The sequence below is a fragment of the Moschus berezovskii genome, chromosome 22 (genome assembly GCF_049115385.1).
Source record: "Moschus berezovskii isolate FMDL1 chromosome 22, NW_MosBer_1.0, whole genome shotgun sequence".
Taxonomy (NCBI): Eukaryota; Metazoa; Chordata; class Mammalia; order Artiodactyla; family Moschidae; genus Moschus; species Moschus berezovskii.
In genome coordinates this window covers 7713802-7919874 of record NC_142481.1, presented here as the reverse complement: position 1 = coordinate 7919874, position 206073 = coordinate 7713802, and the positions used below count along the sequence as shown (strand labels likewise).

Sequence of the window (206073 nt, the reverse complement as noted above, 5' to 3'; positions counted from 1 at the left end):
TGTGATGTGCTGGTGTAAAATAAACTGCAAACACACACACACAAAAGCAATTATACTCCAATAAAAATAAAATACAGTGGCTTTCTGGAATAAAATAAAATCCCTAGTAAGTAACTTTGGCCAATGTCCATGGTGTGAAATCTCCTAATATGTCAATCTTAAGTTCCAGATGATTGAACCACTGGCTGACAATTCCTGAATTTTTAACATTCAGCTCCTATAGCCGCTCCAGCATACTGCTGTTTTGAGAATTCCTTTTTTACAAAATATTCTCTTATGTTTTCATACAGTGGTTTTTTGTTTTGTTTTGTTTTTTAATGATGTATTTGTTTATTTTGGGTTGTGCTGGGTCTTCAGTTACTACATGCAGGCTTTCTTTAGTTGCAGTAAGCAAAGGCTATTCTCTGTTGCGGAGCACAGACTTCTCACTGTGGTGGCTTATCTTTTTGTGGAGCACAGGCTCTAAGCACACAAATGAGCTTCAGCTGTGACTCACAGGCTCAGTAGTTTGGCGCACAGGCTTTAGTTGCTCCTGGGCATGTGGAATCTTCCTGGACCAGGGATTGAACCCATATCCCCTGCATTGGCAGGCAGATTCCTATCCACTGTACCGGCAGGGAAGAAGTCCTCTTTGAGGATTCTTTTTGATGCAAGGAACCCACTCACACTAGCATAGGATAAAAGGGTATTTTTTGGAAGGCTACAGAGATATGGAAAATAGGGCAAGACACACAGATGGGTACCCAGGTCCTAAGAACCTGAATGCAAGCAGGAAGTGTATTTAGGTCTAGTCTCTGGGTCACGTGATCTCTTGGGTCTCGTATCTGTTGGTCTACTTATTCTAAATCCTTCTAGCCATGTGACTTTAGGAAAGGTTCTTAACCACTCTGAGCCTTGGTTTCCTCATCTGTAAACTGGGGCTGATAGTTCCAAGCTCACTGGGTAGATTCTGTGATGGATACGCACATGTGCTATTAGGGGTTGATTTTGTCCTAAAGCAAATGAAAATGGACAACCTCCTATCAGTAGCTGGCTAAAGCTGGGCAGAATAAATCACCTCTCCCAGAATCTGGATGTTTAGACAGGAAAGACACAAGGAACATCTTGGAGGAAAGTCCCTGGAAGGCTGTAGTTCCTCTGAGGTTTGATAACAGCTTCCTCCCAGATTCTATGGGCTGCCTCAGTGACCTTCCAATTTGTCCTGAGGCTTTAATCAGTCAAGGCCAACTACAGCAGGTCTCCATAACCCCAACAAAGACCACAGAAGACAATGAATGCCACAGCTGCAGGAGAAGAAATCTGATTGGCCAGCCTGGGGAAGGTGTCCACTAGTGGTCCAATCATCTCTGGCCAAGAGGCAAGAGCTCCTGGTTAAGATAGCCACTCAGCAAAAGTCAGTTGAGCACCTGCCGTGAGTGGGGTGCTGCGGACGGCCATGAACAAGACAGAGCTTAGCCTCATGAGCTCATGTAGTGAAGGAGAGGCGCCCTCACTTCCTGTCAGTGCTGTAACGGCGACCACAAGATAGTGGCTTAAATAAAACTGTGCAAACGTATTATCTTACAGCTCCAGAGGTCAGAAGTCTGCAGTGGGTCTCACTGAGCCAAAACCAAGCAAGGTGTCAGGACTTCCCAGTGGTCCAGTGGCTAAGACTCCAAGCTCCCTTTACAGGGCAACTGGGTTCAATCCCTGGTCAGGGAACTAGATCCTACATGCTGTAACTAGGACGTGGTGCAATCAAATTAAAAAAAAAAAATTATTTAAAATAAAATCAAGATGTCAGCAGGGGCTGGGAATTTGTCTCAAGGGCACTTGGGAGCCATAGAGAGTTTATGAGCAGAGGAGAGGTAGGCTCAGCTCGGGTTAAAAGACACACAGACATGACATAAGGTGACAGGTAAAGTACTATAGCAGTAGAAGCAGCTCGGGGCACTCTGGGAGCCCAATTAAGTGTATGTGTGTATCTGTCAGTCTGTCTGTATATGAAGTGAAGATGAGAGAGATGGCAGCAATCTCCACAAGGCAATTTGCATCCTCATTGAGTTTTTCCCCAGCTTTATGGAAGTATGATTGACAATTAAACATTGTATATATCAGTATTTCGATTCTACAGTGTGATTTTTTATGCACTGAAATGATTATCACAGTCAAGTTAATTAACACATCTGTCACCTATCTGTGGTGAGGACAAAAGATCCACTCTCAGCTACTTCTCAGTATATAATCCAATCTTTTTTTTCTTGGCCACACTGCCTGGCATATGGGATCTTAGTTCCCTGATCAGGGATTGAACCCACACCCACTGGACCGTCAGGGAAGTCCCTATTTGTTATTTTTTGAGGGACCTTCACACTTTTTTCCATAGTGGCTGTACCAAGTTACATTGCTCCACAACCCCCTCTCCAACATTTTTCTTTCTTTTTTTTTTTGAGGGGGTGGGGTGCTGTGCTGCCTGGCTTGTGGGATCTCAGTTCCCTGACCAGGGACTGAACCTGGGCCCCAGCAGTGAAAGCACCAAATCCTAACCACTAGACTACCAAGGACATCCTCTTCTCTGTCATAACCTGTTAGCCAACCTAACAAGTTATGTGAGATGATAATCTCACCGTGGTTCTGATTTGTATTTCCCTAATGAATAGTGATTACATTGATCTTTGAAGGGCAATGAGCATCTAATTAGAAAAGGTGTGGGGGGGGGGAGGGGGGCAGGCACGGAGCATCCCTGGCAGAGGAAACAGCATGTGCAAAGGCCCAGAAGTGAGAAACAGCTTTAAGGGAACTAGTGGTTTCAGTGGTGGCCCCACCAAAATACTTCCTCATCCATGGAACCTATGAATGTGATCTTACTTGGAACATAATCCTTGAAGATGGAAGTAAGTTAAGGATCTCAAGATAAGATATCCTGGGTTATCCAAGTAGACCCTGCATCTAAATACAAGTTTCTTTATAAGAGACAAAAGAGGAGGACTTCCCTGGTGGCTCAATGGTAAAGAATCTGCCTGCCAAGGGGACACGGGTTCGATCCCTGGTCCAGGAAGGTCTTACATGCCATGGAGCAACAAATCCCGTGTGCCACAACTATTGAGTCTGTGCTCTGGAGCCTGGAAGCCACAACTGCTGAGCCCAGGTGCCACAGTTACTGAAGCCCAAGTGCCCTAGAGTCTGTGCTCTGCAACGAGAAGCCACCACAGTGAGAAGCCCACACACCGCAACTAGAGAGTAGCCTCTGCTCTCTGCAACTAGAGAAAAACCTGTGCAGCAAAGACTCAGTGCAACCAAAAATATATAATTTAAAAAGAGAGACAAGAGGACAGGGAGAAGAGCAAAAAGCCATGTGAAGTTGGAGACAGAGGTTGAACTCAATGTCTTTCCTACTTCCCTGGAAGTTGAAGGTGAGAGGTTGGAGATTGGAAGTGAGAAGTTCCAGCCCTCTAGTCACGTGACTCGTCTTTCTGGTCCTGCCCAGCCCCCATCCTGAGTCACCTCATTAGTGTAAACTCAGGTGTGGTCAGGGAGCCCCTCTTGATAACAAAGATACACCTATGTGGAAGTTCCAGGGAGTCAGAGGTTGTCATCCAAGAAATAGAGCCCAAGACCAGGTGCATTATCCAGTACATGACAACAACGCAGAGGGGGCCAGGATCCTTTTGTTCATTCATTTAACAAATACTGATGGAGCGCCCTCTGTGAGCCAGTCATGGTTCTAGGTGCTGGAGATCCAGCAGGATAAACATATACTGTGGTCTTCCTGGAGTTGAAGTCCTAGTGGGGACAACTGACAATAAAGAAGATAAATAAACTGCAGTGGTGTGCCAGAAGGTGATAAGTGACAAGGGAGAAAGCAAAGCTCAGATGAGTGGGAGCGCTGGGAGGGGGTTGCAGCTTGAAAAAGGTTGGTTTGGGAAGGCTTCGCCTTCTGTATTTTTTAAAAAAATTTTTTTGGGTTGCACTGGGTTTTCATTGCCATGCTCTGGCTTTCTCTACTTGAGGCGAACGGGGGCTCCTCTTCATTGCGGTGCGCGGGCTTCTCATTGTGGTGGCTTCTCTTGTTGCAGAGCATGAGCTCCTGGCACATAGGCTTCAGCAGTTGAAGCAGGCGGGTTCAGTAGTTGCAGCTCGCCTTTGCCTTGTGTATTTGAGCAAAGACCTGCATGAGATCAGGTTGAGCCATGTGGGTATCTGGGGGAAGGGCACTCCCGACTGAAGGAACAGCCAGTGCAAAGGCCCTGGGGCAGGAATGTACCTTCCTCAGACCAGTGTGGCCAGACTGGAGAGAGGCAGGAGGTGAGGCCAGGTCTGTCGAGGCCACAGTGAGGACTTGGACTTGTGTGGCAGGTGCGTGGGTAAAGGAGCAGCGTGGAGCGGAGGAGGGAGGTGAGGGGACTTCGGTCTTCACAGGCTCCCTCAGGCTGCACATGGAGAACAGACTGGCCAGTGAGGACTGAGGCAGGGAGGCTGGCAAGGTGAGTAGGAAACAATGATCTTCAGGTGGGCGATGGTGGTGGCAGTGGCGGGGGTGAGATGTGGTGGGATTCTGAATACATTTTGATGATCAGCCAACAGACTTGCTGATGGATTGGACCGTCAGTGGGCCGTGAGAGGCAGACAGAGTCAGAGGTTCCCTCCAAGGCTTTGGGCTCAAACACCTGGAAGGATGGAGCTGTCCCTTACTCCCTGTGGAAGGAAATGGGAGTTGGAGAGTGGGGGTGGGGTTTCAAGCAAAGGTGAAGGGCTCAGGGTGACCTCCTCCTTCCCCGAGCTGCGTTAATTCTAGTCGGCGACAGATCCACGTTGGAGCCCCAGCACCACATTCACTGTGTTCCACCCGGGCTATCAACCCAAGCTCAGACCCGTTGAGCCTCAGTCCCGCTAAAGCGCCCACTGCGGCGTCAGCTGCCACCTGTCACCACCAGGTGGCGCCCCTTGAACCAGCCCGCTCCATCCCAGCTCACTCTCCCCCAAAAATTTCCTTTCACTTTCGATCTCTGGCTGTCACCCGGCGTGGCCCCTTCCACACCCAGTTGGGGCAAGCCTGGTGCGTGAGGAGAAATGGACTCCGGGTCCCCGAAGGGCGGGGCCGGGGTCCCCCTCCTGGGGCTGAGCGCAGACAGTTGGGGGTCGGGTTCCTGGGTCCCTGGCCTGCGCAGAGTTGCGGGCACCGGACGTCGGGGTTCTTAGAAGGGGAGATGAGGAGTTTTCACCGTAACTGTGCTTCACGCAGGAAGCCCTATAGAGTAGGAGGCGGAAACTTAGCCACATCAAAGGACCGAGGGAGGGGCGGGGAGGTGAAGGGGCGGGCAAGGAAGGGGCTGGGGTGTGGGTGTCCGAGACTCGCTCTTCTGTCCCTTCCAAGATCCGGCCACAGGCATGAAGGGCCCACGGCAGAAATGATAGTGCTGGCGCCAGCCTGGAGCCCAACTGTGCGTATCCCTAGGGGTTAAGGTGGGGGAACGGCAGTGTCAAGATGGGCAGAGCTGAGAGGGGAGGTGGACAGAGTTGGGGTGGACACGAGTGGGGAGATGAACAGGGGTGGGTGGAGATGGACAGAGTTGGGGTGGTCAGGAGTGAGCAGATGAACAGAGGTGAGAGAGATTGACAGAGGTGGGGGAGATGGACAGGGCTGGGGGAGATGGACAGGGGGTGGGGAGATGGACAGGGGTGGGGGAGATGGACAGAGGTGGGGAGATGGACAGGGCTGGGAGAGATGGACGGGGTGGGGGAGATGGGGTGGGGGAGATGGACAGGGGTGGGGAGATGGACAGAGGTGGGGAGATGGACAGAGGTGGGGAGATGGACAGGGCTGGGAGAGATGGACAGGGGTGGGGGAGATGGACGGGGTGGGGGAGATGGACAGGGGTGGGGAGATGGACAGAGGTGGGGAGATGGACAGAGGTGGGGAGATGGACAGGGCTGGGAGAGATGGACAGGGGTGGGGGGGATGGGGTGGGGGAGATGGACAGGGGTGGGGAGATGGACAGAGGTGGGGAGATGGACAGAGGTGGGGAGATGGACAGGGCTGGGAGAGATGGACAGGGGTGGGGGAGATGGACAGGGGTGGGGGAGATGGGGTGAGGGATCTGGACAGAGGTGGGGAGATGGACAGGGGTGGGGGAGATGGACAGAGTTGGGCGGAGATGGACAGAGGTGGGGATATGGACAGGGGTGGGGAGATGGACAGAGTTGGGGGGAGATTGACAGGGGTGGGGAGATGAGGAGATGGACAGGGATAGGGGAAACTGACACAGGTAGGGGGAAGTGGACAGGGGTGGGGGGAAGAAACAGGGTGGGGCAAATGGGGAAGATAGGACTCAGATCTGGGGAGAAACAGGACAGATGAACATGAAAAGACAGAGGAATGGGCAAAGATGAGGAAATCCTGGGCAGAGGTGAGCAGAAGTGGAGAGAGATGGGCTGAGGTGCAGAGATGGTAGGTGAGACAGAGTGGGCAGAGGAGGGTGAAAACTGGCCAGCACGTGTCCAGAGGCAGAGAGAGATACAGGGAAAGATGATCGGAAGTGGGCACACAGGAGCCAAGCGGAGGAGGGGCTGAGAAGTGGGAAAGGTGGAAAGCTGGAAAGAGGGAAGAGAGAAGAGGGGGTTGCAGGGGGCAGCCTCCACGAGGGAGGGGGGAGTGTGTGGAGTCCATGGAGCCCCCGCCCTGCCCCTCCCGCAGACGTCCCTTCTGCTGCTGCTGTTACTCCTCAGCCCTGGCCTCCAAGGGACCCCCGACTGCTCCTTCCGCCACAGCCCCATCTCCTCCACCTTTGCCATCAAGATCGGCAAGCTGGTGAGCGTCCCTATTCCCAATCCGAGCCCGAGGTGCTGTCTCTGGGTCTGACTTCCCCCTGTCAAGAGTTTCTGTGGCCCCTTGCCTCCTCCCTCTGGGTTCCCATCCGTCGTCCGTTCCCCCCATCTTTGCCGCCTTCACCATGGGTCTCTGTACCCCTTACTGTGGGTCCCCATCTCCCCACCCTGGGTCCCCGCCCCCTCTCTCTGGGTCCCCGCCCCCCTCACTCTGGGTCCCCGCCCCCCTCTCTCTGGGTCCCCGCCCCCTTCTCGCTGGGCCGTCGCCCCCTCTCTCTGGGTCCCCGCCCCCTCTCTCTCTGGGTCCCCGCCCCCTCTCTCTGGATCCCCGCCCCCTCTCTCTGGATCCCTGCCCCCCCTCACTCTGGGTCCCCGCCCCCCTCTCTCTGGGTCCCCGCCCCCTCACTCTGGGTCCCCGCCCCGCTCTCTCTGGGTCCCCGCCCCCTCTCTCTGGATCCCCGCCCCCCCTCACTCTGGGTCCCCGCCCCGCTCTCTCTGGGTCCCCGCCCCCTTCTCGCTGGGCCCTCGCCCCCTCTCTCTGGGTCCCCGCCCCCTCTCTCTGGGTCCCCACCTCTCCCCATCTCTGGGTCCCCGCCCCCCCCTCCCCGTTCCCACCTTTTCTCTCTGGTCTCTGTCCGCCTCTCAGTGTGTCCTCGCCCCCTCCGTCTGGGTCCCCATAGTTTGTTTCCTCCTGTCTGCGCAGGCCTGACCCCGTTTTCTCCCGCAGTCCAGGTACCTGCTTCAAGATTACCCCGTCACTGTTGCCTCCAACCTGCAGGACGTGAGTCACAGACGGGAGGGGCCCAGGATGGAGGTGGGAAGGAGAGATTCAAGATTCACCGCCCCCTTAGGGCCCAGGCTAGTGTGCCCACCAGGCCACCCCCTCCCCCGGGACTCAGGAGTCCTGGCCCCCAGCACCCTCCGCCCACCTGCGGGACCCAGAGCCTGGTGGTCTCCCCCCAGGACAAGCTCTGCGGGGCGTTCTGGCGTCTGGTCCTGGCCCAGCGCTGGATGGGACGGCTCAAGACCGTGGCTGGGTCGGAAATGGAGAAACTGCTGGAGGATGTCAACACCGAGATACACTTTGTCACCTCATGTGCCTTCCAGGTCAGCCCTGAACTTGGGGCACAAGCGCGGAGAGCCTGATGCTTTCCTAGGGATTGGCAGCAAAGGTCTGCTAGGCCTTACTGGAGGTTTCCCCTTGACTGGGAACACCCTGAGGGAGGTGGAGCTGGAACCTCAGACCTGCTGGGGTCCAGTGTGGGAAGTGACACTTCTCTAAGTACTGGAGGATGCCCGGGGGTAAGGGCCCAAGGCATCAATTCTCTCATTTCTCAGGCCCTGTTGAAGGATGTTGCTAAAGGGTTCTTACCCCTAGCAACAGGGAGAAGGAGGGGAATCTAATCACCCTCCTGATCCAGGTCTGACTGGGCCTGGTTGCTAGAGGGCGTTGCTAAGGCTGCTTCCCTCTAGCAACCAGGGGGAGCAAGGGTCCAGACTCTCCATGAGACCCAGGCCTCACCCTTGACCTGAGGTGACGCTGGGGGTGATGCTGTGGTGACGTCTCCCTCCCCTGCCCCCAGCCCCTTCCCAGCTGTCTTCGCTTCGTCCAGGCCAACATCTCCCACCTCCTGCAGGACACTTACCAGCAGCTGGAGGCCTTGAAGCCCTGGATCACCCACCGGAATTTCTCCCGGTGCCTGGAACTGCAGTGTCAGCCGGGTAAAGCCTCCCACCGCCCCCAAGCCCACCACCCCACCCACTCCTTTCCCACCTTTACAGTCCCTCACCTATTCCACTCAGGGCTACCATGGGCTTTGTGACTTTGGGCTTGTTTCCCCAAGCTCATCCCCCTCTGGGCCTCAGTTTACTTGTCTCTGAGAAGGGAATAACCAGCCTTTCCTGTTTCTCTGAGGCAACCCTATCCCATAGAAACAGAATGAGAGTCACATGTTTGAGTGTAAGTTTTCTTATAGCCATGTTTTAAAAAGTTAAAAAGGAAAAAAAAAGGTAAATTCACTTATTTTTCAGGATTCTTAATGTTTGTTATTTTTTTAGTGTGTTATAGGGGGGTTTATTTTTAAAACTTTTTTACATTGGGATAATTACAGATTCACAGAAAGGTGCAGAGAAATGTACAGGAAGGTCCTGGACACCCTTTACCCAGCCTCCCCAGTGGTCCATTTTGCTTGGTAGTGTTAATTAGAGCACAGGAAATTGACATGGGTGCAATCCACAGAGTTTATTCAGAGTTTATCAGCTAGGCATGCATAACTGCAGGCGCACATGTGTGTGTAGTTAGTAGTGTGTATTAGCTGCTGTAATGTGGTACCACCGACCAGGTGCTTTAAAGAGCAGATGTTCACCCTCTTATAACTGAGGTGTTGGCAGGACTGGCTCCTTCTGAAGGCTGTGAGGGAAGCCTCTGTTTCAGTTGTCTCCCTTGGCTTGTAGATGGCCGTTTTCATGTTCGTGGTCCTCTCCCCCTCGCATATCTCTGTGTCTAGGTTTCTCCTTCTTATAAGGACACCAGTCATATTGGATTAGGGCCACCACTAACAATCTCATTTTAACTTGATCACATCTTTGAAGACCTGATCTCCAAATAAGGTCACATTCCGAGGTACTAGGGATTAGGGTTGCATTGTGTGGAAAAAAAAAATTTTTTTTTCCCGGCTGTACCACACGGCTTGTAGGATCTTAGTTACTCAACCAGGGATGGGACCCGTGCCTCCTGCAATAGGGGCTAGGAGTCTGAACCACCGGACCAGACTGCCAGGGAAATCCCTGAGTTTGTGTAACTTGACCCCTAGCCCCAAACTCCCACCTCTATCCCCTGGCAACCAGTAATGCTATTGAATTTCATTCTCATAGTTTTATAATTTTTAAGATAAATTATTTCAATCACAAAGAGCCCTTTAAAAAACAATTTTCTTATTTTTGGCTGCTCTGGGTCTTTGTTGCTGCGTGCGGGCTTCCTCTGGTTGCTGCAGGCGGCAGCTCCTCTTCCCTGCGGTGTGTGAGCGTCTCATTGGGGCGGCTTCTCTTCTTGGGGAGCACTGACTCTAGGCGGGAGGGCTTCAGTAGTCTTGGCAGACAGACTTAGTTGCCCTGCAGCATGTACTGACCCTGCATTAGCGGACAGATTCTTATCTACCGCACCACCAGGGAAGTCCTCCTTTTTTATAAAAAGCTGTGTGTGTGTGTGTGTAAGCACATGGGCTTTCAGTTGGTGTGCAGGCTTAGTTCTCCCTCAACGTGTGAGATCTTAGTTCCCTGACCAGGGATGAAACCAGCATCCTCTGCATGTTAAGGTGGATTCTTAACCACAGAACCACTGTTTGCTGTTCATATTTACATGCGTCACTAATTATCCATTCAACTAAGTTTTACTAACCATCTCCTTGACGCTTGGCATTGGAGACACAGCACGGAACAAGACCAAGTTTGTGTCCGTGGGGCGCTAACCTGCTGATGAGGGAGACATGATAAACATGTAAACGTATAGATAAACAGGAAAGTGTCCGAGTGTAATGAGTCCTATGCAGGCATATTAAAAAGGGGTGGTGGAATCATGGCTTGAAGTGGTCGGCTGGAAAGTCACCGAAAGTTGCAAACAGGGGAACAGGTAGTACAGAGGTCCTGAGGCAGAAACCCGCCTCCCTGTTTAAGGAATCAAGAGGGAGCCCCAGTGGCTGAGGCCAAGAAAGCAAAGGGGAAAAGGTGTGGAGCGAGGGTACGGAGGGAATAAAGGGGGCCAGCTCACGTGGGGCCTTGTGCGCCATCATGGCTTCATACAGTGTATCTTTCATTGTTCTATTATCTGTCCATTCACTCAGATATTTAATTTATGTAAATTAAACTATTTGGGCTTCCCTGACGGCTCAGCCTTAAAGAATCTGCCTGCCGATGCAGGAGATTTGGGGTTTGATCCCTGGTGCCTGGAGAAGGAAATGGCAATCCAATCTGGTATTCTTGCCTGGGAAACCCCATGGACAGAGGAGCCTGGTGGGCTACAGTCCTTGGGGTCGCAAAGATTCGGACATGACTTGGTGACTAAACAACAACAACAAGAAGTACTAGGTTCTGGCAATGTCTCCTGTTACCCTCCTGGGGCTCACAGACTACTGGGGGAAGAAGATGAATATATAAATCAACAGGTAAGCACTGGACACATGTTTGTCCAGTTATAAAATGCAGGAAATCTCCTGATGGTCCAGGGGTTAGGATTCTGCACTTCCACTGCTGGGGGCCTAGTTTCAATCCCTGGTCTGGTCAGGGAACTAATATCCTTCATGCCTCAAGGCCAGTATATTTGAAATAAAGAATTATTGGGACTTCCCTGGCGGTCCAGTGGTTAAGATTCCGAGCTTCCAATGCAAGCAGCACAAGTTTGATCCCTGGCTGGAGAAGTAAGATCCCAAATGCCACCCAGTCAATAAACAAATAAATAAAAATATTTTTAAAAATTTATAGGGTCTGGTTAAACAAGTAAACAAGCATACCAATTTTAAAAAGTCATTAGTGACTATTTTTTTAATATGTTTTTGGCTGCGCTGGGTTTCGTTGCAGCCCTCGTTGTGGGGCTGCTCTCTAGTTTTGGCGTGCAGGCTTCTCATTGCAGCGGTTTCTCTTGTTTCAGAGCATGGGCTTTATCGCATGGCTCAAGCAGTTGTGCCCAGGGGCTTAGTTGCCCTGTGGCACGTGGAATCTTCCCAGACCAGGGATGGAACCCATGTCCCCTGCATTGGCAGGTGGATTTTTAACCACTGGACCACCAGGGAAGTCCTATTAGTGACTTTTAAAAAATCAATAAAATGCAACCTTACTACGTGCTAACCACTGTTCTAAGCACTTTCTATATATTCACTCATTTAATCTTTGTGACAACCTTATGAAGTCGGTATAATAATTATACCCATTTTATGGATGAGGAGACTGAGGCCCAGAGAAGTGCACAGCCTACCCCCACCCCCTCCCCCAGGTCACACAGCCAGCACCAGGCAGGCCTCTTTTTCCCTTCCCTGGCCTGGCCCTATTTCTCAGTCACTTGACCTCTCTCCTGGCAGACTCCCCGACTCTGCTGCCCCCAAGGAGTCCTGGGGCCTTGGGAGCCACGTCCCTGCCGGCCCCTCAGTCCCCTCTTCTGCTCCTCTTGCTGCTGCTGCTGCTGCCGGTGGCCCTCCTGCTGCTGGCCGCTGCCTGGTGCCTGTGCTGGTGGAGGAGGAGACAGAGGACACCCTACCCTGGGGAGAGGGTGAGCCAGCGGGGTGCGCAGAGCGGGTGGAGAGGGTCCAGGGGGTGACCAGAGGTGGCGGGTTTCATGGGGGGCACGGTACCCTGCCCCTCCCATCTGCAGGATACTCTGCTCCTGCAACTCCTGGAGGACCCCAGACTTGGTGTTGGGGTGGGGACCATGGGGGATGACAGAGTGGGCACAGGGAAGCGGTGGGTTAGCTCTGGATGTAAGAAGACCCCTCTGGGACCATGGAGGGGCAGACTGGGACAGACAGACTGGAGGCCAAGGAGGAGGCCGGGTGAGGGTCCAGGAAGAGAGGACAAGATCTGAGCAGAGGCCAGGACAGGACCACGGGGTGGAGAGGAGGGGACAGGCAGAGTCAGGGGTCAGGAGGGACAGGGCTGGAGAGTGACAGGCTTGGTGGGGTCGAGGGGAGAGCAGGGAAGGAGAGGGGGCGCAGGCAAAGGACGCTGGGTCTGGCCCAGTGGGGAACCTGGGAGGAGGAGGGACAGTCTGGCATTTGGCATTCTGGAAAGACAGTGAAGCTCACTGGGGCAGGGAGGTATTTGGATACAGGAGTCTGCAAGCCAGGAGAGAGCTGCCTCCAGCAGCAGGCTCTGCAAAGCCCTCCAGGTATGAAAACGCTCAGGGTATTCTAGCAACTTTGTCCAGCCTGGGGGTGGGGTGGAAAAGACCAAAACGGCACTGGAACATCTAGACCTCAAAGGTAAGAAAGGGAAGCTTTCCTACCACGGGGAAGCAAGAAGCCTCTGAGGCGAACCTGGGAACCAGTTTGGGGGTTGTAGGTGATACCCTAAGGGAGAAAGGCAGGGAGGGGCCCATGGGTTCCTCAAGCGCCCAAAGGAAACATTTGGCAGCAATCGCTCAGCTCTTGAGTGCCTCAGTGCCTCGGGCCTTGTGCTGGAGCTTTCTACAAATTAACTCACTTAATTGAGAAACTGGTGGCCATTCCCTTCCGTTCCGTCGCTCAGTCGTGTCCGACTGTTTGCGACCTGGTGGACTGTAGCCTACCAGGCTTCTCCGTCCATGGGATTCTCCAGGCAAGAATACTGGAGTGGGTTACCGTTTCCTTCTCCAGGGGATCTTCCCGACTCAGGGATCGAACCCGGGTCTTCTGCATTGGAGGCAGACGCTTTAACCTCTGAGCCACCAGGGAAGCCCAATCATCCCCATTTCCCCTTGGCGGAAACTGAGGCTCAGAGAGGAGTCACACAGCTCCTGAGTGACAGCCAAGATTGGACTCTGGGCCCTCTGATTCCAGCATCTGTGCCTTTCACTCTTCCGCCTCAGTTTCCTTATCTGTACAAAAGACTCATAATCATCCTTTACGCTAGAGTTGACAGGAGGTTAAGTGAAAGGACGACGAAAAACCCCCTAGAGCAATGCTGTCCATAGGAAACAGAATACAAGCCACACATGTGACTTTACATTTTCTAGTAGCCGCATCTTTTTTTTTAATTTTTAATTGACGTATAGCTGATTTACCACATTGTGCCAATGCATCTCTTTTAAAGTAAAAACAAACAGGTTATCTTAAAGAATTTGTTATTTCACCCTGTGTATCCAAAATCTTGTCATCTCAACATGTAATCAATACTTTAAAAATTACTGAGATATTTTTACATTCTTGTTTCCATACCAAGTTTTCAGAATCCAATGTGTAATGCAATGCTCACAGCACATCTCAATTCATGTGAGAAACTTTTATTAGAAATACTCGATCTGTATTAAGATTCCATGAAACTTACAGTTGCATAAGTAGATTCCTATACTCAAGTTCTTTGAAACCTACAGAAGTTTTCCAATAACTGGATCAAGGAACAGTTTCTAAATTCAATGATTTTTTTCATTTCAGCATTTGTTTTGGATAGTACTTTTTATTACTTTTTGAGATACAATTTTCGATTGAGAAATTTTCCTCTTATTCTTGTCCCTTTTCATACCCTGTTTTCCCACGCTCCCAATAACCACACTATTAATTGAAGCTTAAATTAGGTGAAATGAAAAGTTCCTCAGTTTTGCTGGTCACAGTAGAAATGTCCAGTTTTCACATGGGGCTGGTCTCAAGGGCTGTCTTGGAAAGCACAGATCTAAAACGTGTTCATCATTGCGCAAACTTTTCTTTGACAGCAATGCCCAAACACATAGTGAGTGCTCACGGTGAATGGAGTTGTTTTCGGGCATTGAGTCTGTACTTCAGCTTGTACCCTGAGTTTCCTACTTTCCTCGCCTCTGTCCATGGAACCTCAAATAGCCCAGTGAGTCATCTATCACCCCCTTTTACAGCGTAGGACGCTGAGGCCCAGAGAGAGCAGTCACCTGCCAGCGGACACAGAGTCGGAACTTGGAGGAAGTCAGCTAGAACCTGGTCCTTTCCTTGGCCACACTTCTCCCGTCACTGTCCTCCCGGGATGGAGGCAACGCCAGCACCCACCATCGGCTCCCCCTTCCTCCCTTTGTACAGAGCCCTTGTCCCCAGGAAATTGTATATAAATCATCATTTTCTACCAGCTCTGGCCAGGTTTGTCTGTGGATGGGGCACGGTGTGTGTATGGGGCTGTTTGGGTTCGGGTTCGGTTTTCAGTTAATGGACTGTTTCATTCAACACCTATTTTCTGAGTCCTCCCGGGGCCCAGGGCCAGAACAGGGCAATGCTGGGACCCAGACGTGAGTAGGAACCAGCCCCGCCCTGTCAGGATTCCTGGTCCAGAGGGGAGAAGACGTCGTCGGCCCGAGAGCCCCAGTACACGATGACACACGCGCCAATGGAGGTGGCTAGGCACTGTGGGAGCCCCCAGGCGGTACCTGAGCCAGCCTGAGCGATATCAGGGAGGTTCTCTAAAGGGAAGGACTCAAGCCAGATTTTAGAAAACGGGGTGGGGGTGGGGGGTAGGGGGGACGGCATCCCAGTCAAGGGACACTGTCAAGGCAAAGGCTTTGTCCAGAAAATTCGGAAAGTGAGACGCTCCTTTGGAGAACACTCAGGCATCTAGAAGTCATTCTTTCATTCGCAGGTGGGGACACTGAAGCCCATACAGGGCCAGGGATTTAGTCAGATCACAGGTCAGACAGGCACTGGAATTCAGATCTCTAAGCCCTGGCGGAGCGCTGAAGGGCAAGCCCTCCTTGCCCCCTGCAGGGCACCACGCGCCCTGCAGCGCGACATCGCTTCAGTGGGTAACCTCCTCTCCTCCAGCATTCCTCGCCCCGCCCATCTACAAACAGCGGGCAACTCACGCGAGGCTTACCAGCCCCTCCAGAGTGCTGCAGCGGAGGCTGGAGAGCACCGCCCCCTACCCCACGTGATCTCGCCCGGCTCAGCCATGGCCGCCTAGGCTCGATGGGAACGATACTGATTGGATAGTCAGAAGATGACCCGCCTCCCGGTGGGGCATTTTTGCGCACGCGCCTGACACCCTGGCCAATGAGAAGACAGAAAGCGGCCGTGTTGCGTCACTTCTTCCGCCCCTGTTTCAAGGGATAAGAAACCCTGCGTCTAGGGTTCCTTCTTTCCCAGGCGGCTGCCGAAGATGGCGGAGGGGCAGGTATAGGCTCCGCGCGGGCCGGGGCGGCGTGGGGCCGGGTGGGTTCCAGGCCGGACCGGGGTTGGACCTCTTTTCTCTCGTAAGTGTGCTGTGGAACTTAAGGACGATAACTGAGCAAAGCAGAAAGCTTTCGGGGTAAGAGAAATCCAAAACGGGAATATAAGGCAGTTTTTGCGCTCTGGGCTGACTAAGAATTCGGCATCATTTTTTCCTCGAGGGGCAGTCATCGGGGCTTCCTACAGAAGAAGAGTTATTTTTAAATTAAGCCTTATTTATCTAGATTTTTGCGGAATTGAACCGGTGTGTCCCCAGTAATGGGAAAGCAGGCTGAAGGCGGCTGCGCCACCTGGGGACGGTGAGAAGCCGGGGGTAGGCCAAAATGGAGGGTATTTCCGCCCTGCCCAGGCGCCGGTTGCTTCGGCCACGTGAAAGTGTGCATCAGGGTTCACCTACAGCTGGGGGTAATTTGGCACGAAACCTTGGCTGTAGGTTGGGAGATTTCTTGCATATGGGGCAGGCACAAATTGCTCTGCTTTGGGGTTGCTACTGCTGCTAAGTCACTTCAGTCTTGTCCGACTCTGTGTGACCCCATAGATGGAAGCCCACCAGGCTCCCCTGTCCCTGGGATTCTCCAGGCAAGAACACTGGAGTGGGTTGCCATTTCCCTCTCCAGTGTGTGAAAGTGAAGTCGCTCAGTCGTGTCCGACCCCTAGCGACCCCATGGACTGCAGCCCACCAGGCTCCTCCATCCATGGGATTTTCCAGGCAAGAGTACTGGAGTGGCTTGCCATTGCTTTGGGGTTAGATGGAGTCTAAACGTCTGCTGGTGCTAGAAACTGGACTGAATGAAGTGTTCCAGATCCTTGAGACATTCTTAATTGCTTAACCAGATAGAGGCCCTACTGACTCTTCTCTGGCTCCTTGTGTAACCTAATACTGATAAAGGGAGGGAGTGGCTCTGGAAGGGGTGTATATGTGATGGGGTCTGTGGTTCAGGAAGGAAAATTAAATTTGAAGCCAGGGAAGTGGTGGAGTTCTCCGAACATGGGTCCGTGCGTTCACGTAACATACACTCGGTAAGAGCTGGGACTTCTGAAAAGAAGCCAAGGATTAGGTTAGTATTTGAGCCGTTAAGGCTTGCCTGAGAGTGCAGAGCTAGTCAATACCAGAGCAAGCTTGGGTTTTTGACTGCCCTGCCTAGCTTCACTGGCTCTGAACTTGTTTGCTTTGATACTCAGTAGAAAGCTACCTTTGAGATCAGAACAGAATTAGATTCTGTCCAGGTTTTACAAGTTGCCTCCAGATTACAGGTTCTTCTAACTGGGTGATCAGTGTTGATTCAGATTGTAGATCATTCTCTGACCATGGAACATAATCTGGGCATAAAGATGCCTGCCCTTGAAGCAGCTGAAGTGTGAGGGGTTGGTTTATTTTGTATTTTAACCGCTGACTGAAATTCTGAGTCAGTCATTTGCTTTCTTGGCCATCTCTAAAGTGAGCCTTAAGTTCTAGTTTTGGTTCTAGTTCTGATATCTGGTTAGCAGGCATTCTGGGAGGTAACGAACTAATGGAGAGGAGTAATTGGTTGAGGTGGGCAATCAAAGTTGTGGGTGCCTCTGAGCTCTTCAACCTGTCTCCAACAGGTTCTGGTGCTTGATGGCCGAGGCCATCTCCTGGGCCGCCTGGCGGCCATTGTGGCCAAGCAGGTGCTTCTGGGTAAGTCTGCCCACTGCCACAGCTCCCACCAGACTTGAGCCTGCAGGTCAGTGATGAGCAAAAATCACCATCTTTCGTTTGAGTCTCACGACCGTGAGATCAACCCCATGCACCGCTCTGAGACCTGCCAGCATCCTCCCCTCCCAGGTCGGAGGCTCTGAATTCAAAACATGTTTTGTTGGAGTAACAAGTTGAACTTGAGCATGAGACCAACTCCACCAGTTAGCGCTCTGTGACTTGGGGCCGGAGATTCTGGTGTCTTCCGGAGTGTTTGTGCATAGGGACCAGTTTCAGGCTGGGAGGGGGTCTCCTTTCTGGGCAGTAACTGGGCACCTGGCTTCCTGACCTTTGCCCTCCTTGATTGTTCCATTTTCCATTCCCTCTAGGCCGGAAGGTTGTGGTCGTGCGCTGTGAGGGCATCAACATTTCTGGCAATTTCTACAGAAATAAGTGTGAGTTAGGGCCTGGGAGGAGGGCTGGGGAGGGTGGACCTGTGTGGGGCTCACAGACTTGGGAAGCAGACCCCCCAGTGGTGGGAGTTGCAAATCTGAGTTCCCTGGCAGGCCCTCGGAAGTGAGGGGGTGGCGTTGGAAGGAGTTACTCCTGGCTGGGGACTCTGAGGCCTTACACGCTTTCCCTTCTTCCCAGTGAAATACCTGGCCTTTCTCCGCAAGCGGATGAACACCAACCCCTCCCGTGGCCCCTACCACTTCCGAGCCCCCAGCCGCATCTTCTGGCGGACAGTGCGAGGTGAGCTGGGCCCGGGGACTGCAGGTGCTGAGGGCGCAGGTAGCCAGTGATGAAGACTTCTCCCACTCACGTTCGAGTTTCCCAACCGTGAGATGACTCCACATGCACTACCATCTGAGGCCACCTGTCTGGCTGCCTGGGCAGGACAGGGTTCCCCACGTGCCCTGCTGAGCAGGCCTGCTCTCCTCTGTCCATAGGCATGCTGCCCCACAAGACCAAGCGGGGCCAGGCTGCTCTGGAGCGCCTCAAGGTGTTTGATGGGATCCCACCACCCTATGACAAGGTGAGCAGGACCCAGCTCCCTTGACAGTATCGTCTGTGTGGCTGGCGTCGGTGATGTTCTGCAATTACCTACATTGTTTGAGCCCTGTGAAAAGAGCACCAGCTGAGACGCCTGCCCCAGCCAGCCTCCTTCCCTGTCTGCCCCCACTCCAGGCCTCTAAGCCCCTCTCCTTCTCCAACAGAAAAAGCGAATGGTGGTTCCTGCTGCCCTCAAGGTTGTGCGTCTGAAGCCTACTCGGAAGGTGAGTCTCCAGATCTTGCTGAGTGATACCCTTGGGATTCTCAGGTTTCCTGGGAAGGGTGCACTTAGGGTCCTAGGACTGGCAGATGATGTTTTTTTCTCACGATGGTCTGCGGATGCCACTGCGGGCAGTGCCGAAAATGCCAATGGCTCAGCTGATGCCAGGAGGAACGGGGAGCATGGCTTCCCGGACAAGTTGGAAGGCTCTAGGACAGTATGTTAACACCCCTCTGCTAGTCACCCTGGCCTTCTTTTCTAACAGCTTCATTTCTTCTCTCTCCCCTCTAGTTTGCCTACCTAGGGCGCCTGGCTCATGAGGTTGGCTGGAAGTACCAGGCAGTAACAGCCACCCTGGAGGAGAAGAGAAAGGAGAAAGCCAAGATCCACTACCGGAAAAAGAAGCAGCTCATGGTGAGGGTGGGATTGGTACTGGAGGGGCACTGCATCCCCGGGCAGCTGGTAACTTAGCTCTTTGTTAGGCCCTTGGAAGTCTCTGCCTAAGGCCCACTGTGGGAATGGGGAGTGGGATTGGGTCCCTGGGATGAGGACAGTCCCAGGGAGCAGCCACTGATCACTGTCATCTTGGCCCCACAGAGGCTACGGAAGCAGGCCGAAAAGAACATCGAGAAGAAAATTGGCAAATTCACAGAGGTCCTCAAGACTCATGGATTCCTAGTCTGAGCCAAATAAAATTGACTGTTTATTCTTCATGCTTGGCCTGGCCTGCCCTTCCTCCATCGCCACCCTAGGATGTGGGGACCCCCAGGGGCTGCCATGCAGGTGCCACAGGCAGACGGGGTATAGCCGAGGGCCATTAGTCAGTGTAGGCAGGTCCAGGGGCTGTGCAGGCATCGTTGGTCTGCAGCCTATTTGTTCGTGAGACCTTTAAGACATGAACAGTTGGAACAACCAGTCCAGTTGGCAATATTGGCAGAAGTGAGCTGGAAGACTTTATTGGAAGGGATTCGCATAAGGGAGTCTGTTCATGCTTCCCACATGGTCGGATACTATACTCTGCAGCTGTTAGGATGTGAGAGAATGCCCAAAAAGTGTCTCTGGAAGAGAAGTTTCAGCCAAGGGGTCACAGGCATCGCCCTCGTGTCTTCCCTATATTTTGTGATCCAAAACCAATAAATTATTTTTTTAAAGAAATGTGGCGTCTTTGCAGTGTGTGTCTGCTGTAGAGGCAGGCCCAGGGGAGCAAGGCTCTCGGCTGATGGGGGACTTGGAGAATAAGACTGGCTGTGCTCTTTTCCACAGGTGGATCAGAAACTGCCTTTCATGGAAGAGTTGACCTTGGTAGAGATTTTACATGCCAAGGAATTTGAGATGCCTGTGGGTTTGTGGGTATTTATGGCCTGTAGAGCCAGGTGGTGCCCATTTTACATTAAATTGTCTCCCTAATTCAGCTGCAAAGTATGGAATTGGCCACTCTTACCTAAAACCTCACTGGGGCATGTGGGATTTTCCAGTCTGTACCATGCCAGACTAATGCAGAGATAGGTGATGAGGTATTAGAGAAGTGTGAAGGTTTTTTAAGATGAAAACTAGACTTGTTAGATCTGCCAGGGTGAATCCCTGAAAGGGTCAGGGTATCCAGCCTTTGGTCACCTCTCAACACCCAGGTGGGCCCCCCCACCCCACCTTACTGAGGAGGTTCTGTGTGGTCGGTGGTGTCAGCGCGGATTGACACCCAGAGGGGTCTGGCTTGACCAAGGAACTTCCATCTGTACTGGGAGGAAAGCTAGATTCCTGCTGCTCTTTGAGATGTGCGCAATACTTGGTGTGTTGGTTCACTGAGCAGGTAATAACTTCCCACCGTGCTATTCTTTCTTGTTCAGTCTCCAAAATGTCAAAGACAGTGGCTCAAGTTTTCTCAGGATCATTTTGCAAATGGGTGGTTTCCCTGCTTCTGGGGGCTCCTGCTCTCCAGCAGAGCTGCCTCCAGAACCAACTGAAAATCCTAGAGTTTAAGTGTTAGGACACAATGTTAGCACAATTGGCTGCCCAAACCTCTAATTTTGGCTTAAAAATGTAAAACTTGCCACTTCAAAAGACATGCACCATTGGTGGTCCAGTGGCTAAGACTACTCCAAATGCAGAAGGCCTGTGGGTTCCATCCCTGGTCAAGGAGCTTGATCCCACCTGCTGCAACTAAAGATCTGAAATCCCATGAACGGGGACTAAGACCCAGCACAGTCAAATATGAAGCCAAACGTCAAAACATGTAAGAAGACATGTCAGACTGGGAGAAGGTATTGGTGAATCATGTCTCGAAGGACTTGAATAACAAATACATAGAAAAATTCTTAAAACTCAGTAACAATGAGCCAACCAACAAAAACTTAGGCCCAGAATTTGAAAATGGCTTTCACCAAAGAAGATAACACAAATGCTAACAAGCATGTGAAGAGATGCTCATCATTCCCCGTTAAAGAAGACAAATCTCCAGGCATAACCTTAATCATTCCTGGGGGAGAAATACAGGGAATCAGAACCTCTGGGCCAACAGAAGAAACGTTCCCACTCCCAAACTGCCCAAAGTGCCCTCCAACAGCACTCTAGTACAGATCAGCTTCAACCCTTGGACTATAGCAACCTTGGACACTCTGGTCCTTGGGCCAGACATGGGAATGGCTTGTTTTAACAGGCATTTCAGTGCTCACTGAGGAGGGGGCGGTTCTGTACTCTTAACGTTTGCATTTCTGTTGTGAAATGCTAGGAAATGTCTGAAATCTAGCAGAGACAGGTAAATACGCCCTCAAGTGATAACTAAAGTTGGCTGAAGTTTGTTACTGAGCACCAAGGCTGTTCACACCACAGTTCAAAAAAAATTCAAGGTGGTGGTTTGTAACCAGCCTTAAAATAGTAATGAATAGAAATGAAAAAAAAAATCAGTGTATTATAGAAGGTAAAGGAGAGAGTTAAAAGACTTAAAAATCAGACAAGTTGACAGAGGCAGAGGAGGGTAAGACAGATAAGTGTGTTTGGTCACCATGGATAAAGGATTTCCTACTGTGAGTTGTGATCAACAACATCTAGAAGCTAAGGACCTCAACATCTCCAAGTTGCCCTCACCCCCTCAGAGTCAAGCAATATTTCTTTCATATGCTCTTCCCTTATCATCAAAATCTCACCAGCTGCTCTTGGCAATTTGCAAAGTATTGAGCATTTAAGACACCAGACAGGAAATCATACTTAATCTCACCACCTGGAGATGTAAACCACTAGGGCAATGTCATGTATTTCCTTCCAGGCTTTTTTCTACATTAACTTTCATTCACAGTTTAGCACATATTGTAGACAGCAACTCCAGATTCCCCTTTTTTAAAAACTAAATATAAATCCTTTCCAAATTATTCAAGAATTTATTCTTCAAAAAAAGTAAATTATGAAACAACTACAAGGTCACTGGGAGGAAGACACAGCAGGTTTTAAAAAGTCTCTCTTCCTTAATGCTGTCCCAGAGGGACTGAAACAGTGATGATTAAAAATGAACCATTCATCACTTATATGTGAACTCTAAAACAGGACACAAGTGAACTTATCTATGAAACAGAAATAGATTTAATAGAGAACAAACCTGTGGTTGCCATGTGGAGGGTGAGGGAGGGATGGATTGGGAGTTTGGGATTAGCAGATGCCAACTATTATCTATAGAATGGATAAACAACTGTATTGCACAGGGAAATACATTCAATATCCTGTGATAAACCATAATGGAAAATATGAAAAAGAATATATATATATATGTAAAATTGAATCACTTTGCTATACACCTGAAACACAACATTGCAAATAAACTATAATTCAACTTTTTTTAAATTGGAAAATAATATTTTGTGACCGCTGTAGAAGTTTGTTAGAAGCATAGATTGTATATTCTTTTTTTTTTTTTGGCAGTGATGTTTATTTCTCTGGGGAGGGGAGTTATATACAGCAGTGACCCGGGTGCCCGGGAGCCCTCACCCTGGGGCTCGGGTCGGGGAAGGCAGTGGTGGCAGAAGGCACAGGGTGGAGTGTGTCCTGGGAGACCCAGATCGGGATGGGTGCTCAGCGAGCGCAGCTGGTCCCTACAGGAGGACACAGGGGCAGCCTCTGGCCTTCTTCCTGGGGGCGCTGGGCGGGGAGGGCGGGAGCTCTTGTTCCTGGTACTTCCTGTGGGAAGAGGCTGGTGAGTCTGGGTGGAGTAGGGGCTTAGGGGACAAGGAGGATCACGGGAAGGGGGCTCAGCTCACCGGACGGCCCGCACCAGCTGCTCGAAGGCCTCATCCACGTTGAGGCGCAGTTTGGCAGAAGCTTCAAAGTAGGCCATGTGGTGGGAGGCACTGAAGGTGGAGGCTTCAGATCGGGGGACCTCTGCCTGTCATTCATGGCAAACACCAGCAGGAAGCCGTGGCCCGCACGCATGTACTGTTCCCGCATGGCACCAAACTCCTCCTGGCCGGCGGTGTCCAGGATGTCTAGCCGGGCTGGGACGCCATCCACAGTGCAGATCTTCGTGTAGGAGTCTTCAATAGTGGGGTCGTAGTCAGACACGAAGTAGGACTGGATGAACTGGATGGTCAGCGCGCTCTTGCCCACGCCACTACCGCCCACGACCACCAGCTTGTGTGTCTCGCTGGGTGGGGGGGTCCCCGGGTCCCGGTACCCCGCCCCGGGGCCGCCCCTGCCCTGTCAAAGACGCCACCCCGCCGCTCATGTCGCCATCGCGGCCAGGAGCATAGATTGTATATTCTAAATGCAGTGCTTAAAAAATCTTTACTAGACTTGTAAGTGGGAAAAAAACAAAACTCATGTTTTCTTCTAGTATATAGCTTCTTTTCTTCATGGCTTCATTTCTCAAACCTAAATTTTATCCATACACATCAGAAATTTGTTGGCATAAAGTAGGAGGTAGGGATCCAACTTTATTTTCAGATGGTCTTCCACTTGTCCTAACACAAAATTACTGAATAGTTTGTATATTCCCCAGGGATTTTAATTGCACCCGTCATCATATGCTAAATTCTCAGAGTTGGATCTATTTTTGGACTTCCTAGAAGATATACTTTAAATATTTACATTAAAGAAGTTAACTTTTTACTTAAATGTGACATACTATTTGCTCAAATATTTACTTAAATATTTATATTGAAGAAACTTTTATTTTTAAAAGAAATTGCATTTAACACACCCACACAAATATAATAAAGTACCAGGATTTCTTTTAAAATGATTAATTCAAAGGCAATTCGAAGCAGAATAAAACATACATTTCAGTCTTATATATATTGATTATGAACTCAGTGCAACTTTGTACATTGAACTGGAACAGTCTAGCCAAAGCCTAAATTTGAGGTCTGGTGAATGTGAAGCCTCAGCGAGAGCGCTGGGAAAATTCAGGCCAAGACTTAATTAAGGAAAGAGGCCAAAGTCTGGAGTTTGAATTCTCCCAAGGCCCAAATCAGGGTGTTACAAGACAACGGGTTGTTGCCACCACTGGCCAGAAGGGGGCCCAGTACGCAAAAAATGCGCAGTGAATGTAAAAAGGACTCTGGTGTTCCTTCCTAAAGTTCAGTTTTAAAGTTTTAAAGAAACTTAAAGTTCAGTTAAGTTCATTCGCTCAGTCGTGTCCAACTCTGCGACCCACTGGGCTGCAGCATGCCAGGCCTCCCTGTCCATCACCAACTTCCGGAGTTTACTCAAACTCATGTGTGATGCCATCCAACTATCTCTCTGTCGTCCCCTTCTCCTGCCTTCAATCTTTCCCAGCATCAGGGTCTTTTCAGATGAGACAGTTCTTCACATAAGGTGGCCAAAGTATTGGAGTTTCAGCTTCTACATCAGTGCTTCAAATGAACAGCCCGGACTGATCTCCTTTAGGATGGACTGGTTGGACTTCCTTGCAGTCCAAGGGACTCTCAAGAGTCTTCTCCAACACCACAGTTCAAAGGCATCAATTCTTCGGCGCTCAGTTTTCTTTGTAGTCCAACTCTCACATCCATACATGACTACTGGAAAAACCACAGCTTTGAAAAGACGGACTTTTGTCGGCAAAGTAATGTATCTGATTTTTCTTCCAAGGAGCAAGGGTCTTTTAATTTCTTTAAAGGTAGGTGAGTAAGAAGGCTGGAGACAGACTGCTCAGGTTAAATTCCCAAATTCCCAACTATGCCTCAGTTTCCGCATCTACAAAATGGGAATAATTAACAGAGCCATCCGTAGTGTGTTAGCACAATTCTGCGTACATGGTAATTGCTATTAGATTTTTCCTTTCCAAAAATTTGTAAAATAAGAAATTAATATTCAGATTTGGACCTGCACTGACCAACGCAGTAGATAACTAGCTCCATGTGGCTATTTAAATCGAATAAAATTTAAAATTGAGGTCCACAGTCACACGCACCCCACTTACAGTACAGTACCAGTGACTACTGTGTTGGACAGCGCAGATAGAAAACATGTGCATCATAGCGGGGAGTACCGTTGGACAGCGCTGTTCAACAATTAGCAGAAGGCCTTTTTATTTTTTTAATTGAATTAAATTTTTCAAGGAAACCACTCTCTGGGGAAAAAACGGCCCACAAAAGAAAACGACTTCTATTAAACTTCAGGAAGTTCACGGGTAGTGTCCATCCCTCACAAAAATGGCGGCTTCGCAGCGCGAGCATGTTCCTAACACTTTCTGGTCTCTCGCCCCGCAAAAAGATGGCCGCCGCCACAACCCGTTCAAACCCTGCATGGACACAGACACGAGGTCCCAAACCCCATGCGGCCTCACTCATCTCAGGAACATGGCCGCCTTCCGATAACTCTCGCGATAACATAGGCTGGTTAAGGCTGGCCACGCCTTCCCAACGTGACCTAGCATGCCGGCGCGCAATGATGGCGTAAGACTCTCGCGAGACAGTGTGCCGCTTCCCGCCCCTCTGCCTTGAACATCACGGCTGCTTTCGTTCTGTCTGCGAATCGCGTGCTTAGGTAGGACCGTTCACCAATCAGTCTCGCCAAGGCACCGCCCCCAAACCGTGTTTGCCCCGCCCCTTCGTCGTAACTTCCTCTCTAACCCTTGGGCAGTCGATAAGGAAACCCGGACGCGGCCGCGGTCTTCCTTTTTTCAGGCAGCCGGGAAGATGGCGGATATTCAGGTATGGGCTGCGGGCCGATGCCAATACTGCGGGGTCTGGGTTTCAGCGGCGCGTCCTGGAGTGCGGGACTCCGCGCTCCAGTTTGGGGGTTAATTTCCCACGGGTTAATTCGGGCAGAGGTCTGTTGTTTTGGCGTTAATCTCGATTGTTAGTCGCCCAGTCGTGCCCGACTCTTTGCGCTTCTTAAATGTTCCCTTGTAGTTCAGTCGGTAAGTAATCTGCCTGCAATGCAGGGATCCTGGGTTCCATCCCTGGGTCGGGAAGATCCTCTGGAGGAGGAAATGACAACCCACTCCAGTATTCTTGCCTGGGCAATCTCATGGACTGAAGAGCCTGGTAGGCGGCAGTCCATGGGGTCGCAAAGAATCGGGCACGACTGGGCGACTAACACTTTAATGTTGGAGGCTCCGCATTTGGGGTTTAATTTAAGGTTCAAGGATATTGGAGGTTATCTTTTTAAAAAATAAAGATTTACAGAATACTTTTTTTTTTTCTTATTGGAGGCCTTAGGCTGTAGGGTTAATCCTTTGAGAACTGACTTCTAAGGGCCACTCGAGGGAACCCGTCAGTTTGGTATTTAATTCTGGAGCCGCATATTTTAGTTAAGGAGTGCATCCTGGTTGGAAGTCATTGTGTCTTGAATAATTTTTGCTGAATAGTTTTGTGTTTGAGGCATGGTTTTGTATCGCTGGGGCTTTAAGGAGTGAATGCCTCAGGTGGTGGGAGGTGTTTTAGACCATAAGTGCTGATGTAACCCTGGGTTCAGAGTTGAGTCTGAATTAGAGGTATATTTGGGTTAGGACAGGGAGGCCTGGCTTGCTGTGATTCATGGGGTCGCAAAGAGTCGGATACAACTGAGTGACTGAACTGACTGACTGACTGACTTGGAAGATAATTCTGGGGTGCTTGCATTGGTGGCCAGCGTTCAGGGAGTTAAATACCCGACAAGATGGTATTGGGATTTTGTGAAGCTTTACAGGCCAGGTTGATGCCTGCTTAGGTTTTACCAGCTTCCTCCTCATCCCCATAGACAGAACGTGCGTACCAAAAGCAACCGACCATCTTTCAAAATAAGAAGAGGGTCCTGCTTGGAGAAACTGGCAAAGAAAAGCTCCCTCGATACTACAAAAACATTGGTCTGGGCTTCAAGACTCCAAAGGAGGTACGGGCACCCTCAGAAGAAAGGAGACCCCTGTGTCCCTGCACATGTGCCCAAACTGAGTTGACCTATCCACATCTCAGTGGCTGCTGCTGGGAAATGTAGTCTGTGTGTTTAGAGAGGCCACGCCCCTTGTTCTTTTCAGGAACTATTTTCAGGGGTCCCTAACTCTCCTTATCCCTTCAGGCCATCGAGGGCACCTACATTGACAAGAAATGCCCTTTTACGGGTAACGTCTCCATTCGAGGGCGGATCCTGTCTGGTGAGTGAGGACCTCCGGGGACTTGGGTTTAGATTCCTGGGTCTGAGGGAAGAAGGGCTGGGGACACTGAGACTCCAGGGTCCTGGGTTGGGGAAGGGGTAGGCAGACTCCTGGTGACCCCTGGGGAACACTTGGCAAATGATGTCTATTTCACGATGGTCTTCAGACGCCCACCCTGGGCAGTGCTGAGAAGGCTACTTGGCACAGCTGATGCTAGAAGCAGGACTTCCTGGGAACCCTACTCAGTGACCCCCTGCTTCCCGGATGCCCCAGGCTGCCCATGGCTCCCTTCCCTGTGGGGCCTGACCAGGAACTGCCGCCCTGTCCCCCCCAGGCGTGGTGACCAAAATGAAGATGCAGAGAACCATTGTCATCCGCCGAGACTACCTTCACTACATCCGAAAGTATAACCGCTTCGAGAAGCGCCACAAGAACATGTCTGTGCACCTTTCTCCCTGCTTCAGGTGAGCAGGGTTGACTGCCCTCCTGGGCAGGGAGGAGGCTGTGGGCTGCACAGGAGTGAGTGACATGGGACCAGACCTGTCTGTTAACAGGACACCCTGGCTGCAATGTGGAGGTCATCAGCTGTTGGGGCGGGTAGTTAAAGGGGTCCTGAGTCACCGTCCTTCTGAGCCTCCATTGCCCTGCAAAAGACATGACAGATGGAGGTCTTCCGTCCCTGGAAGGGTCGGCGCATCTTCTGCATGGCCTGAGCCTTCCACATGGTTTGTGCTCAGTAATTACCTGGGGCAGGTGAAACTGCAGGTAGGAGCTTGGTTGGGATTTGGAGGAGCCAAAGCTGGGAGGCTCTGCCTAGAGACAGGAAAATGCCTTTAGGGTCTGCTAAGAGCAGAGCCTCCCTAAGCCAGCCCTGCTCCCCTCTACAGGGACGTCCAGATCGGCGACATCGTCACGGTGGGCGAGTGCCGGCCCCTGAGCAAGACCGTGCGCTTCAACGTCCTCAAGGTCACCAAGGCTGCCGGCACCAAGAAGCAGTTCCAGAAGTTCTGAGCCTGGGCCTCTGCCTGCCGCCCCAAACACAATAAAGTGATTTTCCTAGTCTGTGGCAGGCTCTGGCTGTCTGTGCCCCTACAAGAGGAAGGGGTTGTCCCCAGGAATAAAGTGGCGTTGGTGTGGAAGATGGGATTCGTCTTCATCTTCTGGGGGCATAAAGATGGGGACCACATCCTGCCTCCCGCCCTCACGTCTGGGTGAAGACAACCTGTATCAAGATGCTGGCCTTCTCTGATGTCTTGGTCTTTGTTACCTTTTGGGGTTGCGTACATAAGGCCTTTCTACCTGGTGTTGAGCTCCCCCCGCAAGTCTCTGGGGAGGAAGTGAGTGAGGGTGGAGGTTCCTGGGTTCTCTAGACTCAGAGCCTTTTCTGGTCTCTGAGGGGAGGGGGAGGAAGAAATATCCGCCCTCTTGGCTTTGCTGGGTGTCAGCGTCGGTGGGTTGGGTGGGCTTGGGTTCAAAGCTGCCTGTTTCGGAGTTGAAGGTCTTGACCTCAACCTGGCATTGTCTTCTGACAGGAAAGCAAGGCACCCACCTTCCCCCTGCACATTGCGCCATCCCCTTCTAAGCACCAAGCCTGTTTGCAGATGAGCGAACTCACCTGAGGGGGCAAGTTCTCTGCTTAGGGTCCCAGGAAGTACCTGAGCTGCAGGCATCAGATGATGGTGAATACTTTGCCCAGAAATCCTAGTAAGGAAAATGGGCTTGAGGGCAAGTTGCATAGCAAGGCCAGCCAGCAGTGAGGGGTCACAGGCGGCTGCATGGATAGGAAGTTCCTCAAGGTGGGACTGAATCAGGACAGACCAGATGGAGTGGCTTTGGGTGAGGAGAGAAATTGGAGATGGGGGGGAAATGGGCAAGGCAAATGAAGGGGAAGAGATTTCTGACAGAGCCAGACAGGGCTACTTTGAGTGTCAGGGTAAAAAACTCGAGAGATGGGGAGAGCTTAACAGTTTGTATTAGCAGGGAAGGCTTTCTGCTAGAGACAAGTGGGGAAAGGAAGAGGGACCTAGAGTGTCAGATACTGAGATGAGAGGTTTGAGACACCCCTCTGCTGGACACCAGTCAGAGGGAGAACCACGGACAGAGCCGCGTGGAGCAGGTGAGGCAGGAGGGTGGCAGGTGCAGACAAGCCAAGGAGAGGGAAACTGCAGACCCTCACCTGAGCCGCGACTGGGCAGAGATGGAGGCTCAGGGTTGGGGGGGTGCTGGAGTTACCCCGTTAGCTTCACCCTGGAGGCCTGGCGTTGCTGGGATCCCCAGGTCCCTGCCTCCCCGTACCTGTACCAGGGACTGAGACACACACTGGTACAAGGGTTGGGAGACAGGGCCGTGAGGAGAGAGGAGCCGCCGCCGCCGCCGCTGCCTCCTCCGGGGACTTGGCGTCTGGACTGGCCCGGGGGCTCCTTTTTACCCAGGCCCGGTGAGGGCGGGGGTTCCTGCCAGAGGAAGTGGGGCCGCATCAAAGAGGGCAGGAAGGGGCAGGGACGGGTCAGAAGGGGGCACGCCCCGAGGTTCAGCCTGCGAGCCCGCCCCACCTGGTGCTGGAGGGTGGGAGACCCCGGGGAGGGGGCGCTGGGATCCAGAGAGCGGGGACAGCGGTGGGGGACAGGGAAAGGCAGATCTGGAGAGACAGGACGGGGAACAGAGACCCAGAGGCGGACCTGAGGCCGCTCCAGGAGCCCCCACCCGCAGGTGTTTCCGTTTGGGGTGGGGCCGCCGTGTTTACAACAACAACAGGCCCGCTCCCCTGTTTCCTCCCAGCGGTGGCTTGCTGGGCGTCTCCTTGGCACCTCATTGTCAGGCTTACCTAGTGTCGGGTGCAGCCCTGACCTGGTGGGGACCTCCTGACGGTCAGGGCACAAAATCCAAGGAGGAAGCCCCTAGGGCCGCGTCAAGCCTCCGTTCCGATGACCTGGACGAGCACATTACCTGCAGTTCTTTCGTTTGCTTTGGCTGCTCTGGGTCTTCCTTGCGGCGACGGGGCTCCTCGTTGCCGCGTGCAGCCTTTCTCCAGTTGCAAGGCAAGGGCTGTAGGGCGGGTGGGTGGGCTCAGTAGTTGCCCCGCAGCATGTGGGATCTCAGTTCACAGACCAGGGCTCAAAGCCGCGTCCCCTGCATGGGAAGGCGGATTCTTAACCATTGGACCGAGACAGGAGGTAGAGGGGCTCCAGGTTAGACATCACAACTGGCCTCCTGTTTGCATTTCACGGAGCAGAAAGATGTGGGCTTCAGGCTGGATCCTTAACAACTGTTAGCATTTCCTGAGACGACAGAAATGAGCTCCAGTTAAGGAATTTACAATCAGCCTCCCCCCCAAGCCCGTTTGCTCTGCGAAATGGAAGTAACAACAGAAACAGGGTAAACAGCCAGTGTTTGGCCCTTGTAAACACTTTAAGGTAACAGTCAAGTTAAAGTCGGGGCAAGGACAAACAGGGGCAAAAGCCTGTTTGAATAAAGGATTATGGAATCTTCACTCCCCCTCTTTTGGGACAAGGGAGACCCCACACATGCACAAAAAGGCTCCTTGGAGGCCAAAAGTCAGGGGATAACGCCAGGCCATAATAATTCTTGCTCCTCCCAGAAGCCTTACACTTTGAGATCCATCTTGGCTGAGCGATGCGTGCCCACCCAGGGTAAGGGTCCCAGGGTAGGCCAGGTGTGGAAAAAGGACCCAGATATTGGGCTAAAGGTAAACAAAGACCTGGAAGAACTGACCTATAGAAACGACTTAACCACCTCTTTGCTGAGCTGCTCCTCGCTGCGGGGGACGCCCACGCCCTTTCTGTCTGGGTGTGCATCTCTGCCTTGCTTCTGTCTGCACAGAGCAAACCATGTCTCTGTGTGCTCTCCCCACACTTGTTATTGGGCTCTAACAATAAACTTTGTACCTGCCTTTATAGTTTCTGCCTCCGTGATAAATGCATTTTTCACTGGGGCCAAAGAGCCAGGGAAAAGTAGTTTATAGCCTCTAACCCTTGCTGGTCTGGCGGCTAGGATTCCAGGCTATCCAGTTCAATTCTTGGGAAGGGAATTAAATCTCGCTTCAAGCCACTGCTCACTGCTGCCTCACTGAGATCAGGACCACCAGGAGGGTCCCCACCTGCCCTTCTCAGAGCCCTGTGACAGCTAGAGACAGGACTCCTGGGCACAGATCACAGCCTCCGAGCTTGCCCTCTGCCTGCCTGCTCCTCCCACCCTCCCTGCACCCCAGACTCGCTCCCTCCTCTAAGCCTTTGCTCTGGCTGTGCCCTCTGCCTGGAACCTCTAACCCCAGGCTCCCACCTGCTGCTTCCCTCACCCCTTCACCTCTAGTTCTCACCAACCTCTTTCCATTTGGCAGAACCGCCAGCCCTCCCAGTACCCACTCCCTGCCTGAATGTCCCAAATAGACAGGAAAGCCTGCTCATGGCATGTTTGTATATTTGTTGCGCAGATCCTGTATGACCTGGCACACTTATTAGTTAACCTGTTAACTGCTGGAATACAAACTCCAAGAAGGGGGGGAAATTTCTGCAACTCCAGCACCTGGAACAAACTGTGAGTGTGCCGCACACGTTTACCCGAGTGCATGAATCCTTTTAAGGTTAAATCCCAAATGAATTAATTTTTTAAAAAGTTAAATCCCCACATTCTCACAGGCCAGGCTTGACCCCTAGCGTTACCCCAGAACCGTCTCTTGGTGGATGTCGAGCCGAAAGACCTAGCTGAGCCAAAGATCAGGAAAAGGAAGGTTTGTTACAACTCGCCACAAGTAAGAGGAACACCAGGCACCCTACCCAAAGGAGTGTCTCGCCAGCAGCAAAATTGGGGAAGTTTTAAACTAAGGGAACAAGCACATTCATGGGGGCGTGGAGCAGGGGAGAAATCAGCACAGAATTGGGGCAAAGTTCACCCAAGCCCTAACTGTAGTTATTGAAGTGTGGAGGGGCAATACCATTCTATCCTTCACCTGGGTGGGGCCTCAGTTGCTGCAGAACTCACAGATTGTATCAGATGGTTCTGTATATCCTTTGAGGAGGAATTAGGACTCTGTTTTGTTGTTTCTTGACAGCTTTCCCTTTTTTCTGTATGCCCTCTCTTCCAGTGAAGAATCTGTCTGCGGGAAACCAAGATTTGATTCCTGGGTCGGGAAGATCCCCTGGAAAACAGAATGGCTACCCACTCCGGTATTCTTGCCTGGAGAATTCCAGGGACAGAGGAGCCTGTCGCAGAGTCAGACACGACTGAGCGTCTCACACTTTCACACTTTACTTTCCTGAAGATCACGGATTACTGAGACCTGTTCAAGGGCAAGCACTGGGGCCAGGCTTAGATCACAAAATGGCTTAGGCCAAAATGGCTCCTCTTACATCAAGAAAGTCACTCCTGGTTCTTTTTCTTCAGGGACCCCCTAACCTATCCACTTACACTAGGTCTCAAGGCACAGAGTAACTGGAAGCAGTGAACATGCACAGAAACCTCCCAATGTTAGTATGAAGACTGCAGGCTCTGTTGCAGAGTCTAGCCCTACCCTCATTAGCTGCATGACCTTGGACATGATTCTCCGGGAACCACAGGGCTTCACTTTCCTAATCTGTAAAATCTTGCCTCTCTGCCCCTTCAGGAACATGAAATAGACTCACCTATGTTACTGGGGGTAGAACTAGTTCTAGTAAGTGATACTTTTAAGGAAGTGATTGTGTTGCATTCCTGAGCCTATTGTTGGAGCAAAGCCTAGTGAGACCTTGGCGCAGCTGTTGCTGAGTCGCCTTGGCCGGCCGGAGGACAGGATCTTTGGCAGGGGACTTCCCTAGTGGTTCAGTGGCTAAGACTGTGATTCCAGCGCAGGGGGCCCAGGTTCGATCCCTGGTCAGGGAACTAGATCCCACATGCCACAGCTAAAGATCCTGCATGCTGCAACTAAGACCTGGTGCAGAAACCAATTTAAAAACTAAAAAGTCTTTGGCGGAAGGCCCTAGGAGTATCCATGGTTATGGAATCCTGGATCTACTACAGCAAATCCTGGTAGTGTGTCATGGGATTTTGAGACTATTTTAGCATGCTTCTGGAATATTGTCGCATGCCTCTTATCGGTGTCCCCAGTGGTCATTTTCCAGGGAAATCAGCTCCAAGCATGTTTCAAAGCAGGGTCACAGGTTATGATGATAGCAGGTGTCAGGCCTGTTACATGGAAACAGGGCAGATATTGGTTGTATTAGAATGTTTCGCAGCCTCACGTCTATCAGAACAGGCCACAGGAATATTCTGTTGTAGCCAGACTGTCGAGCATCGTTGCAGCCCCTTGTGGTATTACAGCACGACCTATAATACTCAGGGTCTTGTAACAGGTTTTTTTTTTTAATTTCCCTATGGTCACAGCACATGGTATGTGGGATCTTAGTTCCCCCACCAGGGATGAAACCTGCGCCCCTTGCTTTGGAAGCGCAGTCTTAACCACTGGACCACCAAGTACTTCTGTTGTGACTGGTGGTTGCAATACCTGGGTTATATGAGAGCCAGCACATGTGTGTTATGTGTGGAGCAGGCACCTGGGTGCATTTAACTAGGAAGGTCTGATGCTAAAGCTGAAACTCCAAGACTTTGGCCACTTCATGCGACGAGTTGACTCACTGGAAAAGACTCTGATGCTGGGAGGGATTGGGGGCGGGAGGAGAAGGGGACGACAGAGAATGAGATGGCTGGATGGCATCACCGACTTGATGGACACGAGTTTGAGTGAACTCCGGGAGTTGGTGATGGACAGGGAGGCCTGGCATGCTGTGGTTCATGGGGTCGCAAGGAGTCGGACACGACTGAGAGACCGAACTGAACTGAACTGAGGGCTGCAAGTGGAATCTAGGAACATGGAACTGGAGCGGCTTCAGATGTGTGGGCAGCCTTGCTGTCGTATGTTAGCACTTCTCCGAGTTTTCCATCATTGGAAAACGCTGGAGTTTTGCATTACAGTAGGTCCCAGCTCTGTGGTATTTAACAGAGACACACAGATTGTTCTAGGGGTGCATATAGATTCTGGTAGAACATTCTAGAAAAGTTAGGGACCTATTAAACCAGCCCCGGTCTTTCGCTACCTGCTTCCTTCATTCTGCTGATACTTCCTGTGCTGGCCCCTGGGGATGCAAGAGTGAGCGAGACAGAGCCAGGGCCTGCCTACCATCTAGAGCAACCCTGGGGACTTGCACCGCATCGAGAGGGAGGGAGGCAGAGTGGGGAACAGGTTACTGCTATGCTCTACTATGTGCCCCGTGCCAAACCTTTGATTCATTGAAGCCTCTCTGCCGAAGTAGGCACCATTGTTATCCCACTTTCCCAGATGAAACTGAGGCACAGGGAAGCCCACCAGAAAGAGAGGGGGTTTGGTTTCAAACTCTGGTGTGATTGCATCCTGGGGTCAGGAGGGGGCACTACAGTGCAGGGGCGAGAGGAGGGGCAGATATGAAGGTGGTGATTCAGGAAGACAGCTCAGAACTGCCAGGGGCTGTGTCCCCCGGCCCCAAGGGCGGCATCACGAGCGAGCTCCCTGTGCTGTTGTTCCAAAGGGACCTGGGCTGGTTTTGAAGTTGGAACTAAGCGCCCATATTTTCATTTACCACTGGGCTCTGAACATTTCATAACTGTCCTGCTGCTTTCTATTACTTTATCAGGGGCCCCTGGCATTGTGATAGTAGGACCCCACGGAATCTAAAAGGTATAGGAAAAGGGACTTCCCTGGTGGTCCAGTGGTTAGGACTCGGTGCTTTTACTGCTGGGGACCAGGGTTCAATCCCTGATCAGGGAAGCTAAGATCCTGCAAGCTGCATGGCACACCCTGCAACCCCCCCCCCCCCAAGAAAGAAAAAACAAACATGCATGAGCAGGGATCATTAGAGCATAGGACTCTGGGGATGAGATATGAGACAGGCAGCAGTTGCTGTAAATGGTCCCTGAAGACACAGCAGGTTCCAGGACACTTAGCAGCGATTCCCGGTGGGTATTAAAGGAGTTAGAGAGCTTTTTCTTTTGTAGCAGGAAGGAGCAACATTATGAGGAATGTTCAGGTTGGACCTCTGAGAGGCCTCATGGCTAAACCCCAAGGTCATTCTGACAGGAGGAAAGGAAGATCCGAATGGGGACACTACAGCAGAGTCAAGGGAGGGCACGCTCTGTGACCATGACCATGCTAGGCTGGATAGTGTTCCCTCAAAGCTGTCTATGTCCTAGAGCTCCAAAACCTGTGATCACGTGACCTCGTTTGATGAAGGAAACTTTGAAGATGTGATTAAATTCAGGATCTTGTGATGGGGAGATGATCTTGGATTATCCAGGTGGGACCACTGTCATCATAAGGGTCCTTAGAAGAAGGAGGGTCAGCAAGTTTCTGAGAAATGCAGAAAGTTTCTTGCCTGGTTCGCCAGCAATGCAGGAGACAGCAGCAGGAGCTGTGGGTTCGATCCCTGGGTTGGGAAGATCCCCTGGAGGAGAAAATGGCAACCCACTCTAGGATTCTTGACTGGGAAAAGCCCATGGACAACATTATTCTGGATGTTTCTGTGTGGGTGTTTGGAGGTGAAATTACACTGAAATCAGTGGACTCTGAGTAGAGCCGAGCACCCCCACCATAATGTGGGTGGGCCTCATCCAATCAGTCGAAGGTGGAAAACTGACCTCCCCTCAAGCAAAGGGGAACCCTGCCCGTGGATTGCCTTTAGATTTCATCTGCAAGATGAGCTCTTCTGGGTTTTCCAGATAGCCTGCCTTTGGACTTGAACTGTAACTCTTTCCGGTCACCTCTATCACATTTTGAACTCGCCAAGTCTCCACGATCACATGTGCCAATTCCTTATACTAAGTCTCTTTCTCTATATATATACATCCTGTTGATTCTGTTTCTCCAAGAAACCCTGACTAATATATCATATGACCTAGCAAGTCCACTCCTATGTACATAGCCAAAAGAACTGAATACAGCTATGCAAGAAAAAAAATTAAAAACAACAACCTTGCAAGCAAATGTTTACAGCAGCATTATTCACAATAGCCAAAAAAGTGAAAACAACCCAAATGTCCATCAACTGCAGAAGGGACGAACAAAGTGTGGTCAATCCATACAACAGAATATTATCAAACCGTGAAGAGGAATGAAGTCCTGCTGCATGCTACCATGTGGCTAAATCTTGAAAATAGCATGCTGGGAAATTCCCTGGAAGACCAGTGATTAAGACTCTGCGTTTTCATTGTGATCTTCTGCAAGTCCTGCGGGGAGGCCAAAAAAAAGAAAACCCCCACAGTACACTAAATGAAAGAAGCAGATATAAAATGCCACATTAATTTGAAATGTCCAGAATAGGCAAATCCATGGAGACAGAAAGTAAATTCATGGTTGCCAGTTGCAGGGGGGAGAAGGGACCACTTAATGTGTCTGGGATCTCCTTTGGGATGATAAAAAAGTTCTGGAACTAGATGGTGGTGATGGTTGCACAACATTGTGAGCGCACCAAATGTCACTAATAGTAACTCCTTTGTCTTGGGCACTTTACCACAATAAAACAAGTGAATGGATGCGTTATAGCAGGAGTGTGGGCTGGAAGTGGGAGACTGGATGATGCCCCAAGTATGGTGTAGAATATTGGGTCTGTGCCTTACTGAGGTCATACCAGAAGATGTTAAGGAACTGCAGGGGCACTTTAAGAGGCCCCTTGGGGGAGGAAGGAAGAAATGTGGACGCTGGAGGACTTTTATCACCGCAGGCGTTAGTGACCTTGTTGGGGTGGGGGGCGGACAAGGAGATAAGGAGGGGACCCACACAGACCCCCCAGTTTGGCACTCGGATAATACTGACTCCCAATTTTGTCATGAATGTGCTGGGTGGCTGACATTCTCAAGATAAGAAAATCAGGGAGCAACAGTGCAAGAGAGGAAAAAAAAAGACAACAGTTTCTCGAGAGAGGCAGAGACCGACACTCAGCCAGACCCGGCCCTGGGCCCGGGGTGTGCCCTACAGCTGTAGGGGCGGGGTTGGATATTCCTGGAGTCGAGGAGCCGTCGTCTCTGGACAGGATGTGAGAGAGGAACTGGGGTCTCCAGTCACGGGAGCCAGCTGGGGCCGCAGAGGGAAGGGATCGCGGCTGCCAGTGAGTCCAGAGCTGGGGCCCCCAGACCGAGGGAGGAGAGGGCCGGGCTCAGGACTCCAGGGTCTCAGGGACTAGGAGCCGACGATCTGGACTTTGGGGTCCGAGGGAGGAGGGGACGGGACTCGCGGGTCTGAGGGAGGAGGAGGAGGAGGGAGGAGGAGGCGGGGCCGAAGTCTGAGCCAGGAATCTCAGCCTATCCAGGCTCTGTAACTAATTAACCAGCGCGGATCAAATTAGTGGGTGAAAGTTCATCCAGGAGGAGGGCCTTGTCGTCATCCTCCCCCCGGGATCGAGCTCCTCCACCTGCAGCCGCGGGCGCGCGGGGTAGCCGGGCCGGGCCGGGCCGGGCCGGGCCAGAGCTGAGGGAGGGACGGCGGGTGGGAGGGGCGGGCCGGGGGTCCGGAGGAGTCACGCGCCCCCTCCCGCCCCAGGTCTCCCACTCAGGATGCGGCTTCCCCGGCCTCAGCCCTGGGGGCTCGGTCTGCTGCTCGTCCTCCTGCCTGGGGCGCTGAGCGCAGGTGAGGGGCTGCCGGGGGCTGCACGAGGGAGGTGCCAGCCTCCGGGAAATGAGCGAAATCCGAGGTCCCCGGCTCGAGCCGGGGGACTTCCTTCTCGGCCGCGTTTCGTCTGGTTTCCCACGATCTTCTCTCCCTCTGGCGGTCTGTCTGGAAAACACCTGTCCCCTTCTTCCTGGGACTCTAGTCCCCTCTCTGGTCTGGCCTTCCCCACCCATACGCCACCCCGCCAGGGTCTGGCCCCTCTGTCTGGGGAGGGGTCTTTTCTCTCCCTGGGTGTCTGTCCCATCTAGGTCCCCCGGCCCATCTGTGCTCTCTTCGCCGGCAGAGAACCATCGCTCGCTCCAGTACCACTTCACCGCCGTGTCGGCCCCCGCCGCGGGGACCCCTGCTTTCTGGGTTTCGGGCTGGCTGGGGCCCCAGCAGTACCTGAGCTACAATAACCTGCGCGCGCAGGCTGAGCCCTACGGCGCGTGGGTCTGGGAAAGCCAGGTGTCCTGGTATTGGGAGAAAGAGACCACGGACCTGAGGAACCAGGAGAGGCTCTTCCTCCAAGCGCTCCAAGTTTTAGGCGAAGGTGAGACGGGGACTTTCTGGGCTGGGAGCTTGGATCCCGGGTCTGAGGGAGGAGGGAACGGCGGGCCCCCTGCTCCCGGCCCTGCTCATCCGAGTGTGGGCACCCCAGGCCCCTTCACCCTGCAGGGCCTGTTGGGCTGCGAGTTGGGCCCTGACAATGTCTCAGTGCCAGTGGCCAAGTTTGCCCTGAACGGCGAGGAGTTCATGATGTTTGACCCCAAGCTGGGCATCTGGGATGGTGACTGGCCTGAGTCCCGGACCGTCAGTATCAAGTGGACGCAGCAGCCGGAGGCGGTCAACAAGGAGAAGACCTTCCTCCTCTACTCCTGCCCGCACCGGCTGCTGGGGCATCTGGAGAGGGGCCGAGGCAACCTGGAGTGGAAGGGTGAGTGACCTCCTGATCACCGCAGGCCCCCTCCATTCCCAGGGCCTCATTCCCTTCCCCAGCCTCTCCCCGTCGGCCTCCCTGACTCCAATCCACCCTGCTCCCCCATCATCATGTCTCTGCGGGTCTTCCTCCACCCCCAGGGGTCCCCAGCCCCTCTCCTGCACACAGCCCTCCCGTTGCTCCCAGAGCCCTTGGGGCACGGCTCAGGCCGCTCAGCCTGGCATTGCAATCCCACGTGGCATGGCCTCTGCCCCTCACCTCAGCCTCTGCTGTCTCCATCTGCCCCACTTGGCCAGACGCAGTCACCCAGAGACCCTTGAGCTCGCCCCGACCCTCCCATTTCTCCACCTTTGCCAGTTTCACTGGTGCCAGAGGCCACGGTGTCAGGTTCCACTCTGGCCCTGAGGTTTTTTTCTCTCCTCCTTCAGAGGCCCGCAGGACCTTATGTGACCTCCATTCCATACAGCGCGTGTCACTCGGAGCTGTAATTACAGGCATGTCTAGGGAATTCAAGGGCTGCAGTTTAGAGCTCTTTTGTCCTCAGCCTCTCCAACATTGAGTTTCCTGCTTCTATCTCGGCCCTCAGTTCAGACTCTCCTCCACCCAGGAGTCAGATGAACGGTTTAAAAACAAAAATAAGCACCCATCCCACCCACGCTTAAAACCAGACCACAGATTCCCACTAATCTTGGATGAAAATCCAAACTCTACTCCGAGGCCTGCAAGCCCTGCATGGTCTGGCTGCTTTCCACCGCTGTAATTTCACAATGCCCCCAGTGACACTGGACTTCTCCCTTTCCTCCAATACGTCAGGTTCTTTCCTCCCTCAGGGCCTTTGCACCAGCTGTTCCCGCTGCTTTAAAAAAAAATTAATTAATTTACTTTTGGCTGTGTCAGGTCTTCATTGTGGCAACACTGCAGACTTCTCTCTAGCTGTGGTGCCCAGACTCAGTTGCCTCACAGCATGTGGGATCTTAGTTCCCCGAGCAGGGATCAAATCCCTGTCCCCTGCATTACAAGGTGGAGTCTTAATCTCTGGACCACCAGAATAGTCCCCAGTGTTCCCTTTCCTTTTGATTCTCTTCCTTGGGCTCCAGCCAGGGCTGGGTGCTTCTCATGCTAGAGGTTTGACCTTGAATGTCCACTCTTCAGTAGGGCCCTCCCTGGCTAAAGGGCGCCCCTCCAGTCGCACCCGCATTACTGTCTCTCATGCCACTGTTTTTTGTCCATTCATTCATTATAGCATCTTTCATTTTTTGTTGCTTTTTTTCTTGAGGTGTGACTTACCTATCTAAAGTACACTGCTCAGGGACTTTCCTGGTGGTTCAGTGGTGAAGACTCTGAGTTCCCAATGCAGGAGGCAAGGGTTCGATCCCTGGTCAGGGAACTAGACCTGCATGCCACACAGTGTGGCCCAAAAAAAAATACATGGCTCAATTTTTTTTTGGGGGGGGGCTGTGCTACTCAGGGATCAAACCTGTGCCCCCTGCATTGGAAGCACAGAGTCTTAACCACTGGCCACTAGGAAAGTTCCTGAACCTGGAATTTATTTGTCAAGAAGTTTTATATTATGGATTAAAATGTTTAAATAGTTATAGGACTACTACTCAATTGTAAAATTTCTTCTTGTGTCTGTTCAGGAACATTGTATCTCTCAGGAATTTGTCAAGTTCATTTAAATTTCAAGTGTGCTGGCTTGAAATGTTTCATATCCTCTATCTATTGAATGATGGTAGGGCCTGTCTTATTTTCCCTCACCACACTTTCACAGCCTGTTTCCCTTTCATTTATTTTAAAAAATATTTATTCTTGGCTGTGTCTGGCCTTAGTTGTGGCATGCAGGATCTTCCCTTGTGGTGCTCGGGGTCTTCATTTTGGCGAGTAGGCTTCTCTCTAATTGTAGGGCATGGGCTCGGTACTTGCAGGGCTCAGGCTTAGTTGTCCTGCAGCACATTGGATCTTAGTTCCCCGACCAGGGATCAAATCCACAGTTTCCTGCATTGGAAGGCAAATTCTTAATCACTGGACCACCAGCGAAGTCCTCTCTTTCATTTCATTTCAGTTCAGTTCAGTCGCTCAGTCGTGTCCGACTCTCCGCGACCCCATGAATCACAGCACACCAGGCCTCCCTGTCCATCACCAACTCCCGGAGTTCACTCAAACTCATGTCCATCGAGTCGGTGATGCCATCCAGCCATCTCATTCTCCGTCGTCCCCATCTCCTCCCGCCCCCAATCCCTCCCAGCATCAGACTCTTTTCCAGTGAGTCAACTCGTCGCATGAGGTGGCCAAAGTATTGCAGTTTCAGCTTTAGCATCAGTCCTCCCAATGAACACCCAGGATTGATCTCTAGAATGGACTGGTTGGATCTCCTTGCAGTCCAAGGGACTCTCAAGAGTCTTCTCCAACACCACAGTTCAAAAGCATCAATTCTTCAGAGATCAGCTTTCTTCACAGTCCAACTCTCACATCCATACATGACCACGGGAAAAACCATAGCCTTGACTAGATGGACCTTTGTTGGCAAAGTAATGTCTCTGCTTTTTAATATGCTATCAAGTTTGGTCATAACTTTCCTTCCAAGGAGTAAGCGTCTTTTAATTTCATGGCTGCAATCAGCATTGGCAGTGATTTTGGAGCCCCCAAAAATAAAGTCTGACACTGTTTCCACTGTTTTTCCATCTATTTCGCATGAAGTGATGGGACCAGATGCCATGATCTTTGTTTTCTGAATGTTGAGCGCTTCAAGCCAACCTTTTCACTCTCCTCTTTCACTTTCATCAAGAGGCTTTTGAGTTCCTCTTCACTTTCTGCCATAAGGGTAGTGTCATCTGCATATCTGAGGTTATTGATATTTCTCCCAGCAATCTTGATTCCAGCTTGTGCTTCTTCCAGCCCAGTGTTCCTCATGATGAACTCCGCATATAAGTTAAATAAGCAGGGTGACAATATACAACCTTGACGTACTCCTTTTCCTATTTGGAACCAGTCTGTTGTTCCATGTCCAGTTCTAACTGTTGCTTCCTGACCTGCATACAGGTTTCTCAAGAGGCAGGTCAGGTGGGCTGGTATTCCCATCTCTTTCAGAATATTCCACAGTTTATTGTGATCCACACAGTCAAAGGCTTTGGCATAGTCAATGAAGCAGAAATAGATGTTTTTTCATTTACATATACACAAATGTTCATCTCTCTGGTAGCTCAGAGAATCTGGTGGGAAAGAATCTGCCTGCAATGCAGGAGACCTGGGTTCTATGCCTGGATTGGGAAGATCCCCTGGGGAAGGGAGTGGCTACTTCGGTATTCTTGCCTAGAGAGTCCCATGGACAGAGGAGCCTGATGGGGTCACAGAGAGTTGGACATGACTGAAGCGACTGACACACTCCTCTCATTAGAACACAAGCTCTTTGAGGACAGGGACTTTTGTCTGTCTTGTTCACTGCTGTATCTCTAGTGCCTGGAAGAGTGCCTGGCACATCCCATGGTAGATGTGTGTATGTGTTATTGTAGGAACGACTGGAAGAGAGACGGATACCCTTGTGGTGGGCAGGTTGGATATCAGTACCCCTGAGAGGGCCTTTCCCCCTTTATCGTTATGTTCTCTAGGCTCAGGACAGCATAGGGCACGATCAGGTGTAGTATGGGGGCTTCCCAGGTGGCACAGTGGTAAGGAATCCACCTGCCAATGTAGGAGACGCAAGAGACGCAGGTTCGATCCCTGGGTCCGGAAGACCCCCTGGAGTAGGAAATGGCAACCCACTCCAGTATTCTTGCCTGGAGAGTCCCATGGACAGAGGAACCTGGTGGGCTACTGTCCATGGGGTCACAAGGAGTCAGACATGACTGAGCGACTGAGCACACAGCACAGAGCACAGCACACGGCGCGTGGTGGGACCTGCTGGGTAGAGGGCAAGGAATGGAGGCCTTTCTCGATCTCTGAGCAACCGTGGGCCTGGGGCTTAGGTCTGTATGCCTGTTCGTCTGCAGAGCCACCCTCCATGCGCCTGAAGGCCCGACCCGGCAGCCCCGGCCTCTCTCTGCTCACCTGCAGTGCCTTTTCCTTCTACCCACCTGAGCTGAAGCTGCACTTCCTGCGGAACGGGCTGGCCATTGGCTCTGGTGAGATGGACATGGGCCCCAACGGTGACGGCTCCTTCTACGCCTGGTCATCACTCACAGTCAAGAGTGGCGACGAGTACCACTACCGCTGCGTGGTGCAGCACGCGGGGCTAGCCCAGCCCCTCACGGTGGAGCTGGGTGAGGTCCCGCTGGGGAACTGTGCTCCTAACTTCCGGTTGTCTTTTCTCCCTCTGCTGCAGCAACCCTTCCTGAGTCTGATTGCTTTCTGCCCCACCGCTGCCAGTTCGTCCAAAGCCTGACAGCCTCTTGTCCTGCGTTGCTTGCCTCCCCAAGTCTGAGTGCCTTCCATCCTGCTGCTGCTGGCCTCGTTGATTCTGGCCACTCGTTAACCGCTATGGGAAGTCCTACCTAAGTCTGACCACCTTCCATCCTGCTGCTGCTAGTTTTCAGGGAGTCTGACCATTCGTTGTCTGCTGCTGCCAGGCCTCTATGAGTCTGATGTTCTACTGCTCTGTGCCCACCCCTCCTCTCCAAGTTGGAATACTGCCCACTCTGCTGCTACAGGTCCCTTGACCAGAGTGATTGAGACCCCTCTTGCTACAGCTGGTTCTTATATCCAACCTGGGGGCTTTCTGGACCTAGAACATCCTGGGCGTGGCCTTCCCTTTACCCACACCCACTCCCCACAACCTGGTGCTGGGATCTCTGGGGTTGGGAGGGACTGCGAACCCCTAGTCCCCTGTCCTGACTCAGACGTGGCGGAGGGTCCCTTAAATATCTCACAACATTATCTGACTGCAGAATCACCAGCCAGGCCCTCGGTGCCAGTGGTGGGGATCGTCATCGGCTTCTTCCTGCTCCTGACAGTGGCTGCGGCAGGAGCTCTCCTGTGGAGAAGGATGAGGAAGGGGCTGCCAGGTGTGGGACGTGCCTCAAGAGAGAGGGGTAGAGACCCCCTCCAAAATCGGGAGACTCGTTCCTGCAGGGACACAGACCCAGAGAGAGATGGGGAGAAAGAAAACTGGAGGGGAGAAAGAGACTCAGAGGGGGATAGAAATCCATAGAATAGGACGGAGACTGAAAAAGACACAAACACACGCAAACAGCACACACCACACACACACACACACACGTGGGGAGGGGCGGTCAGAGACCTGGAGGACTTCAAAGATTCTAATGATCTCCTTTGTCCCTCTCTTCTCAGCTCCTTGGATCTCTTTCCGTGGGGAGGATGTAGGGGCCCTCCTGCCCACTCCTGGCCTGTCCAAGGATGGTGAATCTTAGGACAAAAATGCATTCCCAGCAACTGCCGGTCATCCCCCATCCTGGCTGTTACCAGCTAATGTCCTCAGGTCCTCTTCGTGCTGTGAGACCTCCGGGAATCCTGGTGTTTTTGAGCCTCCGGAAGGAGCCCGATGTCCTCCCTCTGGATTTTTCCTCCCATGATCTGCCTCAGTTCCCCCTACTGATATATATGGTTCTTTTCCAGCTCCACATATAACATGGGTTTGGGCCCAAATCGTTGTGTTCTCATCGTTTCAACTTTTTTAGGGAATTGTGAGGGGAAATAAATGGTGTAAGCCTTGGGCTTCAAATCTCTCCTGAGGCTAACTTGTTGCCATGGTGGAATTTGCCAATTTTATATACCAAGTCATGTATTTTTAATGAATAAATTTCACAAATATTTACTGGATGTTTGTGCCAGGCATTTTGAGGAATTCTTGGCTGGAGTCTGATCTGACTTCTTGGTGTAGCGGAAGAGATGTTCCCTCCTTGAGGGAAAGGAAAGCCTCCTCTGGCTCCTAGGTTCCCTTTCCTAAAACCTGCGGACAAAGAGGCTTTGAAGCTAGAGCAACTGGAGGTGGTCGGGCAGGCCGCCCCGACGCCTGCCGGGAGTTGTAGTTTCCCCGGACGTGTCACTCCGGAGTTGCCCACTTCGCCGTCACTGGGAAGGGGCGGGGCCGAGCCTCGCGGGGCCGCGCTTTCCTTTGTGGACGTGGCGAGGGGCTCTCTTGGCCCGCCCTGCTCTCTTTGGCCCCGCCCCATGAGGCCCTCAAGAACGCTCATTGGCTGGGGGGCGGGGCCTATGCTCTTCAGGAGGCGGGACCTTACTGGAGAGCCGCCAAATTTGGCATCTTTTTGGAGAACGCAGCGTGGAACGTAGAGAGCGAAGTGAAGCCATCTGACCCGGTAAAGGGAGGCGGGGGCGGGTGGCCTGTCCAGGGAGGACGGTTTGGGTCCGCTTGGGTGGAGGATTGGGGACCAGGCTGAAAGCGATGCCCACGAACCTGCAAGATTTCTCTCTAGCCACGACCCTGCCCTGAAATACGCGTGGGAAGTGCGCCACGTCTCCCGCTTGAATCCTACCTTCTTGGGGTACTTCTCTGGGACTTCCTCGGAGGATTCGGTCCCCACAGCTGGTTAACCTCTGAGAATCCCGCCTTCCTTTCCCCCTTCCTGTCCCTTCTTGAGGCCCAAACTTGCAACCAGCTACCAGCTCTCTGTCCTGTCCTGGCTTCCCCCGTCCCCATCCTCCCATCCTCTCTCTGTCCTTTTCTTGTGACCCTGACTCCTAGCCTCCGCCACTCCTCAGGAACTGATGATGTGGCCACCGTTACTTCTGCTGCTGCTGTTGCTGCTCAGGCATGGAGCCCAGGGAAAGCCATCTCCTGATGCCGGCCCTCATGGCCAGGGGAGGGTGCACCACGCGGCCCCCCTGAGCGAAGCCCCTCATGATGACTCTCACGGGAACTTCCAATATGATCATGAGGCTTTTCTGGGACGAGAAGTGGCCAAGGAATTCGACCAACTCACCCCAGAGGAAAGTCAAGCTCGTCTGGGGTAGGAGAGAGATGGAGGGGAAGGAAGATTGTAATTTTCAAGAGGGAGGTTAGGGGAGCCCTCAGTGAGAAGGTGATATTTGAGGCATGTGGGTATATGGGGTGATAGCATTCCAGGAGAGGGAACTGTAAATGCAAAGGCTCTGAGGCAGGAGGGGGAATGATGTGCCTGGTGTACCTGAAAAAGAGAGAGGTCTATGTGACTGGAACCCAGTGAGCAGAGGGAGAAAGTAGCGGGTAGTAGCAGAGAGAAGAGAGGGATCAGGTTGTGCAGGGCCTTTGGGGCCCCAGTGAGATGAGAGCTATGGAATGGCTCTGAAGGAGGAGGTGAGACGACTTCGGTTTTAACAGGATCCCTCTGGTTGCCATGCAGGGCACAGACTATAGGGAGCAAAAAGTAGACAGCCCATTGAGGAAGGGACTGCAGTCTTCCAGGTGGGAGATAAGAGACCAGGGTATCCAACCTCAGGGTGGAGATAGCTGTGGTGGTCAGCTATGCTGACTGGAATGTTGTGCATGGATGGAGTTGGATGAAGTAGGCTAACGCATTTGTGATCGCGCTTACTACAATGCCCAGCACCGTTCAAAGGGTTTACCAGGCTTAACTCATTTAATCCCAACATCCACAGTGTGAGGTATGTTCTGTTATTTATTCCCATTTTACAGAGGGGGAAACTAAGGCACAGAGAGATTATATGACTTGCCCACAGTCACATGGCCAGCAAGAAAAGGCAGCAGGATTTGAACCTCAATTTCTGGTTCTAGAGTCCAAGCACTTAACCACAGCTCGAACCTCAGGGTAGCCGGAGCAGACCAGAGACAACATAACGCTGGAGGGATGAGTCAGAGACCTGGGCAGGGCCATCTCAAATTGGGTTCTGGGGACTGGGTCGAGGGGCTTTGGGAAGGAGACAGGAAAAAGGGCTCCGTTAGGGGTCGGGCGGGGACACAAACCAATGACGGGACGTTACCAGGGATGGGACCTGGGAACCGACAGGCGTGGCCTGAGAGAAGGGGCATGAGGTGGTGGCCTAAAGGGGCTTGACCTGAGACAGGGAGGTGTGCAGGATCAGGCTGGAGCTCGGAGAGGAGTGGGTGAAGGCCGAGCCCGCCGTGTTGGGGGTGATAGTCATAGGGCAAAGCCTGATAACGGCTAGGAAAAACCAGGCGCAAGTGGAGAGTCGCAGCATACCTCGGGACTGCAGGGATATCTGCCTGAGATAGACGCGCGCGGCCAGGGAGGGCGCGGTACAGAGGGCGGGGCTAGAGGGGCTGACGGGCCAGAAGATTGGCGGAGCCAGGGAAGGGGGCGGAGCCTGAGACGGGGAGCAGTCCCGACCGCATGTTGCCGTGGCAGCCGGAGTTCAGAGTGAATCTTGGGACAGGGAATCTGCGGGCGATGGGCGCGGTGTGACTCCCTGCCCTCCGTCCCCTCCCAGCTCTTTCAAGTGAGAGATGGAACACGCGCAGGGTTGAGAGGTGGGGCCAAGGTGGAGGGTGGGACCCTGGATTGTCATAGGTCCTTTCCCCAAGCCGGCGAGTTGTAGAGCGGAGCGCCAGCCACAGGCCCGCTGCTTCTCGGCAGAGAGGTTATCGCCTCTGGGAACGGAGCCTTGATTGAGAGGGCGGAGCCCTAAGGTGGGAGTGGTCCTGGGATTGACAGATTCCTCCCCCCGGTTTGCCGGCGGGGACAGCATTTTCAGTCCTATATGGGGATGTGTCTCCAGTGTCTAGAAGGCGGGACCCGGGGTGGGCGGGGTCCGAGACTGACGTGCGCCCGCTCCGGCTCGCAGGCGCATCGTGGACCGCATGGACCGCGCCGGGGACGGGGATGGCTGGGTGTCGCTGGCCGAGCTCCGCTCGTGGATCGCACACACGCAGCAGCGGCACATACGGGACTCAGTGAGCGCGGCCTGGAACACGTACGACACAGACCGCGACGGGCGTGTGGGTTGGGAGGAGCTGCGCAACGCCACCTACGGCCACTATGAGCCGGGTACGCGGCGAGAACCGACCCCTCGTCCCCGTGACCCGGACCTTTGTGACACCTTCATCCTGAGAATCTCAAGCCACGTTAACCAGATCCATAACCTCTGACTTCTGACACTTGACCAGGGCCCACCCGCAATCCCTGATCTCTGGTTTCTCATTCTGACATCCACTGGGGACCTCAGTTTCTTGACCAGGGACATCTAACCGCCGGAGCCCTATCAGCCTGACCTTTGACCTCTGACTTCTCATCCTGAGAACCCCAAAGCCATTGCCTCTGCCTCTGCCTCTGAATTCCCGCCTCTCATCACCAGGCCCAAGCCCTCTACCCGGCTACGGCTCTTATCCTCTGGCGCCTGAACCCTCACCCCAGCGCCCCCCTCCAGACTGTTCTTCACATACCCTCAGGGGGATCGTTTCACACTCAGAGCTGACCCTGACCTTCCTTTGCTCACAGCCTCCCATGGCTCCCCAGGGTCCTCAGGCTCATCCAACCTCAGCCCCACCTCAGCCAACCTTCCACTTTCGATTTTCTGCATTTTCTGTCCCAGCTAAATGGATCTTCTGCAGTTCCCCTGAACTCACCATCCTCTGCTAACCTCTGTACTCTGCACATACCATTTCCTTTGCTGAAAATGCTCTTCCCTTCCTCTGTTCCCAGCAAGCTGAGTCAGTAAACTGCACCAGAGTGTGACTTCAGGGCCCAGAGGGCCGGTGTCAACTCAAAGTCCATGCTTCCTGACTGCATAACCTTGGGCAAGTGATTTCCTCTCTCTGAGAGTTTTCTTCATAAAGTGAGGACAAACAAAATAAGTCACTGTACTCGCTTCTTGGGAGAATGAATTGCAGTTTTGTAGATAAAGAGCTTAGCACATCATCAGCTCTCACTACAAGGTAGCTACTGTTAATTATTATTAATCGGTAGAGGTCTTCCTGCCGTGACTCCCCTGAATTAGATCCCTCTATCTTAAAACCCAGTCCACCAAGACCCCTCCTTCCCCAGGTGAAGAATTTAATGATGTGGAGGATGCGGAGACCTACAAGAAGATGCTGGCTCGGGACGAGCGGCGTTTCCGGGTGGCTGACCAGGATGGGGATTCAGTGGCCACTCGGGAGGAGCTGACGGCCTTCTTGCACCCTGAGGAGTTCCCTCACATGCGGGACATTGTGATTGCTGTGAGTGGGGCCCGAGGAATCCGGCTTCTTACCTCCCTTCCTGGGACCTAGGCTTCTGATGCCAAGGCTTGCCTCCCAGCGTTTACCTTGGGGGCCCCAGTGCCCAGCCTCCACCCCCTAGTGTCTGACCTCTCCTAATCTGGCCTCCCCCTTTCTTTTCTTTTTTTGATATTTATTTATTTGGCTGCACTGGGTCTTTGTTGTGGCATATGGGATCTTTAGTCATGTCCTGAAAATTCTTGGTTGTGGCACATGGGATCCCATTCCCCGACCAGGGACTGAATGCATGTCCCCTGCATTGGGAGCATGGAGTCTTGGCCGCTGGGCCACCAGAGAAGTCCCTGGCTTCCCCCTTTCTGTGCTCACATTTGGGATCCAAGCACCCAGGCTACCTTCAGAAAATCACCCCCCTCTGTAAGTGCCTATCCAGGCTGAATCCCAGGAAAATTCCAACCCCAGACATGGAGTGTCCACTCTGAGGCCAATTTCTGCTTGCCCCCCACCTTCTATTACTTTATGATTTTTTTTTTCTTTGCCAACTCTGTCTGTATTCTAGAGTGACAGGATTTTTTTTTTTCTCTTCTCCCTTTTCTTTTTTTCTACTAGACTTTAATCTCTGGAGCCATTTTAGGTTCATAGCAAAGTTGAAGGGAAAGTCCAGACATTTCCCCTGTCCCCCTGCCCATGCTAAGGGTCGTTAAATTCTTCCACCTGTTCCACCTGGTGGGGGTTTCAGTATCTTTATTACATTAGACATCTCAAAGGATATTGCTCAGAATATTCTTTAGTATTTATTTTTATGTATTAGGCTGCACTGGGTTAGTTGTGGCATGCAAACTCTTTTTTCAGTTAATTGATTATGTGTATATTTGGCTGTGCTGGATCTTCACTGCCATGCAGACTTTTCTCCAGGTGCAGTGAGCAGGGCCTACTGTCTGGTTGTGGTGAGCAGGCTTCTCACCGCGGTGCCTTCTCTTGTTGTGGAGTACGGGTGTGTGAGCTTCCATAGTCGGGGTGCTTGGGATCAGTTGTTTCAGCTCCCGGCCTCTAGACAGGCAGATTCTTTACCACTGAGCCACCAGGGAAACCCTCATGCAAACTCTTGGTTGTAGCACGTGGGATCTAGTTCCCCATCCAGGGATCGAACCTGGGGTCCCCTGCATTGAGAGTGAAGAGTCTTGGCCCCTCAACCACCAGGGACGTCTCTGTGGCTCGGAATATTACCTGCAGCTCTTGAAGAGAAACTTAACGACCACACTCCTATTACTTTGTCCTGTTCGACTGCTTTCCTCTGTTTCTGCATCTTCTCAGCCCCGATGCCTCTCTCTCTCCCCAGGAAACCCTGGAGGATCTGGACAGGAACAAAGACGGCTATGTGGAAGTGGAGGAGTACATCGGTGAGTGAGCACTGGTTCCCCCCGGGGACGTCTGTCCTCTCCCCAGCCACGGGCAGCAGCTGATACACATCAGCCGTTAGAGCAAAGGCCCTCTGGAGTGGGAGCCGCCTGAATCCGTTCACCCAGACACTCACTGAGCATCCGCTGTGGGTCGGGCCTGGGAGGCCTTTACTGATGATGTATACTTGCTGAGTTTGGGAACATCGTTTTAAAATTATGTATTGATCTATTTATTTTTGGCGGTGCTGGGTCTTCGTGGCTGTGTAGACTTTTCTCTGGTTGCGGAGAGTGTGGGGCTACTCTGGAGTCATGGTGCATGAGCTTCCTATTGCGGTGTCTTCTCTTGTTATCGAGCACAGGCTGTAGGGCGTGAGGGCTTCACTAGCTGCGCCACAAGGACTCTAGAGCTCAGGCTCAGTAATTGCGGAGCACAGGCTTAGTTTCCTTGGGGCATATGGGATCTTCCCAAATCGGGGATCAGACCTGTGACTCCTGCATTAGTGAGTGGATTCTTTACCACTGAGCCACCAGGGAAGCCCTCCAGCAAATCTTGATCAAACACCCACCGTGTGCCAGGCCCAGGAAACATGTATTGACTTCCTTCGGTGTGCCAGACCAGAAAAGCATGTGTCAAGCCCCTACCTTGTGCCTCAGTTTCCTCATCTTGTAAATGGAGATAATTGACCACCTACCATGTAGGAGCTATATATAGTCAACCCAAATCCCCAGCAATGGATGAATGGGTAAACAGGAGGGGATCCAGCCAGGCCATGGAACGCTGTTCAACTGTAAAAAAGAATGAAGCACCATCCACATAACAATGTGGATCAGCCTCGAGAACATCAGGGCAAGTGAAAGAAGCAGACATAAAAGGCCACACACATCGTACAAGATCCCATTTATTTGAAATGTCTAGAGAAGGAAAATCCATAGCGATAGAAATCAGATAATGAGCTTCCAGGGGGCTGGAGGGAGGGAGGAATAGGGAGTAACTGCCAAATGGGTACAGGTGTCTTTGGGGAAATGAAAATGTTCTGGAACTAGAGGGAGGGGTCTACTGCACATTGAGAATGTGCTAAGTGTCACTAATGGTGAATCTTAGGTTGTGGGCTTTTTACCACAATTGAAAAAAAAAAAAGAACCCCACGTAATTTCCAGTTACTATGGTCATCATTTCCCATAAGAAATGACGACTGGGACCTCTCTGGGGGTACAGTGGGTAGGACTGGGCGCTTTCACTGTCATGGCCACAGGTTCAGTTCATGATTGGGGAACTAAGATCCCGCAAGCCATGAGGTGTGGCAGGAAAAAAGAGAAGCCTGAAGGTTAACTGGGTAATTGTCTGCCCAGCACCTGCTCCATTATTTTTTTCCCCTCCTGCTCCATCTTTGATGACATCTCTCAGACAGCTCCCTGGTTCAACCCCCGAGGAGAAGAAGGCATTCTGTCCCAATTATGGTGGCTTTGTGTCTGGTATAATAAAAGACTTGTCTGTAAGGTATTCCGGATCTATCTGTGGGCCCTTGGGGCCAAGGGTTTTGCGAACAGGTATGCAATGGCAAGCCACTCCAGTACTCTTGCCTAGAAAATCCCATGGATGGAGGAGCCTGGAAGGCTGCAGTCCGTGGGGTCGCTAAGGGTCAGACACGACTGAGCGAATTCACTTTCACTTCTCACTTTCACACATTGGAGAAGGAAATGGCAACCCACTCCTGTGTTCTTGCCTGGAGAATCCCAGGGATGGGGGGGCCTGGTGGGCTTCCGTCTATGGGGTCGCACAGAGTCGGGCAGGACTGAAGTAACTTAGCAGCAGCAGCAGCAGCACAAAGGATTGCCACAAAGGTGGGGCTCCTAGAACCTTGAGGGATGTTGTGGGTGTGGTGAGCTGTTCAAAGTGTAGCTTCAGAAGATCGCCTATAAAAATTTTCACTTCCTCCTTCCTATGAGCACCTACTGTGTGCCAAGCACTGCACACTCTTGTGTCACGGGTGTGTCAACCGAGTGCATGGATGATTCCATCAATCAAATGACCAATCCATCCGTGAAGTCAGTTTCCCGGTAGCACAGGGGTCCCTGGAGAAGGAAATGGCAGCCCACTCCAGTACTCTTGATTAGAGAACCCCATGGACAGAGGGACCTGGCGGGCTACAGTCCATGGGTCGCAAAGAGTCGGATACGACTGAAGCGACTTAGCACGCATACCGTGCATGCATAAGGGATCACCTGTAAATCAGGTTTGTTCCTAATCGGATTTAAACAGAAGAGGAAATTAAGGCAAAGAACAGTGAAAGGCCCGGGATCCGGAAATGTCAGAACCAGGCTGGGAGGTCCTGGGAGCCGCCCTTGATGTCACCCCCTCTCGCCCCTGACTCCCACATCCCAGCTGACCTATACACGGCAGAGCCCGGGGAGGAGGAGCCGGCCTGGGTGCAGACCGAGCGGGAGCAGTTCCGGGACTTCCGGGATCTGAACAAGGACGGGAAGCTGGACGGGAGTGAGGTGGGCCACTGGGTGCTGCCCCCCGCCCAGGACCAGCCACTGGTGGAGGCCAACCACTTACTGCACGAGAGCGACACGGATAAGGTGCGCGGATGGGGCCGGCGGGCGGGCGGCGGGCGGCCACTGTGGGATGCACAGAAATGGCCAAGACGCGGGCCTGGGGCTTTGAGGTTCTTGTTTGCAGAAAGGAAGAGGGACAGAGAGTTTGAGATGGGGAGGGAGAAGAGCTGGGGAGAGGGCGATGGAGATCGGGAGGCCGCCCTTAGTTTCAGGGAGGAGCCTCCCAGATGGGGTCCATTGCCGGTCCCCTGACCTCTGACCTCCGCAGGACGGGCGACTGAGCAAGGCTGAGATCCTGGGCAACTGGAACATGTTCGTGGGCAGCCAGGCCACCAACTACGGCGAGGACCTGACTCGGCACCACGACGAGCTCTGAGCCCCATGAGCCCTCTGCCGCCTTGTCACCCCCCGGGGTGACCTGGGGCGCCCCTGTGGCCTGGCCCCCACCTGCCCAGCCCTGCAGGAGGTGGACACTGACCTCGGCGTCCCCCTGCCCCTGGGCGCTCCACGGACTCACCACTGGGTCAACTTCTCTCCCTGAGACACTGCAGCCCCTCCCAGCTTCCCAAAGGGGCTCACAGGCCCAAATGATGAGATGAGGGACCACCCCTTTCTCACTGGCAGAGTCTCCCAGCCCAGACCAAGACCCCTGACATCAAGCTCAGCCTCCAAATCCCTCCACTAACCCCCAAGCTCCAAATCTGAGCCTCACCCCACACAGAGGAGAAACACACCCCCGGGTACCCTGAACTCGCCCCCAGCACCTGCCCAAAGGATGTCTTTTCTGCCAGGGAGGCAATAAAATCCAGTGCTGGGGCCTCACTGTGTGTCTCTCTGAAGGGGGGACAGGGGCCTCGGGGGCTGTGACTGGGAGAGGAACGTGTTGGGAGTTGGGGGACTGCTGTGGGCTGAAGGAGGGGACTAGGCGTTTGAAGAGGGGGCTCTAGGGGTTGGGCAGGGTTTGAGACTGTTCCTTAAATTATACATAATGACCCATCTCGGGGAACCCTGCCTCCCAGGTTGTTTGGTTGCTCAGTCGTGTCTGACTCTTTGCCACCCCATGGACTACAGCACACCAGGCTTCCCTGTCCTTCACTGTCTCCCAGAGTTTGCTCAAACTCATGTCTATTGAGTTGGTGATGCCATCCAACCATCTCATCCTCTGTCATCTCCTTCTCCTGCTCTCAATCTTCCCCAGCATCTTTTCTAATGAGTCGGCTCTTTGCATCAGTGGCCAAAGTTTTGGAGCTTCAGCTTCAGCCTCAGTCCTTCCAGTGAATATTCAAGATTCATTGCCTTTAGAACTGACTAGTTTGATCTCCTTGCAGTCCGAGGGACTCTCCAGAGTCTTCTCCAGCACCACATTTTGAGAGCATCAATTCTTCATTGCTCAACCTTCCTTATGGTCCAACTCTCACATCCATACATGACTACTGGAAAAGCCATAGCTTTGACTAGACGGACTTTTGTCAGCAAAGGGATGTCTCTACTTTTTAATACGCTGTCTAGGGTTTCATAGGCTCCCAGATACTGAGCACTAAGCCAAAATACCTGTTTAACTCACGGGAAACCTACCTAGGCTCACCTGTGAATGACTGTGGGAAGGAAGAAATGAACACATCCCCTCCAGGCTCTGACCCAGAACCAGGACTTGCTCTCTCCCGTTTAGTATAAAAGAAGCCTGAATTCTCACTCGGAGAAAATGGTTCTTTGAGACAGTAGTCCACCCCTTGTTGGTCTGCTGACTTTGTGAATAAAGTCACTATTCTTTGTTCTGACAACTAATCTCTGGATTGATTGGCCTGTTGTGAGGGGAGCAGTACCAATTTTGGCAAAGCCAACTGGGACCCTCCTTGCTCCTGGCCAACTCGCCCCTGTTAGGGAATTTTGGGGTAAAGCCCTAGCAGCTGTGGGACCACTTGTCCTGAGGATCTTCCCTTCAGAATTCCCCAAAGCAGCACCAGCTGCCCCATAGCTTGGCAGCTGGAGCAAGAAATTGACATGTGGGAGCCGCTGGGTTCCATACAGTAAGGTAAATCGTTTCCGGAGGAAACTTTTCCTCCAGTTGGGGCTTTCTCCCTCCAGAATAAGCCAATTTGTTTTGTGTTGAAGTGGGGTACCCTGTTGGAGAGAAGCAATGATTGCTGAACTTCTCCCTGAATTGTGAACTGGTTTGTTTGTTTCCTTGGATGCTGGCATTTGTGTGTGCTGTGTGTGTTTTATTTTTCTTGCGTTTCTGTCTTTGCACATTGAGGAATGTTCCAACTATCCCGAAAGAAAACCCTCTGGGGCACATCTTGGCTAGACGATCTGATTACAGCTACAGACCCATGACTGAGAGGAAGATAGCGGGTAACAACGTGTCGCCACAGAACCTGGTGGGATCTCCACTGGAGGGCTGGGGAGCGCCACCATGGGGCTCTGTGCCCAGTACTGTCGCCTTCGCTGTGTTGACTCCATTGTCTGCAGTCTCCTGGGCTGTTGGTCTGGATGCAGCGGCTCTCCAAGGAGTCACACTGCACAGGGGTTGAACTGATGGTTCTTGTGATACATAAAACCTCGAGGCCAAACTTGAGGATTTATTGTGAGTTTTGCTTGTGGTCTGGGGTTTTTAATTTCATTTTGCTTTGGTACCATTTCTTTATTTACACGCTGATGTCAAATGGAGGAAAGGAAGACAGACACAGATACACATATACAGACACGCATGCTGATAGACACAAAACCTGTCCATCCCTGTCCCCAACTGGGGCATGCCCAGGGAGAAGAGAAAGGTTTCACTTGGTTCCTAAAATCACTGAAGGCCTTAGCCCAGAATTCAGCCCACTTGGTGGATGCTAAGGCCAAAAGGCATCTTTTAATGGTTCGGTTCAGTTCAGTCGCTCAGTCGTGTCCGACTCTCCGCGACCCTATGAATCACAGCACGCCAGGCCTCCCTGTCCATCACCAACTCCCGGAGTTCACTCAAACTCATGTCCATCGAGTCGGTGATGCCATCCAGCCATCTCATTCTCTGTCGTCCCCTTCTCCTCCCGCCCCCAACCTTTCCCAGCATCAGAGTCTTTTCCAGTGAGTCAACTCGTCGCATGAGGTGGCCAAAGTATTGCAGTTTCAGCTTTAGCATCAGTCCTTCCAATGAACAACCAGGATTGATCTCCTTTAGAATGGACTGGTTGGATCTCCTTGCAGTCCAAGGGACTCTCAAGAGTCTTCTCCAACACCACAGTTCAAAAGCATCAATTCTTCGGCGATCAGCTTTCTTCACAGTCCAACTCTCACATCCATACATGACCACTGGAAAAAACAGCCTTGACTAGATGGACCTTTGTTGGCAAAGTAATGTCTCTGCTTTTTAATATACTATCAACATTGGTCATAACTTTCCTTCCAAGGAGTAAGTGTCTTTTAATTTCATGGCTGCAATCAGCATCTGCAGTGATTTTGGAGCCCCAAAAAATAAAGTCTGACACTGTTTCCACTGTTTTTCCATCTATTTCCCATGAAGTGATGGGACCAGATGCCATGATCTTTGTTTTCTGAATGTTGAGCTTCAAGCCAACCTTTTCACTCTCCTCTTTCACTTTCATCAAGAGGCTTTTGAGTTCCTCTTCACTTTCTGCCATAACGGTAGTGTCATCTGCATATCTGAGGTTATTAATATTTCTCCCAGCAATCTTGATTCCAGCTTGTGCTTCTTCCAGCCCAGTGTTCCTCATGATGTACTCTGCATATAAGTTAAATAAGCAAGGTGACAATATACAGCCTTGACGTACTCCTTTTCCTATTTGGAACCAGTCTCAATTGCTATGTATGGTTTTACGAGGTCTTTGAATAGCTCTGTAGCTATTCTGTGGTGAAGCAAGGAAGACTAATGGAATTATCTAGGTGCAAGCATTTGTGTATTACATCAGGGTGAGAAAAAGACAGTTGTCACTTAATGGTAATAGAAACCCAAGAGAATATCTATCACACAGGAAGAAAAGGAAGGGAGCGAGTTGACATAGAGTTGAGCCAAAGTCAACCTGTCCACTGAGGATCAGCACACAGGCTTTACTCAAATGCCTTAAGCTGTGGGAAATTTCAGATACCAGCTAGTGCTTCTGGACAATTTTTTCTTTTCAGGACAAGTGGAGGCATTTCCCACCCAGACAGAAAAAACCTCCGAAGTGGTGAAAACCCTCCTTAAAGAAATTATTCCCCAATTAAGATTACCTTACAGCCTTCAACTTTCCTGGGCTCCAAAATCATTGCTGATGTTGACTGCAGCCATGAAATTAAAAGACGCTTGCACTTTGGAAAAAAAAAAAACCGTGACAAACCTAGACAGTATATTAAAAATCAAAGACATCACTTTGCCGATAAAAGTTCATATCGTCAAAGCTATGGTTTTTCCAGTAGTCATGTACCAATGTGAGAGAATATAAAGAAGGCTGAGAGCTGAAGAACTGATGCTTTCGAACTGTGGTGCTGGAGAAGCCTCTTGAGAGTCCCTTGGACTGCAAGGAAATTAAACCAGCCCATCCTAAAGGAAATCAGTCCTGAATATTCATTGGAAGAACTGATGCTGAAGCTGAAGCTCCAATACGTTGGTCACCTGATGCTAACAGCTGACTCCCTGGAAAAGATCCTGATGCTGGGAAAGCCTGAAGGCAAAAGGAGAAGAGGGTGGCAGAGGATGAAATGGTTAGATAGCATCACTGATTCAACGGATGTGATTTTGAGCAAATTCTGGGAGATAGTGAAGAACAGGGAACTCTGGATGCTGCAGTCCATGGGGTGGCAAAAAGTTGGACATGACTTAGCAACTGAACAACTTCCTTCAAAGGGAAAATGTGCTTGCTTTTGTCTCCAGTGTAACCAAACAGATATCTAAAGGATTGCAAATTAATTGGAAAGTATATTCGTCCTGGAGATTACGATTAACAGGAAAAACTGAGAAAATGAATCCTATGTTAAAGAAGAGCATTAGTAAAATATGTCATGAGACTAATTTAACTTTGTGTTAGGCCTCGACAGTAATTGTTTTGTCTTACCCAGAGTTTATAATTGTTATCTGTGGGAACGTTGGAATTTTTTAATCCGTGTGGCTCAAAGCTTTTAATTATGACATACTGCCCCCTAGTGGCGGAAGGTGGAGACTTTGTTTGGGAAATTCAATTCAGTTCAGTTGCTCAGTCGTGTCCGACCCTTTGCCACCCCATGGACTACAGCAGCCAAGCTTACCTGTCCATCACCAACTCCCGGAGCTTGCTCAACCTCATGTCCATGGAGTCTGTGATGCCATCCAACCATCTCATCCTCTGTCGTCCCCTTCTCCTGCCTTCAATCTTTCCCAGCATCTGGGTCTTTTCTAATGAGTCAGCTCTTTGCATCAGGTGGCCCAAGTATTGAAACTTCAGCATCAGTCCTTCCGATGAATATTCAGGACTGATTTCCTTTAGGATGGACTGGTTGCATCTCCTTGCAGTCCAAGGGACTCTCAAGAGTCTTCTCCAACACCACAGTTCAAAAGCATCAATTCTTTGGCCCTCAGCTTTCTTTATGGTCCAACTCTCACATCCATACATGACTACTGGAAAAATCGTAGGTTTGACTAGATGGATCTTTGTCAGCAAAGTAATGTCTCTGCTTTTTAATATGCTGTCTAGGTTGGTCATAGTTTTTCTTCCAAGGAGCAAGTGTCTTTTAATTTCATGGCTACAGTCACCATCTGCAGTGATTTTGAAGCCCAAAGAAATAAAGTCTGTCACTGTTTCCATTGTTTCCCCATCTATTTGCCACAAAGTGATGGGTCAGATGCCATGATCGTAGTTTTTTGAATGTTGAGTTTTAAGTCAGATTTTTCACTCTTCTTTCACTTTCATCAAGAAGCTCTTTAGCTCCTCTTCACTTTCGACCATAAGGGTGGTGTCATCTGCATATTTCAGGTTATTGATACTTCTCCCATATAGGAAGGAGTAGGGCAGATTTGTAGCTTTTTGAGAGCTGCATGGCTACTTGATGCAGAGAAGAGCCAACTCATCGGAAAAGACCCTGATGCTGGGAAAGATTGAGGGCAGGAGGAGAAGGGGGTGACAGAGGATGAGATGGTTGGATGGCATCACCAGCTCAAAGGACATGAGTTTGAGCCTGCTCCAGGAGACAGTGAAGGGCAGGGAAGCGTGGCGTGCTGCAGTTCATGGGGTCACAGAGTCGGACACAGCTGAGCGATTGAACAACGCTGTTTGAAAACTGTTTTTTGTAATCAAAACAATAGACAGCAACAAATTTGTAGGGAACAAATTATGATTAAAAGCAGCCCAGGGACTTCCCTGGTGGTCCAGCTGTTGAGATGCCACATTCCCAAGGCAGGTGGCTTTAATTCCTTCCTCCCTTCAGACCCTCAGTTCAGTCGCTCAGTCATGTCTGACTCTGCAGCCCCATGGACTGCAGCACTCCAGGCCTCCCTGTCTATCACCAACCCCCAGAGTTTACTCAAACTCATGTCCATTGAGTCTGTGATGCCATCTCATCCTCTGTCATCCCCTTCTCCTGCCTTCAATCTTTCCCAGCATCTGGGTCTTTTCAAATGAGTCAGTTCTTCGCATGAGGTGGCCAAAGTATTGGAGTTTCAGCTTTAGCATCAGTCCTTCCAGTGAACACCCAGGACTGATCTCCTTTAGAATGGACTGGTTGGATCTCCTTGCAGTCTAAGGGACTCTCAAGAGTCTTCTCCAACATCACAGTTCAAAAGCATCAATTCTTCTGCCCTCAGCTTTCTTTATAGTCCAACTCTCACATCCATACATGACTGCTGGAAAAATCATAGGTTTGACTAGATGGACCTTTGTCAGCAAAGTAACGTCTCTGTTTTTTAATATGCTGTCTAGGTTGGTCATAACTTTTCTTCCAAGGAACAAACGTCTTTTAATTTCATGGCTGCAATCAGCATCTGCAGTAATTTTGGAGCCCAGAAATAAAATCTGTCACTCTTTCCATTGTTTCCCCATTTATTTGCCATGAAGTGATGGGACCAGATGCCATGATCATAGTTTTCTGAATGTTGAGTTTTAAGCCAGATTTCTCACTCTCCTCTTTCACTTTCATCAAGAGGCTCTTTAGTTCCTTGCTTTCTGCCATAAAGGTGGTGTCATCTGCATATCTGAGGTTATTGATATTTCTCCTGGCAATCTTGATTCCAGCTTGTGCTTCCTCCAGCCCAGCATTCCTCATGATGTACTCTGCATATAAGTTAAATAAGCAGGGGGACAATATACAGCCTTGACATACTCCCTTCCCTATTTGGAACCAATCTGTTGTTCCTGACCTGCATACAGATTTCTCAAGAGGCAGGTCACGTGGTCTGGTATTCCTATCTCTTGAAGAATTTTCCACAGTCTGTTGTGATCCACACAGTCAAAGGAGAAGGCAATGGCATCCCACTCCAGTACCCTTGCCTGGAAAATCCCATGGATGGAGGAGCCTGGTGGGCTGCAGTCCATGGGGTCGCACAGAGTCGGACACGACTAAAGCGACTTAGCAGCAGCAGCAGCAACACAGTCAAAGGCTTTAGCGTAGTCAATAAAGCAGAAGTAGATGTTTTTCTGGTATTCTCTTGCTTTTCGATGATCCAGTGGATGTTGGCAATTTGATATCTGCTTCCTCTGCCTTTTCCAAATCCAGCTTGAACACCTGCAAGTTCACGGTTCACATACTGTTGAAGCCTGGCTTGGAGAATTTTGAATATTACTTTACTAGCGTGTGAGATGAGTGCAATTGTGTGGTAGTTTGAGCATTCTTTGGCATTGCCTTTCTTTGGGATGGGAATGAAAACTGACCTTTCCTAGTCCTGTGGCCACTGCCGAGTTTTCCAAATTTGCTGACCCATTGAGTGCAGCACTTTCACAGCATCATCTTTCAGGATTTGAAATAGCTTAACTGGAATTTCATTACCTCCACTAGCTTTGTTCATAGTGATGATTCCTAGAGCCCACTTGACTTCATATTCCAGGATGTCTAGCTCTAGGTGAGTGATCACACCATTGTGATTATCTGGGTTGTGAAGATCTTTTCTGTATAATTCTTCTGTGTATTCTTGCCACCTCTTCTTAATATCTTCTGCTTCTGCTAGATCCATACCATTTCTGTCCTTTATTATGCCCATCTTTGCATGAAATGTTCCCTTGGTATCTCTAATTTTCTTGAAGAGATTTCTAGTCTCCCACTCTATTTTCCTCTATTTCTTTGCATTGATCACTGAGGAAGGCTTATCGCTCCTTGCTATTCTTTGGAGCCCTGCATTCAAATGGGTATATCTTTCCTTTTATCCTTTGCCTTTGGTTTCTCGTCACAGCTATTTGAAAGGCCTCCTCAGATAACCATTTTGCCTTTTTGCCTTTCTTTTTCTTGGGGATGGTCTTGATCCCTGCCTCCTGTACAATGTCACAAACTTCAGTCCACAGTTCTTCAGGCACTCCATCAGATCTAATCCCTTGAATCTATTTGTCACTTCCACTGTATAATCATAAGGGATTTGATTTAGGTCATCCCTGAATGGTCCAGTGGTTTTCCCTACTTTCTTCAATTTAAGCCTGAATTTGGCAATAAGGAGTTCATGATCTGAGCCAGTCAGCCCCCAGTCTTGTTTTTGCTGACTGTATAGTGCTTCTCTATCTTTGGCTGCAAAGAATATAATCAATCTGATATTGGTGTTGGCCATCTGGTGATGTCCATGTATAGAGTGTTCTCTTGTGTTGTTGGAAGATGGTGTTTGCTATGACCAGTGCATTCTCTTGGCAAAACTCTATTAGCCTTTTCCCTGCTTCATTCTGTACTCCAAGGCCAAATTTGCCTGTTAGTCCAGGTATTTCTTGAATTCCTATTTTTGCATTCCAGTCCCCTATAATGAAAAGGGCATCTTTTTTGGGTGTTAGTTCTAGAAAGTCTTGTAGGTCTTCATAGAACCGTTCAACTTCCCTCCTCCCTTCAGCCCCTGGTAATCACTAATTTATTATCTGTCTTTATGGATTTGCCTATTCTGGACATTTTATGTAACAGAGGTCACACAGTATGTGTGATCTTCCATCTTTTTACTTTGTATAATGCTTTCAAGTCTTATCCACGCTGTAGTATGGATCAGAACCTCATTCCTTGTCTGAGTAATATTTCATTGCATGGATCCAGCCCATTTTGTTTAGCCACTCGTCAGCTGATGGACATTCGGGCTGTTTCTACTTTGGGGCTATTAGAGGATTAGTGCTGCTAGAATCATTCATGTCGAAGTTTCTTCATGAACATTATGTTTTCAATTTTCTTGGGTCTATGCGTAAGAGTGGAATTGCTATGCTCATTTTTAAAGGGATATGAAAATCTACTCTCACGATATCCCCTTTCTTTTGCATTTCAAAATTTTGATTCAGATAAAGTCCACTCATTTTGCTGTATAGGTCTATGAGTTTTGATAAATCAGTCATCCAACCACCACAATTAAGATATTGAATAGATCCATCATGCCTCCCCAAATTCTTATTATGCCCGCCTTGCAGTCAATCCCTCCTGCTCCCCTAGACACCAACAATTTGCTCCCTGTCTATAGAGTTTTCCCTTTCTAGAAAAGTCTCCCCATTAAAAAGTCTCAACCAGTAATTATAATTGTCCTAAAATGCTAGCTGATGCTGAAAGTCAAGATAAACTACCCCCCACCCCATGCCCATTCTTGCTCTAAACTGTGGACCGGCATCTAGAGAACCTCTGCTGAGAAAAGACAGAATTTGTCTCCACTTCCCGTCCCTCCCTTCAGCTTCTGCTGTGGTCTGACTCTTGCTTCCTCTGTTACATTTGAAATCTTAAAGAAAACCTATTTCTTAGAGCTGAAACCTTGACTTGCACCCTACCCCTCCCAGGAAAGGGTATCTCAAAGGGCCTGTGAATTAAGGAGTGAGATTTAGGCTCCTTGTGGAAATCTGGGATTTCTAAGTTGCATCTTTAAGTCTTTATTTGGGGTGGTCGGTGGCCTGTACCATACATAAACAGGATTGGAGTCCTTGGGTGGGTGTGGTCCCGAGAGAAAAGACTCTGGGGGGTTAAAAGCTCTTAGGAAGGACAGGGATTGGGGGTGTTTAGGGCAGGCTGATGTCTTATCATTCTGGGTATAAAGGGTTGGGGGTGTGTGGAGAGTTGTGTGGGTGGCAGTGTATAAAGTCTGAGGGAGGAGGAAGCATAAAATGATAGGGGGAAGGGCAGGACTGAACGAGGGGATCCAGAGGTGGCTGATCTCTGGGGGAACCTGGGTTCAGCTATGGCCTTGAGCAGTGTGACTTTGGGCAAGCTTTCTCACCCTAGTGAGCTATTCTGCAAAATGGGTACAAGCATTCTTCTCCCTAGATTGTGGCCAGGACTCACACACTGTGTAGACTGACAGGCCCAGAGGGCAAGGGTGCCTTGAGTGTCAGCAGCACCTTAGCTAGTGTCTGGAGACTGGGATCCCAAGAGCAGGGCATGAAGGTTCTAGAAATGTCTAAGGGAGGAAATGCAGGGCTTTGGGGGCTCCCCCGGGTGCAAGCAAGGATGACCCACCCTCCTACTAATAACTTTTCCCTGCAGCCAGAGGCACCCACTGGTCCTACACCAGGCATGCGCTTGTCCAGCACTCAAGGACACTTATGAATCTCGTCTGGGCTTTAGATGACAAGACCGTTTTCCAAAATGAAAGGGCAGAGACTGTTTAATGAATGGAGCAGTGTGTGCATAGAAATCTCTTCGGTTGAAAAAACTCCTGTGAGAAAGGCCTGGCAGAGGAAGACCTGGAAGGACAGAACCTGGGGATCGCTCTAAGAGGCAGGACTTCCAGTCTTTATCTTTACACTCTCTGCCATGTTTTGCAGCTTTTAGCTCTGGCTCTCCACACTGCACAGAGTCTGTTTTTCTGACTCAACGGTTATTAAAAACATAGCTTGAAAGGACCCCCCTGCCCTCGCAGTCGAGTCCGAGCTCCAGGCAGGTCCACCAGACCTGGTTGCTCTGACCTCCTCCCACTCGTCACACCCACGGAGTACACTGCTGCCTCCGGGCTTTTGCGCTTGCGGTTTCCTCTTCCTCTCCACCCTCCAGCCTTCAGGTGGCGAGGGAGGGGGTGTTCCTCACAGCCTTCTCCAGACTGGGTGCCGAACTTTCTCTCTCACAGACACAGCACTTCATTTCCTTTGGGTGTCTTATTACACTTTGCAATGGGAGACACGTGCCGCTGAAGCTCATAGGCTTCAAATTTGGTTTAACTCCAAAGGAACGCGCGGGGATTTTCATTTAGCCCGTTAACATGGCGCCCTCCAGTGGTCGCTGCTCACATTCCGACTTGTGGCCACTCAACCCATTTACAGCTGTGCGTTTGCATTCCATTCAGACTTCACACTTAACGTGAGACCACACCAAACATTCCTAGCTCATGCTTTCGAAGCACAGTAATTCCGGAGCGCACGCCATGCCCGGGCTCCTGGGCTCCAGTGCGGTGAATGAAGGCGCCACATGACCAGTCGCGTCCAAGCCCCGTTTATTTGGTTTCCCGCGCTCAGGCCTGCATCACCGGCCGGGACTTCTCCGCCTGCAGCTTCACTCCGGAGCCCGCGAAGCCGGTGCCGCCCTGTAGGAGGAGAGGGTGCCATGGAGGTTCCCTAGCCGCGGAGGTAAGGCAGGGCCCCTGCCCCTGGCTTGGTGGGGGCGGGGCTAAAACAAAGGGGCGGGGCCTCTGGAAGGAGGGCGGGATTACCGGAAGGCCAGAGGGCGGGGAGGAGGGGCGATACTCACGCGCTGCAGCACGATGATGTCGCGGTCCGTGAGTTTCTCCCCGGTCACCGGGTCCACCATGTCCTTGCGAATCAGCTTCTCCACGCACTCCAGGGTGACTACGGCCCCACTGCGGTGAGGGTGACGGTGGAGGGGTGAGGATCAGGGGCCCCGCCCCAGACAGGGGGCCACACCCGCTCCCGCAGGTCCCCAGGCTGTCCCCTTGGTGACTCACGAGGGCCGCAGCACGGCGCACGGCGTGGCGTTGCTCAGGCTGTCGCGGGTCACGGCGCACACGTAGCGCTCGCTGCGCGTGATGAGCCCCACGCGGTCCACGGAGCTGTCCAGCGGCGTGAAGTGCACCGGTGTCAAGTCGGACATGCGCAGCGGCTTCCCGGACATGGGGCAGGTCACGATGCGCGACTGGCGGGTAGGGGTGGGGGAGGGAAGCAGGGTCAGCAGGCGGGGCTGGAGCCAGGTGGTGGGAGAATGGGAAGGAGGCCTTCAGGACCCCGGTTTGGGCAGGGGTGGGGAGCAGGTGAGGGGGTGAACCTGGCTGGCCCTCTCTAGCTAAGAGGGCGCACAGGTGCGTGCTGGGGTAGGGGGCTCACCGGCTTCTCCAGCTTCGTGGCCTTCGCCTCGGGGGTCAGCGATGGGATCCAGAAGCTGGGCAGCGCTTTTTCCCTGTCCTTGCCTGCGAGGCCCGCACTGGACCCGGGTTGGGCATCGTCTGTGGGTGGGGGGGAGGGGCTGGGATGCCGCACCCACGGAAGCACCTGTGGGACCCCCCCACCCACCTACAGGCTTATCTCTCTCTCTCACCTGGGCCGTTCCCTGCCGAGGCAGCCTTGGGCGTGAAGGGGTTGAGGGGTCGGCTCACGATGGCCGCCTCCTTCTCCAGGAAGCCCCGCACGTGGTCCTGTGCCGCCGCCCGCTGCAGTTCCTTCTGCTCCTCTCGCCGGGCGCCCCGCTGCTTCTCGTAGGCCTGCGGGCAGCCAGGGCCAGGGAGCAGTGAGCCCGGCACCCTCCTGTGGGCTGTGGGTTTGGGGCACCCTAGGTGGGGGCGGGGTGGCTCTCTGAATTTAAAGGAGGGTAAACCAGGACCCATGCAGGGGACACTCCGGGCAGAGGCTCTGTTTGGTGCAGGCTGGTGGCCACACAGTCATCTGCCCTGTGTCTCTGCTGCCTTGGCTGGTTCCTCCTACCAACCATAGGACACCTGAACCATTTCCTGTTTAGCTGGTTTGGGACTCGATGGCTTCTCTGTCCCTTGGCAGGAGAGTGGTCAACAGCTTGGCTGGAGACAGACTGCCAGAGCTCAAACCCTGCTTCTGTCACAGATGAGCTCTGTGGCCTCTGGAAAGTGCTGTGACATCTCCTGGCCTCAATTTCTTCACCCATAAAATGGGCTCACCTTCATCTGCCGGGCAATTTCCTTCTTCTGGTGCAAAATGTACTCTAGGATTGCTTCCCGCTCATACAGGTAGCCATCTGGGCTGCAAGGAGAGGAGAAGATGAGAAAGCATGGCCAGCAGTTAACAGCCACCCGCCAAACATCAGCTCCCTGTCCTGGAGACCCCCTAAGCATCTTCCAGGCAGCAGCTCACTCAGGGCTCTGCTTAGCTCTCTGAGGTAACTGTGCCGTTTTAACTCTCCTGGCTTTGTAATGTGCTCCAACATGCAGGGGAAAATCTTGTGCCATAAAGGGTTAGCTCAGGAGGCCAAGGTTGTCCACACCCTGCATATTCCAACCAAAGGACTGGCCTGTGCCTGGCTCCTGGGAGGGTACTCCTAAGCCCTTGGAATGTCCTGCATGGTAGGGGTTTGCCTGGCTTATGTGGGCATCAGCTGGATCTCTGAAGTCAAGTGAGGGAAGTGAAGTTGCTCAGTCTCTGATTCTTTGTGACCCCATGGACTGTAGCCTACCAGGCTCATCTGTCCATGGAATTTTCCAGGCAAAGGTACTGGAGTGGGTTGCCATTTCCTTCTCCAGGGGATCTTCCCAACCCAGGGATCGAACCTGGGTTTCCCACTTTGCAGGCAGATGCTTTACCATCTGAGCCACCAGGGAAGCCTCTGCAGTGAAGAGGCAGATAACAGGAAGCACTCCACGAACTGTTATTACAGGCTGGCAGTGTTCCAGGAGCCCTACCCTCTATTATGAACGTATTCTCTTCCACACCCCGCGAAGTACACTAGGCTCGTGCCCAGGTCTCAGAGGGGAACACTGAGGCTCTGGGAGGGCAGGTGGCTTGTCCAGGGCGCCCTGGCTGTACAGCCCCTCCAGCGGCTCCCTCGCCCTGTGCCCCCCGACCAGCCCACCCACGTGCCCAGCTCACGTGACGACAGGGTCGTGGCAGGGCTGCAGTGAGAGGCAGCAGCAGTCGAAGTCCTTGACAGCATCCCGGCTCAGTCGGATGTTCTGCGTGCCGTAGCCTGAGGCCGCTGGGGATAGGAACACACAGAGGGATGGAGAGACAGGGGACATGCCCCTGTGCAAACCCGCAGAGAAAGGCACAGCGAGGACACAGTGGAGGTGGGTCACTTGTGCAGTCAGGAGCTTGTGCCTGGGGTCTGTGTGTTGGGGGCGGGGCACACCCACAGGAGGTGTTCATTCCCAGAGGGTCAGTGACAGACAGGCTCTGAGGCAGCCCGAGGGCCAGCTGGGGGAAGAAGCTCATGGCTGACTCCCCCCGGGCCTTCTGGCTCTGGGACCAAGCTCAAGTGCCTGCACTTCTCTGGGCCTCAGTTTCCCCATCTGGAATACAGGCTGACAACACTTCCTCTGTGGGTGTTTAGGAGGCTTAGATGAATTCAAGCAAGAAGGCTCTTAATGTACAAGGCAAGGAAAAGGTGGTTGGCTTGTGTGGGCTGTTATGTTTTTGGTTATGACCGTCAGTCACATGAGCTGTGTTAACACGGTCAGGAGAAAGACACACATAGCAAGCTCAACCAGAGGGCCAAAGTGAGCGACCTGGGCATTTTGGGGTCCATCTGCCCCCCTCGCAGACCCAGTACCTGTGTCCTTCTTTTTCTCATGGTAGGTGTAGACGGCCCCGGCTGTGCAGTTCTTGCCGTGCCGCGTCATCCCAGTGGGGAGGAAGGGGTAGCTGCAAGGCGGTGGTGACCGGAGGGAGCTCACGCAGAGAGAACTGGACCTTTATGGTCCCTGATCTGACCTGATGGGGAAGCTGGGAGTGGGACAAGGGAAGACAGTTTTGCATTTATTAGATGGTTAAGAAAAGCCTCTATCCTCAAAAAAAAGCACTCCATCCTGAAAAAGACCTGAAGTTTGCTTCTGGAAGTGGTGTTGGAAGTGGCACAAGTTGCGAGTTATCCTGAGGTGGTGGAAGGAGGGTTACGTGCAATCTGATGGTAAGTTCTGGCATCCGAGGCGATGGGTGGGGCAAGAACACGCGTGGGAGACCGAAGCGCCCAGCAGATGCTCTGGGTTCTCGAGCGTGTGTGGATGCTACACGCCCATTTCAACTGAGCGCGCCTGGATTCGCTTAGCTGCAATGTGCCTGTTGCTCAAAATTGTTCCCTCACGTGTCATTCACCCCGGAATAAATTCCAAGTTTTCAAAAACAGCAAGTGTTAGAGGGAGAACTGACTGCACATGGAATTCTCATAAATCAACAAGAAAAACCCAGCTACCCTGACAGGAAAACAAGCAAAGGGTGAGAACAGGCAATTTACAGAAGCGGCTCAAAGACTGACAGGTGGATGCCTCAAGCTCTCCTTCCAGGAAAACCACGATGAGACATCACTTTACTCCTCTCTCCAAGGTAGTGGGCGGCACTGTGAGCACTTGCTAAGACCAGGGTGAGGGTTGGTGATAGGAACCCCCGCAGGTGGTGCTGGGGGAGCATGGGCTGGTGGGACTTCCACAAAGTGAGTGGAGGCGATTCTGCACTTGTGTGTGTGTGCCCCAGAGACGACACCCACCAGGGAGCTCGTACGAGGATGTTCACAGTGATGTCGTTTATCCTGGAGGGGAGCTGAAGGCAACTGAATATCCTGCCCTGGTGGGATGGATGGTGACTGCCCACCAAGGAGACCACCCAGCAGTCAGATGCAACTGACTGGGTGTGTACAGAGCATCATGGGTGGATCTTAAAACCATGACGCTGGGTGAGAAAGAAAGAAAACAACCTACACATGCACAAAACAATACATTTAAACACCTGCAAACAAAAGGATCATGCATATCATAATGGCTGCCAGTGTAAGGGAGGGACTGACTAGGGGATGGATGCATGCATGCTCAGTCGCTTCAGTCCTGTCCCACTCTTTGAGATCCCATGGACTGCAGCCCACCAGGCTCCTCTGTCAGTGGGATTCTCCAAGCCAGAATATAGGAGTGGGCTGCCGTGCCCTCCTCCAGGGGATCTTCCCAACCCAGGGATTGAACCCACATCTACATCTCCCACATTGGTAGGCAGGGTCTTTACCGGCTAGTGGAAGACTAGGGGGATTACAAGAGTAATCCCCTTTTAACAAGAGTAAATCAATCAAAGCTCTATACAGTTAGCAAAAACAAGACCAGGAGCTGACTGTGGCTCAGATCATGAATTCCTTATTGCCAAATTCAGACTTAAATTGAAGAAAGTAGGAAAAACCACTAGACCATTCAGATATGACCTAAATCGAATCCCTTATGATTATACAGTGGAAGTGAGAAATAGATTCAAGGGAGTAGATCTGACAGATAAGAGTGCCTGGTGAACTATGGAGGGAGGTTTGTGACATTGTACAGGAGATAGAAGACATCCCCATGGAAAAGAAATGCAAAAAAGCAAAATGGCTGTCTGAGGAGGCCTTACAAATAGCTGTGAAAAGAAGAGAACCGAAAGGCAAAGGAGAAAAGGAAAGATATAAGCATCTGAATGCAGAGTTCCAAAGAATAGCAAGGAGAGATAAGAAAGCCTTCCTCAGTGATCAATGCAAAGAAATAGAGGAAAACAACAGAACAGGAAAGACAAGAGATCTCTTCAAGAAAATTAGAGATTCCAAGGGAACATTTCATGCAAAGATGGGTTCAATAAAGGACGGAAATGGTATGAACCTAACAGAAGCAGAAGATATTAAGAAGAGGTGGCAAGAATATACAGAAGAACTGTACACAAAAGATCTTCATGACCAAGATAATCACGATGGTGTGATCACTCACCTAGAGCCAGACATCCTGGAATGTGAGGTCAAGTGGGCTCTAGGAATTATCACTACGAACAAAGCTAGTGGAGGTGATGGAATTCCAGTTGAGCTATTTCAAATCCTGAAAAATAAGGCTGTGAAAGTGCTGCACTCAATATGCCAGCAAATTTGGAAAACTCAGCAATGGCCACAGGACTGAAAAAGGTCAGTCTTCATTCCAATCCCAAAGAAAGGCAATGCCAAAGAATGCTCAAACTACCGCACAATCGCACTCATCTCACACGCTAGTAAAGTCATGCTCAAAATTCTCCAAGCCAGGCTTCAGCAATATGTGAATCGTGAACTTCCAGATGTTCAAGCTGGTTTTAGAAAAGGCAGAGGAACCAGAGATCAAATTGCCAACATCCGCTGGATCATGGGAAAAGCAAGAGAGTTCCAGAAAAACATCTATTTCTGCTTCACTGACTATGCCAAAGCCTTTGATTGTGTGGATCACAACAAACTGTGGAAAATTCTGAAAGAGATGGGAATACCAGACCACGTGACCTGACTCTTGAGAAACCTGTATGCAGGTCAGGAAGCAACAGTTAGAACTGGACATGGAACAACAGACTGGTTCCAAATAGGAAAAGGAGTACGTCAAGGTTGTATATTGTCACCCTGCTTATTTAACTTATATGCAGAGTACATCATGAGGAACGCTGGGCTGGAAGAAGCACAAGCTGGAATCAAGATTGCCGGGAGAAATATCAATAACCTCAGATATGCAAATGACACCACCCTTATGGCAGAAAGTGAAGAGGAACTAAAAAGCCTCTTGATGAAAAGTGAAAGAGGAGAGTGAAAAAGTTGGCTTAAAGCTCAACATTCAGAAAACTAAGATCATGGCTTCTGGTCCCATCACTTCATGGGAAATAGATGGGGAAACAGTGGCAGACTTTATTTTTGGGGGCTCCAAAATCACTGCAGATGCTGATTGCAGCCATGAAATTAAAAGACGTTTGTTCCTTGGAAGGAAAGTTATGACCAACCTAGATAGCATATTAAAAAGCAGAGACATTACTTTGCCAACCAAGGTCCATCTAGTCAAGGCTATGGTTTTTCCAGTGGTCATGTATGGATGTGAGAGTTGGACTGTGAAAAAAGTTGATCACCGAAGAATTGATACTTTTGAACTGTGGTGTTGGAGAAGACTCTTGAGAGTCCCTTGGACTGCAAGGAGATCCAACCAGTCCATTCTAAAGGAGATCAGTCCTGGGTGTTCACTGGAAGGACTGATGCTAAAGCTGAAACTCCAATACTTTGGCCACCTCATGCGCAGAGCTGACTCACTGGAAAAGACTCTGATGCTGGGAGGGATTGGGGGCAGGAGGAGAAGGGGACGACAGAGAATGAGATGGCTGGATGGCATCACCGACTCGATGGAGGTGAGTTTGAGTGAACTCTGGGAGTTGGTGGTAGACCGGGAGGCCTGGCGTGCTGTGATTCATGCGGTCACAAAGAGTCGGATACGAATGAGCGACTGAATTGAATTAACTGAATCAATCGAACAAGCTGAGGGTTGATGGGATCAATGGAATAAGACCTTCTGCCTGGCCTTGGCCCTCTCCTTGCTGTGACTCTGGACGGGTAATTCCCTTTCAGAGCCCTCTGGTAAGAGGTGCGAAGAACCATGGGCTGTTCCTGATGTTAACTGGATGGCTATGTGGACTAAATGAGGTCATACACTGAATCTGGCATATGAAATGTTTGGGAAATTATTCTCTCCAGTTCTCTGGCTACAAGGAGGATCCAGAAGGCAGGGGTCGGGGCACCACCGGGGGCTCCCAAAATACAAAAAAGCAAATTCATCTTTATTTCCCTGGTTTGTGATCCTTTCAGAAACTTGCCTTTCTCTTTCAAAACATAGACCTCTCCTGGAACTTATGGACCTTGCACGCCCCCTACTGGCGTCTTCCTCCCAGTAGGTACATTTACAGAGAATAGATGCACAGACCCGTAAGGATGCAGTTGATGTGTTTTGACAGATGCATACACCCTCCTAACTACCGCCCCAATCGCGATGTGGAACATTCCTGTCACTCCAGCTGCAGCCACTGTGCTGCATGCAGAAGCTGACCTTGGTGAAACACCCCAACTGGACCCATGGCCCCTCCTCCGGCTTCCCCTCACCCCCCAGCTTTGGAGCAGGTGTCCAGCACCTGCTGCCTCCCCAGCTCACCTGCCACCCCCCTCCTCTGCCCTGGCCCCCTGGCTTCCGCCCCCATCCCCCCACCCGTCACCACTCATGAAGGTCGAGTTCACCTCCGCAGGGACAAATTCCCCACTCTATTCTTAGTTGTCAACTGCCTTGACCCTCCGTGGTATTTGGCACTGGGCTGCTTGTCTTGTGGCCAAGCTCTTTGGCTTTGTGGACTGGGACATTTTCTCTCTGAGAAGAGAGGAACCGCTAGAGAGGGATCATTACTTCTTTGGGCTGTCACAGGAATAAGCACAAGAGACACTGCTTGACCCCTGACCTCCAGGCCGAATCCCCGTGGCCTCATCTCATCAATCATCCAACTTCAGCCACCCTCTGAGGTCTGTTCCATCGGCATCTCCACTTTGGAGAGAGGCAAACAGAGGCAGAGAAGTGAAGCCATTTGCCTAGGCCAGTGGTTCTCAAATTAAGGTCTGCCGAGACCCCAGGGGTCCCTAAGATACTTTCAGGGGGTCCACAGAACAATTTCCGTAACACTAATATGTGCTTGCCTCTGTTCCTCTCATTCCCTAATCAGTGTCCGATGGAGTGTTCCTGAGGCTGTGTGACTTGTGTTTGTGCAACCCTGGCTTTAAAAAATATCTGGTATACAGAGTGAAAGAAGCCAGGTACAAAAGGCCCTATTGTTGATTCCGTTTATATGAAAGGTCCAGAATGCGCAGATCCATAGAAACGGAAAGGAGACTGGTGGCTGCCATCAGCTGGGAAAAGGGAGGATGGGAATGGGGAGCGGCTGCTAAGGGGGATGGGGTTTCTTTCTGCAGTGATGAAAATGTCCTGAAAACAGAAAGTGGAGATGGTTACAAAAATAGTGATTATATGGAAAGCCAGACTTGTATACTTTAAATAGATGAGTGTTTTGTTATATGAATATTTCAATAAAGACCCTTTCATGTCTGTTTTCATCTTCTAAGGCAAATCTTTTCTTTTTCCTTTGGCTGCACTTGTGGCTTGCAGGATCTTAGTTTCTGGACCAGAGATCGGACCCGGACCTTCAGCAGTGAAAGTGCAGAGTCCTAACCAGTGGACCACCAGGGAATTCCCCTGATGTGGCAAACTGTGATGGATTGAACTTCCACAAACAAAAGCTTTTTGGAGTCCTTGCTGATTTTTAAAATCCTGAGACCAAGAAGTTTGGGAACCACTGACTGAGGTGGGCAGGTTTATGGTCTCCTCAGATACGACAAGCTCAGAAAACAGAACTACTACCATCTGTTGTCACTAGCACTTCAGAGAGGACACATCCAAAGTAAGAGCAGCTATTATTTATCAACCTTCCCCTCTTACGGGGGAGAGACCAGGCCCATGGAGCCCCCCTGGCAACAGAGCTGTACTTGAACCCGGGCACCCGGTCTCCACAGCCGCCCCTCCTTAGTCACGTGACAGCTGGGAGTCCTCCCAGGGAGGTCACAATCCAAGAATAAAGGCTTATCCACTCCCATTCTCCTACGAAATCTTCAAAATCCACAGTCTAGTCCACTCTTTCAATATGTCTCTATTCAGAGAACAATTTTCACTGGAGGAACTTGTCCTACATTTAGATTTCATAAAATTTACAGGAGCAAATGTACAGTCACACGTCCTGGTTGCACCAGACATACTTAAAAGTTTTCCAGGGACTGAATCCAGTATTGGTGCTTGAATTTAAATTAATTAAAATGAAGTGATTAAAAAAAAATACAGTCCCTCGGGGCCATGAGACAAGTATCAAAGTGCGCCACAGCCTCTGGGGACTCGTGGCTACTGTGTTTAAAAAACGTGACCACAATACCATGGATGCATTAATAATTCCTTAACATCATCTACTATCCAGCTGGCATTCAAATCTCCCGTATTATCTCCCCAGGTCTTTTTCTGCAGTCAATTTGTTTGAATCCTCAATCTCCTGAGGTCAGAGATCCCTCTGAGAACTAACGGATGAGAAAACTAAGGAAGAACTAAAGGATGCTACAAGTCCCCTCCTGAGAAGAGCATGGGGTCACATGGATGCTGCTGGCTGTCCCAGGGGGGTGGAGGCCTGTGTTAAGGGAACCCAAAGGGCCAATTACATTCAAGGAACTCACAGACAGATATAGGAAGTATCGGAAGCAGGAAGGAGGGAGGTTCCCTAAAAGCAAAAGGGAACATCTGAGATTCTTCTATTAATAGTGACTTGTATTCATCTAAGAGGTTCGGTAAATCCAGCCGTGTTATATGCATTTTATGCATGTTAACTCCACTGAATCCCAGGGCTTCCCTGATAGCTCAGTTGGTTGAGAATCTGCCTGCAAAAAAAAAGAAAAAAGAATCTGCCTGCAATGCAGGAGACCCTGGTTTGATTCCTGTGTTAGGAAGATCCCTGGAGAAGGGATAGGCTACCCACTCCAGTATTCTTGGGCTTCCCTGGTGGCTCAGATGGTAAAGAATCCACCTGCAATGTGGGAGACCTGGGTTCGATTCCTGGGTTGGGAAGATCTCTTGGAGAAGGGAATGGCTACCCACTCCAGTATTCTAGCCTAGAGAATACAGTCCATGGGGTTGTAAAGAGTCGACCAAGTGACTTTCACTTTCCACCAAATCCCACAGCACAAATGGCTGCTACAAACAAGGAAACAGAGGCAGGGAGAAGGTACCCAGTGCAGCCAGGGGTTGATCCAGGCATCTGCATCTGTGGCCGAAGCCATTGTTGGTGCCTGCTGGCTGCAGGTGGCCCCAGGCTCTGTGCTGACTCAGTGTGGAATGGGGCAGCTCCTACAGGCCTGGCTCTGCTCCTGGAGATCCCCATGGGCCTGATCCTCCCTGTACCCCGCCCTGGAAATCCCATCCCCTTCCTTCTCCCAGGCCCCATCAGGAAGCCTGACAATGCCCTGATTTACCTCTATTACAGCCATCTCAGAATTTCCCCCTCCAGACTAGGAGCCCCCGAGAGGTGGGGCCTGGGCTGGACTCCAGACTGCCTGGCACCTGGGGGTGGGGGCTGGGCACAGAGATGGCATGATAGCATCAATTAACAACTTCCAACCATAGGGCCGGGTAGGTGTGTAATCAATGCAAGGAACCATCCGACCAGTCAAAACATCACAAAAGTACTATAGTAATAGAAATGACTGGACTTCCCTGGTGGTCCAGTGATGAGAAGACCTTGTGCTCGCAATGCCGGGGACCCAGGTTTGATCCCACATACCACAACGGAGATCAAAGATCCCATATGCCACAACTCAAACCCACCACAGCCAAATAAACAAATATATATTTAAAAAGAAAAAAAAACAGGATGGTGTGGAGGGGGAGACTGTTAGAAATTAAGAGGAATTTAAAAGACAAAACAATTATTTGAATTGATTCTGATTCAAACAACTGACATTCTTATTAGGGTTGTTTTTGTAAGCATTATGATAACAGTATGAAATTATGATATGATAATATGATAATAATATGATAATATGATTATAATAATAGTATTGTGGTCATGGAAGAAAATGTTCCTGTTTTTTTTGTGTGCCTGTATGCTTTTTAAGATTAAAAAAAATTGTTGAAAAATTTTTAAAAAGTTGAAGTATAGTTAGTTTAGTGTTGTGGAAATGTCTCTGCTTTTTACAGATGTATCCTAAAGTATTTAGGGGTGAAATGTCACGACAGACAGGCTTTGCCTTATATATTTAATTTAAAAAAATACCCAGCCAGTATGGCAAAAATATTAATAAACAGAAACTCTGGCCATACGAATTTTTATATTATGATCCCACTTTTATGTAAGTTGTATTAGGTAGGAAATTAGACATGAGCAAGGAGTGGAAGCCTGACTGAAAGGGATGCAAGCCATCTCTAAACTCTGAGACACACCCAGGAGAGTTCACAGCTATGCTACAAGTATAACCTCAGAGACTTTCCAACTCCTGCCCATGTATCCTATTCACACAGTGGATACAAAATGACCACAGGGGCCTCTCCAGATAACCTTACCCGCCGTTAGGCAGTTAGGAGCCTATTAAGACATAAACAACACAGCCTGCAGCTATACAGCTTATAATTATCATTTGGCCTTGAGCCTTTGCCCATTTCTATTCCCTTTCATTGACTGGTGGTGGGTACAAGCCCTACTTTGAACGGGGCAAAGCCAAAAGGAGGAGACTGGAAGTGTAAAGAGGGAAGCCAAGAGGGCTTCTACGGGATGAGGAGGACTCCTACAGGAGTGTTGGATTAATAAAAGATTATCTGCTTGAGCTGAAAGGAGCTCTAACTTGTCTGTTGTTCTACACCTTTTCGTCCGTTGCTCCAAATTTTTGTTGCCACGAGACAAGAACGGAGGAAGAGAAAGAAACTAACCTGACAGGTGGGACATTTTCATGATAAAATATTAAAGTAAAACTGCTTTAAGGATCCATCACGACCGCAGTTCACAACGAATCTGCAGCACCATCAAGGTGAGAACCTAAGACTGCTTAACCCCAAAGCTCCACAGAGGAAAACGTTAACCTACAGTAACTCCAAGAGGGAAGGGCCTGTCAAAAAGGTGCAAGGAGGCAGCGGCGGCGACTACACAACCCTTCCCCGCCCTCCCTATCACGCTCTGGGAAACTGAGGCCACGAAACGGTGGGGGGGGGGTTGCTTCTCATTCAGTATTACTCCTTAGACCCTAGGCGTCCCAGTCTCTTCCGTGCCCTGGGATCCGCAGCCCATTCGTCTGCACTGGACTTAATACTCTCGGGAGAACTGCCGGATGAAGGTTTGGCTACCTAAAGGGATTTCCAGCACCTCCAATTCGGCTTCAAACTTGAGGCACCTGGAGGGCTCTATTAATAACTGCCAGGAAGTCAGGCTTTCAAAATATTGTCCTAGTCTCCCTCGGGACCACAGGACTCGTGCCCACGGGAAGGCAATCGCACTAACACTATTCTTCTACCGCCTAGAACTCACCTTACAGACGACCCCTCCTTCCTCGGTGGCTACTTCAACAGTATCCCTACACCGGAAAGGAGCGCTGTTTTCCCTCTCCGCTCCGCCGCTTCCGCCCGGTGAAGAGACCGGAAGTAGTTCTGCCCCTAGTGGCGGAGACAGCTCTTCTGGCTTGGTAAATTCTCCCTTCTTTTTTTTCCCTCCCCCTGGAAACGTGAGTGGCAACTCGAGGGTTCCGGTCGGTGAAACTGGCGTGAATAGGGGACGTGCTTAGTAAATACTAGGCGTTTCCCTGGGCGGGCAATTTCCTGCTTGTTCCTAGGCTTTGCGTCTCTTCAAGCCTGTGTTTAAGGACTAACCACTTTGCCCAGAAATTGAAAAGCCCGCTTACCAAAGTATGTATCATCCACTTTTCTGCCGCAAAAGAAAAGACAATAGAGAAAGGACGGCTCCTCTGTCCCCACTTTGTAAATGGAGCAGTTGAGAAATCAGAAGTCAAAGTCAAATTGTCTCAGGAAGCAGGAATTTACTGCGGTATACCTACCTATCTCTAGGGACTAAGGCATAAGTTTCCCTCCAGTTTCTAGATAGCCAGATATCTAGATGTTCATTTCCCTAGCTCAGCCTGGCGAGCTCTCTGGGGGGCGGGGGAGGAAATTATAGGAGGGGAGGGGAGGAGGTGCCTATACAACACCCTAAGTGTCCCCATGGTGTCAGGAGAACCAGGCTCCCTATGGGGCTCTGGACGTTATACTCTTAATTATAAGATCCCTTTATTTATGTATTTTTTTCATAAGGTCCCTTTAAATACTCTGTCCCTTACCTGAGTTCCGCCCAGGGCAGGTAATAAAAAACCCCGCCCCTCTTGCCTGGAACCAGGATTGTGCCGGCTTTAATGAACAAAGTACCCTCTCGTTCCTCTCCCCTCCCCTCCCCTCTCCCCTGCCCCTCTTCACAGCTGGCCGCAGTTAGCCGAGGAGGCCCTGATTAAGGAGAGGACAGTGCTCACAAGTCTAGGCAGGTAAGTGAATGTCCCTGGAGGCAGAGCTTGGTTAGGGGACCTTGGCGACCTGGCTGTTGGAGCCCCCAAATCCAGGAGTCCAGGATCACTGCCCCCTCCCTCAACTGCTGGACCCCAGGATATGCCCCTCTGGTTTTACTTCTTGTATACTCTTTGATCTCTGTGGGTGGAGGGGTTTCTCTGTTGGCTTAGGCAGTAAAGTATCCGCCTACAGTGCAGGAGACCTGGATTCAGTCTCTGGGTCAGGAAGATCGCCTGAAGACGGGAATGGCAATCCACTCCAGTGTTCTTGCTTGGGAAATCCCATGGACAGAGGAGCCTGATGGGCTACAGTCCATGGGGTCGCAAAAAAGTCAGACACGACTGAGTGACAAACGCTGTAGGTGGATGTGGCAATGGGCACAGAGAGATGGGTATACATGGAGATTATCAGGAAGAAAGGGATCCAATCAATGGACATGTTTACGAGCGCCTGCTATGTGCCCAAACCTGTGCTGGGTGCTGCATGCACAGCTGGGAAAAAGATAAGCTCCTGGCTCTGGTCTCTGGAGGGACACTGCGTTTGCTGAAACCTGCCTCTGAATCTTGCAAACTGTGTGAACTCAGGCAAGTTCTTTTACTTCTCTGTGCCTCAGTCTCCTCCTGTATCAAACGGAGATAATAATAGCACTGTGGTAAAAATGAAACTAAGTTGATAGAGGTAAATGACCTTGAACAGTCTCTGGTCCAAATTACAGGCCATGTAAGTGTCTGCTCTTATTATAATTCATGGACCACAGAGTCTGATCAGGGAGACCTGGCCTCATTCTTCAGTGGCTGAGGCACTTCTCATCTAACCACACCTGGTTCCTAGTGTCCACAAAATATGAGGGGCCCCCCCTCTGTGCTGCTGCTATACCTGGGATTGGCCACCTGCCTGGACACCTCATCCAGTGGGAAGCAAGGCCAAGGTGAGTGTTGAGGGGAAGAGCCAGAGTCCAGGCACCAACACCCACTTCCCTCTGGCCCAGGAGAAACCCTGCCTCCAGTCGCCTCCTCCCCAGGACCCCATAGCTCTCCGTCTCCTTTCAGGCTCCTTCATGTCCCCAGGGACTTTCCTGTAGCTCAAACAGGAACGAATCCGCGTGCAATTCAGGAGAGACCAGGGTTCAATCCCTGGGTCAGGAAGATCTTCTGAAGAAGGGAATGGCAATCCACTCTAGTATTCTTGCCTGGAGAATCCATGGACAGAGGTGCCCGGCGGGCTACAGTCCGTGGGGTCGCAAAGAGTCAGATACAACTGAGCGACTAACACACACACACACACACAGTCACGTGTCCTCAGTCCTAGGAGCCCTCTGTTTTCTGTCCCTTATGTCTTTTGGGTTGTCCTGGAGGCTCAGAAGGTAAAGAATCTGCCTCCAATGCAGGAGACCAGGGTTTGATCCCTGGGTCCGGAAGATCCCCTGGAGAAGGGAATGGCTACCCACTCCAGCATCTTTGCCTGGAGAATCTCATGGACAGAGGAACCTGGGCAGGCTACAGTTCATGGGATGGCAAAGAGTTGGACACAACTGAGCGACTAATGCCCTGTGTATCTTTTGGGCCCAGAAGTCTTCCTGGACTCCCCAGAGGCACAGAGCTTCCTGGGGAGCCGTAAGCGGGTTCCAAGAGCCAATTACTGGGACCTGGAGTTGTTCACTCCAGGGAACCTGGAACGGGAGTGTCGAGAGGAGATATGTTCCTGGGAAGAGGCGCGAGAGTACTTTGAGGACAATATTCTGACGGTGAGGACCTGGGGTCCCTGGAGGAGTCCCCTCTAGGACCTGGAGGTGGGGTCCTGCCCCTCATCTCTGCTGTCCTGCCTCAGAGATCAGGGTGGGCTGGTCTGGGGGTGTGGAATCTTCCAGTTGATACTTCAGCCTTCTCTCCTCCTGCCCATTCAAGGATCGCTTTTGGGAGAGCTACATCTACAATGGCAAAGGAGGTGAGTTGGGAGAGCTCGCTTATCCTATACAACTAGGGCAAGGCTTTACGCGGGAGGCTGAACCACCATCCCCCACCCAAAACTGGCTCCCTCCGGATTCCACGCTCCCTGAGTTCCTGGAGGGAGTTGTCAAAGAAAGCCCTTCCTCTGAGACTAGAGCCCTTGCCTCAGAATCCTACCACACCTCACTGAGGGGAGGTCCCTGTCCCCAGGAATGGGGACAGTTGGAAGGAGAGGTTACAGCCGGCCTCAGACTCGGAAGCCCCGGCCCACCTGAGCCCATCTTTGGAGTCCAGAGGTTCAGCAGCTTGGTTGCTAAGGGGGTTGCTCCCTAGCAACGGGGCTAGTGTAGGCCAGTTGGTGGAAGCCTGTGTGTCTTCACCTGCCATATCAGCCCAGGCCCAACCCCAACCCCTCCTATGAGTTCTGAGGCCCCGTGGTGGCTGCAGCCTTGTTGCTAAGTGGGGGGGGGGGGGTGCTCCTTAGCAACCAAGCCTGGCCAGGCCAGACCAAAGAAGCCAGCAGCACTCACTACCTGGTTGGTTCCCCCTCCCCCACAACTCCATCCTGGCTTTGCCCTGGTTGCTAAGGAGGCCTTCTCCCTAGCAACCACACCTAGCCAGGCTCAGGACCCAAGGCCTCCTGCCCACAGGAGGACCCCGCTCCAGGTACCAGGCGTCTCACCCCGCTAGTGGCTTGGTTGCTAGGAGTGTATCCTTAGCAACAGGCCCTAAGTGTGGGCTAGAATCCTCACATTGGTTGCTACGGGAGGTAACTGGTTTGCTACAGGCCTATCAAGGCTTGGTGGCTTCCTGAATCTACCTGAAACGTGTCCGAATCAGGAAGCCCCACCTTCTGAGTGCAGTTTTTTGAGAAGAGGGCTAAAAGCCTGGGGTTTACTGTTTGAAGAAAGTCCCCCCTACCCAGTCCTAAAGGAGTCTTCCCCAGCAGCAAGACCTAGCAAGGGCTCAGGAAGCCAGGATCCTCCCTGTGCCCTACCCCCCTTTCCCTCAGATATGAAACCTTGATTGCTAAAGGCACTTCACCTTAGCCAAGGGTCCACATGAGTCCTAAACCCCATCGCTTTGTGACTGATGGGGGGATGTCCCCCTTGATAGATGAGTTTTTCTGATCTGTCTGGTGAGGCTCCGCCCCTCTGTGGGCTGGCTGGTAAAAGGGACTGCATTCCAGAGGGGACAGGGTTGCCAGATAAAATACAGGATTGATCCCCGCCCTACACCCCCAGTTTAATTTGAATCTCAAATACACAGGGATAATTTTTTTTAAGTATATCTCATATATTCCATGAGACATACTTATACAAAAAGTTACTCATTGTTTACCTAAAATTCACATTTAACTGGGTCTGCTTATTATTATTTGCTAAAATCTGGCAGTACTCAGCATGGGGGCTCAGAAAATTGTCTACCTGAACTCCCTACCTTAACTAAGCATGTCAACTGCAAACAACCCCCCTGCCCCCAACAGGAGGTGGACGAGTGGATGTCGCAAGCCTGGCTGTGGGGCTGACCGTAGGCATTGTGCTCATCGTCCTGGCCGGCCTGGGAGCCTTCTGGTATCTACATGGCCGTCGGGGCCGCAGGCAGCATTTCTGTCCTCAAGAGTAAGGGGGCTTTGGGGGCTTTAGAGCTGGGGAGGGAGGGTCATCCTAAGGAGGCGGACCAGATCGGGGGCAGGTGGGCACTGCTGAAAGATCTGGGAAGACTGTCCTGTGAAGAGTCTGTGAGATTCTGTGTCCGATTGTGGCATCTGATTATATCCACAGTGCTTGGCACCAAATAGGGACTCCATCAATATTTGCTGCCTGGCTGTCTTTGCAGTACCAGGTTTACCAGTGATCTTCATCCTGTGGATGCTGTATCTGATGAGGCTGCAGCCTGTGGTCTGTGGGTGTCTGTGGGATGTCAGTTTCCGGGGTGACAGGATGAGGCTGTCTTTGTGTGTGTCCATGTGAGTTGTCTAGGTGTGTCTCAGTGACAGTGTAAGAGAGTGCTCACGCATCCGTTTCGAAGTGGAGTGGATTTGGAGGTTCCCAGGAAGAGTTTGTTGGAAGAGTGGATCTGGGAAATTTGCGCCTGAGTGTTTCTTTGTTGTGTCTGTCTGTTTCTTGTGTGTGTCTGCCTGCTTCTCTGCAGGGCTGTCTGTTTCTCCATGACTCTGCCTGTATCGGGGCACATGTGTCTGTGAATAAGCCTGTCTTAGCAACTGTTGATTTCTGTGACTGCCTGTCATTGCGTGGTGCTTTTCTGTGTGCAGAGTTCGGTTGAAGGTGGCCCTCTTTTTCCCTGGGCTATCTCCCTTACTCTGTCCCCCTACCACCCTCAGAGTCTCTGTCTCCCTAAGTCTGACCTTTTCCCAAGGCTCTCTCTCCTGTAGCTTTCCCCTGCTAACAGTGCACCTTCTGTCCCCAGTGTCGAACTCATTAGGCCTCTTAGCGATCTGAGCCCGCAGACGCCCCAGCCTCCACCCCCACCCCCAGGCCTCCCCACCTACGAGCAGGCGCTGGCGGCCTCAGGGGTGCACGACGCACCTCCGCCCCCCTACACCAGGTATGGGGCTGGGCTTCGGCCTGGGGGCGGGGCGCAGAGAGAGGGCACGGCCGGGGAGGGGCGTGGGCTTAGGGGCGGGACTTAGAATTTTGAGTTTATTATCCAGGGCGCGGCTTGAAGAACGGGGGCGTGGCCCAGCCGTGTGTGTGTGTGTGTGTGTGTGTGTGTGTGTGTCTGGAATATTATATGAGGGTGGGTCTTGTGTGTGTGTGTGTGTGTGTGTATGTCTGGTATATTATAGGAGGGTGGGTCTTGAACACAGAGGGTCCGGGATTGGCTGAGACGCCCAGGGCGGGTCGGAGTGGTCTTGGTTGATGGGGCAAAAACAGCCGGGCCTTTGACTCCGCGCTGTTATCCTTCCCTTGCAGTCTCAGGAGACCCAGCTGAAGAGCGGCTTCGGAGCAGAGCCGGGGTTCTCTGAACCGTGCCCCAGATTCGCACCGGATTCCGGAAACCCCCAGGCCTCTTACACTCCGGAGCTGAGCTTGGAGGGGTGATGGGAGTAGGGGTCGTCCGGCCCGAGGCCTACCCTAGCACACGTGTTTCCGCTGCGTACGGATACACGCAAGTTCCCAGGCAACGTGTTCCTGCGTCCCGGTCCCTCACGGTCTTCTGACCTGGGGGTATCCGCCAGCCCCGCCCCGGGGGTAGGAGTGCGTGGAAACTCGGACCCAGGAGCGCAGTCCGGGTACGCAGACTCGCATGTAAGCGGGTGTGACACGGCCATCGCCCTCAGTGTCATGGACCACGGACACGCAGAGACTCGCCTGTGCACACGCGTGTTTTCCTGCGCTCCCCGTGCGCGCACAGGGGCACTTTGCAATCCAGGAAAAGATGGGGGGGGCGTATTGCAAGCGGGCTCGGTTGGGGGAAGGATCGCGCTGCACCTGGGGGACTGGAGTTGAGCTCTTTCCCCAAATAAAAACACCTTGGAAAAGAGATGTAAAAGAGTGAAATAATGCAAAAAAAAAATCAAATAAACTGAACTGCGTTCCCGGGCGCGTCTGCGCACGGCGGAGCTGGCTTTCTGTACAAACGCTGCACCCTACACCCCCAGGGCTTGCTAGCGCCCTGTGTCTGCCTCTCTCTCTCTCTCTTTTTTTTTTTGCATTTGCACGGGATTGTGGGAGGAAGCGGAGCGCAGCCAGACACCCCGCCGCCCGCCCCCCCTTCCCCTCCCCCCTCCCCCAGCCGCCTTGTGCAAAGATGGCTGCACCGTGAGCGCAGAGGAGGAGGAGGAGGCGGCGGCGGCGGCGAGAGCGAGCACCCAGAGCCCGCACCCACCCCGGGGCCGCCCGGGACGCCCCCTCCTGAGCGCGCTCCCCCCCTTCTCTCTTGCAAGGGCCGGGGCAAAGGCGGAGACAGCGGGGTCCCTCCTCCCCCCTCTTTCCCTCCAGGGGGAACCCCCCTTCCCCCCTCCTTGGCTCGGCGGCTGCACCCCCTCCCTTGCCCGCCCCTCCGCCCCTGTCCACTCCCTCCCCCGCCCGGGGCCTTCCCGGGCCTTCGGCGGCTGCAAAGAAAAAGAGAGAGAGAGAGAGAGAGAGAGAGAAGGGAAAAAAAAGCAACAGCGGAGGGAGAGGCGGCGGAGGAGAGCGCGCGCGCGCCCCCTCCCTCCCCCCTCCCTCCCCCTCCCCCAATTTCCACCGCGGCCAATTCATGGACAGGAACTACCCCAGCGCCGGCTTCGGGGACCCGCTCGGCGCCGGGGCGGGATGGAGTTACGAGAGGTCAGCGAAAGCTAGGTAAGGAGCCGGGGGTGGCCTGGAGGAAGGGGCCAAGGGGTGGGGGCCCAGCCCGGCCGGGCCCGCCCGGCTACGCGTGCATCACAAACTCCCCTCCGGCTTGCGAGGGAGCGGCCTTCCTCGGTTTGCAACAACGCCGCCGCCCCAGTTTGCAAATTGCAAACTCCGCCAAAGCCAGCTCCGGCATGCAAAGAGAAAGATGCAGCGGGGAAATGGGGGTGCAAAACAATTTCAGACCGAGAGGCCTTGGGAAGGTGGGAGGGACTGGCGAAGCAAGGCCTGGATTTCCCCCCATCCTTGGATTCCCAGCTTGCTGACCCCTCCCCCTCGCGCCCAGGCTCTGCTTTTGCAAAGGTGGGAAGGAAAAGAGAATCAGAACGCAGACCTGGGGGGCGCGCCCCCCCCAGGTCCTATTGTTCCGGGACTGCGCGAGGCCGCGCAACGCGGGGCTCCCCCCCCCAGAAATTCCGCGAGCTGAGTGGGCACGGGGCCCCGCCCCCTTTCTAAGCTGGGGTTCTGTGTGTGTAAGGGGGGGGTCCTGGCATCAGAGACACGCCCCCTTGAGCTCCCCCACCCGCAAAGACAGAGAATCCTAGTTGATGGCGAGGAATGGAGTGTTTGACCTCTTGAGTCCGGGCCATGGATGGGGGCCGCTGCATAGGAAGACGAAGCTGTTTCTCCAGTGTGTGGTTGTGTGTGTGAGAGTGGGCCCAGGCGTACATAGCTGGCAGCCAGTTCACCTGCGAATCTGCCCCTTTTCTGCTGTTTGTGTCACGCCCTCACTCTTCACCTGCCCCCTCCCCCCACACACCTGGGCTTCCCAGCCTGGCCGGGCAGGACCCTAGGTGAGTTAGTATTTTCCATGTGGGACTCCTCGCTCTGTATCTTTCCCCACGAGTGAGTTGAATACTGGTTTGCACACATACCTGGCCTTGCACGGGCCCATGCATCTGAACCTCAACCCGGGGGATGGACGACGTTCATGTTCACACTTGTACCTGGTACTTTCCCCGAGTCCTATCCTCACCCCACCTCCCCCATCCCTGCTGTTGGGGAACAATCTGCTGCTGCCCCTGGCTCGGTTTGCACCATCCCGTGAAGTTCAGGGCCTCTGTTCCCACGAGTCTGAAGAAGAGGGGGCGTCCCTTGGGGGTTGGCCCCAGGGCTTTGTGTCACCTACAGGGTGGGGGCCCTGGGAGCAAACTCCCTATTTTCAACTCAAGACACTTTTCTCTGACTCTTCACCCTGTCTGTCTCCTTCCTGTGCATGTCTGTGAGGCTCTCTGGGCTCTATTTACTGGGGCTCGAGTGGGGACCATGGCTCTTTTAAGTTGGGGACCCCGATTCCCTTGTCTTTCCTTTACGGTCAAGGTTCCTGAGGATAACCCCCGGTCAGCTGGAAGATTCTCCCGAACTCCCTGGGGCATTTGCTGAGTTCCTCACTCCGAGGGCAGCTTCGGAGGAAATTCTAACATCTCCCTTCCTCCCCCCCCCCACTCCCCAGCTTGGTCTATGGCAGCTCCAGGACCTCACACCCCGAGACGGACATCTTACACCGCCAGGCCTACGCGGCCCCCCACCCACTGCAAAGCTATGCCACCAACCACCACCCGGCAGGTACGGCCCCTGTCCCGCCCCGCCTGGCCCTCCCTCCGAGGCGACTGATTGGCTGCTGAAAGTTCCACCCTTCCTAATTGGCTGTGCCCTCCGTCCTGGCTCGCCCCTTGCCACTTCTTCCCTGATTGGTTGTTCTGAGGCTGGTCAATTTCTCGCCGGATTCGTTCGCCCCCGTTTCTGGTCCCGCCTCTTTCGCTCCAATTGGTCCGGTCCTCTCAGCCCCCAAATCCCACCTTCTCTTCCAGGCTTTTCCGCCTCTCCAGCCCACCCCGGTCCCTTCCCTCTGGATTTGTCCATTCTCTTGGTTCTCTGAATTCTTTCTTCCTGATTCCCTTTCTTCCTGTTTGGCTCCGATTCTTGGACCTCCCCCTCCTCCCTTAGATTTGCCCACTACCTGATTCTTCTGTGACCGGGCCTCTAGTACCTTGGATTGGTTCTCCTTTGATCCTGCTGCTTCCCTTCCTAGATGGATCAGCAACCAGACTGTTGTCCAGTTTGACCCTAAGACCGTCTTGGTTGGCTCCTTCCCTTTATCCCTCCCCCCCCCCTTTTAAAATCCGGACACTCTCACTTGGACTTAACCCCTTTCGACTTGTTCTCTGGTTCTTCCCAGTATCACCCCATCTCTTCCCCGTACTAGTTAGAATTGCCTAACTCCTTTGGCCTCCCTTGGACCGTAAGAACTGTTTCTCCCACTTTATTTCACTTCTGGATTTTTCTACTCCTTTGTCTACCTTTTCCCTCCTGGGCTCCCTGCCCTGAGGATTGCATCCTATTCCATCCTGCTTACTGTCTCCTTGTCTCTGCCTACTTTTGCCTCTTTGAATCTGCACCTTCCATCCAACCCCCATTCCTGACCCAACTTGCCTTTGGCTTGCTCTTTTCCCCTTTCAACCTTGCCCTATCCCCCACCTAGCTGACTCAACCCCCGCCCCGACCCTTGCCAGGCCTCTCTGGACTCTTCGACACTGGCCTCCATCACGCAGGCTCAGCAGGGCCCGACGCCTCCGTCATGAACCTCATCTCGGCCCTGGAGTCCCGGGGCCCCCAGCCTGGCCCTTCTGCCTCCTCTCTCCTCTCCCAGTTCCGCAGTCCTTCCTGGCAAACAGGTAAGCCCGCTGCCAGCCCAGAAGGGCCAGGGTGGGGCTGGCTTGTGGTCGACTCTCACCTGTGGTCTCCCCTGCTCATTCATCCCTAGCCATGCACACGCCAGGCCCCACGGAGCTCTTCATCTCAGGCGCCCTGCCTGGTTCCAGCACGTTTCCATCCTCCTCCGCCCTGTCGGCTTATCAGCACCCGGCTTCCTTTGGCAGCCGCCCCTTCCCAGTTCCCTCTTCCCTCAGCCTCCAGGATCCCCCATTTAGTCCCCCAGCTAATGGGCTCCTGTCCCCTCATGATGTGCTGCACCTGAAGCCCTCGCAGGCACCCACGGTGCCCTCCTCGCTAGGTTTTGAGCGCCTGGCGGGGGGTGGTGTCCTGGGGCCCGCTGGTCTCGGCCCAGCCCAAACCCCACCTTACCGCCCTGGTCCCCCAGACCCACCCCCACCTCCCCGCCACCTCCCTACTCAGTTCAACCTGCTGGCTTCCTCTTCTGCTGCCGCCGCCGCTGCCGCCGAACAATCCTCTCCACAGCTCTACAACTTTTCGGGTGCTGCCCCCGGCCCGCCGCCGCCCGAGCGGGCCCTGCCCCGCCAGGACACCGTCATCAAGCACTACCAGCGGCCCGCCAGTGCCCAGCCACCCCCACCCCCACCCCCAGCCCATGCCCTCCAGCATTACCTGAGCTGCGGAGGCAGCTACGCCTCCATGGGCCATCGGGCCAACTTGGCCTGCAGCCCGCTGGGTGGTGGGGAACCCTCGCCTGGCGCTGGTGAGCCTAGCAAAGCTGGGCCCAGTGGAGCCACGGCCGGGGCATCGGGCAGGGCTGCGGGCCCTGAGGCAGCCGGAGGAGGTGGGGCGGGGGGTGGCGGTGGAGGTTACCGCCCCATCATTCAGTCGCCTGGTTACAAGACGGGCAAAGGTGGTTACGGGGCAGCTGCGGGCGGTGCCAGTAGGCCCCCACCAGCCCGTTCGACTGCCACGCCCAAATGCCAGAGCCTAGGTGGGCCAGCAGCGGCCTATGCCACTGGGAAGGCCTCTGGGGCTGGAGGAGCCGGAGGCCAGGCCTATTCCCCCGGTCAGCCCCAAGGGCTTCTAGGACCCCAGGCCTATGGGCAGGGGTTTGGAGGGGGTCAAGCACAGGACTTGAGCAAAGGTCCTAGCTACTCAGGGGGGCCCCAGCAGCCCCCGAGTGGTCCCCCGCCTCCTGGCCTAGCCACGTGTCAGAGCTATTCCCCAGACCAGCTGCAGGGGCAGCTGTACGGGGTGCAGGGTGAGCCGTACCCGGGACCAGCTGCCCACTCCCAGGGTCTGCCCACAGCCAGCCCCTCGCTCAGCTACAGTACTGGCCATTCCCCAGCACTCTCGGGCCATGGAGGCGGTTGGGGGCCCAGCTCCCTGGGGGGCGGTGGAGAGGCCAGCCCTTCTCACATCATCCGCCCACTACAGTCGCCACCTGCCCCCGGCCGCCCGCCTGGAGTCGGCTCTCCAGGAGCTCCTGGCAAATACCTGAGCTCCGTCTTGGCCTCAGCCCCGTTCCTGGCACCCCCAGGGGCCAGCAGCTATGCAGCTGGAGCAGGTGGCTACAAGGGCAAGGGGGATGGCTCCGAGCTGCTGGCGGGCCCCGGCGGGCCTCCTGCTGAGCGCACGGAGGATGAAGAATTCCTCATTCAGCACCTCCTCCAGGCGCCCAGCCCCCCGCGGACCTCAGGGGCAGATGGCCTGGTGGGCGAAGATGGGGCGACGGATGCCTCCAAGGGACTTGGGGGGAGTAGTGGGGCTGGGGGTCCCCCAGGCACACCCTATGAGCTGGCCAAGGAAGACCCCCAGCGGTACCATCTGCAGAGTGTCATCCGGACCAGCGCCAGCCTTGACGAGGGTGCCACTGCGGCCCTGGAGCTGGGCCTGGGGCGGCTGAAGGAGAAGAAAAAAGGGCCGGAACGGGGTGGCGAGACCCCCGAGGGGCTTGCCACCTCAGTTGTCCACTACGGGGCAGGTGCCAAGGAGCTGGGGGCCTTCCTCCAAAAGAGCCCTCCACCCCCGCAACCCACGGCCCAGTCAGCCCAGCCTGCCCCGCACGGCCTCCTCCTTGAGGCGGGGGGCCCCGACCTCCCACTGGTGCTGCCGCCCCCTCCTCCCCAGCTGCTCCCCTCCGTCCTCAGCCATGCTCCTAGCCCCTCTTCCAGTACTCCCAAAGTCGGCGTCCATCTCCTTGAGCCGGCGGCCCGAGATGGGGCACCCCAGCCGCCCCCGCCACCACCCCCACCGCCCATGCCCCTCCAGCTCGAGGCCCACCTCCGCAGCCATGGCCTGGAGCCCAGTGCCCCCAGCCCCCGCCTGCGGCCGGAGGAGAGCCTGGAGCCACCTGGCGCCATGCAAGAATTGCTGGGGGCCCTGGAGCCGCTGCCCGCTGGGCCTGGTGACACTGGCGTGGGCCCACCCAACACCGAGGGCAAGGATCCCTCCAGTGCCTACCGCAGCCCCAGCCCACAAGGCACCAAGGCCCCCCGCTTCGTGCCACTCACCTCCATCTGCTTCCCTGACTCCTTGCTCCAAGACGAGGAGCGCAGTTTCTTCCCCACCATGGAGGAGATGTTTGGCGGAGGGCCGGCAGATGACTATGGCAAGGCTGGGCCACCTGAGGACGAGGGCGATCCCAAGGCGGGGACTGGGCCGCCCCCCGGCCCACCTGCCTATGATCCCTACGGGCCCTACTGCCCTGGTCGGGCATCCGGATCTGGCCCCGAGACTCCGGGCCTGGGCCTGGACCCCAACAAGCCACCCGAGCTGCCCTCCACAGTCAACGCTGAGCCTCTGGGCCTGATCCAGAGTGGGCCGCACCAGGCGGCCCCCCCGCCACCACCTCCCCCTCCGCCACCGCCGCCCCCCGCCTCGGAGCCCAAGGGAGGCTTGACCTCGCCCATCTTCTGCTCTACCAAGCCAAAGAAGCTGCTCAAGACGTCCTCCTTCCACCTGCTGCGGCGCCGCGACCCGCCCTTCCAGACGCCCAAGAAACTGTATGCCCAGGAGTACGAGTTTGAGGCCGACGAGGACAAAGCCGATGTGCCCGCCGACATCCGCCTCAACCCCCGGCGCCTGCCTGACCTGGTGTCCAGCTGCCGCTCCCGCCCGGCTCTCTCCCCGCTGGGTGACATTGACTTCTGTCCACCCAACCCAGGCCCCGACGGCCCCCGGCGCAGAGGTCGCAAACCCACCAAGGCCAAGCGTGATGGGCCTCCCCGGCCCCGCGGGAGACCCCGGATTCGCCCACTGGAGGTCCCCACCACCGCCGGGCCAGCCTCAGCCTCCACACCTGCTGATGGGGCCAAGAAACCTCGGGGCCGGGGCCGGGGCCGGGGCAGGAAGGCTGAGGAGGCAGGGGGCACTCGGCTGGAGCCCCTGAAACCACTGAAGGTGAGGGGGGAGTGGGACCCTGATGCCTGGGGGTTGGGGCCACATTTGAGGTTCTTGGGCAGGATGGGGAATGTGGTATGAACTAACTCCCGGGAGAAAATGAATCAGAGGGCTCAAACTCCACAGTTCCATGCTTGGAGAAATCTGAGAGTTGAAATTTGTGTGTTCAGAGGGAGGCTGGGAGATGGTGCTTGTGTTCTTAGGTTCTAGGTCCCACAGGACTATTGATCATGGGGGTCCTGGGTCTTGTGGGAGGGGGTCAGTGAGTAATGAGGGAGGAACATCAGTCTTGTCATTCCAGAATCTGAGCAAAAGGGTCTGTGGGCTTGAGTTCCAGGTCTGCAGGCTGAGATTGCTGAGAATTTGAACTTCATAGTCTTAAGCAGAGAGAGGACTGGGGCCCCAGACTCCTGAGTCGGAAGGGAGGAGGGGACTTAGGGGCTGGCTCACGTGGGCCCTGACTGCCCACTGCCCCCACATCTAGATCAAGCTGTCTGTGCCCAAGGCCGGCGAGGGTCTGGGAGCCTCCTCGGGCGATGCCGTGTCGGGAGCTGACCACAACAGCCTGGACTCCAGCCTCACTCGGGAGAAGATCGAGGCCAAGATCAAGGAGGTGGAGGAGAAGCAGCCTGAGATGAAGTCTGGCTTCATGGCTTCGTTCCTGGACTTTCTCAAGTCAGGCAAGCGCCATCCACCACTCTACCAGGCTGGCCTGACACCCCCGCTCAGCCCCCCCAAGAGTGTGCCGCCCACCGTGCCGGCCAGGGGCCTGCCTCCGCAGCCCCCCACCGCCCCCACTGTGCCACACCCCACACCCACCAGCGCCTTCGGGCTGGGGGGCGCGCTGGAGGCCGCCGAGAGCGAGGGGCTGGGGCTCGGCTGCCCTTCGCCCTGTAAGCGACTGGACGAGGAGCTGAAGCGGAACCTGGAGACCCTGCCCTCCTTCTCCTCTGATGAGGAAGACTCTGTTGCCAAGAACCGGGATCTCCAAGAGAGCATCTCCTCAGCCATCTCCGCTCTCGATGACCCACCGCTGGCTGGGCCTAAGGATGCCTCCACTCCAGATGGGCCCCCCTTGGCTGCAGAGGCTGCGGTCCCTGGGCCACCCCCGCTTCCAGGACTTCCCAGCGCCAGCAGCAGCGGCACACCTGGTGAGAGCTGGGAAGGAGGTCTGTGGGGGCAGTCCAGGGATTCCGCAAGATTCAGGGCACATGTCTGATGGTGTACATCACACACTGGCCAGCGTAGGTTTAAAGTGATGGGGACAGGTGGGTGACAGGGTCGGAGAGAGCTTTTAAAACTGATGAGGGGACATGGGATGTGAGAAGACCTCTAGGGGTTAGAGATGTATGACAGAGGACAGAAGAGGGTCTGGGGGAGCAGACAGAGGCTTGGGGAGGGTTGGTTAAAGAAACATGCATTAACAATGACTAGTCAGGTCGTGGGGTGTGGGGCATCAGGAAAGGCTAGGGGTACAGTCAGGTCTGAATGGCATTAAGTCCTGAGGGCGTGTTGGAGAAAATTTCAGGGGCTTTGATAGGGGCATTGGGGATGAAAGAGATGAGGTTTGGGGGAGGGTGTTTGGAGCAGTGACTGAGGAGGCTTGGGTGCTCAGAGGAGTCTTATGGAACGGTGACGTCTTCTGGAAGGTTGTAGAAAGGTTAGAAGTGGGGAGTAAGACAGTGAGAGACTAAAGGAAAGCATCAGGGAAGAGATGGGAAACACTGGCAAGCTCTATGCAGAGTGTCTGGATCGGGTGTAATGGGAGAGAGCATCACGGGAAGACAGGGCCTTGGAAGCGTCAGGAAGGCTCACGGCTAAGGACCCAGGGATGGATCAAAAGCAATTAGAGGAGTCTGGAGATCTCAAGGGGTTGGGCTGGGTGCAAGGGGTTGGGCTGGGTGGGTGGGGATGTTTCAAATATCATGGATATTTAACGGGAAGGAGAGGGCATTGGCAATTCAGAGTGAAGAGCAGGCTGAGGAAAGAAAGGGGAGAGCTTGGATAGAGGAGGATGAGATCTCTGAGCAGATAAGGAACTGGTATACAGGGGGGATGACCCAGGAATCGGGAGGGACATTAACAAATGGGAAGTAAGCACCAGACTGGGACCCCAAGGCAGCAAAGGTAATTCTGGACTACAATGGACTCTGTGGGAGCCCATTTCAGGGGCTCAGAATCCCCACTGGAGTCTCAGGGAGGGATGCTGGTGTGGCAGAAGGACTGTTGGGGAGCTGAGTGGCAATAAGGAAGGAGCGGAGGGGCTGTTGGCACAGAGAGGGACATTCAGGGCCAAGAGCAGAAGTGCTGGGATGGTGAATGGTATTCAGAGACTGGGGCGCAGGGCAGGGCCAGAAGATTTGTAGGGACCAGGCTGGGGAGCTGGGAGCGGGGTTTGATGGGACCAGAGAGGCCTCCTGGCCATTGCAGCGGGGGGACCCTGAGTAATGCAGTTGGGTTGCAGAACTGCCCTATGACACTGGGGTCTGTGGAGACTGGGGAAAGTTGAGGACCAGAGTGGCATGTCTGTCTTGAGTGCCTAGTCGATCAGTCATGTCGGACTCTTTGCGATCCCATGGACTGTAGTCCGCCAGGCTCCTCTGTCCATGGGCATTCACCAGGCAAGAGTACTGGAGTGGGTGGCCATACCCTCCTCCAGGGGGATCTTCCCAACCCAGGATCGAAGCCAGGTCTCCCGCGTTGCAGATGGATTCTTTACCATCTGAGCCACCAGCGAAGCCCATTAGGACATTGGAAAGAGGAGTTAAAGGCACGTGGGTTTCTTGTAGGTGTCAGGGGACGGGGTGGGTGTTGAAGGGCAGGGAGAGGACAGTGAGCGGGTCAGACCGGACCCTCTTTGAAGGAGGAGGAATGGAAAGTAGAGCTGGAGCGGGGTTGGGCCCAGAGATGGCTGTTAGGTGAAGAGCTCAGTTTGATCAGGAGGGATGTTGGGGTACAGGGCAGTAAGAGGACTGTGTTGGGACCCCCCAGAATAGGCTGAGAGACTTTTCACCGTCAGCAGGGAACAAGTTTGGTGGGGGGTGGGTTGAAGTGGGGCCCCAGCCCTGATGCCCCTCTCGCCCCCAGAGCCCCCGCTGCTGGAGGAGAAGCCCCCGCCCTCGCCGGCTCCTGCCCCGACACCGCAGCCGCCGCCCCCACCGCCGGCCCTGCCCTCGCCACCCCCGCTGGTGGCCCCCGCGCCCAGCTCGCCGCCGCCGCCGCCGCCGCTGCCACCGCCGCCGCCCCCCGCTCCGGCCCCGCTGGTCCTGCCGTCGCCGCCCGCCCCTGCACCCCCGCCGCCCCCGCCGCCGCCGCCGCCGCCCCCGCCGGCTGCCGCGCCCCCGCCGCCGCCGCCGCCCCCGGAGGAGCCGGCCGCCCCGTCCCCCGAGGACCCGGAGCCGCCCGACGCCCGGCCCCTGCACCTGGCCAAGAAGCAGGAGACGGCAGCCGTGTGCGGGGAGACGGACGAGGAGGCGGGCGAGAGCGGCGGGGAGGGCATCTTCCGGGAGCGCGACGAGTTCGTCATCCGCGCCGAGGACATCCCTTCCCTCAAGGTGAGCCCCCGGCGTCGCGGGGGACCAGCGAGCCTGCTGCCTCGGCCGCTGGAGCGTTCGCGGGGCGCTTGTTGGATGACCGGCCCGGTGCTGCACGTACCGCGCTGGCGGGGCCTCCCCCCTGCACCTCCTGAGACCCGTGGTGGGGCCGGCGGATGGGACCTGCTAGTCAGTGTGGAGGATCCCGGCCTCTGAGCTGTTACTCGGGTGTATATGCATATGTCACCGGTAAATAGGGTGAAATGATTGTTGGCAGTTATTCCAGATACTCTTGCTGTGAATGTTGCTGCTGCTGCTGCTAAGTCACTTCAGTCGTGTCCGACTCTGTGTGACCCCATAGTCGGAAGCCCGCCAGGCTCCCCCGTCCCTGGGATTCTCCAGGCAAGAACACTGGAGTGGGTTGCCATTTCCTTCTCCAGCTGTGAATGTTAGGGTCATGCTAAGGGACAAAGCTGAAGCGGAAGCTTCTAACACAAGCCGATGGGTGCTGTAAAGGCTACTTGTCACTTATAGCTAAAAAGGTGAGGTATTGATGTGACCTGTACCTTTGAAAACACACACCTATACAGTCACAGCTGATGGTTTGGTCAGGCCACATCTTAAACCTTTTTTTATTTTTTTGGCCGCACCATAGGGCATGTGGGATCTTAGTTCTGTGACCAGGGATAGAACCTGTGCCCTTTGCAGTGGAAGCAGCCTTAACTGCTGGAACACCAGGGAAATCAGTTAAATACTCTATATACACCAGCCCATTTACTACTTCCAGTTACTTTATACAGGGATGGGTACACTATGACACACACACAAACATACCCCACCCCCACCCGTTTTTGGAAATTAAGTTTTTTTGACACATGGCCCCACCCATTTATTTACATAGCATGTACATAGGCCACTTTTCCTATCCAAAAGCAGAGTGGGGTATTTGCAGCAGAGCTGAGCTGACCCACAAATCCCAAAATACTTCTTGTCGACTTTGTTACAGAAAAAGTGTACTGACCTCTCCTGTGGTCATTTGTTCATTGAACAAGGTAATTGGATCAGAGGGTTATTAATGTCAGTGCTTGATAAGGGTGGGTGAATTCAGATGCCTGTGTGGTGCTTGTCACAGGGCATGGGGTAGAAGGAGTTCTCAGTAGGTCAGCATGCCATGATCGCCCTGGTCAAGATACCAAAGGCTAAGTAAAGCCAGTCTTCATGTTAGTTGCTGTCACTGACTGGATATTCACTAGGGGCCTTATCACCTTTTTGTTGGTCCTGCTTCCTCTCCACCCTGGCATTCTTTTTCTGCTCCTTTCTTTCTCTTTTTTTTTGGCCACACATCACAGCATGTGGGATCTTAGTTCCCCAACCAAGCATCAAACCCATGTTCCCTGTATTGGGCAAGCAGAGTCTTAACCACTAGACCACCAGGAAGGTTCCACCATTCTACCTCTTCCACCCCAACCCGCCAATCCCAGGCTGCATCTTCTCACCCATAGTATTATCATCTTCGTATCATGGCATTTGATAACATACAAAACAACATTCACGAGAGATATGTAAGTTGTAAAGCAGCACGAATGCTAGAGTGAACTCTCATATCCCCACCCCTCCGCCCGCATCTGGACCATTCCAGATGCCTTGAGTCTCAGTACCCCTCCCCTCCCACCTCCCTCACAGCTGCACTCACTCTGCTACTGCCCTGTGTACATCGTTTCGTTTAATGTCAAGGTTTCTGAGACTTTGGCCATCAGCTGGGACAAGCGATGGAGATGTCAAATGAACAACAGTGATGGGAACTGCTACCAGTTCTCGAGGGACAGGATTTTTTTTTTAGTTTATTTTTGGCTGCACTGGCCTTTCTTTGCTGCACGTGGGCTTTCTCTAGTTGTGGCTGTCTTGTTGCAGAGCATGGGCTCTGAAGCTCAGGGTCAGTAGTTGTGGAACATGGGTTTAGTTGCTCCGTGACATGTGGGATCTTCCTGGACCAGGGATCAAACCCAGGTCCCATGCGTTTTCAGGTGAATTCTTAACCACTGGACCACCAGGGAAGTCCAGGGGTTAGGATTTGGGATACATCACATTCAGGATTTAGTTTTTTTTTTCCTTTAATCATGATAACAGACACATATTATGAAGTTTATCATTTTAACCATTTTTTTCCCGGGGGGGCCGTACCACACCGTATGTGGGATCTTATTTCCCTGACCAGGGATCGAACCCACGCCCCCCCTGCGTGGAATCACTGAGTCTTAACCACTGGACTACCAGGAAAGTCCTTGTTTTAACCATTTTTAAGTGTACTATTCAGTGGCATGAAGTATTTTCACATTGTCATGCAAACCATCGCCCCCACTTATAAATTTTATTTTTGTTTTCACTTTCTTTATAAGGATCACTATCCTTCTTTTACAGGGAAGGAAACTGAGGGTCAGAGCACTAAGTGGATTTTCCAGGCTTTTGCAGCTTGGGACCTGGACATGGTTACTGGCCCCGGGAGCCCATGCTCTCAGCACCGGGGTCAGCTATTCTCTGGGTATTAGAATTCTAGCAAACACTGGTAATGCCTTTGTGCACCCAGTACTGGACCAGATGAGCCAGACTCTGGGACCCTGACCATCCCCAGTTTACAGATGAGGAAGTTCACATTCAGGGTGAGGGAATCATTTGGCTGGCGAGTGCCAAGCCAGGATTGGAGCCAGGGCCATCTGATACCACCTCCCAGCTGGCATGGGGCAGGGGAGGGGGCCAGCCAAGGACTCAGATGCTTAAAATACAACACAGGTATGTGTTCTGATGGGGAACTCAGAGCCTCAGGATTGAGCCACTCGTGCAGATGAGGGCTTGTTTGTGTCTCTGGAGTCCGGGCGGGCTGGCAGCATGGTTATTAAGAGCCCAGCTTTGGCGCAAAACTGATTGCCTTGAATCTGTGCCACTTCCAAGCTGGACTAAGGTTTGACCATCCTGAGCCTCAGTTTCCTCATCTGTAAAATGGGAGCTGATTGTGTTAGAATTCCTTCATACAATGTGAGGACTCAGGTTTTACAGCCTGTCCAGTGTTCTGACTGTGGGTGGCATGTCGAAAGCACCCTGTAAACTTTGCTTCTGGGACTTCCCTAGTGGTCCCGCGGTTAAGACACCACACTCTCAGTGCAGGGACCACAGGTTCGATCCCTGGTCACGTAACAGATCCTACATGCCTCATGGCCACACAGCCAGATAAAAACAAAACAGAACTTTGCTTCTATTATTCATCTCAGTGATCTTGGGCAAATCTCTAACATAGAGCTTGGCAAACTTTTTTTGTGAAAGGCTAGAGGCCTGGGTTTGATCCCAGGGCATGGCCACCCACTCCAGTATTCTTGCCTGGAGAATCCCAGGGACAGAGGAGCCTGGCAGGCTACAGTCCATGGGGTCGCACAGAATCAGACACGACTGAGCGGCTAAGCACAGCACATAGATAATAAATACTTTAAGCTTTGCAAGCTGTTTACAGTGTCGGCCAGGTATTCTTTTGGTTTTGTTTGGTTTTTGATTTTCTTTTTTACAATCCTTTAAAGTAGAAACCATTCTTAACTCATAGATTTATAGCAGTGGGCCACTGGCCATAGTTTATGGTAAAACAAGGGCAGCCCAGTAGAAATAATCATACAAGCCATGTTCTTCATTTCAAATTTTCTTACATCTACACTTCTTTAAAAAAAGTTAAAAGATGTGTGAGGTTAGCCATAGGGTTTTCTTTAACCCAGTACATCTAAAATAGTTTCTGGACAGTTTAGGACGAGTTAGTGAGTTGTTTTATGGTCTTTCTTGTTTACCGAGTCTTTGAAATCCAGACTATCTTTTACACTGACAGAACATCGATTCAGATGAACTGCGTTTCAAGTGCTCAGGAGCCATGTGTGGGGAGGGCTTACTGAACTAGACAGTGTAGCGTTAACAGCCCTCTCTGCTTCAGCTTCCCCACCTGTAAAATGGGCATGAGAATATTAACTCCCAGTCCTTAGGAATGTTGAGGATTTATCAGGAGCTAATCTCTGAGCATGTAAGTTTATTGGATGGAGAAAAGTATGTGGAGGGCAGTCCAGGCAGAGGGAATAGTCTGTGCAAAGGCCCTGTGGTGAGGCATGTCTATGTGATATGTTGGGATGGAAGCAAGGGTTTAAGTGGCTGGACAGCAGGAGCCGAGGCTGGGAAGGTGGGCAGAATTCAGATCATGCTGGGGTGAGATCAGGGGGTGCCTGCTTGAGAATCTGCTCTGGGTTATCTGGCTACTTCTCTGCCCCGGCCAGCAGGGAGGTGGCAGGGAAACTGCAGTCCTGTTGACAGTCTGTCCACTGCCTCAGTTCTGTGACACAGACTGCCCTGTGTCTGACCCTGTAGCTTTCTCCTTAATGGCCAAGCTAGATGCCTCTAGCTTACTCATATCCTGCCGATTATTCCCCTTGTGTCTGCTGCTGCTGCTGCTGCTAAGTCGCTTCAGTCATGGCCGACCCCTTGTCTGAGCTTGTCACTATTCAGATTCCCAGAAGACAATCTGATTGGTCCAGCACAGCATTTGAAATAAAGATGAGCTTCATGGTGTGCCTGCTGATTGGCTGCCCTTGTCAGGTCTCCTCCAATCAGCTGTGGCTTCCATTGATTAGGTGGGGCAACTTTCCCACTTAGGGGAAGTGGGTGTGGTCTGTGATTTGATTGACATGGGGAACGAAAGGAAAGACGTGTCTTTGGGACTAACTGACCCTGGTTGGGGAGAAGGCAAGGAGGATATCGCCACGGCCTGGATGATTGGGGGATGGTGGGATCCTGGGAGGAAGAGTGGTTTGGGGTAAGAAGCCAAGCCCAATCGGGATGTGGTGAGTTGAGGGCCCCACGTGCAGTTAAGAGAAATAGCTGGCTCCTTAGAGAAAGGAGATTGGCAGTGGCAAGAGACAGAGGAATAGGTGCTTTGATGGATTTTTTTCAAAAACATCTGAGAACTGGAACAAGGAACGTTATATCCACAATGAGAGGGAAAAAAAGGCACCGCTAGTCAGGGGCCCCTGCATATTCAGAGACTTGAAAGTCAGAGACTCTGGGCTTTGGATGCTGAGCTTTGAGGGCCACCCCAGGATGGCCTGGGATGGGAGAAAAGAAAGGAAACTGAGGCAGTCTCTGTGCCAGGCTGTGGAATCTGCTTTGGGGGCCCTGGTGGAAGGCTTTGGAGCAGGCAGGATGTAAATGAACTTTTCAGTCCTTGAAAAGGATTGGAAACAGACTTTTTGATCTTCAGGCCTCTGACCTGAGGAGCCAGGAGGGAGAATTGAAAACTGTGGTATCCTCGGGGTGAGAGGTTCACAGCCCTGTCTCAGCCTGCCTCATTCTTTTTTGTTTTCCTTTTCTGCCTCGTTCTTATCCAGTGACATTGCAGCCAGGAACCTCTCTGGACCTCATTCTCATTAGGTTCTTTTAATTCCTTCTTTCTGTTCCCCTGGCTGATCTGAAGGATACAAAAATTCGTGGATGTGAAAACATTTGACCAAGAGTAGATAACCAGAACGTGGCATTCAGGCTTCCGAGCTGCAGCTGCTGTCAGCGGCAGACATCACTAACTGATTCCAGCACTTGCTGATCCTGAGCCTAGTGCTCAGGGCAGCCATGATCAATCCATTGGCCTTATCATCTGAATCCTGTTTATCACTTGACTGTGGATTCTTTGAATGCCAGAGCTTGCCTGTCATTCATCTCTGGGTTATCACAAAGCCCAGTGCATATTTCCCACTGTGTTCTTATTCTTTATTATTGGTGCCTGTCAGTTGCTCTTTCCTAGAGCCGTAGCTGTCCTACACGTTACCTGGCAGTCCCTGGTCATCACCCAGCCCCCTCGTGGAAGACACAGCCTCCTTTAGGTGTCACTTCTTCAAGGAAGCCTTCTTGGATTGAGCCTGTGTCCGGAGTCCTTCTAGGCTTCCGGGACACCTGCCATCAGCACATTTATTACTTGTGCTGTTATTTCTTTTATGCCCAATCCTGGTTCCCAGGTGCCCCTCTTACTCCCTGAGATCAGATTCTGGTTCTGACGTCCTTTGGTTCTCAGTGCCCTACTGGGACACATAAGCCTTGGGTTTGGGGATGGGGGCCTGAGTGTGCTGAGGGGAGTGGAGGTTGGGGAGCCTGTGTGTCAGTGTCCTGCCCTGCAGTGGACAGGCTGACGGAATAAGTGGTCTCAGGTAACCTGTCACGTGTCTATTCTTGGCACTAGCCACAACCTCGGCCCGTTTTGTTTCTTTGCTTGTTTTCTTATGTCTGTAATGATGACCCTGAAAAAGGCTTTGTCAGCCTTCTCTGCTGTACCGTGGTCCCCATCACCATATCTAGAAGACGGTGGGTGGGTGAGTGCTCAGATTCTGTCATTTCTTTGAGTCATGCAGGTGGCTTGTTCCAGAATAGATTCAGGGGACTAGATCTGGTAGACAGAGTGCCTGAAGGACTTTGGATGGAGGTTCCTAACATGGTATGGGAGACAGTGACCAAAACCATCCCCAAAAAAAAGAAATGGAAGAAGGCAAAGTGGTTCTCTGAGGAGACCTTGCAAATAACTGAGAAAAGAACAGAAGTGAAAGGCAGAGGAGAAAGGGAAAGATAAATCAACTGAATGCAGAGTTCCAGAAAATAGCAAGGAGAAATAAGAAAGCCTTCCTAAATGTACAGTGCAAAGAAACAGGAAAACAGTAGAATGGGAAAGACTAGAGGTCTCTTCAAGAAAATTGGAGAGACCAAGGGAGCATTTCATGCAAGGATGGTCACAATAAAGGACAAAAACAGCAGGACCTAACAGAAGCAGAAGAGATTAAGAAGAGGTGGCAAGAATACATGAAGAACTATACAAAAAAAGGTCTTAATGACCCGGATAACCACAATGGTGTGGTCACTCATCTAGAGCTGGACACCCTGGAGTGTGAAGTCAAGTGGGCCTTAGGAGGCATCACTATGAACAAAGCTAGTGGAGGGGATGGAATTCCAGTTGAGCTATTTAAAAATCCTAAAAGATGATGCTGTGAAAGTGCTGCACTCAATATGTCGGCAAATTTGGAAAACACAGCAGTGGCCACAGGATTGGAAAAGGTCAGTTTTCATTCCAAAGAAAGTTTAAACTACCGTACAATTGTGCTCATTTCATATGCTAGCAAGGTATTGCTCAAAAACCTTCAAGCTAGGCTTCAAACGGTACGTGAACCGAGAACTTTCAGATGTACAAGCTCGATATAGAAAAGGCAAAGGAACCTGAGATCAAATTGCCAACATCCATCTGTTGGATCATAGAAAAAGTAAGGGAATTCCAGAAAAATATCTACTTCTGCTTCATTGAGTATGCTAAAACCTTTGACTGTGTGGATCACAACAGACTGGAAAATTCTTAAAGCAATGGGATTACCAGACCACCTTAACTGCCTCTTGAGAAACCTGTATACAGGTCAAGTTAGAACCGGACATGGAACAATAGGCTCCTTCAGAATTGAGACAGGAGTTCATCAAGGCTATATATTGTCACCCTGCTTATTTAACTTCTATGCAGAGTACATCATGTGAAATGCCAGAATGAGTGAATCACAAGTGGGACTCAAGATTACCAGGAGAAATATCAGCAACCTCAGATATGCAGATGAACCTAATTGTAGAAAGCAAAGAGGAACTAAAGAGCCTCTTGATGAGAGTGAAAGAGGAGAGTGAAAAATCTGGCTTAAAAGACAACATTCAAAAAACTAAGATCATGGCATCTGGTCCCATCACTTTCTGGCAAATAAATGGGGAAAAAGTGGAAACAGTGACAGATTTTATTTTCTTGGGCTCCAAAATCACTTTGTACAGTGACTGCAGCCAGGAAATTAAAAGGCGCTTGCTCCTTGGAAGGAAAACTATGACAAACCTAGACAGCGTATTAAAAAGCAGAGACGTCATTTTGCTGACAAAGGTCCATCTAGTCAAAGCTATTGTTTTACCAGTAGTCATGTACAGATGTGGGAGTTGGACCATAAAGAAGGCTGAGTGCCAAAGAATTGTTGTTTTCAAACTGTGGTGCTGGAGAAGACCCTTGGACTGCAGGACTGCAAGGAGATCAAACCAGTCCGTCTAAAGGAAATCAACCCTGAATGCTCATTGGAAGGATTGATGCTGAAGCTTCAGTCCTTTGACCACCTGACGTGAAAAGCCAACTCATTGGAAAAGACTGATTGCTGGGAAAGACTGAGGGCAAGAGAAGAGGGCAACAGAGGATAAGATGGTTGGATAGCATCACCGACTCAGTGGACATGAGTTTGAGCAAGCTCCGGGAGATGGTGAAGGACAGGGAAGCCTGGCATGCTGCAGTCCATGGGGTCTCAAATCTACAGTATGACACAAATGAACTTATCTACAAAGCAGAAACAGACTCACAGACATAGAGAACAGACTTGTGGCTGCCAAGGGGGTGGCGGGCATGGAGGGAAGGATTGGGGGTCTGGGATTACCAGATGTAAACTGTCGTTTATAGGATGGGTAAACTACAAGGTCCTACTGTCTAGCACAGGGAACTATAGTCAGTATCCTGTGATAAACCATAATGGGAAAGAATATAAAAAAGAATATATATAACTGAGTTACTTGGCTGTACAGCAGAAATTAGCGCCACATTGTGAATCAACTATACTTCAACACAATGAAACAAAAAAACAATAGAATGAATAGCCCGGTTGGAAATATACATTGTCCTCAGTGGTTCAGTTCAGGACTTTGCAATTTTATAGTGATGCAAATGCAATACGCATTTAATTTTGAATTGTTTTCTATTCCTGGGCTAATGATACATGCTTTGATACTCTCGTGATGGTGGGCAGTAGCAGGGAGCAACGGAAACCTCCAGGTCACGGTCAGCCACACAGTTAATCACAAGGGTAAAGAACTGACACACTTTCAAGCCTCCCGTATCCAGACAACCGTTCTGTGTTTCACTTTCAGTCCAGTATTCAATAAATTACATGAGATACTTTACACTTTATTATAAAATAGGTTTTGTGTTAGATGACTTAGTGTTCTGAGGACGTTTAAGGCAGGCTGGGCGAAGCTATGCTGTATGATGTATTTAGGTGTTTTCGGTTTATCGGGAGGGAATTCCATGGCAAGTCAGAGAAGCTCTGTGTTGGGTGAGCTGTAGGAAGGCAGGGCAAGATTCAAGCTGCAGCCATAGAGCTGAGAGCATCAGGAAGCCAAAGATACCCATCAGCTGGGTCTTCATTGATTCTTGTTGACGGCTATGTCTTTTCTCTTAAGGGGGTGTGGGGGGAGGACAGGGGTCAGGAATTGGGTTTGAAAGGGCTGGGGTGGGGGTTGACCCTGCGGTCTTGCTGTGCCCCTCCTCAGCTAGCCTTGCAGACCGGGCGCGAGCCCCCACCCATCTGGCGAGTCCAGAAGGCGCTGCTGCAGAAATTCACTCCGGAGATCAAGGATGGACAGCGACAGTTTTGTGCCACCAGTAATGTGAGCCTGTGGAGGAGAGCGAGGACTGGCGGGGGCCAGGGGTGGGGGGAGCTGGGGTCCCCCTCACATGTGACTCTGATTTACCAAGGGTCTAAGAGGTGTCCAGCAGGGGCTCTCCACCTCCTGGCAGGCTCTCGGGGTAGCGCAGGACAGGGCTGGGAGTCCTGGGTGTTGGGCTGCCCACCTGCAGTGGACGAAGGAGTTCTTCACGTGCTCCTTTCCTTTCCTAGTATTTGGGGTACTTCGGGGACGCCAAAAACCGGTACCAGCGCCTGTACGTCAAGTTCCTGGAAAATGTCAACAAGAAGGATTACGTGAGGGTCTGTGCTCGGAAACCTTGGCACCGGCCCCCAGTGCCTGTCAGGTACTATGGAGGCCGCGGGGCAGGTCGTGGGCGGGTCAGCAGTCCTAGGGGTGAAACATGAGGATATTGACATAACATAAGATCAGCTGTTTTAAAGTACAAAATGCTTCGAAGCAAGAGTCGGGAAGCGGGTGCAGAGACCCTGAGAGTGGGGGCCTCAGAGAGACGGGGACAGAAACCAAGTCCGTAAGAGTCTGTGCTTACAGCTGTGGGCTAGGTGGTGGGGGCCAGGGTATCCCAAGGGGGACATTTTGGGTTTTGGGGGCTGCTGAGCACAGTCCCTTCTATGTCTCCTTCCAGGCGCTCTGGGCAGGCCAAGGGCCCCGTGTCCGCTGCGGGTAGCTCTGCACCACCCCCCAAAGCCCCGGTACCACCTCCTAAGCCCGAGAACCCTGACAAGACCACATCCGAGAAGCCCCCCGAGCAGACGACTGAGACAGCCATGCCTGAGCCCCCTGCTCCCGAGAAGCCGTCGCCACCACGGCCCGTCGAGAAGGAGAAGGAGAAAGAGAGGGCAACACGCGCAGAACGGCCGCTGCGGGGCGAACGGGGCATGGGCGGCCGGCAGATTCGGCCGGATAGGAACCTCACCACGGGCCAGCCCGCCACCTCCCGGCTGCCCAAGTCCCGACCCACCAAGGTGAAGGCCGAGCCGCCCCCCAAGAAGAGGAAGAAGTGGCTGAAGGAGGCAGCGGGCAATGCCTCGGCGGGTGGGGGCCCACCGGGCAGCTCCTCGGACTCGGAGTCGTCCCCTGGGGCCCCCAGTGAGGACGGTAAGGCCATCAGCAGCCGTCGGGCTGGTGGGGAGGTGACCCCGTGGTTTTCAGCATCAGCAGACAGTCATAGTAGTAATAAGTTAAAAATCATAACCATAGCTGATGGTTATCTGGCACCTAATCACGTGATAGGTTGTCCCATAAGCTGTTTATTCATGTTAGCTTGCTTGATTTTTTACTGTGGCCCTCAAATACAGGTGGGCAGACTGAGACATGAAGAGAGTTCAGCACAGCTGGGTGTGGAATCCCACCTGAGTTGGCTTGCATTCAGCAGAGCCTCAGGCTGTGCTTCCACACTGTTTTGTCTCAGAACATCACGTTCTGGGGCTTCCCAGGTGGCTCAGTGGTAAAGAATCTGCCTGCAGTGCAGGAGACCTGAGAGAAAGCAAAAGTGAAAGTGAAGTCACTCAGTCATGTCTGACTCTTTGTGACCCCGTGGACTGTAGCCTACAAGGCTTCTCTGTCCATGGGATTCTCCAGGCAAGAATACTGGAGTGGGTTCAGTCCCTGGGTCGGGAAGATCCCATGGAGGATGGCATGGCAACCCACTCCACTGTTCTTGCCTGGAGAATCCCATGGATGGAGGAGGCTGGCGGGCTATAGTCCATAGAGTTGCAAAGAGTCCGAGAGTTGCAAGTTGCAAAGACTTGACTGAAGCCTCTGAGCGCATACACACGTGAGCAGGTTCTGAGGAGAACTGGGGACCAGCATCTGTCCTGAAAGCCCAGAGACAGTGGTGCTACCTGTGACCCACTGGGTGACTTTACGAAATGGGCGGCAGTGCCTGTGACCTCACCTGTAAAATGGGTTAATAATAAAGTCAAGTGGGTATTCACAGTAAAGCATGTGGGAGGGTACTCGACTATAGTGGGCACCAGATGGGCGCTCCATTGCTTAGAATGATGTCTGGTTTATGATGACAGTAACAACAAAAATATACGTGCACATAGGTATGATATAATAGCTGACTTCGTGCTTTTAAGTGCCAGGCAGCATTTTAAGCATTTTACACGTTGGCTCATTTTATCTTTAGATAAACCCTGTGGGGTTAGGTACTTTAGAATTCTCATTTCATTTTTAAAATATTTATTATTTCATTTATTTGGCTGCGCCAGGACTTGGTTGTGGCATGTAGGATCTTAGTTCCCCAGCCAGAGCTCAAACCCAGGCCCCCTACATTGGGAGTCTTAGCCACTGGACCACCAGGGAAGTCGCTAGCCTTATTTTATTTTCAACAATTTTTACATTAATTAATTATTATCTCCATTTTAAAGATGGGAACACCGATGCCCTGGTAGGTGCCATGACTTGCCCAGGGTCACCTACTCTTGCAGGTGTAGTGCAGGGGTAGCTGTTTTAATGGAGGCTAAACATACAGCTAGTCAGTCAAATGAGAGAGATGGAATTAATTCTCTTTCCATCAAAGTCCTGAGGAAATAGAAGATCTGTGGAGAAGAGGCTCCTCTCAAGGCTGTCCAGGTCCAGGTTTCTTTTCCTCCTGTAGCTCTGCCACCCCCAAGCTTGCTGTGGTCAAGCACCTGGTGAGCGGCATAGCCCAGCAGCCCCACAGCTGCAGTCCTGCCAGTAGGAAAAGACCCAAGGGTAGGGGTGTGATTGACCTTCCAGCTCAGCGCCAGATCTGGGAATGGCCCACATCCTGTCTCCTCTTTATCCCACTGGCCAGAACTCGTCACATGGCCACACCTAGCTGCAAAGGAGCCTGGGAAATCCAGTCCTCTGTGGGCGGTGGGCTCAATCTGACCAGGTGGGAGCACCCTTGGCCAGTTACAGCTGGGTCAGGGGAAAATGCTGCCAAGGGAGGAGCTTAACCACAGGCCCAGATTCGCGGGTCTTTTATGTCTTAAAACAGTTTTATACATCTAATTCACATACCGTGTGGCTCACCTATTTGAAAGCCGTAATTCTTTGACCTTTAGCATAGTCAGAGCTGTGTATCCATCTGGCAATCAACTTTAGAATATTTTCATCCCCGTAAAAGACACCCTGCTGCCTTTGTCCATCACTTCCCTGACTCCCCTTCATCCCTAAGCATCCAGGAATTTACTAGTTTCTATAGCTTTGCCTATTCTGTATATTTCATGTAAGGGCTGTCACACAGTGTGCACTCCGGAAGGACTGGTGTCTTTGCTTAGCGTGCTTTTGATGTTCATGCTGTAGTGTGTATCAGTACTTCGTTCTTTTTTTTTTTTTAATTGAACTACAATTGATTTACAATACCAGTTTCAGGTGTACAGCATAGTGATTCAGTGCTCTTATAGCTTATACTCTGTTTAAAGTTATTATATCAGCTATGTTCCCTGTGCAGTAACAGTATTTCCCTGTAGCTTATTATTATACACAATTGTTTATAGTATTTCATTCTTTTTTATGGCTGAATACTATTCCATAGCTTGGATATGCCACATTTTATTTATCCATGGACTAAGTTGATGGGCATTTGGGCTGTTTCCACTTTTTGGCTACTGCTGCTATGAACCTGTGTGGACAGCCCAGAATTTTCTGAGCCTGTGAAACGGGAGAAACTAAATTCTACACCCTTTGGGGAAGCTGTTCCCCAGCCAGGGGTCAGTAACTTTCTCTCAGTCTGGTTCTTTGTCCATTCACCCCATTTGACCAGGAGCCCCTCCAGGGCAGAGTGAGCCTGACTCCTGTCTGCAGGCCCTGAAGGTCCTGCCCAGACAAGGAGACCTCAGACCAGTCCGCTCACTGGTCTAAGACTGGTGACTCTCCTTGTGCTAGAAGCTGATGTGTCTCCTTGTAGTCACAATGAAAGTTCTAGAAAAGGGCTGTGCCCTCCTTCCCTTCCTTTAGTCCACTCTCAATCTGGCTTCCTCAACCCCTTTCTGCAGATGTTAATTGAACACCTACTATGTGCCATGAACTGGGGGTTCTAACAGCGAACAGAGTAGACAAAAACATGTATCCCCGTGGGAGTTTACAGTCTCCCTGGGGGAGTCGGTCAGATAAAGATGTTATGTAATAGATTACAAAATATGAAAAATCATCAGTGTAAGGCTGGGTAGGATTAGGGCAGTAGAGAAAAATAAATCTGGTAAACAGGATCTGAGTGGGATCCTGGGTGGTTATTTTCAGGAGAGGGGGGAGTGGGGGAAGGTTTCTGGAAATGACATTGGAGCCAAGATCTGAATGCAACAGGGCTGGGGTGGTGTGACATTAGGGGAGAGAACATTCTGGACTGGGCGTGTCTGAGGATCAGGAAAGAGTCCAGGGGCTGGAGGAAGTGAGGGAAGAGAAGGAACCGGACCAGATCCTGGAGAGGCAAGGAGCTTGGGACTTTGTGGCCCTGCTGGCAGGATTTCATCATGAGCGAGACGGGAGCCATAGCAAGGTTCAGACCAAGGCTTGATGGGGTCTGACATCTGCTACCAAGTGGTCACTCTGGGCTCTTGAGACCACTGTCAGCGAGGACCGGTCCACGTGGATAAATCAGGCGGCCATTTCTCGGGCCTCTTCCTAAGGGGTCTTTTGGGGTCTTCTCATGCGTGGGCCTCCTGCTTCTGTTTTCTCCCTGCTACTCCTTCTTGAGTTGCTAGTGGGTGTTCCTCCAGTGCTGTCCTTGGGGGATTCTCTGGTTAGGACTCTGAGATTTCACCGCAGGGGCCCGGGTACCATCCCTGGTCAGGTAACTAAGATCCCATGAGCCAGGTAGCGTGCACTACAAAAAGTAAGATGATGGTCTTCAGTCTTGTTCCTTGACCTTCTGTACCTCTCACTTGGCACGCTCCCTCCACTTCCATGAGCCACTACCCTGGCCGCCCTCCCAGCCTACCCCCAACCCCCTTCCAGAGCTCACGGAGCATCTCCTAGTTTCTGTATCTCACATGCAGCCCCACTAGCCACCCGCTCACCAGGCCAGACCCTCCAGGCCCCTCCCTCACCTCTGCAGCTGGAAAACCCCCAGTCCCATCCCCCCCACCCCCACTGCCCTGGCCCACAGCCCTGGCCCAGACACTGACCCTCCTGCCCCTCAAAAATCTCTGTACCTGTCCCTCCAGCCCAATCCCCGCCTTGTTCTTTCTCAGCTGCTCCATTGCCCTAGCCTCTGGTCACCCCCTCCGATCCATCAGCGTGGCCTCAGAGAGGTTGCTCTCCAATTACCTTCACCCTTCCCTGCTCACAGCTCTCTTTCATGGCTCCCTAGGATCCCTCCCTAAAAAAGCCCCTGCCCTTTCCACCTCATCTTGGAGGCCCCATGTGGTCTGGCCTATATGAACCTTTGCAGTCTCAGTTCCTACCTCCTCCCTCAACTTTGCCCTTTGTGATCTGATCTCTCAGACTTGATTCACCAGTTTGGGAACAATTCTGCTGCTGCTTTAGACTTTACAGAAACTTCGCAGAACTGGTCATACACAAAGGTCACCGACCTGGAATTCTCTTTCTGATCTCTCAAGGTTCGGTGCTCACGTGACCTTTAATAGCCTTCACTGACTTGCCAGACTGAGCTCATGATGGTACCTGTGATTCACCCTTAGAGTTTATTGTTCTGGTATTAGAGAATCTTCCCTCAGTGGACTCAGAAGTTGGAATAATGGATCCATGTCTCCTTTTTTTTCCCCCCAGAGCGGGCAGTACCTGGGCGTCTGCTGAAGACCCGGGCAATGCGGGAAATGTACCGGAGCTATGTGGAGATGCTGGTGAGCACGGCCCTTGACCCAGACATGATCCAGGCCCTGGAGGACACGCATGGTAAGTGGACCCAGACCTCCAACCCGTCCTTTCCTCCCACTGTGTATCGTCGTGGGGCTAAGCTCTTCTGATGTCCCTTCTCCCCTTGCAGACGAGCTGTACCTCCCGCCCATGCGGAAGATTGATGGCCTCCTGAATGAGCACAAGAAAAAAGTCCTGAAGCGGCTGTCGCTGAGCCCAGCCCTGCAGGTGCTTGGGGGGCTGGGCAAGCCATGTCTGGGACCCGGAGCTCGGGCTCAGAGGAGAAACGTGCACAACAGCCATTGTGCTCCTTCCCAGAGCTTTGGGCCCTAGAGGGGGCGATCGTTGGAAGGTTCAGGCTTGGCCAGGAGAATAGTGGAAGGCTGAGCTGTTCCATGGGGATCTCTGGGCCCAGCATCCCTGCCCATCCAGATGGAGGCAAGCTGGGATGGCCTGGAGGGGTCATTGTCTGGGCTGGGCTGCTGGGCAGGCCCGGCAGAGCATGGTTACGGAGTACAGATTTGGGGACAAAAGGTAAACTAGGGCCTGGACCCAGGGCTCGCTGGGCCTGAGTGTCGAGCAGATTCTGATGGCTTCTCTTGTCAACATAATTCAGGCTCTTTGAATTTCAGGCTCGAGCATGAAGTTGTCTATGTAATTTCCCTTCTGGGTTAGGGTGGCTCCGGAAATTCTGGGAGATAACACTAATCTGGCTGTGAGAATTCGGATGGGGATGTTCGTGTGGTGCTGAGAATTGGGGTGTAAAATATCAGGATGGCTCAGAATTCAGCCATGGAATGTTAGTCTGGCCCTGAAGGTTCGTGGTGGGGGGATGTTAGTCTAGTTTTGAGAATTCTGGGCTGGATTTTAGGCCAGCTCTAAAAATTCTTATTGAGATGTTAGCCTGACTATGAAAACATGGGGTAATCTGGTTCAGGAACTCTGGGTGGGATGTCAGGGTGACTCTGAGAAGCCTGGGATTGACTATTCGTCTGGCTCTGAGAAGACAGGGCAGGGTGTTGTTGTAGGATTGAAAATTCCGCTGCAATGGGAATACCCTGTGGTCCAGTGTTTAGGACTCCACACTTTCACTGATGAGGGCACAGGTTCAATCCCTGGTCAGGGAACTAAGATCCTGTAAGTCTTGTTGGCGTGCCCTTCTCTCAAAAAAAAAAAAAATTTTTTTTTACATGGTAGAACACTGGGGTAGGTATGAGCATTATGGGATGGAATATGAGTCTGGTTGTATAATTCTGGGGTGGATGTTAGGGATTCTGGGTTTCAGGCCAACTCAGAATTTTGAGTAGGACGTGCAAGTGACTCTAGAAGCTTGGGTGGGATGTTAGCTGTCTCGGAGAGGCCTGGGCTGGGCCACAGAGCACATAAAGGTCACAAGCCTGGCCTAGGTTTCTGCTGTCCTTGGAGGAAACCGAGATGCTTGTGTCTTTTTTTTTTTTTTTTTTTTGCTTGTGTCTTTTCTGATCAGTTTTCTGGAAGAAACCCAGGCATCTGACCACTCGGAATCTGAGAACCGGGGAGGTGGGTGGGTCTGGGGTGGGCGGGTCCAGGGAGGTCCCCCTAACCCACCGAATTCCCGCAGGACGCCCTGCACACGTTCCCCCAGCTACAAGTGGAGCAGAGTGGGGAGGGCTCCCCCGAGGAGGGGGCCGTGCGGCTGCGGCCAGCTGGGGAACCCTACAACCGCAAGACACTCAGCAAGCTTAAGAGGAGCGTGGTCCGAGCCCAGGTGCAATGGGTAACAGGAGAGGCGGGGCCTAGAGAGAAGGTGGGGGGACAGGGGCGGGGCCTGGAATGGAGGTGTGGGTCAGAGGTGGGGCCTGGACTGGAGGTGTGTGGGTCAGAGGTGGGGCCTGGACTGGAGGTGTGTGGGTCAGAGGTGGGGCCTGGACTGGAGGTGTGTGGATCAGGGGTGGGGCCTGGACTGGAGGTGTGTGGGTTAGGGGCGGGGCCTGAGAGGGAGGTGTGGTTGGGGCGGGGCCTGAGAGGGAGGTGTGGGAGGGCGGGGTCTGGGCAGGGCGTGGAAGGAGGGGCTGCCTCCTGCTGGGCAGGGTGGCTGAGGCTTCTCCACTCCACCTTCCCAGGAGTTCAAGGTTGAACTGGACAAATCGGGATACTACACGCTCTACCACTCACTCCACCACTATAAGTACCACACCTTCCTGCGCTGCCGGGACCAGGTGAGCCCATGCACGCTCCACACGTGTCACTCTGGGATTCTGCCCATCATAGGCTCCTGGCTGGACCCTGGCAGTCCAGGTCCCCGACCCGTCTTCCCTCAGACCCAGGAGCCCAACTCCCAGCCCGCTTCTCCCTGAGACACTGACTCCGAGGCCCCCAGCCCCTCCCACCCCAGATCTCCATTTCATCCCCTGCAGACCCTGGCCATCGAGGGCGGCGCGGAGGACCTCGGGCAGGAGGAGGTAGTCCAGCAGTGCATGCGGAATCAGCCGTGGCTGGAACAGCTCTTTGACTCCTTCAGCGACCTGCTGGCCCAAGCACAGGCCCACAGCCGCTGCGGGTGACCCCACCCTGGCCGGGGGGGGGGGCACCTCCTCCATGAACCGAGAATGGGGACAGGACTGTGCCCTCAGGAGTTAACCCCTGGGCCCCGTCGCTGGGGAAGGGAGGGGGTCACTGGTCAGGGTGTGTTTGTGCTGCCCCCACAGGGCAGGGTTCAAAGTTCGACTCCCCCCACCTCCCAAGCCCTCTCCACTTCCTCCCCTTTCCTCCCACTGTCGGGTGTACAGAGAAATTATTTATATATATGTATAAATGTCTATTTAGTAACGGTTTCCCTCCCCCACCTTGCCCCAATCCCCCCCTCCATGGCCATAGCCCCAGCCCCTCCACCTTGTACATAATGTATAGGAAAAGTCTATGTATGGTTGAGGGGGGCGGGGCGGCTTCAGAGAGCTGGGGGACCCCTTTCCCCCTCCCCGCAAGCCCTCCCTCACAGGCCAAGATCTTTGCTAAAGGCCATTCCCTCCCCAGGGCATTTGGCGTCGGGTGGGAGGGGGAAAACGCATCTTGTTAATTATTTTTAATCTTATTTATTGTACATACCTGGGGCGGGGGTCTGGGGAGGTGGAGGGGGGAGAGGGTCCCCTCCCTTTGCCCCTCCCACTCCTTTTCTACTGCGATTTGTCCGTGTCTGCCCCCTCGCCCCACTCCCCTTGTCATCTGGATGTGGTTCTATTTTTTATCAGTCTCTTCTCTCCTCCCTCTCTCTAACCCCTCTGCTCCCATCTCCCCACCACCCTTTGTCTCTTGCTCTTTCTTGGGCTTCTGTACAACTCAACTTGTATACACTGTGTACACACAACCAGCCAAACAAAAACCCAACGGCAAACACTTTATCGGCTGGCTGGAGTGCCTCTGTCCTGCGGCGTGGCGGGGCGGCGGGGGTGGGGTGGCATGGGCAGAGTCTGGAATCTGGAATGTGGCTTTTCTAGAGCCCTGGAAGGTGGTTGGTCTGGGGTCACTGTTTTCCATTATGTCTTGCTATGTAACAAATTAGCCCACCCCAAAACTTAATACCTTGAAAACAACAAACATTTATATCGTAGGGTTTCTGGGTTCAGGAATTTGGGAGCCAGTTAGTTGGGTGGTATTAGGGTCAGTCGTGAGGGGGCAGCCCTCATGGGTTTGACTGGGGTTGAAGGATCTGCTTTAAGGTGGCTCACTTATGTGGCTTTTGGCTGGAGGCCTCAGTTGCTTGCTATGTGGACTGTACCATAGGATGTCTTAAGAGTCTTCCAGATGTGACAGCTGCCTTCCCCCAGAGTGATTGAAAGGAGAGATCAAGGAGGAGGACACTTAATCTTTATGTCCTAACCTCAGACACTGTACTCCACTGCTTCTGCCACACTGTTCATTAGAGGAGGGTCGTTAAACCCAGCACACACTCAAGGAGGGGAATCAAGCTCTACTTTGTGAAGGGGAAAGTATATGAATTTGGGGGTGTTACCTTTAAACCAGGGGCTTCCCTGATAGCTCAGTTGGTAAAGAATCTGCCTGCAATGCAGGAGATCCTGGTTCGATTCCTGGGTTGGGAAGATCCCCTGGAGAAGGGAAAGGCTACCCATTCCAGTATTCTGGCCTAGAGAATTCCATGAACTGTATAGTCCATGGGGTCACAAAGAGTCGGACACGACTGAGCAACTTTCACCTTTAACCAGTCCAGGCTGTGATGGGTGTCAGGAGTTAACCAGCTGTCTCTTGGCTCCCTGAAGTAGGCTTGAGGGTTCTCGTACTTGAGGTAGGGTTCCAGGGTGAACCCTGGAACTGTAATATCCTAAGTGGGTTGGCATTTTAGAGATCACCCTGCAGAATTGAATGTGAATTCCTCTATTCTCACGACTTCCTGGAGACCTCAAAGAGATGGTAGAGAGGTAGACTCTTGGGTTCTTTCTCAGCCTTGAATCAGAACCCATTTTTAAAATAAAATCCTGGGAGGATTCTAATATGCGTTCAAGTTTGAGGAACAGTGTTCTAGAATAAGAGTTAACAATTTGGAGGTCAACTGGCGTCTACTGGAACCCAGCCTATAAGGTAGTGAGTAAGCCATTGTGCTAGATCATGGACACATCCTCAAAAGGAGACCATTGGTATTCTAGAACTCTGGAGTCAGCATTGAGGGTGGCTGGTCAGTGGGTAGAGACACAACAGGAAGTGTAAGGGGGTTAACAGCATTCTAGATTCTCTTCCAGGTGAAACTGAGGAAGAACTCCTAGAACCTTGGATATTGGCTAGATCATAACCAATGTGGTCAGTTCTAGAGCCCTGGTTTTACAGAATAGAGGGCTGCTAGTAACATCTGAGGACCGTGACAGAGTGAATGACAAGCCATTTACTTTCTAGAACCATGGAATTAAGATGAGTCATTAGTGTCCTTGAACTCTGACCTATAGCACATGAGTACAGCCTCTGCAAGGGAGTGTCACATTTCTCAGTTCTGGGCTGCCAATGTCAAATTGGGACCAAACGTCCCTGGATTGTCCCAGTGTAGAATTTGGAAGAAATGTTCAGAAGGTGACCTGTGGAGGCAGTATCATCCCTTTGGGGACAGAATTACCTTGTGGTTGGCCTTCAGAATTCAACTATCCAAATTCATATATCAGCTCCAGCACTGACCAGACAAGTTGGATAATAGCCTCCACCCTCAGCTTTGTTATCTGTAAAACGGGCTTCTGTCAAGACAAAGGAAAACCATCTGAAGCACTGTTCAGTGCATAGCAGGAGACCCTGAGAGGTTGGGAAGCAGTCCAAGAGATGGTGAAAAGGGAGGAGAAGCAGAGAACTACAAAGATGGATAAGAGAGGGACATTAAAACCCCCAAGAGATTTGAAATTGATAAGCCCTGGGGAGGGCAGGAACTGAGACTTACAGGCACACACTTCACCTAGGCAGATGCCAACTGGGCCAGCTCAGCCTCTTCGCTGTTGTCTGACGAGCTTTGGCATGGTGGTGGCTGCAAACTTTCCAAAAATGGCCTGCCAGTTGTCATGTGGGTTTTGTATCTGTGCCTTTTTTAGGGGCAAGCGGTAGCTTTCGTCACTTTCTAAGAGTGCATCTTGGTCTTCTGAGAAATGAGGTGTCCCAGCCAGAACTTAACCCCATTAGACAACACAGAAAAGACAGGCGTGCTAGCAGCGAGTCAGTGGTAGGAGCCGGGGAGAGAGGAGTTAGCAGGGGCCCCCCTGGTTCCTATTGAGAGGAGCTCGCCCCTGCCTGGGACTTAGGTGGAGATATCAGATCTTAAATGAAACATCCCCGTCCCACAGGGGAGGCCTTTGCTGAACAGAGGTTCTTCTGGGGGAGTGGACACAGGGGAAGGGAGGGGAAACGCAGCACAATACATCTGAGCCCCGCTTATTCCCAGGGCGGAAGGTTGAACCCAGGCCAAGGACTCTGTGATAATGAAACCCGGAAAGGGATCTTTAGCTAATCATTGTTCTAATCTGGAATACAGAGGGACCTTCATGCTTCCAAGACTGGAGAACTGTCATTGCTCCTGAGTGTGGGGTACTTCCCAGGCGCTGCCTTCATCCTCTGGGTGCAGATTTGGTTCCTAAAGGCCTGTGGCCGTGGGAAGTAACTGCAGACTGCCCCACTTTGCAGATGTGAAAACTGAGAAGCACTTGCCCAAAGGCACTTGCCTGGGAGGGTCAGTGCTGGATTGGCAGGCAACCTGCTGCCAGGGGCCACGCGGGGTCATCATCTAGAACCAGGAAGCAGGTTCTGGGTGGGTGGGTGTGAAGGGAGCGTTTGGGGGATTGGGGCCCAGAGATTCTGTTGAGAATTAGCCAATGTGGGGGTGGGGGGAAGAGATTATTGACTGTTAACAGTAGTCAGATGGAGACCAAAGTTCCGGAAGACACAGATCTATCTTGGTTGAGATTTCTGGTTTGGTGTGTTGGAGTTCAAAGATGGTCTGTCTGGGACTTCTCTGGTGGTGCAGTGGCTGATTCTGTGTTCTCAGTGCACGGGGCCTGGATTTGATCCCTGGTCCAGGGTGTAGATCCCACATACCAAAACAGACCTGGTACAGCCAAATAAGGAAATGTTAAAAAAAAAAAGATGGCCTGTCTGTTGGGCCTGGGCGATGGGGGAGTTGTGTTCTCTGGTTCTGGCTCCAGTCTTCCAAGTTAGCAGCTGCAGTACAGAATTGGGGGTCCTGATCCCCAAACCGTTGTCACCCTACACTTCAGCCCCGACCCCCAGGGGAGAGGCTGGCAGCAGGGTGCCTCCACAACAGCCTCCAGTTGAATTCAAGGTTGAGACTCAGATGTCAGCCCAACTGAGAGCTTTCTGGAACTGAGAACCTGCCTGTTGTTGGCTTAAACATCATTAAGCCCACCTGTCCCTTCTCCCCTCTGTAGTCAAACCGCCTTTCTTGATACACATTGGAGGTGGGAGGCAGGTGGGCACGGTTCGCAGCAGTGGCTGCCTGTCTCCAAGGTCTCCTAGAACACCACTGCTGTCCGACAGACCTTTCTGTGATAATGAGAATATTGTGTGTGTGCCCTGCCCACGGCAGTGGGGGTAGGGTGTGGGGTGCAGATAGCCACTAAGTCACACGTGTGAATACTGAGCTTTTAAATGTGGCTGTGTGACTCAGGAACTGAGTTTTTTACATGACGTTAATTTAAATAGCCACATGTAGCTTCCGGCTACCAGACTGACTGAAAGTGCAGTTCTAGAACGTTCCAGAAAAAAATATTTTTTTATTTCCACCCCCCACCCCTGTCACCAGCTCCTCCCTGCCAGCCTGCGGGAATCTTAGTTCTCTGACCAGGGATCCAACCCATATTCCCTGCCTTGGAAGGCAAAGTCTTGACCACTAGACTGCCAGTGAAGTCCCCCCTCAAACATTAATCCTCATCCCAACAAAATGCCCACTGAGACAGAAAAGGGTGGAATCTGTTAAGAGAGAAGGGGGGGTCAGACGGCCGGCTCAGCTTGTCCCTGCCCTGAGCAAAGGGTCTTAGATCTGATGGTTCTCGGTGGAGCTAGGCTTTAGCGACTGTGCACAGGCCTGGGGTTCACCCGGTCCCTTTTATAAAAAAAAAACACCTCCTTGGCAGTGACGTTTATTTCTCTGGGGAGGGGAGTTATATACAGCAGTGACCTGGGTGCCCGGGAGCCCTCACCCTGGGGCTCAGGTGGGGGAAGGCAGCGGTGGCAGAAGGCACAGGGTGGTGACGGCCCCCAGCGGGGAGGCCAGGAATCACGGGCGGGGGTGGAGTGTGTCCTGGGAGACCCAGATCGGGATGGGTGCTCAGCGAGCGCAGCTGGTCCCTACAGGAGGACACAGGGGCAGCCTCTGGCCTTCTTCCTGGGGGCGCTGGGCGGGGAGGGCGGGAGCTCTTGTTCCTGGTACTTCCTGTGGGAAGAGGCTGGTGAGTCTGGGTGGAGTAGGGGCTTAGGGGACAAGGAGGATCACGGGAAGGGGGCTCAGCTCACCGGACGGCCCGCACCAGCTGCTCGAAGGCCTCATCCACGTTGAGGCGCAGTTTGGCAGAAGCTTCAAAGTAGGCCACGTGGTGGGAGGCACTGAAGGTGGAGGCTTCAGATCGGGGGACCTGGGGCGCGGGTAGGGGGATACAGAGGAGTCAGGTGCCTGCAGTCAAGGCTAGTCCCAGCCAGCAGGGAGGCAGAAAGACACACTGTGTGCAGAAAGACACACTGTGTGCTCTAACTGGGGTAACGTACTGCAGAGGCTCAAGTGTAGAGGGAAAGGTCCAGGATGATCACGACGGAGGAGCCCAAGGGGCTGGGTGCCATGGAAGTAGGGAGTCAGAGAAGGTGCCAGAGACCTTCCTGAGTTGTCAGGCAGAGAAAAGTCAGGGTGTTCCCGGCGGAGACCCGAGCAAAGCTCCAAGGCCTTAATCGAAAAGATGAGTTCTGTGTGGAAATCATAGTCTGTGTGTATAGGGAAATGGTGAGAGCAGAGGAAAGAAAGGACAGGACCATGGGGGTGGGCATCAAGGGCCAGGTGGCCGAGCTGGGGTGTGAGCTGGGAGGGGCAGCTGGAGTGGGAGGTTGACTGGAGGGGAGAAATCCAGAGGAGGCCGAGGCCAGGCTCCAGGTGGGAACAAGAGGAGGGGTCGGGATGGAACAACGCCAGGGCTGGTGAACCCTGGGGGAGGCAGCTTTTTCCCATTCAGCTACCTCTCCTGAGAACTCCCATGTGGGCAACGCTGGGGACTCAGAAGCTGACTAGTGGGGTGCATGGCTGCAGACAGAGGGAGTCAGAAGAGGATGCTGATGTGAGGAGCCTCAGGAGGTGGCGCCAGAAGGAACCTCCCAGACCTGAGATGGGGTCGGGGTCAGGGGTAGCGGGGAATCCCAGACCTGGCGCTGTGTTTCCAGATCCGCCTTGTTGCCAACCAACACGATGGGGAAGTCGTCTCGGTCCTTGACTCGAAGGATCTGCGTGAAGAGCTTGCCCACTTCGTTGAAACTGTGGGTGAAGCCGGAGGTCCAGCCAGCTGCTCTCTCCCCGCGCCCCCTCCCGCCCCTCACTTCTGCGCTCACCTCTGCCTGTCATTAATGGCAAACACCAGCAGGAAGCCGTGGCCCGCACGCATGTACTGTTCCCGCATGGCACCAAACTCCTCCTGGCCGGCGGTGTCCAGGACTGCAGAGAGAGGGAGAAGGGTCTCCAAGGGGACGGGGGTCCCGCCAGCCACCCCCACGAGCCCTCAGCCCTGCCACCCTTCCCCCCACTGTCGCCCCTGCCGCCCCTCACTGTCTAGCCGGGCTGGGACGCCATCCACAGTGCAGATCTTCGTGTAGGAGTCTTCAATAGTGGGGTCGTAGTCAGACACGAAGTAGGACTGGTGGGGCAGGGAAAGGACTTCATTAGAGCGGCATCCCAGCAAAGGTGATGTAGCCCAGCCGCTTGAGTCCTGACTTTCTCGGCCTCCTTCCTTCTGGGTCTCTTCCCCTCCCTGAGTCTGTTTCCCTCTCTCTGGGTCTCTTCTTCCCATTGCCTTCCCCAGGCTCTTCTGTCTCCTGGTCCTCTCTGTTTTTCTGGTATAAAGTACATTCCTGGCATCGTGATTCCATCCTGGCTGTGTGGCACTGGACGAATCACTTCCCTTCTAAATCAGTTCCCCTCTCTTAACCTCAGTTTTCTTATTTGGAAAATGAGGATAAAAATAGTTGTAGGCTTAATCCAGGGTTTGTGAGATTCAGGGAAAACCCCTGTTCAGTATTTAACACATGACTTGGGCATAGTAGGTGCTTGGTTATTGGGAGCTGTTCTTGTGCAGAATCTATCTGCCTGTCTAGCTCTGTCTTCTCCTCCTCCTTTTTCTCTTCCCTATTCCCCGCCGCCCCCCTCCTCCTCCGCGGGCAGTGTCTCCTCCCAAGGGAAGGTCCCGGTTCCAATCCGGCGGCGGAGAAGCTGCCCCGCCCGCAGGCCGGCCCCTCCCTTCCTGCCCGGTCCCGCCCGCCTCCAGCCAGGCTTTGGGCCAGTTTTGGGTCTGCCCCTGGGTGCAAGGGGCCCAGGGCTGGGGCCTTTCTCTACACAGACAGGGGCTCCCAGGCAGGTGCTGGCTGGGGTCTCTTGGTGGCAGAGCTCTGCGGTAGCATCTCTGTAGCAGATAGACACCTTTCTCGGGTTTCCCTGAGGTGGGAGGGTTTCCCTTGGCAATGGGGTGGAAGTTTCCCACGCAGAGGTGGGTTTTCAGGAGAGAAGTGATGACCTGGCAACTGCGGGTCTGCAGGCTGCATTCTGCCTGTTAGAGGGGTGTTTGGTGAGGGAGGGATCTAGCTCTAGGGGACTGAGGGGTGTGTCTGCAAAGGGGAAGCTCAGTGATGAGAACTGGGGGCTGGGGTCAGGAGCATCTGGGAGATTTGCCCTAGAATACAGAGTCTAGAGAGTCTTAAAGACCCTGGAGACGCATTTAAGATGTCAGAGACACTCTCAAGGGGCAGGTCTGTCTGGGGGTGTCAAGAATCTGGGGGCTTCCTCCATGGAGATGATTTGAGGACTAGCCAGATTTTCAGAGAGGGACTCGGGGAATCGGGGTGGAGGACGACTCAAGATGGAGGAATGGTTGGTTTTCCTTGTGGAAGACTGGCGGGCGCGGGGGGGGGGGGGTGTCTCGGTCTAGGGGGATGGGGGATTCCCAGAACTTGGGATCTTAAGAGTTCTCTGGAATGGTCAGAGGGCAGAATCTGACCGGGGGAATCTCAGGGGCTTTCTCCCAGTTAGGTTCTGGGTGGCTCAGAGGGGAAGCTGGGATCTAGGATTTGAGGGAGATGGGGCTCAGGGTAGGGGGAGGTGGCACTTGGGGGGGGTGGGGGCCCATGAGAATGCTTAGGGTCTGGATGGGATGACTTCTGGATTTCGGGTGCTCCCAGGAGGCACCCAGGGTCAGGTCAGCAGGGAAGCGGGGTTCTGAGTACTAGGGATGGGATGGTGGGTCCTCCTGTACTTGTACAGAAGGAACGTCCCTCGTGTGTGGGGGGGTGGAGGCCCCAAAGGGCTCAGAGTCACACCTGAGGGGATTTCTTTTAAGATTAGAGGGCCTTATAGGAGGGGCTGAGTGATGGATCGAGGGGAAACGGGAGCTCTGGGATCCCGCAAAGGGCTCAGTTCTAGATCCCGGGGGCACCCCCCCGGGTGAGGGCCCTCTACCTGGATGAACTGGATGGTCAGCGCGCTCTTGCCCACGCCGCCGCCGCCCACGACCACCAGCTTGTGTGTCTCGCTGGGTGGGGGGTCCCCGGGTCCCGGTACCCCGCCCCGGGGCCGCCCCCGCCCTGTCCCGGACGCCGCCCCGCCGCTCATGTCGCCACCGCCGCCTCTGCCGCCGCTACCGCCTGGGGGGAACCGGGCGGGGCGTGGGGGCGGGCCACGCTAATAAGGCTACTGCATAATCATAAGCTCCAGCGAGAAGGGCTTGTGTCTCCGGACACTTAAGGAGGAGGCAAGGCCTGGGAAAAGGAGGAGCTATGCTAATAAGGGTAGGCGACCGGCGTTCGCCAAGGGGAATTCCAAGTGGAGCAGGAGAATGCTAATAGAGAGCTGTGCTAACCCGGAGCGGCGCCACGCGCTCTCGGCAGGCGGGCCGCCTGGGGGCGGGGTTATGCTAATAAAGGCCTCATTCTCTCGGCGGACGGGTTGAGAAGATCGTTCGGGGTGTGGCTATGCAAATGAGAAACACAGGGATGCTGTTTCTTAGGACGCCATCCCCGAGGCCTTGTTCTAGTAGGCGGAGCTCAAGTACTCGCGCGCGGCCGTATATAGGCGAGCTCCGAGAAAGGAGCAAGTCTTGAGGGGAAGCTCAGCCTCCGACCTGGGATCCTAGCCAAGCTCCCGACTCGGATGTCTGGGCTGGATGCTGAAGGTTCCGCCCGCTAAGGGACCCAGGCTTCCGGTCCCTGCTGTCCCAGCCAAGCGGAAGACAGACTGGGAGGGAAGATGGGGCCCTGGAGGGGGACAGCGGCTAGCTGGGCAGGGAGGGGCCGTGAGATCACTGCATTCCTAATTCATGAGCCAGCTCGCTCAATCCGAGATGCCTGGGTTATGAACCGTCTAGGGTCAAGATTTCTGGGTCTTGAGAGAGGAGAAAGCTGAGACCCCAGGGTCTCTAGGAGGGAAGCCCAGACCCTTGAGCCCCTAGGAGAGAATAGGGCTGAAGGTTTGAAATCCTGGACCCTTGGAAGGAGGGGGCCGGGGGTCCTTACTACTAGGTTTGGTAAAGGAGAGAACTGAGAACCCAGACTCTTGGACCCAGTGATTGCAGGGGCTAGGGACCGAAATTTCTGGACCCGAGGGAGTTAGTGAACCCGAGCACCTGTGTTAGTGTAAGGTACTTGCTTGAGACTAGGAATGGTCTGTGGAAGACCAGAGGGCCTGACTCCTGGATCTAAAAGGAAGAAGGGCTCAGACTTCTGAGTCTTATGTGTGCTTTAGTCGCTCGGTCGTGTCCGACTCGTTTCGACCCCATGGACTGTAGCCCGCCAGATTCATGGACTGTAGGCTCCTCTACCCATGAGGATTCTCCAGGCAAGAATACGGGAGGGGGTTGCCATGCCCTCCTCCAGGGAATCTTCCCAACCCAGGGATCGAACACAGGGATCCCGCATTGCAGGCAGATTCTTTACCGGTTGAACCACAGTCCCACGGAGGAGGGAAACATGAGTTCGAGTACTTGCTCTGAGTGAGAGGAGTTTGGGTTTTTCTGCCCTAAATGAGGAGGAGACTGTAGGGTCGGGCTCCTAGGTTCTAAAACTTAGCAAGGACTTGGTATCGGGATTCGGGGATCCCTAGAATGTAGGTGGGGCATCTCCCAACCAGTGCTGCATTTTTTCCCCTATGGCACACTCCGCAGAACTACAACTCCCTTGCATCTGTCAGGCTGACCGCTCTTTACATCACTTCCTTTTCCGCCGCTCTTTCCGCGCGCGTGCAGGGCACTATGGGGCCTAATCGCGGGCTACCGCAACCCCGCCCACTTCACCCCTCATCCCCTTGCTGTCCCCGCGCGGCAAAGGCGACGCGCGGACTACGCCTCCCGGCGTGCGTCGCGCGCACCCTGCCCGTGTGTCCCGTTGGCTGCCGGGAAACTGAGTCCGGAGCCTTCTCACCAGCCTTCGCCGCACCGTGCTCGGTACTTGAAGTCCCGGCACGCTTGGCGGCGTTTTAGCTCCACCCCTCTCCTCCCTCTGCTCGCGAGCCCCGCCCCAGCCCGCCCCGCCCCGCGCCGGGGCCGGAGCCGCAGCCCGAGCGGCGGGGTAAGATGGCGGCGGAGGTCCGGGCAGCGGGGCTCGGGCCTGTTGGGGTGGGCGGGGCGGAGTCGGGTCGCTAGTTGTCCAGGGGTCCTCCCGGCACGCCGCAGGGCCTGGAGGGCTTGGCTGGGTGGCCTCGGGCCCGGTAGCGGCGGCAGAAGCTGGCGCCCAGAGAGGGGCCTTCTGAAGGCCCCGGGACGCGTCTGTGGTTCCGTGGGGCATCTACGGGGCGTCCCCGAGAGGACTGGGGGCGTCCACAGGGCCTGGACTGAGACTGAAGCCTGCCTTCCATCATATAGCTGCCTTGGGTCATTTCTGTGGGCACTGTTCAGCGTCTTTATGAGCTGACCGGAGGCTAGGGTCTGTTCAGAGGGTTCTGGGGCCATCTTGAGATCTGGAGATATGTCCCAGGGGTTAAAGAGATCTGCAAGAGCTGGGGAGTGTCTGCAGAGCCAACCAAAGCGCCTGGGCTATGTCTCTTAGCGCTGGGAGTGTGTGCACGGGCTGACCTGAGGCTGCGGCTCACCTACACTGGTAGGGGCCATTTAGGTGGGCTTGGAAGAACTGTTTCAGGTCTAGGAAGTCTTTTATAGTCACCCAGAGGAGCAGGAGGTACCCACTAAGGGAAGGAGACAAATACTGAGATGTGCTGAGAGAGGCATGGATGGGTCGCCAGCTGTCTGAGGAGTGTCTAGTTTGGGTGACATAAGGCTTGGGGCAGTTAGAAAGACCTGGAACCATCTAGGTGGCTTTGAGTGTGACTGCAGGAGTGCAGTCTCTTATGTCTGGAGCAAATTTGAATGCCTTTGGGGACCTGATAATTTCGTGGAAAATAAGGCAATGGAGAGATTTGGAAAAGTTGCTGGACTGTATTGTACTTGCCCTTTCGAAAGTAATTGAAATGCAAAATGTTGAAAAATTCTGCATGGCTCTGGGGCTACAGAGAGAATTATCTACAGTGAGAAATACATTTTTCATTGAGACCCAAGGTACACCGTCATGTGAATTTAGTACTCAAGTCCCATTAATAATATTTCCATTTACTTGTGCTGTATGGTGAAGAACCTTGTGTGTTCGATTTGCTTTGATGACAAGCTATTTGTGAAGCACTCAATTGCTACCAAGTTTGGGAAACTGTTCTAGAGTGACCAAGCAGTGTTTGCAGAGGCTTTTCAGGTCTTAAAAGATGTAAGGAGCCCAGGGTGTGTCTGCAAAGCCTGAGGCATATCTAAATACACAAGGGAGGATCTTTATACCACAGAAGGTTTGAGGCTATGTAGGTCTGTAGTCTGATTGAGCATCTCTTACCTCTTAAGACACTGCCCTACACGATATGTGCTTCCCTCCAGAGGTGCCCGAGAGCAGCTCTAGGACTGGGAACTGTCCGGGGGAGCTGATCAGGATGAGAGGTGTCTATGGGAGTTAGGGAAGGAGGTGCAAGCTCTTGGAGAGCTGGGAGGCGGCACACAAGCTTTTTGAAAATCTGGTATAAGGCCGACCAGGACCAAGGTTTCTTTGTTTTGCAGGTAATCAACCAGTGGTGTGGGGGAGACCACAGTAAGGGAAACCTGGGCATTAAAGACTAATGATAATTACTGGGGCTTGGGCTGTTAACTCTGTGTCAGGAGCCAGTCTCTTTTCTCTGAGTTAGTTTCCTATTGGACCCACTTGGAGTTAAGTGAATGGAGTTGGGGGTTAGAATTTTTGAAGCTTTCTAGGAACGGTGGGACTGGATGCTGTTTTCACAGTAGGAGATGTGATGGTTGCCCAGAAACGTACAGTGAAATAGTCATGTTTTCTGAAGCCCTAATCAAGCCCCTCCCCCCCAATCAGTCTGAAGAGTGATCTTTCAACCTCTGCGTGTTACCTGAGAATTTCTGTGACAACGCAAAGGCTTTAGCCACGCTCCATACAAGGGGCAGATGGGTGATCAGAGGTTGCTCCCTGTGGTGTCTGGTGTACAGCATTCCTGAAATGTGTGTTTTCATCTTCAAGATGCCATACTGGTTTTGTAGATCATTCTATCCTAGTTCCATCTTCTGTGTTTAAATACATTCTGTTGGGTCCCTCACCATTGAGGAAAATCGATGCTTGAGGAGGTGGCATGGCGTTTGAGGCACACGTGAGCACACTGGCACGTATCTCAGTTTGGGAAAGGTGCGTTTCCGAGACTTGCGGACGCAGTATTTGACATCACAACTCACCAGAAAAGAGTCTCGGCTCCTGTGGGGTCTTGATGTTTGGTTGTGGGGGAAGCTGTGGGAACTGGGGAGTGGGATGTGGCCATAGCCTGGGAAGGCCGCCCTTTGACAGAGGAAGCAACTGAAACTCAGACAAAGAGAGTTGCCTGAGCCCCTCCAGGGTCTGCACTGGGCCTGGGGCTTACTTGCGCCAGCTGTGGGGAGGAGGGATACTGAAGCAGATGCAGTGCTGCAGGTCCCCGAGGCATTCACGTCCGTCGTCTCTTTCCGCCACCTGACATCACCATGTGCTGCCCACTGGCCTCTACTCCAGACTCTGCCCCGCTCCCCACCAGGTGACCATGGAGGAAGAAGATGAGTCTCGAGGGAAGACGGAAGAGTCAGGCGAGGATCGGGGTGACGGTCCGCCAGACAGAGACCCTACGCTTTCTCCTCCTGCTTTTATCCTGGTGAGGCTGTCAGACACCTGGGGCCGAGGGATGAAGGAGCAGGGAGCCCAGATTCAGAGGCCCTGACTCCTGGACACCTGGGGGAGGGGGGTTGGGGGCCAGGACTCTTGGCCTGTCTGTAGGGTTTGAGTCTGGTTGTAGAGGTGTCTGGAATGCTGTCTCCTAGCAGCAGAGCTTGTGACCTTTGGCATGCATCTCTGACTCCTCTTTCTTTCCACTCTCTTCCCTCTCACCTTGCCTTCAGCGGGCCATTCAGCAGGCTGTGGGGAGTTCCTTGCAGGGGGATCTGCCAAATGATAAAGGTATGATGGTGTCTGGTTCCTCCGAGACTCCTGCCTCATCTCTTGTGTTCTTCCTCCTGCTCTCATTCATACACGATTTCCCGAGGTCTCCCGGGTGCCCCCACTGGTGCTGGCACAGGGAGCCCCAGATGGGTTGGCCTCCGTGGCTGCCTTGGAGGGGCTTACAGTCTGGTGGATGGGAGACACAGTCCCCTCACAGAGGTAGCCCAAGGCAGCCCAGCTAGGCTAGTGTGGGGAGAGATGGAGTCCAGGAAGGCTTCGGTGAGGAAGTGACAGGTGATCTTGATCTCTGAGGCCATAGGAGCATTGTCTGGGGAAGAGGAAAGCCTGAGAGGCCGCAGGCACGCAACCCAGAGGCTGCTGGACTGAGTTATGGGTCTTTGGGGCTGGCGAGCAGAGGGTATTGGCAGGAGAGCCCAGTGAAGACTGGGTCACAGCAAAGCTCAGAGGCCAGGCTGGCCTGTCTGGACTTTATCCTGAGGATGGCTAGGGGGACAAATTGGGTGAGAGAGTTGGGGCCTCTGAAAAGTGTTGGTGGAACCCAGGAGATGGTGGGATGGAGGCCTTGAGAGTAGGCAGATGCTCTTGGTTCCCTTGTCAAGAGCTAGGTGGTCTCTCTCTTCTCTGCTCTACAAGGCCTCTGTCTCTAGTTCCCTATTTCCAGTCCCCCATTCAATCTCTATCCAGATGGCTCTCGGTGTCATGGCCTTCGATGGAGGCGCTGCCGGAGCCCACGATCGGAGCCCCGTTCCCAGGAATCCGGGGGGACTGACACCGCTACTGTAAGTAAGAAGACGGGGATAGGTATCTGGACTCCTGGGGCTGGGGCAGGAAGGTCGCTGGGGCCTGGACCCCAGAGATGGGGCTGGGGACCCAGTCTCCTGGATCTGGGGTGGTGATGAGGGGCAGTGTGGGAGTGTCTGAGGGCCTGGTCCCCTGGGTCCTAGAGGCAGTCAGGTTGAGGGAATTGGTTGGATCCTCGTGTTTTCTTAGTGTCTCAGATGTCTGGGTTACTGAGAGGCTGGGGCCTGCGGAAATGGGATGTGTGGTCCTCACACAAGCAGGGACAGGGTGGAGCCCCTCCTGGCCTATTCCAGGTGTTGGACGTGGCTGCTGACGGCCTCCTTGCGGGGCTGGTGAGCATCCTGGATCCCCCAGACACCTGGGTTCCTAGCCACATGGACCTGAGGCCTGGCGAGTGAGTATCTGGGCTGCTGGACTGGGAGAGGCCCTGGCGTGGGGGTCGGATGCACCTCTGAGGCTCCCTCCTCCCTGTCTTGCAGAAGCGAGGACATGCTGGAGCTGGTGGCCGAGGTCCGAATTGGGGACAGGGATCCAGTCCCTCTGCCGGTACCCAGCCTGCTGCCCCGTCTCAGGGCCTGGAGGACAGGCAAAACGGGTATGTGGGGCCAGGGCCGCCCTAGTGGGGGTCAGCCGCAGCGTTGGGGCTGCACTGTTGCTGGTAGCAGTGGTAGTGCTGGTTGTGTCGTTTAGACAAAACCTGCACCTGAACGTCTCTTCCTGCTAGACTTCAGGAAAGGCTTTGAGCACGCATGCGCCGATGCAGATAAAGCTGAGACTGACATGAGAGCTACTGCCTGGGAGCAGTGAGCGCATGTCCAGGGCTCCGCGTATCAGTGTAGCTGTGTTGGGAATTCGGCTCTCCGGGATGGGGGCTTCTTAGGAGTGCTAACTCTAGGGGGAGAAAAGTCTGAAAGAGGGAAGGTTCTTCCTCCAGGTGGCACAGGCAGTTGCTTCATGGTGGTCCTGGGCTCAGGGCCTTCTCTGTGTAAAGGCGGAGTTTTTGTCTTCCGAGGTGGGCACCTGTCTGAAGGAGTGTCTGCTCCTAGCCCCGCACACGGTGTGGAGGGTCTCCCAAATCTGGGCGTCTGAATCACCACGGAGGATTTGTTAATCCATGGGTGGCCTGGCCCAGGGATGTGTGTGTGTGCTCATTCGCTTCAGTCGTGTCTGACTCTTTGGAACCCTGTAAACTGTAGCCTGCCAGGCTCCTCTGTCCATGGGATTCTCCAGACAAGAATCCTAGGATTGTCATGCCCTCTTCCAGGGAACCTTCCCCACCCAGGGGTCAAACCCACGTCTCCTGAGTCTCCTGCATTGCAGGTGGATTCTGTACCCACTGAGCCACCTGGGAATTCTGACGCCTTCCCTGGTTTTGCTGCTGCTGGTCTCTGGGACCCTGATGAGAACCCCGGGTTTAGACTTTCCTTCTGTGTGTACATACATATCGGGAGCGGTGGGGAGGAGAGGAAGGCAGGGCAGGGGTCAGCTGTGAGCTGCTGTTCTGCCAGAGGCTCGCACACCCTGTGAAGCAGGTTATGTTTTGTCTCTGTTTTCCCTCACATGCACGGTGACTTCCTTATCCATGAGACTCAGGGAACATGGTGCTGGGGGCCCATCAGACTCTTGGGGGCCCTCAGGGGTCTTTTCATTTCTTTTATTATTTTTAAAAAGTTTATTCATTTAGGCCGCACCACTCGGCCTGCAGGCTGTTAGTTCCCCAGCCATGGGCTGAATCCCAGGCCTTGACAGTGAAAACCCAGAATCCTAAAGCCTGGGTCACCAGTGGCCGCCCTCTTTTAGAATCAGGAGCCATAGGGGATAAGTAAAGAAGTGGGCGGACACTTACTTTATTTACTTATTTACAGACAGACCTTATTTACTAAAGCAGCTGGTGGGTGGGATTTGGCCCCTGGGCCTTAAGCGATAGGTGCTTCTGGAAAAACTGTCTTCATTAGGACCCTCAGATTAGGATCTGTTGTCTTTTTATGGTTTGTTTATTTTGGTCTTCATCGCTACACTTAGGCTGCACTTAGTCGAGGGGAGCTCTCTCATGGCCTTTTCACCACGGTGGCTTCTCTTTGCGTTGCCGAGCACGGGTTCAGTAGTTGTGGCTCATGGGCTTAGTTGCCCCTGGGGCATGCATCAAACCCCTGTCCCCTGCATTGGCAGGCAGATTCTTATCCACCGGGCAGCCAGGGAAGCCCATGGGCTTGTTTTTCTTATCTTAGGTGTTTTTTGGTCTTTATTTGGAATATGTTAAGAATACAAGAAAAAGAAAAGAAACTCACTTGTGGTTCTCTATTTTGCAAACAAAACAAAACTGTAAAGCAGACATCTTGCTTTGCTTCAGTCTGCAGGCTTGGTTTTTGCCTGAGGTGGTTGTAATAATGCCTAGGGTTGTCAGAGCTCTGGGCCAGAGTCCTTGAAGGCAGAGATTTTTATCTTGTTTGCTGTTGTACTCTCAGTACCCCAAACTGCTCCTAATTGGTGATCAGAAAAAAGTGCTGAAGAAAAAAAAGAAAAAAGTGCTGAATGAATGAGTAGATTCCCATTTCATAGATGAGGAGACTGAGGCAGACAGAGGTTGAGTTGCTTGCCTGTGGGCAGTTTGAGGTTGAGGGCTGGAGCCTGGGATCCAGGTGGAAAGTGGTCTCTGGTGCTACCCTCTCGGCCCCAGGCTTCTCCAGCACTGTCCACGTGACCCTGCCAAGGTCCACATGACCCTGCCGAGGTCCCTGCTGGGGCAGGAGCCTAGCTGTTACGTGGGGTTGAGAGAGTGGCCTCTGAACTCTGATGTGTATGTCTGAACCCTGGCCCCGTCACCTGGCCAGGGGGCAGCCCTGGTCACTTGGCTCTACACGTGTGTGACTTGTGTGGAGGCCATGAAGTGCTTCAAAAGCAAGATCTCGGGAGGGCAGAGGAAATAAGGGAGGAAAGGCCGCAGCCTGGCTGGGTCAGTGATGTCTGAGTCCTGAGCAGATACTGCCCCAGGGATGGGGCTCATCAGACGGCTGGGGGCACGCGAGGACTCAGCCTGTTGGGGTTCACCGGCTCTGCCACTTGGTACCTTCTCAGGCTCGTGGTAGGCCTACAAAGGGCTGGATTCCCACAAGAGGGGCTTGACCCTGCAGGTGGCGCTAGGTTGGAACCTGGCTCTCCAGTCCCAACCTATGCCTCCTGTCAGTGCTCTTGTTGGTCAGGGCGGTCTTGGGTCGCCGGCCTGCTTGCCTCTCAGGATATGAGAGGGCAGCCTCCAGGGGTCACTTACACCACGCTGACTGTGCCCTCAGGGGAGATGCTGCCGCTCTGGGTCACAGTATGTACAGTGTGGAGCTGTTAGGAGCGTTCTCCGTGTTGACTCCATGAAGCCCTGGGAGCAGTGCCTGCTGGAGCAGCAAGGGCTGAGCGAGGGGCCCAGCTGATGGGCGCTGCCCGCTTGCAGGCCGCTTGCCACCCTGGGACAGGCCCCTGACCCCGCTGTGTCTGCTCTTCTTTGCAGTTTCCCCGCAGTCTCACTCTTCTCGACCCACCGGTGCCCGCCACCTCCTCACCTTGGGCACTGGAGACGGGGGCCCTGCCCCTCCCCCTGCCCCCTCCTCTGCATCCTCCTCCCCCTCCCCTTCGCCCTCCTCCTCCTCCCCCTCCCCGCCTCCCCCTCCACCACCCCCAGCGCCCCCAGCTCCTCCTGCACCCCGGTTTGATATCTATGACCCCTTTCACCCCACCGACGAGGCCTATTCCCCACCGCCTGCTCCGGAGCAGAAGTACGACCCCTTCGAGCCCACGGGTTCCAACCCCAGCTCATCCGCGGGGACCCCCTCACCCGAGGAGGAGGAAGAGGAGGAGGAGGAAGAGGAAGAAGAGGAGGAGGAGGGCCTGTCGCAGAGCATCAGCCGCATCTCCGAGACCCTGGCGGGCATCTATGACGACAACAGCCTGAGTCAGGACTTCCCAGGTGATGAGAGCCCAGGCCCCGACCCCCAGCCCTTGCAGCCGACTCCAGCTCCTGGCACACCGCCCCAGGCCGACTCCACCCGGGCCGATGGAGCGACCCGCCGACGCGTCTTTGTAGTGGGGACTGAGGCGGAGGCCTGTCGGGAAGGCAAGGTCTCCGTGGAGGTGGTGACGGCTGGCGGAGCTGCCCTCCCGCCCCCTCTGCTGCCTCCGGGCGACTCGGAGATTGAGGAGGGCGAGATCGTCCAGCCCGAGGAGGAGCCCAGAATGGCGGTTTCTCTGTTCCGCACTGGAGGCCGGGCAGCGCGGCCCCCACCCGCGGCACCCGCTGCGGCCCAGCCTCCGCCCCCGCCGCCCGCCCCCCGGGCCCCCGAGGGGGACGACTTCTTGTCTCTGCACGCGGAGTCCGACGGCGAGGGCGCTCTGCAGGTGGACCTGGGGGAGCCGGCCCCGGCACCGCCCGCCGCCGACACGCGCTGGGGCGGCCTGGACCTGCGGCGCAAGATCCTGACCCAGCGGCGCGAGCGATACCGGCAGCGATCGCCCTCGCCGGCAGCAGCCCCAGCCCCCGCCGCCCCCACCGGCCCACCCACCCGCAAGAAGTCGAGGCGGGAACGCAAGCGGAGCGGCGGCGAGGCCAAGGAGGCTGCCTCATCCTCCTCCGGCGCACAGCCCGCCCTGCCGGCCCCGGCCTCCCCCTGGGACTCCAAGAAGCACCGCTCGCGGGACCGCAAGCCGGGCTCCCACACCTCATCGTCCACCCGCCGCCGCTCGCGGTCCCGTTCCACCCGTCGCCGCTCGCGGAGCACCGACCGGCGCCGCGGGGGCAGCCGCCGGTCGCGGTCCCGGGAGAAAAGGCGGCGGCGGCGGCGCTCGAACTCACCGCCTCCAGCCACCTCATCTTCCTCATCCTCCCGCCGCGAGCGGCACCGTGGCAAGCACCGCGATGGCGGCGGAAGCAAGAAGAAGAAGAAGCGGTCACGGTCCCGGGGCGAGAAGCGTTCGGGGGACAGCGAGAAGGGCCCTGCCCCGGCCCAGCCGCCCTCCGGCTCCACCTCCCTGGGCAGTGACCGGGACAGCCGCCGGCGGGGGGCCGTTCCGCCCTCCATCCAGGACCTCACGGACCACGACCTCTTCGCCATCAAGCGGACCATCACCGTGGGCCGGCCAGACAAGTCTGACCCCCGAGGCCCCTCCCCGGCCCCGGCCTCATCCCCCAAGCGGGAGGTCCTGTATGACTCTGAGGGGCTGAGCGCCGAGGAGCGGGGCGGCAAGAGCAGCGAGAAGGACCGGCGACGCTCGGGGGCCGCCTCCTCTTCTTCCTCCTCCCGGGAGAAGGGGTCGCGGCGAAAGGCGCTGGATGGGGGGGACCGGGAGAGGGACAGAGACAGGGACAGGTCATCCAAGAAGGCCCGGCCCCCTAAGGAGTTGGCACCTTCCTCGGGGCCCCCACCAAAGCCTCCGGTCAGCAGCGGCTCGGGCTCCTCGTCCTCCTCCTCCTCGTCGTCTTCCCGGAAGGTGAAGCTGCAGTCCAAGGTGGCGGTGCTGATCCGCGAGGGTGTCAGCAGCACCACGCCGGCCAAGGAGGCCTCGTCTGCCGGCCTGGGCTCCATTGGAGTCAAGTTCAGCCGCGATCGAGAGAGCCGCTCCCCCTTCCTCAAGCCAGACGAGCGGGCCCCTGCGGAGGTGGCCAAAGCAGCTCAGGGCAGCACCAAGCCCAAAAAGACCAAGGTCAAGGCCAAGACTGGGGCCAAGAAAACCAAGGGGACCAAGGGAAAGACCAAGCCATCCAAGACCAGGAAAAAGATCCGCAGCGGGGGCAGCAGCGGCCCAGTGACGCTGAAGAAGTCCAAGGCGGATAGCTGCAGCCAGGCGGCGGGAGCCAAGGGGGCTGAGGAGACCTCCTGGTCCGGGGAAGAGCGGGCAGCCAAGGCCCCCAGCACCCCGCCCCCCAAGGTGGCCCCTCCACCCCCTGCACTGACGCCCGACTCGCAGACTGTGGACAGCAGCTGCAAGACGCCTGAGGTCTCCTTCCTGCCAGAAGAGGCCGCTGAAGAGGCTGGGGTCCGAGGCGGGGCAGAGGAGGATGAGGAGGAGGACGAGGAGGAGGAAGAGGAAGAGGAGGAGCAGCAGCCGGCCACCACCACGGCCACCAGCACGGCAGCCGCCGCGCCCAGCGCTGCCCCGAGTGCGGGGTCCACAGCTGGTGACTCGGGGGCGGAGGACGGGCCTGCTCCCCGCGTCTCCCAGCTGCCCACCCTGCCCCCACCCATGCCCTGGAACCTGCCTGCGGGCGTGGACTGCACTACCAGCGGCGTCCTGGCCTGTGAGTGTCCCCCGGGGGCCTAGGGCAGGCGGGGGCAGACAGATGGGATCCAGGAGGAGAAGGTCATTAGGGGATGAGCTTGGAGGCAGCGGTGGAGATACTTTGGAAGGGCTGGATGTATAATGACCAGGACCAGGTGGGCCTCAGGTTGGCGAGGGCCAGTCAGCATCTCTCCAGAAGACTCCATGACCTCTGGATGTGCTGGAAGAGAGCAGCAGGGTCTCAGAGGCAGCAGGCGGCCGAGCCGCTCCAACACAGCCAGGAGGGGTGGGTTGTGTCTTGGGGTCTGCGTAGAGGCAGCCTGGAGTACGCTTGGTGGAGGAACTGGGAAGAATGAGGAGAGCAGGGTCCCTTAGGGGACGCCAGGAGTCTCTGCTAGACTGCAGATGTGGGGAGCTGCCACGGGGGCTCGGGACCAGCCCCACCCCCACACACTGGAGTCCTGAGAACACACAGGCTGTGGGCGGGTTCTCTGAGTGCCTGAGGCCACCTCCTCCTGGTTGGTCCTGAGCCAGAGACCTGCAGCCTGTCCTGGGACCCAGGGTGGGAGCGAGAGGACAGCAGTGGTTGGGGGAGGCTCATTCTCTCTTCTTGCATCAACTCCTGATCCCCACCTCCTGCAGTGACTGCACTTCTCTTCAAGATGGAAGAAGCCAATCTGGCGAGCCGAGCAAAGGCCCAGGAGCTGATCCAGGCCACCAACCAGGTGGGCTTCCCTGGGGAGGAGTCCCCGCTGCCCGCTCTCCTGTCCCCTGCTTTGGGTTAGGAGAGGACTACAGCTCCCGGCAGGCTCTGGAGCAGGGTATTGGCCAGAAGAGGAGCCAGTTGCCTCTGCGACTGTTGGGAAATCAGGGTGGGAACAGGGATACCAGTTCTGTCGTCCTCTCCTGCTTATCCTCCAACCTTTTCCCACAGATCCTCAGCCACAGGAAGCCACCCTCAAGTCTGGGGGTGACCCCAGCTCCTGTGCCCACCTCCCTGGGTCTGCCCCCTGGCCCCTCCAGCTACCTGCTGCCTGGCAGCCTCCCCCTGGGAGGCTGCGGCTCCACCCCTCCCACCCCCACTGGGCTGGCTGCAGCGTCTGACAAGAGAGAGGGCAGCAGCAGCTCCGAGGGACGTGGGGACACAGACAAGGTGAACTGGGCTTGGGAGGGGTGGGTCATGGTGACGGTTCTGCCGGGATCGCAGCAGACACTGAGGTGCAGGGGCCTGAGGAGAGCTGTGGGCTGATGCCGGCAGAGGAGGAATTAGATGAGGGAAGTCATTCAGTCGTAAGGAAGGAAACTTGTCCTTGACAAGTGGGCGGGAAAGGGGTGCTAGGCAGGTTTTTAAGAGTTTCATGTAGGGGTGGGGGGAGAGGGATGGATATGAACACTGATATTTATGCATATACCCACTGCAGTCTGCCCCTGGGCTGCTTGTCTCTCTCTCTCTCTGAGCCCAGTCTTTTTGTGTAAGCGGGGCAGGGGTGGCATACGAACGAAAAGTAAAGCATCTGTTGGTGGATGGAGGGAGGAAGAAAGGATACAGGGCAGCGGGGGTTTTTCCTGCTCCTCTGGCTGGCTCCTCCTGGGTCTCAGGGCTTGTGCGCCTTTTTTTGGTCTGGACGCCGGTCACTGTTGTCTTGTCACCAGATGATGGCGCTGTTCACCCTTTGTGCAGCCCGTGTACGGTGCCAGAAGGCCGGTGGAACAAACCCTTGTATTATAAGCCCCATATAAACAGAGATGGGCCACAGCTTTGATGGACACTTGTCTGTGGCCCGTGCCATGGGCTGCAGGAGAGGGACAGTATGGGCTCTGTGATGAGCACCAGGTCCCTGTGCCGCCAGCGAGGCTGCCCTGAAGTGTGGGGTGTCCTGCCTTCCTGGGCCTTGGTTTTGCTGCCCCCATCTCTCTGAGGCAGCAGGGAGCAGCCTCCTGGCTCAGGTCTGTCTCCCTAATAGACTAAAGGGCAGCAGACACGTGGATTCTGGTCAGGGATGCGTGGGCCAGCCCAGAGTCCAGCCTGGAGGAAACGCTGGTGACACTGAGGCCCAGGCCTGGCCTGACTGGCTGGGGTTTCTCCAGCACGGGCAGACCCTCAGCAGGACTTCACCTCCGGGGGCAGCTGGGTGGTCGGGAAGTCTGAACCGCCAGGCTGGTGAGTGGAGGCAGGGGTTCTGCAGAAACTCACCTGGCCTTTACTGTGCCTTCTTCCCACTCTCACCACCTCCCAGTATCTGAAGAAGCTGCACACACAGGAGCGGGCGGTGGAGGAGGTGAAGCTGGCCATCAAGCCGTATTATCAGAAGAAGGACATCACCAAGGAGGAGTACAAGGACATCCTGAGGAAGGCTGTCCACAAGGTGGGGCCCAGAGGAGACAGATGCGCAGGGGTGGGTGGGGGGAGACGGCGTGGTGGATGTGAGCGGACAGGCAGACAGGGACGGTGGGTCAGTCTGGAAGGTGAGAGGGAGATAGGATTTCCTCTAGCCCACTCAGGCCTGTTCTGTTGGTGTCAGGGGGGCAAGTTCGGACGGCCTGGATCTGAGGGCGGGCCTCCCACCCTAGGGCCCTGGGGGCTGGTGGTGACTGCGGCCGCCCCTTGCCCCCCAGATCTGCCACAGCAAAAGTGGGGAGATCAACCCAGTGAAGGTGAGCAACCTGGTGCGTGCCTACGTCCAACGCTACCGCTACTTCCGCAAGCACGGCCGCAAGCCAGGGGACCCTCCGGGGCCCCCGCGGCCGCCCAAGGAGCCGGGACCCCCCGACAAAGGTGGCCCGGGCCTGCCCCTGCCCCCTCTCTGAGAGTCCCTGCCCCGCCCCTTTCTTCCTTCGCTGCCTCTGGAATTCTGGACGTATTTATGGCTCCATCTCCCCGTGTCCCTCCCCTGTCAGTGGGATGATTGGGGGAGGGCTGCTGTGGGAAAGAGGGGAGCCCCTGCCCCGCCCCATGCCCCTCCCCCTCGCCCCAGAGCCTGTGCCCCGCGCCCAGACCCTTTGTTCGTGCCCCTCCCTCAGTTTCATTAAAGGTTTCATGAAATGTTAGCCCTGAGCCCCATGATTTTTAGCCCTTCTCAGAGTCCAGTTTGGGGAAGTGTTGGGGAGGATACTTGGCCCAGGTGAGTAGGTGGTTAGCGGGGAGGGTAGATGGTGTGACTTGGAGAAAGTGCGGTCTTCTCCCTGGGCCTCTTTCTTCGTGATAAAGTGGGGCCTGTGAGGATTCGGGAAGAGCCAAGGCGGGTGAAGCACTTAGAACCAGACCTGGCAGCTCCCCAGCTGTTGCCCTTGACGGTGGTGGTGGGGGAAGGAGGGGTCTCTCCATCCGCCTGATCACTGCCCAGCTCAGGGCGCCTGGGTGCTATCTGTCTGCCTTGGAACTGCCCCAGAAACCAGATCTTTGTCCTCCATTCAGTTGGATTCTTTCTCCCGCTTCCCTGAGGCCGGGGTGATCCCCTGAGATGGGGGGAAACTGAAGCACAGCGCAGCAAGGGCCACACAGTAAGTCAGGCCTCTGTCAGCCCCTGTTTTTGTTTTTAAAGTAGAAGTAAATAGAATTGTGTCAGATGGGTTGATAGGACCTTGGAAAGGTGTTTTTTTTTAACTTTTTATTTTGTATTGGAGTGTAGCGGGTTAACAACGCTGTGATAGTCTCAAGTGGGCAGCAGAGGGACTCAGCCGTACATACACGTGTATCTGTTCTCCTCCATCCATCAGTCCCTGTTACCCAGAACCAGGTGTGATGAGGCGAGGTGGGGGCATCCAGCCCATGGGGGTGGGTGAGAACTTCTTTACAACTGGCCCTTGCAGGTCCACACAGAGGGAGCCCCGGGCCCAGAAAGGGAAAGGACTGGCCTGAGGTCACCCAGCAGGAGTTGAGAACGGTACCCGAGGCCCTTGACAAGAGTCTGCCTCTGGACTTTGGCTTGAACTGTTTATAAGCAAAATGGACGTTCCAAATTGAGCCCAAAGGCCACCCTCAAAGAGCAGCCATTTTAAGAATGAGACCTGGATTCTGACCTGCCTTGTTTTCCTATTTTGTGACCTCTGTTCCTCTCCAAGACTCAGTGCCTTGGTTTCTAAAACAGGGGTGACTCACTAGATCCCAGAGAAGAGAGGTGAAGTAGCAGCTGCCCCCTGCACAGTGCCTGGCCCTTAGGCTGTGAGCATGGAGGATGTGAGTGGCTTGCACGGGTGGATAAACAGGCCTTGAGGAATAACCCCTTGCTGGGGTAACGGCTGCCCCAGGGACACTGAACACCAGACACACAGTGATGACCACGGCCAGAACCAGTTTATTGGTTGAGGTGAAGGGCTCGGGCTCAGGCCTCCCCGGCGACCTGGAAATCCATGTCCTCGACCAGGTCCTGGAGGTAGGCCATGTACTGGTCTGAGGTGAGGGAGAGGGGGTGGCTGTTGGAAATGTGCAGGTCGACAGTGTTCTCCAGGGAGGAGGCACCCCCTTGGCGCGCTATGTCTACAAGAACCCTGAGGCACATGGGGACAACCTGTGGGAGATGGGGGAGGAATTGTCAGGAGACACCCAACACCATCCACTACCCAGGATGGGGTTGACTAGACTACAAGTCCCAGCATCCCCCACTGTAACCCAGGATGAAACATTAGGCCCAGGCCTGCTGGGAGTTGTAGTTTCCCCCATATTCACACCCTAGTTCAGTATGTCAGTCGTGTCAGTCTCTTTGCAACCCCATGGCGTCCCTGTCCATCACCAACTCCTGGAGCTTACTCAAACTCATGTCCATCAAGTTGGTGATGCCATCCAACCATCTCATCCTGTGTCATCCCCTTCTCCTCCCGCAACCAAGGGAGGCCACAAAAACTCCTAGGGCTAAGGCTGCTGAAGGGGTTCCTAGAAGCTAGGGCTCAGCAGCTGGTACTCAGAAGGACTCTTGGGAGCTGAAGTACCTCACACAGGCTGCTAGGAGTTGTAGTCCACCAACTTCCACATAGTTGGGTGAACTCAAAATTGACTCTGGAAGAAAGGTCATTGGAGGGACACCCAGAAGCCCCTGAGGAAGAACTGGCAGTTGCAGAGATTGCCAGAACTATGGGAGTTGTAGTTTCTGGAAGCAGCCTCCCTTTTAAAATCCACCCCTCAGCTCCAGAAGCCTGGGGCTGGCAGTACCTTGACCATCACAAGCCTCTTGATCCATGGCTGGTCCTGGGGCCATGACTGCCCCACACAGAACCAGAGGGTATAGAGTGGTGAACGTCTGCTTCCTTCGATGAAGGCGATCAGATCTGGGGGTCAAGGAACAGAGTCAGGGATGGGAAGAAGACCTTCTACCTGTCCCCCTCCTCCCCCAAAACCTCATTAACATCCTTACCTTCTCCCCTGATCAAAAGCTGGGCATACCTCTGCCACCATGATTAGGGGCTGTTAGTTTGGGGAAAGCCCCTCCACTTATGCACAAGCTTAAATGTTCCTCCTCCCTCCCTCTCTCTCATCAAGATGGGGCTGGAAGGTGAACACCACCCCACCATCCCCACTCCACCCAGAGCCCCAGCGTTTGGATGGGGAAACAGGCCCAGGAGGGGCATTCTCCCCAAGGATGCTCAGTGGTTCTGGAGTACCAGATCAGTGGTGGTGACTGCTCTTTAACCCCTCAAGGCCACATTGTCCACTATGTAACCATTAGCCAAGGCTATTTAAGTTTTAATTGTATTAAAATCAAAACTTAAAATTCACTTCCTCATTTTCACTCACCTCATCTAAATACTCAGCATCCACATGCAGCTAGTGGATACCATGCTGGGCAGTGCAAACACAGCGCTATTTGTATCACTGCACAAAGGGCAGTGGACAGAAAGCCTCTAGAGGATATCTTTCTCCTGCATCTGTCCTTCCACCACAGTTGGTAATAATGATAATGACTCTGGCAGCTACTGACCTGAGTGGCTCCTGTATGCTGGGCCTGAGCCCCCTGCCAGCTCTAGGCAGGTAAGGAGAAGGAGGAGACAGTCTGCAGATTTCACGGGTTCAGAGTAGTCCATCCTTCTCCCCAGGTTCAACCACAAGCAGAGCTGCAGGGTCTGAATTCAACCTCCTGACCCCAGAGATTTTCACCACCGTTGCCTCGCCCTGCCTCACTCACCTGTTATGAAGGGCCCCAGGTTGAACACACCTCCTTCCCTGTCCTTCGGGACCTCGCCGTCAGGCTTGTGGCCACAGCTGGGGAGGAGTTCTTCGCCTATGGCCCAGTACACATGGCAGTGCCCCAGCCTCTGGGCGCAGAGCCACTGCCCGGTCCTCCACAGGGCCAGCCCCCCGCCCAGGCAGCTCAGCACACGCTGCACGTAGTCTGTCACGCTCTGGTCTGTCAGGGACGCCGCTGGGTCTGGCAGTCGTATTGGCTGCCCAGGCAGCATCCTGTCCCCTGCTTCTGATCCCACCAGCCGCAGGCCCCCAGGGCAGAAGACAGTTTGCTGGAAGACTTGGCAGCCCCGGTAGAAGGCAGTCACCTCGAACTCCCAATCTGAGCAGCAGCAGCCATAACGTGAAGGGGGAGAGAGGATGAGATGGTGTGAGGGGGTTCTAGACCTGGGTCCTGGCCCCTCCTTCCCCGCAGCTGGCACTCACCTTCCTCATTCGCCAACAGCTGCTTCAGGGGGTTTTCAGAAAGTCCTGAGTTTGGGCAAAGAGCAGGGATGTCTGAGTTGGGGCTCAGCAAGAGCTGAGGGGGATTCTCAGAGGCCATAGTCAGATTCGAGGGCCCTCCTTCTGGGCTCAAGTCCATGTCACTCAGTAACTTCTCCACAATGTCTTCCTGGACAGGAAAAAATAAAGATCCAGGTGTTTCCATGGCCTTTTCTGGAGACTTCCCACTAACCAAGCTTTGTGTTCAACCATGTGGAGACCCAGAGAGGAGACAGACCTGAGCTTTGCCCTCAAGGGGCTTCCAGCCTGGGGGAGACACAGCCATCAGCACAGTAAAAGATGACGGCTTGGGTGTATGCTGGGCACTGCAATGGCCCAAGGGGAGCAGCTAATTCCAACCTGAGGATCCGGCTCTGGGCAAGCAAGACCTAGGCAGAGGGCCTTCCCTGGTGGTCCAGTGGCTAAGATTCTGCACTCCCAATCCAGGCAGCCCTGGTCCCATCCCTTGTCAGGGAACTAGATCCCACATGCTGCAACTAAGACCTGGTGCAGCCAGATAAGTGTTTTGTAAGAAGACCTGGGCAGAGAGGTATCAGCAGAATCTCAGAGAGGACTTTCCCTGGCACAGACATCATCAGGGTCAAGAGGCTGAGAGAGCCCTGCACAAGGAGGAAAGCGGTCAAATCCTGGGAAAGAGGTTCGGGGCCTTGAATGCCTGGTGAATGCTCTGAATTTTCTCTTGATGATGGCGCTGGGAAGCCATGGAAGGGCTGCGAACAGGGAAGGGTCAGGGGCAGACCTGGGTCAGGTTGGGGACAGACTGCAGGGGATAGAATGGAGCCTGGGGTGACGGTCCCGGGGGGAGAAGAAGATGACATCTGGACAGGCTGGTGAGGACACAGAGAGGAGATGGAGTAAAGGCTGAGGGCAGCATGGTTGGGGAGCCTTCTTACCTGGGTATCAGAGGTACTGTGTCTGCCATTGTCTTGAGAGGTATCTGGCTCAGGGATGTCCCTGACTCCTATGGAGAAAAGTGGGGAGTGTAGTGGCGGCCCTGGGAACACTCGAAATCCCATCCCTCTAAGGGAAGCCTCACTTCCAGCACACCTGAGTTCACAAACTCATAGATCTTGTGCGGGTCGTGGGAGTCCTTGCTGTGGTCCTCCGCTAAACGCAACACTTCCTTCCGGTTCAGGGCAGACCGGAAATTCCTCTTCCAGGTGGGCAGGTTGGGCTTATCCTTCCCAGGAGTATAGGCACCACTGGCTTCAGCCCAGGCCTAGGGGACCAGCGCCGCCAAGATAGTGGGAAGGTGACTTAGACCTTGCTCCAGGGGTCCTAGTCCTGTCTCCTCGTGCTCTAACACCATCGTCTCCGGTGGCACGTTCTAACTTGTCAAGGTTCCATCCCCGAATTCTCAGATTCTCTGTGCCCCAAGTCCCTCTACCTCCGCCCTTGGAAAACCTGTGCTTGCTAAGCCAGCCTTCCAGGTCCCAGTGAATGTCTGCCACCAGCTTGTCCGAGGACACGCTCTGTAATAACCTCGGCCCCTCGCACTCTACCTCGGCTTAGCACCACCGGTGTATCCCAGTTTGGTGGTAAGAAACCTTAGCTTCAGGGCGAAGTCTCGCCTCCCATATTCCAAGACCGGCCCTCAGAAATCCTACAACCAAGATTCCCACCCCCAGGGGCCTCTGAACCCCCCAGAATGCATTTCCTTCCTTTTCCGGTTCTATTCCCAAAACCAGGAGACTCCAATCCTGACTGCTCTCCCACACCAGTCTGCGGATCCTACCACCTTCTCCCTTTCGAGTTTTAACTCCACCCACTTCCACCACCCAACATAAATAGCCCCGCCCCTCGGGGACCGCCCCGCCCTGCTCCCACGCACCTGGAAGATGCCGAAATCCTCCTGCTGGGCATCCTGCCGCAAGCCGTGCTTCCAAGGGATGCGGAAACGCGTGCGGCTCTCGTCCAGCCAGGCCACGCCCTCCAACTCCCCTCGGTCCAGCTGAGATATCAGCCAGGGCAGGATCCGAGGCTTTTGGGTTCCCATGGTCCGGCCTGCGCGCAGAGAATACTTCTGGGCACAGGCGGCCTCCCAGGCCCGCCCAGTCGGAGGGTTCCGCACCCAGACCTAAGTCTCAAGGGCCACGTCGCAGATCTCTAACCTATATTTTCCTGGGGTACAGGAGACCTCCCATCCTCCACGGAGGCTCTCTAAATTCAGCGAGGACTCCCTCCCAAGCCCATTTACACCCCTTCCGTTTTCCCCCCAGCTTCCGATGTATAGATATCTCTACTTCCCTCAGTTCCGCCGGCGTAGACCTTCTCTCTTCCATTGAATTCCTCTCCCCCCCACCTACATCACCCAGTGCAGATACTCCCACCTCCAAGGCAGCGCCCTCCCTCTAGTTAATGCGGTGGAGATGCTACTGACCTGTAGACCTCCACCTCCCGAACTTACCCCAGTGAAGAGACCCTTCTACAGTTCCCCCCGCCGCCATGATCCTTTCACCCATCTCCACCATCCACAGTCTCTCCCAAACAACCTCCCCCAGAGCATATCCTCACTTTCTAGAGTGGACTGCCTCCCATTCGCAGTGATCCTTCTCTCCCAAGATCCGCCAATATAGATGCCTCCTCTCCTCTCCTCCCTGCTACTCCTTCTAAGTTTGTTTTTGTTTGTTTGTTTACAGCCGACTTCGGTGCCTGCTATCGCTTCACTTTTCCCCTGCTTGCTTCACTTTCCCCAGATTACACAACCCGCCTTCTCTACTGTCAATGCAGACCCATCCTTTCTCCGCTTCCTCACTCCTGGACGTCACCAGGTCCTCAGTTTTTCCGTGTTACCTAAGTGTTGGGTCGGGGCGCGCAGGGTGCCAGGGCCCAGCCCTGTATTTGGGGTCCCGTAGCTCTCGAACACTCAGCTGCACACCCCCACTTCCCGTCAGTTGAGCTTTAGAGGTGGGGCTTCTTTTTCTCTCTCGATTTCTCGAAATAAAAAGGGCTTCACCGTCGTTTGGGTGACAGACTCCAGAACCAAAGAGGCGGCTCGGCGAGCCGTGACGTCCGCCCACCTCCCACCCCTGCCCTTCTTAGGTTTTCCGACCATTGGCATGCTGGGAAAGTCACAAGCAAATTAGGCGGGACCCAGCGCTCCGCCCCTCTGCGTTTGAGCCCTCACCAACCTGAACCAGTGCGCAGGCGCGGGAAAGTTGTCCTAAGAAAGGAAAGTTTATGCAAGTTCAGAGGAGGCGGAGGTGGCGGCGGCGGGGGCCCAGGACCAGGTGAGCGGGACGTCAGCGAGGGCTTGGAGAGGAGGAAAGAAGAGGGAGCTGGGGTCCAGGAGCGGGCAACTCAGTCCTACTCTTCCGATATCCAAGAGTCTTCAGTCTCCCAAATTCTAGCGTGAGTCAGAAAGTGGAACTACACCTCCCAGCAGGCTGCGCGGCGAACCAGTAACGGACCGAGCGGAATGTTTGCTGCGAAGCCTGCTGGGATTGGTAGTTCTTGATCCTCTACGGACTTAAGTCTCTTGGCATCTTCCTTCAGAATCCAGAAGTTCGGAGCCCTAGGGCCCCTCCTTCCTCGGGGACTCAGGGGTCTGAGGCCACAGCCCCAACCCTAACCCTTCTCTCTTAGACTCAGGAGTTCAGACCCCCAGTCTTCTTCTCCAAAAACTCAAGCGCTCAGGTCCCAGACCCTTCCTCCCGTAGACCCAAGAATCAGAATCCCCCAGACGTCTCCTCTCTCAGGATCAAGGTATCTTTGTCCTCATTCGTCTTCTCTCTCAGGAGACAAGCATCGGGGCCCCCAGACCCCGAAACCCCCATAAAAGACCTGGGATCCCCTTCCCTTTGGGGGGTTCATTAGTCCTTACTCCCTCCTCATTCGGGGGCTAGGAATTTGGGCCCCAGCCTTCACTTCGCTCTGAACCCCGGAGCCCATCCTCCATTTCCTTCTCTCCACAGGTGCCCCCATGGCGGGCTCGGAAGAGCTGGGGCTCCGGGAGGACACGCTGAGGGTCCTAGCTGCCTTCCTTAGGCGAGGTGAGGCTGTGGGGTCTCCCATTCCGACCCCACCCAGGTAAGAGGGGTTGCCCTCCTTCCTCAGGGAGCTGCATTTGGGATGGACCCCTCTCCAACTCTTGCCCCTGGACTCAGTCTGTCTCCTTCCCCGCCTCTTTATATCTCGCTCTACTCCTTGTCCTGGGGGTTGCAGGAAAGGGCTGTCAGTAGGAGGACAAAGGGACTGCTTGCGAAGAGCTTCTGGGATCACTCTCTGAGGTCCCCTTCCCCAGGAGCCCTGCCCAGGAAGAGCCAACAGACTTCCTGAGCCGCCTTCGAAGATGTCTTCCCTGCTCCCTGGGGCGAGGAGCCGTTCCCCCTGAGTCCCCTCGGCCTTGCTCCCTGCCACTCCAGCCCTGCTATGGTTCAGAGCCTGGTAAGAGATTTCCCTTAATCATCCAAGAACTGGCAGGGTCAGCAGCTTTGATTCTTAAAGCATAGAGAAGATAAGGAACTAGTTCAAGATCACCCAGCTAAGGGAGTATCTGTGGGGGGTCTCCAGCACCACCTTCACCCCTGACCCCCAGCTGGATTGCTATCTGTCAGTTCTGTGAGTGGCTTTAGGAGAGCTTTTGGTCCCTCTCTGTTATCTCTCTCTTTCCACACGTGCTTCCTTGCCCCTAAACTTTTGTAGCCACAGTACCCCCAGTACTGCATTTAGAAAAGGCAGAGGAACCGGAGATCAAATTACCAACATCCACTGGATGATACAAAAAGCAAGAGAATTCCAGAAAAAAATCTACTTCTGCTTCATTGACTATGCTAAAACCTTTGACTGTGTGGATCACAACAAACTGGAAAATTCTTAAAGAGATGGGAATACCAGACCACCTTACCTGCCTCCTGAGAAATCTGTATGCAGGTCAAGAAGCAACAGTTAGAACCAGACATGGAACAGCAAACTGGTTACAAATTGGGAAAGGATGACATCAAGGTTGTATATTGTCACCCTGCTTATTTAACTTATATGCAGAGTACATCATGTGAAATACCAAGCTGGATGAAACTGGAATCAAGATTTCCGGGAGAAATATCAATAAGGTCAAAAGTGCAGATGACATCACCCTTATGGCAGAAAGTGAAGAGGAGCTAAAGAGCCTCTCAACGAAAGTGAAAGGGAAGAGTGAAAAAGCTGACTTAAAACTTAACATTCAAAAAACTAAGATCATGGCAAATAGATGGGGAAACAATAGAAACAGTGCAGACTTTATTTTCTTGGGCTCCAAAATCACTGCAGATGGTGACTGCAGCTATGAAATTAACATACACTTATTCCTTGGAAGGAAAGTTATGACCAACCTAGACAGCATATTAAAAAGCAGAGACAGTACTTTGCCAACAAAGGTCCGTCTAGTCAAGGCTATGGTTTTTCCAGTGGTCATGTATGGATGTGAGAGTTGGACCATAAAGAAAGCTGAGCACCGAAGAATTGATGTTTTTGAACTGTGGTGTTGGAGAAGACTCTTAAGAGTCCCTTGAACTGTAAGGAGATCAAACCAGTCAATCCTAAAGGAATCAGTCCTGAATTTTCCTTGGAAGGACTGATGATGAAGCTAAAGCTTCAATACTTTGATCACCTGATGCGAAGAGCTGACTCGTTAGAAAAGACCCTGATGCTGGGAAAGATTGAGGGCAGGAGGAGAAGGGGACAACAGAGGATGAGATGGTTGGATGGCATCACTGACTCGATGGACATGAGTTTGAGCAAGCTCTGGGAGTTGGTGATGGACACGGAGGCCTGGTGTGCTGCAGTCCATGGTATCACAAAGAGCTGGACACGACTGACAGACTGGACTGACTGAACTGTACCCCCAATAGGGAGGCAAGAGACCTGATTTTCAGTCACAATTGCCTGGCCATTTTGGTTATGTGAATCCTTTTTTTCAGTAGCAAAGTAGGAATGAAGAGGGGTGGGAGCTGAACTTGATCAAGTGATAGGTAGGGTTTTTCTCATACATGAGCCTGGATAGACTAGTAATGGCTACTGGAGGGGCTTCATTGAAGAGGATTTCACAGCTGAGGAGAAGAGTTCTGTGATGAGTTGCCTGAAAAGGACAAGGGATAGAATGGGATACTAAGGGTCATTAACCTTGGGTGTGCCATGTTATGCCTTCCTTAGATGAGATAATCTTCAAGGTCCAAACACTCTTTTTTTTGTTGTTGTTGTTTGGTCTTTATTAGACATCTTTGAGATGCTTAAATAAACTGAGCTATAGATGTTTGGGCAACAACCAATCGATGCAATTGCTGGTAATGTTTTAAATGTCTCACAATAGAGGCTTTTTTCTTTTTGTTTGGAATTTGTGTTTTTTCTTTGTTTTTTTTTTTAATATTTTTTTTATTTTTTTATTATTTCAAAATTTATTTATTTATTTATTTTTTGCATTTCAATAGTTTAATATGAACAATCAGAACTAATTAACAGTATAACAATATTTTACAACTGAAATAATTAAAATAAACTATAAAATTACTACATAAAACAGGTCTGATCTAGCTTATTTACTTTCTATAATCTCTTCAGTGCTGCAAAACCATTTCTTTCTTTTTTTTTTCATGTTTTAATAAACACTTCGTCTTTTTGTATTGCTTTCTTTTTCATCACAATAATAGAAATATAACACCATGTATCACTGTAAAACAAATAAGTCCATTTTGGGGAAGAGTACAAGTGGTTTGTTCATTGATCTTCAGTTTACCCCACTCTGAAGTAGAATTCATTGCTACCTGGCATGATGATTGGAAGGAGAGAATACCCAGGTTCCCGATGTTGGGTCCAAAGTTCCTGAAGCCTCATCGTTGGCTCTTTTTATTCCAGGCCCTGCTACCCCAGATTTCTATGCCCTGGTGGCCCAGCGGCTGGAACAGCTGGTCCAAGAGCAACTGAGATCCCCACCTAGTCCAGGTGAGTTGCAGAGGGATGCTGGAGAATGATGCAGGTAGAAGGGTCACCAGGGTTCTGCCCCCAGCCAAATTCTCTTCTGCCTCCAGAATTACAGGGTCCCGCACCCACAGAGAAGGAAGCCCTGCTGCGAAAGCTGGTGGCCCTGCTGGAAGAGGAGGCAGAAGTCATCAACCAGAAGGTGATGGGTGGTCTGTTCCCCCTTTAGCTAGGATAGGAATTGCAGCATGGTTCCACACTGGGACCTGAAGCTGGATTTGCATTCTCACTGGATGGTCGGACAGGGAACGGTGGGACAAGGCTTCAGTGAAGGAGTGAGTGAAGGGTAAACCAGGGCAGTATCTTCAATTACTTCCTTTCATTGATCGCTAGAGGAGGGTGGCTTCTAGTCAAAGGACTGTGGCCACCAGAAACACGTTCTAGAAAGAGATTGGGACCAGGTGAGAAAGTAAGGGAATGTATGGCGATGGGAAAGGGTGGGAGGTGTGGTTTGAAGCTCTGATGCTGTTTAGTTGCTAAGTCCTGTGTGACTCTTTGCAACCCTTGGCAGGGGCGTGGCTTGGCTTCGCCGGTTCTTGGCCTTCTTTCTGGGAGTAGCTTGGCTGAGACCTTACAGTCTAGTTTGTGATTGGCTGATGTGCTGGATAGGGGCGTGGCCTAGAGTGCCAGTTACACCTAGAACTCGCTTGAAGCCACGCCTCCGAGCTTCCTATTGGCTAGCTACGAGGGTGTGACTGAGGCTTACCCTAGCTCTTCCCCTCCCTGTCTCACAGCTGGCTTCAGACCCAGCCTTGCAGCGCAAACTGGCGCGCCTCTCTGCCAGTTCCTTCAGCCGCCTAGTGGAACTCTTCTCTAGCCGAGAGGTCAGCCCTCGCCCAAGCCAAGCATTACCGTGCCCTGGGCCTCCGCCACCTTCCCCGGAACCCCTGGCCCGCCTGGCCCTGGCCATGGAGCTGAGCCGGCGCGTGGCTGGGCTGGGGGGCACCTTGGCCGGACTCAGTGTAGAGCATGTGCACAGCTTCGCGCCCTGGATCCAGGCCCACGGGGGCTGGGTGAGCCGCCGAAGCCTCTCTGGGCTTCTCTTTACCTAATTGTCATTGTATATGTGTGTATTGGGGGTGGGGTAGGGGAACGGGGGTGGGGTCTTAACCTTCCTTTCAGACATCACGGGTGTTCTCCCGCTTCCATCTTTCGTCCGTTCTGTGTTTATTGAGCACCTACTGTACACCAGGCATTTCCGTGATAACTGCAGATGCCCTGCCCAGCTTTAACCACTCTGGTACACACAGAAAGTTATGTCAGAGACAAATTTCCTCATCTGTAAAGGCAGGAGAACTCTAACACCTACCTCAAAGGGTTATTTTGAGGATTAAAATGGGATCATCCTTGTAGGTACTTGGTCTCTGTGGGATGACTGTCTTTGCAGCGCTGCCTGCGGGAATGCTTTTTCCCCAATATCCCCTTTCTTTGCTTCCTCTGCCCATCTGCTCAGGTATCACCCCCAGTGAGGCCTTCCCTGGTCTTCATTTAAAGTCGCAGTCACCCCCACACCCTCCCACCTTACCATGCTTGCTCACTGCTTTAAATCCAGCGCTGGACTCAGAGCTGGATGGGGCTCCTGTGTACGGACTAAATGACCTTTGGTTGCTGTCCCCGTCCCCCTGAACATCAATTTCTGGCTGCTCAGTGGACACCATCTCATTTACTGGCCTCATCACTGCCAGGCTGTCATTGCTTCACAGACTGGCAGAAGCTGGCTAGGTGTGTTTGAGGAGCAGAGAGGCAGTCAGTAGGGCTAGAGCAGGGTGGGTGAGGGTGAGAGGGTGGGAGATGAAAGCAGGAGAGGCGGCCAGATCGTGCAAGTCTTTAGGCCTTGTGATCATGCTTAAGAACTTGCACATAGAGTGAGCCATGAGTTGTAGGAGGGCTCTTTGTAGATGAGGGATGCAAGCTGACTTGGGTGGTCACGGGCGCCCTCTGGCGGCCGTATGGGGACTAATGTGGGGGCAAGGGCGGAAGTGGGGAGTCCCAGGGAGATGCCAGCGTTGGTCCAGGGAGGAGATGAGGGTGTATCAGACCACGGTCGGGGCAGTGGAGAATTCTGGATTTAACCTGTAAATAGACCTGACAGATTTTGCTCACGGAGTGGTGGGGAGACCGAATGGGAGACAGGAGTCGCGGATGATGCCAAAGACGCCGACCTGAGCAGCTCCAGAGCTACATCTGATGTCCCTGAGACCAGGAAGAGCAGAGTGGAGGGGAAGGTGGGGGGCAGGTTTGGGGAGGAGTTAGAGATGATCAGAGGTGGTCCAGTTAAGGGAGAGAGACCCTCCAGACCTCAATCCAAGATGATGACGGAACAGTGGATATTAGGGTCCAGAGCTCAGTGCAGAAGCTGGTTTATTCGTAAGAACATTTTATTCTTTAAGGAATGATAACAGGCAAGCTTAGCCAGGTACTCAGGCAAGGCCTTTAGTGGAATGATCCCATCTAAACCCCTCAGCCACCTTATAGGATTCGATTATTATCCTGGTTTTATGGAGGCTGAGGGAAAGTCCTTTATTCAGGGTGGGGAATTGGAATTAGGACTTTAACGCAAAGTCAGGGCTCTTTATTGTTAAAGCCCCAGGACTCTGTTCCCCTTCTTTCAGTCTCTCTCCCGCAACTGTGGGGCTCTGCCTCTCCCAGCCACCCTCAGGGCCCTGTTCCACCCAGCCCGGGTCTCTGATCCTTTCTTGGGGTCTCCATCCCTCAACTCTCATCCCTGTCTGCCTCTCTCTGGGTCTTTGTCCCCTCCCCCTCTCTGGTTCTTGCCTTCCCAGTCTCTGCTCTCACTGGGCCAGCGTGGACACTGCTTTGAGTGGAGGACGCCTCTCTGCTGACGAGGATCCACCACTTTTCCCTTCCAGGAGGGTATCTTGGCAGTTTCACCCGTGGACTTGAACTTACCCTTGGACTGAGCTCTCCCTCAGAAGTTGCTGCAAGATCAGACCTCATGTCCCTGCAGTCTCTTTCCAAGCCTTCCTATTCTACTCAGGGCTGTGGAGTGGTGCCCGCCCTCTGTTTTTTTACCCAAAAAAATGTTTAAAATGTTTTCACATTAAAAACTTTTTCAAATATTTAATTATGTGTTCTTTCTCTCAAAAACTAAAGGACTAAGTAGAGGAGATCTGGTTCAGGGACCTCTCTAGTTTATAAATTGGGGAAAGAACCGATTCATTCCTTTTGGAAATATTCATTTGGGGCACCTATAAACTCCTGTCACCTGAACAGCTATCTCCAGAACAAAGCTATGCTCTTCCTTCACAGGGCATCCAGAACACCATCCACTTCTCATTTTTCTCTTCACACTGCTCCTTCTGAGCCTTTTTTGCTGGTTTCTCCTCATCTACCTGTCTACCAGAGAGTTGTCACCTTCTTAGGGCTTATCACCTCCTTCACTGAATTACATCTGTAAATGCCTAACATGAAAAGTACAGGATCACAAAGGAAGCCAAGTACAGTCAAGCCTCGGTGTTCACAGATTGCGTGTTTTCGAATTCGCCTACTCATGAGCATTTATCTGAAGTCCCCAAATGAACACTCACATGGCTTTGCACTCACTGGTAGGCGTGCGTGTGCTCAGAGGAGTAAACGGTTGGACTGGCCCAGTGGGCACCTTTCAGCTCGGGTTGGGCGAGGCAATGCTGCCTTCTTGTTGCAGCTCTCACACTGTGTACAAGCATCCTTTCCACAGTATATTCAGAGCCACATTTTTCACGTTTCTGTACTATTTATGGTGATTTCGCTGTCCCAAAGGGCCCCAGAGCATAGCTCGAAGGTCCTAGCCAGCATTCCTTGGTGAAGGAAGGCTGCCATGCGCCACAATCAAATACAGTTTGTTGTAGATCGTTTTTGTTACAGTGCTGTTGGCTGCAAGGCCAATGTGAATGGGCCCACTATACATTAAATAATGTGTCTACAAACAGAAAATACACAGAAAACCTAATTATACTTTGATGGGTTGATGGAAGTGTTGTGACAAGACACTTGTGGCAACCTGACCCTGTATCTCCCCCAGGATCAGGGTGGAACAGGGTGTTCGCCAATTCAGTGTTTGTGATGACTTTGTGGGGTGTGAAAGTAAAAAGTGACGTCGCTCAGTCGTGTCCGACTCTTTGCAACCCCGTGGACTGTAGCCTACCAGGCTCCTCGGTCCATGGGATTTTCCAGGCAAGAATACTGGAGTGGGTTGCCATTTCCTTCTCCAAGGGATCTTCCCTACGCAGGGATTGAACCCAGGCCTCCCGCTATTGTAGGCAGATGCTTTACTGTCTGAACCACCAGGGAAGTCCTGCCTCCTCATTAATTAAAAACACCTAGGGTGGGTCTTATAACCATGATTTCTAAGTAGAGCAGGAGTGACATTTGGAGATGGATCAGTTATGGCCGTGTGACAAACCATATGCATTTGGCGGCTTACAATAACACATTTATTCATCTCCGTCTCTGTGTGTCAGAGGCGTGGGTGCAGCTGAGCAGGGTGCTTGGCTCAGGCTGTGACTATGCTGCTATCACAGTCTCAGCTTCAGTCTCACCTGAGGCGGGGGCCTCTTGCCAGTGCTTGTTTTAGCAGAATCATTGCGGCCTCATAGAGACACCCGACTCTTCAATTGGACTCAGGTCTATCTTCTAACCACATTTCTAATCACACTCCCCAGTGATCCTGGGGAGCTCCCCAGTGAACTCTGCAGTGATCTTGTCCATTTCATGGTCTGTGACCTAATGCAGCACAGGCCAATAGAAATATAACATGAGCCATATGTGTTATTTAGAATATAATAGTGGCCCTATGAAAGCAACATAAAAATGTTAATTTTCACAATAATTTCTATTTACCCCATTTATCCAAAATAGAATCATTTTAACGTGTGATCAATATAAACAATACGAATGAAGCATTACAGATTACTTTTTTATGTGAAGTCTTCAGAATCTGGTGTGTGTTCTACAGCCATAGCATATATCAGCTGAGACTTATTACTCAGTTGTCCCATGTGGCCGCCATCTTGGAGAATGCAGAATTTGACACTTGATGACTCCCCCAGTTCTGCTTCCAGCCCAGACCTCCCCCCTGTACTCTCTGTGCTGTGGAATTTGCTCAGTCGTATCTGACTCTTTGTGACCCTATAGACTGTACCCCACCAGGCTCCTCTGTCCATGGAATTCCCCAGGCAAGAATACTGGAGTGGGTTGCCATTTCCTTTTCTAGGGTATCTTCCCTATCCAGGGATCAAACCCTGGATCTCCTGCATTACAGGGAGACTCTTTACCTTCTGAGCCACCAGGGAAGCCCCTGTACTCTATACCCAGTGACATTAGTTTATTCCCTAATGTTGTAGAGAGAATGTATTATAATTTGTCCTTCTTCATAGCAACACAAGAGCAAAAGTAATTGATTGGGTTAATTGGAAATCAGGAAAAAAAAAAAAGATAAGACACAAAAACCCTGCTGAAACATTTGGAGAAATAGAAAAGAAAAAAAAATTCCACACAACATACAATATAAGGGTCAAGATGTGGGTTCAGATAAAGTCTCTGCTTTTCAACAGACAACATTAAGAAAAGGAAAAGACAGGTCACAGATTGGGAGAAAAATATAAAGTCAGTATACCTGACAGAGACCTGTATCTAGAATCTATAAAGAACGTTTACAATTGGTGAATAAGAAAACAACTCTGTTTGCAAAAATATACAAAATACTTGAGCAGACACTTGACAAAAGAAAATATACAAATGGGGGAACTTCCCAGGTGATCCAGTGGTTAAGGACCCGCCTTCCAATGCAGGAGATGTGAGTTCCATCCCTGGTTGGGAATCTTGCAGCAATTACTGAGCCCACATGCTCTGGAACTTGTGCACCACAAGTAAAACCCGAAGCAGTCAAATTAAAAAAAAAAAAATTTCTTTAAAGAAAGAAAACATGCAAATGGCCGAAAAGCACACGAAAACACGAAAATGTGCTGATCAACATTGGTGGTCAGGGCAATAATGCAAGTCACAACCAGGAGATAATCTCTTCCTACATAGGAAAGTGGTTAAAATTATAGACTGATTTTATCAAGTGCTGGAGGGGATGAGGAGCACCTAGAACTCTCACTCATCACTGATGGGAATGCAAAATAGTAGAACACCATAGGAAACTTTGGGGCAGTTTCCTATCAAGTTATATATATACTCCTAGCATCGGACGCAACCATGTCCTCCTAGGTTTACCCAAGAGAACTGAAAGTGTACATCTACAGAAAGGTTGGGACATGATGGTCTGCTGCTGCTGCTGCTGCTAAGTCACTTCAGTCGTGTCCGACTCTGTGTGACCCCATAGACGGAAGCCCACCAGGCTCCCCCATCCCTGGGATTCTCCAGGCAAGAACACTGGAGTGGGTTGCCATTTCCTTCTCCAATGTGTGAAAGTGAAGTCGCTCAGTCGTGTCCGACCCTTAGCGACCCCACAGACTGCAGCCTACCAGGCTCCTCCATCCATGGGATTTTCTAGGCAAGAGTACTGGAGTGGCTTGCCATTGCCTTCTCCGCATGATGGTCTAGAGCCACTTTATTCATAACAGCCCTAATCGGGAAACCACCCAGATGTCCACCAAGAGGAAAATGTGATCCAGCCATACAATGGAATACTCAGCAATAAAAAGGGTTGGACAATCGTTATATGCGACATGAACGAATCTTGAAAACATTATGCTGAGAAAAACAAGACAGGCACAAAAGAGCACATACTTTTATAGGAAATTTCAGAAGCTGAAAAGATACACCATAGTAACAGAACACAGTGATTGCTTCTTGGGTTGGGTGGGAGGGCGGTGTTGACTAGAAAGTGTCGTGAAGGAACTTTCTAGGGTGATGGATACATTCCACAAGTAGCAGTTACCTTCATTCAACAAATAACTTTTTCTGCAGGTCGAGGGAAGCTACCTGGAGGACGTGGCGACTAAGTTGTGCCGGGACTGACTCATGATGGCCAGACGAAGGGGGTCGGTGTTCCCAGCATGGGTAGGACTTGGCAAAGGCCAAATGCTTGAGTGGGGTCACTGGGTTTAAAAAACTTGTAACAAGTAGAAGGCTAGAGATTCAATACCTCGACGCCTGAGTCCCACTTCTGACTTGATTCGGGATCCCGGACAAGACTTCCCTCTCTTTGAGCCTCTCAGTGCTTCAGTTTTCCCTCAAGAAAATGGGCACAAGCTCCCTTACTCCCCCTTGGATTCCCTACAAGCTGGGAGAAGCCACAGAATGGACGATGAGTGACAGTTTGTTTGAGCCAATCTCTGGAGCCTAAAGCCTGCTTTCCTTTCTCGTGGGCCAATCGTCACGTTCTCCTTGAGGCCAGCCGCTTGGTGGAGGCAGGACGAATGCCTCAGGACGTCACATCGTTAATAAACCAATAGCAGCTATTAAGAGGCGGGTACTTTCGGTGATAGTTCTATTTCAAGATGTCCGCTTAGCGCAGGGTCCGCCGGGAAGTTTTGAGGCGGTACTGAAGAAGGGGCGGGAACTCCCAGTAGATTCTGTCCAATCGTCAGTCGGGCTTCTTGAGATAGACGGGCAGTCTTTCCCATCCCCGTAGACTTAAGGGGGCAGGGTTCGGCACGCCAGACTGGGCGGGCACCTCAGCTTTGATGGGCGTCTTCTTCGCCCAATGGCTAAATGGTATTTCCAGACGGGTCATCTCCGCTGCCAATGAGATCTCCTGGAGGGGTCGCGGTGGGCGGGCCGTGGACCCTCCGGTATAAGGCGGTCCCGGGGGAGTGCGGAGAAAGGGGGGGGTCTCGACGGCCGGAGGAGGAATAGACGCGGGTGAAGATGGCGGCAGCCGAGGCCGCGAACTGCATCATGGAGGTGAGCGCCAGGAGCGCCGCCGGGGGCGGGGGCGGCTTGGAAGTCGGTGTTTTACGCCTCCGCCGTGGGGAAGGGGCTCTGAATCGCCGGATTGGGGTTGAAGGCCCCCGGCCGTACGGATGGGGGCGCCGCGTGCTCCGTATCCGAGGATACCGTTTGAAGTGCGGGTTCCCTAGCTTTCGGTGGCCTGAGGCGCCACGCCGAGCCGAGGACCTACTGCCCCCTCCCACGTGGAGGAGGGCTGGGGGCGCTTCCGGCCTGGCCCCCACGTGGCCGCGGCACGGTGGGTGGGGAGGGGGTGTGCCGTGCCCGCTGGCCCGGCGGGTTCCACGTGCGGGACAAAGGCCCCGCCCCCGGCGGGGGGGGCGGAGAGGAGGCTCGGACCCTCCCTCCGAGGCCCCCTGCCCTCCTCCCCGGGGATCGTGACAGGCACCTCGGGGTGGAACTTAACGTGGGGATCTCCGCGCAGTAATGAGGCTCTTGGGAGGGGCAGTGTGTCTCGACCCTCAACAAACCCCTTCCTGGGACCAGGGCATCTGCCTAGGCATCGGTCCAGGTTTCGTGCACTCTTGCGTTGGGATTGGGGGAAGACGAAGAATTGGTTCCCTCTGGGACCCCTCCTACCCTCCAGTTTCCTGTCTCTGCATTCTCCCCCTGTTTGGGAGCTGGGGGGATGGGGCATGCCCCTGTGACCTCCCTCTGGTCGATGGGGGGGCATCGAGCTGAAGGAGATCTTTCCCGATTAGGCGCTGTGCACCCCCTTGTGGCCATTTCTGGGTGTGTGGGTGGGACATCTTTTTCATGGGGCGTGTCTCCAAGCCCCCCTCCCCGTCGAAGGCCTCCGGGGCGAGGGGAGAGAGTATCTGTCCTGGGTAGGGATGTGAGGCAGTGGATTTACCCCCTTCTGGCCCTTCCTCTCCCTGGGGTATTTGTGAGGGTGGGAGTTGACCTCCTCCTCCCTGAGGCCCTGTTTGAGGGTCCTGAGCCTGCTTGCGTGAAATGGTGTCCCGTAAGGTGTGATTCTCCTGCAGCTATGTGGGGCTTGCCCTGATGCTGTGTCTTAAAACGCTCTGGGGGCATGTCTGGCGGTGATGTCGGTGGTGTAGAAAAATGGGCCCCTGTGGGAAGTCCCCTCACCCGCCGTCTTGCTGTATCCATTCACTGGCTTGGGGAGGATGGAGGTGGGGCTTGGAGCCCAGGAGTTCTGTCTGTGATTTCACGCTTCTTGGCGCCTGGAGAGTGCTTGCATCTGGAAGAGCTGTCATCTGTTGGGCCCTCCATACTCTCACCTCTTAGCTTGTAGCAGTCTCAGGAATGGGAGATGAGGTCCCAAGATGCATACCTTGGGGGCAGTCCCCAGGGGTCACTCCAGCGACTCCCCCTTGGCTCTCTGCTAGACGAGGGCCTTCTTGACTGGAGGAAATATCTTCTTCGGAGGTGGATCCAGGACTCGGCCTCTCCCCTGGGGAGTTTCAGGGCCTGAGATGGTGGTTTGAATGGGGAGTAGATGGGCTTGGGGATCCAGGGTCTGGCCTCCTCTGTGGGACTCTGTCCTCCTGCGCAGAGGGTCATAATCAGGAGATTGGCACTCCCTTGTTTTGTTTGGGACTCCCTGAGTCCCAGGCAGGAGCTAGCAGCCCGCGTGCCAGCTCTGGTGGGGGCGCCCATGTGCCACACCTCCTTTCTGGAATCCTCTCAGAGACTGCTTTGCAGAGGTGGCAGATGCCCAGTGGGTACACCCTGCCAGTCCCCTCCCCCAGCTATGAGTGGTACCCCAGGATGAGGCTTTGTGTCAGGAAGTGTCATCTAATCTGGGGAGATTAGACGGTGAGGGGGAGTGACAGCTGGCAGTGCCCTTGTGCCCGGCGGGTGTCAGTTCCTCTGGCCTGGATGGGGGAGGCGTGTGTGCTCAGGTGCCTGGCCCAGCAGGGGCAGCGTGGGGGCAGGCCACCATCTCTCCAGCCACAGCTGGGATAGAACCCCCTCCCTGCTCCCCCCACAACTCCCCCACCCCTGTTGAAAACAGCCTTGCCTCTTTACTTGTTCCTTCTCCCACCACTGCTCACAAAGGAAAAGCAAAATTGTAGGAAACACCTCCTTCTCCCCCAAGAGCCCAGGTCGCCTGGCCTGGCCCTCCCCTAGCCGCTCCCAGTAGCTAATCCTTTCTCCCTGTTACTCTCTCCTAGAATTTTGTAGCCACCTTGGCTAATGGGATGAGCCTCCAGCCGCCTCTTGAAGAAGTAAATATCCTTTTGTGAGACCCCTTCCCACATACACATATCTCCTCACACGTCAGGCCCTTTCTAGTGGTCTAACTGTGACCCCTCTGGCTTCAAACCACTTTACCCTTGGCCCCTGAAACACTTAGTCCAGACTCGTCCAGGTTTTGGCTCCCACCTGGCCTCCGCCAATACTGTGGCTACTTCCTTAACTCCATTTACAGCCCCCCACCCCACCTTTGTCCTTCCCTGTGTCTGCCCCGCTTCTGCCTTCCTCTCCCCTCCCTTCCCCAGCTGTGGGCTGAGCTAGAGACGGGGGCAGAGAGACTGGAGAGATGGTAGGCCTGGCTGAGGTATCGGGGGTGCCCTCCTGGATGGTGCTCTGGGGGTGGGGGGTTCCTGGGAGAGGCACGACGGCAGGTGGGGGCTGTAGGGTTGCCATGGTACGGTTTGGGGAGTGGTTCTGTATACTCCAGGGAGGACTAGAGACCTGCCTGGAGGCTTCCAAATCTGTGGGGAGCCCCCAGATGTGACCGCATTTGCTCCAATTCACCCCCTCCCAGGTCTCCTGTGGCCAGGCAGAAAGCAGCGAGAAGCCCAACGCTGAGGACATGACGTCCAAAGATTACTACTTTGACTCCTATGCTCACTTCGGCATCCATGAGGTGAGTGTGGACAGACAGCTCCTAAGGCTGCCGAATCTTCCGGGGGGTCATGTTGGGGAGGGCTGGAGCTTCATCATCGTCCAGGGGGCCATGTTGGGAAGGGCTGGAGTTTCGTCTCTGACGCACGCGCACTGCCTTCCCTGGCAGCGGGCCGCCCTCTCTGCGCAGGCAGAGCTCACACTCCGGGGTCGCCTCACGCAGCCGTTGCCTGGGAGACGGAGTTAGCCTGGCGCTCTACCAGTCCTCTCCTGGGAGGCCGCTGTGGGAGCGCGCATGTGCATCTGAGACGTCAGCCCGAGGTCAGGGCCTCCCGGTCTTTGCTGCCCTCTAGTGACCGGCAGCGGGACTGTCCCCCAGCGGCTTGAAAGTCTTCTCCACCCCTTTTGCTTGGGGTGGAGGCTGAGGTCCCAGAAAGCAGCAGAGACGTGGTGGGAAGATTTTTCTCTTTCCTTTTCGTTTTTAATTGTTATAAAATATGCATAACAAAATTTACCATTTTCACGTGGGCGGTTTAGTGGCTTTGGCTTACTGAGGACTTTTCAAAGTCAAGGCTCTACAGGGGGTTAGGCGGCAAGGGTAGAAAATGTCTAAGATGGGATTTTGGTCCATCCAGTCCAATTTCACGTAGGGAAACTGAGGTGTGTGGAAGGGAAATAACTTGTCCCAAGGGGCCTAAAGCAGGTTTGAGGACTGAGCACTAGTCCTCGAGTTGATCAGCATGTTGGAGGCCAGGACACCCTGGTTTTCAGCGGGGGATGCCGGTCCCCTCATGATCTTTGTTCCCACCCCTGCCAGGAAATGCTGAAAGATGAGGTCCGCACCCTCACATACCGCAACTCCATGTTTCACAACCGGCACCTTTTCAAAGACAAGGTGGTGCTGGACGTGGGCTCGGGCACAGGGATCCTCTGCATGTTTGCCGCCAAGGCTGGGGCCCGCAAGGTCATTGGGGTGAGTGTCCTCGGCGGCCGGCCGGGCCTGGGCCTGGGGACAGAGAGGGGGCCCCTTTGGGCTCAGGGATTGGGTGGAGGGGAGTGGGGATGGAAGATGGAACTTGGGGGGGTCTCACCCTCCCTTCTTCCTGGGCCCCCAGATCGAGTGTTCCAGTATCTCTGATTATGCGGTGAAGATCGTCAAAGCCAACAAGTTAGACCATGGTGAGCCCAGGAAGAGAACGGGGTCTTTGGGGAGGGAGTGGGGCACCCCAGTTTCCTCGGGGCCCCTCGGCAAGGGAATGGGGACCATAGAAGTCAAATTCAGCCCTGTGGGTTCTGGGCAGCGGACAGCCCAAAAATCCAGCCTTCTCAGAAGCCACCACCTGACGAACCATCTTAGAATCTGTGTGTCGAAGTCATAAGCTTAGTGCTTCAGTCTTTTATTTAAAAACACACACAAAAAAGCTCAAGAAGCAATCTTGAGTTTTTTCAGTGAGTGATCGAGTCACGTGGTTGGCACATGAGGCCCATAGTGAGACGTCGCCACCCGCCTCTCAGCTGCTCTTCTCTAAGTGCAGCCAGCTCTCCCTCCCAGAGAAGCTCACACCAATGAACAAACATGCCCGTGTACGTTTATACATTCACACGCTGGTTTTTGACACAGATGTTTCATACATGCCCTGACGTGATGTTGAGAGTATCTTGCTTTTTGATGACTGCCCTCCTCTGTCTTCACACAAACCAGCTCTGTTAACCAAGGTCCTGGTCATGGGCATCTGAGCTTCCAAGACCTTCATCCCCCATGTGTAATGTCATCATCAGTCACAATGAACTCATGTTATCTGTGAGGTCAGTTCACACAAGTAGGGTTGCATGGATCAAAAGTGGAAGGAAGTTGGGCAGAAGCTGCCCCATTGCTCTTCCCACCTGCAAGGTCTGAGGAGCAGAGAACATAGGAACATGTGGGTTTTCTTGATATGAGGGCCCTTGGCTAGAAGCTGAAGGGGGTTTTTTTTAAAAAAAAAGAGAAACTAGTATAATGAATCCCTAAGTTCCCATCACTCAGCTTTAAATACCTCCTTTTGAAGCAAATTCCAACTATAAATCCTGACATGCGTGTCTCTAATAGATAAGGCCATTTAAAAAAACATGACCATGGGAATTTCCCGGCAGTCCAGTGGTTGGGACTGCTTTCACTACTAGGGCCCCACCTCGATCCCTGGTCAGGGAACTAAGATCCCACATGCTACACAGTGCAGCCAGAAAAACAAAACATGACCATGGCTGTTGGCGGCAAAATCTCTTTTTAAAAAAAAAAAAAATTTTTTTACTTTTCTGTGTCAGGTCTTAGTTGGAGCATGTGGGATCTAGTTCCCTGACCAGGGATTGAAACTGGGCCCCCTACATTGGAAGCACAGACTCTTAGCCACTGGACCACCAGGGAATCCCACAGGCTGACTTCCAGTAGATTTCAGGAAAGGAGCTGCTCTGCCCCATACAAAACCCTGACCCAGAAGCAGGTTGTCTGCAAATGGTTGGCACCAGGTTCCCCATGAGTGTGCGAGGCGTGACGGGTAAGGGGGTGGCTGCCTTCCCCACTCCGTGTCCTAGAGTGAAGGGCTGTCTTCACCGGGCCCTAGTCCTGCCTATTAATAGCAAAATCTTAGTGTCACCTAATACCTAATTCATGTCAAGTTTCTGTTCTTGCCTCAGAAATACCCATGATGAATGAATGTTAAAACTAAGTAGACAGGGTGTGGCTTCAGCCCACAGAGTCCTTTAAAGATGTCCCAACACAGCCCCCAGCCCTTCCATGGGAAGACAAGGCTGTCCCAGTGGAGTCCCCAGGCCCTGGGATGCCCCCACCCCCCACTGCCTCCAGGGGAGGCAGGCAGACGGCTGTCCTCGGGGCTGGAGGCATGTACCCTTATCTGCCCCGCAGTGGTGACTATCATCAAGGGGAAGGTGGAGGAGGTGGAACTCCCGGTGGAGAAGGTGGACATCATCATCAGTGAGTGGATGGGCTACTGCCTCTTCTACGAGTCGATGCTCAACACCGTGCTCTACGCCCGAGACAAGTGGCTGGTGAGGCCCCTGGCAGGGCGGGAGCGGCTCGTGCAGTCCGGGGTCCTGCTGTTGAGCTGCTGTCGGGGTCCAGGCAGAAAAGGAAAGCCATGCTCGGTACTTCCCACCACAGGGACTGAGTACAGGGGCCAGAAGACTCCTACACAGATGTTAGGAGGCCCACGGGCAAGATGGAGGGGGCCCAGTACCGGAAGCCAGACAGGGACAGGGAGATGGTGCTGGAAAAGAACCACAGCAAGCCAGAGGGATTAGAAGGGACTGGACCCAGGTGCTGTCAGAGCAGGCCTCCCAGGGAGCTGACCGAGACCTGAACCCAGGATGGGGAGGAGCCACGTGGGATCTGAGGGGCAAGGCGACAGAGGATTTCGGCCAGTGTAAAGGTCCTGGGGCAGGAGCGAGTTCGTTGTATGTTGAGCGGTAGGGAAGCTGCAGTAGAACGAGGATTGGGAAGGAAGTTGGAGGTGAGAAGTGGAGGGGCCTATGCAGGGCTCGTGGGACCTCGTGGACCTTTAAGACTTTGCTTTACTCCTCAGAGGGACGGGGTCTGAGTTAGATGCTCCTCAGAGCCAAGAGGCAGCTGTCTGGGGAGTAGACTGAGGGTGGGGACCAGTGAGGAGGCCACAGCAGGAGCCCACCTGGGAAATGCTGAGCTCAGCCCAGGGCGGTGTCAGGGGTGGAAAAGAAACAAAAGGGGCAACCTTGCCGAGTCCCCCCACCCTTCACGCCCTTGTCCTGCTCCGTAGGCGCCCGACGGCCTCATCTTCCCAGACCGAGCCACGCTGTATGTGACGGCCATCGAGGACCGGCAGTACAAGGACTATAAGATCCACTGTGAGCGGGGCCGGGGCTCCTGGGGTGGGGCCCCGCTGGGGGCCGGCTACCCCGTGCTCAGCCTCCTCCCCTCCCCCAGGGTGGGAGAACGTGTACGGCTTCGACATGTCTTGCATCAAAGACGTGGCCATCAAGGAGCCCCTGGTGGATGTGGTGGACCCCAAGCAGCTGGTCACCAATGCCTGCCTCATCAAGGTGAGCGGGTAGGGTGGCCGGGGTCCCTCAGGGTCAACCCAGGAAGAGCCAGCGCCTGGCCCACGCATGGGACCCTGAGTGCTTCCTTGTCTGACGGCTCGGGAGCTTATATACACACGTGGGTCCCTGATAATACCGACAGCCATCATTTTTTGAAGTTCCCCTTCCCAACCCCTGGTGTCAACTCTCACAAGGATGTGGGAGGCAGGCCAAACTGGGTGGAGAAAGGAGTTTGTGGATGGAGATGGAGGCGGGGCAGATGCCCGGGCAAGCCTCCGTGACCTGAGGCAGGACCCCCAGTTTTACCCTGAGCAGTCAAAGGATTTTAAGTGGGGCTGTGATGTGATCCGTGTCTAGGCTTTCAAACACACTATCTGATAAGGGAAGTGGGGGGAGAAGGCGGGAGCCAGGGAACCCTGTTAAGATGCCACAGTGGAGTGGGGACACTGGCCTGGGGCAGGCAGTGAGAGTGGAAACTGGCGATTCTCCAAGGAGCAGTACTCCTTCTAGGAGGTCGACCTGTCAGATTTGGGGTTGGGGTTGGGAGAGCAGGGGATCCAGCAGCCCCCCAGGTTTCACCGCTGGGCCGGAGGTCAGGGAAGGGGGCTCACGTGGCTTTTCCTACAGGAGGTGGACATCTACACGGTCAAGGTGGAAGACCTGACCTTCACCTCCCCCTTCTGCCTGCAAGTGAAGCGGAACGACTACGTGCACGCCCTGGTGGCCTACTTCAACATCGAGTTCACCCGCTGCCACAAGAGGACCGGCTTCTCCACCAGTGAGGCGGGGCGTGGGGGCGCGGGCACGGTGGGGCCTGCTACAGCAGTGGCCAGAGGGAGCCCCGGGGGCCTGGAGGCTTCTGACAGCAGCTCTGCCAGCCAGCCTGAGCGCACGTCTCTGCGCCCATGAAAAAGCCTGTCCCAGGCTTGATCAGGGTGAAGGGATCACAGTTCCCGCCCAGTCAGTAGGCTCTGGTGGGTGAGGGGGTCCAGCGGAGGGAAGGTGGGGGTGGGGAAGGGCAGGTGGTGAGGTGGGTGGGCTGGGCTGATGCTGCCCACACCCACCCCCAGGCCCCGAGTCCCCATACACTCACTGGAAGCAGACAGTGTTCTACATGGAGGACTACCTGACGGTGAAGACCGGCGAGGAGATCTTTGGCACCATTGGCATGCGGCCCAACGCCAAGAACAACGTGAGGCTCTGCCTGTTCTGGGGCCCTGGGACCTCTCGGCCCCAAACCCACCGCTCACCTGGCTACCCTCTGTTCTGCACTCATCTGTCTGTCCTGTGCCCCCCAAACCCCCACCCCCGGTCTGTCTGTGACCACAGTTTCATTGAGCACCTGCTGGAAACCAGGGGGCCCCCAGGGACCCAGGCATGATCAGGCCAGACCCCTGCTGTTCAAGTTCGAGACACAGGAGAGTCATGTCAGTGCCAACTGGTGATGATTTCTTTGCTCAGCTGGGAAAGGGGCTGGCAGGTATTGGAGCAGGTGGAGACGATACCGGAGGATATCCTGGCCTAGAAGTGGGAGCGAGAAAGGGAAGGAGGGCTGTTTTCATCCACTGAGTCGTGGCAAAGTCAGCAGCTCAGGCATGGTGGGAGGACTCCTGGGTTGGCAGGAGGAAGGTCCGGAAGTTGAGGGGCGTGGCCTGGACTGGAAATGTCAATGGAGCGGCGCTGCTTGAGCTTGGATGGAGGGGGGCACCCCACGGTGGCCCCACTTTCTAAGTCAGGGAGGGAAGAGCCAGTTTCAGCAGCTGTTCTCAGCCAGGGATGGTATTGTGCCCCCCCCCCCCGCCACGTCATCATCTGGAAGCATTTTGGGTGCCACTTGAAGAAGGGGCACAGCTGGCATCTAGTGGACGGGCTAGGGAGCCGCTCTGTCTGCAGGGCACAGTATAAGACTCCCTCACAGGAAAAGAGTGGTCTGGTAGCTCAAAGGCTGAGAAAACCCAAACCAGAAACTGAAAGAGGCCCAAAGATGGAGGAGGGAGCCGGGGGGGACGTGCAGTGAGGTCCGAGGGGGGCAGCAGTTCTTGAGGTTGTTGGTGGCTTTGCCCCAGTCTTTCCAGGGGGTGCTGGGGACCCGGGCCACAGGGTGGGCCCCAGGAGGGTTGGCCTCCAGGAGGCTTCTTTGGAGGAGGAAGAGGGGACGGCGGGGTGGGACCCTGGAGTTTTTTGAGAGGAGGAAGTTTGCTAGAGAGAGGTTTGCTTCTTGGAAAAAAGAAATAACTTTTGCTGATGGGGATGGTTTTGATAAAGGAAATCTTACGATGCAGGAGACAGCAGCTGTGCCTCCCTTCCCCCTCCACCCTCCACCCCACCCCCAAGGCGAGGGATTGGCTGGGTTCCAGGTGGTTTTGAGGATGTCACATTGGAAACCTCACGGGGAATCCAGTACCGGTCGAGACAGATGCTGGGTGTGGGAGCAGCAACGTGGCTTCTCCAGGGAGGGTGTGTGAGCGGTGGGGGGCCCACGGCACCTCCAGTGGGCTGTGCCGTCCTCCCCCTTCCCCTGCTGCCCTCAGTCTCTGCCTGCCCTGTCCCAGTCCCCCCTTACGGCTGCACTCTCCCCACAGCGTGACCTGGACTTCACCATCGACCTGGACTTCAAGGGCCAGCTGTGCGAGCTCTCCTGCTCCACTGACTACCGGATGCGCTGAGGCAGCGCTCGGCTCCTCCCACCCCAGCCAGGCTGGCCCTGCAAGGGCCCAGGGGCTGCGGCGTTCTTAGGCGGTTTCGGGGCTCCCCCTTCCTCTCCCTCCCTCCCACAGAAGGGGGTTTTAGGGGCTGGGGGTGGGGGGACACATCGTGACTGTGTTTTTCATAACTTATGTTTTTATATGGTTGCATTTACGCCAATAAATCCTCAGCTGGGATGGCAGCTCAGCTTCCTGGGGGCACGGTGGGGTCGGGGTTCTGTCTGCAGGCATCCGAACTGCCCAGAGCGCAGAGACAGCGCCTGCTGGCAGCTTCAGGTCTGTCACCACTTCTGTGTCTCTGGGTCTTGCTACCTTTCCCCAGCCTCCACTCAAATCCCACCTGGCCCTCAGCTCACACACAGGGTGGTCTCCACTGGCTCTCAAGAGTCCTTGCCCCCCCACCCCAGTGTCTCCTGTCGCTGGGCCTCTGTGCCGGGCTGGGGGAGGGCTGGGGTGTGGATTCCCAGCACAGCTGGGCTCTGAGGTTTCCCAGAAGCCCTCTCTCCCGCCTTCCCCCATCACACACATTGTTTCTCTCGGGCTGTTTTTTCCTGTTCAGGACCCTCCAAGGCCAAACCAAGGCTGATTGGCAGTGCCTGCTGCCCTGCCCTCTCCACCCGGGGAAACTGAGTCGGGGGGAGGGGTTCAGAGAGTTCTTTGTGGGGTGGCTGCTTGCTTCCCCCCCCAGCCTGGCTTGGAACTCGGGGGGCTTCCCACCGACTGCCCCACTGCAGAGATGCACACGAGACCCCGCTGGCCTTCACCGCTGCCAGGGCCTGGCTCTCCAGCCTCTGCTGCAGACGTGGCGCCTGCGCCTGCCCACCCTGCCCTTCCCAAGACCATGTCCAAAGTCACTGGCCCCCTAGGTCTCTGTCCACACGACCTGGCTCACCCTAGACAGAATCCATAACTCCTTTCCACGGCCTACCTACAGCTGCTTCAGTACAGCTGAAATGTGTGGCCTGCTGGCACCCCATACCCATCTGCACACAGTCCTCCTCTACCAGGATGGTGTTAGGGCCCAGGCTGCCTCCACGACTTGAGGTGCTTCAGTTTGCCGCCTGTCCCAATTGTCAGTGCCCCGCATTGCCCAGCCCCCGCTCTGGAAGTCGCCTGTCCCTTGACATTGCTGTGCCAAAACTCAGCAGAAGAGGGTGAGGTCGCGCCTTGCAGCATCCCCGCCCCCAGCCCTTTCCAGGAAGCCCTAAACTACGTCGCCACTTGCAGGTGTCAGCTGCCCCGCCCCTCCACCCTCCGCCTTAAAGGGGTCGCGTCTCCCGGGGCCTCCCAGGGGCATCGACGGCACCGCGGGTCCCGTGAGGTCTTGGTCGCGGTGCGGGAGGTGGGCATCCCGAGTCTTAATCCTGCCCTTCTGGCGTGGTGTGGCTCATTCGGCCTCAGTTTGCACGGTCTGAGAAGTGGGGACGCCCTGATTTCCTGGCGCTAAAGCAGGCGCCCAGGGCATTTTCCAGGCCCGGAGAGGGGGCGGGGCCGCACCCCGGAGGAGCCGCTTCGCCCACCGGTTTTTCAAAAGCCGGTCCTCCCCACCCCCACGATGACCGCCCACATCCTCTTGCTGTTGCTTGTCGCCTCCTGCATCCTGGGGGACCCGGACTCGGCGGGCCGGTGAGAAACGCCGAGGGCAGCGGGGACGGGGCGGGAGGGAGACCGCGGGGGGCGTGCGCCCTCTCTAGGCCGTTTGCCGCTTAGGTGGAATGGGAAGTTGGCCAGGAAACGGGCCCCGCCCGTCTCGGAGTTCTGGGTACCCCCCGAGCCCCCTTTCTCGAGTGGGGTGTTTGAACCCGGTCTTCTCCCACGCTCCATCCCCAGGCGGCCCCAGCCCCAGGTCTCCCAGCAGCGCGGGCGCCTCTGTTCCCTGGGCACGTGCCAGACCCACCGCCTGCCAGAGATCATATACTGGCTCCGGTCTGCTTCCACCAAGGAGCCCTCAGGGAAGACCGGCCGCAAGCCTCAGGATCCTCACAGCTACGGGCGCCGCCGGCGGCGCGAGGCCAGAGTCCCGCTACGTCTCCAGGACCCCAGCCTGCGGCAAGGCCAGCGCAGTGCCCAGCTCGCTGGGTGATGCTGGGCACATCTCTGCTCGTCCCCTGGCTTCAGTTTACCCATCTGTGTACTGGGGCCGTGACCTCAAGTTTCAAGACCCCCTAACTCCACCTCCTGGGCTCTCCCCGCGCTGTGACTGGGCTGGACCCACGTGCACACCGGCCCCAGCAGGGACAAAGAATATTAACGTCCAGAGGTGAATAAAACGAGAGTTCCGTGTTTTAGTCGGCTTGTCTGTGCCCATTCTGGCCTCCCAATTTGAGCAGGGTCGCTAATATAGTCTCCGCTTCTTCCACGCAATTTCCCCCGCAACGGAAGCCCCTCTGATCCACTTGAATCCGACCCGCTATAGCACCTCCACGCCAACTCAGCCCCTGCAGCCGCATCTTCCGTGGGTGGATTTTGTGGGTCTACCGGACCCCAAAGCAGTCCCCTCCCTCCCCTGGGTGGTGGGGCTGAGATTCGCTCCGGCTCCCACGCGCGTGGGCTGAACTCTAAGTCGAGCTTCTTTCCTCGAAGAGAAAGGAGAGAAAAGAGACAAAGAGTGGACTCGGGAGCCGAGCCTGGGGTTCGGAGGAGAGGTGCTGCGTGGAACGGGAGGGCCCAATGGTGGAGCGTCGGGCGGGTAGGAGTCTGAAGGCAGGGATGCAGTGGAGGGAGGGGATTGGACGCTGGAATTTGAAGGGGGCGGGAACTGAGCGCCGGAATTAAAGGGGGCGGGGATAAAACCCGGGGCTTGAATACCCTGCGAGGAACCCGACATACAGAAACTGGGGTTCCTGGATGCTGGATAGTCGGAGGCGACGGGAGCTCCGGAGGCGCATCAGCCAAGTCGTGGACTCACAGCACTGGGACTGGACATATGCAAGTGGGAGGCTCCAGTCCGGCGCTCTAAATAGGGGGCGGGGGTGTGTGTGTGCTCGTGCTTGGTCCCCAGGATCCGATCGGCGGACCCCTGACTCATCGTGGTAAGTGCCGGAAACACCTGCGGGGGCCGGAGGATTGCGTCTTGGGCTGGGAGTGCGGGCATCTCCATCACTTGTCCTCGACGCTCGCCTCTGCTCTCAGCCTCAGCATCCCCGAGGCATGCGCAGCAGTGTGCTTCCTCCCCCATCCCCTTCAGCCCAGGGCTGGGGGAGGGGACGCTGGGTCACCCCAGAGCGCGTGAATTTATAGAGAATCCCCCCTCAACTCTCCTCCGCTCCCCCTCCCCGCCACAAGTCCCCCACCCCCAGTCCTTGCCTCGGAATGGGAAGCGGAAATGAAGTGGACAATGCTAACGTCCGGCAGGTGTTCATTTCAAATTCGGTTTGGAAATAACGCTTTTCCCGAGATCCCGCAACTCACCCTGGACCAGTTTCCCGCCTCGACCCCCAAATCTTGAAAGTCCTTTGGAGGGGGCCACTGTCCCCGCACCACGTTCTCAGAATAGCCACAAAAGGGGTTAACGCGAATTATCCGTCCTGCCTTTCTGTGCGTTCACAGAGGTCCCCGGTTGAAGTCCCGCCAACACTGGAGTCTACGGTCAGGACCCTCAAGACCCCTCAAGTGTTAGGGAAGGGTGAGCTGGCGTCCTACGTTCCTGGGTCTGCGGAGAAGGGTCTGGGGGTCTGGGGAATGACCCTCTGTCCTCCTCCCAGGGCTGTAGCCTGACATGGCTGAAGCTCACCAGGCGGTGGGCTTCCGACCCTCACTGACATCGGAGGCGGGGGAAGTGGAGCTCGGTGCCCCGGTGTTGCAGGAGATCTACCTCTCTGGATTACGCTCCTGGAAAAGGCATCTCTCCCGTTTCTGGGTGAGAAGGGCTGCGACTTTGTTACCTTAGGGGAATCCAGTTACCCGCCGGGATACAGGAGGCTCCCTTCCTGGCGTCCTGGGTGATCCTGCTTCTGGGAGTTTTCATGTCCACTTCCAAGACCCCTTAAAGCCAATTCAAGATTCTCTGTGGCTCACTGCTGGGTTCCTCAACCTCGCCTAGGAGAACTGCCATTCACCTGTGGTACCCACTTCTTGAATGCCCTTCACCCTCTTCCCACACCCACAAACCCAACTTCCATCCCAATTTCTAGAAATCAGTCCCCTTACCTGTGGAGCACCTCTCACCTTTCCCTTTCATCTCCAGGCTCTAAATGAGATGTTCCCTGTTCCAGAACCCCATGGCCTGATCAACGTCTTGGGTAGCCCACAGCCCAGTCCTAAAGGCCCCCTTTCCCAAAGCCCTTGCCCACTGGCTCTCTGCACCACCTCCTTGCCACTGCTCTCAGCCCCCAGTACCCTCTCCAGTATGTAGCACACCCTCCCTCTGGTTCTGAAATGTGAACCTCCACCGACTGGATCCCAAACTCCCCCTTCTTGTCTTTGCCCTAGAATGCCTTAGAATGCTCACATCCACCTAGAACCCGTGTCAGCCCCGGGGTCCCCAGTTCTAGAAGTCTGGCACCATCTATGGAGTCTCCCTGGAGAAGGAAATGGCAGCCCACTCCACTATTCTTGCCTGGAGAATCCCATGGACAGTGGAGCCTGGCAGGCTACAGTCCATGGGGTCACATAGTCGGACATGATTGAAGTGGCTTAGCATGGGCTCATGGAGTCTCCCTGCTGGTCACACCCTCTCTGTGAACACAGGTCTTGAATGCCTTTGCAGTCTACCAGGACTGGGTTTGAGTCCTGACTCTGCCACTGACTAGCTGTGTGGCCTTGGGCAAGCGCGTCTCTCTGAGCCTCAGTATCCCCACGTGTGAAACAAGAGTGATGGGAGCACCTCCCTCATGGCACAGTTGCAAGGATTAAACAAATTCTCACGTGCAAGCCCTGAATCAAGTGCTTGGCCCATGGCAAGTGCTGAAGGTTAGCTTTTTTTGGCTGCAACTTGAGGCATGTGGCCTGGAGAAGGAAATTGCCACCCCCTCCAGTATTCTTGCCTGGAAAACTCGTTGGACAGAGGAGACTGGCGGGCTACAATCCATGGGTCGCAGAAAGTTGGACATGATTGAGCACAAGGCATGCGGAACTTCCCCGACCAGGGATTGAACCCACGTCCCCTGCAGTGAAGCGAGGAGTCTTAACCACTGCACCACCAGGGAAGCCCTCCGAGTGTTAACTTTTGATTATAATATGTTTCTTCATTTGCCAAATATCTGTGGAGCATTTGTGAAGGGCCTGGCACCATTTGCGGCCCTGGGGGACATGGCAGGGAGTGAGACAGACAGAGTCCTTTCCTCATGGGGAAGATAAGTACTCAAAACCTAGAGTATGTCAGATGGTGACGTGCTATAGAGGACGTTAATGTGGGCAGGGAAGAGGGAGCATGGAGGTGTTAGAATATAACCAGGGGGCGGTCCAGGGTTCTCTCTGGGAGCTGGAACATTTGAGCAGGCTGGATAGCATGTCTATGGCCATATTGGTTGTTAAGACGATTGTTAAAATAGAGATGTATCTGCTCCTGTGAGTAAATAGCCACTAACCCAAACCCTCAGAGAACCCCTTTCAGCTCTACCCCTGGGAACCCTTGTGCCTCAGGCCAATCCAGCAACTAAAGTGTTAACTTGTGGTTTAATAAACATACACATGCATACACACATAAATAGGTATTTAAGATGTAATTAAATACAGAAAAATGAGGATTTTTTAAGTGTACAGACCTTGAATTTTGTAGTATCTTTGTAACTGGGGTAATACCTATGTAACCAACTCCCCAACGAAACAGCACAGCCATCATTCTAGAATGTTCCTAGAGCCCCTTTCCTGCCAGTACCCCTTACCTCACCCTCGCTGCAAAGCAATCACCATTCTGATTTCTATGCTTATAGATGCATTTGAACTGGTGTTGCTATGTGGAAAAATTTTAACTGTAACACCTGTATTCGAGTCAACTCTGAAACCCCTTTCTGACTCAAATGTCACTGATGGCCAGTGGCCCCCACCAGACACTCATGTTAGTATAACCGGTAACATAATAGTGACTCTTTCCTGTCAGTCACACAGCTGCCTCTTGCCCTGATGGTCACTTGGAGTTCTCACATCCTTCCTCTCCAATCAGGGACCCCAGGGACCACCCTGAAGCCGTAGCTCCTGGAACTGGGTCCCAAGGTGACCAGAGCTGTAATTCCATAGACTCATTACTAAGCCTGAATTTCTTCACTTAAAATATGGGACTCTTGACAGTCCCTGCCTTGAGGGACTGTTGTAACCATTAGTTGTCTTAGCAGAAGGTTTCATTCACAGAAGTCACCACTCCAGCACTGCCGTTCTTATCTCACAGACCACACAGATGCTGTGCGACCTCCGGCGTGTTAGTAACCTCTCTGGCCTTCTGCTTCCTCATTTCTAAAACCATACTGGATAGTAATAGATCTCAGGCTCTATACCAAGCAAACCGTTTGAATATATTGCTCATCTGGTCCTCATTAAGACCTCTTTTTTTGTCATGCTGAGCGACTTGCAGGGTCTTAGTTCCCTAATCAGCTAATCAGATATTGAACCCTGGCCATGGCAGTCCTAATCACTGGACCACCAGGGAATTCCCTCACTTAGAGCCTTCTAAGGGAAGCCAAGGCAATGGCAAGCCACTCCAGTACTCTTGCCTAGAAAATCGCATGGACAGGGGAGCCTGGTGGGCTGCAGTCCATGGGTTCGCTACTAGTTGGACACGACTGAGCGACTTCACTTTCACTTTTCACTTTCACACATTGGAGAAGGAAATGGCAACCCACTCCAGTGTTCTTGCCTGGAGAATCCCAGGGACGGGGGAGCCTGGTTGGCTGCCGTCTATGGGGTCACACAGAGTCGGACACGACTGAAGTGACTTAGCAGCAGCAGCAAGGGAAGCCTATCATTAGTCCCATTTTACAGATGAGGAAACAGAAACTCAGAGAGATGTTTTCACTTCCCCCAGGTCACACAGCTGCCACGCTGCAGGAGTAGAGGCAGACCTGGAAGAATTAGAAGTCTGGCTCTGGAGCCCATGCTGACTCCTCACTATCCTGGGCTGCTTTTCTAGAGCGTGGTGTCAGTACTGATGCCCAAGAGTTGTTACACGCAATGGGTCACTTGGGCCAAGCATGTGGCTTTGGTGTGGGTGGTTCATTGGCAGGAGATTGGTGTTGCCTGAGATGGTTTCCAAATGGATAGGAAATTCTGAGGTACAGCAGACAGAGTATGGTACCCTCATCCGGCTGGTTTGAGTGATTGACAGTGCCCTCTGGAGCCAGGAGACCTGGATTCAAATCATGCCTCCACCACTTCCTGGCTACGTGGCCTGGGACGAGTTCTTCAAACTTCCTGTTGCCTGTTTCTTCACCCATATGATGGAGATACGAATAATTACTATCTTGCTGAGTGTGACAGGGGGACGAAATGATTTAATGATGCTCCTGGTACTTTGGAAATACTATAGAGAATTTTTCTGATATTAGGAAGCCCCTGTTCTATTGCAATCTAGAGCCCCAGATAGAAGCACTGAAAGCATCTTTTAAAAAAAGAAAAACTAAACAACAAAAATAACCATGTTTGCCAGTAACCTCCTTCTGCCAAGCCAAAGGGAGATTGCCCAGTAAATAAATCCCCAATGAGAAGATTAGCAACAAAGAGGACATGGTAATATTTATTGAGCTCCTACAGTGTGCCTGACTCTGAGCTATGCAACTGACCACCCTGCGCCTCCCGACCCCACCCCCAGCCCTCTGCTTCATTTTCTCCATAGCGACTCTCGCCATCTGACTCATTCCACTAAAGCCTGTATTTATGTAGGTGTCGTCTCTATCCCCCATGAGAGCAGGAATCTTGCTGTCTTGTCACTGCTGTTGGACTGCAGTAAGCCTTTGTGGAATGGCATTTCCTCATCCAGCCCTCGTGACAGCCCTATGAGCCAAGTACTGAGATTTGGATTGTTCCCATTCTACAGATGAGGAAACTGAGACACAGAGGTAAAGTCACGTGCTTGCAGTCACTCAGCTAGGTAGTGACAGAGCAGAGATTTGAGCCCAGAGGGTGGGGACTCCAGAGCCCAAGATCTAAACCGTGATCTCTGGGAATTTCCTGGCAGTCCAGTGGTTAGGATTGTGTGCTTATCTGGAAGACTGCAGGAGGCACAGGTTTGATCCCTAGTCAGGAAACTAAATTCCCGTAAGCCGCACAGTTTGGCAAAAAAAAAAAAAAAAAATTATACTTGTAAATGGCACCTGGCAGGCAATAAGCACTCATTAAATGTTAGTTATCGCTAGTATGCTTCCCTGGGAGCTGGGAGTTTCATTCGTTACCCAGCAGCTTGTGGGATGTTCCCTAACCAGGGATTGAACCCTGACCATGACAGTGAAAGCGAGGAATCCTACCAACTTGACCACCAGGGAATCTCAACCCAACATTTTCATTCATTCCTCATTCATTCCAAGGCCAGCCCCTGAGCTCTGGACCCTGCTGTATCCTGGCGATTGTTTTGCCTTTTTGACAATCTCACATTCAGGGTCCTGTCTGACAGTAACCCCTGCTCCGGGAGCCCTCCCTGACTCCCTCAGCCTGAGCAGCCTGCCTTATCCTATCTCCATGAGCACTCACTGCATTCTGGTCTGACCTCCTTGGGGGCAGGACCCAGATCGGTCTGGTCCTCATGGTATCTTGGGCACGAATCTCAATGCTGAGTCAACATCTAAGAGTGGTGCTTAGCAGATCGGATAACTGATTGAATAGGTGACCTTTCCTCTCCACAGAACGACTTTCTCACAGGCGTGTTCCCTGCTAGCCCCCTCAGCTGGCTCTTCCTCTTCAGTGCCATTCAACTTGCCTGCTTCCTCCAGCTGGATCCTTCCTTAGGACTGATGGAGAAGATCAAAGAGTCTCTGCCAGACTGGTGAGGTTCCCTACTTCAACCCAGTAACCTCCTAACCCCTTTCCCTCCACCCAGGACATTTCTGTATCAGCATGTATGCCTGTTAAAGAAAAGTAACCTCCAAGACTTACCTGGGGTCAGATTAATAAAGGTAAAGCATCAAGTAAAGGGAGGTGATTTCCTCTATTGTCTATGCACATTTTCCATCCTGGCTGCTTCTTGCTAAAGGGAATGTTGGCAAACTAGACAAAGTCCAGGTATGGTTATCTATACTAATAGAAGTATGAGTTCTGCTAATCTACAGTTGTGTGGTCTTAGACAATAGACCTCACTATTCTTGGTGTCAGGGGCTTCACGACCCAAATGAACTTTTGGGCCAACCCAATGATTGGTTTTTAGGGTGGTTGGAGGAATTAAACAAAATCATGCATGTGGAATATTCAGTACAGTACTAGGAGATTATGAAATGGGAGTAGCTGAATGATTATTGTTGTCTGGAAACCAGATGTGGGTGAAGTTGCAGATAGCCTGAAAGAGCAGATCTAGGATCGAAAGTAGAAATTTCCAGGAAGGCTAAATTTACCTAATCTAAAGAGGGTAAGTGACTCCCTTCAAGTCCTCCAGGTGGGATTTGCTCACAGTCTGTCCTATTGCAACTTTGCAAACATGTTAACTTACTGTATCTTTAGACCAGCCATTCCTAAACTTGAGTTTGTATCAGAGTTATCTGGGAGGCTTGTTAAAACACTGATTGCTGGGCCTGGGGCCCAGATGGAGCTGATGATGCTGGTCCAAGGGCCACACATTGAGAACCTCTGCCTCAGGGTGTAATTTGATATCTGGACGACAGAGAATGAGATGGCTGGATGGCATCACCGACTCGATGGACAAGAGTTTGAGTGAACTCTGGGAGTTGGTGATGGACAGGGATGCCTGGTGTGCTGTGATTCATGGGGTCACAAGGAGTTGGACACGACTGAGCGACTGAACTGAACTGAATAGTGAAAGTAACTCAGTCTGCCAGACTGTTTGCGATCCCATGGACTATATAGTCCATGGAATTCTCCAGGCCAGAATACTGGAATGGGTAGCCTTTCCCTTCTCCAGGGGATCTTCCCAACCCAGGAATCAAACCGGTGTCTCCTACATTGCAGACGGATTCTTTACCAACTGAGCTATCAGGGAAACCTGATATCTGGTATATTTCAATAGAAATACCAGCTCGCATTTATTAAGCTCCTGCCAATTTCCATGGGATGTGATTTTAGAAACTTGGTATCTCTATATTCCTGAGGGGAGATGGTGGGCACACCAAGGTAGAGAATCACACCTCTAGCACTTCACAAATGAGGAAACTGGACTTTTTCTGACTGACTCTAATTCTTCGGGATATTCCTCCAACAGCCAAAAGATCTGAGTCAGAGAGTGTTAGGAACAGCAGGCGCTGGCTAGAGCTGGAAGGCAGGGATGTTCTGAGGCTGGGACTCGCTGGCCTATTCTCTTTCTCTACCCTCCCTCAGGGGTGGACAGCATCACAGGCTGCGGGGTGTCCTGGCGGCCGCGCTGTTTGCGTCCTGTCTGTGGGGAGCTCTGATCTTCACGCTTCATGTGGCCCTGAGGCTACTTCTGTCCTACCACGGCTGGCTCCTCGAACCCCACGGAGCCATGTCCTCGCCCACCAAGACCTGGCTGGTATGGGAGAGGCAGAGCCCTTGATCAAGCCCCCTCTGCCCTGTTCTCTCTGTGGAGCGCCACCGTCGCCGCAACCCCCCCCCCGCCCCCGCCCCAGCACCTTGGCCCCGGGCTGCAGTGAGGCGTTTAATGAACCACTAATTCCTGCTGTCCACCAGGCCCTGGTGCGCATCTTCTCCGGCCGCCATCCAATGCTCTTCAGTTACCAGCGCTCTCTGCCGCGCCAGCCTGTGCCCTCCGTGCAGGACACCGTGCGAAAGGTGGGCCAGGTACCCCAGGATGGGGAGGGAGGCTGCCGAGCGGGTGTGTGTGGGGGGGAGGTCTATGTGACCTGCCCTCTTCCCCTCTGTGCCCCTCAGTATCTGGAGTCTGTCCGACCCGTCCTCTCCGACAAGGACTTCGACTGGACCGCGGGCCTAGCGCAGGAATTCCTGAAGCTGCAGGCGTCACTGCTGCAGTGGTACTTGCAGCTCAAGTCCTGGTGGGCGTCCAATTACGTGAGTACCGCATCCTGTAGGCGAACCTTCTGTACTGGCGCTCCTGACCCTGCGAGTTCTAAGTCCCGCCCCACGCCCCGCCCACAGCCCCTGGCCCGGCGGCGATTGGCGCTTCACTCCAGATGTGAGTCCCATTGAGTCCCGCCCCCACGCTCCAATAGATTAAACCTAGTCCGAGATGCTCCAATATTCTGAGCTCCCCTCACCTCTCCAATATTTTGAACCCCGTCCATCCTGTGCTAACATTTTAGGCCCCATCCCCGACGATCCCACATTCGGAGACAGGGTCTTCAATGATCTAGCTCCGCCTCCGGGACCCGCCCACATCGAGAACTACCCCCCCAACCCCAACCCTCTAGTATTTAAATCGTAATTCCGGGTCCTTTCCAACATTTCAGTCCCTCCCCTGGTGGCCGGAGAGTCTAATCTCTACCCCTAGAATAGTTCTTTTGCTCTGCCTTCTGTGCGCACAGACGCCTGCCCTAAACGTACTTTCATCTGATTTCAGGAACTAGGGTCCTAGAACGCACTCTGAGTTAAACTCCTTGAGAATCTGAGGCATAAAACCAGGCAGCGAATTGCCCTTACAAGCGGCTTCCAGGTCTCCCATTCCGTAGGAAGCCATAAATAGCCGCCAGGCAGCATGTGATGAGCTGGAGGTAGTGAAGAAGAAATAGATGTTGTTTTTTTAGGTTCCACATATGCTGCTGCTGCTAAGTCACTTCAGTCATGTCCGACTCTGTGCCACCCCATAGATGGCAGCCCACCAGGCTCCCCCGTCCCATATAAGTGATAACATATAATATTTGTCTTTGTCTAACTAACTTTACTGAGTATGGCAATCTCCATCACTGACTCGATGGACATGAGTTTGAGCAAGTTCCGGGAGTTGGTGATGGACAGGGAAGCCTGGAGTGCTGCAGTGCATGGTGTCACAAAGAGTCGGACACGACTGAGTGACTGAACTGATGTTGCTGCAGATAGCAGTATTTCATTCTTTTGTACGCAAGCCTTAGTTTTAGAGGTTTTTTTTTCTTCATTTCTTGGGCTAGATTCCATTGTTTAAATATATATATATATAAAACACTTAATAACATAATAATTATATAATTATAAATAATGAACATGTATAGTTATATAAATAATATATATACACACCATATGTATATGTAATTGATATACTTCATTATACCTCTAAGGCACTGTCAGCTGTAACATGCACCATTATCTTATGGACGGAAAATGAAAAGAATTAAGTCTAACACAATGCTTTCTTATCACTGACACAGATCAATCCTCATATTCACACATTCTGTATTTGAGATTCTTCTACTTATATTTGTCGCCCCTAATCAGTACACGTGGCACTTTCATGATCATTTGGAGAGTTGTGCAAGGTGGCAAAAATTCTGACTTGGATTGAAGTACGCATTCCTAGCTGAGGTGAAACAAGAGTGGAAGGAACCTGACCCTGTATCTCCCTTTGGAAAAATGGCTCAGTGTTGGCTAATCAGCGTTCACTGCCACTTTATAGGACATAATGACCTTGAGTAACAGGTGTATGTTAAAAAGAGCTCACTTAGGGACGTTCCTAGTGATCCAGTGTTTATAGAGTCTGCCTTCCAAGTCAGGGGACACTAGTTCAATCCCTGGCCAGGGGAATGAAAATCCTGTGTGCAGCGACTAAGACCCAACGCAGAGATGTCACTTGCATAGACTGTTGCAGCACATGGACATGTTCCAATATTATACAAATAGGAAAACACACAAGTCTTACATGCACAGCGTAAGTTTAGGTATATATATAACCAGATAACCCCTACTTAGTTCAAGGTATAGGATTTTTCTACCGTTTGCTAGAAACTTCTGTATTTTTCCAGAATATGTTGGCTATTCCCAGGGAATGACAACTACATCCTGGCTGGTCTAAGTTTAAGGAAGTGTACGATACCACCAACTTAAAAGATCCCGAATGCTGCAAGGAAGACCAAAGATCCTGTGGGCTACAACTAAGACCCAGTGCAGCCAAATAAATAAATAATGAAATATATTTTAAAAAAAACCTTAATAGAAAAGAAGGAAAATATCTAGAAAACACTAAAAATCTCTGACCACCTCCCTTTTAATTCTTGTCCCTCCCACCGTTGCCTGTGAGAAACACTTTGGTCAGAGTCTTTTCTGAGTGTGTGTATACATATATTGATACTCAGGGTTATATAGATATTCTTCAGGTATATGTATTTTATTTATAAGATATAATTTTAATATATTTAATAATATAACATGATATATATCATATTACATGTTTAATATATAGTATGTAAACACATAACATAAATAGATATAATTTTAATTATGATTCAAATGTACATAATATAAATTTTGCCATTGTAACCATTGTCCAGTGTACAATTCAGTAGTACTAAGTATAATCACCATGCTGTGACCCCATGGACTGTAGCCCGCCAGGCTGCTCTATCCATGGGATTCTCCAGACAAGAATACTGGAGTGGGCTGCAATTCCCTTCTCCAGGGATCTTCCCAACCCAGGGATAGAACCCAGGTCTCCCGCATTGCGGGCAGATTCTTTACCGTCTGAGCCACCAGGGAAGCCAGTATATAAACACACATAACATAAATACCATATATCATTTTCATTGTGATTCAAATGTACATAATATAAAATTTGCCATTGTAACCATTTGCCAGTGTGCAATTCAGTGGTACTATCAAGTAAGAGTCACAGTGCTGTATAACCATAACTACTATTTATCTCTAGAGCTTTTTTATCATCTCAAACAGAAACTCTCTGTGCCCATTGTTAATATTATTTTTTAAATATCTATTTACTTGTTAATATTTATTTACTTGTTTTTTAAATATTAATTTACTTGTTTATTTACTTTATTTACTTGCTGGTCTCAGTTGTGGCATGTGGGTTCTTTTGTTGCAGCATATAGATTTATCTCTAGTTGTGGCCCCGCAGGCTCAGTAGTGGTGGCTCCCAGGCTTAGTTGCCCCGAGGCATGTGGGAATCTTAGTTCCCTGATCAGGGATCGAACCCACCCACATCCCCTGCATCACAAGGTGGATTCTCAACCACTGGACCACCAGGGAAGTCCCTAAGTATTTTTTAAAAATTTCTGTCCCCATTCTCCAAAGCCCCAGGTAACCTCTATTCTACTTTCTGTCTCTATGAATTGGCTTATTTTAGATTTTCCGTAGAGGTGGAATCATACACTATTAGTCCTTTTCTGTCTGACTCATTTCACTTAGCGGGTTTTCAGGGTTCATCTGTGTTGTCACTCTGAAGAATTAGAGCTTCATTCCTTTTAATATTAACAGTCTGTTGTATAGATAGACCACACTGTCTATTCATCCACCTGATGGACAGGTTGGGTCTTAGTAGAATTTTTTTTTTCTTTAATAAAATGGGATCATTTCACAGGTCTTGTGTGCCTAGGCTTTTTCACTGTGCAGCCTTTCTTGGTGCTCATTCTCTGTCAGTGATATAGATGTAACTTGTTCTTTTTAAACAGCTATGTTATTCCATAACATGAGCATTGCGCGGTTTAGCTAACTGGTCCCCCATGGATGGACATCTAAGTTATTGCTAGTTCCTTATCTTGACGCCTGCATCATTGAGCGCCACGCTCCCCATTTGACATGGCAAAGTCTGGAGGGACCACCCCCTCATTTCCCCTCTCCCTTGACCCCAACCACCCCAGCTGTGTGTCTCTCCACCCCACTCCCAGGTCAGTGACTGGTGGGAAGAATTCGTGTACCTGCGCTCCCGGAACTCGCTGATGGTGAACAGCAGCTATTACATGACGGTGAGAAGGGGAGACTGAGGTTAGGACGTGGGCGAGGGATGCGGTTCATAGTTCCCCGGGCCTTGGGGGGGTGTCTGGATGGGGTCTGGTCTAGGGTCAGTGACCCCAGTCACAGCCTGGAATTCACCATCCCGCCTGTTGGGATCAAGACCTGTGTTTGAGGTCAGTGCCTCCATCCCGCACAAACCTGACCGCAGGCGTTTTGCTCTCGCCTGGCCTGGCCCGCAGGACTTCCTGTACATCACGCCCACTCCTGTGCAGGCGGCGCGCGCGGGCAACGCAGTCCACGCCCTCCTGCTGTACCGCCACCGCCTGGACCGCCAGGAGATCCTGCCAGTAAGAGGGCTGCCCCCCGCGGGCTGGGGACGGAGGCTGTGGGCCTGAGATGTGTGGCCACGACCTGGGTCCTGGGAGGCAGGTCACGAGCCTGTGATCTCCTGCAGACTTTGCTGATGGGAATGCGACCCTTGTGCTCCGCCCAGTATGAGAAGATATTCAACACCACACGAATTCCCGGGGTCCACAGAGGTGAGCCTCCTCTCTTTGATAGAGGTAGAACAGTATAGTGGCTAAGAGCACGGTCTCTGGAGCCAACCTGCCCGGGTTCGAATACCAGCTCCGTAACTCCCAAGCTGTGTGACCTTGGGCAAGTTATTACCCTCTTCTGAGCTTGAGTTTCCTCTTCGCTCAAATGGGACAATAAGGGTACCCGCAAGACACTTGGTAAGTGGCTAACAGGTCCTTATTCTTACAATGTATCCCCCTCCCCCCGCCCCAGATCACATCCGCCACCTCCGTGACAGCCGACACGTGGCCGTCTTCCACCGGGGCCGGTTCTTCCGCGTGGGGACCCACTCGCAAAGCCGCCTGCTCTCCCCGCGGGCCCTGGAGCAGCAGTTTCAAAGAATCCTGGACGACCCCTCTCCCGCCTGCCCCCACGAGGAGCATCTGGCGGCCTTGACCGCTGCTCCGAGGTGAGGGTCAGAGGTCTAGGGGCCCGAGGCCCGGCCAGAACCCTGAGGTCGCGGGCCTGGCGGAGGCTGGGCAGGGGACAGGGGGCACTCAGTCGCTCCTCCGGCAGGGACACGTGGGCCCAGGTGCGGAGGTCTCTGAAGACCCAGGCCCAGGAGGCCCTGGAAGCCATCGAAGGGGCCGCTTTCTTCGTATCGCTTGACTCCGAGCCCGCGGGGCTCACCAGGGAGGACCCCGCAGCTTCCTTAGATGCCTACGCACACGCCCTGCTGGCCGGCCGGGGCCACGACCGGTGAGTCAGCCTGCAGATCTGACCCCCACCCGACCTGCGACCCCAGACCCAGTGCACTGAGACCTGGCGACCTCTGAGGCCGTTAACCCCTAGACCTGGGACCCCAGATCTAGAACCGCAGATTTCATGATCGCCAAACTCTTGACCTGGATTCTCAGACCTTGAGAAACTCTAGACCCAGACTCCAGACTCAGAATTGCAGACCCAGGGACCCCAGAGCTGAGGATTAATAGATGCCAAACCTAGGACCCAGGGAATCCACCAGCCAGACCCTAAGCCTGGGGACCTCAGACTCAGAACTGCAGACCATGGAATCCTCAGACCTTAATGCAGGTGCCCCAAATTCAGGACCTCAGCCCTGGGACCCCCTACCTAGAGATTCTCAGATAAATTCTTAGATGCCCACCAGGCACCACTCTGATTTCTGAGGCTCCTGGGAGAATTTCCCTAAGCTCTTAGCACCTGTAAACCCTGAACATTTTTAAAATTTTTTCTGAGTTTTTTTTGAACTTTAAAAAAAACCTTGTTCTCTGAAAACCCCTGAATCCTGTGAACCTGAGATACATTTCAGAGACGATCAGAACTCCCCACTAGAGACCCTTACCTTCTTAGGGATTCCCACACCAGGCCCCCAGCCCTGATTCCTAGATCTCCCAACTGAAACCCACTCAGTTCCCACAGAGAGCCCCCCGACTTCCCTCCTGGCCTCTTTGACTCTGGTGACCACTTTGAACTCTCTCCCGGCAGCTGGTTTGACAAATCCTTCTCCCTAATCGTCTTCTCCAATGGGAAGCTGGGCCTCAGCGTGGAGCACTCGTGGGCTGACTGCCCCATCTCAGGACACATGTGGGAGGTAGGGCAGCCGGCTGGCTCTCCACGCTGGGGACCGCCACCCTCCTCCCACCATTTCCAAAGACCTTCCTCTCCAGTGCCTTAAGGTTAGAGGAAAACTGGAGACCCAGAGAGAGGCAGACACCGTACCAGGGTCACCCAATAAAGAAGGGTATCTAGGATTGAAAAGGGAAAGTGTTAGTCGCTCAGTCTTTGCAACTCCATGGACTGTAGCCTGCCAGGCTCATCTGTCCATGGAATTCTCCCGGCAAGAATACTGCAGTGGGTTGCCATTCCCTTCTTCAGGGGATCTTCCTGACCCAGGGATTGAATCCTGGTCTCCTGCACTGCAGGCGAATTCTTTACCGTCTGAGCCACCAGGGAAGCCCATCTAGGATTATGACCTTTCTTTTTTTTGGCCTATGCTTCTTAGTTTGCAGAATCTCAGTTCCCCGACCAGGGATGGAACCCAGGCTCCCACAGTGAAAGAGTCGAGTCCCAACCATTGAACTGCCAGGGAACTCCCTATGACCTTTCTTTGACAAATAGGCATTTGGGACTCAGAAAAGGGAACTGATTTGCCCAGAGTCACAGAGTTAGAAGCTGCCGAGTGAGAATAAAACACCAGAATATTCTGAGACCAGAGTGAGGCCTTCCAACCATATCACCCTGAGTCAGAACCATCCTCTGGCTCTGGGTTGCTGTGTGACCTTGGGCAAACGACTCCCCGCCTCTGAGCCTCAGTTTCTGCCTCATCAAGTGAAAGGGTTGTATTTTCTTTCATCTTTAAGCTCCTGTCCAGTCCTGAGAAACTTAGCCTCTCTCTTTTCTCTGTTTCATTTAGTCCTTAAACCATCCCGGGTGGTGCCTGCATCCCGCCGGGTTCCCAGTCTTGTGTAGTGTTGCACGAGGGATCGGCTGGGGCCCAGGGTGAGGCTCAGGCACGTATGAAAGGAAGCAGGGCTGATTCTGGATCTTGAGAGCAGCCCTAGCGAAGCACTGATTTCTCTGTGCCTGTTTTTTATTTAAAAAATGAATTTTGCTTTTGCCTTTGATTATATTGGTAAATGACACTCTCAATTCAGTTTAACTTCAGACCCTACAAGACACTTCCTGTCATCTATCATCTCTGCATATCATACTTTGAACCAGTCAGAAGCACCAGGGCAGTAAGCACCAACTGAGAATTAGTATTAGCCTTCCTCTCAATGACTGTGACCCCAAGATCCCACCTGTGGCCATCCAGAGGTTTCTGTTTCTCAGAGATTGTTCCGACTCCCTTAAGAGGGGACTTAAGAAAAGGGGGGCCTGGTTCGATGCCCCTTGCTTGGCCCAGCGGGAGGAGGGACTCTGACAGCTTCTATTTGCACACAGTTCACTCTGGCCACAGAATGCTTTCAGCTGGGCTACTCGGCAGATGGTCACTGCAAGGGGCACCCTGACCCCTCGCTGCCCCAGCCCCAGAGGCTGCACTGGGACCTTCCAGACAAGGTGAGGCCAGGTTTCTAGGCTCCTCTTCCACATCCCCAAATTCCTAATCTCATCCCCAACCCCAGTCTCAAGCAAAAACTCAATCCCATCCCTAAGCCCAATTCCAAACCCACATCCCAGATCGAGCCAAACCCAAACCCCAATCCTGTCTCCAATCTAACCCCATCCCAACCACATCCTCTATTCTAACCCTAACCCCAAACTAACCCTCTTTCCACCACCCCTGCTCAACCCCAGTCTCCACACCGTCCTCAACCTCAATTTAGTTCTATCCCAACTCAGATCCAACTTTGTCTCCATCCCAAACTCATATCCACCTCCATCCCCAGCACCATTCTTTTTGGTTTATTCATTCATTCACTTGGCTGTGCCAGGTCTTAGTTTCACCTTGCGGGGTCTTTTCGGCATGTAGGTCTTTTTGCTGGGGCATGCGGGATCTAGTTCCTTGTCCTGGGCCCCCTGCATTGGGATCATGGAGTTTAGCCACTGGACCACCAGGAAAGTCTCCCCATCACCATTCTTAATTCAATTCCATCCTCAACCCTAACCCCATCCCATGCATCCTAAGTGGCCTCAGTCATGTCCAACCCTTTGCGACCCCATGAACTGTAGGCTGCCAGGCTCCTCTGCCCATGGGATTCTCCAGGTAAGAAGACTGCAGTGGGTTGCCATGCCCTCCTCAACCTCATCCCATACACAAGCCCCATTCATATCCCATCCTATACCCAATCCCAACCCCATTCCCAGCCCTAATTCAGTCCTCATTCCCAGCTCCATTCCCTGTCCCCAAACCTCAATCCCATCCTGACGTTCACTGCTAGCGCCAGCCCCAACTCTAACCTCCTCCTGTCTGTAACCCCCAGCCATTCCTCCCTTCCTTCTTCTCTGGCAGATCCATCTATCTATTTCTCTAGCCCTGAGGGCAGCCAAGACCTTATCTGGAAACATTGACTGCCACGTCTTCCCCTTCTCCCACTTCGGCAAGAGTTTCATCAAACGCTGCCATCTCTCTTCAGACAGCTTCATCCAGACCACCTTGCAGCTGGCCCACTTCCGGGTCAGTTGGGTTCCTAACCCTAGCCCCCCTCTCAGGACCTCAGTTCCCCTGGGCCCCCAAGACCTGTATCGTTGAGCCCTTTCATGACTTCTTGGTGGTGGGTCTGCCATCTTGATTAAGGGCTCCATCGAGCCCTCTCCCAACTGCATGTTCCTGGGTGGAAGGAGGCTGGAGGTCCACACAGATGTGGGTCAGGTCTGTGAAGTCTTCCTGAGCCTGGCTGACAGGCGCATCTCCTCCTTGTCCCCCAGGACAGGGGTCAATTCTGCCTGACTTACGAATCCACCATGACTCGCTTGTTCCTGGAAGGCCGCACAGAGACGGTGCGTTCTTGCACGAGGGAGGCCTGCAACTTTGTGAGAGCCATGGAGGACAAAGAGATGACAGTGGGTGTGAGCCTCATTTGAGGCTTTGGTCATTTCCACCTTCTTATTCACACATTTGCAAACATTTAAGGAGGGCCTTCTGAGGTCCAAGCTCTGTGATGAGACAGGGGAGGAACAAGCCGAGTATCTGACCTCAAGGAGCTCACTGATGGGGGGAGACAGAGGTAGTTCAGCATAGTGAAATGCATGCTTTAATGGGGATCACACAGAGGGCACAAGTGGGCACCCTTGTTTCCAAAATGTAGGTCTCTTTATTTAACCTCTGTGTGACCTTGTAACTTTCATTTGTACCATTCCTCATGTTCCCTACATAATCTCTCTGCCCAGAACCTGCAGGCACCTCTGTTTCCTCTCCCCCTACTTGTTTTGAGGCTCAGTGAAGGGAGTTTGGGCCCTAGATACCTGGCTGGGAACCCACCTGATTCTGCCTTGCTCTGTGACCCTGGGCAAATGACTTCCCCTTTCTGTGCCTGTTTCCCTGCTGCGAAGTGGAGTTGATATCTCTGCCTTGCAGGGAAGTTGCAAGCTGTGTTGAGGCTGGGGGTACGACAGGCCCCAGCAGTAAGCCCACTTCCTGTCTTTCCATGACCTGTGACCTCCCCGGGGGCCCCAGGACGCACAGCGCCTCACCCTGTTCCGCCTGGCGGTGGAGAAGCACCAAGCTCTGCTGAAGGCAGCTATGAGCGGCCAGGGGGTCGATCGCCACCTCTTTGCTCTCTACATTGTGTCCCAGTTCCTCCACCTGCAGTCTCCATTCCTGGACCAGGTTGGGAGCAGGGAAAGGGTTAAAGAAGAGAAAGGAGGCTTCAGGGCAAGGAGGGTGATGTTGGAAAAAGGAGGTATCAGCAGAGGAGAGAGCTCGGGAGACCAGGCAAGGGAGAAAGGGGAGTGGAGAGAGGAGAGGGACCTAGCGTGGGGGGCACGCTTAGGGAAAGGATGTGAGGGGCGTGGTCAGGGCGGAGGGGCGGGGCCAGTGGGAGAAGAATGTGGTCTGGAAGACAGCAGGGCCAGGAATTGAAAGGGAGAGGGGCGGGGGCAAGGAGAGGGGGCGTGTTCTGAGTTGGAGAGGGGCGGGGACCAGGAGAGAGGGGTGTGGTTTAGAGGGGAAAGCGAGCGGGGTGACGTCAGGAAGGGGCGGGGCAGAGTGGCACACCTTGAAGGGAAATCGGCAGTTCAGCTGCGGCAGCTTGTCTTTAGCGCACACGTGACCGACTCCTGTCCCTCAGGTTCACTCAGAGCAGTGGCAGCTGGCCACCAGCCAGATTCCTGTTCAGCAAGTTCACCTGTTCGACGTTCACAATTACCCCGACTATGTCTCCTCTGGTGGTGGATTCGGGCCTGTGAGTGGAACTGGGCCCTGAGAGAGGAGGGGGCTGGGAGGCCCGCCCTCCCACCTATGGCGGGGGGAAGGGACCTGGGGCTGTGTTGTTCCCCTCACTCGTCCCTCTGCAGGCGGATGACCATGGTTACGGTGTGTCCTACATGTTCATGGGCGATGACGTGATCACCTTCCACATCTCGAGCAAAAAATCAAGCACAAGAACGGTGAGGCTAACCCACCCCGGCCCCTCCTCCCTCGGGACTCCCGCCTCCCTCCTCTCCTGCAGGATTCCAGACTCCCAGCTCGCCGCCTGCCCACGATCCCGGAGTCCCAGTGCTCAAACCCCGCAGCCCTCAGGCCCAGGGGCAGGGACCCCAGCCCTCTGTTTCTCAGCCTCTGGGAGCTCGTCTCCCAGCTTCTCTTGCACGTGACACATCTCTCTTTCCAGGACTCCCACCGGCTGGGCCAGCGCATCCAGGACGCCTTGTTGGATGTGGCCGCCCTCTTCCCAGAGGGGCAGCGTCTTAAGCGCAGAGGGTTAGAGGAGGAGGACTCGAGTTAGGGGAGGAGGACTCGGAGTGTAGCTGTGGCTCTCTCCCCTGCCTTACCAGGGGCTCCAGGGCCCCCACGACAGCCACTAACTTTTGACGCCTTCCAGAGGGGAGCTGGTCTCCCCAGGAATTAGGGGGAAGGTCTCTGCAGCTGGGCTGGTGCAGGACAGAGGCAGCCTGTCTGGGTTTGGAAATCCCACATCCTGACTAATAAAGATGTGTGAGCTGGGGGTGTGATGTCTACTGTGCTCTTGGGCTGGGCAGGCGTGGGTGAGGTTAGGGTCAGGATGGAGGAAGAGAAGAGTTCCCATCAATCCCCAGGCTCTGCCATGAATTCCCAGTTACAGTCACCATGTCAGCTATAACCCTGGCACCTACCTAATTTACTGCCTTTCAGCTCCAGTCACACCAAAACCAACCGTGCAAGACCCATCCCAATCAACCCCACAAGTTTTCATGAGCTCAGTTCCTGCTGCCCCAGCACCTACTGCCCACCCTACATTTTAAATATATATATACTTATTTACTTGGCTGTCCTGGATCTTGACTAGGGATTGGACCTGGGGGTCCCTGCCTTGGGAGCGCAGAGTCTTAGCCACTGGGCCACCAGGGGAGTCCCTGCCCACCCTAAACTTAAAGGTTGAGAACTCCCAAATGAATCCCTAATGTTCTTATTGCTTCTAGAGACTGCCTGCATTCGTCGGTTTTGAGTCCATTTTCCATCTTCATAGCCATCGCCATTGCATCCCTCTGTGCCTTTCTCCACTAGTCATACCTCCTGTGACTGATTCCTGCCATCTGAGGACCCTTGTGGTTGGACTGAGCCAATCCAGATGATCCAGGATTAGCTCCTAATCTCAACTCCAACTGATTAGCAACCTTAATTCCCTCTGCAACCTAATTCCCCTTTGCCAAGTAGAATACCATATGCACAGGGTCCAGGGCATCTTTGGGGGAACCATTGTTCTGCCTACCACAGGTACATAGATGACACCAAATTGGCCATGAGTTGGTAAATGGTGAAACTAGGGGAAAGGTCATTGGGGTGGGGCTGGTTCACCAGAGTGGTTAATGAGCTGCCTAGTGGTTGCAGAGCGTGGCTTCGGGCAGAAGGCCGACATCAGGGGGGCTCCTCAAAGGCTGTGGGGCTCTGGGGGGCTCCTAGTTGTGCTTAAAGCTGAGCATTTGAAACATACTCACCCAGGCAAGCCTGGGGACCAGCCAGCCTGCGGAGGTCAATCAGGTAATCACCCGTCTTGCAGGTAAGTTTCACCTGCTCACCTAGGCTGAGGCTCCAGGAAGTCACAGAGGTGGGAGTCTGCACAGGGAGAACCTAGGGCATGCAGATCCATATGGGCCTGGTTCATGAAGGTTCTTCTCCATGAACATGGAGGCTTCCGTAGCATCCTGGGTTTTACCCCACTCATCTTGATACAGCTTCTGCCCATCTAGGAAGAGGGCACGGCAGCCATGCTGGTTTTGCAGTTTCAAGAGATGGTGGGTGCCCTGGCGCTTCTAGAGCAGTTCGAGGAAAAAGGGGCTCATGCCCTCGAGTCACATTGTGGCAGTGGAAAAAGCAGCCCAGAGGCGGGTCGGTGTAGGAGGCCTGCAGGTACTTGTTGACCAGGTGGTGGACGGTGGCCTCTACCTCAATGAAATGATTCTGGCGAATCTGGGAGGTCATGGTTGATCAGTAATAAGGAGTTAAGCTCAAAAAATGGTGTCGGCTGGTCTTGGTGACCGAGAATAGCTGAACAGCTAATTCCAAAGATTGCAACTGTAAAAAAATGTTGGAGGGTGGTGGGAGGCTGGAGGAAGGGGCATCCCTGGGTCTGCTGCATCCAAACACTGTGGAAGAAAGAGGGTCTGTGAGACCACCATGTGCACTCTCTAACAGTGGTCCCCAACGTTTTTGGCAGCTTTCATAGAAGACAATTTTTCCATGGGCCAGTGCGGGAGTGGGGGGACGGTTTCAGGATGATTCAAGTGCACTACATTTATTGTGCACTTTATTTCTACTAGTATTGCGACAGCTCCACTTCAGATCATCATGCATGAGATCCCAGAGGTTGGGGACCCCAGTCTATAAAACCCTTCCAAAGAAAACATAAGCGCAAGGCTTCATGACATTGGATTTGGCAGTGACTTCTCAGCTTGGATGTGATAGCCAAAGCACAGGCAATGAAAGGGGAAAAAAAAAAAAGATAAATGGCATTACAACCAAATTAAAAAATTCTGTACATCCAAGGACACAATCAATAGAGTGAAAAGAGCTGGCATGATGGGAGACTATAATTTGCATGTTGTGTATTCGATAAGGAGTTAATATCAGATATATGACATGACTCCTACAATCCAACAACAAAAGCCAAGCAACCCCATTCAAAAAATAGGCCAAGGACTTGAATAGACATTTCTTCACTGAAGATTCACAAATAAGCCCATGAAAAGATGTTCCTGGCAGTTGCCAGGAGCTGGGAGGAGGGAGGAATGGGGGAATGAGGAGGTTTTGTTTAACGGCTACAGTGTTTCTGTTTGGGAGGATGAAAAGCTCTGGACATAGACAGTGGTGATGGTTACACAATGTTGTGAGTGTAATTCATGCCACTGAATTAGACACTTAAATATGATTAAAATGGTAAACTGTATGTGATGCATATTTTGCCAGAATTTTGAAAGCCAGTCACTCAATGTGCTCACGATCATACAATCTGGGTTGAATTGGACTCACTGGCTTTGTTGTGGTCACCAGTCATTGGTCAGTGCATCAAGCTGAAGGGTCACCTGGGAAATGGGATGGCCAGAGCTCTCTGTCTCTGTGGGATATCTTCAATAAGTGTTCCCAAAAGAGCAGCCTGATTTGTTCCTTTTTAAAAATTTTTTATTTATTTTGTTCTTTTATATGATTTTTAAAAAGATACTTACTTAGCTGTGCTGGGTCTTTGCAGCATGCAAATTCTTAATTGTGGCATGTGGCATCTAGTTCCCTGACCAGGGATCAAAGCTGGGCCCCCTGCATTGAGAGCTCAAAACAGTGTCTTAGGCACTGGACCACCAGGGTATTCCCAGTGTAACTTTATATTTTAACATACGGGCTGTAGACCCATCTTATTACTCTTCTGTAGAAACAAAAAATCTTTGCTTCTCTCATCTATTTGTTTCTTCAGGAGACCTTTAGAATAATTGGGTCAATTCCTCTAAAAAATAATCTCACTGGGATTTTGATTGAATTTGCATTAAAACCACAATAGAATTTGGATAGAATTAACATCAGCACAACATCCAGGAAAATAATTAGTCTCTCAAGTATTCAAGGACTCCTTAAAGGATGCATTTGGGCCTTAGGGGTACGGAATTGGATTACTCATAATCGCTGATCATTGGTACACACTACTGTTACCTGTGCCAATTATTAAGCTATTATCTCTTGGGTTCAAATTCCCTCCCTTGTGAATCTGGGACTCTGAAAACCACACTTATTTCTTTGCCAACAGGCTGTGTTCGACTCTGCCAGTAGGGGGCACCAAAGGGACTGAAGGAAACCAAGAGACTGGACTCTTCCGGTTTGCTCTCTGCTTATTTCCTGTCAGTTTTTCCTACTCATCGGTTATCACCCAGCATAGCTTCTTTATCCCAGCTGAGGCATTTCCTTCCTGCAGCGGCTTCTAAGTCTAGTTTGCAGTTTTTCCAAATCTTGCGCACTCTGAGAAATGCCAGTGCCATTTTAGCATGCTTTTAGAAGAGGCCCCAGTCCCTGGTGGTACTCTAAGCTCAGACAACATCTGCAGCAGTTGAGCAATCTCCCCTCCTTATTGTCCTCCTTGGATTTCATCTTCAGTGAGCCTCTCACCCAACTGTTTAGCTTTCATAATTCTAACCCATATTCTTTTTCCTTCACCAGCGTTGTTAGCTGCTTCCACTGTCACGAGTTATTACCACTATGATACCATAGGGCTACCACTATGAGCCATAGGGCTCTCTTTTTGCCTTTTCAGTTTCCTAGTTACCAACTCTTTATACCTAAGTAATATTTCCTTATATGAAATCATCTCTGTGAAAATAACCAGTGTGATTTCTGTCTCCTGAGTATACCTTGGCTGACATCAGTATTTGCAAGAGGAAGGTAACTCACAAATTTGGCTTGGGAAATGGTTTAGTTGGTTCTTAGGATTTGAACATAGTGATGAGCTCCTTGTCAAGAAATGGAATGCTAATATTCTACAGTCTGCAGTGGCATCATGGTAAATCATATATTAGCATCCATCTTGACTGCTATGAGGTTCCAGTTGAAGTCTGTGACTTGAGGGATGAGCGGCTGCTGCAATGAACCATCAGGGCACTAACAATGGCCACAAGGAGAGTGGTATTCAGTAGCTTCTTCTGAGAGCCCTGACATGCTTAATGAAAGAACATTATGAGCTCAGATCTTTGCGATATTGCTTCTCTGTTTTGTTTTGTTTTTTGGCTGCAAAGCATGTGGGATCTTAGTTCCCCAAACAGGGATGAAACCTGTACCCCCTGAGCTTAGATCTTTAAACTCTCAGCTCCAATCACATTCAGAGAACCAATGAGCTTCCCTCGATACCATAAAAGAATTTCATTTCTTGTAAACACAGAGTCAACATGGCTGAAAATCCAACACAAGCTGTGGCTGTATGGGTTCCAGAATTACATACCAAGTTGAATTAAAAACCTTGTTAAGTCTCCAATAGGAAGGTTGGGGAGTTGATTGGGAAGGAGTGGAAGCCTGAGGCTTACAATGGGAACATCTGATTGAACACAGATAAATTTGAGACTTTTGAACTTTCTTTGTTCCCACTTCTCCACACTGGCTATCAGTTCATTCTTGACTCCTCTTTCAAGCAGAACTCATCAGAAGAGTGTACCATCATCGACATTCCATCGGCTGAGGATCAAGTCAGAGTGAGCACAGACGCTGGTGCATGGTGTGTGCAATTTTACTAGGTCTCTTTTGGTGCCAAACAGGAGACTGAATTCATGCCAGCATGAGGGGCCATTTATTGCTGCTCAGGGGTTGGGCCCCCACGTTTTGGGGGAGTTCCCCCACCACTTCCTCCCCCCATTGTCCCCGTGGACCCCTCAAGTGGCAGGTTGCTGAGCTGATCGTGAAGGGAGCACATTTTCAAGTGTAGATAGTCCAGAGCGGCCACCTTCTCCCTGTAATGAGATAGTGGGCAGTTAGTGCTGGTGAGGCCAGAGGCCTTGGGGCTGAAGTGGAAGGTGGGGGTGACTCAGGCCCTCTCCTCAAGACCTCACCCTCCTCCCATGCCCTCAGCCTCCTTCCTCACTCCGGCTTCATCTTGTCTGTCAGCAGCAGGTTCTTGGCCCGCAAGGCTTCGTCTTGGGCCAGCCGAAGGGTGGAGCTCAGGGCCTCTGCCCTGACATGTTTGGCCAAGGCCTGGCGCTCCAGCTCCTGGGGAGAGGAGCGTAGGCGCCGCTGGGCTTGCTGGACTGGGCTGGGGGTGGAGCGGGGGGATCTGGATCGCGAAGCGCAAGGGGTAGGGTCCCCTGGGGCCCACATCCCCCCAGGAGTATCCCATCATGCCTTGAGCCTGAGGCTGACCCCAGCATCCCACAGTGCACTGGGCCTTCCCGATTCCTTTGTGCACTAGACTTGTATCTGTCCCATCATCTATCCTCTATTGATTGCACTGGACTTCTCTGTCCCTGTAAGCACTAAATCAGCATCCGTCACATTGATCCTTACCGCCCATGAGCCATCATGCGCTTGACATCTGGCCCCCCATCTCTCATCACGTGGTGACCGTCTACATCCCATAATTCTCAAGACCCCACATCTCCTGTCTATCAGGACTCTCTGTCCCAATAATAGTCCTCAGTGCTCTGATGCCCTGTCCCACAATGCACCAGGCCCCAGGTCCTTTACTGCCTCATTTGTCCATCTCACCCACTACAACTCATATCCCATCAACACATTAGGCCAATATCCCATGATATACTAGATTGCTATGTTTCAGAATGTACACCGGCCTCAGGTTCCACCTGCTATTGCGCCCGTGTCTGTGTGCGATGCCTCAAGAAGAGCTGTGGTTCCATTTCCCATAATGCGTTAGCTTACTATGAGCTGTATTCACTGGTCCTCTGTCTGACCGCAATGATCCCATATAATGCATTGCCTCTCAAGGTTCATAGAAAATCAGGCTTATATTCCACGAAGCTATAGATTGGTGTCTGTCTTCTCCGTCCCACAAAGCACCAGACCTGGGTTCCATGATGCTTTGGGCCCAAGTCCATCACCCAAGCTTCCATAATGACTGACCTATGACTCACTAACCACCAAACTGCTCTCCCCGCCCAGCCCCCCATTCTGACATATCAGAGCCAAGCGTTCCCCCAACACCTGCTGCCCCCAGCTCACCCTTCCCATCCTGCCACACACCAGCAGTATCCTTGTGCCTGGGGCTCCCCTCCCCCTGCCCTGATCACAAACTAGCCCATGGTGGCCCATGGTCCTTGGTACCAGAATCTTCTTGTGTAGCCTCTGGCAGCTGGGGCAGGCAGGAGCCAGGCCTCTCTGCTTCACCTCGTCCACTAGCGGGGTCAGCGCTCGTTCCAGCAGCTGCTGCAAGGACTCCGTGGACAACTGCTGCCCCTGGCTGGGGGAGGGGTAGTAACCAGGTGAAAGAACCCTCAGACCAGGCTGGCCCAGGCCTACCTGCCTTCACCCAGGCCACCATCCCACCATGCACGGGGGCCAGATTACAGTGCATCAGCTGTACTTTGGCTTCCACAGCATGGGGAACTCCCACAGTGCCTGGGGGTTTCCACTCCCGACACCAGATGGCCATCAGCACATCAAAAACTCACATTTCCCACAATGCACTAGTTAAAATTGATCTCACAATGTATTGGAAGTGCCCCCACCATTCCTAATACAGGTTAAACATGGTATCCTGTGCCTCTCCAATACCCTAAGGTCTCATACTTCCCTACAGTGTACTGGGCAACTCTGCCTCCCACCAGTACCACTGCCCAACCTTCCCACGATGCACTTGGAAGTCCAGGATGCTGGAAACAAAGCAAGACTTGCTCGTGTTCCACAAGACACTGACGTCACCGTGTGGGGAAGGGAGGAACTGTGACTCCCCACATGCAGCGAGACTGGCCCATCCTGTACTACGTGGGGCTGCCCTGCCCCCCGCAGTGCGTCTCCCTCTCCATTCATGTGAAGTCTCATCTCCTTTGATGCTTTGTCCTCAATGTGACACAGAATGCACCTGGAGCCAGGCGCTGCCCCCTTACCTGGCACAGCGGGTACAGGAGCCTTGGCCTCCCCGATCCAGGTTCATAGAGAGGTCAGACACTCTCCGAGAGCTCTGAAATTGCCGTCCAAGCTCCTCTAGAATTGGTTTCACTGGGCCCAGCCCCTCCAGTTCGCTCCTCAGGGAAGCCACAGACACTGCAGACCGCTCCACCCTGAGATGTGAGAATAAGCAGTGCGGTGAAGTCGCCTCTCAAAGAGAATACGGGCATCTTCCGATTTCTGAAAGGTCGCTTTATCCCAGTCCATTTTTAGGAAAGGCCTACATTAGTACCTGTTTTCACTAACCGAAAGAAATCAGAAATGGATTTTTGCTTTTATGAAAAAAGCACAAAGCATTTGTTTTGTAGCAAGATCTTGTTGTTTATTCGCTATGTCGCGTCTGACTCTTTGCAACCCATTGATTGCAGCAGGCCAGGTTTTCGTCTTTCACTGTCTCCTGGAGTTTGCTCAGACTCATGGCCATTGATTCAGTGATGCCATCCATCTCATCCAACCAACCATCTCATGCTCTGTCTCTCCCTTCTCCTCCTGCCCTCAATCCTTCCCAGCATCAGGGTTGTTTCCAGTGTGTCGGCTCTTGTCACCAGGTAGCCAAAGTACTGGAGCTTCAGCATCAGTCCTTCCAATGAATATTCAGGGTTGATTTCCTTTAGGATTGATTGGTTTGATCTCCTGGCTGTCCAGGGGATTCTCAGGAGTCTTCTCTAGCACCACAGTTGGAAAGCATCCATTCTTCCGCGCTCAGCCTGCTTTCACAGAAGCAGGACACACTACAAGCAGTGAGTGGAGCCACCAAGCTCCTCCTCTGAGAACTGCACCCAGTGTCTAGGCATCAAGCCACCATAGCTTTGAACTGTGTTCTGTGGGCATCTGTGCTTTACCTCAATTTATTTTGTGCCTCTGTTGGCAAGATGTATTCTAAGGTAGTTGCTTCTTCGCTTTATGCTCTTTTGGCTTACCAAAGGTTTCACAGGAACCGCTCTACTTTTGTATAGCAGGGTGAAGGCCCAGCAAGGCTCCACCCAAGATTAGCCCAGCACCTCTGCCTCCATACAGTTTGCCAGACCTCGCCACACACAGCCTCTGCTCTGACTGGTCCATCTTTTTTTTTTTTCCCTTTTATTTTGGGAATGCCTCTCTTTGTTCTCTAACTGGTTTGTCCTGTTCCCATTTGCCTCCCCTTGCCCTTTTAAGGTTCAGTGAAAGTGAAAGTCGCTCAGTCCTGTCTGACTCTTTATGACCATGGGCTATACGGTCCATGGAATTCACCAGGCCAGAATACTGGAGTGGGTTGCCATTTCCTTCGCCAGGGGATCTTCCCAACCCAGGGATCGAACCCAGGTATCCCACATTGCAGGCTGATTCTGTCTCAGCTGAGTTCCCAGAGAAGCCCCTCTTTTGTAGTGGCTCCGCCCCTCAGTCCTTAGGTAGAAAGCACCCCTCCCTCCTCTCTAATTGGGGCCCCCACCTGTCAGTATTACAGTCTCCACCCGATTGGCTCCAGCTGATTGGCCCACCCCTTCACTCAAGGCTCCGCCCCCCCACGTTCCCACAGTGCTCTCGGGTGGGTCCTTACATGGTGCACAGCTCGTCCGCCCGGCCCCGCAGCTCCTGCAGGCCCCGCGCGGTCTGCGCCTGCTCGCGCTGCGCCCGCTCCCACTGGCCTAGGAAGCCGTCCAGCCTGCCACCCAGACCCCCGAGCAGCCGTAGGGCCTCCTGCACCGCTCCCTCCTCCTGATGCCACCGGGCGGTCAGCGAAGACACCTCCCTCCTGTAGGAGCATAGGTAAGGAACCCGTCAGGGCTAAATTTTTACATGCCCCGGTCCGCCCGGCCAGGGGCTCCGGACCCACCTAGTCCCCGAATTCTCCTGTCCTGTTCATGTCTTGGAATCCTTTCATGTCCCCGACAACCCGGCCCGGAAAGAATCCCCTTGTCAGATATCCTGGCCTTCTCTCAGCCTGCCTCCCAGCCCTACATCAACCGCTCCAGACACTGCCTCCTCAAGATACCACTCGCCCCAACCCTGTCCCCCTGAGTTTGGAGCCACCTGCCACCTCCCCAAACTTCGCCCACCTCATTTTCATGGGCCTCCCGGCTTCCCTGCCACCAGTCCTATACTCTATTCACTTCTTCGAAGTCCTGCCCTTCCGGGTCATCGCCCCAGAACACTCCTTCCTAGGCTCTTCGAGGCTCCACCTCCCGGGCCCATCTCGAGATCCCACTCACCTCAGCTCCTCCAGGCCGGCAGAGACCTTATGCAACTCCTGCTCGGTCACGATGGGGCCCTCCCCTGCCCGGGGCCCCATTCCCCAGCCGCCTGAGGCCAGGCCTCGCGGTCGCGGGGGTTCGTCAGGGCTCCCGGGCGGACCGGAGCAGTCTGGGGGCTGGGTGGCGGGGCCCAGGCCGTGCCTGGAGAAGCCAGCCTCCAGCTTCTGCTCCAGCTCCTGCAGCTCGGCCTCCTGCCTCCTTGGAGTCTCATCCTGCAGTTGCTGCTGGAGGTAGCGTAGCTTCTCCTGGGCGGAGAAGGCAGGCAGGGTTAGCGCGAGTATCCGGCCCCTTGCCTCCCACCACCACCACCTCCACCTCCACCTCCACCCCCAGATCTGCCCAATGAATTCCTGACACTGGAAAGTGAATGGATGTGGGACGCGATTAGGGAGGGAGGTTAAGGTGGAGTCCCAACTCACCTTAACCTTTAAATGCCTGCCTCTCTGTCTCCATCTAGCCCTCCACCCCAACTTTAACCCTCGATAGGCCTCAAACTCTAGTCCCTCCTGTTTAGGAAGAACAAGTGAAGCTTTTCCAACATTCTGTTGGGAAATTAGTGGGCGTGTGGGCAGGACAGGTATTCCCACTCCAAGTCTGACGTGAATTCCTCTCCCTGGGACCTGAGTATGACTGTGCGTGGAGAAGTATGAGCATGAACACGAAGGGGCAGGGTGGTGGTGGTAGTAGAGGTGGTTGGCAGGGCGGGAAGCCCTACCCGAAGTCCACCTCGAGTACCTCACGTACTTGAGTAACTTCCTCAAACCCTTAGACCCTGCCTTACCTCCAGCAGGGCAGAGTTCTGCTTCAGGACGTTGGTTTTTATTTCAGCGTCTTCCACCGACCGGGTCACCTTCCGGCAGTTCTCCTGGGTCAGGACACCAGGGCAGGGATCCTGCCTTCCCATTCCAGTTCCGTCTCCCAACCCTTATTCTTGTTATTTTCCATGCAGGCTCCACCCTCCTCAGCCGAGACACGCCCATTTCTCCCGCAAGGACTGCCTCCGCCCTTGGTTCGCTTGGCTATAAAGGGCGGGTTCGTCCTCGGACCTCTCCCATGCTCCCTGTCCGCTTGCCCCCCATCTCTTTCCTGTCGACCACTCCACTCCTCCCCATTTCCTCTCACCCTCTTCCTACTCCTGCTCCCTTCTTTCCACCCCGCTCCTGCCCCTCAGTGGCTCACCTTGAGTTGACTACAGTACCCTTCTAGTTCTTCCGCCTCTTGCCGCCTTCTCTCTAAATTCTCACTCAGCACAGAACACTCACTCTGGAGCATGGAAGGGAGGAGGGGTTAGCCAGGGCCTCCAGGGGACACTCCGTGGGGAGGAGAGGTGGGAACATCACTTTCCCTTCTGAGCCTCAGTCTCCCCCAACTGGGCTATGGGTGCATTGAGCTGGAGGATAGCTCAAAGAAGGGGAACGTGGCCCCGGAAGAAGAGGAGGTGTTGGCGGGGGACGGGGTGGCCCTCACACCTGCAGCGTCTGCACGTGCTGGTTAACCTGGGTGGTCTTCTCCTTCAAGCTGGTGATGGAATCTTTGGCACGCACCAATCCACTGTTGACCCCACTCTGGGGAAGAACGGGAGACAGCCAGGGGTCAGTGAATGTAGGGGAGCAAACCCCAACCCCAAGAGAAAGTCTTAAAACTGGCTTTACACCTTGATTCTGCCCTGGAATAGCTGGTGGAATTGGGGGCCAGGGCTGCGCCTCTTTGATTCTTGGTGTTCTTGCTCCATTAAGCCAGGGGCAGACTCTTTCTGCTTAGTGGATGGGAAGAAAAATAAGTAGGATCCAGGAGGGAGTGGGGGGGTGGGGGGTTGCTCAGACATGTGGGAGAAGGAGGATGTTCTTAACCTGAGATAAATGCCTTTGGGTCCAGAGACATAAATAAGATAAACTGTTAAAACACATGCCCTGTCTTTCTCTCCAGGCAGTGGAGAATTCTAAAGATAACCCACTTTCCAAATATAAGCGCTCACTATGCACCAAGTCACGCACTTACCCACGTTTTCCCTTTTATTCCCCACAACGCACCTCTTGAGGTTATTTTGGCCCATTTTGCAAGGGAGGCAAATGAGGCCCAGAGAGGGGATGTCCTTTGTATTCCCAGGTACATGGTACGTGAGGTGCCTTGTCAGAATTTATACTCAGAACCATTGTTTTAAACCATGATGCCATGTGGCTGCTGATCATAGCTACCTTATATCATCATAAAATGCTTTGTGACCCCTGTCAAAAAAACCGACTCAGGAAGGCTGCATGTGACAGAATCTCCACTCTCCTGGCTTCCACATTTATAGAAAGTTAGCCTGGCACATGACTCCCCAGCCAAAGACTACATTTCCCAGGTACCCTTGCAGCTGGCCCCATGTGACTAAGTTCTAGCCAATGGAATATGAGTGGGAATAATGTAGGCAGTTTTCAATTCATGCCTTTAATAAAGGAAAGTAGGGAACATACCTCCCTTTCTCTCTCCCTATGATGTTGATGGCTAAAGCCAGGGCAGCCATCTTGGACCATGAGATGGAGGACACAAGAATATTGAATTCTCAACCCTGTGAAGCTGCCATACTCAATTCCAACCACTTTCAAATCCTTTACATGTGAGAAGAACATTTTCCACCTTGTTTAAACTATGCTACTTTGGGGACTTCCCTGGTGCTCCAGTGGCTAAGACTCTGTGCTTGGGTGCAACTAAGAGTTTGTATAAACACATGCTACAGCTAAAAATATCATGAGTACAATAACTAAAGACTCCACATGTCACAAGGAAGAACCAGTGCAGCCAAATAAATATTTAAAAAAACCAACACTGCTACTTTGTGTCTTTTTTGTTACAGCAGCCAAACTTGTGACTTAATAACTGAGCCTCCAGAACCCTGGGGCCTCTGACCTGCTATACTTGAGATGTTTATGTCAGCAATAAACTATCCTGCTTCAACTAGATATTTTGGGTTTCTTTCACAGCTGCTTAAGTAATACACAAAGAGAAAAGAGGATAAGCTTCCTCCATTGTAAAATGGGAACAACTTCGCATTTCTTGCACAACCGCTCTGGATAAATACCGTGATAAATACTGTATTAAGGTGATGTCAGCAAAACAGAGGAGTTGGAAACCCCCAAATTCCACCCCTCCATGAAAACAATGAAAAAAAGTGAACAAAACTGACTCAAGTCATTGGGAAGATTACAACAATCATAAATATATATGCACCTAATAGAGCTTCAAAGCACATGTATCAAAAACTAACAAAATTGGGAATTCCCTGGCAGTCCAGGGGATAGAACTCCTTGCTTTTACTGTTGAGGGCCCAGATTCAGTCCCTGGGTCAGGGAACTAAGATCCTGGATGCCGCGTGGCACAGCACCCTTCCCTTCCCCCTCAAAAAAAAAGAATGAATTGAAAACTAGAAAGTAGATCAGCAAAGAAATAGAAGACTTGAACAACACTATAAACCAACCAAACCTAACAGACATCTATAGAACATAACGTGCAACAGCAGAATACACATTCTTCTCAAGTGGGATGAAACATTCTTCATATGGTCAAGGACAGACCCTAAAGGATATGAAAACAAAGTGTGTTTTCTGACCTCAAAGACCTCAGTAGAATGAAATTGGGAATCAAACGCAGAAGTTTGAGGAACTCACAAGTATTGATATATGAAAATTAAACAGCACTCATAAATTATGGGTGGAAGAAGACTCACAAGAGAAATTATACTTTGGAATGAGAGAAAATGAAAAAAGATTACAGTGGAGAAAACAGAACAGTAGAGAAAAATCAGCAAGCCGGAAGTTGTTTTTTTTTTTTTAAGATCGACAAAATTGCCAAATTCTTAGCTAGACTGACTATGAAAAAGAGGAAGAATACTCAAATCACTAAAATCAGGAAGGAAAAAGGGGACATTACTACCAGTCTTAGGGAAAGAGAAAGGATTACAAGGGAACTCGATGAACAATTGGATGCCATCAAATTTGATAACCTAGATGAAATGGAAAAAGTCCTTGCAAAACACTAACCGGAGAAGAGATAGGACATCTGAATAGCCCTATAACAAGGAAAGAGTTTGAGTTAGTAATTTTAAAATTTCCAACAAAAAAAGCCCAGATGTTTTCACTGGTGAATTCTACCGATCTTTTTTTTTAAAAGAGTTGCTGCCAATTCATCTCAAACTCTTCACCAAAAAATAGAAGAGGAGGGAACTAACTTATGCTATGAAGCCAGTGTTACTCTGATTCCAAAACCAAAGACATCACCAGATAGTAAAACTACAGACCAATATCCTTTCTGAAAACAGCCACAAAAATTTCAACAAAATACTAGCAAACCAAGTCCAGCAGCATATAAAAAGGATTGTGTGCATGTGTACTCAGTCGCGTCCGACTCTTTGCAACCCCATGGACTGTAGCCCACCAGGCTCCTCTGTCCATTAGATTCTCCAGGTAGGAATACTGGAGTGGGTTGCCATGGCCTCCTCCAGGGGATCTTCCCAACCCAGGGATTGAATCCGAGTTTCCTGCATTGCAGGCAGATTCATTACCCACTGAGTCACCTGGGAAGCCCTTAAAAATGAAAAGGATTATACACTACACCATATGTGATTTATCCCAGGAATGCAAAATTGGTTCAACATGACGATTAACCCATGTAACATACCATATTAGTAAAATACAAGGTGAGGGTGGAATACAATCATGTCAATGAATACAGAAATAGCTTTTGACAAAATTCAATACCCTTTCATGATAAGAACACTCAACAAACTAAAAGTACAAGGGAACTTCCTCTTCCTGGTATAAAGCACCTACAAAAAAAATAAAAACAGTAAAACCCACAACAAAGTCATAGTGGTTTTAAATACACCCATAAATTTTTTGAGGCTGTTTCCAGATGTAGGGCCTTAATTCCCTCACTTGAGTGTTGGCTGGACCTAGTGACTCATACCCAGTAAATAGCATAAGTCAGAGTGATGGTATGTGACTTAAAACACTCGTTCATGAAAGGAACTGTGAGCTTCCTTCTTGCTCTGTCTGGCTTTGGAGGATGATAACTTCCAGGCCGTAAGCAGCTCCTTCTGGAGAGGCCCACGTGGCAGGAAACTGAGGCCACCAACCAAGAGTTTATTAGTGCGCTGTCTTGAAAGCACCCCCTGCAGCCCCAGTCAGACCTTCAGATGCCTATGTGTGCTTAGTTGCTCAGTTGGGGCCAACTCTTTGTGGCCCCACGGAATGTAGCCCACCAGGCTCCTCTTCCATGGGATTTTCTCCAGGCAAGAATACTGGAGTGGGGTGCCATTTCCTCCTCCAGGGGATCTTCCCAACCCAGGGATCAAGCCCATGTCTCTTGTACTCCTGCATAGTGGATTCTTTACCACTAGTGCCACCTGGGAAGCCATCAGATGACTATGGCCCCTGCCAAAATTATATTTTTTTTAATGTTTTTTGGCCAAGCAGCATGTGGGATCTTAGCTCCCTGACTAGGGATGAACCCGTGCCCCCTGCAGTGAAAGCATGTTAAACACTGACACGCCAAGGAAGTCCCGCCCGGCCAAAAGCTTGACTCAACCCAAGCCAGGACCACCCAACTAAACCACCCCAGATTTGTTGTTTTGAGGTCATGAATCATGTGTTTCACTGCAATCGCTAATAGATACACAGAACGATATTTTAGAACTGAAGACCGAAAAAGTCTTGGACTTCCTGTAGGTAGAGGTTCTGGAAAACTAGGAGAGCAGGTCCTGGGGTCAACTCAGTTCTCCCACTTATTAGCTGTGAGGCCTCAGGGAGGGGGCTTCACCTCTCTAAGCCTCTGTTTCTCTCCTTGTAAAACGGGGAAGGACTAACCGCTACCTTCACGGGGCTGCTGTCGGGAAGAGTACAGGCTGAACTAGAAAGGCTGTTGGTCAACACTTGGGAAAAGAGAAAGGGCACTGGAGAAAAGCTGGGATCACTGGAGGTGAGTTTTAGCTTCTCTGAGAGCAGATTTGGGAAATGGTGAAGGCTGAGCCTGTTAGCCTTGGCTGAAAAGTGAATGGCATGGAGGAGGTGCATCCGTGCGTACCTGCTCAGTCGCTGCAGTGGCGTCTGACTCTTTGCCACCCCATGGACTCTAGCCCAGCAGGCTCCTCTGTCCATGGGGATTCTCCAGGCAAGAATACTGGAGTGGATTGCCGTGCCCTCCTCCAGGGGATCTTCCCAACCCGGGATTGAACCCGCATCTCCCGCATTCTAGGTGGCTTGTTCACCACTGGGCCACTGAGGAACCCCCATGGTGGAGGTGGGCGGCAGCCAGATCTGGAGATAAACCCCTCCTTCCTTGGCCACCCACACGCCATGCAGCTGGGCAGTCCAATTCCCCATTCCAAGCCTGCCTCAGTTTCCTTTCTTCTCCACTGGGAATGATGATACCTTGGCAGATGGTGGTGAGGAAGGGTCAACAAGACGTTAGGATCCATAAGGCAAGCGCCATGATTAGTGTCAGCATCATTAAAAGTAACGACAGTAGGACAGGACCTGCCAGGAAGGGGCTTAGCACCGATATCGCACAGCCGCCTCAGGGAAGTCTGCAGGCAGCAGGACCAGTGGGAAGCAAGGCTGCAAAGACCTAATCTGGCCATTTCTGCATGGAGGCACCGACATTTCCTAAAAGCAATGCCACCTCCTCAGTTGCATCCTCTGGCCTCATAAAGATGTCAGAGATTAAGCCACGAACCAGGAACTTCCCTGGCAGTCCAGCAGTGAGGACTCTGTCTCTCACTGCTGTTGGCTCAAGTTTGATCCCTGGCTAGGGAACTAAAAACCCATAGGCTGTACCAGCATGGCCGAAAAAACAAAAAGGAAAACACGAACCAAAGCTGTCTGCGTCACCATCTCCTTCCAACCCTCCATCCAGTCTGGGAATTGTCATTCTCTCAGCAGGGGTCTCCATCACTCAGGGCTGTCTTCCTTTTCTGTCCAGTTCTCTGTCCCACTTCTCTCTCTGGTGTCCGTCCCTTCCTTAGGTCTCTGGCCCCCTCCTCTGTCTCTGGTTTTCTGCCTCCCCCTCAGTTGGCCTCTGTCCCCTTCCCTAGTTCCAAGTCCTCCTCTCTCTGGGGTCCCTGTCCCCCGCCCCCGGCCCGGACCTTGGTCCTCCTTGATCTCTGGGTTTCTGCCCCCTCTCGGTCCATCTCCAGCTGTCTCTCCTGATAAAGCTCTGATGCTGTGTGCCAGTCCCTGTTACTGTCCCCCTCGTCACTGTTCTTGCCCCTAGCCCAAGGTGCTGCCTGTCAGTAGTTTTTTCCATTTTACAGAGAAGCCTCATAGAGGCCGGGGCTCCCCCGCAGCCCCACAGTGATTTCGCAGCTGCAGCAGACCTTGATCTTGGCCACCCAGGGCTCTTCCTCAGGCATCACAGTCCTCTGGGGGATGTGACTCAGAAATAGCTCCAGTGGGAGGTGGACCTCTGCAAGAGCTGCCTGAGCGATGCTGGCAGCGAGGGGGAGGAGATGCCTCCCGGGCCATCCATCCCAGCTGGATTCTCTCTGACCGCTCCCTTCTCTCCACCTGGTCCTCTTACCCGGGACCTTCGCCTGGCCCCTTCTCTGGCTTGCCTGCCTCCAGTCTCTCCCCTCCAAACATCTCCCACCTGGGCCCAGAGGCATCTCCTAAGGAAAGAAAGCATCATGCCCACTAATCCTTTGGTCCTGGCCCTGCTTCTTACAAGCGCTCTGACCTTGCAGGGGGTCACTCCACCTCTCTCTGCCTCATTAATAATTTTTTTTCTTCTTCTTCAAATGGGTCATTATTCCATTTCCTTTGCAGCACTTCTCAGAGAGGAAAATGAGCCCTCTCCCCACCACAGGGATGTGGCACAGTGCCTGGCACATAGTAGATGCTCAGTAAATGGGTACAGAGCCCAAACTCCAGGGTGGCTCCTCTCCCCTTGCCCAGGAACACTCAATGGCTCCGTATTGCTCTCAGGAGAGTGTCCACGCTTCTCAGCCTCAGTTTCCTGTGTCCCTGCCAGCCTCACCTCTCCCACACACCACAATCGAGCCACAAGGACCTGTTCCCCCTGGGGCTCTTTGCAACCTCTGTCCTTTTGTTTTTTTCCCTGTATTCCACCTTCCTTATCTTCAGGATCCAACCTGGGAGTTGCCTCTTCCAGAGAGAAAGCCTTTCTTGACCACGGCCAGTTGGGCCAAGGCCTTGCTCTTCAGGGTTCCTACAGTGACCTCTACTGCCCCCATCCATGCAAGGTGCCTCCCCCCACCCCTGACTCCTAAACCTGGCCCCACTACTTAGAAGCTGTGTGACTTTGGGGGGTGCTGTTTAACCTTCTAGAGCCTCAGTATCTTGCCTGTGAAATGGGGACAATAACAACTAACCCGTATTCTGTGCATCCGGCTGACTCTTGAGCTAAACATTTTGCATGAATGAACTGCATTTCATTGTCATGACAACCTCATGAGGAGGGTAAAGTTCTCTATAGAACTCTTAGGTGCTACTGTATTTCCTGCTCCTAGACCAGCGCCTGACACATTTGTAGGTGTTTAAGAAATATTTCTTGTTGGGACTTCCCTGGTGGTCCAGTGGCGAAGACTCCATGCTCCAAATCCAGGGTGCCAGGGGTTCAATCCCTGGTTAGGGAAATAGATCTCACATGCCGCAGCTAAAGATCCCATGTGTTGCAACTAACATCCAGAACAGCCAAATAAATACATTAAAAAAAAAAGAGAAATATCTCTTGAAAGAACATACACATTCGTCTCCATTGTACAGATAAAGAAACTGAGACTCCGGAACATAGAACGTGTTCAGCATCTGCTAATGAATCTTAGTATCATTATAACCAGGGTTATTGTTAGTGTGATTCTCAGTGTCTGTATCAAGCCTAGTTCAGAGCCTGGCCTGGAGAAACCTGGCAAGGGGTGGAAGGTGACAGGGGAGTTAAAGGACCAAGGTATAGCCTTGGTTAAAGAATCCACCAGCAATGCGGGAGACACAGGAGACTTTGATTAGATTCCTGGATTGGGAAGATCCACTGGAGTTGGGCAAGCAACCCACTCCAGTATTCTTGCTTGGAGAATCCTGTCAACTGAGGAGCCTGGCGGGCTACAGTCCATAGGGTTGCAAAGAGTTGGACACGACTAAGCATGCACACACGTAGCATTCTATGCTCTAGTCAGAATTCTCTAAATTTTCCTAGATTTTGCTCACCTTGCAGTTTTGTCACACCTTCTGAAGTGGTCCCCTCTGAGAACTCATACTCATCCTTCAAAGCCCAGTGCCAACACTGCCTCCTCCAGGAAGCTTTCCCTGATAACCTAGTCTGGTTTGAGTGGCCCTTTTCTGGGATCTCTGGTGTTACCTCCATCATGGAATTTATCCTCCCATCTGTTTATTTGTCACTCCCACCAGACTGGGAGCTTCCCTGGAGCAGGGACCTGGCCCGATTCCCAGCTGTGACCCCAGCCTCGCTCAGGGCATTTGGAAGTGACTGAATGAAAGACCAACCGCAGGCAACAGGCATCGTTTACCCCCGATGGAGCAGATTTGTGGCTGCCTGTCAGGGTCCTGTAGGGTGACCAGAACCTTCTCATTTCCAATCATGAAGACCACACCCCCATCCTCAGTTGTCTACCACCAGGGTGAGGACCTGGTCTTCCCCAGCCCAGCCAGGGGCCCCTCACCAGTATTTCCGTGATGTCTGGGTCATCTGGTGCCCAGGGTGGGGTGGGGGAGGCAGGGGGCACGGGCACTGCCAGTGAGCTGCTGTCTTCTGTGGTTGAGTCTGTCCCTGAGGAGTCAGTGGGCTCCATGGCCGCCAGGTTGAGCAGGGACACATTGGTGCAGGCCGAGGACCGTTTGAGGTTCAGGCACCAGTGCATCGGCTCATGGGACATCCGAGGCTCAACCCTGGGGGGAAGAAACGGGCAGGAGGGTCAGGGTGCAGCCCTAGCAGGACATGGCCCCTCCCACCTCCCTGTCTGCACATCCCCTAGTCCCTCTGACTCCATCCCTACTACCTTCTTCCTCCTACACTCTTGAGTCGCCCTTGGCCACCGGCTCCCTGCCTGCCTCTCCTCTGCCCCATCCTCTCCTTCCCCACCCCACCCATGGTGGGACTCATGCTCTGTCAGAGGCAGCGCTGGGCACTAGGACCCGGACAGGGTGGGACAAACCCACCCATGGAACGACACAGCCTTCTTTTTCTTCGCGATCCCCTTGACTGGGCTGGTCACCCCCCCAGGAGTCTCGGGAACCAGCTGGGAGCGGCTCTCAACCCCCGCGGGGGGGTCCCCAGCCTCATGGATCTCTTTGGACTGCCAGATTGTTTTCACCACCACGCTCGCCATGGCGTGTGGGGGGCCTGGCTCCCAGGGGCTCCTTCCTCCGAGACTGTCCACCTATTCTGACCACTGCCCCTCAAGGTCCCTGGTCCTCACAAGCCTGCCTCATAAAGGACCCAACCACTGGGCTCCAGTAAGGCGGGGGTGGGGTGGGGTGGGGCACAGGGGTGGGAAACGTGACTTATCGCCTTCCCCCAGGGGGGCCCAGTGAACCCTTCCTTGTCCAGGTTTCTAGTTTTGCCCTGATCTTTCCCCCACTTCAGAACCATAGTGAAACTGATTCATTCTGAACGGTGGACTGGCTCACTGTATCTTGGGAGGGGTCCAGATTCCCTTTCCCTGAAACTCTCTCAGCACTCTCCCCACCCACCCGCACCCCCGCCACCCGCATTCAGACCTGATTCATCCTGCCGGACTTGTCCCTTTCCCAGGGTCTGGGGGAAAGGAGGGTGGCTGGAGGATCTCACATCCTATGGGAGGCTGGAAGGGGACAGACAGACAAGCAGCAGAAACAAACTGAAAAGAGCAGGTGTCCGAATGCGATGCGAAGTGAATCAAAACTGGGCGACGGCAACGTGGACATCTGTCAAAGCTCACCGACTTGCGCGCCTGGGGATTGAGCCTCTTACTGTGTGAATTCTGCTGATTCAAAACCCCCAAAACTAAGGGCTTCCTGGTGGTCCAGGGGTTAGGACTCTTCAGACAGTCTTCTCTCTGGATCAGTTTCCAAATTCCCCTTCTTTCAAGAATACATACTGGATCAGGGCCCACCCAGATGACTGCGTCTTAACTTGATCATTGCTAGAGACCCTACTTTCGAATAGGGGC

The 206073-nt window shown here is 53.0% G+C and overlaps 16 protein-coding genes, 5 non-coding genes and 2 pseudogenes across 45 annotated transcripts; 17 read left to right on the top strand and 6 right to left on the bottom strand.

Annotated features, from left to right (window-relative positions):
* The first annotated feature begins 4933 nt into the window (after nucleotides 1–4933).
* On the top strand, nucleotides 4934–14657 carry FLT3LG (fms related receptor tyrosine kinase 3 ligand). 5 transcript variants are annotated; one of them, XM_055411605.2, is made up of 8 exons: nucleotides 4934–5035; nucleotides 5354–5420; nucleotides 6674–6787; nucleotides 7532–7585; nucleotides 7768–7911; nucleotides 8442–8526; nucleotides 11874–12061; nucleotides 14356–14657. In XM_055411605.2, the coding sequence occupies exons 2-8, from the start codon at nucleotides 5388–5390 to the stop codon at nucleotides 14650–14652; spliced, it is 915 nt and encodes a 304-aa protein (XP_055267580.2). In that variant the 5' UTR covers nucleotides 4934–5035; nucleotides 5354–5387; the 3' UTR covers nucleotides 14653–14657. The 5 variants fall into 5 exon arrangements, with proteins under 5 accessions (XP_055267580.2, XP_055267578.2, XP_055267583.1 ...); XM_055411603.2 differs by having other exon boundaries at nucleotides 4948–5035; nucleotides 8388–8526; XM_055411608.2 differs by having other exon boundaries at nucleotides 4949–5035; nucleotides 14351–14574.
* Nucleotides 14658–15524: 867 nt separating this feature from the next.
* RPL13A (ribosomal protein L13a) lies at nucleotides 15525–19308 on the top strand. Of its 3 annotated transcripts, XM_055411600.2 has the most exons (9): nucleotides 15576–15609; nucleotides 16204–16374; nucleotides 17253–17325; nucleotides 17712–17777; nucleotides 17974–18075; nucleotides 18273–18358; nucleotides 18540–18599; nucleotides 18887–19009; nucleotides 19193–19308. In XM_055411600.2, the coding sequence occupies exons 1-9, from the start codon at nucleotides 15595–15597 to the stop codon at nucleotides 19277–19279; spliced, it is 783 nt and encodes a 260-aa protein (XP_055267575.2). In that variant the 5' UTR covers nucleotides 15576–15594; the 3' UTR covers nucleotides 19280–19308. The 3 variants fall into 3 exon arrangements, with proteins under 3 accessions (XP_055267577.1, XP_055267575.2, XP_088686710.1); XM_055411602.1 differs by lacking the exon at nucleotides 16204–16374 and having other exon boundaries at nucleotides 15525–15609; XM_088830584.1 differs by lacking the exons at nucleotides 15576–15609; nucleotides 16204–16374 and adding an exon at nucleotides 15662–15744.
* On the top strand, nucleotides 17369–17452 carry LOC129547422 (small nucleolar RNA Z195/SNORD33/SNORD32 family). The gene has a single exon (XR_008684092.1). It is a non-coding gene; the product is annotated as a small nucleolar RNA Z195/SNORD33/SNORD32 family (small nucleolar RNA).
* On the top strand, nucleotides 18115–18199 carry LOC129547421 (small nucleolar RNA Z195/SNORD33/SNORD32 family). The gene has a single exon (XR_008684091.1). It is a non-coding gene; the product is annotated as a small nucleolar RNA Z195/SNORD33/SNORD32 family (small nucleolar RNA).
* LOC129547423 (small nucleolar RNA SNORD34) lies at nucleotides 18401–18471 on the top strand. Its single transcript, XR_008684093.1, has one exon. It is a non-coding gene; the product is annotated as a small nucleolar RNA SNORD34 (small nucleolar RNA).
* LOC129547428 (small nucleolar RNA SNORD35) lies at nucleotides 18680–18766 on the top strand. The gene has a single exon (XR_008684096.1). It is a non-coding gene; the product is annotated as a small nucleolar RNA SNORD35 (small nucleolar RNA).
* A 2558-nt stretch (nucleotides 19309–21866) lies between the features above and the next one.
* Nucleotides 21867–27793, bottom strand: LOC129546545 (ras-related protein R-Ras-like; annotated as a pseudogene). Its single transcript, XR_016035905.1, has 3 exons — nucleotides 27690–27793; nucleotides 22837–24769; nucleotides 21867–22756 (listed from the first exon to the last, which is right to left on the bottom strand). The product of XR_016035905.1 is annotated as a ras-related protein R-Ras-like (transcript).
* On the top strand, nucleotides 25589–28211 carry RPS11 (ribosomal protein S11). 2 transcript variants are annotated; one of them, XM_088830585.1, is made up of 6 exons: nucleotides 25589–25728; nucleotides 26759–26890; nucleotides 27074–27149; nucleotides 27484–27613; nucleotides 27704–27914; nucleotides 28037–28211. In XM_088830585.1, exons 1-6 carry the CDS (start codon nucleotides 25714–25716, stop codon nucleotides 28193–28195), a joined length of 723 nt encoding a protein of 240 aa, XP_088686711.1. In that variant the 5' UTR covers nucleotides 25589–25713; the 3' UTR covers nucleotides 28196–28211. The 2 variants fall into 2 exon arrangements, with proteins under 2 accessions (XP_088686711.1, XP_055267574.1); XM_055411599.2 differs by lacking the exon at nucleotides 27704–27914 and having other exon boundaries at nucleotides 25591–25728.
* LOC129547373 (small nucleolar RNA SNORD35) lies at nucleotides 27283–27369 on the top strand. Its single transcript, XR_008684050.1, has one exon. It is a non-coding gene; the product is annotated as a small nucleolar RNA SNORD35 (small nucleolar RNA).
* An 8913-nt stretch (nucleotides 28212–37124) lies between the features above and the next one.
* Nucleotides 37125–44524, top strand: FCGRT (Fc gamma receptor and transporter). 5 transcript variants are annotated; one of them, XM_088830164.1, is made up of 8 exons: nucleotides 37125–37273; nucleotides 37705–37791; nucleotides 38117–38365; nucleotides 38474–38749; nucleotides 42739–43008; nucleotides 43315–43395; nucleotides 43633–43749; nucleotides 44036–44524. In XM_088830164.1, the coding sequence occupies exons 2-8, from the start codon at nucleotides 37719–37721 to the stop codon at nucleotides 44113–44115; spliced, it is 1146 nt and encodes a 381-aa protein (XP_088686290.1). In that variant the 5' UTR covers nucleotides 37125–37273; nucleotides 37705–37718; the 3' UTR covers nucleotides 44116–44524. The 5 variants fall into 5 exon arrangements, with proteins under 5 accessions (XP_088686290.1, XP_055267570.2, XP_055267573.2 ...); XM_055411595.2 differs by lacking the exon at nucleotides 43315–43395 and having other exon boundaries at nucleotides 43633–43776; XM_055411598.2 differs by lacking the exon at nucleotides 43315–43395 and having other exon boundaries at nucleotides 37126–37273.
* A 381-nt stretch (nucleotides 44525–44905) lies between these two features.
* On the top strand, nucleotides 44906–53614 carry RCN3 (reticulocalbin 3). 3 transcript variants are annotated; one of them, XM_055411592.2, is made up of 7 exons: nucleotides 44906–45021; nucleotides 45425–45672; nucleotides 47465–47667; nucleotides 48664–48836; nucleotides 50173–50233; nucleotides 52617–52816; nucleotides 53061–53614. In XM_055411592.2, exons 2-7 carry the CDS (start codon nucleotides 45431–45433, stop codon nucleotides 53166–53168), a joined length of 987 nt encoding a protein of 328 aa, XP_055267567.1. In that variant the 5' UTR covers nucleotides 44906–45021; nucleotides 45425–45430; the 3' UTR covers nucleotides 53169–53614. The 3 variants fall into 3 exon arrangements, with proteins under 3 accessions (XP_055267567.1, XP_055267569.1, XP_055267566.1); XM_055411594.2 differs by having other exon boundaries at nucleotides 44976–45021; nucleotides 45408–45672; XM_055411591.2 differs by lacking the exon at nucleotides 44906–45021 and adding an exon at nucleotides 45055–45207.
* A 10685-nt stretch (nucleotides 53615–64299) lies between these two features.
* On the bottom strand, nucleotides 64300–76987 carry NOSIP (nitric oxide synthase interacting protein). Its single transcript, XM_055411590.2, has 9 exons — nucleotides 76864–76987; nucleotides 67568–67740; nucleotides 66889–66994; nucleotides 65964–66045; nucleotides 65372–65534; nucleotides 65161–65279; nucleotides 64785–64972; nucleotides 64571–64679; nucleotides 64300–64406 (listed from the first exon to the last, which is right to left on the bottom strand). Exons 2-9 carry the CDS (start codon nucleotides 67635–67637, stop codon nucleotides 64335–64337), a joined length of 909 nt encoding a protein of 302 aa, XP_055267565.2. The 5' UTR covers nucleotides 67638–67740; nucleotides 76864–76987; the 3' UTR covers nucleotides 64300–64334.
* A 124-nt stretch (nucleotides 76988–77111) lies between these two features.
* On the top strand, nucleotides 77112–83003 carry PRRG2 (proline rich and Gla domain 2). Of its 3 annotated transcripts, none has more exons than XM_055411589.2 (8): nucleotides 77112–77237; nucleotides 77801–77863; nucleotides 78717–78813; nucleotides 79454–79629; nucleotides 79790–79829; nucleotides 81318–81405; nucleotides 82262–82399; nucleotides 82768–83003. In XM_055411589.2, the coding sequence occupies exons 3-8, from the start codon at nucleotides 78729–78731 to the stop codon at nucleotides 82784–82786; spliced, it is 546 nt and encodes a 181-aa protein (XP_055267564.1). In that variant the 5' UTR covers nucleotides 77112–77237; nucleotides 77801–77863; nucleotides 78717–78728; the 3' UTR covers nucleotides 82787–83003. The 3 variants fall into 3 exon arrangements, with proteins under 3 accessions (XP_055267564.1, XP_055267561.1, XP_055267563.1); XM_055411586.2 differs by having other exon boundaries at nucleotides 81318–81453; XM_055411588.2 differs by having other exon boundaries at nucleotides 78643–78813; nucleotides 81318–81453.
* A 588-nt stretch (nucleotides 83004–83591) lies between these two features.
* PRR12 (proline rich 12) lies at nucleotides 83592–112504 on the top strand. Of its 2 annotated transcripts, none has more exons than XM_088830582.1 (14): nucleotides 83592–84141; nucleotides 85646–85758; nucleotides 86706–86867; nucleotides 86957–90270; nucleotides 90776–91421; nucleotides 93358–93824; nucleotides 103182–103298; nucleotides 103529–103662; nucleotides 103963–104435; nucleotides 109041–109166; nucleotides 109258–109355; nucleotides 110728–110874; nucleotides 111230–111325; nucleotides 111524–112504. In XM_088830582.1, exons 1-14 carry the CDS (start codon nucleotides 84056–84058, stop codon nucleotides 111668–111670), a joined length of 6126 nt encoding a protein of 2041 aa, XP_088686708.1. In that variant the 5' UTR covers nucleotides 83592–84055; the 3' UTR covers nucleotides 111671–112504. The 2 variants fall into 2 exon arrangements, with proteins under 2 accessions (XP_088686708.1, XP_055267559.2); XM_055411584.2 differs by having other exon boundaries at nucleotides 90755–91421.
* A 4222-nt stretch (nucleotides 112505–116726) lies between these two features.
* RRAS (RAS related) lies at nucleotides 116727–120510 on the bottom strand. The gene is made up of 6 exons (XM_055411585.2): nucleotides 120301–120510; nucleotides 118402–118489; nucleotides 118188–118290; nucleotides 118005–118113; nucleotides 117114–117232; nucleotides 116727–117033 (listed from the first exon to the last, which is right to left on the bottom strand). The coding sequence occupies exons 1-6, from the start codon at nucleotides 120451–120453 to the stop codon at nucleotides 116949–116951; spliced, it is 657 nt and encodes a 218-aa protein (XP_055267560.1). The 5' UTR covers nucleotides 120454–120510; the 3' UTR covers nucleotides 116727–116948.
* Nucleotides 120511–122259: 1749 nt separating this feature from the next.
* On the top strand, nucleotides 122260–135461 carry SCAF1 (SR-related CTD associated factor 1). 3 transcript variants are annotated; one of them, XM_055411575.2, is made up of 11 exons: nucleotides 122260–122402; nucleotides 124933–125046; nucleotides 125291–125348; nucleotides 126036–126130; nucleotides 126446–126546; nucleotides 126632–126747; nucleotides 129652–132432; nucleotides 133056–133138; nucleotides 133348–133566; nucleotides 134651–134779; nucleotides 135030–135461. In XM_055411575.2, the coding sequence occupies exons 2-11, from the start codon at nucleotides 124939–124941 to the stop codon at nucleotides 135219–135221; spliced, it is 3882 nt and encodes a 1293-aa protein (XP_055267550.1). In that variant the 5' UTR covers nucleotides 122260–122402; nucleotides 124933–124938; the 3' UTR covers nucleotides 135222–135461. The 3 variants fall into 3 exon arrangements, with proteins under 3 accessions (XP_055267550.1, XP_055267546.2, XP_055267548.1); XM_055411571.2 differs by lacking the exon at nucleotides 122260–122402 and adding an exon at nucleotides 122460–123922; XM_055411573.2 differs by lacking the exon at nucleotides 122260–122402 and adding an exon at nucleotides 124541–124553.
* A 1227-nt stretch (nucleotides 135462–136688) lies between these two features.
* IRF3 (interferon regulatory factor 3) lies at nucleotides 136689–142111 on the bottom strand. Of its 4 annotated transcripts, none has more exons than XM_055411578.2 (8): nucleotides 141607–142111; nucleotides 140924–141096; nucleotides 140140–140311; nucleotides 139986–140053; nucleotides 139015–139201; nucleotides 138530–138910; nucleotides 137560–137675; nucleotides 136689–136921 (listed from the first exon to the last, which is right to left on the bottom strand). In XM_055411578.2, the coding sequence occupies exons 2-8, from the start codon at nucleotides 141086–141088 to the stop codon at nucleotides 136736–136738; spliced, it is 1275 nt and encodes a 424-aa protein (XP_055267553.1). In that variant the 5' UTR covers nucleotides 141089–141096; nucleotides 141607–142111; the 3' UTR covers nucleotides 136689–136735. The 4 variants fall into 4 exon arrangements, with proteins under 4 accessions (XP_055267553.1, XP_055267552.1, XP_055267551.1 ...); XM_055411577.2 differs by having other exon boundaries at nucleotides 141886–142110; XM_055411576.2 differs by lacking the exon at nucleotides 141607–142111 and adding an exon at nucleotides 141342–141593 and having other exon boundaries at nucleotides 140924–141098.
* Nucleotides 142112–142168: 57 nt separating this feature from the next.
* Nucleotides 142169–149108, top strand: BCL2L12 (BCL2 like 12). Of its 2 annotated transcripts, XM_055411583.2 has the most exons (8): nucleotides 142187–142322; nucleotides 142678–142797; nucleotides 143007–143121; nucleotides 143336–143478; nucleotides 145921–146007; nucleotides 146094–146185; nucleotides 146778–147056; nucleotides 148914–149108. In XM_055411583.2, the coding sequence occupies exons 3-8, from the start codon at nucleotides 143015–143017 to the stop codon at nucleotides 148962–148964; spliced, it is 759 nt and encodes a 252-aa protein (XP_055267558.1). In that variant the 5' UTR covers nucleotides 142187–142322; nucleotides 142678–142797; nucleotides 143007–143014; the 3' UTR covers nucleotides 148965–149108. The 2 variants fall into 2 exon arrangements, with proteins under 2 accessions (XP_055267557.1, XP_055267558.1); XM_055411582.2 differs by lacking the exon at nucleotides 142678–142797 and having other exon boundaries at nucleotides 142169–142322.
* Nucleotides 149109–153745: 4637 nt separating this feature from the next.
* Nucleotides 153746–163706, top strand: PRMT1 (protein arginine methyltransferase 1). Of its 2 annotated transcripts, XM_055411567.2 has the most exons (11): nucleotides 153803–153894; nucleotides 156081–156134; nucleotides 156677–156778; nucleotides 157574–157729; nucleotides 157872–157935; nucleotides 159656–159798; nucleotides 160542–160629; nucleotides 160709–160824; nucleotides 161452–161602; nucleotides 161895–162016; nucleotides 163407–163706. In XM_055411567.2, the coding sequence occupies exons 1-11, from the start codon at nucleotides 153859–153861 to the stop codon at nucleotides 163488–163490; spliced, it is 1116 nt and encodes a 371-aa protein (XP_055267542.1). In that variant the 5' UTR covers nucleotides 153803–153858; the 3' UTR covers nucleotides 163491–163706. The 2 variants fall into 2 exon arrangements, with proteins under 2 accessions (XP_055267543.1, XP_055267542.1); XM_055411568.2 differs by lacking the exon at nucleotides 156081–156134 and having other exon boundaries at nucleotides 153746–153894.
* An 860-nt stretch (nucleotides 163707–164566) lies between these two features.
* Nucleotides 164567–165765, top strand: ADM5 (adrenomedullin 5 (putative)). Its single transcript, XM_055411570.2, has 2 exons — nucleotides 164567–165155; nucleotides 165360–165765. The coding sequence occupies exons 1-2, from the start codon at nucleotides 165085–165087 to the stop codon at nucleotides 165610–165612; spliced, it is 324 nt and encodes a 107-aa protein (XP_055267545.1). The 5' UTR covers nucleotides 164567–165084; the 3' UTR covers nucleotides 165613–165765.
* A 556-nt stretch (nucleotides 165766–166321) lies between these two features.
* On the top strand, nucleotides 166322–185569 carry CPT1C (carnitine palmitoyltransferase 1C). The gene is given in 21 exon segments (XM_055411565.2): nucleotides 166322–166561; nucleotides 167079–167154; nucleotides 167234–167388; nucleotides 172298–172437; nucleotides 173937–174108; nucleotides 174267–174368; nucleotides 174468–174605; nucleotides 178361–178438; nucleotides 178667–178774; nucleotides 178882–178966; nucleotides 179217–179412; nucleotides 179520–179702; nucleotides 180450–180555; nucleotides 181908–182024; nucleotides 182917–183081; nucleotides 183333–183467; nucleotides 184081–184233; nucleotides 184694–184807; nucleotides 184920–185012; nucleotides 185237–185332; nucleotides 185335–185569. Coding segments are annotated over 19 exon segments (2424 nt in total). The 5' UTR covers nucleotides 166322–166561; nucleotides 167079–167154; nucleotides 167234–167247; the 3' UTR covers nucleotides 185437–185569.
* A 941-nt stretch (nucleotides 185570–186510) lies between these two features.
* LOC129547292 (ferritin light chain pseudogene) lies at nucleotides 186511–187023 on the bottom strand (annotated as a pseudogene).
* Nucleotides 187024–189987: 2964 nt separating this feature from the next.
* TSKS (testis specific serine kinase substrate) lies at nucleotides 189988–205251 on the bottom strand. The gene is made up of 11 exons (XM_055411030.2): nucleotides 205082–205251; nucleotides 204586–204811; nucleotides 196385–196480; nucleotides 196095–196178; nucleotides 195697–195780; nucleotides 194874–195160; nucleotides 194222–194416; nucleotides 192624–192797; nucleotides 191842–191977; nucleotides 190649–190773; nucleotides 189988–190517 (listed from the first exon to the last, which is right to left on the bottom strand). The coding sequence occupies exons 1-11, from the start codon at nucleotides 205249–205251 to the stop codon at nucleotides 190358–190360; spliced, it is 1737 nt and encodes a 578-aa protein (XP_055267005.2). The 3' UTR covers nucleotides 189988–190357.
* Nucleotides 205252–206073: the final 822 nt, after the last annotated feature.

What these genes read in the sequence shown, in the direction of transcription:
- FLT3LG (XM_088830197.1), top strand. Translation starts at nt 5,187, where the DNA reads ATGAGGAGTTTTCACCGTAACTGTGCTTCACGCAGGAAGCCCTATAGA. An exon ending in TTGCCTCCAACCTGCAGGAC is followed by an intron (nt 7,586 to 7,767) that starts GTGAGTCACAGA and finishes GTCTCCCCCCAG; the next exon opens with GACAAGCTCTGCGGGGCGTT. An exon ending in GGAACTGCAGTGTCAGCCGG is followed by an intron (nt 8,527 to 11,873) that starts GTAAAGCCTCCC and finishes CTCTCCTGGCAG; the next exon opens with ACTCCCCGACTCTGCTGCCC.
- RPL13A (XM_055411600.2), top strand. An exon ending in CTTCTGGCGGACAGTGCGAG is followed by an intron (nt 18,076 to 18,272) that starts GTGAGCTGGGCC and finishes CTCTGTCCATAG; the next exon opens with GCATGCTGCCCCACAAGACC. An exon ending in GGAAAAAGAAGCAGCTCATG is followed by an intron (nt 19,010 to 19,192) that starts GTGAGGGTGGGA and finishes TTGGCCCCACAG; the next exon opens with AGGCTACGGAAGCAGGCCGA.
- RPS11 (XM_088830585.1), top strand. An exon ending in TCGAGGGCGGATCCTGTCTG is followed by an intron (nt 27,150 to 27,483) that starts GTGAGTGAGGAC and finishes TGTCCCCCCCAG; the next exon opens with GCGTGGTGACCAAAATGAAG. An exon ending in CACCTTTCTCCCTGCTTCAG is followed by an intron (nt 27,614 to 27,703) that starts GTGAGCAGGGTT and finishes GTCTGTTAACAG; the next exon opens with GACACCCTGGCTGCAATGTG.
- FCGRT (XM_088830164.1), top strand. Translation starts at nt 37,719, where the DNA reads ATGCGGCTTCCCCGGCCTCAGCCCTGGGGGCTCGGTCTGCTGCTCGTC. An exon ending in GCCTGGGGCGCTGAGCGCAG is followed by an intron (nt 37,792 to 38,116) that starts GTGAGGGGCTGC and finishes CTTCGCCGGCAG; the next exon opens with AGAACCATCGCTCGCTCCAG. An exon ending in GATGAGGAAGGGGCTGCCAG is followed by an intron (nt 43,750 to 44,035) that starts GTGTGGGACGTG and finishes CTCTCTTCTCAG; the next exon opens with CTCCTTGGATCTCTTTCCGT.
- RCN3 (XM_055411592.2), top strand. Translation starts at nt 45,431, where the DNA reads ATGATGTGGCCACCGTTACTTCTGCTGCTGCTGTTGCTGCTCAGGCAT. An exon ending in GAAAGTCAAGCTCGTCTGGG is followed by an intron (nt 45,673 to 47,464) that starts GTAGGAGAGAGA and finishes TCCGGCTCGCAG; the next exon opens with GCGCATCGTGGACCGCATGG. An exon ending in CTACGGCCACTATGAGCCGG is followed by an intron (nt 47,668 to 48,663) that starts GTACGCGGCGAG and finishes CTCCTTCCCCAG; the next exon opens with GTGAAGAATTTAATGATGTG.
- NOSIP (XM_055411590.2), bottom strand. Translation starts at nt 67,637, where the DNA reads ATGACGCGGCACGGCAAGAACTGCACAGCCGGGGCCGTCTACACCTAC. An exon ending in TGAGAAAAAGAAGGACACAG is followed by an intron (nt 66,995 to 67,567) that starts GTACTGGGTCTG and finishes TCCTATCCCCAG; the next exon opens with CGGCCTCAGGCTACGGCACG. An exon ending in TGCCACGACCCTGTCGTCAC is followed by an intron (nt 66,046 to 66,888) that starts GTGAGCTGGGCA and finishes CTCTCCTTGCAG; the next exon opens with CCCAGATGGCTACCTGTATG.
- PRRG2 (XM_055411586.2), top strand. Translation starts at nt 78,729, where the DNA reads ATGAGGGGCCCCCCCTCTGTGCTGCTGCTATACCTGGGATTGGCCACC. An exon ending in TTGAGGACAATATTCTGACG is followed by an intron (nt 79,630 to 79,789) that starts GTGAGGACCTGG and finishes TGCCCATTCAAG; the next exon opens with GATCGCTTTTGGGAGAGCTA. An exon ending in CAGCATTTCTGTCCTCAAGA is followed by an intron (nt 81,454 to 82,261) that starts GTAAGGGGGCTT and finishes TTCTGTCCCCAG; the next exon opens with TGTCGAACTCATTAGGCCTC.
- PRR12 (XM_055411584.2), top strand. Translation starts at nt 84,056, where the DNA reads ATGGACAGGAACTACCCCAGCGCCGGCTTCGGGGACCCGCTCGGCGCC. An exon ending in GAGAGGTCAGCGAAAGCTAG is followed by an intron (nt 84,142 to 85,645) that starts GTAAGGAGCCGG and finishes CCCACTCCCCAG; the next exon opens with CTTGGTCTATGGCAGCTCCA. An exon ending in GGAGCGTGGTCCGAGCCCAG is followed by an intron (nt 110,875 to 111,229) that starts GTGCAATGGGTA and finishes CCACCTTCCCAG; the next exon opens with GAGTTCAAGGTTGAACTGGA.
- RRAS (XM_055411585.2), bottom strand. Translation starts at nt 120,453, where the DNA reads ATGAGCGGCGGGGCGGCGTCCGGGACAGGGCGGGGGCGGCCCCGGGGC. An exon ending in ATCTGGAAACACAGCGCCAG is followed by an intron (nt 117,233 to 118,004) that starts GTCTGGGATTCC and finishes CCCGCGCCCCAG; the next exon opens with GTCCCCCGATCTGAAGCCTC. An exon ending in CAGCTGGTGCGGGCCGTCCG is followed by an intron (nt 117,034 to 117,113) that starts GTGAGCTGAGCC and finishes CTCTTCCCACAG; the next exon opens with GAAGTACCAGGAACAAGAGC.
- SCAF1 (XM_055411571.2), top strand. Translation starts at nt 123,812, where the DNA reads ATGGGAGTTAGGGAAGGAGGTGCAAGCTCTTGGAGAGCTGGGAGGCGG. An exon ending in GACGTGGGGACACAGACAAG is followed by an intron (nt 133,567 to 134,650) that starts GTGAACTGGGCT and finishes ACCACCTCCCAG; the next exon opens with TATCTGAAGAAGCTGCACAC. An exon ending in TGAGGAAGGCTGTCCACAAG is followed by an intron (nt 134,780 to 135,029) that starts GTGGGGCCCAGA and finishes CTTGCCCCCCAG; the next exon opens with ATCTGCCACAGCAAAAGTGG.
- IRF3 (XM_055411578.2), bottom strand. Translation starts at nt 141,088, where the DNA reads ATGGGAACCCAAAAGCCTCGGATCCTGCCCTGGCTGATATCTCAGCTG. An exon ending in CTATGAGTTTGTGAACTCAG is followed by an intron (nt 140,054 to 140,139) that starts GTGTGCTGGAAG and finishes TTTTCTCCATAG; the next exon opens with GAGTCAGGGACATCCCTGAG. An exon ending in CCTGGGGCCCTTCATAACAG is followed by an intron (nt 137,676 to 138,529) that starts GTGAGTGAGGCA and finishes CTTGACCCCCAG; the next exon opens with ATCTGATCGCCTTCATCGAA.
- BCL2L12 (XM_055411582.2), top strand. Translation starts at nt 143,015, where the DNA reads ATGGCGGGCTCGGAAGAGCTGGGGCTCCGGGAGGACACGCTGAGGGTC. An exon ending in CAGAAGTCATCAACCAGAAG is followed by an intron (nt 146,186 to 146,777) that starts GTGATGGGTGGT and finishes CCTGTCTCACAG; the next exon opens with CTGGCTTCAGACCCAGCCTT. An exon ending in TCCAGGCCCACGGGGGCTGG is followed by an intron (nt 147,057 to 148,913) that starts GTGAGCCGCCGA and finishes TTTCCCTTCCAG; the next exon opens with GAGGGTATCTTGGCAGTTTC.
- PRMT1 (XM_055411567.2), top strand. Translation starts at nt 153,859, where the DNA reads ATGGCGGCAGCCGAGGCCGCGAACTGCATCATGGAG. An exon ending in GGGCCCGCAAGGTCATTGGG is followed by an intron (nt 157,730 to 157,871) that starts GTGAGTGTCCTC and finishes CTGGGCCCCCAG; the next exon opens with ATCGAGTGTTCCAGTATCTC. An exon ending in GAGGACCGGCTTCTCCACCA is followed by an intron (nt 161,603 to 161,894) that starts GTGAGGCGGGGC and finishes ACCCACCCCCAG; the next exon opens with GCCCCGAGTCCCCATACACT.
- ADM5 (XM_055411570.2), top strand. Translation starts at nt 165,085, where the DNA reads ATGACCGCCCACATCCTCTTGCTGTTGCTTGTCGCCTCCTGCATCCTG. An exon ending in GACCCGGACTCGGCGGGCCG is followed by an intron (nt 165,156 to 165,359) that starts GTGAGAAACGCC and finishes CTCCATCCCCAG; the next exon opens with GCGGCCCCAGCCCCAGGTCT.
- TSKS (XM_055411030.2), bottom strand. Translation starts at nt 205,251, where the DNA reads ATGGCGAGCGTGGTGGTGAAAACAATCTGGCAGTCCAAAGAGATCCAT. An exon ending in GCCGGCCTGGAGGAGCTGAG is followed by an intron (nt 194,417 to 194,873) that starts GTGAGTGGGATC and finishes ATGCTCCTACAG; the next exon opens with GAGGGAGGTGTCTTCGCTGA. An exon ending in GCGGACGAGCTGTGCACCAT is followed by an intron (nt 192,798 to 194,221) that starts GTAAGGACCCAC and finishes CTCACATCTCAG; the next exon opens with GGTGGAGCGGTCTGCAGTGT.